Genomic DNA, 279,182 nt, shown 5'->3' with positions numbered 1-279,182 from the left:
ACAATGCGATTTTTTTTTCAGACATCTGAGTCATTCATTGCCCCCTGGGAGAGCAAGAGAGAGAAAAACATTTATTTCGACCCTCGTCCGTGGTGCCGTCTCAAGTCGGACCGTCTGAGCCCATATATCGTTCAACACGTGGGCGATATGGGCAACGAGCAGGGGCCACTATATTGTGCGGAGTGCAACATTAAGAGCAGCGGCCATTTTATGTGCCTCTGCCACAGAGGCAACCTTATTGATTGGCGTGAAGTACGAACACCTAACAACTTAGTCATTTTGTTGTTGCCCTTTTAAAACATTGATTCGCACGCTACCCCAATGCTGGCAAGTTTGAACTTTACTTTTTCCTTGAATAAGATATTTCGTGCCCACATTAAGTTAATCGTCCGTGGTACTGGTCGAAATCTGTGGCACTGTGGCAGGTGTGCGTTTACTGGCGTGATGTGAGCAATTGCTTCGACGTGTCCACCATACGATGTAATGTGACAGGCGTGTTGGGGACAGTTTGGAATATCAAGAATGCTCTTAATGAAGAAGATACGCTGCATTGATTCTCGACGAACAGGTGTTTTTATTTCGATGTCACCTCATTTGCATCCATGGAATCATTCGCCCCGATGCCGTATCTTGAGCGACGTCGCCGACTTATTCCTCTATTCCCGTTATCTGTCGATGCACCCTCCAGAGCTCCCACTCCAGCCCACACCATCATCATCATCATCAGCCTGACTACGCCCACTGCAGGCCAAAGGCCTCTCCCATGTATCCCCAATTAACCCCGTCCTTTGCCTGTTGCGACCACCTAATTCCCGCAAACTTCTTAATCTCATCCGCCCACCTAACTTCCTGCACACCCACATGCGGTAGGCAGGATGCTGCGTACTGATTCCAACCACGCAGAAAAAACGGAGCACAGAATTTTGTGGACAGAAAATGGATGCGGCTGCTTTTTATTGCGTTTTGACTGTCGTTCAAGGCTTTCATGAAAGTATAAATAAGGGGCCTGGCTTTCCTGCATGTTTATGGGGCTAATTAATTTAGAAGTATTCCTTAGGTCAATAGCGCCACAAGTTGAGAAGTATTCCTCGGGTCAATAGCATCGCAAATTAATTCAGAAGTATTCCTAGGTCAGTAGCACCACAAATTATTTTAGAAATATTCCTCAGGTCAACAGCGCCACTAATTAATTTATATCAGCAGCGCCACGAAGGCCACGAGCTAATTTTCGCTCAGCCTCCAAGGCAGAGACAAACTGCGCGCTTAATATGTGGCCTCGACCTAAAGTAATTAACTCCGCTCGATCGTGTGGCTTTGGTACACAAGAGAGTCACCTCGCTTTCGATTCCTCAGTCATGAGCACACGCGCGCGGACAGCACTGCATAAGATGTTGCCCTTCAAGATGCAAGAGGAAGGAAAGTTTTCCTCCCTTATGCCAACAGCGGAGGTTGCCTGCGGAAGACGGTGCACGCATACCAATATTCCCCTCTTTCCACATCCTAGCGCTGCGGTGTGTACACGCCGGCTCTGAATGGCGCTGCGTCGCCCATTTCTAAACTGGGTCGCTGCCACACGTGCTCCTCCGGCGTCGTCCGGAGCGACCTCATCATGCTCGACAAAGTGTCCCGAGCAGGCGGTCCATCCGCTTCTCGGGTGAATGGGACGGCTGTCCGCTTGCCGAGTGTCCCGCACGTCACCGGCCACGCACGCGACCGTCCGCACGAAACAGCTGTGAAAGCCGCTCGCTCAGTGCCTCCTCGTGGGGGCGTTTAATCTTGCCGTCGTCCCCTTTGGGCGGGGGCGAACATCGCACCGCCGCACGGGCGGGGATGTAAGTTCCTCACGGACAGGACGTACGCCGGATTGCACCTGCCTTTTAGATGCGACGTGGTATTTGCAGAGCTAGCGAGGTGTCCTTCCGTGTGCGCTGCTAATGACTATTAGGAGGAGGAAATAATACTGCATGTAATTAAATTACCGTTGGTTTGGTGCTTGTGATCAAAGTTATTTCAAGTCAGTCTTGCCAGAGAAGGGTCATAAGACCGCCTTAAATAGACATTGAGGACAAGCTGAAGTCGGCCTGTATTGATAGATTACCGGTTTCTAATCTTAAAGAAATAATACTCTCGAAAGATGAAGCCTTTGTAAAGAACAAAAGCCGAAAAAACTAAATACAGGTGGCGCCATCACCGGCCGATTTCGCTATTCAAATGCGGTGCGTCAAAACATTTTTAACGTGGATCGCAGAGGCTAGATCACTTCGCCATTCACTTCAAAACGGGGATCATGGAGCCCTTTCGTGTATACACGCCACGAGTTTGAACCAAGTGGCGGAGAAATTTTCAAATCCAATTTTCTCAGCAATAAGTGCGTATTTTCTGCGGCACAAACATCATCATAGCCAGAAAAAAAAGAATCGTTTTTACTAAGAACAAAAATTGGATGGAGTTGCCTTCAGCGCACCTTTAAGGCCTTAAAAATGACTTAAGGTACAAGCGACCTTCGCGACGGGAGCGCCTCCGCACCTCTGTGATGTTAGCGCGAGAAAGAGGTCAATGGGGTTGAAAGAGGCAATTCATTCTAAAACGCGAAGCAGTAGGAAAGGTGAGAGAAAACGTCTCTTTGAAGGAATACGCGCTGTAATTTTGATGAACCAATGCAATAAAGCATGACCGCACTAAGTGATAAACAGGAACTAATGTACAACAAGAACCGAACGTGGTTGGAAAAGCATAAATGGCTTCTTCAGAACTGCTATATATTGTCACGATAGTTGGTCAAATGTTTAGGGGAATTCCCGAAGGGGGAGTAGATTTGTAATAAGGGAGTAATTACTCATTGGCATCCACCCGAGCGCAGCCATACGGCTACAAAGGAAAGCTATACAGCTTTCTCAGAAACTTCGTAAAGAAAAATTCGTCCTGGTCCGGGGTTCGAACCCAGGACCACCGCTACACCGGAGCAGTCGCTCTACCAAATGAGCTAACCAGGACGGCAAGCTTATGGTAGGACGAGAGCGAATTAATCAATAACTCGAAGTGGGAACTGTGTTGGTCAAATGTTTAGGGGAATCTCCCAAGGTGGAGTAGATTTGTAATAAGGGAGTAATTACTCATTGGCATCCACCCGAGCGCAGCCATACGGCTACAAAGGAAAGCTATACAGCTTTCTCAGAAACTTCGTAGTTAAAGAAAAATTCGTCCTGGTCCGGGGTTCGAACCCAGGACCACCGCTACACCGGAGCAGTCGCTCTACCAAATGAGCTAACCAGGACGGCAAGCTTATGGTAGGACGAGAGCGAATTAATCAATAACTCGAAGTGGGAACTGTGTTGGTCAAATGTTTAGGGGAATCCCCCAAGGCGGAGTAGATTTGTAATAAGGGAGTAATTACTCATTGGCATCCACCCGAGAGCAGCCATACGGCTACAAAGGAAAGCTATACAGCTTTCTCAGAAACTTCGTAGTTAAAGAAAAATTCGTCCTGGTCCGGGGTCCGGGGTCCTGGTCCGGACCAGGACGAATTTTTCGTTAACTACGAAGTTTCTGAGAAAGCTGTATAGCTTTCCTTTGTAGCCGTATGGCTGCGCTCGGGTGGATGCCAATGAGTGATTACTCCCTTATTACAAATCTACTCCACCTTGGGGGATTCCCCTAAACATTTGACCAACACAGTTCCCACTTCGAGTTATTGATTAATTCGCTTTCGTCCTACCATAAGCTTGCCGTCCTGGTTAGCTCATTTGGTAGAGCGACTGCTCCGGTGTAGCGGTGGTCCTGGGTTCGAACCCCGGACCAGGACGAATTTTTCTTTAACTACGAAGTTTCTGAGAAAGCTGTATAGCTTTCCTTTGTAGCCGTATGGCTGCGCTCGGGTGGATGCCAATCAGTAATTACTCCCTTATTACAAATCTACTCCACCTTGGGGGATTCCCCTAAACATTTGACCAACACAGTTCCCACTTCGAGTTATTGATTAATTCGCTCTCGTCCTACCATAAGCTTGCCGTCCTGGTTAGCTCATTTGGTAGAGCGACTGCTCCGGTGTAGCGGTGGTCCTGGGTTCGAACCCCGGACCAGGACGAATTTTTCTTTAACTACGAAGTTTCTGAGAAAGCTTTCCTTTGCAGCCGTATGGCTGCGCTCGGGTGGATGCCAATGAGTAATTACTCCCTTATTATTTTCACGATAGACGACGAAATGTTTGCACGACGAAGGTGGTTGCTTCGTTTCCACCCAGTTTTCACAAAATTCCTGTTTGTATGAATCTGTGTTCCAACCACTGAACATGTACAATAAGGAACTGATCTCACTGAATGTATCGTCCTTTTAAGGACAGCTGTATACACCTCCCGTTATCCGTGTAAGCTCCATATTATGCATAATGTCACGAGAAGAGATACTGCAGCGTCATGACTGAAATATGACATTATCACTACAGCGAGTCTATGTTACAAGGGAACAGCAGTAGTGTTTTCGATAGAGCTCGCATGCATGTCAAGTAATGCGCTGCTGCTATGCCCAAACGTTGCAGCACATGGAAAAACTCGCGTAGATCAAAAGTTCAGCGATATACACGTGCACACAATGCATATGTGTAAGGTGACAAATTTGTGATGCATGTGCAGCATTTAAAATTTGCATTCCTCCTAATATTTCTTGCAAGCTTTTCCGATTAAGTCTATCGGCTAAAAATTTAGAATTCCGAGCCAATCTGCTAGAGCTCGTGTCTAAGAGCACTCCAGCGGCGTTACTTGTGTTTGTGAGACTGAAACTTTACACAGCCGTTATCTAGTGTGTTCGATTATCCTATTTGCACAATGCATTGCTTGATCTTGCTTGAGTATGATATGAGGGCCCCAGTGTGGTTTTCCCGTTAAAATGCCTAGCTTATGGGATGGGAGGCGGCTTCTTAAATCCTCCTCTGGAGAGGAATGTACAAGCTACTGACATTACGAACCGGGCAAGCCCACGACTAAGCGATTATTCTCCGTCTCTAAAAACGGAGCTCTTGCGCGCCTAAATAAATATGTGAAGACCTACTATTCACAACATAAAACATACAACCCAACTTCACCCTCCAACCATAAGCAGTAAGCAAAGTCAATGTGGCACGAAAGGTCGATGAAACGCGCTGAAGCGCGCTCCTTACAGTGTACCGAGGGAACCACACTTAGCGGGAACACATGAGCACGCTGTTCTGCGGCTCTTGCAGCGCCGTCTGCTGACGCATTGTCACACTGTCTGGGCCCTGTCGCACTGTATGGTCACGGTGTCAATGCAAGTCGCCTGCATATTGCGCTGCTCAAGTGTTCCAGCTACGTGTGGTTCACCCGGTACATATACCAACGGACAGCTCCCACGCTCCTTACAATCATTCTCTGTTGACTCACATTCATCACCGAAAATTACGCATAATGTAAATAATACGGACAGTCCGTTATGAGCCTCCTCTGCAGCCCAGGAATTCGTTGCAACAGACTGCGCAGAATCGTCATCTAGCCTATGTACGACCAAGGAACTGAGAGTGTAGGTTGTCAGTGGGCCACCGCCAAATCCCGATGATCCTTGGTCCGTTCCGCTATAAAATTTTGTTCTCGTACCCTCTGCACCTGAAGGTATTACAGAAAGGAATGGTTGTTGCTCAAAAAATTATTTACAAGCTTTATATAAAGAAATGGCGCCGGTGCTTGCAGCGATCGAAGCAGGGAAGTGTCTCTACTGACGTGTTGTTGTCAACAGGAAGTTTGAGGTGCTCATGACTCATTGTTATGTGACCTTCCCATGTGATGACGTCGTTCCATGCGGACGACAACTATGATATCTCAGGGCTGTATAATTCATTTGCAAGCCCAGAGCTGTCCAGTCCACTAGTTTTCTCGTCATCTTTTCGCACTTCCGCCGCCATGGGATACCACCTGCTACAGTCGGATACAACCAGGCCTGCAGTGAAGTTCCGCCCGCGTACATGAGCCCCACACACTCTTCCTCCGCGACAAAACAAAGCAAACAAGGCCCTCCCTTTAAAGTATTCTTGGGGCCTAAAGGAAAAGCTAATCACAAGAAAAAACTATTAGCGCCAAAATTTGCTGCTTCTGCCCTGTTTGACAGACAGAAAAAAATCAAATTATGCTTTTCATTTGCTACTCTGATTAGTTAGCGCAGTAATACTAGGGACCATAGTTGTATACATTACATTGCAGGCTATGGAATGTTGTTGTCAACTGCTGTTTTGATAAGCTGTATCCTTCTATAACCGAATTCAGCACACAATCCGTCGAGTAAGGGCAGCCGGGGGCCTCCGCTCCAACTGATCGTGCACTACAGCGGTGCGCTTCCACATCCGCTGCACAGCCCAGCCGAGGCCACGAGCGACGCTCTGCGGAGTGGGCGATGGAACGGGCGAGTTGCTGGCCGGCGTGGGCGGACGGGATCCGGCGAGGTGCCCCACCGCGAGCCCGCTGACGACGCGACGGCAACCGCGCCCCGCGGAAGATGCGGAACGCTTGACCCCGCACCACCCTCGCGCGACAACTGTTGCTCGCTGGCTGCCTGGCGCTTCCCTATCGACGGTGCTGCCCTGGCCATGGGGGAGGGTGTAAGTAGCGGAAGGGCCGTCTGCGGCGTCTTCAAGTTGCCGCGATGAAATCTTCGCGCAGACGAGACGCAAGAACAAGAAAAATTTTACTCGCCCTTTCTTGCCCTGGACTGCACTTTGTTTTTTTTTTCCTCCTACTTTGATACTCACCTCTGGAAAAATGTTCGCCTTTTTATGTCTCAACTTCACTTTCAGTACTGACGTTCGATCGAGTTACTTTTTCATACCACCCGCACATGTCGGCACTGAGGAGTACGTTTAAATACAAATCTTCCCAGATACCATCCAAACATTACATTAATATTACATTTTTTGTTTCGGTCAAATGTTATTTCAGTGTTCTTGATGTCATTTCTATCTAACGTCTTTGTAATGTTACAAAGAAGTGTTAGAATAATCTTCATCCAACATTAATGAAACATTTAAACATAAATATAACATAAATGTTATATTTAGCATTCTTGAAACTGATTCAGCAACCCTGCACGAGCATGCAGGCCCGCCAGTTAGTAAGCGTCGCAACATCGCAACGCTTTGCGAGAACCAACAACGAGGGCGACACTTGAGCTCCACAGTACAGTGCAGCATGCAACTCATGCACTCACCTCCGAACAGATAGCGTGGAGTCAAGCTTATATAACCGTCACTGAGGGGCGTCCCATGGGTGGTAGTAGTGAATGGGTGATAAACAAAGCTTCGTGAGAAAGTAACGGGTCTCTGCATGCAATCTATGGCAGGCGCAATGTAAAAGGTTTAGTCGCTAAGTATTTATTGCTGGTTGAAAAACACGTTTACTGCAAGAGCAGTCGGAAAACTTCTGAAACCCTGTTGTTGAAGTATATTTGGATTGTTGATTTATAGTTATGATTCCAACATTATAACAACATTCGCAAGGCTGTATTGATAAAAATGTTTATTTCGAAAGTTAAACCAATGTTCATTATACAAAATATAACATTATTTATTAATTTATAAAAGACAAGAACATTACAAAGTGAGCATTATAATGGTTCCTTAGAATTCTTAACTAACTGCGAAGGCTCTTAATTGGGCTAATTGTGTGTCGCTATCACACATATTAACTAGCGCTTATACACAGGCACGGACAGAGAGAGGTGGGACAGGTCTAGCGTGCGTCCTGTTCCACCTCCGGCGTCCTGTCCCGGCGTCCCTCATAGCCTGAGTCGCTTTGAGACGTTGAGCCCCATAAAACCAAACCAAACTTAAAGATTTGACCAGCACTGTTCCCACTTCGAGTTATCGATCAATGCGCTCGCCCTACCATAAGCATGCCGTCCGGGTTAGCTGAAGTGTTAGAGTGACTGCTCCGGTAAAGTGATGGTCCTGGGTTCGAAACCCAGAATAGGCGAATTTTTCTGTAACTGCGAAGTTTCCGAGAAAGCTGTATAGCTTTCCTTTGTAGCCGTATGTCTGCGCTTGGGTGGGTGCCAGTGAGTAAGGTGTGTTGCTGGGCGAGTTGGTTGGGGTACATCTTGAGAAAAACAGCGCTTGCAGACAAAGGACCAGAACAAGACGGAGTTGTGTGTCCGTCTTGTTCTGGTCCTTTGTCTGCAAGCGCTGTTTTTCTCAAGATGTCCCGGTGAGTAATTACTCCCTCATTCCTCGTACAAATCTACACCACCTTGGGGGATTTCCCTAAACATATTATCAGATACATTGTTATCTTTCCGGGTTAAGCAAGCGTGGCTAGCGTACGGACAGGTTTGCTTCTAAGGATTTGAGTAAGCAACGGATAAGTGTGTGAGGTGAATTTTTCATGAAGAGTATTTGCGCCGGTAATACCTACAGTGAAGGGGCCCTTTTGATATCTGAGCCATTCTAGAGAACGTTGCGTGGCACAGACTCGATTTGTCTCCTGCCACACTCTGTGTGCTATATATTTCATACACATGCCTCAGGATGTCTTCCAGCCTTCTGCATGAGCTCCTTTAGCCCGGTGCCTAGGTACCTCCAGCGAAATAGCTGGGCCTGGATGGCAGGCCTTTTCAGCTGCACTGTTGAAAAAAAAAAAAACACGATCAGAACTGTGAACATTGTTAGGTGCAAATGAAGGAGCACTAGGGCTCGCAGAAATTTCCGAAAAATAACATTATGGCTGAAGAAAGCCTCGGCAAAGAACCAAGGTGTGTAGCCTGTCTACTTTCATGTTCAATAAAAATTAAAAGTGCATGCATATCCAATAGCTGCACCAAGGGGTTGGCAAGTGAAATCGGTGAAAAAAAACTCGCTGTGGCTTAACTCAGCTGAGCCAGGATATACAGAGCGAAAGCTCTGTTAAGCATAGTCAGACACGGTTTAGATTTGGTTCATCTTTATTTTTTCAGGACTTCAGCAAGAGCAAATTGTTTCAGTGAGAGCAAATCACGTGATGCATCACGTATTACAAGTGCAAGAGCGAGCGTACAGAGCGGCGGTCGGCGCAGCGGTGGACGTGACTGCCAAGCGCAAGGGCGAATCACGTGACACATCACTTGCTAAAACTGGCGAGGAGTAGCAGCCGAGCAGCTGCCAGCAAAGCGGCGGACGTGACTGCCAAGCGCGCAGCTATGTCGCCGATGAGAAAGAAGATCGAGGCACCTGCCGCGCGCGATTTCGCACATGCGTCGCGCCTCCCGTTAGGGGTCAAATTTAAGAGCCGGATGACCTTCAGGCTCAGCATGGGAGGAGTACTGCTTTTCACTCTAAAATTATTTCTTTAATTTGTTCACCAAAAATACGTGAAGTTTCAGGAATGTAAAACAACAGACTACAACAGGAACATATACCTGCAGTGGCACCTCACAAGGCTTATAGTAGTAGCTCGCACATTGGCGTTACGGGTAGGCATCCGAATGCATCGTTAAAATGGCGCAGTTTGCGCAAGGCTTCCGTCTCACAGCTGCCCTCGACGTCCTGGCGCCGATTCCGGCAGTCCTGCATGAATGGAAGGTAGGGAGTTGTTATAAGCATGCTCTTCAAAGTCAGCCGATGGTGGACAGTCTGCACAGCCGAACTGATTAATCTTTTCGTTCTAAAGCTCCTATGTGGTTTGCAGGGCGTTCAATTGGTATCGACCTCCAATACTCTTAGTTCTTGGACGTTTTATCATGTCTTCTTGATGAAACTTGGCCTACGAAGTCGGTGCCGAATCTGGTAACTCTTATTCAACAAGCAAACGTCAAAGCCAGCTCAGCCATCACGAGCAACAAGCAGACTGAGAAACTCGTGAGTATCTGACCTTGCAATCATAGAAATGTACTGGGACGAAGAGTATGTTTGAACGGTTTTACGAAGCTATCATTTTGAACAGCCGTAGCGCATATTTCAAGTATTTGCTTTCTTTATTTCTTTAGAGAAGTTAAAATCGTTATACCCTCAACTTCTATGTTCTGGCTTCTTGACCTGAAATACACACCTCAGAAGGCTGCGGGCAATGGGATTAGCTGGCTGCTTTGATTCTAACACTGTAGTCACTAAACACTCGCAGGGGGATCCCGGCGTGCTGGTTTATGACGAATAACTGCAGGCTCGTGTGATGCGAAGAACAGCTCGAATTATTCGTAATGGGCCACAGAGAATTTGTACCGCGGGGCGTTTAGTCGACGCCGTGGCGTCTCACCTTGAGGCACGCCATGGTAAAGAACTGCATGGGCGCTGTCAGGTGCATGTGCATGGGCAGCCATGGGGTGGCGCTGGCGTTCATTTCCAGTTTGGGGGCTACGACGTGTCGGGCGCAATGGTGCGCCAGCAGGTTCTCGTACACGTTCACTGCTTTCGAGCCGGTCGGCGCAAGGCACTCAGGCTTGGGTGGCACGCTGCGACGCATTAGCCTGCGCCCCATATTGCCCGCATCGGCTCTGTCTAGCTGTATTCCTTGCCAATAAATGCATCGTATTCCTTGAGATCACCGCAGCTGCTTCAGTTCACCTCAAGTTCAATGCACTGTACTTGGAAATGCCTTGACACTGGCCTTCAGGTAACATCAATCTTAAGGTCCCCTTGGGATAAGTTATACGGTAACGTTGCATGCTTTCGAATCGCGCTGTCGAACAATAATTCGTGCTTAGCAATGATAAACCGCCAGTCATTTATGCCAATTCAATCCCGCTATTGACAGACTTCCGAATCCCAATATGGAGCAGTGGGAGGTCATTCTGCACAGCGAGGACCCCGACCAGCCAGCAACGAGGACTGGTTCGCAGGGCCCAGCTGCGGCGCAGGCCAATGGGATGCCGGAGTAGGCAGACCACCCAAGCCTCTGGTAGTTGCCATTGTTCAAATAAAGTTTTCAATCAATCAATCAATCAATCAATCAATCAATCAATCAATCAATCAATCAATCAATCAATCAATCAATCAATCAATCAATCAATCAATCAATCAATCAATCAATCAATCAATCAATCAATCAATCAATCAATCAATCAATCAATCAATCTCGCTAGGCAGCGCGCTCAGCGTCCTTCGCTGCTTGAGGGGCGCGTTCAGTCGCCTAGCCGCGTTCTCAACTTCCTACGTACGTAATACCGCGTTTGCGACATAGGCGAGCCTTTTTATATATTGACTCATCTGGATTTGCTACACGGCCACAACGAAAACCCGCGTAGAATTTGTAAGCCCGGAACTAACGGATTAAAAATGGCGAAGACTACACATTAAAACAGTTGAGCGAATGATTACCTCTTGGGACACATACCTTGAAAGGCTGCAAAGGCGTTGGAAACGAAGCTGATATTCTTGCGTCGTGCCGGTTCGAATTCCGCTGCGAGCTGAATTCTTTTCCTGCTTGATACCATTTACATTGAATATTTCGGAATTCTTCGGTAATGTTCGGCATCGGGTTCAGCGTCATACTCGGATCCTGTTTGCCGTATATAGCTTCCGCGCAATGCTCGCCTGAACTGGCCGAGAATGGGACCTAGAAGCTTTCATGCTGAGGCTGCTCGCTTACATCAAACGCGGCATGATGGACAACAAGCCAACAAGCGTAATAATTTCCCTGAACGTGCCTGGCTGTATCTGTACATGTGGACTGTGCCATAATGAAGTCCGCTTGCTTTCATTTCTTCTTTTTATGATTTTTACTCAAACAAAATAATTTCTTCTCAGAAGTCATACCTGTGTGGAAGTATTCCCCATCTAACGAGCCCCGCGAGCCGTTTTGTCACTGTGTTGTCTATTTAGCTACAACTGACACTTTTTGATTTGCAGTGTAGCTGCTGTATGCATGAAATGACGTTATAAAACTTCCAGATCACATCACCCACTGCCATTGGTCACGTGACCCGTTAATTTTTAGCGGATTATTTGACGCACTGAATAACAGGCCCTATGATCTGATACTTTTTCGCACACATAAATAGTTTAAATTCGACGAGCTTCAATTATTGCCGCGCTTGTAAAGACCCGCTGAATGCTCTCACCTCTGGACTAGCCGTCGAGCAATCATGTGACCGAGGCTGCCCTCCGTCACCGCAGGTACGGCGTTGTCTCGGTAGAAAGCATGAACAGCCCCGGCTGGTACGATCACTTGTCCGTCTCTGGACACCATGATGTCAACGTCGGATGGGTCGAAGTGTACGTCGGAAGGCCTCAGCTGCCGCTCCCTTTCCTTCATCGCTTTCCGCCAGACCCACAGAAAGCGAGGGTTAACGGTGACGTCCTCTGTAGTAGAAGCGGAAACAAGGAATGTGCAAACTCGACGCGCTAAAGGGACATCAAGTACGATTACAAAAAGAGATATCGCATGATTACAGCTTTATGATGGCAACTCTCTGAAAACAGAGACAAAAAATCGGAAAACAGGCATCTCAGCCAGCGGCTGCGGTCACGGTTGTCACGGTGAAAGTGCGTTGACATCCCGTGGATCTTTGAGGCTTGGGCACATCGCTATCTGCTTCTGTTCAGTGATCATGAAGTCCAAAATTTTCTTGACATCATCATGAAGAACGTCATGAGTTTGACTCCTGTGACGAGAATATAGTAGGTGATGTTCTTAAAAAACCATTAAAAATCAGCACACGAATTGTTATCGAAGATTACGGGGCAAAAAATGTCAGGCCGAGCCAAAAGGACGACAGAAAAGAACGAGATCGTATCATCTGAAAAACGTCAAGGTTAGGTCATGTAACCTCTTGACCAAGACGCCGTGTGTTCTACAAGGACTTGTTATTGTCCAAAGCGGTCAGTAAGAGCATGCAATGCGAGTCATTTTCCGCGCACATTAGTGTTCACAAATCAGCGATTACCACCTTCGGGAGATCACTGATTAAGCACCGTTGTGGTCATCTTCAACGCGGTTTCTTCGCAAGTTACGGGAGCCCCTAGACTGGTACATTGTTCAGCATGATTGTATATGTAGTGGCATACCACGTCTGACGCTAGTGTCTGTCCAATAACATTTCTCGTTTAATGTCCCGAGCGCGCTGGAAGCTGTCCTCAAGTGGCAAGGGGATGGCCACAAAATGGCGCAGCTTGCTCGGAGGTAAGTTGTCTCCAGCTCAACAGCCAGAGGTGGTTAGCTCAATTTTGAGGTAACGTTGTTTCCGCGTTGAGTTGAAACGTGAGGCTGTAGCTGTTAACGATTCATTTCCGGTTTCATTCCTTTGCCACTTTATAATTGGGTCCTGCCGCCTTTTACGTCAGTGTTGATAATTAGTAAGCAATGCCGGCGCTGATCATGGGCGGCGCTGACCAATAGCTGAATGGCAGGCGCAATGCAACTGGAAGAGAATCCTCAAAGAATATGACCCCCCGAACAGCTCTCAGCGGACTTCAGTGTTAAGCAACACAATGCGCGTCCGTGGCGTCGCGTGTTAGTACCCAAGTAAAAAGCGTAGTGGCTGTTCAGTTTGTCCAGGCTGTCTAGATTGGGTGGAAAGCCGACCACCACTTCGGCGCCCGCCAAGGAATCCCTTGGTGGCCGGACCCACCGCGAGGCGTTCGCTGCCAAGCAGCTTATGACAGCACGGGTCAGCTGCTCCACGCCATTTTGGGTCTCCTTACTGCGCACCAAAAGTGGAAGAGAAAATAATGCAAACAACTCATTGTCGAGCACTGCACGCAGGTTAACGCTATAAACAATTACGCAATAAATATAAAGGAAAGAAATTCTGCTGACACTGCAAACTTCTGTATGGCCACGCATTTTACTTTCGCTGACATTGTTTTTTGGATTATAGCTGTTATAAAAGTTGATGGGTGGATGTTATGGTAACGCATGAGAGAATTGAGGTGAAGCTGTTTTCGGCTACAGGCGGCGTTAGCCTCGCTCTTGTATACATAGCGCTACACAGACGAAGATAACACAGAATACATAGGAGAGGCGTTAACCTGCCACGATCAACCCTGTGATCACCTGTGTCAACCTCATCGCATCAACCACTAGTGAATCCAGAGTACTTTCGTTAGCGCCTGGCCTGTCTACTCTCTGTCGCCTTCGTCTGTCTAACGCTAAGTATACAAGAACTTCGAACCAACTAGCCCAAACCAAGCTTCTGTTAGCCTTGCGTTACATGTGCCGGCAATCGCTCCACCTTAGCTACACATTACAAATAATAGAGACATTTAGGATAGGGTGGCCCTATCGGTTAGGAACATAGGGAAATAGTGGGGCGCCATTGCGCAGGCGCAAGACAATAAAGTCCTTCCGGTTATTGCCCTGCGCATGAGCACTCCCCTCCCCTATTCCCCTATGCCCTAAACCGATAGGGTTGCCCTGTTCTAAAAGTCCCTAATCGAAGAGAAGAGTTTGGAGCACGCCGTTTGACCTAGCCAAGCACATAAGCACCCATGAAGCACCTCGCTGCCTTCCAGTATGCTCACTGCAATGACAGCGTACAACATGAGTGCAGGCAGCTACCGGCTGCTGCCATTCATGTGCAGCTGGTATTCATGGGCATTCACGTACGAAGTAGACTGCCCAACTCCGGGGCTCGGTGATATACGCTAGCAACGGAGGTTCGACAGCCAGTTAGTGTTGTTAGCAGTGATGCATTAGTACCAGTTACCAACTAGTACTATGACGCACAACTGCTTTCGCACTCACAGCACGTATGTGGTCTTAAGTGTCCTCCATATTTTTTTTTTTTTTACATGGAAAAGTTGCTACCAAGCTCGTCCGCGATGGCTTTTGGTACACAGTCCCCAGCCACAGCTGGCATGACGTCAGAGCCAAGCGCGGTTAAGTCAGAGTCAATTCGGAGCAGCGAACTTTGGAGGTAAGCTGCAATAAAGACCGACAACAATTTGGAACATCGTGGACGAGACTACACGTTCGTGACAATTGCAGGCCGCTGTAGCAGCGTCTCGCGTAGCCAGCAAAGTGATAAGGCCGCGTGACGGTGGCGATGCGCAAATTACATATAAAACAAACAAAATGGTGTTTCGCGGCAATATCATGCAGCTTGTGATGTCGCCCCACTGGACCGAAAGGTTGGTTGGTTGGTTTGATGGGGTTTAACGTCCCAAAGCAACTCAGGCTATGAGGGACGCCGTAGTGAAGGGCTCCGGACATTTCGACCACCTGGGGTTCTTTAACGTGCACTGACATAGCGCAGTATACGGGCCTCTAGAATTTCGCCTTCATCGAAATTCGGCCGCCGCGGCCGGGATCGAACCCGCGTCTTTCGGGTCAGTAGCCAAGCGCCGTAACCACTGAGCCACGTACCGCGGCGGGGCGGACCGAAAGGTCAAACTAACTAGCAGAAATTATGAGTTAAACTATATGCATCCGCTTCTACCTACTGTAACGCTGGCGTTAATTAAGAAAAAAATGTGGTAGGGTTTTAACTCGGCTAAACCGAGTAGAATTGCGAAAGCATGCGTTCAGCCTGGTTGGGTCACGGTTTTACTTTGCTGGGTCGTCGGCACGTCTGGCGAATTTATTAGATTCAAGCTAAGCTCTGATCGAGGTTAAGCTTATCTAATGTGTTCGCGCCGCAGATGGAAGTTGATGAAGACGACGATGTGCAATGCACGGTGCGCGAGCGTATTGCAACGTAAAACGGGACGTGATCGCCTGCGGCGATAGCATAGTGCAATAAAGAAAAAAAGCAGTGATAGCATAGTGTCCTCGTCCTGTGGCCAGCGAAGCTGATCTCTTCGCGCCGCCGCAGATTGGAAACCTAGTCGTGGCAACATTTATTTTATTTCTGCATGGGCTGTTGCTATGGCATGCTTTTCCAAGGTCACCTTCAAGGACAAGCTTCGCACGAACTCGGTGAGGCCGTTAGACCTCGTGAAGTAGTGCGTTCACGCTAAAATGAGCCTACAACTGCTAAAAAAACTCTATCCTACTACTTAACACGAAATTTACACCGATGAGCTGTCGATGCTAAGCTGTTTGTGTTCCTACCTTAAGCCCAACAATAAATAAGCATAGTGACGAGAAACAAAGCCGTGAATGGCAGCAGGGCAGCTTTTCACTGGAAATTTCTTGTTAAGCAGTTGCACAGCGTCCTTTAGGAGTTTCAGATTCTTTTTTTTTTTAGTTTCGTCTGTTTTTGGTACGGCTGCACCGTTCCCTGATTCCTGGCGTAGTAATCGAAAACTGTCACGTGGCAGCGCTGGCCGACCAAAGCGCTATTCAGGCGTACAGTAGAGTGCGCACTTCTCAGAATGTGCCTTGTGCAATGACTCAGAAGGGGTCGGCACAGAGGAGGTCGTAAAACCAGGGGAGCGTTGAAGGGGCCGCTTTCGTAGAGTAAGAAGGCGTGCGGAACTGGTGGTATACGCTTAATTACGCGGCGATAATTTCCGTGACAATTGTGAAGGTGTCATTGTTGTATATCATACACGAATACGCATGTGCCTTATAATATTCTGCAGCGTTTTATTCCGCCCTTTACTGCTTCCTGCGCTTCCTCCATAATTTCAATGTCTGTAGCGTCAAGCGTATACGTTTCGCGATGGGACGTCTTTAGACGCTTCACTACATTTCCTTGCCCTGATGAGGCACCTCTAATAGGGAATTCTCGGCTTACGTCATGATGTGAGCTGCTAATATGGCTGGCGACTGCTTTCTTATAAAGGGCCGGCCGCGTTGCGAAGATGATGTGGACGGAGAAACGTGTTCGCCTATTTGCCGTGTTGTGTCGATAGATACGGACTGCTCTGTTTTACTGCACGCGCGGAGTCGAGAAGAGGCGCTGCTCTTCCCTTCAGAGACGTCGTGAAGCTAGTTAATAGGTCCTTCAGTTACACAGATAGTCAGAATAATAGCGTCGAGACAGCTGTCAGCAGTTTCCGATGTCGCTACAGGTACGCTCACTACTCGTCCTATTTTTTCGAAGCCTTCTTTTCAATGAGGACTGGTTCGCAGGGCTCACGCAGCGGCTCAGGCCAGTGGGCTGCCGGAATGGGCGGACCAACCAAGGCTCCGGTAATTACCGTTCCTTAAATAAAGTTTTCAGTCTGCTTTTCATTGCTATCGGCAGTAAAGGCGGCAATGAAGGTTGGCTCACCTAAGTAGTAGGGCGGTGGCCGCGAAAGGTGCGGCCATAGCCTGCTTGACCCGCATGATGCACCGCTCATAGAAGGCTGCTATCCCAACCATATGGGCCACAGTGCGCCTCACGTAAGGAATGAGCTCCTGTAGCAGATTCCAACTGGTCCACAGGTACAGGTTACGCAGGCCGAGCCTCCGCCAGACGGCGGCCAGGGCCGAAGGCACCCGCTTGTCGAGGTCCACGGCGGCGTCTCGAGGGTAAGGGGTCTCGGTCGCCACGGCATCGGCGAACGCCTGCGCGCCCAGTCCTTCGATCACCACCTCGTCCGCCTTGGTGGCCATAATGGGTGGGCCCTGAACATGGAATGTCGGTGATGTTCCTCCGTCCATAGATAAGCGATGACGTCTCGCAAGAAACACGTAAATAATCCTGACACCAAATGTGCGCCAATGCCGTAATTGACATGGGAAGAACGAGGTGGGTGGTTATAAGGGAAGGAAAGGCATGCTGATTTCTTACTCTGAGCGCAGCCGGCAGATGCCATTCTACCCTTCCAACCTCCTGTGTAACCCACCGGGATAGGTCTGTACAATCTGTGGTCTGTGTCTCTAAGTCTGTAGGTCTGTGGTTGGTTGGTTTATTGGGGTTTAACGTCCCAAAGCGACTGAGGCTTTGAGAGACGCTCTGTAGGTCTGTGGGTAGGGCAACTAAATATTTCCCTTCCTTTTGAGTGGGTGCCGGGACCGCGCTGCGAGCCCGCATGCAGGGCCATTGGCAGCTAGCATAGGTGTGGTGTATTTGCTGCGGTGGGTTCGAACCCACAAACTTTGGTTGAAACGAGCTCCGTACGCGCTTGGAGAGTTCGGGCAGCACGTAGTTGCGTTTTTTTCCCTGATTTACTTCAGAATTACATATCTAAAATAATCCACCAATTGCTTCCCCTGTTATAATAAACAAAACAAGAAAAAGCTAGCAGCATACCTCAGTATTTTACTTGGTCTCAGAGGCCGTTGGCTACTATCGTAAAAATATCCCAATGAGCACTTCATGTTCCCAATCACTTTTTGTTCATGCCACAGCTAAGGTCTGAGTTCTTGTAGCATTGATACCAGAGGCAGCCAAAGAGGTTCCCTACGCAGGTGCCGCTGTCCGCTTCTGGTCACGCTCCATGGGACACGTGCGATACAACAGAATGTGCCAAGTCACCAACCATTGGTTGGATGCGGCCCTGGTAAACAGTCTAAAGGATAAGCTTACACGTAACAAAATTAGTTTCGAAAGTACAAGTCGAGGCAGCCGCTGCTGTAGCTCAGTTGATGCAGCACCATACGCAACATGCGGAGTTCATAAGCTCCGATCCCGCCGGTGGCATGTGGTTGTCCTTATCTAGTGCGTGCGAAGATTTTAAGTAAGATGCGTGGCTTTCTTTTGCAGCCGTGTGACAGCGCTGTGTTCTGATGAGTACTTACTTCTGTGACAGAATCGGCAGATCCTAGGGTGGAAAAAACAGCGCAAACTAAGACAGAAAACACAGAAAAGAGGGGAGACACTACAAGCGCTGACTCGCAACTAAGGTTTATTAGAAAGAACAGAACACAATATATACAAAAACCTCCCACGACTGCGTACGTCATGACAGATTACGTGCAAAGCGTGCAAGATGATCTAAACAGGAGCATCGCGCGTGTGCACCCGGTTATTTAAGTACCTAAATTCCAATCCTGACAAGGCCACTGAAGGATCACTCACGCACCGTTTGCCGTTTTTTCGGATAAAGAACGCTTCCATCAGCTCCCGGGTCACCTTATCTTGGTGGAAAAAAAGCCCGTCAGTTTTCGGGAAAAGGGGTGTGCATTTGCAAACCCGGCAGTGTGCGGGAAGATTGTCTCGCGAGCCACTGCCGAGTAAGTTGCGGTGCTCAAAGAGCCTTACATTTACACAGCGCCCCGTTTGCCCGATGTACTCTTTACCGCAAGACAGTGGCAACCGGTATACAGCACCCTTTCTGCAAGGAATGAAAGGCGCCACATGTTTTGTTGTACAGGCCTTGCGATTCTTGTGGACACCAGCCGCCAGTTTTTTGTCCACTTGTGGGCAAATTGCAGCGAGCTTCTTAGGAGCCGAGAACACCACCCTAACATCGTACCTCTTTGCCACGCTCTTTAACCCATGGGAAAGCCTGTGAGCGTACGGAATGACAGCTGGCCTACGGCGCTCACTGTCAACACGGCCTCTTCCGTTGGCCCCTGTCTTAACCCACCTCAAAACCTTTTCTCCTGCCCTGGAGATGACGTGGTCGGGAAAACCACTACTTTTCAATTGTAACACTTGCTCTGACACACTTTCCGCAACACGGTGGTGGCACGACCTAGATGTGGCGGCCTTAAGGCACGAAACAGCGATACCGTCCTTGATTAGTTTTGAGTGCCCTGACTCATAACCGAGAAGTGGCTTGCGGTGCGCGGGCGATACATCCAGAATAGGTGTCCCGGAGTAGCTCTCAAAGACATGTCAAGAAAGCGTAGCTCGTTGCCAACAGAAACCTCCGTAGTAAAATTTAGACCACGGCCGAACTGTCTGAACACCCTCAGAACGTCAGCCATTTTCGCTGCAGGGTCAGACCCTTCCACGATGACTAAAAAATCATCCACGTATCTGAAAGTCATCAAGAACAATCCCGCCGAGGCCGCAGCTACCTTCCTATCCATGTCGCTCAGAAAAAATGTTGCTAAGAACAGGTGCAACCCTCGACCCAATGCACACGCCTGCCTTCTGTACAAAAGATGAACCGTTCCATCCGATGACCGTCGAAAATGCACACCCCTTTTCCCGAAAACTGACGGGCTTTTTTTGCACCAAGATAAGGTGACCCGGGAGCTGATGGAAGCGTTCTTTATCCGAAAAAAACGGCAAACGGTGCGTGAGTGATCCTTCAGTGGCCTTGTCAGAATTGGAATTTAGGTACTTAAATAACCGGGTGCACATGCGCGATGCTCCTGTTTAGATCATCTTGCACGCTTTGCACGTAATCTGTTATGACGTACGCAGTCGTGGGTGGTTTTTGTATATATTGTGTTCTGTTCTTTCTAATAAACCTTAGTTGCGAGTCAGCGCTTGTAGTGTCTCCCCTCTTTTCTGTGTTTTCTGTCTTAGTTTGCGCTGTTTTTTCCACCATGAATTCACACCAACTAGCCCAAATGTCTGCTTCCCTATATACAGGCCGTTTTCTTAAAAGATGAAAGACGTGGTAGTAGATGTTTCAGCCTGAATGTTTTCCTTTTACGAACGCTATACGAACTTTCAAGGTGTACGCCGTAAAAAGAATCCTGCATACTACTGCACCATGGGTTCGCACATTGTGCACGTGCCGTACCCCGTGGTGTTCTGGTTGCGTCTCTGCTCCTTTGGCTGCTGTTGCTAGAGCCTCGGTGACGCTGTCGTGCAGGGCTACACATTGTTTGAGCATGTCGTCCGACGCGCCAGCGACGGCAGCCAGAGCTTTGAAGTAGCCTGTCTTGTTGTCTTCGCTCAGCCCCTTGTAGAAGTGCGTCCTTTCGGCCACTGCTGTGTCCAAATGAACCATGATACAGCCTGGTGTGCCTGCACAGTCGCATATCAAGTACGCTGTGTATTAGCTTACTCTGGGCAGTTATGTGTTGGCGTTCGTCATGCAGTCTAGAGTTACTGAGATGATGATAATACGCTTAAACCAGGCGTTGGAGGAGTAGGAGGGTAAATAAGCACCTAGATAAAGGACGGAAGCATGATGAGGCACAGATAGGCATTCCGAGAGGGAAAAAAAAAGATATTTGAGCCTTTTTATCGCGAGTAGACGTGGCTGCAACGGGAAACGACAGCGTAGATCTTGCTGTAGTCCACGCTGACACGCAGTTTCCTACTCTGACATCTCCGAAAGCATTTCTTATCTGAGCAAGTAATCGCTTCGTTCGACTTTCTGCAGCCACACGTTAGAATGCAGGAAATTGGCCTTAGCTAGAAGCGTCTCTTTAAGGCATGTGCTATACTTAGTCACACTTGATGCGATGTTAAAGTAGCTCTAAGCTTTGTCCCGTGAAAAGCACGAGCGGTCGGTTGCTGCAAGGCGTCGGGTCAACCATAGAGCCATCTGTCAGCATACATTGCCCAGCACATACCGACCTATGGCTACGCATGTGTGACAAATGAAACTGACCGCTTAAATAGCCTCCCAAGCTGTTACGCACCCCAATCCATTGGCCAAGTTCACTTGGGTGGCTACTGCCCTCGAAAGACTGCTCGGGCCGCCTCGTTGACACATGGCTAACCAAAATTAAACGGCGCAGAGACAGTGCGGAGAAAGAACGACGCGCTGCAGCGCTAACCATCACAGACTATTGCGCATGGGTGGCAGTCGAACCTCGTTATAATAAAACGGTTTAAACTAAATAATAGATATAACGAAGGAATGACAGTTCCCCTTCGAAGCTCTGTCAAAACGGACTATAACGAGGCTACAACTATAACGAAGCAATCGCCGGCCCCTTAAACTTAAAAGACACAGCGAAAGATCGGTCGTCATGACAAACGCTTTCGCTCTTTTCTTGCGTCTGTTCCGCATATATTTTATCGCTCATGCGCAACAGGTTCTGGTTGTTAGCGCCGCAGTCTGCTCTTCATTCTTCATCTTCTCTTCAAGCTATTCGTTTTTCTGCAGTGGTGACCTCTTGACAGGGACGGCAGGTTGGGACACTCACTGGGAAGGATGCGTATCAGTCCACTTAGCATGTACGTGAAGGCCAGGTGCACGTGCTTGACCAACAGCCCCTCAGCTCTCGTGTCTACGCCCGATGGGGGACCTTTCACGTCTAGATTTTCGGCTTTCATTAAGTTCCTCAGGTCTTCGATGAACTGATCTTCTTTTTGCTCCACCACGTAGCGCTCGTAGCAAAGTTGGGCCATAATCATTGCGTTCTTTCGGGCACCTTCCAGCTTCTGTTCGTCGATCAGCTGCAGTGCTTTCCTGAGAACGCCCTGCACCGGGTATAACGTCAGACAATAAGTATTGATCTGTTCTATAATATCAAAACGTTCAGAACCGAAACATTCGTTATATTCTATCCACCGCATAAGTTAGAGAGATCTATAAAGCGGTGTAGATTTTAGTCAAGGGAGTAGTTACTCATTAGCGTCTACATGAGCGCCGCTGTAGGGCTACAAAGGAAAGTTTGTTAAGCTTCCTTAGAACCTTCGCAGTCGAAAAACTCGCCCTAGGGCTCGAAATCGGCACCGCCTTTCCGGGCTGGTCGCTCTCTACCTAAAGGGTAAGTTACACGGAACATTCAAGTCTGCATGACTGTCACAACTATCGCCCACCAACCGGCTGCCTGGTGCAAGCCGTCGAGGCACAGGGGCCGCTTTACGCTCCCCTGTGGCCTAAAAGCGAACGTTGTGCAACATTTATTTTTTTGAGGTCGGTCAGCCCGTGCGTGGTGCACGTGTGTCGGTGCGTCAGTACTCCAAAGGAACTCAAGGGGTTGCGGGTTTAAAACAAATATTTAATCGCATGCAGGGAAACACAAAAACATGTAAAAACAAACAGAGGAGTAGCCGAAAAACTATACAAAACGCGACAAGCAAGAGAGAACAATACTGAGAACACACAAATCCAACTACAGAGAACAAGAAGGCGTACAGGGCATGAAAAGAAGTAATATACAAAAAGTTAAATAGGAAAAAGAACAGAAAGTCCGACGGACAATTCACATACGGGGGCTGCGGCGATGACTCTGGTTCGGGTGGTTGTGGATGCGACGATGGCTCGACGGCGGCGGGCCTTGTGCGATGGAACGCGTGCCTCGGCGCGGTAACTCGGCCCTCCACGCCCGCAAACACACCACCCAACCTCTTCAACTGCCTATTTCCTCCCGACTGTGCCAACCACCCTCTGCAACCTGGACGGGCCGGCCGCTAGCATACCTCTTCCCTTTCCCTTATCATTGTGGCGCTTTTGTCAACGCGGTGACGACGGGGCAGAGGGGACGCATGAACCCGCTCAGCTCCCTCAGAGCGCCGCGCGGGAGAGCAGGAGGGAACGCAAAAGGTCAGTCTTCCGTGACAGGCGTCGTCGAGTCGGCTATGCCTGCATTCTCCACCTTAAAAAAAACAGCGCGCCTGTACCACCGCTCTAGAACATACCACTCCTGGAATTCCAGTGTCGGCTTCGTTCCCCGATGGCTGAGCCCCGAGAGAATTCCTGACCAGAAACATTCCACTGGTCTGTGACAATGACACGTAACGCGAAACTCTAAACGCAAAATTTTCCACACAATGCCTTGTACTTTTCGTCCAGGCGGGACAGCTGCCGTGGCTCAATTTGTAGAACACCTCACGCAACATCTGAGTTTGGATTCCATTGCTGAGAAGTGTCCACCCGCGGCCCATGACCTAGCCTATGAAGTGAAGTGGCAGAGCCGCCGAACCGGCGCGGTGGGTCTGTTCCCATTCTCTACCTGGCTCACGCGAACACTGTATAGCGCAAAGTAGTACCAACCCTCCAAAGGGAGGTTTTCATGTCCTCCAGAACGCTGTCGGCGCCCTGGTAGCGTCCGCAAGCGTACTCCCGGAAGTTGTAGCACGGCGCCACAAGCGTGTTCAGGTTGCGGCGCAGGTATTCGGCAGCAACGACGCACGACGTTGTGTAACAGACATTGCGTGCCGCCTGCAGGCCGTCAGGTGGCTCACTTGGCTCTGGCTGATCGGGTTGCGGCGGGCTGGGATATGGCCGAACCACGTGTGGCCCTTCTGCTGGCCTCGTTGTGTTGTTCTGCGTGGTGGTATAGAGGTGCAGTGCTTACCCTACGATACCTCGATGTGTAGCTTTGCCTTCTAGGGGGATGACATCTACGTCAATTTGTTTCACGAGCTGAATTTCACGGCTTAACAATAGTATTTCGAAAGGGTGCATCTTCAGTTTTGTGGGCAGCGAGATCGTTCAGTTCAGCTACAGAGAACAGAAATCGTATTTAGGATGGAATTTCAGAAGCTCTGTGTCTATATCAGAGGTGTAAACAATTCTTGTGTGAAAAAAAAAAAAGCCGTCTCCTGACCGAACAGAGTTTGTCAGTTCCCTAAATGGAGGCGCTGACATGAAAGGAGCCCGACAAAACCGTTGAAGTAAACCAGTCGGATGTAACAAACACATTTTACTGGAGCGCCACATTTGAAGTTTGTTCAGGTGTTTCAATAAAAATTAAGGGAAAGGTAGCAAACTATTGGACACCATGACTGCGATTGTGATGCAAGAAAGCGGTATGGATTCAGTTGGCTGCGTGGAGAAATATAATTTTGTTGTGCGCTAACATATGATTGGAGTAGACCTTTGGTATTGTAGTCGGAAAATTAAATACTTTAAGCGTTTTCAACTCGTAGCACAGTGTGTCGCTCGTGAGAACGCTAATCTCCGCAACCATGCAAACTTTTGCGCAGTTCTCTCGAGTTTTTCAGGAGCGCCGGAAATTAAACCGATAAGGTCGCTTGTAATTTTAACTTCCCTTATGTCTAGCAATATTTTCTCGCCGGCTAGTCGGTGCTTCATTGTGTCTTCAAAAAGTGTGTCTAGGGTATACGAGTGCCTTCTGATTTACTTGTATTTCTCGCGGAGTTTTTAAACATTCAAACTGCTCTCGAATGTGTTCATAAAAAAATGGAATGAATTTTTAAAAGGCAGAGGGCGAAAATTCACGTGCTATCGCTGCACATCCTCGCAGAAACACCTGTGTATAGGAAGCAGAATTGAAGCACAAATTGCGCAGGTAACTGAGGGCTTTGCGAGGCTTTTTTAAAGGATATTTTCTACAAACGTATGACTGTACAAATAGTGGAAACAATGCTGCACTGTTGTAGGATCTGCATCAGTGTCCACCGGCCGGACTGCGCTACTGTTTGTAAAACGTCACTCGTTGCGACAGCTCAACGAACATGGTTATCTAGCGTTGCTTATACGGCTGCCTTTAACTGTCTCTCAGATCAAGACGGCATCGTGCTTACATATATCTGTGAGGTTCTAGCGGCGTATCTGCGAAATTGGTGATATTATGCGGGGAGCTGTACATTTGACTCGCACGAGGTTACCAGGAAACCAGTCTATATGGCAGGACGGAATCCCAGAATATGGCATAGCGTAAGAGCTATTGCCTGCAATGTTGTCGGCTTCATCTTAGCCGCTTCGATCCCGGGCTAAACATTTGTCGAAGTAGCCTTGCTTAAACAAAATACCAGTAACAAAAAAAAAAACTAACGAAGTTATCTCAGTTGACATCTACAGAAGCTTTTAAGGGCAATCGGGGGAATGCATTTGTGCACGGGTTGAACCAGGCGTTTCGCACGCATATCTGCAATTTTATTTTTTGCATTTTTCAAATGTTTGGCTGACCTGCGCCCACGAATGCAGCTATACAGAAACACTTTCGAGTCCGCCGATATATGTGAGACAGATACTGCCATTTCCTTTCCTCGAAAACCAATTTACCAATTTACCAACTTAGAAACTCTTCGTGCCGGCTTGCTAGAGAAAAGTGCTATAGCACTCTCTCTAGTTTTCGTATTGCTTTATCTGTCGCAATGACAGAACGCGTTCTCTGGTTAGTTTATTGGTTGGTTGGCTTAATGGGGTTTAGCGTCCCGAAGCAACTCAGGCTATGAGGGACGCCGTAGTTAAGGGCTCCGGAAATTTCGACCACCTGGGGTTCTTTACCGTGCACTGACATCGCACAGCACACGGGCCTCTAGAATTTCGCCTCCATCGAAATTCGGCCGCCGCGGCCGGGCTCGAACCCGCGTCTTTCGGGTCAGTAGCCGAGCGCCGTAACCACTGCGCCACCGTGGCGGGGCCGTTCTCTGATCAGTTATTTTTGAGGAAAGGAAATGCGGCAGTAACTGTCTCAATACTTGGTGGACACCTAAACCGCGCCGTAAGGGAAGGGGGAACGACGGGAGTGAGGGAAGGGAGAGAGAAAGAGATGTCGTAATGAGCACAACTGATCTGACAAGAATGCAGCAAGAAGGGAACAAACTATAAATGTATGGTTTCTGCCTTTTTCCTGACCTACTCATTCAGTCGAAAAAACACCTTTCGGACACATTGATTATGTGGTATTACTTCTGGAGCTGTTCTGAAGATGCCTGCTTCAGCGTATACTCACCTGGGCAGCCACCATCGCGGTGACCAGCGTGACATACACGAAGCCCACCAAGGCTCCCGAGGCGACGCCGGCTAGCCAGATGGCGGTCATGGCTGCCGCGTTGCCCCTGTGCATTTCGGATGACTCCTGCCATACGGTGGGCACTGTTGTGACCGTCCACTGCGACGACCTTCGCCGCCTCGCGTTGTCACCCCACTGCAAAGTGGCAAACCGCACTGCCTACTCAGACACCGGTGCTGACTTCCCCCTTAGTGACTTCAGCGCGGTATTACGGTGGCACACGTATTTTGGGGCATGTACAGGGTGTCTAAAATTATTCAATACAGATTTTTCTTTTAAAAACCCCGATAGGTACTTCGGTGCGGTGTCTGTAGTTTCCTTTTACGCGAAGGGGGACATTACTTGTGAGATAAAAAGCAATGAAAACACGAATCAATGAACTGGGATTTACTGACTGCCTTCTTATTTTCAGTTTTAGGGCGCTAGGTCAAATGGCAAAATTGAAGCCCGTATTTTCTGAAACTGGAAATTTCAGAATCGGCATCATGCTTCGAGATAACGAACTTGAAAATAAAAAACTTTTGAGATCTCTTCGACTTGGCTTTCCTATGTTGCATATTCATAAAACGGCCGTTCCTTGAATCAAATGCAAGCGCAATTTGTTCCTTTTAGGCCTTAGATGGTGATGACGTGATTCCCGTGACGATATCACGTTCAGCGAAGCCATTTTAAAAACATGTAATGCGGGAAAGACAACTTAACGAGCTTCCAAACGCGTATATTCCACGTTCCACATCTGGAAGCACAACGCTGACTGAGAAATTTTATAAACTAGGTTAGCCTTTTAGGTCGAAGGCTTTCCATTTCTGAATATAACCTTGCGTCAAAAACAAAAATTAAAAATTTATGTTTATTTTAGTTAATTACTCGTGGTTTCGTTGCAATCTATTAAGTAAATAATGTCCGCCATGCCATATAATCAACCTACATAGGCCGCACAGGCATATCTTTCATGACTTTCCAAAGAAAAAAATGTGTATTGAGTAATTTGAAACACCCTGTAAATGCTAGCATAGCATCCGCAGCGTGCCGGCCCCCATTTCCTGTCGGTGAGTGTGCCACTAGGTTGTTCGCCTGAAAGCAAAATGCGCCACTAGACACCTGCCTATACCGCTGCTGCTGTGCAAGAGCTGCGATGGCGAGGCGTTCAGTGCAAAAACTAAGACTTCCAGTGAGCGAAGCCCGAATCGTTCAGCTTCAGTATGAAAATTGCTCATAGGTTGCATACAAAGCATAGTTGCAGTGCACTGAGATCGAACGAAAGTCTTAGTTCGTTAAAACAAGCACAGCGCAGTAACAGGCTAACAAAAAACAAAAGGACATGAAAACAGAAAGCACTCTCTTATATTGAGTTAAGCGACGAAAAGACAGGGACAAAAAATTCAGACGGACACCTAATTACATTATGTATTGGCAATACGATACAATAGAGGCTGTTGGTGCCTTTACATCGAGTTTTGCGTCATTCTTTTGTGGTTGTGTGTTGCGGACCCCTGCACGTCTGCCTGCCCACAACCGGGCATCCCTTCGAGTCCTCTAGCTGGTGTGCTTAGATGTCGCCCCGAAGGTGTCTAGAGGTGGCGACACAGACGCAATGCAGAGACATCGAAACTTGTAATTCTCGCTTGCGGTCTGCTGAGGTCACTTCCAGGTTTGGGAAATATGTGACCGACGGTACATCCCCCCCCTCCCCCCCCCCCCCCCCCCTCTAATGAGTCTTCTTATGCTATCGCGCTAAAAAAGCGTCATTTGTGTTTTGAAGGTTCCCAAGCGCTTTCGTAATTTTAGTTTCGGCTCCCATTAGTGGTTCCCGTGTACATGCGCTATATATTATTAAAACACCGGCGCGGCTGACAAGAGAGAGCACAGGCTGATCACGCAGATGCCACATCCTAGGCTGTTCACACATGTCATACGCCTTGGAAAAAAATTCGCAAAAATCGCCCGACGACCCCCTCATAAGCTTCCGTTACTTTTTGTATTGTGTTGTTTGAGCGTCGTTCGAGGATTCCCATTGCATTGATTCAGTTCCTTGTTGCTCAAATTAGAAATGAAAGGGCATTAATACGAAGCGCGCTGTTGTCCTCGTGCGCCTTCTGTCATGCTGTGCAACTCTTGGTGCATCCTCAGTAATCACATGGGCTTAATGATTAGGCAAGGCAACACAAATGACTACTGAAAGAGAAAACGGAATACCTCTGTCGTTGTGACCGGCGACTTGATCATGTCTTCTTCGTCTTCTCTTCTGTTTCTCGAATGTTCCTTCCTCTTCCCTGCTTACCTATCTGCACACGATATACCTCGGGGCCACAGCTGGTGGTTCACCAAGGTGGCTTGTGTAGTGTTAACTGCAGCAACATAACTTCCTTAATTTGTTATTTATTTGAATAGTTAAAAGGCCGAGAAGTGGGCATTACATGAATGACTGAATACATGGCAGTGTTCTCGAAACAACAAAGTTCCCACGAAATGAGATATAACAAGATAAATAAATAAAACAAGATAAGGCAAATAACAAATGCTTCCCTGCTACAATTGCCTCCAAAAGGTAATCGGAGTAAAATGCGAAACAAAAAAGAGAAGAAACAGTACTAATAATGAAGCTGATTATCTCGAATGACACCAAAGCAAAATAAAATGACCACGCACTGCATAAGAATGCTGAGCAGAATAAAATCAAATATATCCGCAGAAGTAATATATATATATATATATATATATATATATATATATATATATATATATATATATATATATATATATATATATATATATATATATATATATATATATATATTCGTACTAGTATGTCTAGACTAAAGCTGAAAATTCAGATTCAGATAGCAACAAAGAATAAAAATGCAAATCATATAGAAAGCTAATTACAACCAGGAATTATTGACATGTATGCTAGCTTATCGGCTGACATGAGGAACAATGTCGAGCAGTTAACACGTATTAGTAATTAGTGCACTGCACGGGCTCGGGCCGGCCCGAAAGCCCGGGCCCGGCACGGCCCGCGGGCCGGGCCGAGACATGATCTGTTTAGCCGGGCCTGGGCCGGTCCCGGGCCTGAAGTTGCGGGCCCGGGCCGGGCTTAAAGCTGCGGACCCGAGTAGGGCTTGGGTCCATACAGAAACGGCTGGTGTCCGACTATTCATTCACTATTGCAAAGCGAAGTACACAACTGCGGCACTGGAGCAGCGACACGGATGAGCTATGGGTTATAGTACACGCTGAGATAAAAACTATGGTTTTTTCATTGATTATTTATTTCCTTATTTCCACGCCGGGGTGGCTTAGTGGTCAAGGCGCTTTTACTGAGCCGGGGAACCAGAGTCTGCTCCTAGCCTCGGCGGCCGCATTTCTATTTAGCCGGCAAGCATGACAGCCATGTACTATCAGCGTCAAATGAAATGCGAACAAAACACCTGAAACGCGAGCACAAAAAATCAAGCATATCAGAGGCTGGAGGTGAAATACAGGCGTGGGCTATTAACATTTCAGAAGAGCGGTCTTTTAGGCTTCGATGGGAAAATCAACTGCTCATGTATTTTGCCTCCCTAGTATAATATCTGCGATTTGTGCTGTTCGCGTTTCAGTTGGCTTGTTCGCGTTTCAATTGACGCTGACAGTACTTTGTAGTATCATTGCACGTTCAAGAAACCTATGTGGTCCAAATGATCCGGAGCCCTCTGCTTCGGTGTCTCTCACAGCCTGACTTCCCTTGGGCCCTTAGGCCCCAAAAACATAGCTTTTATTTTATACCTATATTTTTCTCATGTGAGAAAATTCACAAACTAAAGCGCGTTTGGTTTTCTTTTTGATCAGCTGACCGGAACTTCTCGTAAATGAAATAGCCACAAAAGCTCGCGAGAGTTTGTAAATCTCATCTCATAACCACATCTATCCCTCCTTGCTTCTTCAGCCTGGTTGTCATGACAAGTGTTTTACGCTGTAAATTATCACGTGGTTCGTGCGTTATCTTCTGCTCCACCAGTAAGAGTAAGATTCAACCGGTCTTAATTGGCCATTGATCGTTCGTCATCCCAAAACATACCCATACCCTATTAGAAATGCATTCGCGAAGAACATATTAGTTTAGGACGCTTATAGTCTACAAAACACACACCGTGAAATACTCAAGCCTTTTAGCTTCTCGTTTCTCCTGAAAGGCAACGAGTTCGGCTATGAGTTCAACCTGTAAGATCGCTTTCACTAAACAAATGTCATCCCACTGCGTGCTAGGCAGCTTTAATGTTTATACTTCCTGGCGGCAAAATATAAGATTATAATCATGGGGGAATGCAAATCAGTCTATTACGCGCGTATGCACACCTTTTTATTTGGCTCTCGGAACTTCAGAATTTATCTTTGCGCACCTACACGATTTCACTGTCCAAAAGACGGGCCTGGCGAGCACTACTCTTAATCACTTCCTTCTGGGTTAAAAAGAACCAACTTTCTGCAAGCCAAACTGTGGTTTCAGAACATTTGTCGGCCAGTTTCTTATCGGTCTAGTAGCAGTCTACTTGCTCAGAGTGAGCAGTGTAACTCAAGCTTTACTGTGAAACGGGCCGGGCCGGACCCGGGCTGGGCTTCACTCCGGGATTCACGGGCCGTGCCGGACTCGCTAGAGAAACAATTTAGCGGGCCTGGGCAGGGCCCGGGCTTGAAGCCGCGGGCCTGGGCCGGGCTCGGGCTCCAGGTATCGGGCCCGGGCAGGGCTTGGGCCTCAGATTGAGGCCCGTGCAGTGCTCTATTACTAACAATATACAAAACTGTACGATAATGGTCAACAGACACAGGTTAACAGACCGCTGCCATCAGTTTTTCTTTGAGCAGTTGTAAGGTTGTGATATGAGCTGTAACTTGGTAGAGGTTACTGCTCACAACTTCTGCCACAATCCATGGACGTTCGACACAACCAGCGTAAATTTTACGACCCGCTACAAGTTCTACGTCCATCGTGTGAGATTGGTCTTGACAGCGAAAACAGCAAATGATACAAACGCATGCCATATACAAGTTTGAGCTGGTGTAGGCACGACAAAGATCATAGCTTCTCCTAGAAGACAGTTACTGCAAGTCAGAACTCCAAAGCGGCGCGGAGTTGCAGCCAAAAGTAACCTTGAACATTTTCGTTTGCGCCTGCAGGCGGCACCTGGACATACGTCTTGGTTCCGGACAGGTACCTGAGGAGGGGACACATCTCGGACTCCTCAATGTGTTCTGTGAGGATAAACACCATCTGGTTTTCGCGGTCGGACTCGAACAGACGGTGTTTCGCCAACGACAGCTCGAACATGCACCAGCGGCTCGCGCAGAACTGGCGGCTCAGCACGAACAAGGACTTGCGACTTTGCGCGATACCGCGAAGGATGTTCTCAACGATCGGTAGGCCCGGAATGAAGTCCCGTTCCCCAACGCACAGTCGGAACTGGAGGGCCGTCGATTCCAGCGTGGGTATGATGTACTCGCGAACCCAGACCGCGTCCGAGTGGTGGTACGACACGAAGACATCCCAGAGGTAGCGGTCGACGGTCTTGATCCGGCGGTACCCCTTCACCTTGACTCGAAGGAAAAGCAAGAAGTAGCGGATGTACCACCTGTTGGTATACACCGAGTACCCGCCGAACGTCCCAGCGAGGAAGACTAGAAGTGTGGGTACGCCTACCAAGGCGTAGTAGTCCGGTGGCTTGCACTCCTCGACGTCAGGAGCAGCGTCCATGACGTGCAAGTTCGCCAGCGGCCCCTCGTTGCCGGCGCAGAAGGCGCACGTCTTTCCTTCAGCGCGGGCAAAGAGGCGCTCTACGTTCTTGATGTGGCAATCGGTGCAGTCCCAAGGGTTGTGGCAGATACTGGCCTTCGACACGTTGGCCACGTCGGTGTACATCACGTCGCCCAGGACGCGAATCTTGTTGCTGTCCAGATTCAGGATTTCTAGGTGAGCTATGCGGGAAAAGACGGGCGTCGACCAGTTGGAGATGAGGTTGGCTTCGAGATCGAGCGTACTCACAGTGAGTTCGATGAAAATCTCTGGAAACAAGGCGTCAATCATGTTTTCACTCAAATATAAAGCGTTCAGCGTCGTAAGAGGAGCAAATACAGGTGTGGCGTCGTAAAAGTTGAGCTTATTTTTTGATAGTTTGAGGACTTTCAAGTTATAAAGTTTCTTGAACGCTTCCCTTGGTATTGCTGTTAGTGCATTGTTGGCCATCTGTAGCTCTTCGAGTTGCGATAGGCACGCAAAAGGGGAGCCGTACATCGCTCTCAGTGAGCACTTCTCCAGGTTGAGGTATCGCAGGTTAGGAAAATTGCAGAAATCCTCGTCGTGGAGAAGATGCACCGCCGTTCCTTCCAAAGACAAACGTTCGACGTTACTGGCTGTCAGGGGCACCGGTGAAACCGAAAACGATTCGTTAGCACCGAGAACGGTGCGTTTAATACTTAAACGTTCAAGAGCACGCATTTCAAAAATGCTTTCGGGAATGTATTTGAGTTTGGAGTTTAGGAGCGTCAAGATTTTGACGCCGTTTTGCATTTTTTTCGTGGAGTCGCGAATAAGTGCCGTCAAAGTCGTTTCGTCGGAATCGCTCAGTTGCAGTTCACCTTTCATGAGTGCTTCTCGTTTTACCATCTTTCTGGCTGAGTAGCCGCAGAATAAAAATCGCGAGGTCTTCACGGGGCTTATCAGGTTTCTCAATTTGCCCGGAATGGCTTCAGTCATGTTTAAAGAGAAGCCATGGTCAGCATGGCTTATGTTCGATGCATTGCGCCATCGAATTTCAAGTAGGATGCTGCACCAGTTGTATGGTTCTCTGCAATTTTTATTGTTTTCTTTCTCCTCGGTTGTGGCATTTACTTCATTGAATGGTGCAAGAAACAATTTCATAAAGCAATTTGAGTCTTGCACACTGGTTGCGCAGTCCGTAACCTCAGTACCGACGGGTTCACCGTGCCGAAGAATTTGGGCAATGCTAGTAGTATCAAAAGTCGAGCTCGTGGACGTTTTGTTGAGTAAGTTCTCGAAGCGACACTGGGAACTGAAATTACGCAACGACAGACAGACACTTGGGCGATGCACGGAACCCGCGTCCACGGGGCTCTTAGGCCAGAATGTTGCCGCTGCTGCCATGGCACTTTTTGAGGCATTGCGCACAGACCGAGGCTCGGTGGTCAGGACGCAACCAACGTGTTCTTTTCCGTAGCTCCTCTGGTCTACGTTGTAGCTTTTCTGGAATGAAGCTAGGTCTTCTTCGCTTTGGGTGACCTCGCACACTCCTTCAATATATGCTGTAATCAGGGACAGCCGTAGAATTCCAAGAAATGCTTCTTTCTTCATGTTCTGCGGCAAAAAAAAAAAGGAGGTGGCATCACTGGAGCGCGTGTGGACACCCTTCTGATAGGTGAACTTGCAAGCGCATGGTACGAGGCAAGCAAGAGCGATAGGTTGGCCAAGCTTTTTGTAGCCCTCCTGAGCAAGATAAGCACTTTATCTGTGTTGTGAAAGCCTCGAAAGTAGTTTGTGAGTGATTCATGCAGCACTTGTTTTCGATGGAATTGACAGCAGAGCGGCAACCTGACATTTCAAAACGTGCGCAAGCTTACGGTGAGCTTTTGTGTAAGTGGCTGTTCTACTAAGGAGGAAAAGTGCACGGGCCTGTCGGCTCCGTGTCGCTGCCTTTTGAGGATACAAGAGTTCTGAAATAATCAGGACGTGAGAGAAAGAAATAGAACAGACGCCCACCGCAGTAACCTGCGCCAAAGCGAGGACAACGGCTGTGACAAAAGCCAGATACCACTATGTCCTATGAATACCGTTCACTTCTCAGGTTGGTTTATTGGTTTATTGGGCTTTAATGTCCCAAAGCAACTCAGGCTATGAGGGACGTCGTAGTGAAGGGCTCCGGAAGTTTCGACCACCTGGGGTTCTTTAACGTGCACTGACATCGCACAGCACACGGGCCTCTAGAATTTCGCCTTCATCGAAATTCAGCCGCCGCGGCCGGGATCGACCTCGCGTCTTTCGGGTCAGCAGCCGAGCGCCGTAACCACTGAGCCGCCGCGGCGGGGCAAGTTCACTTCTCAGTCGTTCCTGTGATATATGTGCGTTATAGATTAAATGTAGGCCAAAATGTGTGCGTGTTGTCTCTTACTGGTACATGATAACATTGCATCGTTGTATTTTTAATGCTTGAGCATTAGATGGGCCATTTCCGTAATTCTAGATGTGGAGGGAGGGGGAGAAGCGAGAAAAGTGGAGGGAAGCAGGTGAAAAAGGACCAGGCAAGTGGGGAGGATGAAGGATAAAGACACGTGATGCGTGATCACGACAAGCATGTCTGTGACATGACGCCACGAAGCCGTAAGTGGTGACCGGAAATGACGTCACCGAACCGGAATAAAAAGTGCGTGGCGACCTATGCTGCAGTCAACGGCGATAGAGGAGGAGGAGGAGAAAGAACATTTATTTCCGCCGAATATGGCGCGGCAGCCACCTCCGGGTCCGCACGCAGGCGTCCGGGGAGGCAGTCTGTCGCACCCCGGCCGGAGGACATCCGATCCCGTCTAGGAGAAGAGGTTTTCAGCCTCGGCCGCCAGGCGGACGGCGAAGCGCTGAGTTTTTTCGTCGGAGCTTCTCAGCGGGGTCTCCCATTCATCGCTAGTTTTAATCGCGTTGCGCCCTGGGGCACGAACGCATCTCCAAATTATGTGATCTAATGTTGCCACGTGGCCACAAAATTTACGCCGGGACCGAAATTTGTTAACGGCGATAGAGAATAAAGAATAGATGCCCATGAATGACTACGTCAGGCCAGCGTTATACAAGGCAAGAGAACTATCACACAGCACAACATGCGCTTAAGTAGTGAGCGCCAGACATGCACGACAATTCTACTCTTCCCTATCGCATGCTTTCGTACTGAGTGCACAAAAATTCGAGCAGTCAGCTAGAATTCCTAGCCATTGTATCAACAAAATTTCAAAGGAAAACTTCACTAGGACCACCAAGTAGCTGCGGTTAAGCTGCTGAACCAAATTTGTACCAAAATAAACAATGCACACTTCGAGTGAAGTCAACGGCAACCTCCTTGCTCTTCAACTTGTTATGTCTCTAGCTGATGACCCATTGCTCTCCGAACCATTCTTTCTTTAGCACTGCATCTTATTTGATTTGTACTTCTGGTCTCATATAATATCAAACGCACGAAACGCTGCTTCTTTGCAGGTGCCTTTATAGAAAGACGCTGGCAAGCTTTACAGTCGATAGGTAGGCTTGAAAACTACAAAGATATGACAGTGGTCGCAACAAAAGGGGTCTGTCAGCCTTAGTAATCAAAATTTATTTGCCTCGGGTCTAGCGGCTCGACTTAGTTTTGTCGCCATCAGATACAGGCTTGCGGTCGTAACGAGACACCGCCAAACGTCTTGAAACGTCCAAGATAACGTTCTGAAATGGCACCGCGCCTGCGCAGTAGCAACCGCGACAGCTACCATAAAAACGCCAAAGTCGACGTGACACAACAGTTCATCAGTAACGTTGCTAGCATAGAGCGTAGAGCGTAGAAAGCATAGAGCGAATGCTTTCGGAAAGGTGGCCGCAAACGCGCTGCGCGCCAATATGCTCAAGTCATTTCTCACGCCATAAAGCATCGCTGTAACCCTGCCAGAATCAGCCCACAGTTGTCAACCACTCGTGAGTGGCAGCAACCAAATGCAACAATGATATGCAGCTCCCACAATCTGCTCTAACATAAGTGTAACCACCCTTAATTGATTCTTTGTGGTTCATGAACCTGAACAATATGACTCAGCGAATTGCGCTAATTGCGAGGTAGAAGCCGTACATCAGCAAAAAAAAAAAACTGCACTAATCGATGTTCAGTGAAGGGGGGGGGGGGGGGGATATGGCAGAATTTTCCTCGTTGATGCATCACTACGGCACGAAATGGTTCGGCAAGATTACTGTATCGTTGGTAGTCCCTACAGAACCGATGATTACTGCTGCCAGAAAAGCCCTCAGAACAAAATAAAGTTTTTCCCTCCTCCGGCAGAACAATTAAATGCGCTTTTGCGCGTAAGCTTTGCGAGAAAAGTGTTACCTTGAGATGGTATTCTGCATTAAAGCTGCAGACAACAACGACGGAGCAATCTGTGGCAACTCTGCCGCGATGACCAGATCTATTTGATACGGCGAGCTCAGCTGACGGCAGCATCCAACGGAGCCCTGGAATAGGGGCAACCGACCGTTGCGGATGGACTCATCTGACCACATAAAAGCACTTGTGCTAGAGCTAAATAAAGTTATCCTATGCTGTCCTATCCTATCTCGCACTATGCGAGGAGATTTTTTTTAATATGAAAGTTATTGACTGTGAGGCTGCCCCGGAAGTGAAACTCAAAGAAAAGAGATCTAAATAGTTCGAGATATTATACAACGATGTATACGTTGATGTATGCGCATTCACACATAGTGTGAATGACAACAAGTTTAATTACGAAAACTATTGGCTGTGAGGCCGTTATTGAAGTGGAAATCCAGAAAGAAAGATGATATAAACATTTGAAGATATTATGCAATGATGTAAACGTTGACACATAATATAAATGACACCAAGTTTATTATGAGCACACCATGAATGTGTCAACTGTTCATTACATCCCAAAAACTTCTCCGTATTTGTATCAGTTGATTTGGTGTGCTCGTCTTCTGAGGCACCTTAAAAGGAGGTTTTGGAACCGATTTATTTTAACTGCACCAGGATTTTTACTGTTGAGAAAGTGCTATTTTGCGCACTTACTCGTTTCGAGGGACAAGGGGGGGGGGGGGGGGGGCGACAATTTCAAGCACGCCCTAGGAAAATCAATGCGCACTTGAACTTCATATTCAATGGAATATCCCGCATTTGCACCACTCACCTTTTCTCGCAGTACGATTTTATGCGATAATTTCCCGTGAACTCGTTGCCGCTGTGTGTACCACGGCTCGTCGTTTCACTTGCAGTTCAGACAAAAGCCTTGAACCCACCGTCCAGGTGCCAGCGATGTTCCTTCGCCCCAATTTCTTTGCGGCGAAGAGAGCTAGAACAAACTCCTCAGAAAAAGCAAGGCCTTATTGACCACCCCGTGAAAATTCCACCGGAGATTTCGCCGGAGAGCTCATCCACAAGTAATGCGCCCTATCTTGCCAGGCGCTAGCGTTTTAAGAACGCTGCTTTGACATTTTCAGCTCGGGCTCATCGCAAGTATCCTTTAGGTACGAAAGCGCACACGGGACTCCCTCAAGCAAGATCGCATTATCGCGATAGCATATCCTTGTCAGGCGGCCTTTCGGCTCACTGGAGAGAGAGATAACACAGTTCGCGCTTACATCCCCTGTGCTCTTCGGGGCTCGCTGTACGGGGAAGAAACGGCGTAGACGTCTTAGCGGATCGCAATCGAACGTTATCGCTTCCACTGCTGCTCAGAAATAGAAATTGAGCGGCAATTACCGAAATTGTAGTGCGGAAAATCAGATCTAGCTGACACTCCATGATGATTGCTCACTGAATGATGCAGCTCGTGAACTGCTCTTCCCTCGTTCCCGTGGTCGCACATCGGTTGCATGGATGCAAAATGGCTATGAACAAACCATGCCTTTCCTGGGTGCCTTCCCGCGGTTTGCTGGGGAAGTTAGCGCAAGGCTCAAGACACGGCCTACGTGCACAAGGCGGATGCATATGATCGCGACCTTGTCTTCTTGTAGTCGCCACTTTGCCCGAAGGGGGTGAGGGGGAGAAGGATTGTTTATAGTCAGGTACATCTTTAGTTTCTAGTGATGCTCCACCTGTATTAGCACCGCCGCACAGAATTCTGCAAGTCTTGGCAGAAAAGGAGTCCATTGTTAAAGGAACACAGGCGACAAATTCGAGTTGGCCCGTATCGTGTACCGCGTTCTCTTCAGAAAGAAACGAATCTCACCGTAAAAAGGGCTTTCATAAGCTATTAAAAAATAAACAAAAACGAAATACAGGTGACGCCATCAATGACTGATTTCGCAAATAAACTGCGTGCATTTTCATGTTTTTTTTTTTTTTGCGCGGATCCCGGACGCTAGTGTACATGATCATTGCCTTCAAACGGTTATCACGGAGTCCTTTTCGACGTAGGCGTCACGAGTTTGAAAGGAGTGGCGGGAAAATCAGTTTTATACTGATAATAATCATTTGAATACGTCGCCGTCAGCGTCCCTTTAAAGATTTTCTTGTAACCTAAACAAGGAGCTAATCATAGGACGAAATTATGAGCTCTAAAATTGTTATGCCTCTCGCTTGTTTGATGTAGCCGAATATTAAAAAGCTGATTTCGCTTACTCTTGCGATTGGTCAGCGGAGTTATGTAGGACGCCGCGGACCATGCTCCACGGTTATCAACTGCTGTTCTTTTAAAAGTTGCATCCTACTACAGGAGCTTTTTACATGTTGTTGTCGTTGTTATCCTCATACAATGGCTCTGGCTTCGAATGAAGTTTTTCTTCCTGTCCCTATTCTACACTGATCACTTCGTCGGCAAAAACACACCATCGTTTTGTGCCGAAATATCGGCAGCCACTTCTGTCATGGGCTGCTTTATTTTTTACACCACTGAAATGATCCAGACAACGCAATACGCATCACAGCTAATCCTGAACAATTGCTGTTTCAATACGCGTAAAAAAAAAAAAAAAACAAGTCCGCGTTCCGAAGAGAGGTACTTCCGCTTTATATGTAGCTTATTGAATATCGCTAACTAGAGCGGTCTTGCCCCCCAAAAGTTATATCCTCTTTAAATCTATATAAATGACATCACATCCCAACACTACCTTGCCGAAAAAGGAAAAAAAGAAAACCGAACGGGAGACAAGACCGTATGAAGTAGTTCTCTCAGTGGCCAATTCCCCCTTGTGGGTATGTGCCATTTTCATGTGGAGAAGAAGAAGAAGAAGAAGTTCCAGTCGAGGCTTACCGCCGCACATGGTGTCTTGTAGACTGCGTCGCCTAGATGTCGTTCGCATTCTCGCTATCCGGCCGAAAGGTATTTATACCCATAAGTCAGCTCCTTCCTTGTGTAGTCTCAGTGGCAAGGTTTTGAAATACACGAGCCCCACAAAAATGCTTCGAGGTACCGTCTTTGGACAAAGTAACCAGTCCGCCCTTGCGGATTGCACTGCTAACAAGAGTAACTATCGCCGAGAAGAGGATAACGACGGGTCACGGTGACGCAGGTTACACTCGCTTTTGTTATCTTTGCCAGGAATACGGGACAGCGCCCTTCCAATGCCGCTACACATAGCGGCATATCACGTTTTGCTCTGTAGCCCCTTGGTCGATCTCTTTCTTGCTTTCGTCATGGATGATCTCACAGCACGCTATTTTTGATTGGTCAAAAAAGCCATGCGACAGCAGCCAAGGGAACTAGAATCGCCTGCCCAGAATTCCTAGTAATGGTCTCGCAGTGAGCATCTCAGCAACTATTCTGCTCTGAGCTACAGCTTCGAAGCTGTTTTTCAGCTTCTTTTCAGGGGCCCGGCACTATGGCCCGATTTTATCGCATCGATAGCTATGTTCGAGTCCTCTCCAGGATTAACAACGTCGCCGCCGTCACCGGCTTACAAAGCAGGAAAGGAATGAACGTATTACACGGATTAGTCCTTTGCGCGCTCACTGCGTTGCCACAGCCATTAATACCTTACAAAGCAATCATTACGGGACTAATTGAAAAGCGACCGTAGGCACACGTGTACTCACCAGTGTTACGACCCATCTTGAGACCCGAGATGAAACGGAGGGAGATTCAACGTAGCGGCAATTTTGACGGGTCGTTTGACTTCAACTTGACCCCTCGATGACCTCACAGAAAAGGGCGACTTTCTGGGAAGTGGCCGACGAGGCTCTTCCCACACTCGGCTCGGCGAAAACGACCTCCCTTCGAGAAGCAACCGACGACAGGAGAAGAAAGGGTGTCCCTCGTCTTGAGAAAAAAACCCGGAACGAATCAGAGGAAGCCTGGGCAGCTGCGGCTGTGACGTCAACACGACACAATGCTATAGGAATGCGGACTGCGGACTTAGGAATGCGGACTCGCCAGTTCCCACGTGCGGGCTCTAAGCAGATGTCTTAGTTGGCAGTGGTGTGTGGTGGCGATCTTTTGTGCCACGATGAGTTACCGCCTAGTGAGGAGGCTCAACAGGTCTTCGACAATGGTACTGGTGCCGATCTTTTGTGTCGCGATGGAATGTCGCCTGGTGCAGGGGCGGAGTCTTGGGCTATATAACCTGCGACCAAAGTGGGCACGAACGCTCTGGACCTTCGGTAATAGGTTCATCCAGTGTGGCTCTGGACCTTCGGTAATAGGTTCATCCAGTGGCTCTGAGCCTTGAGTATCAGGCTCATCCAGACGCTCGACGCTATGAACTCTTAACGTTTGATTCCTTGTTCTTCCTTTGTAAATTTATGTAAATAAGTGTCTCAGTTTCTTGTCATTAAATCTGCTTGTTTTTGTAATCTCTAACCAACCATTCTGAAGTTCAGACCATTCCCTCATCCTGTACGAGCCCCTTGGTGCAACAACAACTGGCCACGCTACCTAAAGCCGCAACACCAGGTACTAACCGTTGGTCGTGAGGGCTATAACGGGCACCGTGTTCCCGCCTTATGTCCCGTTCTTTCTGCCCAACGAGTTTCATGCTGTTCAAATTGGCCCAGCTGTGCACATTTCTGAACAGATGCAGTCTGTCCTATTTTACTCTTTCTTAACTTAATGTCTCGTGGCAAACTACGCATATGGTTATGAGGGCCAGGTAGCCCACTGAACATGGATCTGCGCTATGAGCGCGTGGTCGGAGGATCAAATCCTGGCCTCGGCGAGTCGTATTAACGCTATAGCGTCGATGATCTCACGTCGCAGACAAACCTACGTTGCTGTCGGTGTCGGCGCTTGACCGTGAGCGAAAAATCCCCAGAGAAACAATCTAGGCGGCAGGTCGACCACTGAGGTCACGTGACCTTATGGCGTCATCAAAACCTGCCCACCAGATTGCGAGGAAACTGCCCACCGTAGCAGGTGGCAGTTAGATTAATGATTGGTCGCGAGAGAGGTCACTCGGGAAGAGCAAGCTGGGTCGCACAAGCCCCACTGGTGGCAGCACCTGCCATCCGTAGGGGCAGCGCCTAGAAGTAGAATGAGAACTCCTAGGCATATACTGAATGCAACGAAAACTGAATGCAACGAAAACATCTTTTATGTGCATGACACGCAAAAGAGACCCTTTAACCTTCACTTACAGTATCAATGGTACAGCATTAACTCAAGTAACCGATGTCAAATAGGAGTTCACCTTAAACATGACCTAAACTGGACAACGCACATTGACAATGTTTGCAATAAGGCCACGCGGAAGCTCTGGTTATTGCGAAGAAAACTTCATGATGCCACTGTAGAGGTAAAACTACCTGCTTACAAGATGGCTGTGCTTCCAGTGCTGACTTACGCTAGTCATGTTTGGGAGCCGTATACTAAACAAAACATATTGAAATGTGAATGAGTACAAAACAAAGCTCTAAGATTTATTTTTAACTCGTACTCTAGAACCCAATCAGTGTCTGAACTTAGAAACAGGGCCGGGCTTACAACTGTGAAGCAGAAAATGCAGCTTAACAGACGGATATTCTTTTTTCATATGCTGACAGGTAGCTGTAAGGTCAATCTAGACCGATACATCAAACCACTGAATGCTTCTGGCAGCAGAACAAAACACTCCAAACATATCACACCTCCGGATTTTAGAACAGATTCCTTCAAATACTCTTTTCTGGTTCGCACTATTGACGAATGGAACAAATTACCAAAAGAAGTGATTCAATGTTCGGATTTAAAGGCTTTTGAAAACGCCCTCATGAAGTATTTGTGACTGGTTTGACTGGTATGTTTTTGACCCATATATACATGTCATTTTGTCTTTCCTATAAATTTGTATTGTTGTATTGTTTTGTATTTCTCCTAAGGCGGTGATCTGCTGATGTACTGCATCTAGTTCTTGTTTATTTCAAAGATCTCAACTCCTGTCTTGGCAGCAGCTGACAGTATGAATAAATAAATAAATAAATAAATAAATAAATAAATACGGGTGTAAAGTACACAGAATGACCTATTCTGAATATATGCGCGTCAATCCCATTAAAGATATCGCTTATAGGTATCCCCTCCATCTTTTTTTCTAGTTGCAATGTTTCATCTCGATGGTGCCTGGCAAATTCACTCTGTTGATGTCCTTGCGCTGCTTCTGCCTTCGTTTGCTGGGCATTCACTGGAGTTATCTGTCCACTGTGTTAGCGCAGTCATCTCTCGCAAAGCTTGATGCAGACAGTCGGAAGCGCGCAACCACAGCGATTGAACGCTTTCTACTCCCAAAGTTAATTAAGGTGGGCAATAATAGTGCTGCATTATTGTCCACCTTAATTTAGGACCTTAGGTGTTGAATAAATGATCAAACAAACAAGTGTTATTGCGCGCACTAACAGGTGTAAGGATTGATGCGACCTCCTACGCAGGGAGCGCACTGTGCACACCTTTAACATCCCCTGAGCTACGATTTCAATGTTTGCAGGGGGCTTCAAAAAGGGGCTCTATTACCGCCACTCCGAAAGGTGTGAAGCAAGTGAAGTCATGGCCGGAAATTCACAAGGTAAAGATACCATCCCTCCAGCGCACTTCATTTCCATGATTATCCCTCTCGGTGTCTGAGTGGTATGACGTTCAGCTGGCGAGCCTGAGGTCGGGGTTCGATCCTGGCCACAGTGACTGCATTTGGACGGAAGCAAAAGGTCAAAGCTGCCTTGAACGTCATAGTGCATAAGATGACGGGAATTCTCCGCTACAGCGTGCTTCGTATACTAACAGTGCTTCCTTGACGCCAAAAAAAAACAACAACAAAAAAATCAAACGCTTTTGACGAGAGACGACGCAGTCCTGCGGTAAGCAGCACCGCACGAACCAGTTCCGAGCATTAGCCAAATCATCATGCCTGAAGTTCCGGATTTTCAGAGTACGGGCCATGTTCTTTGCTGTTAGGCCTAAATAGTATTATAGCACCCATTTTATTACGTTAACAGACAGTGCGGTGTGTACCTAATTCTACTGTAACTTTATACAGACAAGTGTAAAATCCAAACTTTTTCAGCTCCGAAGGGATAAAGACTGGGGTTCTAACAACACCTATCCCCCTCTTCTAGAGATTTGGAGCTATGGCTGTATAAACCGCTTTGCACTGCCCAGCTCTGAACCTATAGTGGCCTGGAAATTTTTGAATAAGACTGAACATGCATCACTTCTACTCGCCCTTGACACTGAAGCCGAGAGTTTGGCGGCAACCGTCGGGTCGGGGATAGGCATGAAGAGAAGAAAACGAACACCGATCATAAATGGAGTAATTATAACTGCCATGCTGATCAGAACTTTGTCCCCAAGCATGTGATCCAAAACGTAATCAACGATCTAATAACTTTATTTGTGGCCTCCGCTTCTCACCAGAGGGCGCTTGAGGGCTTACCTGCTGAGGGACAGCGCTTGGGGGAAGCTGAGTTGCGTGTGCAGTGAACGCCTTGTGCGGTATTTCTCTGGCCTGCATACTGTGCTTTGACTGTGTGACTGTGACCTTGACTGCGCTGTGACTTTGGTTTGTGTTGTCATTTCCGTCGTGACCTGCACTCTGGGCTTTGACTGTCTGCCTGTAACCTTTGGTTTCCTCTTGTTTTTATTTTTGCTTTTGTTTTTGTCTTTTACTGCTCTGGTTTTCCCTTTAAATTTTTTTTCTTTCGAACATTTAGCTCCTTTTCATTTATCTTGAATTCGCGGTAAAGAGAAGCTTAAACGGTTTTTGAGAATTCGAGGTTATTCAAGAATTCCAAATTATCAAGTTTCTAGAAAAAGCAGGCAAAGAATTTTTGCACTAGCAGTGACATAATCGCCGATTAAAACCGCGGTGATATTTAGGCTTCTCCTCACTACGTAGGAGGAGTGCGAGGAAACTCGGCAGTGACGTCATTGTTGCCGAAATTTCAGATGTCCGCTGCTTACGCCTGCATGCTGCTGTGCGTCGTCAGATGGCGCCAAACAGTGCATTGTGAGCTTCACCTTCGATGGCGTCGGTTTTCTTCCATGGAATGACCGTTTCTTCGCTGGAAACGTAGTGCCGTCATACGTGACGTCTTTATCGGGGCCTCTGCCCGTCGCTGTGCACTGCAGATAAGCCTGAACGCGGACGACGACTTTATTCGGCGATTACACCACCATTTAAAATGCTAGAGCAAAACGATTTCGCAGGCTTTACCTACACATTTTGCACATTCGGCAACCTTAAACTCATCGAATTCTAAAACCGCTCCAGTTGCCGTTTAAGCCCGACAAAGCGTTGCTGGTCCGGGCTCCTTCTCTCTTTCTTTTATGTTGTTTCTTCATTTTCCGAGAGGACTAATAAAAGGGTAAAAAGGGTGTTTCTCTGTGGGCGCAGAAGAGCTCCCCCGCCACCACGTTCTCCGAGAAGGCGCCTCCTTCGCCGCGCGCCTCACCGCGGCAGGAGTCCAAGCTCTCCGGCCGTCCCCACCGCTCCCGGCCGGCTCACGGCCACCACTACCACCCGCACCACCCCGTGGAGCGGGTCTCCGAGACCCACTGGGTCATCGTGGTGGCGCTCATCGCCTCCACCAGCATCGTGATCGCCTTCTTCGTGTTCGTCGCGCTCGCGTTCGCCACGCGGCCGCCCGAGTCCGGACAGCGACAGGAGCGCTGCGAAACGCCGGCCTGCCGAGGCTTCGCACAGCTGCTGGCCGCCAGCGTGGACACGGCCAAGGAGCCGTGCGACAACTTCTACCGGTAGGTGCTCCCTTTTAAAGGCCGACCCACATGGAGCGAACAAACGCTGCGAATTTCATGTGGCGCGGCGGAACGCCGACGCGCTGCCGCCGTGCTGCACCACATACGGCGAAAAACAGGCGACCGCCGCCAGACCGCAGCCGTCTCGATTTCAGTGTTGCTGACCACGGGATGGCCTTAATCATAGTAAACTGCAACAATAAACGATTTTTAAGCGTACTATAAAGCCATTGTTTATTAGAGGGCGGCAAAGGAAACAAATTATTATTTATATTTGTCTCAATTTTATCAATTTTGTCTTCATTTATCAGACCGTAGGCTAGAGTAGGCGCTCACACTTGTTCAAAAATCCGAAGCGGATCCGCTCACCGCAAGAACTAGTACAGAGGGCAAAACGCTTGTCTAGAACACGTTATGGGCGTGTTTCGGGCTTAACGCCCGATATCTAGCGATAGTATTTGGTTAAAAGTTGTTTTGATGTAAGCATGTGCATTTAAACTCGTACGATTTCACCGTCATTTTGTTCGTTCCTGGTTGCGGCGGCTTTGGGAGCTGCGGAGCATAAAATTCGGTCGTTCTAGACAAGCGTTTTACCCTCTGTACCTGTCCTCATCTGTCGACGCGCGGGCGAGGCGGAACCGCCGCGCCGCTGCTGTTTCTCGCTTTTCTACACCACGTCGCCGCTTGCGGCGTACATAGATACAGTGAGAAAAGAGCATAAATTTACTCTGTCTACGTACCGTAAGCGTATGCATGCTTACGTACGCTAAACGGAGGCGCATTCCCACTTTTAGTTCAACGTATGCTAGCAGAGACGCAAAAACAAACTCAGCCTATAGTGGCGCCATCTGGTTCTCAAGACAGGAACTATTACTGTAAACAAACCGACTCTCCTCCTAGAAGTGGGAGAACTGTCACTCTAAATAAAAAACAAACCAAATTTATCACTTATACGTTTTCTTATAGGCAAGGTGAGACGAAGCGAAGTACCGGTGCTCCATTTACGGCCAGTGAACGCTCTGAAAAAGGCTGCAACAATGAGAATTTAGTCCTAAGCGAGGGGTCCGGCTTCGAAGGGCGTCGCCATGTTTGTCGCCGCGCGCTGGCGGAAGCTAGATGAGGGAAGAGAGCGCCTTCATTGGTCCGCGCTGACAGCTCGCATTCGCCGCTTCCGGTGAGCGGCTGACCGCCGGGCGAACATATCTAGCACTGCTTGGTCGGCGGCGAACGGCCGCTAGTCATTACTAGTCACAGGTCATGACTAGCTAGTCATTAACCAGTCATGACTAGTTAGTCATTATACAGTCATGACTAGTTAGTCATTACTATTTAGTCTTTAACCAACCATGACTAGTTAGTCATTAACCAATCATGACTAGATAGTCATTAACCAGCCGTGACTGGTTAGTCACTAACCATCAACTAATTAGTCACGACTAGCTAGTCAATAACTAATCATGAACTAATTAGTCATGACTAGTTAGTCATTAACCAATCATGACATGTTAACCTTTAACCAGTGACTAATTATTAATGACTAGCCAGTTAGTCACCCCATAGCCGCCTCGTGTGGGCCTACGGCCGTCGTCTCATTGGTGGAGGCTTTAAATCGTGAAAGTGCACCCGAATTGTTTTTCTGCGGGAATATGGGGGACTTTCTTGCTGCTTTCTCGCGGGTATTGGTGTCGTAGTACGCCGTAGTCAAGAAATTTCTCAGTGTGCCTGCTTTCTTATGAGATTGTCATAGGCCCGGACCGTGTATCGGCAGTGTAGTGCGCCTATGGCGATGGTGTCATGTGTCGCGATAGGGGACTGGTTGCTTCGAAAATGCTACTGCTGTCACTTCCTCACCACATGTGAGTTGGGCGTAGGAAGTTGGGGTTTTATTCCGCATAAGCGACAAAGGCTTTCACGCACCAGTCGCAGGTCTAGAAAGGTCTGCTTGTTATGCTAAATGCTTTCAAGGTTGCAATTTCAAGGTTGCAACCTAAAGTCAGGTGAAGGATCTGCGACTACATTTTCTCCTAAGAGCAAAGATGATGTGAAGAGAGATGGGTTGACCGGCGTGCGAGAAGAGTCTGCGAGTTCTTCTCGCGTTCAAATCCTGTGCCCTGAAGACTTTTGAACAAAAGTGTTCATGTGCAGTTTTCGTGCAGCTCCAGCTAAGGCTGCTGGTTTTCTTAGAAAGGATCATCATTTTTATGGCATCTACGACAAAATTTTAATAAAAGAGAGTTAAACAGGGGGAAGTCGGGATGTTAAGTTCGTTAACGCATTAAGTTCGACGAGTTGGTATCGGCTTCCTAAATTCATATTTTCTAGTGAAGTTGCAGACGCAGACATGCCACAAAACAAGCGAGTGTTCTGCCTTGTGTTGTGTAGTGTCTGCGTCTGCAAGTAAGTTAGAAAAGATGAATTAGATCATCAAAAGTGTTCGAGTCACATGGGGTGTTTGCTCGAGTTCACACGATAATTCTTTTTCTGTGTTATGTTTATCTTGGTCAAGTTCATGTTTTTGTTGCACTCGACACCAAATAGTTACTTGCGAATTGTAGGGGCGCAAAAGGAATTATATGAGACTGCTTAGAATTCTCCCTGTTTAAAGCCATATAATACCCATTCAGCGTGTTTAAAGAATGACCAGTGCAAGCGCAGAGACTTAATATTTCAATACTTATGGCAGCTGTCGTTATCGCTCTCATTTCTTTTTGTTTTCTTTATTTATTTGATGAAAAGCATCACTGATTAGATGCCTTTGGCTTCGGAATCAGCGGTATTTCGTTTCAAGAGAATCTGGTGGTGTAACTAGCAAGATAAGCACACAAGATCCGGGACTGGGAATCTTTTGCCCAAACAGGTTCGTGTGCGGCAAGCGCAAGAGCAGCCACTCAGTGTACGAGGAGCAGTTGTCGTACTTCTTCGAAGATCTGGCCACTGTGCTGAGGGACACCCGGGCCCTCAGCGACGAGCAGACTGTGTCGGGCAAGGCAGCCAGTCTCTACGCCAGCTGCGAGTCAGTGCTGATGGGCGGAAACGAGGACCTGGACGGCTTCAGGGAAGTACTCAGAGGAGCCCAGCTCGTGTGGCCTATGCTGGACATAGCTCCAGACTTGCTGGCAACAACGTTCCGCATCAAGAAGTACTTCGACATCTCTTCGCTTCTCAAAATCACTAGACTGACTTGGGCCTCCCGCACTTACTCGGAAACCCGGCAATTTCTTCTTGAGCCAGGGGACATTTTCGGCCTCACTCGCCGGCGCAGCGTGGCCCACGCCAACTCAAAGTTCTACAGCCTAGTGGTGAGCGCTGTGACCGGACCGAACGTTAGCGCGGAGCCTCTGTTGTCTTACAACGACATCGCCAGCATCGAAGAAGACCTCACCGACGCCGTCACTCCTTTATTCTCGAAGAAACCGATCGAAAGCCCTTGGACAGACATCGGAAATCTGTCGCTGATGATGCCGTACTTTGGTGAGCAGCGCTGGCGAGATTTCTTCGCTAACCACTTCGGCGCAAGCGACGGCGCCGTCTCCGTAAACGTAACGAACGTCGACTACGTGTCCACTTTCGACAACCTCACCCAGAAATGGAACGAGAGCACTATGGTGTGGTGTACAAGCTGGATGGCTGTCGCCGAGATGGCGCCCTACATGAGCAAAAACATCGCTCTCCACAGGTTCATTGACGAGGCGACGGTCGACTCCGCCCCCAGGCACTGCCTCGAGCTGAGCGAGAGGATCCTGGGCGCCGCCGTCTTCAGCAGCTTCGTGAACAAGACGTTCGTGGTCGAAGTGGTCGAGGACATACGGCGGGCGACCGTGGCTCTCCTGGCTCCGTTCCAGGACAAGAACGTGAAGAGTGCGTGGCTGGTGTCTCCAAGCATCTACGAAGTGGTCAACGCCAGCGAGTTCTTCTGGATGCTCCAGCAGGTGGACGCGTACCAACGGGAGCTGGATGCGAGTCTCCTTGACAGGAACAGCACCGATTCAATCGCCCGTAACTGGGTTAACGCTGTCCGCTTGCGCGATCGAATTGTGGACGGCGGCGCGTTTTTTGTCCGCACGGCGTATCTGGAAGACGTGTACGAGGAGTCTTCGTACTCGTTCTTCAGCTCGCGGAGCAGCTCGATACGGCTGCCGCTCTACGCCTCGATGTTGCCGATCTACGAGTACGGGCTCACGGAAGGCATCAAGTTGGGGACACTGGGCGTACTGTTTGCCCAGGCGGTGTTCATGGCTCTCCTGGCGAGGATCGGCCCTGACAACACCAGCGCCTCCAACGACCGCCTGCGCTGCTTCTCGGGCCCTTCGGGTAACGGCACGTACAGCCGGGAATACGACCGCGCTGTGCCTCTGGAGATGCTGGAGGAGTTCCTCGAGAAGGCGCTGCCTAGCACCAGCGGCAGCCAGCTCGAACTGCCGCCGAGATTTGAGGAGACGCAGACTTTCTTCCTGTCGATGTGCTACCTGCTCTGCAATCCCGACGTAGGCGGCGCAAAGTTCGAGCGCGCCTGCAACGAGGCTGTGAGGCACTCGCGCCTCTTCTCCAAGGCATTCAACTGTTCGTTGGGGACAAACATGAACCCACCTGACAAGTGTGAATTTTTTTAACCGCATTATTCCCAGCAGACAAAACCTTTTTCGTTTCGTGAAGGCCAATGGACATTTATTTTGTGATGGTTTGAAATGAATAATGTAGTAACTATGCCTTAAAATTTTCAAGCTTGTTTGGACCTTGGACTAGGCGCACAGTGATTTCGGCTAGCATATATTGGCTAAGGAGATATATACGTCTTAGAGTGATTTATTTGCATTCTACACTGTTTTATGCATTTGTATGCCCAAACCTGTAATTTACAGTGTCTTAATTGTATATCCTGCATTGATGGCAGCTGTTGAATAATGAATGCCACATCTGATACTTGGACCGCATATCTGACTTTTCTGGAAAAGCGATGAGGCAGGTTTTCCTTTTAGTCTTTACATGCTGCTGCGTGTTTTCCTTTTGCTTTAACTGTATGCTTGCGTCAATTGGCACAATAATGCTAAAAAAAATTTCTGTTTTAGAACTTTTTCAAAGTTGAAATTACCTTCAATGAACATTACATGTTGCATGTTGTTGCAAAGAACTGCTATTTATGTTTGTGCGGCTATCTTCTTTACTACTAACAACGCTGCCAAGCGCCTACTGACTGTGGTTTATGAATTAGGTACACCCTGGTCTGTGAGTCTACTATGTCAACGTAGATGTACTTGCACTTTTGTACTATGTGTGTGAAACTTAGCAGCAAAAGTCGGATCATGCTTCTTTGATTCCATATATGCGCTACTGACGTACTGTGGACAAATATGCCATGTGTACCGTTTAATTCGCTATTCTTGCACGCTGTTGTTCTGAATAGGAAATGGAGGTAACAAAAATGAAAACGGTCTTGCATAGTACCCAAGAGGCTAGGTTTCTTGGACCACGTGTGTTTCAGGAGAAAATTGCAATGCCCAAAGGAAAGAGGGAAAGATCATCCGCAAAGAAGCAAGGTTGCAGCTGCATTTGTTGGCGGTACATTTCCGGCTTCCCCGGAAATTCCAGCCAGCACAAAACGATACTTGCAGTGCAAGATCACTAAAGGTGCGCGAAGAAAAATTTACATATCGGTGATCGAATTTCTAGAAATTAAATTTAACCTCTTGATATATTATCTAGTCCTTTGAGGGTCGAATTCTTTTTGAAAAAAAAAAAAACTTTCTCAGATGGTAAAATAACGTTTTTGCGGATTTTGAATGTACAGAATAAACAAAATCAGAGTCTGAAGAGTCATCGCTGTTGGTGTCAAGAGAAGCGGCAGTGCGTTTGGCCGTATCACCGCTTTGCCGTGCATCTGAAGAACTCTAAACAAACCAAGTAAACAAGAACAGCGGGAACACCTCGTGAGCGTCGGTGATAAACAACCTAAGAGCAGCGCCAATAAAGATAGAAATGAACTTCCGCGTCCCCTGCGATAAAAATAGAAATCAAGTTTCGCGCTCCTCCTTTGCGATCACGCGGCGAAACCGAAACCACGAAAGGACGTTGCCGCAGACCAGTTAGAAATCAGTTCTGTTTATCTCCGCAAGAACGCAGCACAATCGAATTTCAAACGCTTCTCCCAGGTCCTAGGAGGTAGCAGCACCTCCCAGTGAGCATTCATTGTCATGATGGCGCGAAATTTCAAACGGAGGGTTGAGACCGTTCCCGTAAGGCAAGGACCTTGCGGCACGGAATAACGCCACCGTACATATACGGCAGAAACCCTCAAAGGGCTAGAGGCCATAGCTGGCAATGTGGTGCATGTAACATACCCCCTGCCTTGAGGGGAAGGTGGGGTGAGCTGGTGGAGGGAAGGCGATTTGTATTACCAGAATCGGCCGCATTTCTGGAGAGTGAAGGAGGCTTGGGACACATTAAATGAGTTTGGTCCATCACAACTCTGACAGTGGTAATGGTTACGGCCAACAGCTATCTCCGGTTTGGTTCCCGGCTGCCAGTATAGTGACTTGGGTTATTTAAATTAGCTAATTGGAGTGCGCAACTGCAGGGTTCCATCTGCAGTTCGCGATGAAACGCGAATCATCCCCTTCGCAGCAGCTGTCGCTAATGCTGCAAGTGTGAGAGCAATGCGTGTATGACGGCTGTGGCTGCTCTCAATTTCTTCCTTTTGTTCTCGGCAGTTTGTTTTTAGAAGGTTTTTGATGTCTAGAAAATTATGTGCACTGATTTTTGTCGACTGTGACATGTATGTTCACATTGTATAGGTGGCTCCCGAGAAAGGTTGCAGCGGGGTGTCATTCATAGCGGGGACATTTGCGTGCGTGGTCTTGCGGCTGGCGCCGCAACAGGACGCCTCGCATGGATAGTGTGACGATAGAGAATGTGACAGAGCGCCACCTGTGCGATGCGCCCGCAGATGGCGCCACGTAAGTCGCAGAACCGCGCACTCATGTGTTCCCGCTATGTGTTAATTACCCTGTATATGTAGGTTATGTGTGGGTTAATACAAACCTGTCCACAGTTTTCTGCCGTCATTCTGATTTCTCTCCAGGTGGGCGTCACTCATGTTACATGCGGATGAATGGAAATGTGTCCACATCACACATGTACCATACATCAGTTATCGCATGCCAATCATACTTGACCAAGTGGCATCGGAAGTGGTTCATACCACGTACGCACATGAGCTGACACCTAACTAATAATGTATAAATGAAGTGCCACTTTGCCCACGATATAGCATGCCGTTTTTATTAACGCTATACCTCTACTATAATGGTATACATGCAGCAAATGTTGTCCAGCAGAGCAGACGACTAAACGCTACTTGTTTCTTAACAGTTGCTATAGTGAATTCACCTGGAAAGCTTCGCGCCTGTGCACCTAAGCTTCGTGTAAACATGGAGGATAAAGAATCGACGCTACCCAATTTTCTAAGTACAGTTCCCTTATTTCGATCTTTTCTGGCGATGTAGTCCTAATAATAAGTGGTGCAGCAGTATACATTGCAAACCTGACTTGAGTTCGACAGCATCAGTTAACCGATCAAGCCGAGATTTATCCTACCGAGATGTCAGAAGTAAAGCCTACATTTAGGGAACATCCACTCATTTCTCGACATAACGGAATAAGTCAACAATGCAGTACAGCTGAACGGAGTCCGAAATCACTAAATTACTGTCGTGAGTTCTTTATTGCGTATTATTTTAATGGAGCTAATGGTGTACACGACCACGAATAAAACCATACTATTTCGTTAAGTTCTGTCAGTTCTTACGTTATAAGCTAACGGATTATGGCCAGAACCACCTTCAGACTGAACATGAGAGAAGCCAACAGCCACAGAAACCAAGGAGCACAGGGGATTTTTTTTTAATTCATTTATTTTTTTATTTTTTTTGTGCTGTTGATCAAGTAAGAATATTACTGAATATGTTGTCGCTTAAAGCTGATTGATTAGAAAAGCAGAAGAAAAAACAACCACATGCCGCCGGTGGGATCCGAACCCACGACCTCCGAATTACGCGTCCGGTGCTCTACCTCTGAGCTACGGCGACGGCTGTCAAACCTTCTGCTTTCGGGGGTATTTATGTTTTACAAATAACCTAACCTTGAGAGTGTTCATCAGCGCCACCCACGTTCGTAAGCGGCGGACGTGGAACGTCCTGAGTTACCGCTGGTGTGACGTAGAACGCCATCGAACGGCGAGGGTGGAAGCTGTGTGAGAACCCTCTTATGCTTCCTATGGCGTCAAGGCTGCCAGAACCGAGACCCTCGCTAAGCAATTAAGCAAACAAGGCAAAGGGAATGAGGGGCTCGTTATAAATATGAGAGAAGCCAACAGCCACAGAAACCAAGGAGCACAGGGGATTTTTTTTTATTCATTTATTTTTTTTATTTTTTTTGGTGCTGTTGATCAAGTAAGAATATTACTGAATATGTTGTCGCTTAAAGCTAATTGATTAGAAAAGCAGAAGAAAAAACAACCACATGCCGCCGGTGGGATCCGAACCCACGACCTGAACGGTAGTTAAATTATCGACAAATCGGACTGATGGCTGGCAGACAACAGAACAAGGCTGCATCGATCGACAATTCGACGCGGGAGTGATTTTAACCCAAATGCTAAGTGCGGAATAATTTCCAATCTGTGAATGGTCTACGAGGGGGTACCCAAAAGAAACCGGACTAAATTTTTTGGTCGGCAAAGCTTCTGTGGTATCGCGTTTTGCCACTAGGAGCGCATAGAACGAACATTCCAGAGTCAGTAAGCCGAGTGCCGTCGTTGAAGGAGGTCAGACTAGTTTAGGAAGAGTTTTAGAGTGACGACTGTTTTGTGTGAACGTCGTTTTTGCAATGGCTGATTTTCGTGAACAGCGTGCGCCGGTAAAATTCTGATTTTGCTTGGAAAAAATGGAAACTCTTGAAATATTAAGAAAGACGTATAAGGACGATGCTATGGGGACAACTCAAGTGTTCCTGAATCGAATCCTGAATCAAAGCAACAATCATGCCAATGGAAAACTTCAAATTCACCTCGCCTCAAGAAAGCTCGTCAGGTGAAACCAAACCTCAAAATAATGCTGACTTGTTTTTTCGACGTGAGAGGTGTCGTCCATTGAGAATTCGTTCCGCAGAGTAAGACAGTTAGCCAGGCTTTCTACTTGGATGTTTTGAAAAGATTGGGCAACAGTGTGCGGTGGAAGCGGCCAGATTTGTGGCGGTCGAGTGACTGGTTTTTCCATCATGGCAATGCCCCTGCTCACACAGCCCTGTCTCTACGACAATTTTGGGCCAAAAATGGCATGACCCCTATTCCTCAACCCTCATACTCTCTTGACCTTGCCCCGTGCTACTTTCTTTGTTTCCTAGAATGAAAAAATAGGTGAATGGAAAGCGTTTCGCTGATGTTGCTGAGGTGAAGAAAAAAACGACGGAGGCACTGTCAAGCATCACAAAAGGTGAATTTAAACAATGTTTACAAAAATGGAATGAAAGATTCGACAAGCGTATCATTGCAAGTGGGGAATACTTTGAAGGAGATTGAAGGTCTGTGCTTAAAATGAGAACAAATAAGTTCAAACAAAAATAAGTCCGGCTTCTTTTGGGTACCCCCTCGTACATTGGGATTACTTTAATCCCAATGTAAAGCAATACACTTCGAGATCGCACCTTATGGGGATTCCTCCAAACTGGGGAAGTAACTGACATTCCTACAGAATAATTCATCTACAGCCAAAGAGTTCCAATTACCAAAGATACCACTGTTCATCTCCGGGGACTTCCCTAAATCCTGAAGACATTCCGAAAATTTTCTCGAACGAACGAAAGTTCGAAATATTCATACTAGGCTTTCCTGGAACCGCAACTTCACTCGCAGTCATGCGCGAATTGACGCTAATTCACGGGGCGCCCGTTGATGGTCACGGCGCCTCGAGCACCTCCGCCCACTGCCGACAGGCGCTGGCCCGAGGCGACCACCGACACTTGCAGTGCGCTGATGGCACCGTTACCCCAGCGGCCCGAGCGCTGCGCCATTGCGCGAGACGCCGCCGGCAGCAGCCTGCCGACCATTACTTCGGCCAGGGCAGCGATGCAGGCGAACCCCTGGCCGATGAGCATCAGGTAGAAGATGGCGCCCACGTCGGTGAGCTTCATGTTTGCAGCCGTGACGGCCGATTGGGCTCCGGCCGTGTGGCGCAGCGCTGATTCCATGGTCCGGCGGTTCCAGTCTTGGGGCAGCCCGGCCTCCCACAGCCAACGGAGCCTGCACCGCGCCACAGACCAGGAGAATGGAGGGTAAGCTCTCCTTACGGGTTCCATGACGAGTATTCAAAGCAGCAGGTAGAGAGAAAAGAGTGGGAGAGGAGGGTAGAGGGTGTTCCGGAGGTTGACCGGAGCGCCCCACGGAGGGAGCACCAGTCCTGTGGGTGCACCTCCAGACACCCAGCGATAAAAATGCGTCTCCCACCTACGAGCCCAGCACTTCCTGCACCTCGCCTCTCAGTGCCCCCGTATACGACCTGGTTCTTTAACCCCTAGGCACCTGCTGCGGTGGCCTAGTGCTTACAGTTACAGCGTTACCTGGTCTTAGATCTTTCCTCAGTTTTGCGCCGTTTAGCGTCAACGTTCGCAAGCTCACCGCCAGGCACCCAAGGGTAAGACTGCACACTTGGACACGCATAGGTAAAAATACACCTCCTACTAACGAGCCCCGCACCTCCCTAATACGAAGCGGAATGTGCTAATCGCTAGGCTGCCGTAGCGGTGGACTAGTGGTCAGAGCACCCATTCTAATATATAAACTTTAATATGTTCATTTCTTCGCGGTCACAAGCCAGCTAAAGCTGGATCATTCATGTTACAAACTCGTAATCGTCTTGGGATCTTTTCTTCTTTGGCCACTCCGAGACAGACTTCTTTCTTTAAGGTTCTCCCTACTTCTCCTGTGCACCTTGCCGTCTAGGGACTAGTGGACGTTTCCAGTTTTGGACACTTCTTCTGTTCGACGAAAAACGCGTCTTGTCTTCACGAGAACAGGAAAATTATTTTTATACTTTATCTCCTCTCTAACGGCACTTGGTACGGGAAAAAATGAACACGTAAAAGACTTCTATAGAAGTGTTTCGCTTTGCTCCCGGACAAAGTGACAACACCTGTACTGCTGCCGTCTAATCTCCTGCGAGGAGAGGCATAAGTTAGAGTTTTGTTGTGAAAGCAACACTGCGCTAGTCGCCGAGTCATTTCGCGGAGCTCTGGAAAGGCCAAGCTGCGCATGCGCGAGGAGCGGGTGACGTCACACGGCGCACATTTGGCGCGCCGGGGCCGCCGCGCACTCGCCATCTCCTCGCCGACAGTCTCCCTCCTTCTCTCTCTCTCCCCCTCTCTGATGCGCAGTAGTGGTTGCGCATCGCCATCTGTGTGGTTTGTGATGTATATAAAACTGGCAGTGGCTTAGCTCTGCTATGCAGTATATACGTAGCGTGAGATGAGGGCGAGGTGTCCACATCTCGGTGGACACCAGAACCAGAGGGAAGGCGCATTACTGCCCGCTTGGAACAGTGGACACCTCAACCATGCTTTAAGCTAAGTGGCGGTAGTGACAGGTGTTCGCTGCATGTGTTGGCATTGACATGGTTGTGCCAGAGACGCGGCGCTGAAGCCATAGGCCGTCGGCGTTCGTTGTGTTCACTAGCGTTGGCGTTGACCACGTTTTACATTCCGATCATTTTAAGGAAACGAAGTGCGCATAATGATTCCCTGGGTCAGCAGACGCCTGAGTCGTGCTTATAGGTACGTGGGGTGATGATAGAGAGATGTGAGCCGCAGGCATTGACATGGTTGTGCCAGAGACGCGGCGCTGAAGCCATAGGTTATCGGCGTTCATTCTGTTATTGGCGTTACGGTTGTCAACGTTTTACACTCCAATCATTTTAAGGAAAGGAAGGCGAGCGCGCGCGGCGAGGCACGCCAGCTGTGCGTAGTGACGTCACTTGCTCCTCGCGCATGCGCAATATGGTCGTGCAAGAGCACGCGAAACGACGAGATTGTGGGCAATGTAGCTCGCGCAACAATATATGGCTACGCGCACATGTTGCTTTCGCAATCCTTCAGGTTTAACCAGAGCTAAAGCACAGCCAATTTTCTTTCCCCCCTCCCCCCTTTATGTTTGAATGGCATTGTTTCTAAACCTGCTAAAGGCGGACGCGCTCTGACCTCTGGTGGATCTGCTTGATGATGTTCTTGTCGAGGGTGCGTCGCACGAACATGGTGAACTCGTTGTTGATGAAGAAGTCGGTGCCCATGTAGAACTCGCCATCGACCCCTTTAGGGTAGACGCGCGCGATTGTCCAGTACAACAGGATGTCGTCGCAGAAGAAGATGGCCTTCTCATCCAGCAGCATATCGAACGTGGGCTTGCTCAGGATCTGGTTAGCGGTGGTCACCGTCCGGTGGCGCTGCACCTGCCTCCAGAGGCGCTGGTAGTCGGGTCTGTTCGATGTCTGCAGTAACAACAGACTATAGGTTGGATCGATAGAAAAAAGATCTCGTCAGAGCTATTAATGTATTGCGGATGATGAAAATCGAATTATAAATGAAACAAAGGAATATAGTACAAAAAATTAATAAATTGTAATAAAGACGACAAGGGGAAAAAGATTCATGGGTTGAAAGAAGCCTGCACCGGCAAATTTCTTCAGCTGGTCACTCTAGTTGACTTTGTATTGAATTTTTAGGGATTTTCCTTTGCTTGCTGTGCGTTCCTCGTTGTGAGAAATATTAAATACGGAAACCATGCTGAACCGAATTTTATGACGAAAATGTTTTGGAAATACAAGGTTGAAATGAGACCCCTCCCTTCCCTCGAGCATAGTGATCCATCAATTCACAGCTGCGTCGATTCTTTAAACCTCAATTACGACTTCTTTTAAGGTTTCACCATATACCTAACCATCCCCTTTTATCAATAATTGTTTTATTTTTCCCCCCTTTCAAAGTTACTGATGCTTCTAAGGCTCTTGTTGTCAGTAATGTTTTAAGTACAAAATTATTCCCTGTTGGCTAAACGTTTTTGCACATAGGACAATAGGTGGATAAAGCGCAGAGAAAAGGTTCCTACAAAGTCCTGCATCACGGTAGGACTGCCAGGATTTAGTGCAGAAAATGAACGACTGACTCCTTCAGCAAGCGTTCAGGTCTTTTTACAGGTCTTTTTATATTTTCGTGATTCTGTGAATCGTGATCTTAGAAACTGCACAAATGCTGTCTCTGCAGAAATTGCACAGATGTTCTCGCCATGCCCTTCCCCTTCCACGGCAATCCTTTTCCTCCTTCTGCTTTCCCGTGGTCACTCTACAGTTACGCCAACTACTGCAACAACTACTACTACTACGCCAAACTCCCTAAACAGGTCTTTAATATCTGCCTCTGTAATGAGCGTTAATAATCCCTTCACTTATTTTTGGTTACAAAAGACGCAAAAACTTTAAGTGCACGAAATCTCCACGTAGTCTTGTTTTAGCCTAAAAGAGCACGCTTGTAGCCATGTGTCTAACGAACGTCGGCCTTTGCTGTTTGTGAGCCGTTAAAGGCAGAACAAGGGGACAAAAAAAAAAAGTAGCGCTACCTTGAAGAGGCGTTCGTAGGTGCTCCCGCTGATGACGAAGGGCATGATATCGGGGCGTGCTATGACGTCCTTGATGGTGTTTATGCGGCCCGTCTGGTCCTTGACCATCATGCTGGCCTTCATGATGCCAGTGAATCCCGTCATGACCACCATTACCACGATCCACCAGAAAGCGGTTAGCCAGCGGCCGTACGACGTCTCCGGGGGCTCGGGTGTCGCTGCGAGGCAGTGCGCGGTTAGCTGAGCACATGAAACATTGCGAAGTTTTGAGGTCTATGAGTTGGTTAGGAGGACTAAATTAATCAAACACGGTGGACGTAGTAAGCTAGCTGGCTCACTACTATTTAAACATCGTCCCGTACTTAGAGCAATAAGTAACAAAGATTGACAAACCTTGTAATAAAGTTTTATTGGTTCAATTAGAGGTACGAAAATCTGGAAGGAACTTTTTTTTGCGCAATTTTCTTAGGCAAATCCGTGTTTTTTTTTGTTTTTTTTTAAAGAAAGCAAGCTTCATCTGTTCTGTCCGTGCTGCTGAAGAACGGGGCAAGCATTCTGCGGTATACCTGTCAATTTCTTCTGCTGATAACTAGGACTTCAAGCACATCGCTCATCAAAAAGATTTTAAAGGGAGTTTCACGTAATGTCAAGCGCATTTCTCTTTAACTCGAACTGTAGTTGCAATAGCAGTAGTATTCGCTAATAATAATTAGTTCTTTTTTAACTTGGAAATTAGGCAACAGTTATGGGATCTAAAACAACAATCGCACCAATAATAAGCGCTGCGGCGATGCTTACATTCAAACAGCATATTTCCGATGAGATCCATGAGATAGTCGCCGAACATGCTCAGGCGACTTCTGCCACCGTAGGAAGGAAGCGACAACATGATAGCGAGGAACACCATCGTTGTGAGCAGAGTCACCCAGACCTGTTTCGCGCAAAACAAACACACAAACAGACCAGCACAGTTTCATTAAACCTTGTCGCCCATTTTATTCGTAGAACAGTAGTAGTGTTTGCCCACAATCCGAATGATCTTACCACCAATGAATAAAATATCTCAAAGTGTTTAGATACCAGCGGACGGTAGCAACACTTGCGGATAAGTATTTATGGGCAATACGACGAGTATCTTGAATGGTATTTAGAGGCACGCGTTAGTTACGAGAGGTTAAAAAATTGATTGTTCTTTTTGCATGAAAGATCGCCACTCAACTGCGGAAAAAAAAAGAAGCTTTAGGCCCCAGGTCGACGAGCAAAGACAATGCATTTAATTCGATTATTTATTTATCTAATTATTCGCGATAGTGAGTGATCACCCCGCAGTATTATACCTTACCAGACAATAAAACATGAAAAAAAGGGAGGCTGGCGTCGCAGCAAATCGAACCTTTTGTTCTGTGGCCTTTTGCTACATCTTTATGTTCAGAACACTATTTATTTATTTATTTATTTATTTATTTATTTATTTAGGACATACTGCAGGCCCAGTGAAGGGCCCTTGCAGGAGGGGCACAATAAACACAATACAAAAAAAGCACAAAACAAAAAGTACAAGGCAAGTAAAAAAAATCAATGAACGGCCTGTTCATATTTATTTATATTTATTTATTAATACTACTTTTCTGGTTTCTAATATATCGAGAACGGCATGAACAAAAACAACTTTCCGACTTCTTCTCTGATGTCGTACTTAACCCGGTGGCATACGGACGAGAGCCTCAGCAGAAACCAAAGGCCAAGCAGGGATCTTAAGAAATAGGAAGAGTGGAGAGATCTTGCCTTTGAGCAGGGCACAAAGGTCGCACATTTATCAAGCCACAGCCTCCGAGATCTTAATTGTCTCGGAGGCCACGATTTATCGCGGGCAGACGGCTGCGATGGCGCACCTGCGTGTCCAGCGCAGTGACGTAGGCGAACACGTCGGTCTTGTAGAGGCGCTTGGTGCCGCCGCAAGGGGTGAGTCGGATGAAGTAGTACTGCGGCAGCGGCTGGGCCACCATGAAGCGGCTGATGGTCGGCAGGATGGGCCCGATGGCCAGGTCGCATTCCTGCCCGCGTAAAAGAGCAGCCGAGGACAGCTTTTAACGACTGTGTGTACGCAGCTGTTACGTCAGTGACCCATCCGTAGATGCCACACTCTATATATCCGGCTATCCATAATCGAGACACGCGTACAAAGAAGATTAAACTCACATTGCGGATGATCATCCCTAGCGATCCTCCCCAGGTGCCGTTTGGGAAGGTGCCCGCGTAGATGTTGTCCTTCGGTAGAACGACGACATGCCTGCATGGACGTGGAGTTGTAGTCTGCCCCTTTTTCACAAGATGTGGTGCCATCTGGGGAGTGTGCGAATGTTCGTCTGCTATCCAGGAAACTGGTTGAAAACAAATGCACGTGGGCGACCCAGGCGCAATCCGGTTCAACGCGGATTCGACCATACCTGCGAAATGGTATGTGTGTACGACAACTAATGCCATCTGTCTCTTTCGCCTATCTTTCGGCATGAACTACGCATGTGCAGTAGAACCTGGCGGTTTGTTTGCAACCAGTGAAGCTCGAGGAAAAAATGGCGCGTGCGAAGACCGGCCGTGCGAAAAAGGCGGGTTGAAGTCGCGGCCAGGTCATACAGACAGGTCCTACGCTGTAACCAGCAATTCCCTACCTTGGACACAAGAAATCCATATTTGGGCACTTTTTTCCGGCAGCAGTTTGGGAAATCTCTGCAATTTATTCTGTTTTATATTATGGCATTTTTTCAGTGTTCCTTCCTGTTTGTCTGCATTAGAGAAGACCAAAATGCAGTAATTTGCCAAGCTCCACTTGTGCGTGTTTGTGCTTTTTTTTTCGCATTCCACTAGATATTTCAAGCAGAGGCGACCTGCGAGAGGTTGGCCGCCATCGCCATCTTAGGCTACTTGTTAGAAGAAAAAGTTGTAAAGAATCCAGTTTCAAGCATTATTCGAACAGAATGCACTTCTCAGTAAAAGGGGGGAAAAAAGCATTTGCCAGCATACACTACTATCCCGTACGCGACTTTTACGTCTTAGGCTAGTGTCAGCTCAACATGTCTGCTGCATTTACCCTTAAATTGAGTGATTCGTCGCATTAGTCGACACCTTAACTTCGGAAACAAGAAAAAAGCGTGCCGACGGCTACCACGCCTTTGTGATGCGACATTTTGCGACAGCAGTATGCGGTGGTGAATTTACCTCTGTTAATTTATTTCCGTCTTTTCTTCGGCGGCTCGCACTGAGGGATCGTTACGCAATTTCCGTTGCGCGGGGCACTGGCGGCACATTTGGCTGCAGAGTCGAAAGCCCTCGAAGAGCCGCCGTTCTCCATGGCACTCAACAAGAGTAGAATCGATGTAAGACATACTATTAGCCACTTTTATAGTGTTTTATTCGTTCTCAAATATTCCATGACGTCAGTCATGGCGCGACCAATCGGACCGCCCCACGGCGAACGCCTCAAGCACTAGCTGGCGCCGCTGCACACATAAGATATACTGTAAGTTTGCGAAGCGGCTCTCGGCGCAGCGCTTCTCACCTTTTCGCCTCTCCTTCCTCTTTGCACTTCTTCTTCGTGCTACGCTACCAACGACAACTGGGAAACATGTTTTTAACTGCTGTCGCAGTAAAAAATCCAGTTCAGTGTCGTAGTTCAGGCTGGAATTCTTCCAAGGAGGCCCATCAGCAGACGGCATCGACACTACGTCGTGCTTAGTCCGGTTAAGCCGTCCGGATGAGAGTGAGGACATTCTCATGACAGTGAGATTTCGTTTTGTGCGCCCGCTTCTTGCTATAGAATGTCGTCTATGAGATCATGAAAAAAATACGGATACAGAAATCACCCTGTCACAATTCATCGTGTCTTCGTCATGCTTGAGAAGAGAATGTGACTACAAATTCCACGGATTTAGCGAAAAATACAGTGTTGTCTGTTATTTTTTAGCCTTGCGATAAATACTTTACGAAATCCCTCCTTGTTATAACAAAATATGGTTACTTCCTTTGAGGAATATCTGCTTATTTTTCTCCTGTTACGTTTCGATTTTGGCGCAACGCAGGTGAAGATCGTGTGTTTCTTTTTAACGTGTCCGCGCATACTCACTTAATGTTCATGGACCGCATGATTAGGTCGTAGACGTATCCACCGAGACCTGTGGCGACTATCGTTCCGTCGGGGTCCCGGCGGTACCCGATGAGGGGCCGCATCTGGTGAGGAGTGATCACACAAGAGAGGGTTTGAAACGACGATAACGAATGGGGGCAAAATCAACAGGCTTGTGTATCATGTACGCGTAATGCACTTGTTAGTGCGGTCCGTGTGTCGATGTTGGGCTACCGGCTTGCATCTTCAGGCCATCGCATTTCTCATGACTAGAAACTCCTGAAAGGATTTTGCGTTCAAGTCTCTTCCACGTTGCGCCACATGACTTCGAAGATTCAGATCGGCGCTCGCGAATGCGTTCCTTTATCCGTAACAGAACATACCTGTTTCTAGCCGCCAATTGAAACTGGAAGACGAATGCAGGGCAGCTGTATGAAAACAAGACATATGCTGCACAGCTTTATTAAACCATTTTCGGAGCTTGGCGACACCAAAGGATGTGTTCAATACTTTGCACAGACCAAGCTAAAGAATTACTGCCATGAAGCATGAATTTTCAAACCGTCTTCAATCCGATGGTTTCTGTTATTTCGTCATCAAAGACTGAAGTTGTACCAGGAACTGCGGTATGGAAACGGCATAGAAAAGTCGCGTGCTTTTATGCCGGATTCTCCATTTCTTTTTGTTTCGCGGTAAGTTTAATAAATTTATTTCGCAGTTTGCGTTCTTTGTAGCACCTTCCAAATGAGTTTCAATGATTTCTGCTGAGATACACAAAGCATGAATCCTAGACACTGACTAGCCCATCAACCAGCTCTGCTTGAATAATACGGACCTTTGTTCTGAGAACATCACCACCGCACATAAAGCAACGCTAAATGCGATTAGCTGCATTTACCTCTGTTAGACAGGATCGCAGCACTCCGCTGAAGGTCTCGTTCATGGCTGTGCTCTGCGCAGGTCTAGCGGTTCTCGTTGCTGGCCTCGATACCAGCCGAATCACTCCGAAGTGATTCTGAGGCGGCTGTCGATGTTTGAAAAGAAGAAAGAACGGAAAAGCTGGACGAGCGCGGGATTGAAAGGTTGGCCTAATGAATGCTTCAAAAGCAGCTATCGTCAGAGGCGATCTTTGGCCTTTCGTATCACCTATCTCACCTTTCGGCCTCCCCGCTCTAGAGACACGCGTATACGGGCATTTAGTGTCGAGAATTTCAGTGTAATCAACTTCTATCAAACGGCGAATCTTTTAACCCGAAATTAAATGCAAACACATCCCCAATATCATGTCTCAGATCCTCTCACTATTATTGCTTATATATTTCAATATTCTGGTCCTTGTTTTGATATTTGATACACCAACTGAGAACAACAAATCAAGTTCGATTTGCTGTTGCGACGCTGGCTGCTAGAAAATTAGTATGCTGGAGTTTGCTAAGCACAAGCCGCTTGTTTCGTTTGCCGACGCATCCTTGCCATGATATTAATGACGCTTAGTAATAAGACACCATTCGCCGAACATTATATAGGCATTAGGGGTGTGCGAATGGTTCCTTTCCGAAACCGAATCGAAATCGAATACGTTTTTTGGAAACGGCCGAATCGAATCCGAACCGAATAAGAAAAGGACTGAACTGAATAGGAATCGAATATTTGCGTGATTATTCGCTAGTTGTATGAATATTCGTACAAAACGAATATTCACGCGAAACAGGAAACCTCTAGCAGCGACGTTAAAGCCATAGAATTACGGCTTTAGCTGTCGAAAGACGCAACACTTACGCCCACTCCGGAACACGCTTAACTAAGTCTGAATATTAACTTTATGGCATTCGTGTAATACGCATAGGAAAATTACCTTTGCTACTGGTGACGACAGTGTACAATTAAGCGCAAAATTTTAGATGATGAGGAGGATCACAGTTTGTGTCGTGGCCTACGAGTTCGGGTATTCGGGCAGTGTTTGTTAAACCTGGCTGAACCTTGCCGCTCAGAGCTATAGTGAAGACCGTATACACGAGCGTTATGAATGCCACCGCATGAATGGACCATGTCGCGGGGCTGACACCTCCTTTCTGCACAGACATATCGCGGCGGCATGCTGTGGCCTGGAAGAGCGACCTGTTTTTGAAACCTCTTGCCCATTGTTCGAAAGCTATTCGGAATCCTGAGAACCAATTCGATTCGTTTGGTTCATTGTGAACAGTCGCTATTTGGTTCGTTCGCCAAATCAAATACAAGAATGTACGATTCGGTATTCGAAAATTTCGAATATTTGTAATGAGTAATTGCTCCCTGATTGCTCCTAGCACTGCATGCACTTTACGTCAAACCTTCCACACACTTTTACCTGCTCGGCCTTAGTTGCGTAACGCATGGCCGCTCACTGCCACCGCCAATGCACTGAGGACTGTATCTTATAAATTTTCGTATGCATTCAGGAGCATGAAGAGTTTGCGGCTACACCATGTGGCAAGCTTCCCTCCGATACCGTGCAAATTTCCGTTGCGCCTAATCGCCACGATTGGTTGTTCCAGGAAGCGCGAAATCTTCAATGCACAAGAAACTCGGACCACAATTGCGGAGCTGTTTTCCCAAAACTAGAGCTGTTCGGGAGCCATTCTAGCTTACTGGAGGTTCCCCTTTGGGGTGGCTATGGAATTGTCGCTATTAGAGGAAGGAAGGAATCGACGCGGAACGACTGGAGTGGAACGGTTTGGAAGTCCGCGTGAAAAAAACTTGCATAAGTTGCTTCTGTGCTCTTCATGGGTCTCATTGCAAGGTTTCCCTTGGTTTAAATCGGATGTATATTTTACACACAAGAAAAAGGCGTTTATGCAATATGACACGAGTTTTAGCGCCAGCTGTATGTGTGAGGGGGTGTATGTGACGCCCCATGACCTCGGTATGTGACCACAAACGGTCACGTACAAAACAGCTGTACCCGAATGGGTTGTGTCGGAACTGTTTGCGGAATACACTGGTTCCTTCTGTCTTGTTATCGACACGACTAGTCGTGCGACCTTGCTGTGTGATGTCATTTCATGCGGACAACGACTACGAGATCTCGAGGGGTCTGGCTATAGCAGATGGCTTTAATTCTTGGCAGATTTTCTTGCCATAATAAGGCTACAGTTCTTGCTAATATCAGCACTCAAGCGGTTAGCACAGTGGAGCGTGCTGGCACCTTGCATTAGTTTGGTTTGGTTTCTTGGGGTTTAACGTCCCAAAGCGACTCAGGCTTGCATTAGCGTCAGGTACCTTGCATTAGCGTCTGCGAGTTCGTTTTAAGACGCCAGGTGAGATGCTTGGAGACTGATGCGGACCACATCGTCTTCACCGGTTGTACGCCCATGTGGTGCGAGTCCGCAAGCATGTATGCACACATAGAAAACACGAGACTAAATGTATTCACAAAAGTTTATTTTAACGCCGTGGAGGACTGGCGTAGTTGCTTCCTTTTTAATAACAAAGTAACGAGTGCAACAACCTTTTGCGCCTCTTAAAAGATAAGGCTCTTATTTCGTTTTATTGCAGATTTTCGCTTCGCTTTAAGCGATCCTGCGAACCTATCGTAGCACGACTAAGATTGTGATCTCTTGGCTGCTTGAACTAAGTAACACAGTCATATGAAGAGGTTTGAGAACGTAAATATGACTGTATTTACGCTATCAGCGGTAAAGCGTCAAAAAATGTTCACCTCGCTTGAGTGACTAGAAAACACAATATGCAAGTGTAAATAAGTTTTATGAATAAATATGCAACGTCAACTCTGAAATGAAAGTGAAATAAATTGTGGAAAAATGTCAACGGGACACCACTGCTGCCTCAAACAATAGTATCGTTTCTTGGCTTCACACGTCAGCAGTGTTTTTTTAAAAAAGAAAAACCTCTAAGCTCACCACACTCGAGTGACTAGGATCTGTAGAACGCATGAGAATGAATGCTGAAGTGGATTTGTAGAAATTAACACAACGCCAACATGTATGCGTCCACAACCTCCATGCTTCCCTGTATTTCATTGCACTGGCCTTCGAGGCATAAAATGTGAGATGAATTTGAAATAAATTACACTCTACTGGAAGCGCCGAACGGTTATGACATCCATGTTGTCTTCTGCCCGCAGAATTCCTCAAAGCCGTCATATTTCCACGTCGTGTACTTGGCGTACACTGCCCACGAAGAGCACCACATCGGCCTCCAGAGGTGTTGTCCCCTGGGTTCGCACCAGGAACAAGAAGGGGTGGTCGGCCGTGAACTCAACGGCGTCACGGCGAGTCAAGACCGAGGCCGAGCCAGCCGCTGCCTCGGTGCCTTCTTCGGTCACCTCGATGGCGGCGCTGTGCAGGGCCACAGAGACGCCCAATGCAGTGCCTCGGCCACAGCCAGTCGGACTAGCGCTGGAACTGCTGCCGCTCCTGGGAGAAGTCGCCGCCATAGCCGAGAGGTCGGCGCGCGGACTGAACAGGTCCGTGACGCCCATGGAAGACAGGGTGTGGCGGAGGTCCGTGGTCGTCGACAACTTGAACCGGGGCAGCCTCAGGCGGACCTGAAGGGAATTGATCGAAGCTGTGCGGTCGAACTTCTATTCATGGCTACCATGTTTAACAGTCTCGGGAGCATGGTAAGACAAAGACAACGTCGCGAACTAAAGCGTCTGTCCCGCGGATGCTACCTTAAGTTTTTGTAAGGGTCCACAAAATGGGAGATTTTCGTTAATTTATGCGTGTTCTAAATGTAGAACTGATAACTGGCTTGAGCCCTCCAAAGAAACAGCAACGGCAATGAGCTGTCGTTCGTACATGTACCATACGGGGCTTCAAAAAAACGTCATCACATGCCGCACCGTGGGACGCATACCTTAGTGGTGCTGTTCGCACTGGAGATTAGTGAGGCCAGTTCCGAGGGGGTGACCCGCTGTTCGAAGTCAGCAAGCCCGTCCACTTTGTCCGGCAGAACCACAACCATGGACGCCTTTAGGCCCCTGCGAGCACCATCCGACCGAATCATCGCACTGCCGCTTCAAATTTATTACGGGCAACGCAGAGCGCAGGATCAACAATCCTATTCGTCTGCATCATACAGTATGAAATAAATGCAGTTTTCCTGCGATTACTATCACGTCAAAGATCTGGCACTGTTCAGTTGTATACTGGAACGGAATGCTGAGCAGTGCACATTGGCATTGTTCCCTTAAAAACGGAAGAGGCGACTGTGTCCTACCGTCGCGAGTGATAAACGGTGGCAATAGGGTTATTTACGTGCACTCTCCTTCGTTTAGACGTATACCTTTCTGAAGTCCGTTCCATTTCGTTTTAGTGTGAACCATCGAAACGGCCACTGCCGGAGCGGAAATACAGGCAAATAGTGCCAGCGCCAACACAAATATTCAGTATAATTTCCTTAGTTTCATTTCATGATGAGCTTTTTCGTGAGCCTTCATTATAACCTTGGAAAAGACGCATAGAAACGACACTCGTTTGATGAGTTTGATCACAACAACAGGAGGCAGTTCACTTGGGATTCTCGGGCCGTCAGAGTAAATATCATCTGAACCAGTTAAGGTTGCACAGAAAAGAAAGAAAAAGATTAACTGCTGAGGCATCGGCAAGAGATTAGAACATAGAATGGAGGTGAAACTTAAGCTCTGTCTTAAGAGTATGACGCAATAGCTTAATGCGTTTTTTCCCATATATGCAGAAGGTCATTCTATTCTTTACATTCATAGATCCATGGCAGTCCTCATACCCCTCCTGGCGCTATGGTGCAGCGGTTAAGCGACATATGCACCACTGCCCTGCGACGGCAGGTGCTCCCACCAGTGGGCCTTGTGCGGTCAAGGTTGCTATTCTCGAGCGACCAATAATTAATTTAGCTGCCATCTGCCAAGGTGGGCAGTTTGTTCACGATACGGGGGACAGGTTGTGATGATGCCGCAAGGTCACGTGACCTAGGTGGCCCACGTGGAGAACCATGCCCGTGACTTTTCGCTGAGGGCGCCGAGGCCGAAACAGGATTTTCTGGTAAACGGGGTCTTTGACGCTCTCGCGTTAAAAAATTGACAAGGACACCAAATTACGTTATGAGTTGGCAATGCGATAAGTATTAGAAGGTGCAGATGCTTTTACATTGAGTTTTGTGTCGTTCTTTCATGGTTGTGTTTGCGGACCCCTGCACGTCTGTCTGAACACAACCAGACATCTCTTCGTGTCCTCTAGCCGTTGGTTAGATATTTCCCCCAAAATGGCTAGCGGTGCTCATGGGTGCAGTGAAGATACATCGAAACGTAGTTGAGACTTCCGGTCTTGGTAGTTACGTGAAGGCAGGACGCCGTATCTTCTTCCCTATGTGGCTTTTAATGCTATTGCATTAAAAATGCTCAGGAGAAAAGCCTCAAAAGGCACCTCACGTACTTACCTGTACGGAATGGTGACAAGACTGACCCCAAGACCCTCGTGGCGTCCGATGGCGAAGCGGCCGTTCTTGTACATCATCTTCACCTTGCGACTCTTCGTGGGTGTCTCGTAGAAGGGCTCCTCAGCGGTCAGCTCGGGCTCGAACTGGTCCGCCCAGAGACCCCGGAAGTAGACGGCGTTCACGAGCGCCGCACACGTGGACGCCTCCACCGAACCCCGCGGCAAGAGCTCCGCGATTTTGGACGCCGTCTCGCGGGACACCCACTCGTTGATGGCGCGCCGCGCGGACTCCGGGTCTGCGCCGAAGTCCACGCTGGCCGCCGAGGCGCCGTACGAGGCGTTCACCAGTGACGCGTACTCGGGGGACGGCTGCAGGCCGAGGCCCGTGTACAGTCTGTTGGCCAGGCGCAAGGTGACGTCGCCACCGCCGGAAGACGCCTGCCGGTTGTCGTCGAGGACTCGGTTCAGACTCCTCATGAGCGACGCGAAAGCGGCGTGGATGGCGTCGTCCGACGTCCCACGACCGTCGCTCAATCTGCTTCCGGAAGGCATCTGAAGATATGGCACGTCGATATCGTAGTCAAAGTCATCCGAGGCTGAGAAGGAACGGTAAGTACGCCCGTTTCCAAGAGGGACCATAATAATTCCAACGCCTTACAATGCGTTTCAAGGCGCCTACAAAAGAACCACGGCGGTTTATAGTCTGTTTATTGGTATTGAACACCATATTTGCTTCATACTGTGAAGTCCTGGTTCAGAGAGGTTTGTATACACCTTCAGCGGCTAGGACAGGGACAGGCTTAAACGCATTTACACTGATCAGTGAGCTGAAGCGTGGAAGCGCAGCATGAAAGATCGCGGTCCTTCGCTTTCCGTTCGAAACGACTAAACGCGTCATCGTCACCCTCAGGCGTCGATAGCCACCGCGTATTTATGAATTCGCCTGCTCCAGCTGCATCGCGTTCGTGCGGAACTGCCACGTCAGATAAAGTTAAAAACCGGTTCAGCGATCGACTGCGACATATACAACTGACTCACGCCATCGACGAACAGGGCTCGGATCTGCTTGGCCGTGTTGTTCCGGGCTCCGGCCAGCGTCATGCCTAGGGCCGCCGCAATGGTCAGGGGCGAACACAGCAGGCTGCTGGCGTTGGTGTTGCTGTCCGCGCTTAACAGCTGCTTGTACAGGTTCACGGAGAAGGTGAACAGCAGCTGCCCGAACGCCGGTTCCATTGTGGAGCTGTGACGACAGGTCAAGAGGTGCGGTTCTTTACAGGCGGACGGCTCAAACGTTTGTATCTTTTTTTCTGCATACAGCGAAAGGCACAGGGGGGGCCTGGGTTAAATTAAACGAACGCATTACCCGACATGGACGCGGTGGGCTTGTGAACAGACGCAAAGATTCCTTGCGCTTCCAAGTGAGGGAACAGAGGGGACACAGAGGTATTTGGCTTCGTCATCAGCCATCGTTTCGGCGTGTGACTGTTCTCTTTGTCTGAACTCTTCGTTCTTTCAGCCCTCTGCTATCCGCACGAGGCAGCGACAGTGGCCTGTTTCTTCACTGACCCCACAGTTTACATTTTTAAAGAATGCTAAAAAAAATAATAATCAGTGATGAGAAAATTATGAGCTCGGCTGCTGAGCCGGAGTATCCGGTTCAAACCCGGCCGCGGCGGTCGCGTTTCGATGGAGACGAAATGCAATAAGGCCCCTATGTGCCCGGTGCGTCCGGTGTCAGTGGACTTAAAACGTCACCAAGTGGTCTAAATTATTCCGCAGGCCTCTTTCTTCTTTCACTCTCTACTTTATCCTTTCCCTTGGGGCGCGGTTCAGGCGTCCACCGATATATGCGAGACAGATACTGCTCCATTTCCTTTTCTCAAAAACCAACTTTTTTTTTTCCATCGAAGCGCGGCCGCCGCGGGCGGGGTATCATCCCTCGTTATGATGTTCAGCAGCCGAACACTCTAACAACTGAACCACCGCGGTGGGTGAAATTCGCGTCAAAAATGGGATGAATTTTGCACGCCGCGGTGGCTCAGAGGCTGTCACACGAGGAAGACACTGCGATGCGGGAGGAGGGAAAAAAGATCTTGCTCTTACCTTGGCTGTGCCTTTCGTACTGAACCCCTGGGCCGCAATGGAGATGTGACGCCAAAATCTTCTTCTGCTTCTATTCTTGTTGCCGAGGGCAGCGTGCGCCAGCAGTCCAGATATTCCCTACTCCGCTTTGGGTCGCGTCTCTTGACCTTAATAAATTATGCTGTAACCTGATGTCAAAGAAACAACAGGTTTCGCAGAGAAAATAGGCAAGGAAAAGTAATGCGCACCGATACACAGTAGCGACCATAGTATTATATGCTCTGTGGCTGCCAAGAGTCATTGCTTTTGTTGTTGTTGTTAGCCTTTGAAAAAAACATTGCTTTTGCGACGTGGTCATGCCCACAGTACGTGGTGTAGGTTGGCCCTCTGTTGGCGTATAGTGGACAATTAGGGGCGTAAATGCAGGGTATGCACTGGCGTAGGAAACCGGACTTGAGAAGGAATGGGTCTGTAGTTTTGGCCAGGTGACCACCTCTGCCTCAGTGAGGGATTTGTGTCCCGACGGGTATAATGTATGCGTCCGACGGAAGTTTGGCATGATTTCTTGATAGGAAACCATACGGTCCCTCGCCGACCTCATGAGGTGTTGTCTCATCGCCTGGCTGAGCTGACATCTCCTCGAGCGAAATTTTGGATTGGAAGGGAGGAGTGTGCTGGTGTTCAAATTAGGTCCTAAAAAAAAAGCTAGTCGCTGTTACTGCCTTTACGAGTAGTTACTCCTTTTCACACATATTACTACCTCAGTAGTAACTGCACGTAGTTAGTGCTAAGTAGCAGCATTTGATACTTCTTGAATGTAGTGCCGGATCTACCTTTAGTAACATTTATCACAGCACTCCGAAAAAAAATTGGCAATGGTTTAGCTCTGGTTAAACCTGGAGGATTGCGAAAGCAACGAGGAGGAGAGAGAGGCGATGGAGAGCTCGCGGCAGCCGCGGCGGCCCCGGCACGCTAGCTATGCGCACGCGCAACTGGCAAGCGCGGCGGCGGCACCTCTGAGTCACCCGCGCAGCGACGGCGGCGGCGCGCCAGCTGTGCGCCGTGTGACGTCGCTGCTCCTCGCCCATGCGCAGTATGGCCTTTCCTCAGCTCCGCGAAATGACTCAGCGACTCGCGTAGTATTGCTTTCGCAACAAAAAAAAAATAAAATAAAAAATAAACGGTGTTTTAAGGGGGCGTGAGGTCAGAATTTTTGGAGACGAAATGGTTTGCCACAAACTGCTCGGACACCAGCTAGACCCCAGCAAAGGGGTGCACTAGTTCGCCTGGAGAAGCAACTGCTAAAAAGAAGTGAATCTGAAGCGTCAATTCATCGATAACTTCGGGTATAGTATAACTATTAGCATGCGCACGTATTGCAAGAAAGGAAACAGAAAAGAACAAACATGGATATTCCAAGATTCGAACTCACGACTTTTGTTCTGGGAGCAGAGCGCGAATATAACTCATAGCTAAGGGTTGGGCTTTTCGGTTTTTTATTTTTTTGAGCAATTCGGCGGATTTCTTTCGGTGTTTCGTTCCGAATGCAGCTTCCTCTTTTTTTCGGCTAATATTGTTTCCTACGGATGGGTTAGTAAAATTATTTGGAGATTACCTCGGCTTTTTTGTCAACGTGAGCATTAGATTTATTGGTAATTAACGCATTAATGATCGATAATTACTCGTAAAGCAATTATAGCAGTGCTTAATTTTACAGGTAAATACTATTGCCAATAATAAATGTAAAGAAATTTAAATGACGGAACAGTTGAAAAAAAAACGCGAATGGAAGTTGATTTTTATAAGGTGGGTTGCAATGTAACCACTGGCTTTGGGTTGTTGAAAAAAATTGGCAGTGGCTTAGCTCTGCTATGCCTGGATATACGTAGCGTAATGCGACGGTTATGCTCGGACAACCTCGGGATCGGAAGAATTCAAATTTTCCAGTCTTCTGAGCCGTTTGGCAGCGGCTCGACTCTCCTTAGCTTCCATGTCAAGCGCGACCGTTTTTTCTCCTCGCGCATGCGCAGTAGCGCGCGGCGGAACTGTCGTAAGCGTCGTAAGCGCACGCTGGCGGCGGCGAGGAGACGGCGCACCTGCGCCTCTCGTGACGTCACGCGGCTATTGCGCATGCGCATAACTGGCGGCGCACACTCACGCGAAACTCGGCTCTGACCCGCGTAGTGTAGCTTTACGCTACAATATTTTTTGACCAAATTGAGTATGAACACCATTTTTGGAGTTCCTGTTTCAGGATTCCCTTGGTCGAAGCTGCTACGGCGGCCCTATTTACGAGCCATGTCTGGCCCTCCTGACCCGCATTGTGAACGCCAGACAAGAGTGCCACTTCGAATAGCTGCTCCCATCGCCCATCCTTACTTCGAAGACGAGTCTCTCCCGTTCTGCTCTGCTGCTTGCATCCATGAAGACTTCGCGACCGCGCTTCATAAATCCCCCGCCGACAAAATCTTTGAGATCACTGCGGCGACCCGCATTGGAGCAATGCGAAAGCAAAACGTCCACATAGTATATCGACGTCCGTGGCTGTTCTGACGTCCGTGTACTATATCGGACGTCCATCAACCAAATTTTTCCCACGGAAATATTTTATCACACACCATCTGTCACAATCACACTTTCACACAGTTATCCTAAGAGAACGACGTAATCGTGCGGACAAAATTGCGGACACTTTTTGCTGACACGACAGAGCCATATATAATGCTCTCTCATTAATAATAAAATACAATACACCTACGCATTTCTGCGCCAGGCGATCAACTTCCCTTAGCTCCTTATCAAGAGGTGCCCTGATACTAACATTTTATTCTGCGTAACCAGAAATGTATGAGGACTACGCAAGAAGCAGATACACGAATGAAAATGTACCCGAGCTCACAATAAGCATGCATGTGCATGTTGCTGCCCGTTAAAATTTATAACAGTCTTATCCATCAGATGCGCGAATGGAATGCTGACCCATACGTAAGACTTTGGACTTGGACGGCATACGCTTCGTAAAATATGCGGTTGCGAAGCTTGCATGGCCGTATGTGAAGTTTAACTTCCCGAAACGATACATGGGATATGAAGGACACCGCATAGTGGACGGCTCTGGATTAATTATACCACCTGTGTTTCCTCAACGTGCACTGACATCGTACAGCAGACGGGCGTTTTTGCATTTCGCCTCCATCGAAATGGAGCCGCCGTAGCCGGAATTCGAACCCTTGACAGTAGGGATCAGCAGCCGAACGCCAAAGCCACGGCAGCCAACCCACCACTCCACGTTTGAGCATCACTACGGAGCCGAACTGCCGGACACCGTCTATGGGACGCGTCGCTGCAGCTATCTTTACTGAACAGCACGTGTTCGTCTAGCCGTTCGGTCCACAAAAGCCCGCTATAATCCTCTGCCAGCTGCGAATTCCACGTCTTGAGTTTAGCTCCTTGTACGGAGGCGTTGGAGGCGTCACTACAGGGTCGATGGCACCCGGTTCTAGCGGTAGGCCGGCGACCCCCCCTCCCACTCCCCTTGTAAACCACATTTTCAGGTTCCCGCTCTGTACCATACGTATAATTCAGTACGTCGTCTTGCGAAAGGCTTCTGAGTGCATATATTATGTCCGTAGATTTGCGTATATATTTGTTGAACTTTTGTTAGAAGAAGCAGTAAATCAAACTCGGGACATTTTTTTTTCATAAAAGGAACAGAAATAAAGAAATAAACGCAACCAGCGTTTTCGTCATGTGGATGAATGCCGGGACTGACGCTGTGAAATTTACCAAGAAAAATCAATTGACGAGAAAAGCAAAAATTTGCCGGAGCATATAAAAATACTGTATTGATATACGTGTGTAGGAATGTCCTGCTAGGAAATGAAGGGGCGAGCGCGTCGTCATAGTAACCTGCAAAATTGCACGAAGGCTCGAGTGACTTCGCGGTGATCCTCTCTCTTCAACCCCCCCCCCCCCCCCCCCCTCACCGCCCTCCTCTTGCGACTGCGCGGGACAAAATCCTCCTGCCCTCCCCCTCTCCCCACCCTTGCACATCCCAAGTGACGCCTCTGTTTGTGGTGAGTAATGTGAGAAAAGACGTGACACTTAGGATATAGTTGGCGTGCGAAGAGGTGCAGTGCACTGTGTCTTTCTCTCTCGCGCTGAATCTCTTCGCTGTAAGTGGCATTTTTCGCCAACTCAAAATTTCGCGATTGCGGCTAAAGTCGCAGTTCACGTATATTTCACGGGGACTAAATTTCGAGAACCAGGAGTGGCAGGCCCCGTTAGTATTTCCCTTTTTTAAGCGACAGTTTCAGGTTGTGGCGTATGTTGCGTGCGTAAAAAGGACATGGGAGCAAGCACAATGTGCAGTGTACATAAAGGTGAACTTGAGAGCAAGCGAGATAAAGCCCCTACACAAGACATGGCTCACTGAAGTGTGCTGTGAACTCGGAAGTGCGCAAAGACGCTGCGCAGAACAGATACGCTGCGGCAGGTATTGCGAAAAGAATATCTTTGAGTAGGCGTGAATTCCGGCGTGAAATAATTTGTAGCAAATACACATTGAAAACAGGACCGGCGTTCTCTTCCCGTACACTCCCCACCCGGATTATAAATCGACATTTCGTCCAGGTTCAGCAACATTTTATTGCGAATTGCGCGCTATTCGCAAAAAAATAAAAAAAAGCGAAAATTAGGTTCACGCGAAAGTTATGCCCTTTGTAATGCAGCGTGTCGCTCGCGATAACAAAACGGGAAACGAAAAAGCAGTAGCGCATATTGCTTTTTTCGCCATTGGACAGAAATGGACGCTCGAATGACTGCGAATGTTTTCAAACGTTCTTAGTCGAATGAGGGGCGCCGTCATATGCCGCAACGACGTTGTAAACTGAGAAGCATTCGGAAATCGAGGTATATGCAAATACGCCCATGCACTGGAAGAGGCTTTTACGAGGAATTTTTATCAGACGTACGAATTTAACGCCCGTTTGTTTACCGCGAACGTGCGCCTTCCTGAAAACTGTCAGCTGCATCTGGCACTGGCTCTTATAAAGCTAAACTGTTCTCGCGAGCCGTTTTGAGCGCAACGATATAAAATATGCATGTTAAACAGCCTGCTGCTCGTGCCGTTTTTGGCGCACGCAGTACGTAGCAGCTTGTGCCTTGCGTCGTTTGTTAGGTTTTGTGCCCACCTCGTATCGCGCATTACCCCGAACTAGGAGACTGGGAGTACGAGCATGCTTTAAAGCACGAAAAACTAGGAACACAGAGACAAGTTGAGATGGGGCGACTACTCCATGGCTCTCAACGGAAGCGCTCACATCGTCTTTTCTTCGACTTGTGTAGCTGCCTTTGCATATCGCTGTAATACTGTATAATTGACCGAGGGCCATTTGCGCCCTCTCTTGGCTTACGTTATTTTTTTTTTCTACCTCTAAATACATCACTGTTGCTTCATAAGCATTTGTGAATACTCGGTACTCACGACAGTCCACAACTAATGGTGCACAGGCTAGAAACATGCTTTCAGAAGGATGATACGGTACCTTTTGTTTGCCGCGCCACTTAGTTGCACTCGCCATTCAATATTCGCGCCCAAAAGCCAAGTAGCCATTGCGAGCCACGACTTTCGCTGAAGCACATTATTTCTAATTCGCCCTATAATGAGTTACTAGACCATAATAATGCCCCTTTTTTAAGTGTTTAGAAAGTAAAATTTATTATACTAAATAAGTTGCGTCTTTTTAGTAAAAAAAAAAATTGTTTAAGCGTTTTGGTGTTGTGATGTTGGCGGGGAATTTGTGACAACGCTTGAGACGTTGGCAACAAAGAGTGTTGTCGGTCTTGGACAGTTTTCTGATGCCAGGTGAGTGTTCTTCGCGATTTGAAACTTTCGGTGAACGGTAATGTCTCGCACGAGGTTACAGCTCGTGCTCAAAGGCTTCGTCAAGGGCTTGATTCCGAATCCAAACCGACAACTTTCTCTTGCACGTCGATCTTAAAAGATTTACCTGTTGTGCCCCGACTGTGCGGTCCGAGATCTTCCAACATGGCTGCGAAGCATGCGTGAACGCTCTGGATTTTCGCTTTGTAGAGCGCAAAAATTGCTGCAATAGCCTCAGAGCCTCATCAGATAAAGTTATGGTCAAGGGATAAGGCAGGACCAGTCATGCAGATGTTTCAGCACTCTCTATAAAAGTTCCATACAGCGTTGTCTCGTGTGCCGGGAGACAGCACATCGGCGTTTGTAACCCGGCGTTAGAAACTGTACTTTCAGAGACTTGTTAGCTGAGCTGCTGTGCGTGACTTAACATTTAAATTCACGCCACCTTGTATTGTATGCTAACCTCTTCACGTGTTTGTGTTTATTGCGTGGATCGTACTAAGAACTTGCTCCCGCTCGCCAGAGCGCGCGCGATTATTTCAAAACTGAAGACGTCACGTCGCGCCTTCGTTGCCTGTAGCCAGTGCTGGCTTGTGCAGCACACTCGGTTTTGCTTATGAGTTGCCTTTGTGTGGTTCAAAATTGTCACGCATTGTTCGCGCCAAGCAATCGAATCAATCACTCCGGATAGTTTAATTCTGATATCCTTCACTGATTCTTTTTTGAAATCTGCGACATCAGTCGTGCGGTCTTGTGAGCGGGCGTAGCCTACTTCGGGCATGAGAAAATTACTACGCGCTCCAAGCGCTTGATAAGGTTACTTATAAGGAATCATGTGGTTTTAGTACACTCACATCTTGCTTGAAATCTTGCTTAGATGTGCAGAGATTAGGTGTTCAACGGAGTTTTCGCGGCGCGGCTCTTGCAACGTTTTAAACACTGTGTGCTGTTAGACATAGATCATGTTCAGAAAATTTGTTGAGCGTGGTGAGTTTAGTGTGCTTCATTAGATTCTTGTGCCTGTAAAATACCTCTGATGTATGCCATAGTGAAAAATTCTAGTGGCAGAATTAATACTGTACTTGCTCATTGACAACTAATAGAGAGTTAGTCAAATAAGAAATGCAGAAAATATAGAATCAGATAGGCCATTAGATTACCTGACGATGAGAGGCAGTACTTGCAGTACTTGCTGTTTTAACAATGTACCGACTAGCCCAAACAAATACCTTAGTGCAGTACTTGCAGGCTTATCACAGTGATGTAGATCTTCATTTGAAGCTCTAGCACACTGATGTCCTTTAGGAGCACTGTGATGTCACAAAGACATGCAGAGCATACATCCTCTAATATATAAATAGGCAAGACAGCCTCTGCTCGGCTTTTATAGCCCCTCAGAAAGCTCAGAAAGGTATTTAAATAATAAATATTATGACTAGATATTTGTTATGTGTTGTGTAATATTGAGCAGGTGTCCTTGTGACATTCTGTTAATTGAGCTGAAGTAAGACTTTAATAGCTGTTACTTTCACTTACTGTCATCCCAGCTTCTGGAACAGTTTAGCATAAGAGTAGGAGTGAATTAAAGCAACAAAGAAGGGATTATATTGCAGTTTTTGTGGGCCTCACGTGATGTCATACCTACTTGGGATGCCAGTGCCAGCCATCGTAAAGCTTCTGAAATGGAAACTGGAACTACAGGAGAAAATAAATTCATTTAATAAGTTATTTATGTATCGCTGGTGATTTTCATGTGATGATCTATGTTCACTGATGTGCATCATTCCAAACAAAAGCACTACAAAAATTTGGTGTATCCACTGCTTTAACTTAACACCAGTGTCTCAGGGCTGCTTGAGATAGCCATTCTTGACGGGGGTCTGCAAAATGTCGCTCTACAGTGGAAGGGCAGCAAAGAGCAGGAATGAAAACAGGCACACTGATTTATGCCCTGAAGCCATTTATGCCCTGTGGCCGTTGCTGCCGCCACGGTGGCTCAATGGGTATGGTGCTCGGCTGCTGACCCGAAAGACGCCGGTTCGATTCGGGCCGCGGTGGTCAAATTTCGATGGAGGCGAAATTCTATAGGCCCGTGTACAGTGTGATGTCAGTGCACGTTAAAGAACCCCAGGTGGTCGAAATTTCTGGAGCCCTTCACCACGGCGTCCCTCATAGCCTAAGTCGCTTTGGGACGTTAAACCCCCATAAACCTGTGGCCATTGCTGTCGCATAAACTATTATGGTTCACAATATTCATTGTGTGACAGAGTGGCATACATTAGCCATTCTACAGTGGCTCTAGAGCCATTGTTGTAGGAAATGTGAAAACTCGCACGATAATACTTGCTGCGGAACAACCTCCAGTTAACCAGTATTTACTTTTCTGGCGCCACGAATAGTAATGACGCTGCATTCTGTTTCTTTCACAGATGAAAGATGACCATTGAAAAAAAACGGTACAATCCCCGCTGCTTCTTCGATGTGCAGGTTGGGGATGAACCTGGTAAGTGATTTTAATGAATTTGAGCTGGGGTTCAGAAAGTTGGTTTTTGTATTATGTTTGTGCTTAAGAGGAAAAGGGCTGTGGTTCAGAGTAGCTGTAAAACGGTCTTTACTGATCATAGTTAAGCATGTTGTTTTTCTCTTCTTGGAAGGCACCTAGACTTGTAATTAAGTAGTGCTTTCTTTTGGCATGTGTTTGAACACCTGATTTCTCCAGTAAAGTGACATGGGATTTAATTTGTAGTGCCTGTGCTGTACTATACATGTCTTCTATTAAATAATTTGATCCCTTTGTCAACTGTATATATTTCTTTTTTTTTGGTCATGTGTTAGTACAAATAGAGACTTGCAGACAGGTTGTACAAGATGAAAGGCAAGAGTTCCTTGTGTGACATAAAAATCATGGGGCCCAGAGGAGCTCTAAAATATTTGGTAGTGTTACTTCAGTCTGTCTCACTGGCTGGGGTGCTCTCTTTTGCAGCTGGAAGAATCGTTTTTGAGCTGTTTGCCGACATCTGTCCTATTACATGCGAGAACTTCCGGGCCCTCTGCACAGGTCTGTATGTGTTTACACAACCCTGTAAAAGATACTATAGTGACTTTCATTTGTGGTGGGTGTTTTTTTTTTTAGACTAAGATGTGCAGGACACAATTTTATAGTTCAGGCCTAGTCCGTAACTTAATTTCTAGGGGAATACAAATGTAGAAAAAGTGCCTGAAAACTTGTTGTCGATCATGTGTATGATATACTAATGACATAATATCAACATGATGTAATATTGTTGATTATATCACGTTGGCTTTGCCACTATGACCAATGATGCTACTTTGTCTCATGATAGTCTAGCCTCGTGTTGATGTAGCTGGCGACCACTGTTGTTAGCTGGTTCCTGTGTGATCAAGTTGAACCACTCTCTGTGCCTTCTGTCACAGTATGCACAACCTAGAACTTGCTGATCTTTGCTTTTAGGTTTGCTTTGTGGATGATGTCAGAAATTTCATTGAGTATGCAGCAGATTGAGCGGAATTTGCATAATTCAGAGTTGCTTAATTCAAATTGTTGGATACTTTGAACTGGCAGTCGGGTCCCAACGATATTGTTTGCATTTGAATAGGCAAAAACGCTCATTGATCTGAACGAAACGTCTGGGCATAGGCTGCTGCTTGGAAAGATTTCACGACACAAAGCTGTTCCGATTAATTTTTCATCACTATGGCGCTACAGCAGCGTCATGCGTCCCACAAAGTACCAACCGTGTGGCCAGTGTGCCCATCGATATGCTGTTGCAGGTAGCTGCATCTCGAAGGAGTGGACATGATTGGGCGAGGTGTGCATGCAGAACTGAGCCTGCCACGGCTGGAAATGTGCTCTGCTTGCCATACGGTGGGCCCATAAATGGAAGTGTGGTGGCTATGATGAAAAATTTTAAAGGACAAATAGACAGTGTCCCTAGGAAAACTGCTGCACTGCCGGTGTTCCTTGATAAGGTGCCCCGACCTTATGGTGGGCCTGAAATGGGAAGACGAGGATTGTGAGAAAGATTAAAGGGACACTGAGGAGAAATTGAAGTTGGTTTGTATCGACAGAATACCAGCTCCTGATTACAAAAACGCCACTCATACTGAAAACAAAACTCTTGTAACATAGAAAAGAGCAAGAATTAAAATACAGGTATCGCCGCCACAGGCCAAACTCGCAAGTACAAGCGTGATGACGTCTTAGGACAAAACAGTGTTGCTAGAATCAATGGTTCTAGCAACACCAGGACACGAGAAAGCACGAATCACTGAGGCGCAGCCAATGCATGCGCAAATCTCCTTGACGTCGCCAGATGGCGCCATGTACCCGGCAGCTACGCGCGCGCCTGCAGTATCGGGACTAATCAGCGCCCGCTCATCGGCGGTAGGCGGGCTCCCGGTATTCCGCTAACGGTAACAAGGTACACGGTATGCTAAAGGTGTCTATTTGCGAGAACTTCGTTGACGACTTCGAGAGCGGGATCCATCGTAACGCTGGCAAAACGCCGGTGCAAACGTAAACGAAGCGACGGTAGCAATGGCCGCAATAGCCGATAGATGCCTTCAACGTGCGGCCGGAGGTAGCTTTCTTTTCGGCTGCTGCTAGGCTGCACAGCTGGCCGCTAGAAATGGAGTCTGCGTTACGTCATGTTTCATGTCACTTAGTCCTGTGTCGTCATAGGAGAATCCCAGGTTTGAATCTGAGCGGCGGGAGAAACTTTTTCAACTTCCAATCCAAATTTCTTACAAATAAGTGCATCTTTCGCTGCCGGCCAAGTGGCAACAAAGCTATGAAATGCCGAACTATCGGATTTTGCTTTTAAAAAAATATTAATGGAGCTCTCCTCAGTGTCCCTTTAACGAGTAAAAGAGCATGCATGCACGCAGCAAGGGCTCTACGAGAATTTGCAGTTTTAATTATAGGTTGGTGGTTTGGCACCAGTAACTGACCTCAAAACCAGCAGTACTATTTCACATTTCACACTTTGTGGCTCAGTCCATGGGAGTGACAAAATGCCAGTTGTTGGTACCGTGACAAAGTCTGGACTACGAACCATTTTGTACTGGCTTAGCCATGCACCTTCACCGCATTTTGCTCTTTTCTGGGGAATTTTGAGACAAAGGCCTCATTCATGAAATATTGGCTCTGTAAAGCTTCAGAAACCCACGATAATGTTTGTGTTTGTGCAGTGTTTGTGCATGTGATTAGTGTTTGCCATTTTGCAGGAAGTGTTCATCACGCTATTTAAGTTGGCCCCTTTAGTTAGAGCTCTGCTTTATTTGGACAAACATTTTATCCTGTTGGAGTTGAATCAAGTGGGCTCCATGGCAGACTTTTTCTCATTGAAATGCGTCCAAACGTGAATGAAAAAAAATTAAAGGGACACTGAGGAGAGCTCTATTAATATTTTTTTTATAGCAAAATCCGATAGTCCGGCATTTCATGGCTTTGTTGCCACTTGGCCGGCAGCAAAAGATGCATTTATTTCTAAAAAATTTGGATTCGAAGTTGAAAAAGTTTTTCCCGCCACTCTGATTCAAACTTGGGATTCTCCTATGACGACACAGGACTAAGTGACGTAAAACATGACGTGCACATGACGTAACGCAGACTCCGTGATTTCTGGCGGCACTGTGATTTCTGGCGGCCAGCAGTGCGGTCCAGCAGCAGCCGGAAAGAAAGCTACCGCCGGTCGCACGTTGAAGGCATCTATCGGCTATTGCGGCCGTCGCTTCGTTTACGTTTGCACCGGCGTTTTGCCAGCGTTCCAATGGATTCCGTTCACGAAGTCGTCAACGAAGTTCTCGCAAATAGACACCTTTAGCATACCGTGTACCTTGTTACCGTTAGCGGAATACCGGGAGCCCCCATACTGCTGTGAGCAGGCGCTGATTGGTCCCGGCGCTGCAGGAGCGCGCATAGCTGTCGGGTACGTGGCGCCATCTGGCAACATCAAGGAGATTTGCACATGCATTTGCTGCGCCTCAGTGATTCGTAGCTTCTCGTGACCTAGTGTTGCTAGAACTATTGCTTCTAGCAACACTGTTTTGTCCTATGACGCCATGAAGCTTGTACTTGCGAGTTTGGCCTGTGGCGGCGATACCTGTATTTTGGTTCTTGCTCTTTTCTATGTTACAGGAGCTTTGTTGTCAGTATGAATGGCGTTTTTGTAATCAGGAGCTGGTATTCTGTCGATGAAAGTCAACTTCAATTTCTCCTCAGTGTCCCTTTAATATGGTTTAGGGATGAATGTTAACTTCTGGAAACAAATAGCGAATGTCTGATATCATAATTAGTTCCCCTCTAATTGATCTGCAAAGGTTCTTTGTAGCATTCTTGCGACCAAGATTTTTTTTTCCTTGTGAGATATATTCTTTGCTAGCTGGACAAAGTCGAGTACCCTTACAGTAATACTAGGCTGCGATGTAATTATATTGCATGGGAAAGTGGTGAACCATCAGTTTTGCTGCAGTAATATAACCAGCTCGGCCAAGGCTTCTGCGTCCACTGTGGGGTTCTTGCTGTGGTCGTCGAGCACTTTTTTTTCTTGCCATTTGCAGGAGAATGTGGCATAGGCAAGACCACGGACAAGCCACTTCACTACAAGGGCGTCAAGTTCCACCGGGTCATCCGCAGCTTCATGATCCAGGGGGGAGACTTCTCTGTTGGTAAGTAACACTTTTGGGGCTTGAAATAAATAGTGGCAACATTCTGCAGGTTTCAGGAAGCAGGCTTGACAAAACAGCTGTAACTTTGAACCGAAACTTGGGAAAATCTTTTCCTCTGATGCTCTCAGAATTTGAGCTGAAGGAATTCTTTTGAGTAGTGAAATTGGTTCAGGGAAAATGAAATACTGAGCAGAGATCTGATACATTGGGCAACAGTGGACCCGGTGTTTCAGGTATAGTGTCATTCTAAAACAGATGTTGTTGCCTGTCATTACACACAGGGCTTCCAAAACTTGTCTACCTGCCATGATGGCTTAGTGGCTTTTGCGTTTGGCTGCTGATGCCAAGGCTGCCGGTTTAAATCTTTGCGACAGTGGCTGCATTTCATCTCGATTTAAGAGAAAAATAGAAGCATGTTGTTCGTATCAGTGCACATTAAAGATTTCCAGGTGGTTTAAATTCATCCGGAGCCCGAGAGCGCACGTTGTTGGGCAAGTCGGTTGTACATTGTTAAGCAAGGGACGGTGAAACACAAGCATGGACGTGCAGAGCTGTGCAACACGACATGAGCAAGCGTGACACCTGGTCCAGAAGGGGTGATGGCAAACGTGATTACCTATGAAAGAAGCCAACAGCCACAGAAACCAAGGGGCACAGGGGATTTTTAATTTGTTTAATTATTTTGTGGTGTGATCAATTTTAGAATATTACTGACTATGTTATCGCTTAAAGTTAATTGATTAGAAAAGCAGAAGAAAAAACAACCACATGCCGCCGGTGGGATCCGAACCCACGACCTCCGAATTACGCGTCCGGTGCTCTACCTCTGAGCTGCGGCGACGGCTGTCAAATCTTCTGCTTTCGGGGGTATTTGTGTTTACAAGTAACCTAACCTTGAGAGTGTTCATCAGCGCCACCCACGTTCATAAGCGGCGGACGTAGAACGTCCTGAGTTACCGCAGGTGTGACGTAGAAAGTCATCGAATGGAGAGGGTGGAAGCTGCGTGAGAACCCTCTTATGCTTCCTATGGCGTCAAGGCTGCCAGAACCGAGGCCCTCGCTAAGCAATTAAGCAAACAAGGGAAGGGGATGAGGGGCTCGTTATAAATATGAAAGAAGCCAACAGCCTCAGAAACCAAGGGACACAGGGTATTTTTAATTTATTTATATTATTTTGTGGTGTGATCAATTTTAGAATATTACTGAATATGTTATTGCTTAAAGTTAATTGATTAGAAAAGCAGAAGAAAAAACAACCACATGCCGCCGGTGGGATCCGAACCCACGACCTCCGAATTAGCGTCTGGTGCTCTACCTCTGAGCTGCGGCGCCGGCTGTCAAATCTTCTGCTTTCGGGGGTATTTATGTTTACAAGTAACCTAACCTTGAGAGTGTTCATCAGCGCCACCCACGTTCATAAGCGGCGGACGTAGAACGTCCTGAGTTACCGCAGGTGTGACGTAGAAAGTCATCGAATGGAGAGGGTGGAAGCTGCGTGAGAATCCTCTTATGCTTCCTATGGCGTCAAGGCTGCCAGAACCGAGGCCCTCGCTAAGCAATTAAGCAAACAAGGGAAGGGGATGAGGGGCTCGTTATAAATATGAAAGAAGCCAACAGCCTCAGAAACCAAGGGACACAGGGTATTTTTAATTTATTTATATTATTTTGTGGTGTGATCAATTTTAGAATATTACTGAATATGTTATTGCTTAAAGTTAATTGATTAGAAAAGCAGAAGAAAAAACAACCACATGCCGCCGGTGGGATCCGAACCCACGACCTCCGAATTACGCGTCCGGTGCTCTACCTCTGAGCTACGGCGACGACTGTCAAATCTTCTGCTTTCGGGGGTATTTATGTTTAAGTAACCTAACCTTGAGAGTGTTCATCAGCGCCACCCACGTTCATAAGCGGCGGACGTAGAACGTCCTGAGTTACCGCAGTCGAATACAACAAGTCTGCAGTGGAGCTCTGCCCACATTCAGGACCAACACACAGAATTCCTCCACTACAAAAAGTAGTGTGTTGTTAAAACTTTTCTTGTAACTCAGTGAAGAAGTTACTCACAAGGAAAAAAAAATATAAGGTCTAGAAATATGATACCTGGCCTATTTAATAAAGTCGAACATTAAAAAGCTTATTTCATTTACTGTTTATGTTTGCTAGCGGAGTAATATACAGGCGCCACGGGCCTTGGTCTATTGTTAACAACTGCTGTTTTTTTTAAGTTTTACCCTACTATAATGCAATGGCAGACGACACGAGCCGTAGTTTTGTTGCACAGAATGCCGGTTGGGAGTCTCCTGTTCCTCTCCACGAGACTGTGAACGTTTTGCTTTTTGTGGGTTTTCTTCTGCATGTGGAATTGAGCTGGGGCACGAGAATTCAAGAAGACAGAAGCTTTTCGCCTATCCCCCAAAAAAAAACGCTGCTCGGTCGTGGTGCCGTGATACAAATGTTCAGAAAATGTTATTTTGACCATTTCACAGCATCACTGCAGTTGATAAAGCAATTTTCTTTAGTACTTCTCAGTTGATATCAGTGGAGAGTCTTGAGGAAAATGTAGAAGACAAGTCATGCGAGAAAACCGAATTTTCAGCAATTTTTTGCCATTTGAAACCCACTTTTCCCCTAATCAAGCCACTGTTTGGTCCTCGTCTTGTCAAGGTGTATCGTGGAAGCTCATGCTTGTATCAGTTATGCCTACCATTTAACATGTTATAAGCAGTTGGAAAATTCAGTTGTGAGGAGTGTTATTTCAGATTGTAACTGTTTTTGCGTACTGCCTCAGAGGTGAAGCACTTTGTGGCGTAGACAACAACATGCCGAAGCACTCTCTGAACTTTTGTGAAAAAGCTTTCTTCAAGGCAATGATTTACCTGTCTCTGGTGACTTTTCTAGAATGATGGCTTGTAGCTGTTATGTCAGTTGCTCGTTAGCTCATATGATCATATGATCACCAGCTCAGCTCTCAAGGGCACATTTTCAGTGCCTTGGCATCAACTACCATTGAATGCAAAATTTATTGTAATGCATTTATTTGTTAGCACAGTGTAGAAAGTGAGCTCCTAGACCAGATAACTGGTCTCCTATTTGACAAGAAAAGCAGGAAAAAAGCGTAAGAACCCAGGATTTTTCATGTGCGTTGACATCTTTTTTTTTGTTTTGTCATGCTACACCTTCCACACAACTAAGGGAGAGAAAGCATGGCTTATGCTGTGTTGAGTGCTGTTGCTGATTGCCTTTGCTGACTCATCGCTGGTGCTATCCTTTCTGTTGATGTTGCCAGGTAACGGAAGCGGCGGGGAATCCATCTATGGCGGAACCTTCAAAGGTCAGTTGATTATGTGTAATTAACAAAGCGGCGTTTGCTGTAAGAGTTGCTTGCTCGGTTGGGATGTTTCTCGAGAAAAAAACAGCGCAGGAACAAGGACACAAGAAAAGAAGACGACGGGACAGCGCCTGTCCCATCGTCTTCTTTTCTTGTGTCCCTGTTCCTGCGCTGTTTTTTTCTCAAGATGTACCAACTTGCTCAACTCGCCGTTTTACTGAAGGGATGTTTCTCACTTTGCAGTTAATGTACATGATTGTCCTTTTCTAAAACTTGTCATCAGTCTGCTCTCAAAACTTGACAAAGAAGCTTAGCTGATTTAAGTTTGTTCCAATGAAACTTGTCCAGATGGTAGCTACAAAGTGGGTCTGTGCATAACTACGTGAACAAGTTGGTGCATGTGTGGATTTTAGGTTTTGATATCAGTGCTGCCACAAAATACACTTAGAAGCCAGAACTTTGATGTGTAGCGATGCATGTTTTTACATTAATTACGTGTTTTTTGCCCATAATCAGTTAATTGCACACGAATTACCGTAAGCAAGGAAATGCGCCAGGGGTTTTGACTTTGTGTGCTCCTTTCGGCAGAGAGCTAGCTTGACTGTGGCGTTTTATGTTGATGTGACGTCTCTTTGGCTCTCGCCATGCAGATGAGGGCTTTGATCTGAAGCATGACCGCCCCTACCTGCTGTCCATGGCCAACCGGGGCAAGGACACCAATGGCTCTCAGTTCTTCATGTGAGTGCTGGGGCAGTTCCCTGCTCGGCTTATTCTTGCCTTGGTGCCACTCTCATGTGCATGGAGCTTTTCTTGCCTTTTTGGAACAGCAGGCCATGGTTGAGGACGAAAATCCCTAGGACACATGTTGGCCAATAGCTGGAAACCACACATGGACTCTGCATGCAGTTAAACTTGGGTGGGTTGTGGGGTCCCACATAGTTTGCTGGCTGTTGAGGTATAACAGCAAAACAAGTTGTACTGATGTTATTACGTATGTGATAAGATTTTTTTGTGTGTGTAGGGGGCCTGGGGGGTGAGGGAAGGGAAGGGAAAGGGAGAGGGTAGTATTCAAAAACGTTTTGTTCAAATTTTTAGTGCGAAAGCCCTATTTCAGTAACCTAGTTGTCTCTTTCTTTCCTTTCATTGTTCATGAGTTATGAACTGACAAGCAGGCACATGTCTAAATTAATCGCCAAAGAAATTTATGTTTGGGTGTTTGTGAAACGCACAATAGTAAACAATTTTATGGATGTTAATGCCCTCGAGAGCCTCTTTTCTCTTACAACGTGCTCATATAAGTCTTAGCTCAGATCATTCTCAAAATATGTATTTGTCGAGTGCAATCCAAATTTGAGAAGTCACTTCATGCTTATAAAGTAAAATCTAGTTTATTTGACCCCTGTCAGTTCTGAAAAGAGGATCATTTGGACACTTCACCTGAAAAAGGACCACGAATGGGCTTTACTGCACATAGCTGATATAGAGCTTCGTCACCTCAGCAATCCATCGAAGGGGCTGTAGGCCAAGGGCCCTTTCGCCAGGCATTTCTCCCCTGAAAAGCTGAGCACTAGGCAGGTGGGAAGCTTGTACCAGTTAGAAAACTGGTGTGTACCTGATGTCACTGGTGGTCTAACACCAGACTTCTCACATGTGAGGTGGACACTCAGACCACTGGCCCACTGCTAAGATATTTTGGACACCCTGTCTGGTCCTGCCAAATGCGGGTATAGTAATTCTGTGGCGGGAAATTCTTGCTAATTTGGAGGAATTTCGCTGCATTTCATTTAATTTGGACAGGTAGCAGAGCACGCACATGCATAGGACAGTGGAGGTAGGCTGATGATCATGGCAAATAAGCAACTTGGAAGTCTCGCCTCAATAGCACAAGTGACGCTTGTGCCCAACTCAAATATAAAGCACATACGCACCGCTGTTATCATTAGTCGAGGAGGTATGATGGGTGACTTTTTTGTTTTGTTCTGTGCTTTGCCGTATGCTTGTTTATTCGCATTGTGGGTGCATTGTGGCGCTTGCTGTCAATATTCTTTGTGTTATCATGGAGTCTGTAATTGGTTTACACTACGTCGTGTGCGTGTATGCAGCGTGTGCGTTTCTTTTCTTTCTTTCTTTCTTTTTTTTTGCAGGGTCTGCATGTACGTGTGCACATGTGAGTGTGTGTGAGAGGAGAGAGAGAGAGGGGGGGGGGGGGGTAGGCTGTTGCCAACCTAAATGTCTTAGAGGACATGTGGGTTTGTTCATCTTGCAGCGTGCAGGCACTGCACCATTTGTCAGAACCGCAATAAATAGTTACTGCTGTGCAAATTTCATGCAGGAAGCAGTCAACGATTACTTATGTTTTCAAGCAGTAAAGGTATGTTGATGTTAGACACAAATGATATGTCCTCCGATAATTCAGCACGCGGTTAATTCGAACATTTTCTCGTTCCATGAAATCTGAATTAACAGAATCTTCGTGTATTGGAAACAGTGACGTGAGCGCAGTTTGGAACTTATGATCATTCCTGGTGCTGTGCAGCTAGTGGCTGCATCGCTTTACTGCATCACTTTGCTGCAGCAGCTCACTAAACTGAAGCGCCAGAATGAAAATGCCAGTTGCCGTGGACACCCATGGCCTAGGTCCAATCAGCTGCTCTCTTTCTCTGTGCTTAGCATGCCTTTTTTTTCTTTGTTTTCAGAACCACGCAGCCAACTCCTCATCTTGATGGGTAAGCCTTTATATGTGCTTCATGCTTTATTTAAAGATCAGTTGGAAATGGCCACCTCATTTAGTTAGGCCTCCTCTTTCTTATCTTCATGCCCCTGCAGAGAGGCGACGATCATGAATCTTGTTTATTGCCAGGATTTGAAAGCAGTGCAGGTGATGTTGAGAGGCGTCCTTTAGTTTGGGCATTTAAAAAGAAATAGAAATAGTGTTGCCCTAATGATGGGATTAGGGAATGAACACAAGTAGGGGTGTGCGAATATCAAATTTTTTGAATACAAATCGAATATGAATACTTAGTTCCGAATATCTAATCGAATATCGAATAATCAAGGAAAGACGCATTTAACCACTGCAAAATATTTATTTGAGCATCCAAGAACATCACAGCTCAACTATCAATAAGTAAATGAACACAAAAGGTGTGTGTGGCTGTACAGAAAGTATCGAAGTCTAGAACATTATTCTTAGTAGAGTGGAATTTTCACAGAAAATGGCTAGTACACAGCACTGATTGAATCTAGCATGCCATAAGCACAAAAGCGCATTGCTGGGATGAACATTAAAGGTTCTTGTGAAGGAAAACCAGCTGCTCCACATGGTCAGGCAGCAGTCGTTCCCTTCTAGCTGAAACGACGTCTTCAGCCACAGATAATTCCCTCTCACATGGCACTGAAGTGGAAGGTATTGCGAGGTACTTCGTGCACAGCTTTGACTATACCAGCTTCGCAGGTATAGCCACAAAGAAGCTCACAAACACAGGCAGCTACGGTATGGCCCAACATTACGCAGGGCTCTGGACGCCACCATGTTGTTATGTCTGTGTCGATTGGACTTGCTCACCGAAATGTACGCCGGTGCTCGCAATAAACTATTTGGCTAAATACGAATATTCGCATGAGATCGAATAATCGAAACAACACAAATACTTAAATTTCGAATCAAATACGAATAGCAAAAATCTAATATTCGAATTATATTAGAAAATTTCGAATATTCGCACACCCCTAAACACAAGTTAACAGTATTCGAGCTGAAATCGAGAAGAAGAAATGGGCATGGGCGGGTCACATAATGTGTAGAACATGTCACCAATGGTTCCAAAGTGTAACAGAGTGGGTCTCAGGAGAAGGAAAACATTGCAGAGGGAGGCAGGGAATCAGGTGGGAAGATGAGATTAGGAAGTTTGTTGGTGTAAGAGGTCTGCAGCCGGTGCAGGGCAGGCTTGATTGGAGATCAGTGCAACAGACCTTTGTCCTGCAGTGGATGCAGCAGGGCTGATGGTGGTGGTGATGTTTGTTTGCTGTACTTGAATATACTTGCCAGCTGTCCACCTGAAATAAACTGAGCCATGCCTTTTTTTAATGGCAGTGCCAATTTAAAAGGAAGTAGTACCTAGTTGCAGTGTGAGGAACATGGCTTTGTCATTGCCTTGGGGGAGAAACAGTGGCCAGGTGGGGACAAAATTGCCTCGTGGGTGGCTTTAGCTTTCATCGTGCAAGTTGTCAGTGCCTGAGCAGATAAATACCATACTTTCTTGCATGTCATTTGCGTAGCAGAATTTTTTCATGTATTCCAGGTGTGAACAGTAAGGTAATGCCATTAATAATGGCAATAAAGAAATTGGCCTTCGGAAAAAAAAAAAAGTTTATTGACAAATAGCGTATCTATGTATATATATGGTGAACTAAAATGAATTGAGTTGATGGCTGCCCGACGCTCTGCTCATACCTAGCACGGTTGGATTTATATTGCCTGCTTCATTGTATTGCCTCATGTACAGTCAACAGTAAAGGTTTGCAGTACGTGTGTGCCCGGGCATAAATTTTGCTGTAGCACTCCCTTGCAACCCAAAGGTTTGGTACCGATACCAGTAGGAGGTGCATGCGTGTTCCATATTACTTGAGGGCGTCTCAGCCTATCTGCTAGCTGGACTTAGCCAAAATAACTTTTACAGCAAACCGTGATGGCCTTCAGTGATCTGTTCCCAAGAGCATGAGAGCCTCTCATGTTCCTGTGGCCACTTGGTCTGCTTTCTGACTCGGTGCAGCGGTCACGCTTGGTTAGGCTGTTTGTAATTTGGTTGAGTGCCAGTGCTGATGGTGATGTTGAAGCAAAATCGTGACCAGGTCTTGTGCACTTCATGCGCCTGTGGTTGCTTTGTCTTTGCGACTTAGAGTTGAGGTTGCGTAGTTCGTGCAGCTCCTTTACCATGGCAAATGTGCAACCACTGGATCAGCTGCAGCAAGCACGTGAGAGGAGAAGTGTCAACAGTGGTAAAATCCAGCCACGCGTGAATCGAAGTGCAAAGCCCAATGGTTAATAAAGGAGTAATTACTCATTGGCATCCACCCAAGCGCAGCCATACGGCTACAGAGGAAAGCTATACAGCTTTCTCAGAAACTTTGTAGTTAAAGAAAAATTCGTCCTGGTCCGGGGTTCGAACCCAGGACCACCGCTTCACCGGAGCAGTCGCTCTACCAATTGAGCTAACCAGGACGGCAAGCTTATGGTAGGGCGAGAGCGAATTGATCAATAACTCGAAGTGGGAACTGTGTTGGTCAAATGTTTAGGGGAATCCCCCAAGGTGGAGTAGATTTGTAATAAAGGAGCAATTACTCATTGGCATCCACCCGAGCGCAGCCATACGGCTACAGAGGAAAGCTATACAGCTTTCTCAGAAACTTCATAGTTAAAGAGAAAAAAAATAAATTACTCCTTTATTACAAATCTACTCCACCTTGGGGGATTCCCCTAAACATTTGACCAAGCCCAATGGTTGCGTAGTATTATTGCATGCTTTGGAGAGGGAAGCATCTGAACTAACTGGCCCCTTAGCTGTACCCAAACCGGAGCCATGAGTCGCTGCCTGTTAAATGTATGGCAACAGATGAACAGCGCACTCACTACTAAATTGGAACTGCAGCGGGAATGCTGCTGGGGGCAGCTTCACTGAATCGTTCACGTTAAGCAGTAGCTTAGCCTTTGTAGTTTTTTTTTTTTTGTGCACACCCTTATCCCGTGAACTTTTCCTCCCAGCTCAAACTTGGTAGCTGTCAGCCCCGACCTGCTTGTGACGTGGCAAGCTTGTGTTGTCTGTGCAGGGTGCACGTGGTGTTTGGGCAGGTGATCAAGGGTGAAGAGGTGGTGCGGGCAGTGGAGAACCAGCCGGTGGACAGCAACAGCTGCCCGCTGCAGCCCGTGATCATTGCCAACTGTGGCGAGCTGGTACTCAAGCGCAAGCACAAAGGTGCGTGGTCTGTCGGCTGCATTCATTCACTGTTTCTCTTTATTGTTTGTCTGCCTTGCGGTATTCCTAGACAGGTGGGGCAGCATTTGTCAGTCTTGGTGAGACAGTTTCTTCCCCTCTCCGTTTTGTTATCATGCTTGGTTCTGCAAGATATACATTATTTCTGGGTTTCCAGGGCACCCAGTATAGCGCACGTGTCCACCCCTTTGATGAGATGACAGATGAGATGAGTGCTGCGAACTGTGACTACTGTTCAAGTTAGTGCAGGGGACGATGTCCAAGAACAGTACGAATTCGAAACCACACAAGCGCAGTGTGATGACTCACGGATAACTTCAGCCCCGGAATTCAAGAGGCTCCCTTTAGGCTTGAATTTCGTTTTGTTTGACCAAGTTTTCGATCTTCCTTGCAGTTTGAATTAACAAAGTTCCAGTGTACGCATTATACCATGGCTGGGGTATTGGTGGCAAGTGCGACAAGGTCCGAAAAATCGAGCAGTCGGTTGCTGTGTGTCCGAAATTTTGGACATTTCTTTACATTGGCTTTATGGGCCACGTTGCGGTGCCGCGAAAAAGTCCGAATAATCGAGCGTGTCTGAAAAATAAGGGGTCCAAATTTTCAGTCGTCGACACTACAGGACGCATACCCCCTCCTGCCCTGCCCCATGTTATGTAGTTCCCCGTGGGATGGCTTGCATGCGCGCAGCCCAAACAATAGACGTGCAACGGCACAGTTGCAAAGCTAGCAGACAAAGGCAAATGGAGATAACAGGTGGTAAGCCAGCGCCCTCGTATGTGGTCCAGCTGACCAGTGGCAAACCGAACAGCAGACTGTTCGGTAGTGTCCTATTCTGATGCACGCCAGCAGTTACCATTAGTTTGCTCTCGCAACTGTTCTTGCATGCACCCGCATGCACAAAGGTGGTCTGGCTAAGCAGGGAGCATAAAATATGCAAGCAAAAGTTTTGTTTTAAAAAGACCTGGGTGACAAATTAGGGGTGCACAAATTACGCAAATAAATACGGTAACTTAAACTTTACAACCAGGTCGCCTTCACATACGGCTCATCCCTTCAGTTTTAGACTATCGTTTTTGTAAAAAGAAAAGTAGGCTTATACGTAGCAATTACGGTATTACCGTATTTACTCGCATAATAGGCGCACTCGCATAATAGGCGCACCCCTAGTTTGGGCGCGAAAAATCAGATTTTTTTTATTTCCGCGCATAAAAGGCTCACCCCGAACTTGGCACTGTGATTAATACTGTATTTACACGATTGCAAGCCGACACCTCGCCACCCCCCGCTCCCCAATCTTTATTTTAACAAAGTTTTTGCTGAACTGACTACTAGTCCTCACTAGTGCTGCTGCGAACCCACAGCACGTACAACGACATCGCGTAGAACAGCCGCACACAGTTTTCAGGGATGCTCACTTTAAACGTCTGTTTGGAAAGCTTCATCTCCAGCCGGAAACGTTCCCGACTTAGGCCTGCGAAAACCTCGGCGCTTGGAGTCGCGTACGAAAATTTAGGGACGCCGCAGTCGCAACTGCCGCACTTCTCGGCCACGCACTTCTCGGCCACGTCGTATTTTCCGACCTGCCGCACGCTAGCCGTGTTCGAGAGCAAACTCCCAGCCGTGTAGCTGTTAAGGTGCTTGGCCGAGCTAAAACAGCAACGCTCCACGGCAAAGCCATAAACCACGATGAACTATTGCGCTACCGCAGATCCCGGCACTTGACAGCAACAAAAAAAAAAAAGGGGGCTGGAGATGCTGATGGCGATATGGATAGCGAAAGCTCGCGGCGGAGGAAAACGTTGATGATGATGATAAGCTCTACCACGGGCGCCCTCCGTGGGTGGCATCTGGAAGCTCCTGTGCGCGTGTGTGGCCTCCACGATCAAGCGCATCAAGCGCCCGTTGCGCGCAGCCGGAGCCGATCGCAGAGGCCTTGGCGCGTGCATTCCGAAGGCTATTCCCGCGTGGGTCGTGGAAAGTTTTGGTGCGGCCCTTACACGGATCTTTTTTTTTTTATATATTTTCTTCGGGAAAACGGGGTGCGGCCCGTACATGAGTGCGTTTACGCGGTGTGTTCAATTTTGAGAGTCGAAAAATTTCCGGAAATTTTACCCCGCGTAATAGGCGCACCCCGAACTTTGAGCCGGATTTTGTGGAAAAAAAGTGCGCCTATTATGGGAGTAAATACGGTAGTGCTGGACCCGGTGTTATTGTGACTTGAAGCTCACCTTTGACCAACACGCTTTGATAAGCAGCTGACGTTTATCGGAAGTCGTCAGAGCTAGATGTGCAGCTTAGTGCCATGTGTACTAGCTGTTGCAAGTGTTTTTTTTCTTATCATTTTACTGTCATCATCCTGTGGGGAACACTTGACGCCTGCATGGACAGGCAAGGTCCGTATTTGACCTGCTGCAATGTACAGGGGGTTGTGCTGGTGGGGTTGGGGAGCAGGCTGCAAAAGCCATGAAAGGCCCACTGAAACCTTGCCACTGTTGCCATGACAACCGCAGACAAGAAACACAAGCGGACGGCATCGAGCAGTGCGGCTGAGGAGGAGGGCTCGTCCGAGCGCAAGCACCGCAAGCACCACAAGCACCGTTCCAAGAAGTCGCACAAGGAGAAGTCGCGCAAGCGAGATGCAAGGTGAGCTGCTTGCGCTACTGCATGCAGAAACCACATCGGTGCTGGCCACAATACGCTCCTCCTGTTAGAGCGGCTCTGAAACGCCCTCCGAGGAGAGAGAGTACATAGACTCACTCAATCACCCCATTCTCTTGTCATGAAACATCAGAGCCAACAAATAATAACTTCCACACTGTGCAGAGAACCCACAATCGTGTTCTTATGAGAGAAGCCAACAGCCACAGAAACCAAGGGGCACAGGGGATTTTTTTAGATTATTTATTTATTTTGTGGTGTTGATCAATTTATAATATTACTGAATATGTTATCGCTTAAAGCTAATTTATTAGAAAAGCAGAAGAAAAAACAACCACATGCCGCCGGTGGGATCCGAACCCACGACCTCCGAATTACGCGTCCGGTGCTCTACCGCTGAGCTCAGCGGTAGAGCACCGGACGCGTCACATCAGCGGTAACTCAGGACGTGCTACGTCCGCCGCTTAAGAACGTGGGTGGCGCTGGTGAACACTCCCAAGTTCAGGTTACTTGTAAACATAAATACCCCCGAAAGCAGAAGATTTGACAGCCGTCGCCGTAGCTCAGCGGTAGAGCACCAGACGCGTAATTCGGAGGTCGTGGGTTCAGATCCCACCGGCGGCATGTGGTTGTTTTTTCTTCTGCTTTTCTAATAAATTAGCTTTAAGCGATAACATATTCAGTAATATTATAAATTGATCAACACCACAAAATAAATAAATAATCTAAAAAATCCCCTGTGCCCCTTGGTTTCTGTGGCTGTTGGCTTCTCTCATATTTATAACGAGCCCTTCATTCCCCTTTCCTTGTCTGCTTAATCGTGTTCTTAGATTGGCGAGTCTTTTATGGCAACTTTGCATGCTCGCACCCTATTCTGTCACACGCTCCTGCCTAATTCGGTTCTGAGGTGGTTATTGGCTAGGTTCTTTCACGCGTCAAGCAGCTACCAATGATGCGGCCAGTCAGCAGCGTCGTTCCAGTCTGTCAGGAAGCTCCCCCACTGGTCCCGAAATGTCCACCTCTCAAAATTTTTTTGGAAGAACCCTGCCAGGATTTCAGATAAACTGCTTTTGAATTATCAAACTTTATTGTAATAACACAAAGTGCCTTGAGGTGGCTAGGTGATGCCTCCATGTCGGGAATTGAGCATAACATGCCTCCCTTGGATATTGTTCTGCTATGTATGCTATATTGCCTCTCATGGCCTGCAGTGCTGACAAGCAGGCGTCGGGAGACCAGGCGGAAGAGGACTCCTTCATCAAGCCTGAGGAGATACCCGAGGTGCCTGCCAACAACTTCCTGATGCGGCGTGTGCCTGATGAGCCGGTGCCCAACTTTGCGTGAGTTGGAAGCAAGGCTGCCCTTTTTGAGAGAGAGTTGGTGGGCACGAGGAAGGGATGCCAGCAATGCAACCTTGTGCAGACTGCAGGGCAGTCAGTGAGAATAGTGCCTACCTTTGACAGTGGTGAAACTGCTTTCAATAGACAGTTTTAGCTGAGCATTTTTACGGCCAGCAGAGAGGAGCAGACGAGCGCAGATGCCACTGCGCATGCGTACGTTGTTTTTAGGGAGCGTAGCTTACGGCCGCTGGGAAGCCCTCTCCAGCGGAGCGATATAGGCAGCGCGCGAGTGTGCGTAAGAGCGCGCCGGCGTGTATGGGTATTCAAGATGGCAGCCTCTTTTGTGCATCTAAAACGCAACATTTACACAATAAATAACTATAAACACAAAATCTACCTTTACTAAATAGTTTCACCGCATTATTAGCTGGCTTAATTGATATTCTTTTCACTCTAACTCGAATTGTGACCTATACATGGAGCAGCAGAGCAATTCAACTCTTCTCCGCTCTAGAAGACGGGCGATCCGCCCGGCTAAAACTCTTTTGTCGCGCCCGTCTCCGCTGGTATATCCGCTCCGCCCCGCTGGCCGTAAAAACGCTCAGCTAAAACTGCCTAATGAATAGCACCACCATGGTGGTTCAGTGGTTATGGTGCTTGGCTGCCAAACCAGAAGGGTCACTTCAATCCCGGCCATGGTGTTTGCATTTTGATGGAGGCGAAATGCTAGAGGCCCGCGTAGTGTGTGATGTCAGTGCACGTTAAAGAGCCCCAGGTGGTTGAAATTTTCCATAGCCCGCTATGGCGTCCCTCGTAGCCTGAGTCACTTTGGTACGTTAAACCATATAAAAACAAAGTGAAGAATTTTACCTAACTTTTGCCACATGTTTGCCCCTGTCTGCGTTTACACCTAAAAAAAAAAAAGATACATAGTCCAAGGTTGGGTGTTCTCAATCTTCTTAGTCTCGGGGAATCCCAGTGGCTTTCAGAAGGTGCCGAGAGGAACCCCGTGTCTGCTGGCTTCCATTCCTTCTTGCCCAGCATGTAGGCAAAAAAGAGCATGCAGATAGATAGTACTTGGAAGGTCAAGAAATGCCCAAATTCAGTTAGCAATGACTGGCTGTGGAGTAATGAAACAGTCGGCAGTGAACAATCGCAGTGTGATTAGTCCCAAAATAAAGAGGGTAAAAGGTGCTCAGGGAACCCCAGAAAGCGCTTTGGAGTGTAGAAATTCTGGCCTAGATGCATGTCCTGTGGAGGGATGCGCCATATGTATCTAGTCAAGGTGTGTGATGCGATATATGAAGGTTTTAAAGGGATGCCTTTTTGGCTTGTATCGATAAACAACTGGGATCAACGAAATCCAGGGTTTGGTTTGGTTTATGGGGGTTTAACGTCCCAAAGCGACTAAGGCTATAAGAGACGCCGTAGTGGAGGGCTCCGGAAATTTCGACCACCTGGGGTTCTTTAACGAAATCCAGGGTTTGATGGAAACCCGTCTGGTTGGGAATGTTTATGGCAGGTAGGTATCGAGCACCGATCAGTCTTGTTAAAATAACAAAGTTGTGAACAAGGCCCCTGTAGCGGGGCCTAAATGTCTTTTATTTTAACGAGATTGGTCAGCGTTTGATACTTTCCCACCTTAACCGGGTTTTACTAGTATTTTCACAATTGATGGGTGACATGATTGATGCTCCCCGCTGTGTGCCTCATTTGCAGGCAGCAGGGCAGGAGGATGGGCAGCTTCTACAGCCGACGCCCTCAGCTGTCTCGCTCGGGTCGCAAAATCAAGGGCCGTGGCTTCATGGCAAGTCCTCACCTGCCCTTTCTGCTAGCACTGTTTTTTACCTGGCGCGAACTTCAGAAGGGAGCGAGGGTGGCTCACTTTGCTCGTGAACTGTTGAGGGGCTGTTTTAATTCTTGGTGTTGGACCGGCTTTGGTGTTCGGTTGCTGATCCCAAGGTTGTGGGTTCATTGCCGACTATGGTGGCTATATTTCGATGGAGGCGAAGTACAAAAACACCTGTGTGCTGTGCATTGTCAGCGCATGGCAGAGAAACTCAGGGTGTTCTACTTTAATCTAAATCCCTTCATTTTTGCTCTAAATTCTTTTCCTCCACAGATATGAGAACAGCTTTCTTCTAGCAGAGACCACTGTAGCAGTTGGAGCTAAAGCTTTAATGGTCATTTAGGCATCTAGTCAGCAAGGTTTAGAGCAAAAGGCATTCAAGTGCTGTTTGCTTCCACCAAGTATCTGTCCTTATTTTGCAGGCACATGTACTAATTGCACTCGATATGAGTTGCAAGGCACCAGATATGGTAGCAGCGCAGTTCTTGAAGCAGTCTCCAGTGGTGCTGGAAATTTATGCATTTTAGCCATTGATGCAAAGTACGATGTGCACAGAATGTTTGTCCAAGTTGTTTGCTCTGTGTGAAGGTCTGTTGATTTATTATAAACAGGAAACCTCTGTTCGATCACTCTGGACGCTTTGCAAGTCATATTGAGCGCAATAGTACACCCTGCAAGTGGTAAGCTCTCCACTTTTGTTCCAATTAATGGGTGGTGGTGAAACTTGATCGAAATGCGCAGCGTTACCGGACACCATCGCCCGAGGGAAGCCGATCGGGGAGCGAGACACCGCCACACTGGAGGCAGGCACAGTCACGGATGCGACCTTTCCGCGAGTACCTCGAGCTCAACCGGGAAGAGGAGGAGGAGGCGGAGGAAGGTGGTGGCCAGCAGGAGCAGTGAGTGCCGCATTGTTTCGGGCTTGGCTGCTGCTGTGTGGGTGAAGGACGCTGCTACAGCTTTCGCAGTGTGAAAAGAAAACAAGATGAATGCATGCCTGGCAGGACGAGGGCTCTGCTGCCACTTCTTCGCGTCTTGTGTGTCGTGAGTGCTGGTTGCGGCATGCTCGCCAATTATTTTTTTTTTCATTTAGAAAATGCGGCAGTGGCCCGTGCAATCAGCCACGGCAGGAGGGAGATCAAAACGAACTCGTTCGCAATAGCAGTGCACCAGAAAAGAAGTATAGTGCACATTTTTTATGCGAAGCATACTAAAATAGCCCAACCCAGCTCCTCGAGCGCGGCGGTGTCGTTACCATTGACCTTTCGTGACCTCCATGTCATACCACGTGATGCGTGACGTCACAGCAGATGAAAAACGGGGGCCCAACTCGCGCCGTCGCGCGAGGCGTCGTGACCAAGGATGACCACATGGTGCGTGACGTCACAGCAGATGAGAAACGGGGGCCCAGCTCGCGCCGTCGCGCGAGGTGTCGCGACCAAGGAGGACCACGTGATGCGTGACGTAACGACATAGGAGAAACGGGGCCCCAGCTCGCGCCGTCGCGCGAGGCGTCGCGACCAATGTGTTTCCTGCTTCTGCCGCTAGGTGCGCTGTAGTGAACACGTGATGCTGGAGCGGCGGTATACAAGGGGGTGCGCCTGCCTCTGCTAGGCGTACACGGGATAGAGATGCCTCCTGGAGACAGGGCTGCTCGTTGGAATGAGAAGCAAAAGTTGCGGCGTGCTACAGAGACTGATGAAGAGCGTGAAGAACGTCTAGCCAAGCGGCGTGCTCGATATGCAACTCGGCGACAATATGCTTCGCATCTGACTAGGCTTAACCTAAGCTAAGCCTCAGCCATTTTTTGTTTGTGTTTTGGCTGTGCACATTTTTTTGTACACATTGTTTTGTTTTTGGATTTTTGTTTCGTTGTCACTATATCTGCTGCTTTTCTAGTTTCTGTTACTTATGGAAATTTTGTACCATTGCCAAGTGCCACTTTGTTTGTTTTTTTTTTTTGGGGGGGGGCCCTTGTTTGCAGTCTCTGTACTGGCCAAACGAATAAATGAAAAAATGTTAACAGAACCAACACAACTATGGAGATAAAATGCAACTTTAAAGGTGCAAAAATACAAACCATGAAAAAACAATACAAATATTTAAGAATGTAACTCTGAAAATACTAGAGGTGAGCATTCATTTTTACATGGTCTGTTCTGAATATAGTACGACTCATTTTTTAAAATAAAATTTATTCAAGAGAATAGTACAAACGATTATAATTTTTCAAAATAGCACCCTTCCGCACCTACACGCTGCTGCCAATGAGTTTTCCAGTTTTCGTATGTCTCCAGGAACGCCTGGACCGGAATGGTGTTTAGCTCCCTCGTCACGGCCTGTTGAACCGCCTCTACCGATCCGTGAGGTTTCCCCCTGAGGGTTGATTTTATTCTCGAGAATAGAAAAAAGTCTGGCTGGGCCAAGTCGGGGCTGCAGGGGGCCTGAGGCAGCGTTGCCGCCTTGTGCTGGGCAAAAAATCAGGGTCCTCATTCCCATGATGAAGAAGATCCTGGCAGATCACTTTCCGGTTGGCCTTTTGCTCCGCTGACAACACTCCCGGCATCAACTTCGCACACACTTTCCTCATGGCTAAGTTTTCTATCATGATCTCAAAAGCTTAGGTTTGAGGAATGCTCAAGACATCAGCAGTCATTCTGATACTCATCCTACAATCACTGTTCAGTAAATGTTTCACTCGCGACACATTTTCGTTGGTCTTGCTGGTCGATGGGCGTCCGGAGTGGTCGTCGTCTTCCACTCTTTCCTGACCTTCTCGGAACAGCTTGTGGCACTCAAAAAACACCTGATCTACCCATGGCAGCGTCACCGTAGGCCTCCTTAATAATGTCATGAGTCTCTTTGCCCGTTTTACCAAGATTTACACAAAATTTGATCGCATATCGCTGATCTAGTAAACGCTCAATGATTCTGCGTGACGAGACATTTCGACAGGGGTTCACAGTACAAGCGACCTCCTCTCTTCAAAGACCGAGAGTTGACTGCCGATTTTACCCAGCATTCCCAATATCCCCCTTCAACGATCCTGCACGCGCAGACCACCTCTCGTCCTCGCGTTGGCCCAGGAAAAAACCAGTCCTACTACTTTCAGAACAGACCCTGTATTTCAAAAGAATCGCAGCTGTTTAGTCACTAGGGTAGCAACTTTGGTAGGTTTATCAACGTTAGGCCAGTGTTTTACATAGTCTTCTACAATTTCTGGACATGCTTCACTACACTTCATATAGGACCCTGTGTGAGGATATTTGCAGATTTATATCACAGGTGTGGTGCTTTGGTTGCCAAGAGTTCAGTTCGAAACTTTTGATGAGGCAGTGGTCTCTAAAGTACGGGTGTGCGAATGTTTGAAATTCTGCATTGTTTGTGAATCGCACTGACTATTTGAAGTATTCAAATATAGTCGAACCCAATTATATTGAACTTGGTTAGATTGAATTATCCTTTATGTTGAATAATTTTCGAGCACCAGAAAGCTAGAGCATGAATGTACAGGAAAATGTATGGCTGCATTGTACAAAAATTAACCGTCACATCCGATAGATCGAACTTCAGGCAGCACAGGGTGACTCAAGGAGTAAGCTTTGTCTCAGCACATCTCCGGAGGTTAGCTTTCTTGTATGGACCTGCAGGCTGCCATGGCGCTGCATAGCGCTCACAGACCAACGATAACATGGATTTTCGATGACAAAGGTGGCGGGCGTGTAGTCAGCCAACCAGAATGTGCATTATTAGCGCGTCGCGCCATTTGTGTCTGCGTTATCATGCAGTTTGCAGGTATGGTGCATCGTGCTGTCATTGGCAATTTTGCATGGTTTTTGTTGTCCCAGTACAGACGCGATGGCAGCCATGAAACAGCGGAATCTTTCCTTTTCCATGAAACTGGAAATTATCAAGCGAGTTGAGTGAAGTGCGAAGAAATCCGAAGCCGCTGCAGTGTTCAAGAAGCACGCTGAGCACCATTTTGAAAAAGAAAAAAAAGGCTGACATTCGGGCTAAAGCGCAGAAAAGACCAGGCACACCCGGCGCCAGACGCATACGCACAGCTGCGCATGAAGATGTTGAGGCAGCTGCGTACAAATGCTTCTTTGATATTTGGTCATGAAACATCTTGGTGCTCTTTGTGATGGGGCAGCTGTAGGCAGCTTTGTCTCCTCAGACAACGTTGAGACCGTGGGTGAGCTTGTGGAGGAAGACATCATTGCTGACGTCACGAATAACAAGGACACCACTAATGCACACTGTGACAAGGACTTGACAGAACCTGTGCTTATGGGCTTCGATCACAGATGCGCATGTTCCAGCTCAAGTTACCAGCATATGTTGTGCATCATGCCCTCCAATAAATTTTTCCTCACTCCTCTAATTTTAATTTATGTGTTACAGGTGCTCTCTCTGTGGCAGATGCTGCGATTGTATTGGAGCCCTAAAACACTGCAGAAATTATTGGAGGCTACGTAACGAGGGATGTTGTATATGCCTGTGATGACTACAAAGTGAAAGGCTGGCATCTGGAACCAACGTACAGCCTTCGTGAAAAATATACAGCCCAAGGGGTTTGCTTCCAAGCCGTGTACCTGGGCGTTGTAGCATAGCTGACTGTCCTAAGCTTGGGAGGGTTGAGGACTTCAGTTCCTCCCGCTTTCGTGAGATTAGGGTCCCTGAGTATGCAAGAGGAGCCGCGCTGCAGGGCTCAGAGGCAGACCCACTGGGCTGTATACTTATGACAAAGGCTGTAAATTTCGGCTGTCAGAGATCAGGATGTTCTGCTAAAGTACTTGGTCTCTCTGTGTTATTGGGTGGCACTCTTTAATATGTCTGGGACCTCTTGGGCACTTTTAAAGAGAATTCAGAACTTCAAGGGAAGGGGAGTGCTTCTTTGTCATGTTGGAAATAACCCCAGTTTTGTCTTTTTATAGTTCTGCTGCTTGGCTGGCAAAATAAACAAACACAAACAAGCACCAAGGGGCCTCAAGCATTGGAGGAATTTGTGGTGCTGATCGATCAGTTGAGATCCTTGGGGGCTCAGCGTTCATGTTTTCATGAACTAAATCACTTTCAATGAAAAATGCACTTTTTTGATACTTTCTATTGTTTTTATGGCACTTCCTTTTCTTCCACGACCTTTTAAAGTGTGCCCACAGGGCTCTGAAGTGTGTTGCTTTATTGTTTAGAGTTGAAAAGAGTAAAGTATCAGCTGCGGCTTCTTCAGTCATTTCTGGATGTTTCTGGTTTTTTTTTTTTGCTATTAGTGTCCCCCCCCCCCCCCCCCCGTGTTGTTTTGCCAATGAGTAGTCGTCCTTGTGCAGGTTACCTGAGGAAGGGGAGGTAGCCAACCACACAGAGCCGGTTGCAAAGGAAAAAGAAAGCAGACCACGACGCAGGTAAATGCGTTTTAGTTCTTTGTTTCATTTCCTGAATACTGGAACCCTGAAAGATACACAATAGGAGCATTTTCTGTTTAAGTAAGAGCCCTGTTGAGAACAGGAGGTCTCATAGTTTTGATGCCGAGGTAGCATTAAGCAGTGGCATGCTAAGGGTGGATGTGTTATTAATTAGCTGGTTACATTGTCGGAAGCCTGCAGCTCATGTTACGTCAAGGCTGCACTTCAAATCTGAGAGGCGTTTTGTGCCTCATATCTCACACTTTCGTGCAAGCTAGGAACTGTCAAGCTACCTAATGATTGCCACATCCATTACGCTGTAAGCAGTTGGAATGCAGTCTGCAGTACCGCTTCAAAGGCATCGTGAAGTGCTTTCTAATGGAGGAATTTCATGTGTCCATCCAAAAAATTTGAGACGTTACAATTTGCTCTGTGTATGCCATATGCTTGATCAAGTGTTTGGCATCATCTGTTTTTGCTGTACACTGAAGTCACAAAATGTATGTTCTTAAAAATGTCCAAAGGTAAAAACTTGCGCAAACAGTAGAAGAAGAAGGAGACGGTACAACAGGACAGAGCGCAAACTTCCAACTGGTTTATTTAGGAAACTGTACCTACATATATAGACAGGTGAAATCATATCAGAGTGATCAAGCGTAAACACGTGTGCACACAACCAGCGAAGATCCACTACCAAGCAGGGCAAAGCTAATAAAATCTCTTCATGTTATCACTGAGGCCAAAAGATGCTATAAGAAGGCTGAATGAAGTATGCAGGGTAATACCAGCTACGCAGACAGATACACACACATACACATGCACGACTGCGCGCGCGCAAACAACACATGCACATACACACACACACACACAAATAGACAAACACACGTAACCTTGTAACAACAGGGTTACGTGTGTTTAACCTCAGTGCTACCTCAGTGATAACATGAAGAGATTTTATTAGCTTTGCCCTGCTTGGTAGTGGATCTTCGCTGGTTGTGTGCACACGTGTTTACGCTTGATCACTCTGATATGATTTCACCTGTCTATATATGTAGGTACAGTTTCCTAAATAAACCAGTTGGAAGTTTGCGCTCTGTCCTGTTGTACCGTCTCCTTCTTCTTCTACTGTTTGCGCAAGTTTTTACCTTTGGAAATTATGAACCAACTCGCCCAGAAGAAAGTACTTATTGATCTTAAAAATGTGCTGCGCTATTTCAGTGCACGTTGAAGATCCCCGGTGGTCGAAATTATCCAGAGCCCTCCACTTTGGCATCACCTTCTCTCTTTCTTCTTTCATTCCCTCCTTTATTCCTTCCCTTATTACGCATTTGTAGTGTCCGCCGGGATGCGACACAGTTACGGAGCCATTTCCTTGCCTCAGAAACCACCAATGTGGGCATTGAAGATGATGCTGCCCCCGTGGCTTTATGTGGTGGTGCCAAAGAACGCCGTCATTGAAAGTAATGCAATAAGCATGAGCAAAGGAAGTGAAATATACTTCAATGTAGAGCAGAATCGGAGGAGAGGTTGTGCCAAATGTGGTGACAGCCACCATATGTTCAATGGGTGCCCTGCATTGTCTTTGGCCATTGATAAATTATGGGGGGTTGTGCGCATATTTTCAAATATTAATTGAATACGAATATGGCAGAAAAAAAAGCAGGTTTGAGTATTGAATCGGATAATTTTTCAATGTACGAGAAGAATTGCAAAAAGGGTGATTTTTTTTTTCTTTTTTTATTAATCGTGTGGTACTTGCAAGCGAAATTGTGCAAGCTGTTATGAGCTACAACACACCATGAAAATCGGTGGTCATCTTGTTTCACAGTGGTTTTGATCAACTGTGGAATGTGGAAAGCCCACTTTCTGAATTTCGTATAAGGTCCAGCAGCATATATGAGCAGCAGAATGTGACCGGTTCCCACTTTCTGGATTTCGTATAAGGTCCAGCAGCATATATGAGCAGCAGAATGTGACCGGTTCCCACTTTCTGAATTTTGTATAAGGTCCAGCAGCATATATGAGCAGCAGAATGTGACCGGTTCCCACTTTCTGGATTTCGTATAAGGTCCAGCAGCATATATAAGCAGCGGAATGTGACCGGTTCCCACTTTCTGAATTTCGTATAAGGTCCAGCAGCATATATGAGCAGCAGAATGTGACCGGTTCCCACTTTCTGAATTTCGTATAAGGTCCAGCAGCATATATGAGCAGCAGAATGTGACCGGTTCCCACTTTCTGGATTTCGTATAAGGTCCAGCAGCATATATGAGCAGCAGAATGTGACCGGTTCCCACTTTCTGAATTTCGTATAAGGTCCAGCAGCATATATGAGCAGCAGAATGTGACCGGTTCCCACTTTCTGAATTTCGTATAAGGTCCAGCAGCATATATGAGCAGCAGAATGTGACCGGTTCCCACTTTCTGAATTTCGTATAAGGTCCAGCAGCATATATGAGCAGCAGAATGTGACCGGTTCCCACTTTCTGAATTTCGTATAAGGTCCAGCAGCATATATGAGCAGCAGAATGTGACCGGTTCCCACTTTCTGAATTTCGTATAAGGTCCAGCAGCATATATGAGCAGCAGAATGTGACCGGTTCCCACTTTCTGAATTTCGTATAAGGTCCAGCAGCATATATGAGCAGCAGAATGTGACCGGTTCCCACTTTCTGGATTTCGTATAAGGTCCAGCAGCATATATAAGCAGCGGAATGTGACCGGTTCCCACTTTCTGGATTTCGTATAAGGTCCAGCAGCATATATAAGCAGCAGAATGTGACCGGTTCCCACTTTCTGGATTTCGTATAAGGTCCAGCAGCATATATAAGCAGCGGAATGTGACTGTTCATACTATAAACGACGGAGAAATGCCATGAGGACATTTCTGGAGTTTTCCTGACACTTTTAGCGCTATATTCAGATAATTTGCCAAAGCATTGTGGTTTCGTCACGGTCGGATTTATTGACAGTCTTAGATATTCAGTCGATGCCAATTATTCGGAAACGTTTGAATATCAGTTACCCAAACCAAGTATGAACTGAATAACAAATAATTTTATTCCTATTCGAAATTTCAAATACAGTCGACGATCGATTTTTCGGACTCTCTAGGGTCCGCGAAAACGACCGAAAAATCGGGTATTCCGGAAAATCAAATTTCACTGAAAAAATCACGAACTTACTACCAGTATGCCGGAGAAAGCGGCCAATTGTATTGCACACATTCTAAAGCTCGTCATCACTATATTTCGCCGCGCGACATACCGTATAAACGCGTATAAGGGCCGCACTTTTTTTTTTCCAGATTCGAGGGCCAATTTTCGGGGTTGCGGCCCATACACGCGATGTGCGAAAAAGATTTTTTTAAAGTAAAAACACACCAACCAGGAATGAGCGACATTTATTCTACGTTCAATTGTCACTCGCGGAGTATTTCGACTCTTGAGCTGGTGCTGTGCTCTGGTGCACGCTCATCTCAAAAGAAGCCGCGCAGCATGTCCGCTGTCAACACGTAGCCGTTGTTCCGAAATTTTATCACATAGAGGAGCAGCTCTTCTTCCAGTTCGGGAAACTCGCACAGCTTGCCTCGGAAAGCGCGCCTTTTGCAGCTTGTGTTTCTCTTTTGGTTGCACCATCATCGGACGCACTTCTCGGCCACGTCGAATTTCCTGCCCGCCGCACTCTTGCCGCGTTCGAGAGCTGACTCCCAGCCGTGTAGCTTAAGGTGCTTGACCATTGCGCTAAAACTGCGAAGCTCGGCGGCAGCATGCGAAAGCCACAATCACAACTATTACGGCGAACGCGCTAGCATGCCACAAAAGGCTGTGATGGTCACGGCCTTGAGCGCCATCCATAGACAGCACTTGGAAGCTCCTGTGCGCGCGCGCGGCCTCTGCAAACAGCGCGCTTCGATCGCGGAGGCCACGGCGTGCGCATAGCCTCCGCGTTCAAGCGCTCCACGATCGTATTCGCGTTCCGTATTCGGGATGAAAGACTCGGCACAGATTAGTTCCGTGAACTCAGACTACGGTTCAAGTTCGTGCGGCGGAAGACATTCAAGAACAGTACGAATTCAAAAACAAGCGAGCGCAATGTGCCGACTCGCGCAGAATTTCAGCGTCGCAAGTTAAGAGGCTCCCTTTCAGCTTGAATTTCGTTTTGTTTGATCAAGTTTTCGATCTCTCCTGGAGTTTGAATTAATGAGGTTCCACTGTGCACATTTATGGCGGCTTGGGTACTGGCGGCGAGTGTGAACGAGGTCCGAAAAATCGAGTGGTCAGTTGCGGTGCATCCGAAATTTCAAGCGCTCTTACACATTGGCTGTACGGGCCATGTCGCGGGGCCGCAAAAAAGTCCGAATAATCAAGCATGTCCGAAAAATCAGGCGTCCGAATTTTCGGTTGTCGACTATATTTGCAAATCTCAACTGGAAATATAAGTGAAGCTAAGAAAAGGTTGTGGCCACTGATAATCTAGGGCTTTACAAATAATCAGTTTTGAATAGAAATTGTTTAATTTGTTATTCAGTTCATATTTCATTTGTGAAATTGATATTCAGAAGTTTCATTTTTTTCATAATGGAGTGCTTGCTTATCTGACAACTGTTCCGCTGCAGTGCATTAAAGCTCTTGTGCTGCATTGATTCACCGGATTCTCCTGCAACCCCCCCTTCATTTCTTTTCTTTTTGTACAGCCCAGAAGACAGTTTGGATAAACGGCGAGAGAGGCGCGACCGCAATGCAGACCGCGGCCATGACCGAAATCACGACCGAGGCCGCGACCAGTACAGAGACCGCCGAGAGCGGCGTGACCGCGACTTGAATCAGCGGTCACCGCATCGAACCAGCCAAGACGAGAACCATCCACTTCCCGACGCCGGCGAACACCCGCGGCGGCGGCAGCGCAAGTTCGAAGAGGAGGCACACCCCAAACGGGCCTTCAAGGAGGAGCGCTCGCCACGGCGGCGGTCACGGTCACCAAGGGACCGGTCATCGCGGCGGCGGCCAGGGGAAGAAAAGAGTGCTGGCAAGCCAGCCTCCAGGCGTCAAGACGCCCCGACAGCAGCTGACAAGGAGCGGAACAGAGAGAACAGGGCAAAGTCTCCTCGTGACCAGGTGAGACCTCATTTTCTTGCGTGCTTTTGTTTTATTGCTATGGCTGTAGGAGGTACCTTTGTGAGTCTTGTGGTCTTCCGTTGTTGGTGTAGTGGGCCACATGTCAATATCCCATATTTATTCTATTATTCCTGAAGGGTCCCTTGCAGGACATTCTGGATAGCAAAAAGGTCCTTCCATTTTAAGTGGATCAGTACCGTATCTACTGGAATCTAAGCCGGTACTTTCTTTTAAAAAATCGTTTACGAAAGTCAGGGGTCGGCTTAGATTTGAGGATGCAGTTTGCCCGCAACCGCTAGACATGCAACACCACCTTGCCACCTCGTGGCCACAGACACAGACTTGCAGCAGCCTGCAGGTTTGCAGGCTCCATTTTGCTTGGTCGGACGTTGTGAACAAAGGTCTCGTTCTGTGCTTGCTTGTGTTCGTCGCCGAGTGACCTTGAGAAGCGCCCATGTTCGCAGCGCAATGGCGCCCACCAAGCAATGCCATCACACCACGGCTTTTAAGTGGAAGGTAGTTTTGGAGGCGGAAAGAACTTGAAACCTACAAGCCCAGTGCGACTTCGGCGTGGATGAGAAGAACGAGCGCCAGTGGCGGAAGCAGCAGAGCGGTCTTTTCAGCTGCTCTGCAAAGTGAATGGCCCTCACTGGACCCAGTACAGTGAAAGCTCGTTAATTCGACCCCCGTTAATTCGGCAAATCGGATAATTCGACGCGCGCGCGAGGTCCCTACAATTATACATAGGAGTCTATGGGGCGAAACTCTCGTTAATTCGAACAAATTCTGCCGTGCGTCGGTTAATTCGACTTCACTCCGCAGCCCGCCAAGCCGGTGTGCCGAGAGCAAAAAGAAAAAAACACTGCCATGAGCGGCGCTACTGTACAGCTGATAGGCCATCCCTATGGTCATATCATCCATCCATCCCTCCATCCATCCGAGGAAGCGAGTTAGCTCTTTTTTTTTTTTTGTGCTTTGTTCTGTCGCAGCAGTCGCTATCACGGTTATTTACGGCGCCTTTTTTGGTAAATGCGCGCTTTGTCAGCGTGTTTACTGCGCTACTTGTTGTTGCTGTTTTGTTGCGACTGAGAGAAGGGTGAAAGGAAATCGCAAGGGATTGCCTACTGGCTCAGCCACCACCGCTGCCATGTGCAGATAGAGGAGAGTTAAAAGATCAGAGAAAAAGATAGAGAAAAGATAAGACACCCGTCCACAGTCCCCGTGCAGATAAGAGGAGAGTTAAAAGATCAGAGGAAAGTTAAGACAGCGTGTCCCAGCAACAACGCCGTCCCCGCAGACGCTGGTTGAAAAAACAGATAAGCGGGGAGCGGCGGCGCTCCCTTCACCTCCTCCCCGCGCTGCTTTCCGGTGGGTAGCGCGCAGGGCCTGCGCGCCGCCTCGCCTTTGTGTCCTGTCAGCTGACCGAGGATGAAATAATTGAAGTGACAGGCGCTGACAACGACGACGATTTACGATTGTGAGCAGTTGCACCAAATGCCAAAGTGCACGGTGAAAGAAGCCGCAGAAGCCTTGTCCATGCGGGAGGACTTCTGTGAACAAATCCCTGACGGCGCGTGTGCCGCGGAGCACCTGGCAGCTGTTAGAGCTATCGTAGTCGCTCAAATTCGCTCGAAAAAGCGGACGGTGATTACAGATTTCCTTGCCAACTAAAGGTATACGTCTTGTTGCGGCAAACATTGTTTTTTGTTGTTCATTCGATAATTCGACATTCGGATAATTCGACAATTTTTCGCGGTCCCGTCAGTGTCGAATTAACGAGCTTTTACTGTAGCGGGCAGCACCATGAGGTGGAGAAGGATGTCGCTGACTTTGTCAGGAAGCAAAGGGAAAGTGCAATGCCCGTGACAACGGAGATAATACAGGTGAAGGTGAAGGATGCCGCAAGCATTAGAGGCATCGCACAGACCCAATTCAAGGCCAGCAGGAGCTGGGTCACTCGTTTCATGAAGCATTTTGGTTTCAGCCTGCGACGGTGGACTTCTGTGCGCCAAAACCTACCCCCTGACTTTGAGGATAACCTGGTGGCATTCCAGCGCTTCGTCATCAAGAAGCGGCTGGAGAAGGAGTACAGGCTGGGCCAAATCGGCAACGCCGATCAGACCCCGGTGTACTTCAACATGCCTGTGGCATACATAGTCAATGAGAAGGTCGCAAAACAGTCGTGTAAGAATTGCTGAGTACAAGAATACAAGAAGCAACATACAGTAGCCGACCGATATTTTGGACTCTAATAATTTGGATTAGTGCGATATTTCGGACTTCGCTGAGGAATCGTTGCGCACCTCATAGAAACGTATACATTTTCACGACCAATATTTCGGACTTTGCGGAGTCTAAAAGTTCTAAATTTTCGGACTGAAATAGACGCCAGCAATATTGTGGTGATCGTTTTTCAAACCAGCCACCGTGAAAGGCGCCATCTTGGATTTAAACGGAATTGGCTCGGTGGGCGCAATCGGACTGGCTTGGAATAGGCTTGGTTATTTGTTCTCTATCGTTGCCATTTGAGGTAATGAGATGCTCTCCATTGCCATCGAGATCGCTTACAAAGGGCGTGCGATCGCATTGAAAATGGTACAGCGGGACAGCTGCAGCGTCCGCCGTGGCTCGGGCGACGCACCCCGCGGTGCGAGGCAGCGCACGCGGTAGACGGGGGGTGCTGCATTCGGAGGCGCGCTAACCCATGGGTTACCTTTTGGTCTTCGCGTCTTCGCGAACGTCATTGCCCCATGCAAACTGGCTGTTCTTGCTTTGCACAACGAATGCATTCATTCGCGGCATGACCGCGGCCGCGTCGCACTATCTGGTATAAAGATGTGATAGGGTGTGGACCTGAAGAAAGCATGGCTATGACTCAGATAGAGTCTAATATTATCGCTAGTAGGCAGAAAACATGGGTAGTGACGATTTTCATGATTTTGAGAGCCGGTTTTTTGCAGAAAAGTTTATTTTTGAAGTTCACGGATTTTTCGGACTGTTCGATCATTCGGACCATTTTTCGGGCCCCGCCGAGTCCGAAAAATCGGTCGCCGACTGTATTACCATGTTGCATGGCCGATGGGCGAAAACTGCCGCCCTACATCATTTTAAAGCGGAAGACGCTTCCAGGCGGAGAAGTTTTCCCTAAAAACGTCTTCATGCGCGTTCTTGAGAATGGATGGATGAGTGGTGCCCTTATCGGAGATTGGATGAAGACCATTTGGCAACGCTGTGCCGTGCCTGTTGTTCAAGGAGTCGCTCCTGGCTCTTGACTCCTACCGCGGCCACTTGACAGATGCTGTGAAGTCAGTGCTTTTGGAATGCGGTACGGACATTGTGGTAATACCTGGAGGTATAACGAGCCAGCTGCAATCGTTCGACGTTGCTATCAACAAGCCGCTTAAAGGCAGGCTATGGAAGCATTACAACGACAGGCTGTTGCTGCAAGACCATCAGCTCACACTGACCGGTTGCATCAAGTGTGCTAGCCAAGTGGCGAAGTGTGTAGCCGTGGCATGGGACGAAATTCCAGCCAAACTCCGTGTGAAGAAGCCAGCTACAAAGAGGACAGTGATGTCGTTGAAGACGACGATGAATGAGCATTGGACATGCTACGACGAGCGTCGCAAGCGTAATAAGATGCATGTTCTAGTCCCAGTCGACGCCTTTTTTTCATTAAACTTACTTTATTTTCTGACCTTCTGAATTTTGGGGGTCGGCCTGGAATCGAGGCTGGCCTAGATTCGAGTAAATACGGTAGTAGTGACCATCTGAAAAATATTTTTAATGCAATTAATTTTTATACCAAACGATTGAGAGTCGGCAGAGCATACTAGCATGACGATAATGCATTTTTCTGATGGGCCACTGAAAGGTAGAAAAAATGAGCGTGCAAAGGAAGAATATATCAAGGAAAAGCAAGGAAAAAACAAAACAGATGTGTTAGAAAAGCAACATCTTTTCTTTTTAACTACTCACAATCTTTAAGTAGGAAAGTTAAAAGGTGATGACATAACTGGTGATGCTGAAAATCAGCCCTAGCTAGCAGGCGATGGTGATTACATGCAAAGAGATGCGACCTGTGCGGACTCCCCTGCACTTCCCCTGCCCCCCTTTCCCCCTGATGCGTTTGGCTGCATTTATTTATTTATTTATTGTTCTTTAAAGGTCCCTTTCGGGACATTACATGAGGGGTGGGGATAACACGGCATAAATATTATACATTAATACAGCATGGATGTAAAATGACTACACACACAAAAAAAATACTTTTTTTCGGTAACAGTCACTTTGTTGTAGGGAAAGTTAGTCTGGGGTGGAAGGCACGGGCTGTATGCACGGGGTGGTGACGTTATCGCAATCCTGCGGCTTCCCTTTCCTCCCAGTCATGCTTGGCTGCACTGACGCTTTCTTATGATTACAGCAATGAAAAACGCACTTTGCATGGGAACCTTCCCGTTAACAATGAGCACAATAAAAAATAACTTTAGTTTGTAGTCAGCACTTGTGTTGTCCTTTCTTTCTGTTCCTGAAGTCGCGTTGCTTCTAACGTGCCAGCTTTACAAAACAAACCAGCCCAACTTTAGAGCTTATTACATTTCACTTCTCTGTCATTTGTTTTGTTTTGTTCTAAAGGATGGAAAAAGAAAGGAAAATTAAGAGCCTCATGATGGACCTTTGATTCCAGAAAGACAAGCAACAGCAGAGGTCACACCTCTCGCGCTCCACGCATGACTCTAGTGCTCCGAGACGACAAGTGAGAAGCTTCTGAATTTTTGCGTGTGTGCCGGGGTTTGCATTGACTAATTAATGCATGCACTTCTTGGGGACAGTGCAGGGAACGAGAGCATGCAGCCGGGGAAGCTGTTCCCTGGCGTGGCGTAGTAGTAGTGCCAGTGGGCTCCTGTGACCGGGTGGCAAGCATCTTCATGGGCTCATTTAGCCTTTTGTGGCTCTTGTTTCTCTTATTAATGTTCTTAAGAACACATGCATGGTTTAACGCGCACTCGCTGATCTGTTGCCCGCAGGTAGCTATCATTTCCAAGTTTGTGCACAGAGAGGTGTGAATGCGCTATGTTTCATAGTCCTAATTCACGTTGGCTCTAGTGGTACCGGGAGTCACGGTGTCTTTGTGGGCAGCCGCACTGGTGATGCTGCCATGCATGTAGGCATTTTATATCTTGATTGCAGTCAGGTGACCCCTGAGTATTTGTTAGAATGCCATAGTTTGTCCTGCAGTTGAAGGGAGGGGGTAGAGAAGGGGTGATTCTTCGAAGGTCAAGTTTAAGTTTGGTGAGGAAGTAAAGCCTAATTCTAGGGACCAGTGTTTCAACACGGGGTCTTGGGCTTGGGACTTTCTGGGCCTCTTCTCTTTCTGTGCTCTGTTTAATAGTGCGTCCCGTTTGCTTCTGTGCACACCTGCGCCTCAAACCACCTGCTGCGCACCCGTCTCTGGTACAGCTGCGGTACACTCTCTGTCTCTTGCTGTCGTGACACTTTGTTGAGTGGACTGACGAAGTGTAGGAGAGCAGGAAATAACGCAGCGAGACTTTAAGTGCGTGTGCTCTGTGCTCCTCCAACAGGGCTCGTCCTCTGGCAAGGCGGCGTCCAAAGCAGTGGCAGAGACGAATCATCGGGCCAGCAAGTCTGATGGCAGCACGGCTGCATCCTCTACCACGACAGGCCGGCAGCAAACAGCACCGCGTGCCTCTGCTGAGAAGGGTGCCACGTCGTCGTCGTCATCGGCTCAGGCGGGATCAGCTACGTCGTCGCGTCCGCATCGCAAGTTTGAAGAGCACCCGCCTCCTGCGCGGGGCGCTGTGGAAGCTGCGGTCGAAGAGGCAGCCTCAGCGGTTCTTCGCTCGAGGCTCCCCCTGGCGCAGCTGCTCGATCCAACGGAGCCACTTCCGCCGGGTGTGGAGCCGGACGAGGTGGGCAAGGCACAGCGAGTACTGCGAATCAAAGGGGATGACTGTGTAGTTTTCCACTTGGCTCGCTCGCTGCGCACCATCTGGCGCTTTGGCGAACGGTCAAGAACGACGGATCAGTGCGAAAAGATAGCAAAAAGGCGGCGATTTTTCATGCACCATTTTCAATATCTGGAGCTAATAGTACTTCATAATTTACATGCTTGCCATGCTTGCCATTCAGTGGACTCCCATTAATTCAACGTCACTTGATCCGAACTTCTGGTCCATCTTTACTGATGCTCTGAACCCGTCAACATCGAGCGTATTAAAAAGGCTCCATATGATTCTGTTATAACAAATTTTTGTCCCTTTCAAGTACGAATTGTCAAAAGTCAGCTGCATTTACACTGTAATATAAGTTTAAAACAACTGCGCGAAATAAGTTTTAATAATTATTGAGCTCTGAGCCACATCATAAGGTAACTGCATAATCATCAGTAAGCTTAAAACTGCTGTAAAACAATTGCTAGTTGCCCTGAGTAAAGCAGTTTCAACACTGCATTTTTGATGCATTGTAGGATGTAGATGAGTGTGTAAAACAATTTTTTGCATAGAAATTTTTTTACTTGTTCCTATTTTAGTAGTAAAGATTTATTTTTCTCTCAGTGTAGTAAATTTTTACTTTGTATGGTTCTGACCTGCTGTGCTTCTGGGAAACATGAACCAAAATGGTTAGTTTCATCCAGAAGGGTCAATCTTGGTAAAGAAATATTTGTAACTAATTACCACTATATTTTGTCATGAGGACAACTTCTTTTGTGAACAAGATATCAGTGTAGGTGCTGCTGGCAAGTCCTATTCTTTTTCCTTTTGTGTGACAGTGAAATTGTTGGAGAAGCTTTGTGTTCAGAAGTAGATGGCTTGAACAAGCTTTTGGTTCACCACCTATAAGCTTTCCATCAGCTCCCATGCTCACTTCACAGTACAGTCAAGCCCACTTATAACAGTATTCAAGTGCCATGGAAATACCATTGTTATAACCAATAATTGTTATAACAGGGTTGTGCTGAACAAAAAATAAAAGATGACAAACTTTAGAGAATTTATTGACAGGAAGGACCTGGAGGGATTTGATTGTTCTAATGCCTGTAAAAGCTTGTTAATTCGAACTTCAGGAAACCGGAACAATGTTCACTGATGACCAAAGCACCGCCATCACTGCGCCACCAGGAGCTTCGCGCACCTCCACGTCACAGGAATCATTCTTATGGGAAATTCAAGAAGCATGCAGAACTAAGGCTGTGGTGACAGCTGACAAGAGAAAAAAACCGGCGCTGGCTGCATGCACGCGCACTGCTCAGACTGATTTGGGGTGTGCGTAGCCAATGCAGCAATGCAGCAGCTCTCCTGACGTGATGACGCCTGCCTCTTTTGCTATTGTGGCATTGCTGCGCCAGCTTAGTCCATTGGTCGGCCCCACACGTGCACGCTTTTGTGTTGTAAGCATGGTTTTGATGATGTGGTTGTAGCATTTCCTTGTTTTTTTTTCTATAATGGTTGACGTGGTTGACACTCAATTACCAGATTTAATCGTTATAACCAATAATGTGCCTTAACAGCATTGCCCTAAGCAGTTTATTTTACCATAGAACACATGGCAAAGCTGATGGTGCCATGACTGACCATTGTTATATCCGATATATTGTTATAACCAGTATTGTTATAAGTGGACTTCACAGTATTTGCTCACTCTGCTAGGAATCAACCTAGTCACAAGTTGATTGCACTCTTGTCATAGTTCTGTGATATGTAAACGCGTGTACCAAATACGCTGCCAGTCAGAACTCAAGAATGCAGCTCAGTGTAATGACTTCTAAGTTCTACTGGGTCATTACCGGTTAGTGAAAAATTTCATCACTTGCTGCTTACCTGCTTCTGTGTGGCCTTTGTTCCAGATATCTTCGGGCCTCAACACTGCCAGTTCTGTGCCCCTGACACAAGTCAAGTGGAGCAGGTTGGTTCTGTGTCTTTGGCTGTCTGCTTGGTCTGGGGGCCTTTAGTCTCAGCCCTTTGTTTGGAATTGTCCTAAGATGTAGTAATAGGAAGGACAGTTAAGGGCAATATCAGTTTGTAGGAAATATCTTGCGGCAGTACATCGCATTGAGCAGCAGTGTTATTTAAATGACAACGGCAATAATCTAGTCTGAAAGCTGCACACAGTGGCCTGGAGTATGTTCCGATCATGACTCTATTTTGTTGATTTGGGCTGGTGATAAACTGAGGGCACTAAGCTTCAACGCTAAGTGAGAGCTGTTGCTAATGCATTGCATTTGGCATCTCCATGGTTAGAGCATCTGACTCCGGTCTTGGCTCCCCCCCCCCCTTCCCTTTTGTAGCATGGGTTCATCAAGTGCGTCTGGTGCAACACCAACACCATCCTCTTCCAGCAGGTGGCAGAATGCACCTTCCTCGTCAAAGCCTGCGGAATCAAAGCAGCAAAACCACGCGTCACAGTCATTGTTGCAGTCGTCATCAGCATCTAGACCGTCTGCTGCAACTAAGGAGCCCAATCAAAAAGCAGACCAAGCGGACAAAGGACCACCTGCGGCGAAGCCATCTTCGGGGGCCTCGTCATCCTCCAGGTCTGATCGCGCGAACCAGGCCAAAGAAGACGCCGCTGGTAGGGCTGAGCGAACTGTGAGCAAGCAGCCCTCAACCACCACTGCCACTGCGGCGTCGAGCAGTTCTCGGCCCACTAAGACACCGAGGGAGACGTCACGGCGAGGCAAGAGTGATTCTCCTTCATCATCACGTTCACGCTCGCGCAGTCACAAGAGGGCTCGAAACCGGTCATCGTCACAACGGCGTCGCCGACGGTCATCCTCATCATCATCGTCGTCGTCATCGTCTGATGGGGACAGACGGCGAACCAAGGGTGGCCGAGGTCGACGCCGCAGCAAGGGTGCCTCATCATCGGATGAGTCACGTGGAGGGGGCAGCTCACGCAGGGACCACCGAAGACGGCGCAGGCGGTCGTCCTCTTCTAGTTCGAGGTCATCGAGCTCCAGCTCAAGCTCTAGCAGTGGCAGCCGCAGTGGTGGCCGCCGCGGTGGTCGGCGAAAGAAGTCAGGCCGCTCAGGCAAGCGCCACAGGTCAAGCTCCAGCGGGTCGAGCAGTAGCGATTGAAAAGTGGAATCCTGACAACGATCGAGGAGGTTGAGGAAGGAACAGCATTGGTGCTGCGGAATTGGTGTGTTCCTGAGGCAGTGAATTAACTTCCCCATGTTCCAGCTTTGCTTGGGGTTGCTGCCACAATTCGCTCCAAGTGCAGACACGAGGCAGCCATAAATAACAGGTCGGTTGTTCTTCATTTCAAGCAAGTGCTGTTTGTCTAGAGTGGGCAGGAGCTGATAAAAGGTGAAGTTGTAGCTTGCGAGCTTGAAAACGGTTCAGCCCTTGACTCTTGGACAATGGCTTAGCTTAGAGGGCGACTTGAGAGAGTGTACAAAGAAGATTGCCATTGTTTTCTTGTGCTCTCATTTTTCTCTGATCTTCATTCATTGCACTTGACTGTGTTCTTTTCCTTATTCGCAGAGGTGACTTTTCATTCGAATGTTGTTTTTGGTGTGGTTGTTTTTATGTTTAGAGATTGTATTAATGATGCATTATTTCCTGGAGCATGCCCCAACCTCCTTCACTTTAAGCATAAAATGCAAGTAACAGTTAATGTGCTGTGAATGCCATGGTTTCTGTGAAAGGCATGGGTCCCTTAAGAAACCCTTGCACTGTCGTTTCTAGTAGGGACAGTGTAGATTGAATCCATGTGCAGTGGGTGCCCAGTCAAGGTATTAGTAGTGTACTAAGCAAGATTGTTTTATGTAGTGATGGTTTGCATGCACAGAATATGCCCAATACCTGAATGGCCTCTAGGTTAAAGTTCTGTATCTCTGGTACCTTTCCGTTGTTAATTGGGGAGGCTCCGAAGATGAACCAAGCAAACACTGTTGCTAATCTTGGCATTGATAAAATAGTCCTTAAACTGGAGTCACTATGCAGTATGTATAAAAGGAAGCCACTGTATACAAAAAAAGTTTTGTTGGGAATTTTGGTTTGCATCTGGATTATGGTGATAGGGAGTTTGCAAGGGGAATATTGCTGAAGCTTATTATGGAAAAAAGTGTCAGCTAAGGGTACATGACATTCATGTTGCAGCTCGGCTTTGTCATGTTGAATACTGAAAGCTCACATTTGTCTTGCTGAATACTGAAGGCTTCATGTTTTGTGATCCCTTCTTGGCAAGAGGTGTGTTCATCAGTTATATTTCGACCATGAAACTTTACCTGTTTATGGTAGTCAGATGATGGGTAGCCTGTAGTGATGATGAAAAAAAAATATCATAAAGAATGCTGAAAAAAAGTCTGTCTCGTCAGTTATTCCATTTGTTGCCTGGATGCTTTTTAAAGATGTGTAAAAACCCAAGATTAACTTTCTGGTACTGCCTTCCCTGTGCATCAGTGATACATCTGTTATGGGGGCTGCCAAAAACGCAGGATGCGGGTTGTGCCCTCGGTGTTAGTAGTAGGACCATTCGTGGCACATACCTTGCGGTCTAAAGCCATGATCTTAAGCTTTAGCTAGCAGTCGGGCTGCTGTTCTGAAACAACAGTTGTGCTTGTTTTACGGAATGCTTTTTGCACAGTTTAAAAATTCTTTGGAAAGCCTAAAGGTCACCTTATTGTTCTTTTTCATTTGACACATTTTTCTGGGCAACAGGCTTAGTACATGCGCCGTTGAATGAAGGTGTGAGCCTCTCATGGGAACATGAATTACGTGTCCAAAGGAAATCTTGCCTGTAAGTGGTCTGTTATAAAGATCTTGCATGTTTGTAAAAGCATAAAGCAGTCATAGAGTAAGCTTCCATGCCTGCTTCCCTGTCTTGATGCTTCCTACAGCACACAAACCATGTCACATCATTTCTTACTCTTTTGTGAGGTATTTGTGCTGTGCGATTGCTTGGTTAAAAGGCTAGCATCATGAAGATGGATTGAAAGAGAGCCGCAGTGCTTTGCATGTCTGTGTTTGTGTGAAACCTTAAGTGCACTGACTGGCTGCACCTTTATGGTACACCTGAAAGCTTGGAGTGCATGCCTAATACGGTGCAAGCAAGGTTCTTTTTGTAGCAAGAGAGAATAATAGGCTCTTTCTGACCCAGCACACTGCGTGGCTTTTACATCACATGTGAGAGACTGCAGAGCTGCAGTTTAGCGGCGGTTTCCTTAAAGAGGATGAGGAGGATTAACTCTGCAACCCCCTTCAACCTTCATTTCTTTTTTTTTCTACCAGACTGTATATTTGTCGCATTTGCTCTCTATGCCTTTTTTGTTTCTTTCCTGTTCCCAGAGCTCTTTTATCATACTAGTTGCGCTGCTCATTATGGCTGCTTGCTGTAACAAAATATGGCAGACTTATTTGTGTAAAAATGTTGGTAGGCTGGCTGGTGACTTTTCCAAAGTTATTGGATGTAGATGTTGGTTGGGATCAAAACTATGTAGACCTACCTGTTATTGTGGAGGGGCATGTACAGCTATTAGCTCCAGAAAATTCAGCTGGTTCTGACATGGAGTAACGCAACATAGTATGATGGAAGGAGTGTGCATTGTTTGTGTGATTTTCATACCTTCATGCACTGTACACAATGGATTGACATCTGTGCATTCATGTGATTGTGAATTCACAACGTCCGTGGAATTAAAGAGATCATCATTCTTCTTTTTGCCCGTTTCACTTACTGCAGACCCATTGCTTTGCTGTCCACATGCATCAAGGTCACTGGCTCGAATCCCGGCCGCGGTGGCCGCCTTTGGTAGAGGTGAAATGCAAAAATGGCCTTGTGCTATGCTGTGTCAATGCACAATAAAGAACCCCAGGTGATTGTAATTTATCCGGAGCCCCACACGGGGGGGGGGGGGATTTTCGCTGTCTTCCTCCTTTCAGCCCACCTTCCCCCATTACTCAAAGCATGGTTCAGGTGTCCACCTTGAGTGAGATACCTTCTTTTCCACGCAACCACCACATCTCCCCCACCACTACATGAATCGGAGTCGCCTCCCCCACCACTACATGAATCGGAGTCGCCTGATCAATGTGGCCTGCATGAGCTGCATTTGAAAAGATACTGACGGTGTATCCACGACAGGTGTGTGTAAATTCTGCGATTTCCACACATTCATACATGCATTTTAATTCTAAGGTTCGTCAATTTTTATCCTCCGAAATGGAAGTATGTGCCGTCTTCTAGTTTTGGTTTTTGAATTTTGTGGCCACTCGGTAAGTTTGGATTAGCCAGATGGCAGTGCTGTCGGTTTTGGAGAAGTCGTATTGCCCTGATTCGCACTGGAAGGGCTTTGGGTAATGAAACCGGCAACAATTTTGCTCTAAGAATGGCGTGTGCTTATCAGTTATCTCTGCTTGAAATTCATCACCAGTGGGGTGACACATGTGATGATAACATCTTGGGCATCAAAAATGTCTGCTTGTAAGTGTAAGCAAACAAGGGAAGGGGAATGAGGGGCTCGTTTATAAATATGAGAGAAGCCAACAGCCACAGAAACCAAGGAGCACGGGATTTTTTAATTTATTAATTTTTTTTTTGTGGTGTTGATCAAGTAAGAATATTACTGAATATGTTGTCGCTTAAAGCATTAGAAAAGCCGAAGAAAAAACAACCACATGCCGCCGGTGGGATCCGAACCCACGACCTCCGAATTACGCGTCCGGTGCTCTACCTCTGAGCTACGGCGACGGCTGTCAAACCTGGTATTTATGTTTACAAATAACCTAACCTTGAGAGTGTTCATCAGCACCACCCACGTTCGTAAGCAGCGGACGTGGAACGTCCTGAGTTACCGCTGGTGTGACGTAGAACGCCATCGAACGGCGAGGGGCCGTTCAACGGTAACTTAATTAGCCTAATTAACCTTTCTAGTCAGGCCAGATAAATAAATAAAACCGAGTAAGAAATTGGTCGAGTTCGGAAATCGAACCCCGGTCTCCAGAGTGCAAGACGAGCATGCTAACCACTACGCCATGCCAGCTTTTTTTCTTTATTGCATTTTCACAACGGTACAAAGAAGTAAAACTTGTCAGCAACACTTGCACTGACACGGCAGGTTAAAATTTTTTCAGTTCAACCAAGTCATCCAACACATTTAACCAAGTTGGCTGATCAGGCAGTGCCTGATACACTTCCCTCAGACGTATGACACCTTCAATGAAATGCTCGCGTGGAGATCTCACAACTACTTCTGCATTGTTGAATTGTGTCCTTGTTTTCCATAAACTATGGAGGCCAAGGAGCATAATAGTGTCATAAGGGATGTCCTGTTTTCCTACCGGTAAGAACCTGATGCCTTGCGGGTGTAGCGGTAAATCTTTAAGGTTCTTTGAAGCACATCCCAGAAAAAAAACCGCATCCCAACAATCTAAAAACACGTGATCTATTGTGTCAGGTTTTTTACATAGAAAACAATCTGTTGACCAAGGGACAAAGAGTCCTTTATCATGCACCTATGTTTTGACCGACAGAGTTCCGGTATGAAGGTTAAAGAAGAAAGTTTTCAAAGATAGGTAAACTGGCATTCTTTTAACCCTTTTGAGCACATCTGCTCCTGGGCCTCCACAGTTTGACAATCGGTAAATGGGTACAGGGAGCATTGAATCAATTAAATCTTTATACAGATTTCTTTCTAGTGACATTGGAGAGGTACTGCATTGAAAATCGCACTTGTAACATTCTGTACACAAGCACAACTTCACGCAGATAACCTCTCACTGTACCACGCATGTTTTCAACAGAGCATACTACAACTCCTGGTAGCAATCGACATAAACGAACTTGCATAACTGTGCGAAGAAAGATATCGTTCTGGTCGCGAAGAAACATAAAGCGGGACACGATTTGTCATACAAATAAATAAACAAGACCGAGACCTCCTCTCTTCACGGGCAAGAATAAGTTTGTTCGACTAGTTCTTTCCCATGTCGACGCCCAAATAAATACAGCAAAAACCCGATGGATCCTTTGAATATTGATCCGCGAGGCGCTCAACACATTCATGACATACCATATCTTGGAGAACACTACACCATGCCAGCTCGATGGTTTGGAACGAACAAAGGCGCGTCTAGTGAATACGGTGTCTTCGTTCACTCCCATCTTCCTCCCTTCCCTTACGGCGAGGTTCAGGTGTCCACCGAGGTATGTGAGACAGGTACATTTCCTTTCCTCAAAATCCAATTTACCGACGAGCAAGGCGAACGGGCGATGGCGTTCTATGGACTCCCTGACCGCGTTGCAAGACGCTGTCGCGTTTCACTCTTAGAGGCGAAGCTTAACATCTCAACAACACATCAGTGACACAAGCAGCAACACTGCGCTTGAGGCTTTCGCCTCAAAGCACTTTAGGTGAACAAAGTGTCCCCCTGAATTTTTCTCGCTTTGTAACGCGCGCAAAAGGTTTTCATGAAATTTTTTTTCCTTGGCTGGATTGTTTGGGAAACGATCTCCAATTCTGCTAATACAACATATCCTCTAAAATAAAAATTATAAAAGTTAATTAACATATTCAGTTAATCAGCGAACTAAATAAAATAGTTTGCCTCTTACCTGGCGTCCGCCGTAGCCCTCAGTATAGCCCCAGGGTTAAAATAAATCTAAAGGAATTTACCTTTCTTTAAAAATTTTGGACCTTCTAAAAAAAAACACCCGGTATATGTGGTCATGAATTTGCACAGCCATCTTTCGAGAACATAAAGTTTTTTTATTTGAGAATACTGTCTTTGACGGATAGTCCCCTCGATACAAAGACTGTTTGAAAGAAAGCATTTGACGTCGGGGTAGAGATTATCAGACAAATTTGAATTGGATTTAATTGACATTCTAATGGTGAGGGGGGCAGGAAGGGGAATGCAGAAATTGCAGTTTCCCACTATACGTTGTTTCTGTGTGGGGAAAAAAAAACAAACGAAAGGGTCCGAAAGCAGAACCACACATGGGCAGCTGACAGGAAGTAATCAAAACCGGAAATTGAAACGCAAAAGCTCACTGTCATGTCAGGCGAGCAAGGAATTTCATTTAATGCTGAACAGAAAAGTCAAATACAGGAAGAGAATGGTGTCACGGTCAGGTCAGTGCCGCGTTTCTGTGACCCTCAAACGTCTACTTTACTTGGCAAAGATTGAAAATAAAAGGTCGATCGCTCTGCATTTTTGTCAGTAAACCAGCTGTCGTATAGCCTCCAGAGCAAAAAAAGTTTGAACTCTGTTCTTTCTGTACTGTTGTTTTTCATGGAATTGCCCTGTCGTGTGAGAAGATAGACATTTAAGTGCGCTTGAACGTTTACCTGCCCGTGAGAACGAAATGCGAAGTCTGGATCATTGATCTCGAGCCCTATAGCTTGGCAGTCGGGGTTCTGACTTTAGGTTCGGTTTATGGGGTTTAACGTCCCAAAGCGACTAAGGCTATGAGAGATGCCGTAGTGGAGGGCTCCGGAAATTTCGACCACCTGGGGTTCTTTAACGTGCACTGACATCGCACAGTACACGGGCCTCTAGAATTTCTCCTCCAAAGAAATTCAACCGCCGCGGTCGAATTTAGGTTCTAGGCATAGTGCACACCACCTAGCGTTTCCGCTCACCGCCATCCGCAAATGTGCATGGGCAAATGGCCCCATCGGGCTAGGTGCAGGCCAGCTATGGGTCATGGAAGAAGGAAAACTCGGGACAGGCCCTTGCTATCCGAGCTGCACGCCAGAAAGTGTGCCGGGAGTCACGCGTTTTCACAAGGACTGCTGGGAGTCTTTGGCCTACGGCGCAGCCAGTAGTAACGCTGGGCGCAGCGGCGTCGTCTGCTGCAGTGCCTACTGGGAGATTGACTTAGGGAAGAGCTGGCTTCAAAAAATGTGACGTAAAGCCTCTCCTGAGTTCTTTCCTTCCTCCAAGGTGGACCTGACGCCTCGTAGCCATTTGCACATGCACACTGATATGGCTGGCACTGGCGTAAACGGTATGTGCTGTGGTAGAACGTAGCCGTTCACTCGAAACCATAAATGGCAGAGGCAAATATATAAGAAAAAAATATTTGGCTGCTTCTTAGCTTTTTGTTGCTTGCCCTCGGATTATTGGTATTTTTATGTGAAAGATGTGAAATAAAACTGATTTACAGACTGGTTGATTGATTGATTGATTGATTGATTGACTGATTAATTGACTGATGTATTTATTTATTGAAATGAAAATGCTTGCTCATGAAATTTTGTTCTTTGCAGTTGGACTATCTTGAACTGCCAGTAGCTGACTATGTGAAAAATATACAGCTGCGACACCTCTCCCCCTCTCCACTCCCCCCCCAACCCGACACGGCGCATGCGAACAGCTGTTGCAGCTCGGTTTCGCCGGCGCTCCGCGCTGCCGTCAGCAGCAACTGCTCCGCACCACGTGACCAACCGGCTCAAGGCCACGGAGCTGAAGGGGTGCCACGTTGAGGGCTCGAAGAGCTGGCGTGATGTAGCTCTTGCTACAAAACTTGAGGGAACACTGAAGTTCCGCTTTAAGAGCATGACGCGATTGTGTTAATGGGTCCCTTCAGCGGCTTGGGGGTCCTCTCTGCGTATCACTTCGCAGTCATTGATACTATTCTTTCTTTCAACATCACAGAACACTTAACCTACCCTTAAGAGTACAATATATATGCGATATCATCAGAGATCCTTCCGCGCAGGTACTCCCTCTCTGTCGCCTACGTTCGGCTTACAAGCTCACAAATGCGTAATAGTTCATTCCATACTTTACATTCGTTGATCGCGGCGAGTCCTCATACCAGTCTAGCTCCTGGCGCAGTGGTGCAGCAGTTAAGCTATGTGCCACTACCGCGGCAGGTGGTTGTTTCAAACGGACACAGATGGGGCTTGTGATACCCAGGTCGCTATTCTCGAGGAACCACCCGCGCCCACAGTTTGTGATGACGTCACAAGGTCACGTGACGTAGGTGGTAGGTTGGCCACCTGTTTTTCGCTCAACACCGACGACGACCCCGCTGACGACGCCGGACTTAATGCAGAACGGGAGCCTTGACGCTTTCGCGTTAAAAACGGTACAGTGAGCAACTTCACTAGACGCTTGTCCCTGTCGCCTGGCGCTGTTTCTATTCTGTACAAGGCACACGGCTCCGCAATCAAACCTCGCTATTCTCGGGTTTTCCGATGCATGTCTTCACTCACATCATGCCGGTTTAGTAGCGCCGTAGAGATACGCAAATGCCAGACGAAAACTCGCTTGTCTGGGTACGCGAGCGAGACTGCTGGTCAATAGGAAACCGTTTTCCTGGAACGTCGTCTTGAAACTAACCGAGTACTGGTCGTAAATATAGCTAAGCCTCATTGTGATGCTCATGGTCTCTCTCTGCGTCACTTCGAGGATTGCGCGGCGAGAACCTGCTGGGAAGAAAAAAAAAGTAATAGCAGCGGGCAGACTACCGATTTCTTTCCTGGGCAGAATTTAACATCGTCGGACGCCGTATGCATTATAATGCCCAGCTTTGTTTCCCATTGTATCTAAATTTCCCGCCAATCCTGCAGCCTAAGGTGGATAAAGGAGGAGTAAAATTTGCTAATTGGTTTGTTCATGTGGCAGGTTCACGAATGACAGTTTACCAATATCCCTCAAGAGAAAAAGTATACAACAGCTTTATCGTACCGGTACTCACCTATAGGGCAGAAACGTGGAGGCTTACGAAAAGGGTTCGGCTTAAGTTGAGGACAGCGCAGCGAGCTATGGAAAGGAAAATGATAGGTGTAACTTTAAGAGACCGCAAGCGGGCAGAATGGGTGAGGGAACAAACGCTGTTTAAAGGGACTATGAAACAAATTAATTGAGATTACGTAAAGATAGACAATCCATCACTCGTCACCCCAGCGAAAGAATTTTCGAGCTAGCATGAATAACAACGAAGTTATAGACGATTAAAAATCACGCTCCTCCTCTCCCCCCTCAACTCATACACGCGGATCACCAAGAAAAAATAAAGAAAACAGCTCCAGGACTGACTCCGCCCATGAATACGTCATTCGCTGACGTTCGTTTTACGACTTCCGGTTGTCGCACTCCCGAGGAGCAGCGTGCGTCGGCAGCGTCTCTCCGGTCTCGGCGCTTTCTTTGCTCCCGAACTCCCGGCAGAAAGAGGCGGCAGAGGTAAATTGAAAACATGCGTGAAGGCAATGCCCTGGCCCGCGCTTGCCCGAGGGGGTCGCGCGGCGCCTCGAGCAGACGATTTTCACCGCTACCGGAAGTGTGCCCGTGACGTCGTAGCTGCCGCGGCTCGAGCGAATGACAGCGTGTGGTGGCCTACCGACGTCATGGGACTAGTGACGTCTGTTTTCCCGGTTTTGGTTTCAAAATCGCTCCCTACGAAGACACCAAACGGCCCGCGAATTTAAAAAAAACGCGATTTTTAAAAAGCCATAATAAATTGACGGCTCAGATCCGAAGACTCATACTTGGTGTCAGTGCTTCTGAGCATAACTTCTAACATTTACAAGCGGCTTTTAATTCTTTTCATGGTCCCTTTAATGACATCCTAGTCGAAATCAAGACGAAGGAATGGGCTTGGGCAGGTCATGTAACGCGAAGGCAAGAAAACTGCTGGTCCTTAAAGGTAACGGATGGATTCCAACAGAAGGCAAGCGTAGCAGGGGGCGGCAGAAAGTTAGGTGGGCGGATTAGATTAAGAAATCTGTGGGGATAGCGTGGCCGCAGCTGGCGAAGGACCGGGCTGATTGGAGATATATAGCCCAGGCCTTTGCCCTGCAGTGGGCGAGGTCAAGCTGCTGATGATGATAAAAGTTTACTAAGAGGAAAGGTGGAGACGCTGGCCGACGGAAACGTGACCCTGGCCCGCTATTCCACACGGAGGAAAGGGAGAGATATAGAGATATACATTGCAAAGGGAAGGTGGTAATGTCATAATTATAGTGTACCAGAATACTAATTCACTATAGTCATAATGCAATGAGATGTCCATGCACATGCTGGCTGGAACTCGTCACTCTCGCGGATTATATTGCATAGAACAGGCGGCCGATTTCTTGCGCACAGACTCGCATCATGGCACATTTTTCAGAGGCAGGCTTCCACGCAAACACAACCTATCACAATCATGCATAGCCATGCAGCTTGCCTAATGGTACAGTCTACGTACAGCTCCACGTACGCACCCACAGGTCCCGCACACACGCGTGTGCACAGGCGTTGTCCGCAGTGTAACTAACCCTCGCATTGTACCCACTCGTGAGTCAGAGACGGATATTCGGGCCTGTTTCACATAATTAAATGTCGAAAACCTGCACCAAGTGAGATGCAGTCCTGTTGCTGGCTGACGTAGCACTGCAATAGACGATATGCGAAATTGCTTGGCGGTCTGGCAACACCGCGCCCACAACTTCCGGTTTCCATCTTGATTCGGACGAGCTCGTCGAGATGGTGCATCGTTTGCTATGCGCGCTTTCTTCTTGCGAGTGGAATTTCAACAGGCAAGCTTCAGCTGCTGCGTTGTTTTTACAGCTGATCTTTCACCAAATGTAGGTGCTTTCAATAAGCGCCAGCTTACTCCTACCGCGTCCTTAGCTTCGCTTGAAGTCTGGCGCTGATGATCGCAATAATCGGCACTCGAAAGTGGGTTGGAAAGTCGAACCGTGACCGTGTGCTGTTCTCGTTTTAATGCTCGCATTAAAGCACCAGTTCAAGCATCACGCATTATCATGGCTATTTTATTCCCAGGTGGACGCGAATTCATCTGGTAGGGTAGCGAGCGGTTATTTTGCAGTGAGTGCGCACGTGTGTTGACAAACTTTGTGACAGTGCGAACTTTTGTTCGCGCCGACGCCAGGAGCTTCGTGCATTGCAGTATAATCACACAAGACCCTCGACCAGCTGCGTAATTCGATTCCTTTACTGTAATGTGCAATGCGCATCCGCGGTTTTCAAGGTCACCGTTTCAGAGCCCGGCGTCGGTTGATTTTCGCCACAATTCGTTGAAACCGCGTCCTGCTTAAGACGCAGTCAGTCGACATTAACAAGAGGAAAGTAGGCATGCACATATAATTCAAAATATTGTAAGCAAAGACGCAGCTTTTTTTTTTTTTTTTCAGATAAGCACTGAGCCACCGCGGCGGCTTGATTAGAGAAAGATGCTACAGCTGTATACGTAGGTATATGCACGGAGTCGATACGCTGGTCAAGCTGTGTGTGCAGGGGCGAAATTAGCATGTTGGGTTGCTTCCGAAACTTAATTAGCTTACTCCCAAACTTGGACAAATGGCTTTGTTGCGAAGCAAGCTGTTGGAGCTTGCCACAACGATAATAAAATCTGATGGCCTGAAGCGTTTTCAGAACGCGTTTTCAGAGCACGTACTAGAAAGTACGTGCTTAGAAATGCTTCATAATAAAGTAGCTATATTATTCGCTTCTTCTTTTTAGATTTTCGTCGCCGCAGATATTGAAGGTATAGGAATCCTCAAGAAATAAAGCATTCGCACCTCAGTTTTTATACGTAGGGGGTATTGCTTCACAAAGACTCCTTAACACGCATAACATATGCGTATGGTCCAGAGAGTTTGCTCGCCCTTCTAAAACTAATCGAACACGGGAAAAACTTTACTGAACTCGTAGCAAACTAAGCAGTAATCGGCATATGGTTCTTCGAGTGAACTTATTTCGCCACGGCATGAGCGATTGGCCCGCTCAAAAAAATTACCTTCTCTATTACGTTGTTCAAGTATGCGTCTATATATATTCACGCCTGACCGGAGAGTTGATAAATGCACGAAATCGGCTTCTAATTTTGATCAGAGACAACAAAGGCTGTGGTCCTTATCTTAATTTAAGCGCAAATCACCTCGAGAGATTTGTCAAAAATCAGCGCAGAAAGCGAAAGCTGCGCACTGATCCGCGTGCTGACACATGATACCTCGCATGGCCTTTTGTGTTACTAAAACGTTGGGACAGAGTAAAGAAATAGAAAAGCGAAAAGCTGGAACGCACCTAGTTCTGGCACGCATCGTAGTGTCTTTTCACAATGGAGAGGGTAGCGCAACACTGCATCGGCATTGTACTTTTTAAACGAAGCGCAGCCGTTTTAACCCAACGCTGGGCAGCGGTTTCGTTTTCTGTACCGTGCCAACATGGAGGACTTAGTTCTCGGAGCGCCGAGAGATGGCGCTGCGCATTTCGCATATCGTCTATTGCATGGCAGCTTGCATGGAATGCGCCAGCAAGGCTGCAGCGTCAGTTCTCGTGCATGCTGTTTTGATCAAAATCCCAGCAGCATGCGCAAGCCTATAGCTTGCACGTTCATTTGCGCATACAGCGCTTTCATTTCTCTATATGCCGCAATGGCTGGGTTTCCACTGAAACCTTATCGTACGGCCGCTCTGAAATGCGCCTGCTGGCAACAGCACAAAGCCGCCGAATAGCTGTTCTCACGTTCTTGGCTTCATGTATGTACCAATGATCGTTAGTGAAAGTGTTGAGCTGGAAAGCACAGTCTATTGCTTTGCGGTCTGCTGAACAGTATAGCGGATGGCTTTTCGTATTCCGGCCAATTCTGCTGCCGTAGCGGATGTTTTATGCATGAGCCTAAACTGGAAGCATAAGGAGCTTCTGGGCAATGTCAATACTGCTGAAGAGATCTTAGTCACTGATCTATCTACATAAACATCCTCCGAATCACCATACATAGATGGAGACGTATTGTCGCGCCAGTTGTTTCACTCCGACTGGAGCAATTTGCGTCTTCTTTGGTATCCCTGGAATTACCCGGGATAGCACCCCTGCAATTCCACGCGCCATGTAGTTCACCAAGTGGCACTGAGTATTTCGAATACGCTTTGTCTGGACACGCATCACCGATGTCGGTCAGAGGATTATGGCGATGCCTGCTCAGATGTCGCAAGGCGGAGGAGGAAAATCTTTCATTACGTCGACTAAGCGTAATTAACGCACGTAGGGGTGCAGCCTCGCCAGGCGACCTTGAGCCCTTGGTGCTCCGCGGCCTCGATGGCTCCTTTCACGACTAGTTGGATGTTCAGGTCTGATCTGAGCAATGTGGCCTCCCACTGTTCGTGACTCGAGAGCGGCAGGTCCGGAGAAGGAGGGCTGCTCTGAGGGCATGCATTAAGAATGGGATCAAGTGTGACGCGGGCGCTACACAGGCGAAATTCGGTTATTTATCTATTTATTGTAATACTCACAGCGCCACAAGTGGCATTACAGTAAGGGGGGGGGGGGGGGGGGATAACACATCATGCAAACTAAAAAAAGGTAACGAACTGCTACACATACAATGCAACCACGAAAGTAGCGTCATTACAGCCAAACATCAGCATTCACAGAGATGAAAAGAATAAATAACACGACGTAATTAACGCTACCTCTTCAGAGAACCTATTGCAATCTCTTATAGACCTTGGGAAAAAAAGCCGACTTGTACTTTTCTGATTTACAGTTAATTTCCCTCACTTTTAATGGATGGTCACGGCGTAGCGAAACATAGTTTGGTGCATGCATATACAGGTCGCGGTTTATGCCAGTTTTACAATAGTAAATACTACGAAAAAATTAACCTCAAACAATATCTGCTGTTTTGTAGCGTCTGCCATCCCAGCGAGTTTTTTGCCGTGAAACGCTAAAGTTCCTGGTATAATTATTAGACATATCGAATACCCAAATTTTGTACCCTTTCTGGTTTATTTGTATCTATTTTATGCCAAGGGTCCCATACTGCGCAAGCATATTCGAGAACCTAGCTAACGTTAGTCTTGCAAAGCGACTCTTTTGCTTCTAAAGGGAATTGTTTGGTGTGACGCCTTAAAAAACCAAGAACGCGACACGCCTTTCTTGTTACGTAGTCCACATGTCGTCTCCAACTTAAGACTAGAAGTTATGTATACGCCGAGATATTTGCACTCTGATACTGAAGAAAGTTGTGTTGCAAATACTCCGGGGTAAATCAGGGCACACACGGCAGCGTTAAGAAAAGTGTAGGTTGGTAACTGCCGCCAAGCGAGTTCCTGGTTGTTAGTAAGGGAGATGTGGTCAGGGGGTAGCGAAGTTGATCGTTGCGGTAGTGCACAGTTATGTCATGGCACTTCACCTTACGATCGATCCCTCGCCGACGGCAGGGAACGCACCCACTGGGAGCCCTTCTGGAAATAAATCCGAGCTGTGTAGGCGCTGGCCTCGCAAAATGTGCCCCATGTCGAAAATTTGCAGCCCAAACCTATGCACACGCCCGAGCTTGAGCACTTTCAAATGTTCGTAGGGCAGGCAGTCTCACCCCTGAGAGGACTGGCACACTGTAAGGTTTAAACACGAGTTGTCTCCTTAGCCAGCGGAAATTCCGTATTCTACTTCTTTTCAAAGGTTAAGGTGTTTCGCTTAAGATTTTCCACAATTTTTAGAAATAGGTTTTTGAGCTAGAAGAGCGCTTTTTTCGGCATGGCCTTGTCAGCGGTGTAGTACATCAGAATACAGCTAAGGCGTGCTAACTAGCAGGTTAGTTAACTAATATTGAATAGTTAACTTTTGAACTATTATAGTTACGCTCTTTAATTATTGAAAGGCGTGTAGCCTACCGTGAGTAATGTCAATGCCAGTTTTTAGAACTTCGAATACGCGGTTACCTTCGGCGCTGCGGCCCAACAAATTTTGGCTACTTCAACGAGTTACATGCACTGGAGAGGTTGCTATGCCTGCAAGCTTCTCGAAAGGGCATGTATTTTGGCGCGATGTAGCCATAATTTGTGGAGCCACAGCGCTGAGGGTAACCGCTTTTCTAAATTCTAAAAACTGATATGGATATTGCTTACTGTGGGCTACACGCCTCTCAATAATTAAAAGCCTAACAGTAATATTTAAAAAGTTAACCATTCACTATTAGTTAATCAGCCTGCTAGTTAGCTCGTCTTAGCGGTATTCTGATGTACTACACCGCTGAGAATGCTATGCAGAAAAAAGCGCTTTTCGAACTCAAAAAGTCTATTTTTAAAAATTGTGGCAAGTCTTAGGTGATACGTGAAACGCCCTGTATAAATGCTTTCTTGTAACCTGTTCCGCGTAGTGCGGCCATTGCTTAATAGGAAGGCGTACAAAACAACTTCGAGGAGGATTCAAAGTCGTCAGCAAGCGACATCACATGAAGGTGTTGTTCACACAACTGCCATTTACAAGGCTAAAATGGAATTCTTTTTGAGTACTAGAACAGTAGAAAACGCTGCTAACCTAACCGGTCGCGCAGCTGTCATGAATTCAAGTTTTGAAAAATATAAATCCTGACATCCTTTGTAACAAAACAGACCAGCACAGCATCCCGCAGAGATCCGGCATAAAATTGTTCACAGAAAGTTTCGCCTTGTAACATTTGGCCTTGCGGTAGTAACAGTTCGCCATTTTTTTTTATTGTGAGGTTTTAACGTCACATAAGGGACGTCATAGCGGAGGGCTGCGGATCTACTAAAGCAGCTGGAGTTCTTTATAAAGTGCGCTGATATCGCATAGCACTGAGGCGTTTTTGTATTTCGCCTCCATAAATGTACGGCTGCCGCGGCCGGGATCAAAGACACGACCTTCAATCAGCAGCCGAATGTCAAAGCCACCGAGCCACTTCGGCGGATACTTCATTATTTCCCTCACAGCCGTCATTACAAGAGACCTATTCGCTGAAATTGGCCTCGCGCAGATTGACTTTGCTACGGAGGATGCATAGTGGTTGTCGTTCTCCACGAAGCATTTCAAGCGTGACACTGGCATAAGGGATTCCCTTCTTATCAGGAAGGCTGTCGGGCATAAAATAGAACAAAAGCACTCTTTCCGGCGTTTCGTATCGAACGATATTAACGTAATAGCCTCATTAATACACATTTTCCCCGCTTCTTTCTGCCATGCGTATATGCAAATGAGCCATGAGCTGATCATGAAACACATCTGTAATGAATTCAAGCGGCCGGAAAGGGGCGGCATGCAAAGAGACAGCCGCGCTACTGGTGGCGGGTTGGTTAAGTACACCCGGGAATGGAGGAGGGCGCGCCGCCGTTCTCCGTACGTTTCAACGCAGTGTCATAATGAATTCCTTTTTTTTTCTAGTGCGAAAGCACTACTTCGCTAACAAAGCTGAAAAACAAGAGGTATGTGTGAAGCCTCAACCTTTGACCTTTGGCGTAGCGCCAGCGGTGGAGTGCCCACTCCCCGTGCGCGGCTGCGGATAGCGGCTGACGATAAGACCTTGCATGCGGTTGCCCTTGAGCCGGTGTTTCCTCAAGTGCTTTCGCGCGTCCTACTCGGTTTAACTGCGTTAAAACCCATCATTTTTTTTTCCATTGCGTTCGCGTCGTCATATAAACAACATTCGGCGCCGGTGCACTGTAATGAAAACTTCAGGGCATATCCAGAGAGAATTGTTTTTCAGAATATTCAAACACTCGCAAAACACACCGCAGAATTGATTTTACTAGTTGCCATTTCAGCCGGCAACCCGACCGGGCGCGCACAGCTTGATCGCGTTTCGATCTGGCATGCCGTTTGTTACTCCTACCTTTATATTCATATCATAGAAAGAAGTATTTGAGGCAATCGTCGGGTCATCGTGAATTGTCAGATGTCCGCTGCCACTCGCGTTTAAAACGAAATACGTTGCTGATTGCATATTATTGTCAACAGTTCGCTTGTACAGCATATTGCTGCGTATCTTTTTTTTTTGTGGTGCATTTAAAGTCAGCAGTTGTCCTATTGGTATCAAGTGTAAATAATAGATGGGCTAGATTGACCTGAGGTACAGGACGCCATTAATGAAACACTGCGCTTAAGCGTACTAAACGTATAATGGTGTGTTAAGCATGTTGAGGTTGGTTCCACTCCATTTTTTATGGTCGTCTATAGAAGCACTTATGCTCTACCAAGCATAGAAGCATCGGAGAAGCCAGCGCAACTATCGGCCACAAAGCTTTCGTTGTATTTTCGTGTCAGTCGATAAGGCTTCCTTAAAAAAAAAATGAAGTATATGGTGGATTTATAATGTCGGGAGTGCCGTCTGCCATGGGTGTCGGATCGACAAAGGCATGGTCCGGATTGTATTTAATGATCCTGTTAGTTCGGGCCAGGAGAAGGAAGAGAATCTAAAACTTGACTTTTCTTTCAATTCGAAGCCAGTAGATTGAAGGCAGTGCTTTGTAGGGCAGTACTGAATTGAATTGATGATTGAATGATTAACGTAGCGAAGCCGGCTCTGTAATAACTCCAAATGTGTAGAGGAGGCATTAACGTTTTAACGAAGGCTGCGTGTCAGTCAGAAAATTGACTCTACAAATGCGCTGACACTATTTTGGGGCCATAAAGTGCTTTGGGTAAGCACGCATTTTCGCTAAAGTAGTTCTGTTATAACTTTGAAGGGTTGTTTCTGTACGAATAACAGACGTTCTCTTAGGCTTCAGAAAAGTTAACTGATGGGCTAGTAGGCTTAACATAATGTCTCGTAGGCTTACCGCTGCGCCTGTTAATTTCTAAGCGCACCAAAACTGTTTGCATAGCTGGCATGAACATAGAGTCAGTACTGCTGAGCTTGCTTGCTACTTCGCCCTGTAACTTTCCTCTTATACATATGCTTCCACCTGTTTGTAACATCACGTCCTGTCTTTCCTGAGGTCCCCGCCGCTTTGCAGCTCTTGGACTTGCAACGAAGAGCAGTGGTACAAGTTAACCGAATCGTTCAATTGCCGTCGTTAATGTAGTCATCCTCGTATTATAAGTCTTGCTTTAACTTTTTCCCAGTCGACCTTTTGCGATCTCGGCTACAAAGCTAAAGGAATTGACCGAAATATTAAGCAAAATGAATATCCCCTTCCTCGGTTTTTCAATTTCGACCAATTTTGTGAAATAGGAATCAGCGAAGGTTGTAAAAAATAAAGCACTTCTGTGTGCATTATTTCTGTGTCCCGTTACTTATGAGAAAATCATATTTAAAGTCTCTGAGCGAAAACGCCAGGGCGGACTCGAGCCTTGATTGTTTGCTAGCGAGATATGACGGAAATACCGCGGCTGCGCAATTAAAAACAGTTCCAAAGGCCAGAAGGACTGTTCCTCGCGGCGGCTCAGATGTGGACGGCGAGGCCAATTTTCGCGCTGTCGCTCAGCGGTCGCTTGAAACGACAATAACGTCATGGAAGTAACCCGGATACCTTCACACGCACAAAAAAAAAAAAAAATAGGGCACCAATCGTAGCCTCCACGTCGCCTACTGATACATGAGATTTGGCCTTGTCACTTTGACCTTAAACAACAAGTGACCATGTCCCAGAATACTATTTCAAGGATTGACTTTTTTTTTTGCCTTGGCCAGTCGCTTTTTCCTTATTGCCGTTTACTACTTTTTTTGTGCCCCTAATTGCGGGGTAACTGTGAGCGCAGTTCCTCTAGGAGTTAACCTACCACTACTTAGCGCAACGATATGTCATATGCTGCAGTGTACATGACACATCGTACTATATGTACAGCGTGTACTCCACTGTACGACGTTAAATCGTTAAATCGAACGTCAAACATTTAATAGAACTGACTTGATTCGAACTTCTCGTTTATCCGAATTGGCGTTTTGGTCCTTTCAACATCAAGTCTAATAAAAAGGCTCCCCTCACCGTATTTAGTCAGATTTTAGAGGATGTTTTTTATGGTACTGGAAAGAAACAGCGCTAAAACACGGGACTACACAAAGGAACAACACAGACACTTACAACTGGGTATATTTCGTGCGAGAAAGCATTAAATACAGAAAGCAAGCACAAGAAAAAGAAAAATAACACACTACTGAAATAATTTTAACAAAGCTGCTTCTTTCATTGAAGCATTCTTTCAGTTTATGGAAACAGCAGATTCAGAACTCGCAGGTCGGAGTAGATTTGAGGATGCGGCTTCGCCAACGCCACTATTGCACCACCTCTTTCAGCGCGGCACTAGCGCAACAAATCCTCTGGAGACGCCTCCAGACCCGCTCTCTCTCATCCCCTCAGCTGCTATCTCACTACTGTGGCACCTCCTGTGCGGCGACCCTCACGCCACACTCTCCCACATCCTTTTCGGCTGCCCTGCTGATCCTCCCCCGCAGGGACATCCCGCGTTATCAAGTTTGGAGGACTGGGAGGCCGTGCTCTCGTCTCTGGACCCGCCATCGGAGCTTGCTGCGGTGCTTCGGAGTGCCGACGTCATGAACAAACACCACATGAACGTTCCGACGTAGAGTGGGACCGTGCGGTGGTCCAGGGACCCAAGTGGGTTCTAAACACACTTGCCATAATAAAGTTTTTCTCTCTCTCTCCAGCTTTGTACTGCGAACCGAAGGCTACTATAATAACCGGCGTGATTACACTGCTACTTTCAAGCTTGAGGTCCTCTTAGCAGCACACAATTCATTGAAACTTTATGTGTAGCTGTAGCACGCCGCGGGCTAAGCAAATGTGCAGCCGTTGTCAAAAGCACAGAGGCCGAGGGGTTCGGTTCCAAACCAAGCTGTATGACTCGCTAAGGATCACCAGCGTTCTACATCTCTTGAAGGTGGGAGGAACTGTCAGCCCTACCCCTCACAAAGTATAGATTTTGTGCAGATACTACAAGACACACACTGCACGGCTTAGAACAAAAACCCTCGAGCTTTCTTCTTTCGGCAAACGCTGTACATTGTTGCAAACAAAGAGATACCCTGTTCAACTGTGCTGCTACAAGAATGGAATGGCATTTTCAGGACCGCGAAGGAGCCGTCATCATGCTGTAGAAGCCGATGTAGCAGAGTTTGGATGACGCTTAGCACATCCTGTTGTGGGATGATGCAAATGCATGTGAAATGCACGCTGATGGCGGCAAATGAGCATTGAGTGTACTGAGCATTTGCATGCCCCATTACGCACCATATCAGGTTTGGTTAGAATTCTTTCTGTCGGTCTCCGGGATAGGATTGCAATACCGCTCGGTTTATACCGGGTGTCCCAGCTAAATGTAACCAAACTTTTAAAAAAGACGAAGTGTCCTATTCCAGTGAAACCGACTGAGGGTTGTTCATAGTCGCGTGGCCTAGCCTTGAGTATTTTTTCGCTTTTCAAAGTTAATTAGTCAGTTAAGTTTAATTAGCTGTTTTTTAATTATTGACTTCAGGAAGAAAGTGTCAATGGAAAAGTTTTAGATCGCCTCGAAAAACCGCTAGTAGTGCTGTTTCCGTCAAGTTACGATTTACGTAGCTTCATTTATTGGCCGTAAAAGAAAATTATCACGTGACCAGCTGCTCGCTCACTTCTCTGCCCCAATGTGCACCCAAAGTCTCATCGAGGAGAAGACTTCAGAAAAAACGGATTTTATTCTTTAAGGCGCGTCTTGAGACGTTGAAGCGGCACAGTTGTCATGTGGAAGCTTTTTCTTATTGTGCGGGTTATGGTTAGAGGCCGGTAAAAAAATACTTTACGTAAATATTAATTTGCTGCAAATGTCTCAGTAAGCTGTTTCTCAAAGCGATCTACAACTTTTGCATTGATACTTTGTTCCTCAAGTCAATAATTAAAAAGTTAGTTAATTAATCTTAACTAATTAGTACACCTTGAAGAACGAAAAAATACTGCAGACTAGGTCACGCGACTCTAAACAGCCCTTATTTGGTTTCAGACGGCTAGGACATCCCGTGTTTTTTAGAAGCTTGGTTACATTTGGGTATATATTCGAGTCAATAGGGTGCAAAGGAAACAGGAGCAAGTATGCATAGGAAATAGATTGGCAAACTCAATGTTGGCAAACTTCCATATGGAAACGCTAGTTTAGGCTAGTTTAGAGTATTCATATGATTTGCGATGATGTCCCATTGATAGCTCGCAGGGTGACTAAAACTTACGTGGTGAGTTCAAATGTCACGGTGCTACCAAACCTAGAGGCACGAAAGAGATCGATGGGGTCGTTCTTTTTCTCAGCGCATCGATGCTTTTTTTGATATAGCAAGCAAGGAAAACTTTCATAGCCTTAGTCGCTTTGAGACGTTAAACCCCAATAAACCATAAAACTTTCATATCAGGAAAGGAGTCATTTCCCTAAATTTTGAGCATCGTTTACAGTACTTCGTGAGCTGTTTTCTGCTTGCTGTTTTACGCATGTCTTTGCGATACTTTTTTCAGAACAACGCTATCTTCATAACATGATTTTTTCGTAAAAGGAACTTAAATTTCGAGCTATATACAGACTCCTACACAGGTCGCTATCATTGCGCTTGTTTCGGACGGTAAAGGTCAGAGAGAGGTCTGCAAATTAAAGGTCGAAATGGCCTTACATTCTGGCTGTTTGCCAGCAAGCTTTTGCTGGATCTGTACAACGAACAACAATTCAAGTTTTCAAAACGACAGCCCGCGAGCCACGCATTGTTTTGAGGAAGGCCGACAAAACCAATTTGTTCGCGATCGCTATATGTGTCCTCTTGACACGACAGAGTGTCAGGTCGCTGTAACAAACGGGACCGTACGCCAAAATGACATTGGTGATGGTGTTGAACAGGGTATTTACAGATAGTTTTAATTGCGATTCTGCCGTGAGGGCTTTCAAATTGCCCGAGAAAGTATATATATGTTACTTTCGGGTAGTTGAACGCTATTAAAGTTCACTTAAAAAGCAAGACAGGTTTCACAAAGACAAAAGAAAATTGTTGCCTATGCACAGCTCCGTGAGCAAATATATAGTTCGGCCGTACAGCCAGATGAGGTATCTAAAAATTAGCCTTTGTTAATTTAAGGCGGCGTTTTGAGAACTAAACATCCTAATCATATGCAAAATGCACAGGTTATATCGCATGAACACCATATAAGCACACAAATACTAAACGCTGAACCAATTAACCAGGTTACGTATGCGCCAGATGTATAGATCTAGGCTGGAACACTGGTTATCGGATTCTGCCGGTTGCGCGTACTGTATAGGCCGCACGTACAATCATGCTCTGCCTGTACGATAACACCTTCACGTTTTGTGCCAATGGAAGACAACTGCAGGAGTTTTTTCCGAGCTGGGAAACTACTGGCATGCCTTTTACGAGGCTAGGATTCCGCAAAGACTTCCTCTTCCATCCTTGTCGTCGTCGTACAGCTTTGCATCCTGGTCGTGTCGTCGCAGTCAGCTTGCTGCTTACACACGGCGCCGAGCACACAACGAAAGGCGTTGGGTGGATAATATTAAACGTAGGCTGTCGCCTCATCAAATATGGAGTAAACTCTTTTGTTCACAGGGTAGACTGCAGCTCCTGCTCTTTCGGGGTTAGCGCATGAGACCAGTCGTCGACCGCAGTAATGTTTACAGCACTGGGTAATGGTTCGGGCCGCATCCTCTCGACCAATCAGCTCGCCAGTTCAAGTGGGAGGGTCACCAGCACGCGCGCGCTCGTTCCTATTGGGCAACCGTTTGTGCGACTTCGACGGGCCGGTATGCGTGGCCTTTACGTCCGTTTCACAGTGTGAGCAGGCCGGAAGCGGCCTGCGCTTCCAGTCATTGCAGCGTCGAGCTTCTGGGCAAAGCAAGGCGAGAAACTGTATCTACGAGCTGCGTGACTGCGTAATGCAGAGCACTACGGAGTAGGGTGTTTTAATCTGGTACGCGCCAGGCTTTAAGTCAGGCTATGCGAGTCAGGCTGCATTAAAACATAGAAAACGGAAAAATCTCGTCGTTTGGGTGATCACACGGGGTACGGAAGATGAAAAAAACTCGCCGCTGAGTCCATTGCAAAATATTGGTTCGTAAGTAGACAGCGTTCATTAGAAGCATAATTTTTGTTGCAGTTCATTCAGGAATTAATGGTCATTTTGATGGAACAAAATATAAAAATTGATTTTTTTTTTCAAATATATTGAGTTGAACGCTCCTTCTTTAGTTGTTTTTCGTGTTTAAGTATGCGCATGCGTTCTATGCAGAAGGCTTGCACTCGTTGTTAGCAAAATTCAGCAAAAGGAACTCTCGTCACATATAGAGCATGCTCCAAAGCAGGAACTTAAGTACGCCATTTTTCTCTCCACGCTCTGAACATAAAGGAGTAAAAAAGGGAGTCAGCTGTCCTGTAGCGAGCCCACTTTCATAACAGGGAGTGGGCTCGGGGACAGCCCACTCCGTTTCTACTCCCACCTAGGCGTACTCGTGTTTGAGTGCATAACCGTGTTGTCCGAGACGCACGTTCCCACTCGCGTGCCGAGCACCCTTCATAAACTGCGGAAGACGAGACTTCCTTGAGCGTGGTGTCGGAGTACTGTGATAAACGACTTCATGCGTCTATCCGAGCGGAGATTTCTGCATTAGGAAAAATGCGGAACAGCTAAGGGCCACTCAAGCAAATCGAAAACCGAGACCCTCTCACGCCACTCTGTTGCTCTCGGGCGCACCGATGTGGCGAATGTGGGGAGTGGGTCTGCGCGCTGCCTGCTATCCACGACGCTAAGCCGGTGCCAAAATACGTGGTGTCGCCCTGACCACTGCATTGCAAGCTCTTACGTCTTAGACTGCCAAGGTCTCTCGGGTTGTCTCTGATCACAGAGGAAAACGTGCCGTGAGTCTTAATTGATAGTGGGTATAGCTGAACATCATACGTGCACTTGATAATGGCACTCGCAATGGCACTCGCAGTTAATGGCACTCGCAGCATAATGGCACTCGCGACAACTCTCGTGAGTCACGAAGATGAAAGACGCACGCACGCACACACGCACGCACGCGTTTTCGCACGTGGATGCTTGCACACACACATGCACATTTTTTTTCTCCACCGAGATGAACACACACTTTTGATAGCTCACAGCGCGCACCGTGAAGGTAAAATAAAGACGTAACATAACGTTTCGGTCTACTTGGGGATGTTTAGGTGTCCGCTGCCATGCCATCCGATTATAAGAAACGGACCATCGACAGCAGCGCAGCCTTGAGACAATGGGCTGCGGACTAAATTACTGTATCATAATTAAACTAACTGCAAAGGGGCCGCTTATAGGGGCGCTGATGACGTCGACATGCGATGCATGGGCTTAAAGAATCCGAAAAGATGGCTATCGTGTCAGTGATCTGGGCAAAGCGTTACAAACGGCCATGCAGAGGTCGTGAGTTTGGTTGCAAGCTGCGGTTCGCTGCCACTTTCTTGCTTTTGTTATCAGTTAAACCAGTCTGAGTTCTTTCTTAACGTATCTGGCATTTTTAGACTAAACACACCACATCCTTTTCACTCGCGGTAAATCCCAGTATATCTCTCTAATTCCTTCAAGCGGTATTCCCCCCTCCGGTCAAGGACCCTCGAGCACACGTCAGTGCTTACGCATTTGCAAAGGTTAAAACTTGGCTACAGCGATATGCAGCGCGTGCAGCAGCCACCAGACCCGAAATTTTATCTGGTTCACATTTTTTCTGCAATTATTTTGCTGGCGCTCTTTGCTCGTGGCAGGTGTTTTGCTTTAACTGTCCATTTTTTTTATGCAGTGGGTCCGCGTATGTGATTTGCACACCTGTTCGTCGCGTGTGTGTCTACTATCGTCGCTGTTTCTTTCGCGCACTACGTTTGCTGCACCGCGTATGTGTTAACCCTTTGGAGGACAGCTGCACACGTGTATAACCTGTTTCAAGTGCCGGCAAAGGGAGAAAAGTGCGCGTATGTGCCATATTTTTGCGTGCTGAAACTGTAGAGCTATCAAGCAAACCATTAAGTGTGCGTTTATCTTTCGCTAATAGACGCCCTTTGCTTTCTGTGTGCTTTTACAAGGTAATGTGTACAATTCCACACGGCTCATTTTGGCATGAAAAAAAAATCGTAAAATTTTGGCGCCTTTGAACCTTTCCCATTAGTAGTTATTTAAATCAAAATGACTGCGGTACGAATACGCACTACATTTGAGGTGTCGTTACGAAATAAGTGGAACTACTGTTTACCACTTTTCTACAAAAAAAACAATTTTTGAAGCGGCTTGAAAACGGTGTCACTGAATTTCTAGAGTTATTATAAGTGAAATTTTGCCATTTGGCTGCATATGAAAAAATAAAATTTTGTGCCTCTCCAAGCGTTAGCCAAAGCCAAACGACGAAAACATGACGACTGTCATTTTTGGGCGGGTCGCATAGGATAAGCAGGAGTATTTTCAGTTTGTCATAACTCGATCACTGTCTTGATATAATTAACTGTCGAACGGATAAACACGCGTGAATAGTAGTAGTAGTAGTTAAATAGCTACAGAACGTGAAAGCAAACTAGAATCCCCGCTGTGTGACTAGATAATCTATAGATTTAAATTACGAGTATAACTTTTCCCTCCGTGAGAATAAAATGTGCGATAGAAAACTTGTATGTGCGTAGCGACGTGCAAAAAGCTATCACGGCAAGAGCGGGAAGTTCAAAACGAGGCGCAAAATTGAATGCTTTGTTCACATTTTAAAGAAAGCCACCATTGAAACTTTCTTTTTTCTTACGGGGATGTTCTATTTTTAGGTGATACGCCCCAGTCAGCGTGTCTTACTTTATAGTTCGACAAGCGCGTACAGATGAGGGCGAAGAAACGCGAATACACCTGAGCACTGTCTCACAACTACTAGCGTGTATGAATCAACAAATATAAATCATGAAAGAACCATGAAGAAATCTGGGCACAAAACAGATGCGTCACACACGTTAGAACAAAATCAATATATACATGCCACCCCAATTGATCAGCTGCTTGACCGCTATTGCAAGATACGCAACCTCTTGTCAATGGCACTGAAGGATCACATCTATTACTCGTCGCTGAAAAGTTGCTTATTCGATGTCAGCAACAAAATTTTTCAGCAGTCTGCATATCAACTTCTTAACGTCATTGTCCAAAATGCCACTGGCATGAACCGTCCTTCAGCTTGATATTGTAACAAAAGAATGGTGCCAGCACCTACAAAAGACATGTACACAAGAGAGGAGACGTTAGACACGGACGTGCGCTGGACTTTCAACTGTGCTTTATTTAAAATGTGAAGAAGAAGATAGGCATTAGCCCAGCCGCATTGCCATCGCTCCGAGCGAGACCCTGCTTAGCCTGACCGACGGCGGACCACCACTTCTTCACCGCTATTTCCGTCGTACTCAGCGTCACCAAATAAACCGCTGTTACATTTGGTGGAGGTTCGGTTTGCCGCCCTTTGCGCCCTGGAATTACGCAGCCGCAAGCTGCCGACCCCCAGTATGCTCGCAGACGCCAGCCATCAAGCCGTACAGGTTGGCCCTGCAGTCCTACGTTCCGGTTCCCTCCGCCAGTGGGATCCCGCCTTCTTCAGCGGGGCTGACGACCACGATGCAGAAAACTTACATCCTACGAGTCGATGAGCACGTATAACAAGTGGGACGACGCTACGAAATTCAACGTCTTTTTTTTTTTTTTACCGGGGTTGCGAACCTATGGTTTCGCAACCACGAAGGAGACTTCTCCACGTGGGCCACCTTCAAGAAGAACCTCTCCGAAGTGTTCGGTCGTCCTGCTGTCCAAAAGCTGCGTGTCGAACAATGCTTGCGCGAACGTTCTCAGCATTCGGGCAGCATTGGGTACCTGACCAGGTATGCTGAGACCGCTGCGCTCCCGGCCGCTATACAGCTCGTGATGTGGCGTCGTTCGTTCTGCAGCATTTCATTCTTCGCTGCCACGCTGCTCCTTGTGAGCTTTTCAGTTACAGAGGACGCGCACTTTTGTCTGACGTCGTTGAAGCTCTGCTCACAGAGTGGAATATAAACAACACCAGACTTGCACTCGACGAAGGGTTTCACGCATACGGCTGGCCTGTGGAGAAGTATGCATATGCCAGACAGGCAGGTACGTTAATAAACGCTTGCGTGACATACAAACTCCCTAGGAGGGGGAGACCCAGGAGAGCATTTGGCACTTAATTGCAGCGGCTACAAAAAGTGCAAAAAAAAAAAAACTGTGCCGTTGTTCGAGCGTGTAATCATTTTTTTTTCGCAGTCAGAAAAATAACTATGTAAGTGGCGCGTTGCTGTTTTTAACGAACAAGGAACTTTCCTACCTAGAGGTTGGATAATGGTGATCGAAGCTGTCATCAATGCGCGTGTCACGGGGGCAGTAGAAGATGCGCATGCTTTGGATGTTTTGTGAAACAATTGTATGTGTCAACACAGCACCGTTGAAATTCCAGCGCCCGTCCGTGTCTAACGTCTCTTTTCTTGGGTACGGGTCTTTCGTATCCGCTTGTAACCCCCTCCCCCCTTTTTCTTTTTTGCAATTTCAAGATGCACCAACTGGCCCAAGAGCTAGCTCTGCTGCGTCTTCCAGCTTTATAAGCGTGCCTTATGCATTCGCACAGTGCGTCAATTAAAGCTAGGAAGAGAATAAAAATGGCTCGATAGCAGCCCTCGTCTTTTCGCTATTTTAGGAGTGCAGGCTGAAAGCAATTAAACCCTCGCTTTATGAATAGGTCTGGGGACTACGGCGTCTTAGGCCGATGACCTGAGATAAAAAGTAATTTATTTAGTTTTACTTCGATCTTGAGGAAAATCCGAAAATTCCGGGTGCATAAAAATGGCCTCTTCCTTAAAAGACAAGAGCCGGCGCTACGCGACAGGAATAGAAATAAACGCGCAGTGCACCCCTTGCAGGGTTGTTTACGATGCAGCAGTGGATGCCGATGCAGCCCGACACAGGAGAGGCGAGTTTTATTCGCACCGTTCCTTTCTCACGTTTGTATCTGCTTTGCGTGACGTAAGCAACGAGAAGGTCGAAGGGGACGGAGAGCCAGCCCGGCGAGCGGTGTCGTTCGTTATAAGAGGCATGACTGGGGAAACCCACTGAACCTGCGGGCTCTACGAAGTGTTCACGGATAGCAAATGAGTGAGCTCGCCTCGAACGGCAGCCGCAATGATTTCCAGATGCTTGCTGGCGATTTCCGTGGCAGCGTAGCTTATCTAAAGTCCACTTTGACAACAGCAGGGACCCTGTTTTCCCTTTTCTTCGGTTGATATCCCTTCATCATGGCCGCATTTGTCATTCCGAGAGCGTACAGTTCTCTTGAAGCATGTTGAACTGGTGTATCGACTGTTTATTTTTATATATTTGTTGCTTCTAAGTGCTCTTTGTTAGCGTCAAACACTAAGATTACCGTACGCCCTGTGCGCGGATGCCACGCTATATGTACTTATTCTATTTGCACATCTGTGGATATACGCGCGATCTTCACGCTTGTTGTAGGGCACCACAATAGCATCAAAAGTGCATTTTATGCTATCATTGCACCCATACTGTGAAGCGCGCCGCAGCGGAAAGGTCCGATTTTATTTAAACCATTTGTGAACGTGCAGTGGGATTTAAGCGCATGTGGTTTTGCCTGACGCACTTCGGAGAAATGCGGCTAGTATTTGGAGGCTGCAGGTCTGCAGATAGATATCTTGCTTCCAAGCTGTCAGGTTGAGAGGTTTGAGGTGTGAATCTGTAGGCTTCGAATTAAAAGTTGCAGATAAATAACATATTTCTACTGGCTGCTTTTTCAAGAAACCTTGACCGTTTGTGAGTGTGCTGCAGAATTACGTTGCCATCTCATGTAATCCACAGGTTAAGTTAAAACCCCACTGACGCTCATATTCAAATGTTCTGAAGCTTCAAAAATAGTTTTGTCAGGGCTTTGCTATGTTACATTCAGTGAAACTTGTTGTGCTATTCTCGCTCATACGAAGGAACGGGACTTATCTTGTCTGCGCCTTTTATTTTTTGGCAACCTCCTCCTGTAGGGGAATAATTCCCGGCAATACTAGATTTTTTTTTTCGTGCTGTTACGAGTGTTCTTAAGTTTTACGTCTTCAGAATTCTTGTGTACGTTCTGAGTTCCACTATTCATCATCATCAGCAACAGCAGCCTAACTACGTCCGCTGCAGGACGAAGGCCTCTCCCATATATCTCCAATTAAACTTGTCATGTGCGAGCTGCGGTATTCTTATCTCTGCAAACTTCATAATCTCATCCGCCCATCTGAATGTCCGGCGCCCATTGCTACGTTTGACTCCCTTTGTGTCCACTCCATTACCCTAACAGACCATGAGTTCTCTCCTTGGCATGACTCTTACGGCAAACCAAATAACTGTTTTCTAAATTAGCGATGGGGTTTTTATAAAAGGAAAATTTGGTTATGCGACCATGACTCCGGCTTGGTTTCTTGAAAACAAAATTTCCTAGTGGAGGAGAGCTAACATTGGTCCAGTGATGGATTTTGGAACTGCAACCGAACGAGACTGGCCGCTGTACAGGGCGAACTAAGTAGAATGGAGAATAGTTGAGTGCGCAAGAGTAGCTGTATAAACGAATGAATAAACTGACAAGTTGGGGCCAAACACGTTCGTCGGTGAATTTTTTTTTTGGTGTGGTTGAAGAAAGAGAGAGAGAGAGAGAGAGAGAAAAGGACGGAAAGGCAGGGAGGTTAACCAGGCGATGCCCAGTTGGCTACCCTACACTTGGGGAGGGGAACAAAGGGGAAAAAAGGAAAAAGAGCGGCAAAGAAATGAGTCTGTCAAGTGTCCATCGACCACTATGTCACAGGGACAGAGGGCGCGCACAGAAAACTTAGATGAAGCTAAAATAAGATGTGGTGTCTCAACACGTCATTTTTTGCGCTCTTCTTGAAGAAAACATCCACAGCTTTCCTCCCGTTCCTTCTTGTGTGCAAAGTGTCTGACTTACTGTGAACCAAAGTTTGAGAATAAGTAGGCTCCTTCATTTTGTGAGAGTGACACTCAATTCTGGATACCACTCGTAATTGCAATCACACTGTACACAGAGAAATTTTTTAACGTTTCTGAAGAATAAAATTTTGTACTTAATATTGGTTACTCACCTTTTGTAGTTTTGAGATGCGAGCATATAAATGAAAGTTACATTTCGATGACGAAGTTAAACAACGTTTCTTCTCTGAAGAAACATTTTGGCGTCGCTTCTCCTCAGAAACGACGTCAACATCATAGCGCCCATCTACTTTCTTCAGCCAATATGAAGCTCTATGAACGTGTTCGGGATTACAGCCCAAATTAATCAGGAGCCTTCTATTGCGGCGTCCTTCATAGCCCGCGTGCTGTTTTGGTTCGTTAAAACCTAGTCTACAATTAATAGAGTACTTAATTAAGTAACTTCAAAGCGACACTCGAGCATGGAATATACAATCAGAAGGTTCTGGTGCATAAGGGAAACGAAACGTTGCTTTCGGCCAACACCGCGCTCTGCGTTCATTTGTGCCATTGATCTGCATATTAACGAGCAACTTTTGCGAACAGCTTTCGCCGCAATCTACGCTAATGTGAGGGACTGAATTGACGCAAGCTCTTTTGGAATCGGATGCCGACATCGAGATGTGCACGTGTGAGCTCACAAATGTATATTGCACCACAAAATGCGTCAAAAGCGATGGAAGGTTACGCTGACAGTTGCTTTCAAGTACGTTACGCAGTAGACGAGTTTTATCGTGTAATAGGTTTTCTGCAGACGGTTTCAAAACACATGTCAAGCATTTTTGGTATGGTGAATTTCAAAAACTCCACATTCGCAATACCTTTGCAGTGGTGCAACGGTTAAGCGAGGTGCCACTGCCTTGCTAGGTGTCTGTTTTTATCACTACCTCCAGTAGGGTTTGTGTGACCCAGGCTGCTCTCCCGGAGCAACTTCTGACGACTAATCATAAATTTAACTCCCACCTGCCACGGTGGACAGTTTTCTGACGATCCGGCGGCCAGGTTGGCACCTGCCAATGTTGGTAGTATTTGATGACGTCACAAGGTGGCAAGACCAATATGGCAGGAGGGCCACTTGCTTTTTCGCTCACAAAGCCGGTAACGCCGAAGCCTAATGTTCAGCACGACGGGAGCCTCGAACGCTATCTCGCTAATATGCGGAGGTACTTCACTAGTCTGAGTACAATACTATAGCGTCATTGGATGCAAAATACACGAAATCTGTTCGAATGATTAGCAGCCATAGGGTGCCAGTATCAGGCGCAGGGCAGAGGCGTCAGCAGATCACTGAAATATCTTTCTCTTCTTGTGGGCTTTACGAGTCTGCTGGTCACGATGTTGACGAATAGACGCAGGAAAAACACTGCTGGGAATCGGCTACTACGCGTCTAACACGCGATTATGCAAGCAGCGAGGCAGCACAAACTTGCCCGGCAGCAAGTCTTGCTGTACTACCCTACAATATTTTGCGCACCACCAATTCGCGCAGCATCGAGCCCCAGTGAAGGCAGCGTGACTAATGAGCCTCTGTCAATGCGCCAAGCGCCACCTTGAGCTCAACCACCGGCTGTGACGCCCGACACGTCCGGACAAGTTTGCGACGCGAAGTTCCCGGTTGTTTTGGCGAGTCGGCTGAGAGACGCTCATATCACGGCGCCGTTCTTCTTCCTGTGTAAAGTCCCTCTTCTCCCCCTTTCCCATCCCCCCTTTTTTTTGCCGCCCCGACTTTTTTTTTAAAATCGTTTTTCGTGTCTCGGTTCAATAACTGAAGCCCATGGGCTGTTATTTCCTCAATCAGCGAGGTCATATTATCTCTTATGCCCAGCGACACCGAGATTGATAGCGCCACGCGCAAGCTTTTGATCGTAAGGCTAGAGCGGAAACTACGTTATAATAGTTTAGATCTGTCGGAGTCGGCTCCAGCCTTAAAACTGGTCCTCGTTAGCAGACAAAGGACTGAGACGGGGTTGGTGGATTTGTTCCTTTTTGATGGGCTTCATGGTGTGCTATCGAGATAGATAGATACATAGATGCAGAGAGGGGGGAAATGCAGGGATGTTAACCAGAAAGGTTTCCGGTTGGAGATATTTCTTGGAGATAAAATCGAGAAAAATCTGAAAAACTATTTGTGTAAATCGAACCCCTTTTGCAATGAAAACGACATGATTGGCTCAAAAACGTCAGGAATTCATTCACGCCGCACATTCTCACGCTCACGATATGTCAGTTTCATTTTTCTATAAAACATATTTGTGCTCATTTGTTTATTTTTCTTATAATTCGACGTTGTTTCCGCAACGATCACTCAGCTACAGTGTCCTTGAGTAAAGCAATCCATCGCTTCAATGAACAAAGACGTGGCAGCACCACGCTCTAAACACGAATACCTTTATATGAGAGTAAAAAGGGTGTAAACTGTCCTCTAGCGCACTTCTTTTTACTAAAGGGAGTGCGTTAGAGGACAGCTTATACCCTTTTTACTGCTTTCGTGCTTAGAGTGTCGTGTAGTCCAGGCGGGGCATCTATTAATTTGGGACGTCCATATTTATTATACTTGTTTTGGAAAAGTAATTATTCTTTCAAGACACGAAATCGCCCCGCCGTTCAGCTCAGCAGGAATTCCAAATGAAGCCGGTATCACTGACTTCCGTGAAAATAGCGCTAGGCATCTTGAAACAACAACAACAACAACAACAACAACAACAACAACAACAACAACAACAACAACAACAACAACAACAACAACAACAACAACAACAACAACAACAACAACAACAACAACAACAACAACAATAACAACAACAACAACAACAACAACAACAACAACAACAACAACAACAACAACAACAACAGCAACAGCAACAACAACAACAACAACAACAACAAAAGTTTAGAAATTCGCACGCATAATCGTGGGTGCTGAACCGCTAAGGATTTTAAAAGTAATGTTCAGTGAGGCTAGAGTGAGGCTAATGATTTCGGGGCTGAGCAATAGACGCTCAGTTGAGTGCAGAATGCAGCTATGCCGACGTCTTCGACAGCGCACGTTAATATAATCTTTGAAAAATTTCAAAAATACGTGTGAACGAAAAAAAAGTAGCCGTGAACTTTGTTTCCAGAAGCAGATTACTTCTCGCGATAAAGTGGTTTTTCTGGTACGTTGATTCCTAGCGGTTTTTCTCATGCTTCCTCATGGACCAGTGTTTAGGCTGGGCTCAGCCACCGTGACCTGCGCCCCTGCATTCCACACCTATTTACACACCAGGGTTTTATGGGCAGCCTGCTCCTGATGTTCTTGTGTGCATTCGGACAATTTTCGGTGCGTTTTCTTTTATGCCATTGCTAGTGTAGGAACTTAAGCGTACTTGCAAGGCCTCGTAAACGCTTGTCTCCCAAATTGAAAGTTGCGTATAGGTTGGAATAGGTCAGCAAATAGGATTATGGCACATTTGGTTTGAAGTCCGAAAGCGACTCGGGGCACACGCCGTAGTGAAGGGCTCGGGATAATCTCGACCACCTGGGGTTATTAACGTGCTCTGACGTTACACAGTAGCCGAACAATGCGGCCGCCGCGGGCGGCATCGAACCTGCGACTTTCGTGTACTGTGCGATGTCAGTGCACGTTAAAGAACCCCAGGCGCTCTAAATTATTAAGAGGCTCCCGCTACAGCGCCCTCATAGACTGAATTGCTTTGGGCGGCTATACCTATAAAACCAAGCCAAATATTCTGTAATGCTACTTGCTGGCCCATTCAATACCATATAGATTTTTCAATGGTGTCCAAACAGTATCTGCAAGTAAAATGCGTAAATTAAAATAAGTCAGGTTAGCGACGAAAGTAAAAAAAAAAAAAAACCCTGCCTTTTTCTCTCAGACGAGAGACAAGAGAGCTCTGTCCGCAAGAATTTTTTCTGTTGCTGGGAGAGCCTCCGTTTAATTACTTTTCCAGGTGCTGTGAATGCCTTTGCTGTCCAAAAGGAAAAAAAAAACAAATTAGAACTCTTAAGAAAGTGCGTTCTACTAACACTACCCAGTACCACTGTAACGCGCTCAAAACGTTTGCGGGGCCTTCGCCGCCGTGGTCGACCTTTCCGAGAGCTTTCGAGAGTGACATACGAATCTTTTTCAAATTCCCAAGCTCTCGTTTCAGTGCGTGATTCACGTAGCCTTGCGACCGGACAACCTACGTCAGCCTGATGGCCGTAGCCGCCATCGAGCCCTGTCGAAAGTGCTGTGCAGAGCACTGTAGCTCGTAGGTATTCTCCTCTGACAGCTGGACACCCTGTCGGCATCGAATGCGATCTGCACTGCGTTTCCTCTCTCCATCCCCCTCCCCATTTCTGCCTGTGTCGCGCTCGCTGTCGCCGCTCTGGGGAGGAGGGGTAGGAAGCTGTTCTCTTATTTCTCTAGAGTCCAGGACGCGGAGGGGAGCAGTCGTGTGACTGACGTGTCGTTCGCGACGACGCGCTGCGCGGAGCTCGCGCTGAGCGGTATAGTGCATCTGTGTGGTTATATCCAACGATGATCTGTTTTGCACATCGTGTGCTGCGTGTATAACCTGCCTGGAAGATATGGCCTGGACTACTCCGAGTTCACCTGTTCGGCTCGGATACCAGTAGACAGGTCAGCATTGCAGGACATGGCCAAGGGAATACCGACATCGGCTTGTTAGCTTTGGGGTCATTAGTGTAGTGCTTTCACTTATCTGATCAGACGAACGAAGAAAGAGTCGCTTAACACAAGAGTGGAATTCGTTAGCGCTAAGACAAAGCCTCTGCGTGCGGCCGTGTACGTCGACAAGTCTGAAGAGTATTTTCTCAACGAAAGTGAAGTCCCAACTGAACGGAGTTTTCACTCGACAGCGGAGACTACATCCGCGGATCGAGCTTTGAGAGACCGATTCGCAAACCGGTCGTACCTCACCTGTCGTCGGCTGCGGAGGGAAGATTGCTATAAGTCGACAACAACACGTGCGCCAGAAAGAAAGCGTTTGCGGCCATTAGAGTCGCTCACACGTGCCGCGCTGACGACCTTGTGCACGCGCTCTTACTCGCTCTTCGGCAGCCCTCCGACTGCTGTTTGGCCGTTCCTGGGCGGTCGGCATATAAGTGGAAAGGAAAGAAACCTGTTGAGGTGGGACCGCGAATTTTTCTCGCGTTGCACCCACGCTCCGTCTTTCTCTCCTTTCACCGCTAAGCGTCTGCGGCCATCCAGGATCAACAGAAGAGAACAACGGGCGCGCATCGTAATCTTTCTTTCTTTCTTTCTTCTCTCCCTCTGTCTTTCTCTAAGCCTCGTTACGAGGCGCCCTCTGGCTTGGAAGAAAGGAGCAAAACAAACAACCAGGGCAGCTCCACGTTTTGCCCCCGAGCTAGACGGGTTGTGCCCTTTGAGAGGAGAGCACCTGTCGGTCGGCTCAGCTCCTTTCCCGTTAACAGAGGCCGCAGCAGCGACGGCCGCGTTTGTCGCTGTCCGCTACAACTCTCGCGCTCGGCGCCCTCGTGACGACCGGCAGAAGGAGAGAAGGGAATCCCTGGAGCAGGCCAGCGGCGCGGGCTGCTCGTGGACAACTTTCCCTCGCAGACCAGGCTGCCGCCTCTTTAGACGTTCGCTCTCTCCTCTCCGGGAAAGTCCTCGCTGAGCAGGACCATCTTCGAGTTCCTGCTGGCAGGCCGGACGGACGGGTGGCCACTACTGATGCCTGAAGAAGACATCCCCCGTGCATAGAGTCCTCAAGGAGTGCAAGACTTCGTCATGCGGTAAATAAGAGAGGAGAGCTCTATATCTCGCCTGTGCACTCTCTCTCTCTCTTTTCCTGCCTGCAACTCTTCGCCGCCGCTCTCCTAGAAGACCCGGCGAAACCACGCGCAGCCCAAGCAGCCCCCGAAACCGCAATTCTTGCTCGTTGTTCCCCGCGGCCCCCCGTTCGTGCCAGCTCTGCTGTGCGCGTCGAGAAGCCTCAAGAATAGTGACCTCAAGAAGCAGTTTTGTGGGGATTTCGGTGGTTTGAAAAGGCGTTTCGCGTCCGTGCGGGGTCGTGAATGTGATTGTGGCTGGGCGGACAGCTCCCGCCTTTCTCTGCCTTGTCGATTTCGCGGGACGGCTGCAAGTTGCCGCCTGCTAAGAGGAAGATGGATTCGGGGCCCGTGCTTCTCAACGTGTCCAAGTTGGAAAACGACTTGGTGCCGAGGTGTTATGAGAACTTGGCGCTGGATGTGCCCAACGGAATCGTCACTGACGCGACGCGTGAGTACTGTTCAGTTTTTTCGACGCACTCAATGAGTCTACGCATGTTTCACTGCCCTATTTTCTAGAGGCTAAACTGCAGCGGCGTCGAGGGATACTGCATGGTATTGTAGACTATTCTGCTTCGCAGAGAAGGTTATTTTACCTCACCGTGACAAATAGTCGTGTTACAAAGGCCGACTAAAAAGCAACGAAGAGAGCGCAAGCTTTCGTTACCTTCTCAACTAGCCTGTTACCACCGCTGCACTAACTGTACTTCGTAGACTTATAGAATAGCGCCAGTTTCATCGATCTAGCGTTATTGCACGCATAACACTTTACAGAATCGTTTCAAGCCAGAATACTGTTCATCATGCGCCATTATTCGTGCGAGCGACGGTAGTCGTCGTAGGGCTTCACTTCATTAGGGCCACCGACACATATTTTGGCTGGAGGACATTTTTGCGACCACTGATCTCCATGGTAGCGACCCGTTGACATGAATACCACTAGGCGGAACCTAGGTTTGGTATGCCTGGTTCAAAATTTGGCCCAGTAATGCTTTTTGCCAGACGGTTGATTCGACGGTCGTGAGCAGTGGCCGAAGATATGGTTTAGTGAAAACCATTTTCTTCCCACCACAAGCACGGCGCCGGTACGTCAGTGCATTAATCAAGGTCACCATCAGGACATAGTTCCGAGTAAAATTCACGATATATTCTCAACGCAGGATAAGGGAATAGAGATAGACGCATCGACCATACGTCGACCAACCATCGCTTCGTTATCGATTGTAAGCGTACTGCGCTTTAAACATGTGCTTCTCTTAAATATATCTATGAATTGATAGCATTTCAGGTCAACCTTCGCGGCACACCACCTCTGGGAAGCCAGCTGTATGATCGCAAAAAGAATTTCAGTATGACCGACGGGCTTGATAATATACGATTTCATTTCTTTTTGCTTGGAATTCTTGCACCTCTATACCCCAAGATCACGGAGTTTTCTCGCGTTGCTTGCAACGAAACAGTTGTTTGTCACACGCAGCTGACGGTAATTTCATTAAGGCTGCAACTGAAAGGTGAGGTCGCATTATCGGGACGACAGGTGAACGATTCATTTGTGGTGGGAAAGAATTTTTCGATGCGAAACACTCCGGCTGCACCGGAGACGAGAAATGGCAGGCGGAAAAAATCAACTTGGCGTGGCTGAGGCACCTGTCAATTATTTTTCGTTTTTTTTTCCCACATTTTTATGAACTTTTATTTACGATTCAGAGCGCTGCGTGGTCACATATTTTTCCGTTAGAAAGCCCAAAGGTCTGAAATTCAGGTAGGGCCTATAATGAAGAAAAGAGCAAAATACCATACCGCTGGACGCATGAATCAGAGTAAGGTGCAAAACACCGCTAAAAAACAAACAAGTGGAAAAAGGGAGACGAATATACAGTGTGAATAGTGAAATGAAAAACGTTCTGAAGCAAAACGATAAAATAAAATAAAATGAAGCCGTTTTTTTTGCTGTAATTATTTCGCGCTTTTGACTATAAGGAACTGTGTGACGAATGAAACTGCGTAATATTTAGATTAGTAATATTTTTTAAAATAAATCTCAGATAATAGATATTTTACCCGTAAACGTCTATTTTCATTGCTGATGTGCAATTGACACGGCTTTTGTGGCTCAAACATATTGTTCCCGGAAAGAGTGAGCGGTCAAGGACATTTGCGGGGGAATTGGCTTTTAATGTACTAGAGTTGTGGTTTGGTTTTGTTGATCTTGTTGCATGGCTAGAAGGGACAGCGCAAAAAGGCGGGGACAGACACCGAAGCATATGTTTCTAGTAGAGGGGATTAAACAGTTTGTAGCGTGGTATGGAAAGAACGGCGCAAAATTAACGGCTTTCTGTAAGCTGCATTTCGAGTAGGGTGTACGTGAATCACTCACTTTCCTCTCTCCGTTCACTTTTCATCGTGATGTAATCCTAACTCAGTTTTGAATCTATTTTAATGAATGTACAGTCGTCTAACTAGTCTAAAAACATGCACTTGGAGAAAACTCAAGAAAGTGTGCCAGTAGAAACACTGTTTTTCTTGTGCAAAATGTGCTGTTATGAGAACGTACGAAAGAAAAAAATAGCGTGCAATAACATTTTTCATTGCTAGTGGAACCACAATCCCGTTTGTCGTTCAGTTTTATTAAAATTCACACTTTTGATGTGTAGGCAAGTCCACATGTAATTGAGACGAATGTGGGCGACTTTATTCCTTTACCGAAAGCACGATTGCCTTTAAATGTTTTCAAATTTGGCACAAAGGTCTACGCAATAGCTGTTCCTCGCTAAATGGCAAAAAAAAGGCACTAAAACGTTTCATGGTGATGCTTTGATTTTAATGGCGCAACGGGAAGCTTGGTTAGACAACCGTATTGCTAACCTGCTTGGTCGGCTCGGGGTGGGTTTACAAGTAGATATTCCCAATCACTTCACCAAGGAGAAGCCGGGCACCAGGTCAGGAGAAAGCTTGTACTGAGTGGACAGCCGATGGATACCCGGCGGCATTAGGGACCGATCCGACACAAGCTCAGCTCACATAACGAGTAAGCCTATCTCTGGATGACTTCTTCACAGACCGAAAATTCGACGAAGAATCTTTCGGAGTTAGTATGTTTCCCACTAACTGAAAAGTTGCTCGCTTTGCTGCAATCGTCATGAGTGCTCAACTCACTTTCCACATACTCATAACTAGACGCTGCTGCCAACGGAGGCACGGACACTTCGCGAATTACAAATTAACGAGCTGAGCCAAGTCGATAGGTGTGTAGATGGAACAATAATTGATGGCCGATTTGCGTAGTTAGGCCAAATGCGAGTTAAGTGCGCTAGTACTTCGATTTTTATTTCGGTTCTGGAGTTCGGATCCATTATTCACGAACGGAAATTGTTCGAATAGCGATAATCGGCGAATGCTCATATATGCGAAATTTTATATACTGGGTGTCCCAGCTAAATGTAACCAAACTTTAAAAAAAAGGCAAAGTGTCCTAGTCCAGTAAAACCAACTCAGGGCTGTTCATAGTCGCGTGGCCTAGCCATGAGTGTTTCTTTCGCTCTTCAAAGTTAATTAATCAGTTAAGTTTAATTAGCTATCTTTTTAATTATTAACTTCAGGAAGAAAGTGTCAATGCAATAGTTTTAGATCACCTCGAGAAACTGCTAGTAGTGCTGTTTCCGTCAAGTTACAATTCACGTAGCTTCATTTATTGGCCTTAAAAGAAAGTTGTCACGTGACCAGCTGCTCGCTCACTTCCCTGCTCGAATGTGCACCCAAAGTCTCATCGAGGAGAGGACTTCAGAAAAAATGGATTTTATTCTTTAAGGCCCGTCTTGGGACGTTGAAGTGGCACAGTTGTCATGTGGAAGCTTTTTCTTATTGTACGTGTTATGGTTAAAGGCCGGTAAAAAAACTACTTTACATAAATATTACTTTGCTGCAAATGTCTTAGTAAGCTGTTTCTCAAAGCGATCTACAACTTTTCCATTGACACTTTGCTCCTCAAGTCAATAATTAAAAAGTTAGTTAAGCTTAACTAATTAGTCAACCTTGAAGAAGGAAAAAAATACTGCAGACTAGGTCACGCGACTCTAAACAACCCTCATTTGGTTTCATACGGCTAGGACATCCCGTGTTTTTTAAAAGCTTGGTTATATATATATATATATATGATCCCACCGGCGGCATGTGGTTGTTTTTTCTTCTGCTTTTCTGATCAATTCGCTTTAAGCGATAACATATTCAGTAATATTCTAAATTGATCAACACGACAAAATAAATAAATGAGTTTTAAAAAAAAATCCCCTGTGCCCCTTGGTTTCAGTGGTTGTTGGCTTCTGTCATATATATATATATATATATATATATATATATATATATATATATATATATATATATATATATATATATATATATATATATATATATATATATATATATATATATATATATATATATTTACATTCCTTCCAATTCTTCCCCTCAAGCAGGGGTGGGTGCACTATTGCTGGGTGCGAAGAAAAAGCACAACTTTAAAAGTTTTCTTTTACCTATTTCACTTTTTTTTCGAGGTTTCTTCCTTGCTCTTTTCATTTTCTCTTTTCTTTCTTTTTTTTCTGTTGTCTGCTCTCTCTGTTGGAGGGTCATATTTTATGTTTTTTGCTCTCGCGGCCAGGAGAAGGAACAAGTTTTCGCATTTTTCTACGAAAGTTGTTGCACGGCCACGCACCTGTCGAGCACCTCCCAGCTGGACACGCCTGTCAATAAGCAAGCCTGTGGTGCTTAACAAAGCAGAGGCCGCATCTGGACGTTGTATTTTCTTACTGAGTACCTGTTCCTCGCACTCTCTCCTTTTTTTTGTGTGTGTGTGTGTGTGGGTCGCACTGCCTTTAATAATTTTTTATGCGTATTTTTCTGCTATGTGCTTTGTGTTTCCCACTTACCTGTTCTGTGCCCACCCCTATAAAAAGGGGATGCATTAACAATGTAAAATCACTCCTGAAGAAGATCGGTCTTCCGATCGAAACGTCGAGTTGAATAAATATGTTTCCTTTATCGAAGCGTATACTTCGCTATATATATATATATATATATATATATATATATATATATATATATATATATATATATATATATATATATATATATATATATATATATACCAATCACCCGACGCCAACGAAGCTCTGGAGGCGGCCTACTGACGCTCGCGCTGAGAACTGCTCTTTGTGTAAAACCCTGCCTCTCGCCCCGCTGTTCTCCTTAATACGTGGGGCCGAGTCTTCGTTGCCGACGCTGCTCACGTCCCCATAAACCCCTCTTCAATATATATATATATATATATTGAAGTCGAGATTAGTCAAGCCGAGATTGACCACCAGAAATGGAAAAACCGGATTTAATTCGATTCATGACGTTTCAGCTGGAGGATCAGCCGCGAAAAAGGATGGTCCTCCAGCCGAAACGTCGTGAACGAAAACCTGCTATGTTTTTCAGTTTCTGGTGACTTTTTCTCATATTTATAGATCAAATGCCAAGAAATGACATTTGATACGTGTATGTGCAGGTTTCCCACAACACGGGGGGCAGCTTGCTACAAAGCAGGCCTCAGATAAACACACACAGACAGAGACAGACAAACAAACACACAACGGCTAAATGCGGGCAACGCTCACTATTAGTGCTAATTAAGGCAGTTTTACATCCCCACTTGATCCAAAGAGACCCAGAGAAATGCAAGTTCGGTTTGTGAGTACACCGTGCGTTTGCCGTATCAACGGCGCCGCTTGCGTCTATACGGCCTATTTTTATTACTTGTTCAACGGAAGCAATGGAATGACGTGCGTATTGCGAGAGAGTGCATGAGAAGGGGAAGAGGAGGCGGGAGGAGGTTGGGGTAGATGTATCGTGTCCAGCTGTCTGCAAAGCGAATTTAGCGAGTCACAGCTGCCACGAGCATTCCGACGTGCCGAGTCTACGTACGCGGCAGGCGGAGGAGGCTCATTTACTGTGCTCTGCCCAACAACGTGCCTGCATTAAGTGGAAGCAACCGCTGACACCGTCTGATGCAAGGGCTGAGTGCTCAAAGCATATAGAACGCAAGGAAGGCTCGTGACCTTGGTAAATGATGATAGGCTGCCGTACGATGCTCAAGCTCGTGCCAATCACGGATTACTTTGTTGCGCGAACAGGTTTGAGAATTCGGCTTGCGATTGACTGATACCAAGAGCAGATTCTACTCAAATGCTAGCAAACTGGGGGACAAATATTAGGCAGTACGCGTTGCAGCGTTGAATACGCCGCGGAATGTCACCACTATCAACCGAAGTCCACTGCAGTACAAAGGCCTCACCCAGTAATTTACAACTGGCCCTATCCTGTGCCAGCGGGGGCTAGCCTATCGTCGCAGATTTCCTCATCTCATTACATATCAACCCATCTTCAATCTCTGTTGTTTCCAGCGCGCCGTTTTTCTTCCGTTGGAATTCGGTATTTCATCCTAACCGACCGGTCCATCGATTATCTTTACTTCAAATTTCTTACCCCGCACAAGTTCGTTTCTTCGTGTTGATTTCGGCTAGGATCTCACCAGCTCAAATTTATTGCGTAGAGAACTTAACTCTTATTTTTTCTTTTCCGTAACAGACAAACAGGAAAACAACTCCTCTCAGAAGGTTTTACTGAAACTGGACTGTCGCGACCGGTTTCTGGTAAATCCGTAGTGAAATATAATGCCCCCGTGCGGCGCACGCTGTTTTTTCTCGTAGATCGCTTTACCCTGGATCTGCTTGGCGTGTAAAAACACGATTGACCTTTCAAATGACACCTTAAGACCGGCACAAACGGTTGCAGTAAAAAGAACCTTATTCACAGGGTTTTTCAGCTCCTACATTGGTAACATTATTTCTTCATCTTTTGAGCTATTTCTTCAGTGTCAGAGACGTATTCTTCTTTAACATAGTGATCGCATTCCGCCAGAATGGATTGGGCCGTTGGCACGATGAAAATGAGTGTTGTGTTGTAATCAGAATCGATTCTTGATCCGGTAATATTCTCAAGGGTGAAAAGTCGGGCTATAGTGGACGCCGACTATGCTTAAAAATTTTCTGCTTAAAACACTTTTTGACCTATAGAGTCGCAGTGAGTAAAGTCCCGTTAGACCAAAGCCGGAATAGTGATGCTCTTGACTGCACATGCCAAAGGCCTCTCTCATTCATCGTATCATGGATAGCTTTTGCACGAACATTTTCTCTCCATCGAGGAAAACCGAAATGACATCCTTCTGATTTGAACTTTCACTGGAATATCCGAACTCGTCCTTTGTAATGTACTGCGCGTCGACGATATGCTTTCAAGGCTCTTCTATCCGGAGTTCCGACTGGTACCATACCCCATGCTTTTTCAGTTTCTGAAACTTATCGATGAGGTATATCGGCGCTTGCTGTAAACAGCTTCTGAATCTCACTTTTTGACACAAGCCCATCAATTCTGGACAAACGCTTTTAGTCTGCACGGCGGCCACCACTGGCCGAGTGGCGCTGCACACTTAAAATTCAACGCGGGAATCTCGAATCTTCGTTACATCCCATTGACTTTCTTAGCTTAGTTTATGGGCGCTGACCGTCCCAAAGCGACTCAGGCTATGAGGCACGTCGTAGATAAAGGTTCAGGAAATTTCGATTACATGGGGCTCTTTAACGTGCACTGACATTGTACAGTACACGGGCCTCTAGAATTTCGCCTCCATCGAAATTTAGCCGCCGCGGCCGGGATCGAACCCTCGTCTTTCAGGTCAGCAGCCGAGCGCCCACCGCGGCGGCACTGACTTTCTGTGACCGTCGGAGATGTCTTGTGTGAGAGCAGGAATCATTTTACAGGTCAGATTTTGAAGCGAGGCGGAAGTGTCGGCCATGATAATCCCCATACTCTCCAATTTTCAGCGCTATTCGCGTTGCGATAGTGATAGGGAGCGTTTGCCGAAGTCGGCTTTCCAAAATTTGTTGTTTTGCTAAGGCTGCCGACAGCAAAGGAAAGTAAGCTTTCTATGAAGCCTTGTGGGCGGCGCTCAGCTGGCCATATATATGCATTGATAGGGATCCCAGTCCGCTTTAGCCATCCATCAGTATCGGAACCAAACGGAGCGGCGTCAGCAACAGGGAGTTTCTCGTTGCAATCGGAGCATGTCACATCCGGTTTTTATATATCGCTGTGTGCTGGGTGAGCGTCCACGTGCGGTTTAAAATGGTGCCGGAAATTACAGGGGGTGCTTATTTACGCCAGGGGCATCGCACCACAAGGTCGGCTTTTCTTGTCGTCTATACAAGGCAAAAACGCCTAGCAGCCTGGCTGTCCTTGAAGGCACGTTGCCCTGCGCTTTGCGCGACGGAAATATGAACGCCCGCGACGCTTGCTAATTTTATTTGATGCATATCCGCACAGTCACACAGCTGCATTTTTCTACCCCGAAACACGCTCAGCATGTTGTCCGCATACTGTCAGGGTTCTGCGTTAGGATTAGCTAGCAGTGCAGTGACACGGCGGTAAATTTTAGAGCAAAAGCGACAACGCTGCGAGCAGCCCAGCTCGTTGGCTTCTGGTAGCGGACTAATGCGAGCTCTACTCGCGGTTCCATTACAGCGGTTTTATTCTCGGACTGGATAGTGCTGAGGTTATCTGTTACAACCGGCGTCGTCGCTTCGGCAGACGCTGTTGTTGCGACGCGCGTCTGTTCTTCCAATCTTTCCTCTCACATCTTTCAACTCTCCTCTGTCTGCACGTGGCAGCGAGTGTGGCTCAGCACGAGCCAGTGGGCAGGCCCGTGCACTTTTCTTTTCCATCCGTCCCTCAGTCGCAACAACTACTACTCTTGGACTGGCTGGAAAATGTTGACGAGTTGTATAAACTTTCTACTCTTGCGGTCACCATCCAGCCGGGTGTCAAGACTGGAACGTTTCTGTAAGGATAACGTATGCACCTTGAACCAAAAACAAAAATTCCTCTTCAAATCTATTATATGCGTAATCGTATGATTTCCTAGTATGATTTCCTCGAAGATGTTCCTTTTACTTATGATGACGGTCAACGGCACGGCAATTTCAGTGGTCTGTTCCGCAACCGTACGTTTACTTGGGCGACATATATGAAGCAACAGGCGGTTCAGTTAACTTTCAGTGAAGTCGGAGGTTCCAACACGCTAGTCGTATTATTTGAAATTTGAGAGAAGCGGGACCGCTTTTTGGCTTTTGGGGGAGGGATTCGTCAATTTAGCCGTAGTTTTCTGGGAAACAGAGATAAAGGCGAGAAAGAAATAAAATAGCACTTAAATGTTATCGACGCCAGTCGTAGGTGACCCAATATTATTCGTAAAACAGGCGTAAATATGAATGTTCTCCCGCCGTCAAATACCACGCCTCATTGAACTCCGAAGCCAGCAACACACAAAGACAAGAAATGTATAGGGGAAGGACGCAAAAGCTTGGCGGGCATAATTTGTGTTTTAATGCGATTGTGTTAGAAATCTCACGGGGCGAAAATGCTTTGTAGGTCATAAGACTCGTCCATTGGCTGGAGGGAAGTGACATCACCAGAATGGAAGTCACGTTTACTTCTGGTGAAGGTATCAACAGTTGTTAATGCTATCCCATTGTCAACACATTACAGAATTAGGTATCCGTGTGGATTTTTTAAATGCGAGGGGATTAGGTGGGCTATAACGACAAAAACTTTTGCGTCTTGCCTCGGTGTCAGTGTCTGTATGAAACTCCACCTGCCAATTGGGGCAGGTAGTAAATGGCAGGTGGTGTTCCGAGGGCGTTTCTGCCATCCACCTGCTGCAGAATGATAGAACAAAACGAACAGAATGTAGAGAAAAACGCTATTATAACGTAATCTAAAAGGGGGTCATTGCCAGGTTAGTACGTCATAAATTTGGTGCGTAAAAAGCGATAGGCTGTCAAGAAGCGCACCATAATGGCTGCCACCTTAAAAAAAAATAGGGAGAGCGTGCATGAGCGCGCGACATATTATGCATATCCAGCATATTAAGTAATGTGTTACAAGGTTTCCATTGCCGTCTTGCTGCACGAATGCGAATTCCCACGGCGGTGCGGGAGCACTTGACTGGGTTGCAGCAAGCACGACTGCATTTCTCCGAAATTTTCTTGCCATGGACGCTGGGGTGCTCTCTATTCCACACTCCGAAACCCATGCTCTTGTTCTACTGCAACAGGCTGCGTCAGCTCTGCTTGCGTCGATAGGTCTGCTCGAGCCGCTATGTCATGAAAGCAAAAAAAAAAAAAAGAAGCAAAAAGTATAAGGTCGACGTTCCTGCTCCAATCGGCATCACAGACACAGCGATTCTTCCTTTTCCCCGCAGACTGTATGTAAAGTCTAATTTGGGCTTTCGTTTTTTTGTATTTTTCTATTTAAGAGTGCTCGGAATTAACCGCATTCAGTGCGGGCAACTGCAAGTGAGACCCGTTGTATACGTTCAGTTTTCATCTCATGTGAGTTACTCTCAGTCTAATGTTGTGCAACTTAACTCCAGAGCGATTGATAGCTGTAGAAGTATGCACCACTTGTCACGTCTACTTGTACTTTATAGAGGTCATTGGCTTTGGGAGTGGGCCACGTAGTGGAATCGTTATCCCCTAGAGCTTCTAAACGCTAGGAGATCGAAAGCCCAGAAACAAACCTAGTATTTAAGGCTTCTTTAAACACTGAGATGTATAGTAGGCATAATTCATGCGGGGAAAAGATATTAAAAAAATAATACGACATAGTTCTAAATAGTACTACTAGCCAGTACTACACTGGTGGCCACTGGTTGCGCATGTGACTTTCATAATGTTCGAATCTGGACAGCGACGAAAATGGAATGTCGAAAATGTCGAATTACACCAGGTATAAGGAATCAATGAACAAAAGAAGCCAGCAGTGCAGAAAGGAGCCTAGGGGTCCTGGAAATCCTGCCATGCATAACGCAAAGCCTTCGTCAAGTTGCGAGCGTTTCTGACTGCAGCTACCTGTTATTTTTAGCTTACTCTCGCCCCGTAAATCTGTGCAGCTTTTTCTTTACACTATTTTCCAGCTTTGTGTTTTTTTTTTGCAGTGCCGTGCTGTCACCGTGGCGTTTTGCAGCTGCACTGTTTTTTCCTTTGCTCTTAATGTTGCCAGAACACAGGTGCCTGTTTGGCCGACGAACAACTACGTCACGGCAATGCGCCCGGTCAGCCCCTGCAGATTCTAACGCACTAGCATATAGGCCTGAAACCTCCTAGACAAAGAAACATCATCGCCAAGAACAGCGCTTAAAATTCATTTGAGATCGCCATCGGCATCATTTTCATCATCATAATTACCCGCTTGTTAAAGTCTATCACAGGGCGTAGATATCTCCTATCAGCCTTCAGTTAGTCCCTTCCTGTGCCAGAAACGCCCCCCTTACATTTGAAAATTTCGCCTTCTTACTTTTACACCCCACTCCCTCGTCGCTGCCATCTGTGTCCTCTTTCACTTGGCGTCCACTTCATTACCCTGAGAGACCACCGGTCATCTTTTCGTTCTGCTAGCAGCAACAAAACACTTCTCTGCCAGCCCAGTACATGTATGCAGCACTACCCAATTTTCATGTGTTTGCCGTACCCGCTGCAACACGAACGCCTGGGAGGTTTACCTTTTTAGAGTAGTCCGAAAGAAGATCGCATTTTTGCATCTCCAGCAGTTCACACGACCGTTTGATGTTGGTCCTGTTTATTAGCCCATACATGCCCAAAATCAGAAAAATAGATGACACGAAACCTTTTGGCAGAAAAGGGGTATGCTGGGCTTAAAGTACGTCTATTAAACTTGCTGGCAAAAGAGTGGAACATTATTTCCCAAGCCCGGCATGTGTGTAGGAGAATGGGCATATGCGAGCCCGTCATGTATGTTGGAGAATGGGCATATGTGAGCTGTAAAGTGTAAGTACGGCATAATTTGGAATAGATCAAGTTAACACCAGGGTCGAACTTCTCGCAGCAAATGGTAGTTTTGTTAAAGTATACTGTCTATACTGATTCCTCGACGCTTATAAGCTGGTAAGAAAAAAATTATTGTAATATTTTGTCCACAAAAACACGTTTCCCCCTACTTTTTACTTCTCTTAACGGGTTCTCGCACAAAGAGACAAAAAATTCAGTTTCAAGGAGAACACGCTGTCCGTTCGTCGAGATGAGAAAGACCAGCGATTTTTGGGCTAGCACAAAACGAGGCAAAAGCCTGCTCAATTCTCCTCATGCGGGACTGGGCATATGCAGGTGGGCATATATGGTGCATACAGGGGAGTATAAAGGTGAAAAATGAGTATATATGGGGGAATATACGGTGCATGTAGGTGAGCATGTAGGTGACAAAGGGGCATATATAAGTTAATCATAGTCATCGTGTCCATGTCGGCGCTATGCGGACTGGCATAAAACGAGGCAAGAGCCTGCTCATTTCTGCGCATGCGGGACTGGGAATATATAGGTGAGCATATACAGCGCATATAGGTGAGTATATAGGTGACAAGTGGGCATGTATAGGGGGAATGTACAATGCATGTAGGTGAGTATATAGGTGACGACGGGGCATATATAAGTGAATCGTAGTCATCGTGTCCATGCCATCGAATTTCGTTAGCTTCGAAGGGGTGCACCAGCGTGCCCGTTTGCGTGAACAATCAGTGCAGCTGACCTGCGCGAAGCCCGCTGTGCACACGTGGAAACGCTATCGCACGACAGATCATAACAGCTGCGGGTTAAGAAAAACAAAAAAAACGCGCCGCTCTTTTCCTAGTCAGGGCCGCGTTCGTACCACAAATCATATGTAACTGCGTCGACTTTTTGTTCATAGATTTTGTTAGTGCTTTTCGCGGCGCACTTGGGTGCTCCGGTCAACGCGCGATAGTACAGTAGTACTGATCTGAAGGTTTATTACACAGAGTGCTATAGGTGAAGCCCCCAGTCCGCAAACGAATACCTTGGCATGGTCTCCATTGTGATGTTTATTTATTTATATATTTATACACGTTACTCCTAAAGGCCCCCGCTGGGAGAGTATTACATAGGGGAGACGGTACACATTTTTTTATTAATACTTTACATTTTAAGAAGAACAAGTGAAATGATAAAAAAACAATAATTAGAACACATCATAACACAAAGAGAAGAAAAAAAATCAGCACATTCCCATCAGAGTGAATGAGTTCTTGGAATTTTTTTATGTCTGTTTCTCTAGCAATGTGCGATGGCAAACTATTTCACTCAATGATAGTACGAGGAATGAATGAGTTGGCCGAAGACGATGAATGGTACTGTACGCGTTTGAAAGAATGGTCATGTAGCGGAAAGGTGACATTAGGCGACTGAAACAAGTCATCAAGAAGGGATGAATGGAGATAAAGTTTATGGAAAAGCGTTAAACGAGCAAGTTTACGACGATGTGATAAATATTCTAGTTCAGCATGTTTCTTTAATGCTGATACGCACGTGAAAAGTGAGTGGTCTGAAAATATGAAACGAACAGCCCGGCTTTGCAAGGATTCAATGTTAGTGATAACGTAAGCTTGATCAGGGTCTCATTGAAGAGGGGAGCACCCATTGTGAGGCGCTAGCTTCGTTCTGGGCTCGTTATAGGTTATTAGACCTGTTGCGATTGCGCGTAGTTCTTTCGCGAAGTAGCACCGAAAAAGCAGGCAGCCGAGGAGAGCTTTTTGTAACTATTACGAGCCGCGACTCTTCTTGGCTGCTCATTTGAGCTCTGTAAATTCTGGCGAGGAGTGTTAATTTTACTCGTAACTTTCACTATGCATGTGTCGCGCAAGAAACCTCCGCAAAGATAGCATTCAGTGGAGTCACCGTGCAGCGTGAAAAGTGGATCTTAAGACACGAAGTATGCGAGTGAGAGTATTAAAGCTTCTCACATATCTATAGCAATTTACCACCCACTGGAAAACTTTCGTGGATGAAATGTGATGTCACACACACGAGCACAAAAATGGGAAACGTTTTTTTTTTTCATAAAGTATACTTTATTTTGCATTATATCATCCCCAAAGGGAGCTTGTGTACCGTGTGTGGCTCACGAAGCTTCGCAGAGGCTTTCAATGAACTTCCGTGGTGGCGACTACAGTGCAGACATATTGAGCAAGTTTAACTGGAAGTAATGGCCTCCAGCGTGCCTGGCACCGTAGCGGCTGTGGCTATGGCGTTGCACGTACCGTATTTGCCAAAAGTAACCAGGCTGAATGTTTTGCTTCACAGTCGTATGGTGGGGCGTTTACACTGCCCCGAAGCTCTAAATCTCTGTAAGGTAAGGCGAACCTTCTTCCCTACTTTTCAAGACCTTTTGGTTTTTAGGGAAGCCGTAAAGGCTCCAAATTTTGAGGGAGAACCAAAGCATAGAGTCTGGTTATATTCGCCAAAGACCATTATCCGTATACGTGACAAGCCAGATGAAACGACGAAAAGGTAATGGTGTTGTACGCACCAATTCTAGCTGACAGAACAACTGGAAGGTTCGAGTTGGTACAAGGCATCACGCATGGTTGGTGCTGCGAAGCCTGGGGCCAGTAAATATAGGGAAGAGCTAAGCAGTCTAAAGCCTTCTTCCTTCAAAAGGTGGTTCACCCCATGTAAAAACAATGCAATATTCTACTTCCATTGTTTCCTCCTAGATCACGGACCATCGTAAAGGCCTACTCTCCCCTACCACCCCACTCCCTTTGTCCCTCAAACCAAGTTGAAAAGGTCTTGATTGTGCTGTCGACCACGGAAAGAGCGCGCGCAACCCTTTCCACTTCGGTTGAATTCTCATGTGTGGCCACCGTGCATCTGCAAGGAATATGAGACAGTCCCCACTTCATGAAAAGATGTCTGCAATGAAAGTTTTCTCATCTTTCTTTCTTTCTTTCTTTCTTTCTTTCTTTCTTTCTTTCTTTCTTTCTTTCTTTCTTTCTTTCTTTCTTTCTTTCTTTCTTTCTTTCTTTCTTTCTTTCTTTCTTTCTTTCTTTCTTTCTTTCTTTCTTTCTTTCTTTCTTTCTTTCTTTCTTTCTTTCTTCCTTTCTTTCTTTCTTTCTTTCTTTCTTTCTTTCTTTCTTTCTTTCTTTCTTTCTTTCTTTCTTTCTTTCTTTCTTTCTTTCTTTCTCACAGAAAAATGGAGCAGGAGCTGAAGGCTCATAGCCTGACAGAGGCTCCTGCCCCAGGTAGCACAATTCGGCATTTCAGTGCACACTTATTAAAAATCAAAGATAAACAGGGAACAGCTCTCAAGCTGGAGGGGAGGAAGGAAATATGGCACCTATATATGAATTCCAAAAAAAATATGAAAATAAATTTTGAGACTAAAATATATTTTTACATAGAACATCAAAGAGCATTTGTTCAGCTACAAGAAATAAAAATTATTGACCATCAGACAGCTCTCCTTCAAAGCTAACGCATGTATCATACGGACGCTTCATGTAGAAAACGAAAAAAAAAAAATAAGCGCATTCCTACACCACCGTCTCACGAAGGGCGTTGCATAAAACCCCTGGCACCAGCTCTGCATATTATTCACTGATACATCTCTTTTGTCCCAATTTCCGTACAACGGTGAATTTTAGGTGTTGCATTATTGATAATTACCCAAACGACTTATTTGTACAAATATTTCAGTGAAGCCCTGTCTTTTTTAAGAAGCCATATTTAAGCCCCATTTGACCCAAGCCAGGGCAGGAGAACCAAATGTCCACCTAACTCGGGAATAGATTCCTTATCATTTTAAGTTAACCCTGACGTACGAGGCGCCTCGCAATGCAAGGTGCAGGATTCAGTTTCTACCTCCAGTGGTTTTATAACCTGCAGAAACATGTCAGTACATGAACGCTTTTCCTGTTTGCCTCTATCAAAATGCGCTCACCGGTGCCAGGAATCGAATCCGAGTCACGTATGATACTCAGCATGTGAACTTCTGAGCCAACGGCCACCACGCAGTTTCCGATAAAATTCTTTCCCATGCCAGCTCCACAACAACTATACCGCAAAATTAAAGCAATGGGTGTGCGTCTTGTCTGTGTGCTGTCGACGGTTTCTAGCGATTATAGACTGAGCCCGCAAGTCAGACTTCGTCCTCGGCATGTCTTGGACCTTTGCCCAATGTGAGCTCCTCTGGGTATTAAACTGTTTTGATTTCGTTCGCTAGCCTACGTAAGGCGATCACGACCATGAACGAGTTGAACAGACAGAACATAACTCTTTCGTTCGATCCCCTAATGCGATGAAGGTCAACACCTTGGTCGCTGCTCATGCTCGCAAAAACATTGTCTACTTGAAATTTCGCCAATGTTTGCAGTTGCCAAGCGTTAAGCGAATTTTCTTTTTTTTTTTGTAGTAGTAGTTTTAAGTGCGACTGGTAAACTGATGTTCCTGTGCGCTGAATGATTGAAATGTCTTGAAACTCATGAATTAGCAAAAGATTAGAACAGAAGCCTAGATAATCACGGGTTGTTTAAAGGTAGCTACAGGGGGATAATGGCAGCCCCTTCAGACTTCTCGTTTAAGCCGTAAAAAGGATTGTAGTGAGGTGAGTTCGGTGATGAAATTCCTGAGCCTTAACATTTTTAAAGTAAAACTCTTGTTTGGGCGAGTTGGTTCATCTTTGAACCGTTAGTTCAACTGTATATGTCGTCTGTGTTTCTTTGCCGTGCCCAGTCTTCTTCGTGCAAGCACGTACCCGTTCAATATTTTTGAGTAGTGACGAAGTCTGTTGTAAATTTTTTTTTTTCGGCAGGGGACCTAATTTCGCAACGGACAACTTTAGGACCACATATATTTTTCTTTAGGTAGAAATAAAATCCATTGTCACGTGCGCTTCCAGAAGTGCAATTTGCAGAAGTTAGCAAGGAAAAGAAAAGCTTCGAGGCTTTTCTAACTGGCATTGTAATATAAAAGAAAGGCATCTTAGAGTGCTGAAAATTAAGAAGCGCTCACTGTCCGCAAAAGTGCGAGTAAATTATTCAACTGCTGCCAAATTTTATTATCAGCGGATTCCGCCGCTTTTCAGAAGTAAATGCCCTGCAGAATCGCGGCGTTAGTGCACGGGAATTTGAGATGCAATGCAATAACTATTTTCATTTCAAGGGATGTAAACAGCGGTTAGTTTAAGCGCACACGAGAAGAAGTATTCTCGCCGCCTATGTGGCTAGGAACGCCCTCACACTATTATCAAAGAGCCTTGTTTTGTGCGTGCGTGTCATCCGTAGGCTGCGAAAACCGATGATGAACCCACCGAAAACTCTCATGCTCGAGCGTATATCTGCACTACGTCACTTCTCGACCGCCTCACTTTACAGTTATAGCATGCGGCTCATCGCCCGCGAAGTATAATCTATCGCTAGGACCGTATCTGCGAACACGACTTAAACGAACTGTTGTCGTCCGTTGAAGCGAGCTATGAGGTACAAAGTGTGCGTGCTGAGAATACAGGCTGTCGCTGGACGGTATAGGTAAGGTTCGTTGGACTATAAAAAAAAAGAGAGAGAGGAAGAAAACAACAAGAACGAATGAAAGCAAAGTTGAAACTATTCTGAACACAGAAGTGACGGTGATAAGTACACACCATGCCCTGTCCTTCGATTTAGTGAGCGCAGCGGGAGTGCACTGTGAGTGCACTAAAACTATTTGAGCATCAGATGTACGAGGGAGTTTCTTGTAACGACATAGTACGATATATTTAACTCTAAAAAAAAAAACACTTAGTTCACGCATGGCTCTACAAAGAGCCTCTGCAAACGATGAATCACCTGGCGATGGCGATGGCAAAATGTGATTATTAATCTTGGGCATATTACACAGTGCCCACAGCAATCCTCAGTAATATACAATAGATATGTCAAGCTAGTTCTCCAGTGCAATGCTTTCATGTAGCATCTTTTAGTGACGTAAACGTGGACAGACGAACTGCGCAACTGAAGGAAAAAACCACGATGTCAGTGTGCATTTTTCTCTTGCAACACCACGTGTCTTAAGGATTTACGCTGCCGTATTTTGTGACGCAACAATACAAGGCAAGGTGATGGACAACAGACGTAAGCCGGAAGAACTTCTCGCCATGTGTCAGCTCGTAGATAAAATATGACGACAAAATTACTAGCGTGCCTGCACCTTGTGGTCTAACCCGCACCGCTAAGTCCGCACCTCCTTCCAACTTCCTTCCCTCTTTTCTCCTCCTTGCATTCCTTCCATGAACCAGCCTTTATTTTTTCTTGGTGTTGTTGGATACGGTATGTCATTCACTGTGCGCAGCCGAGGGGGGGGGGGGGGGGGTGATCGGAGACAGTTAAGCGGGAACTTTCCTCCGCCCGTGAGTTGACCTCGAAGAAGGAGAAATGGCGCCCCGCTCCTCTTAAATTAAGCAGCTGCTCCGCGATACATGAAACTAGCGCTCGACCGCGCTGCGCCGTAATCGCCCGCACAGGTTTACTGCCGCACGTGCGCCAACATGTCGTCTGTTTTGAGGTTGGTTTATAAATGTGCAGCGATGAGCGCTTCGAGCAGAGAAGCTTCTTTCCTTTCCTGGTGACAGAACTGCCAAGATTCTGTAATGATCGAACCTTGCTGCGCTTCGCAGTGTGTCTGCAGGTAGTTATGTACATGTAGTCGGTAGTTTGCATAACGACTATAGTTGCCTTTGCGGCAATCCTGACGCGAGTGCCCATCACGCACACGCAGCTCTCTCTCACTCTCTCTCACACACACACAAACGCACACACAACCAACCCTGTCTTGGATAAGTAACAGGAAAGCGCTAACACTCAACACGCAGTCTCTGAGAATTGTAAAAAAAGGAAAGCCTAATCCCAGAAAATTCTATATTGGACATCTGCGATTCCAAATGTACTTGCTTTTCAGCATCGACTGAAACTTGCAGGTATGACATTGTCCCATTCAGCACCTCAGCCCGAAGATTGTGTAGACTGAGACTGGTCTGTTTGAAGCACGCGACGGAATTTAGGACTAGCTGCGCCAGCGCTGAGCGGTTAGATGACCTGTGAATTGGATGATTATCGTTGTTTTTCAATCACACTGCGGTGATGAAATCCTACTCTGTGCTAGCGTATTAGTGCCGATACGCATGGCGCCTGTTCGCGCTCGCTTCGCCCTTGTCTATGTTGACACTGAGAGTATTTGACGTAGATTCGCGGTTGCTTTCAACGTCATCCACTCCTTGCTGCAGCCAAAAAAAAAAAGAAACAGTAAATAGATACAAAACAAGTCGGTAGTACACAATTATACCTTATGACATCTGAATTTCCTGGTTTCATTTTTGCGTTTTTCAGCAAACCTGGATAGAGTGTAAGCGTAAGGGAGGACACAACAACACTCTTAGATTGCGACTTCTCAAACAGTCATAATATACATTATTTTGTGAAAGAATTTGGTGAAATGTCGCACTCAGAACTGTTACATAATTTAATGTTATGTTCAAATATTCAAAGGTCACTAAGTGATTCTCTTCGTACATTTGTTGATGCGAACAGTTTAATGTTTTCTGAAAATATTAGAAGCTCACAAAATGTGCCTCCTCGTAATGTTCTTGCTGTGAACAATATGTATACATTAGTTGTAGTTTAAAGGCGCCAAAAACCACACACACAAGACAAGAGAACGGAAATTACAATGAATTACTAGTCTAACCAGAAGTTCTCTTAAATGTATACATTAGAGGCTGCCTGTCTAGCATTCTGTTCGTCACCTCTGAGGGACCTCATGACGGCGTCTTAGGTCCGGTTTTATTTTGACTTGTATTATTAACATACAAAACAACATTTCTGTCCAATTGAGACTATTTGCTGGCGATTGCGTGATCTAAAGAAAATTAATTGAAATGAAGATTAGGGTGAATTCTAAATTTTAAAAAATAACGAAATGATGTGATGATTTGTAAATAGAGATAAACTTGCAGAATTCGATGTTCATGTCGTTAACTACAAAGAGCAATACTCTTGATTACAATTATCAAATTGTAACGGGCAGCTAAGAAGGCTGGGACTTTAGCTGAAAAATAAAAGTTATCTCTCTCTCTGTCGATTTAAAGCGAGCGCGCTGGCACATCGCTAGGCTTCGAAGCGCTGAAAAACACATGCATCATTCTGCGAATTTCAGTGTTCTATCGACGTAGCATGCGTACCTTTTGCCATCAAGCTGGGATCAAACGCGAGAACTGCCTACGAACGGAACAGCAGGGGCGGCATTGCATAAGCTGTCCATTTCCCGTTGTCCATTTCGCATCCATTCGGTCCTATATCAGTGGCCACTCAAATACACCCGCGGATGTCAAACGTCTGTGGCAAGCGACCCCCCATTTGGGCGGTTGGTGACCCGATTTCACCATTGGCTGAATATCACAGCCAATGGCAGCCTGTTATTGGGTCCGGTCTCCTCTGGTGCGATGTGCCTCACCATTGGCAGCATACTGTATCCAATTTCAGCCAATGGTAAGGTCTGGTCGCCAACCACCCAATGGCCTGGGCGCTTGCCGCATACGCTTTAAATCCGCGGCTATACCCGAGTAACAACTGAGAGAGGACGGAAGGGACGCGTAATGGACAGCGGAAAATGGGCAGCTTGTAGAACACGACCCAAGTTCTTGTCTTTGTACGTAGAACCGTTGAGATACATTAGCTCAATTCTTATTAGAATGTTTACTGAACAACTCGTTTCATATTCATGTCTTGCTGCACACTTCAGAAAAAGGAAGGCTTAGGCATGCTCGCGGTTTATTCGGGCAAGGCGCAACACGCTCTTCTGCTCTTTCCTCAGGAGGCGAGTTTGGAAAGGAAAGAGCTCGTATGGTGCAACATTTTTTTTTTATTCGATGCTCTTTTATCATTACGCCGCGCTAACTGGCCATAGAAAAAAGCATGGCGGCTCTTCTGCCCACAGTGAAATATGAAAAGCATTTAGTTTGAATCCAATCATTAGGTTAATCCAGGGGAAATCACTTTCAAGCGCAGTATAAAAAGGTAATAATAAAATAACAGGACGGTTACGAGTTTGCAACGCGATTGATCCAGCTTTAGCTGCCATGTGGTCCTGAAGAAATGTAGACACATTAAATATGGCGATACATTAGAATGGAAACACTAACTACTGCGCAGCGGTGGCTTATTTGCAGGGCGTCCACGTCGTATTCGGGTGGTGCCCGGAGGTGCACCTCTAGATCCGGAGGGTGTCCGAATGGCTCTGCGGACAGCGCCCCCGTCGCCACATTTTTGGGACGAGCTAAGAATAGTTAACGCTGTAAAAGAGGAACGTTGAATTCCTGCTTTGGAACATTCGGCAATGTAAATCTCTTCGTTCGCTGTCAATAGTTATTTTGTATGTTCGGTGTCACTCAAAGTACCGCATCTCTCGTTTGGAAAACTTCATGCGATGAAGACGGGATATCCTCTCAATTACGGGTCATGCGGTGCACTTCTAGTGATCTTTATGAGTTCGTTGAAAAACTGCGGAAGCATGCGTCCGCTGAGGAGGCGGCGTTTTAGCTGCGCTTATCGCACGTCCGCACTTTCCTGCGGAAGGAAGACAAGCCGCGTGACAACAGCACGAACATGTGCCAAGGTGTGCTGCGCCATATTTGCGTCACTGAGAGCACGCACCCTTATACTTCCGGTCGTAAGGTCGTTGCGCTTCGGAGAAAAGAGGACAAGAGAGCACGCGGTTTCTCATTTCCTTTCTATGTGCTCTCCGCGGCGCCTTTGATCAACACCGAGGGTCTGTCGGAAGACGTATGGAAGGTAATGCTATCATCAGGTTTTGTAACAGCCTTTCCGAGACCTTTAGGCGATGACTCTGTTCATTTCCCATGTGACGCACGTATACGTACACGATGAAGGCTTGTGTGGACTGCCTCACGTAAGAAAGGAAGAGATAATGAGCTTTAGTACAAGGCAGCACCAGCCGTTGTTTAGATATGTCTTAGTCGTCAAGGTCAGCTGGTCCGCTAGCCAGTCAGAGGGGAGCTAAGCCAGCCGTTAGGGGATTCCAAACCAAAAATTGTTGTTTGTTCATTTGAAGCACTTCCCTTTCTCCTGTTCCGCTGCCGATTTAGCAACCACTGTTTTCCTCACTCGTGCAAGACAGCAGGGTACTAAAAAAGGTAGGATAACAGTGAATTAAGTGGGGTCGAACTCACTGATTGTAGTCAGAATTGTAGTCACTGATTGTAGTCAGAATATTCTGCACGCATTCCTGCGTGCCCTTCGCATATTTAGCGAATATCTCTGATGTAGGCGGGATGTAACTCTTAGGAAGAAAAAGCGCGTCACTTCACGCTTGCCGGTAAGAAATCAAATTTACCTGAAACTTCATCTCAGTCTCATGAGAACGCGTATGAATGCAAATTTGACGGCCACTTCCAAAGTTTTCGCAGATCGTGACCAGTAATAAATGGTAAGTGCTTGAGAACTCCAATAAGGAAGTCGCTTCTCGGCGGTAAAGGGAAATGGAAACGCCGGATAAAGAAGAGATTTCAGCCTAGAGGTCTATAGCTCTCGTGACGGCTCCCTGCAGCTTATCTTTGTGCTTGGTAAGCAAAAGTATCGGTTAAGCAGATAACGGCGCCCAAAATGCTGCCCACATGGGCCTCCTGATGAACAGGTAATTCAGAAACACGAAGTACGATCGAGCATCAAATGTGGTATTTGAGAACAAGGGTCGCCTTGTGAACGTCAAAAAATGCTTGGGAAGAGTTTGGTAATAAAATAAAATCACCATAACCTCGCTGCATTTCCTTGCTGGACGTAATGTTGAATATCGGTCGCTACATTTTTTTTACTACCTGTATTTTCTCAATGCCTTGCTTTGTTCCCAGCCGCAGAGTATGAAAGGTGCTCAGCTAGTCAAAAAATATTTTCTTTTTCTGCAAGAACGTTTAAGCAAGAGAATTGGCTATTTTTACCAACAAAAGAGCGCGAATTTTTTCAGACTAATCCGAGATGGCCGAGCGCCAGATCCCGGATATTCGAAGTTTAAAGATTATTTAAGGTCGTTACATGACACGGGAAAAAGAGGCAGAGGGTTCATTGCCTTCTCTTAAATGAACTGTCTTTCGGCACACTTGAACAAAGCTTAAAACGCGCAATACCGCCGCCTGTACGCACTACCGTCGCAGCCGGTCGATGTTCAGCAGATACATCCGTTAGCCCGTTAAAGCCATGCTAAAGCAGCTGAGCACTGAGGCCTGGTTCGCAGATGGAAGGCGGCAGACATGGAAAAAAAAAAAAAACTCAGGAGAGAGCGCGACGCCAAGCGGCCAGCCTTCGCAAGCCAAGTGCTCGTGAACCTATTCCCTCCCTTATTTTTCGCTCTCCCAGTCAGTCCCTTATGTTTTGGTGTCGGTATGTTTTAGTGCGCGCGTCTGCGCGGCCCGTGGCGCGGGAGTCAACAGCAAGGAGGTTGATCTACAGTCAGTTTGATGCCCTAGTCCGCGCATGCGCGGCTAGATATCGCCGCACACTACCACGTGGCGTGATCACACAGGGGCCGACTATCTCCTTTTCACTATATTTTTACTTTTTATGGCGGTGGCCGGACGCTTCCTCCTCAGTTTTTTTTTTCCTCCAAGGCGACAGAACACAGTGCCGCTTGGGAAACGTATAAAGTGATGAATAATTTACTTTGAATCATTTGTCGACGCACTTAGAAATTCGTGCCCGCGGCCTCAACGTAAGCGTGTTTTGCAAACGTAACTATCTGCAGCGGTGTTGTGACTCTCTGCTATGGGGAACTCGCGTTGTTGCTGGCACGCCCGTGCTCGTTATGAGCGCAGCGACGCGTGCGCCGCCTGTTATCCTTTTTGCGAAGCACCGTCCAGGCCGCTTTTTTCTTGCTTGCTGATATCTCCGAGGTCGCCGCTGCTGTTTCTCGGTTGCGCAAATTCTGGCACGTACGGTATCAAGGCGATAGTTTGAAGGGAGGAAACCTGGCGGCGTCCGTTGTTGTTACATGTGAGCGAAAAATACCGATTGGTCGAAAAGGTGGCAACGTCACACGTGTAGCGGCGGATTTGAAAAGTGTTTAAAACATTTGAAAACTGATGAATCTTGCTTGCATAATGGATGCACTGTTTTTCTCCGAAATTCCTGAAAAATTGGGTTGCGTGTTCATTACGCGGGTTGAAATACGTAGAAGGAAATTAAAGCGGTAGAGCTGGGACAAAAAGTGGGCTGATGGAATAAATTCTTCATTGCAGAGCGACCTTGATAAAATAGTAAATTGGTGTCAGCGTTGGCAAATGAATCTGAATATTAGAAAATGTAATCACGTTCATTTTTCAAATAAAAAGTTCGAACATCCTACACAATACATTGTTGAAAACATAACCATAAAAAGCGTCTCAGAGTGCAAGTACCTTGGTGTTTATTTTATGCAGACTCTTAAATGGAACACACACATACAGCAGACAATATCTAAGGCAAGTAAAATGTTTTACTTTATTCGCAGAAATTTCTAATCAGCATCAAAAGATGTTAAAGAAACACTCTATTTCTTGCACGTCAGGTCTATCCTCGATTATGCCTCCATTATTTGGGACCCATATCAGACATACTTGATTGAAGCAATAGAAAAACTCCAAAATCAGGCTGCACGCTTCGTATCCAATAATTATAACCCCTTCCAAAGTATCACTGAGATAAAATCGCTGCTGGGCTGGGAACCGTTAAACAACAGAAGAAAAAATTTGAGACTTAAATTCTTCCACCGCATCTTCTATAATCAAACAGGAATTGATAGCCGTAACTACCTTTTGGAACCAACTTACGTCTCGACTCGGCACGACCACTCCAAGAAGGTGCGCGAATACAATACTAACACAAACAGTTTTTCTAAATCATTCTTTCCACAAACTGTGAAAGACTGGAACTTGCTGACGGAAGAGTGTGTTTTAGTCTTTGATAATCGCGATTTTTACTGTCGACTGTATTCCTGACAATCTAATCCTTTCCTACTATTGTTCAAGATTTCTGTTACCTTTAATAATGTTCACTTATTGTTTTGTTTTACTTTGATGTTAACTTCGCTTAATGTTCTTGTTGCTTTTTGTGTGAAAATGAATGCGTTGTTTTGAAACTGTCTCCCCTGCGGTAATGCCTTCGAGGCGACGCAGGTATTCTGTAAATAAATAAATAAATTCGGTATGGCTCACCTTACGAATAAATCCAAACGGAATCTTCAACAAAGTTTACGAGGTCGAAAGCACATACAGCAACTTTAAGGAGAAATCTGCGCGTATAACACGCGTAGCGACCCATAATGCTGTCCAAAAAGAGCACGACCAGAATTAACTCTGGCACTGCTCACCATTCAGTGCGAAGGTTAACTGCAGCAAGCTTCATACCCAGCAATTCTGGATAAAAGCATTTTTCAGCTGAAAATCGTTTATGAACCAAATTTGTTTCATGTAGTGCAAGGTTTCACTATAACAATCAATATATGCGGAGATCACCTGGCGGCAGTCTGTTTTTTTTTTGTATTAACGTTTTTGCTATCGTCAAAAGCGTACCCCATTGGTTTTCTATGGCAGTCTTAGCTGTTCAATACGATCGATGGATACACTTAAAAAAAAAAAAAAGATTTTGCTACATATCTGAAGAATGGACCATTACCTTAAATATTTTCATAACAGTGTCTACAATTTTCCAATTTTCATAATTGTTGTTCTAGAATGTTGGACAGGCTAAAATAATTCATATGGCACATCGAAGAAAGGATCTCCTTGTGACCAGGCTTATTCTATATTGGTTCCCAGATTCTTCGCGAAACATTCTTATTGGCGGTTAGTCCCGTTAAGATATAGAAGCCTTGACATTCGACAGACGGCGTAGTTGTTTCGGCGTTCAAAAAAATGGGCGCCTGCTTGGATTCACTACCATCATCAGCAGACTGCAGTCCAAGATAATGGGTGTTTTTATTACGAGAGAGAAAAATGAGTTTTTCCTCCTTGGCAGCCAAAGTAGGGGACGCGTTCCTCATGCGAGCATCTTCATTACGCGAGTAAATTTCTCTAAAGAGTTGTTCTGGTCGAACCGCTCGCAGTGCGCACACCTTAGCTTGAGTGTATTTGTGTTGCCCATTGAAAATCAGACTCGGGTTATTTTAGGAACGCAGAAACGCAGGAACAGCGCTGATCCTGCGTTTGCGTGGGAAGCATACTCTGAAGGCGCAGGCTTTAAGCCGTGGGGTTGTGATAATCAGACGTGCGTGTTATTCTGTCAGTGGCGAGTTTAGAAACTTGCTGCTGCCGTCTTGTGCGCGCTAATTGTACAAGGTCTTCACCGTGCATTAGGTTGGCACATCAGGCTTCTTTGGCTCGTTCAGGATGGCGGCACTGTTGTCAGCTCATAGTTCCCCGTGCTCTGGCCTTCGTTGCTCGCAGAACGATAACAATTCACAACACCTACACATGACACTGCCAATGCTACCTGACCCTACTATATCATGTAGAAAGTCAAAGCTTTGAACCACAGTGTTAAATTATATAACATTTGCTTGCAGTAGCTTTGTCGATGGGGCTAATTTTATGCTTTCGAAATTAGTCATCTCGTTTGGTTTAATTATGCTTCTGTTTATTGGTGTCTTCGCGCTCATAGATAATTGGCAGCCCCTGGGAACTCATTCAGAACAGTGAGGTCTTCAGCGAGCATTAGTTTAATAACAGGGAATCTAATGGTCTTCAGATGTGGCATACTGACCAAATTTCCAGCCGAGTACAGGTGTTTCTAACTCACAAATAGGTTACAAACACAAACCAATCGTTTGATAGCTTTATTTTCACGGGGACGAAACAGCGCAGAAAAGACACAGGCAAAAAGAAAAGAACCCAATGAGAGCTGAGCTATAAACGTCGCAGCAAAATACTATATTATGATTATAATCACTGAAGGCAACAGATGGAAGCTTGGAGTGCTGCGTTCTTAAACTAGATATTCTAAATGCCGTATTTTTAATGCGTTTTCTATGGCGCTATATTTTGTCTCACTGCTTGAGCGGCACTGAAGGAAAAAAAAAAAGAAAATGCTACCTGCTTTGCGAACTGTTATATAGAGGGGTGCAATGGATGCCAGAACGAATTCCTTTAGTGGTTTCATTTCGTGAGTGCTGAAGACTCATGAAGAGGTTGTCATCTCCGCGCTTTTTTTTCACTGCTACAGAAGCGCCTGTACGACACCAAGTTCAGGCATTCCCACAGTTTTTACATGAATCGATCACTTGCGTAACAGTTTTGAACTGGCTGTTACACCAAAAAGTGAAGTTTGAACACTGGAGTTTTAATTTAAACGAAAGAATTTCAGTCGATCGCATGGCATTCGGAAATGAGCAGCCGCCGAACTGCAAGCCATGGGTGAAGGACGTGACAATGAGCGGGAATCGAACTTCGGCGTCGCTTTGGCACGTTGAGTCTTGGCAGAAGACAGAGCGGGCAGAAGCTGCTACGGAAATCAAGAAACGAGCAACTGCGATTAACTGCATTCCGCGGCCGGGCTCGTAGCGTTTGTTTGCCAAAGCGCCGAACGCGGAAGCGAAATGGGCCGTCCCTTACTACCATGACATTGAAGATGGTCCCGCTCTCATGCAGTACCTGTCCACCCCGAACGCGGCAACTGTAGAAATATCCATCGTCGGCGTTCGCAGAAATGAATTCGCGGCTGTGATCTTGAGCCACCCTGGCAGTGAGAAGGTGACGACGTGAATGCCAACCGTTCCAAAGTCAGGGCAAGATGCCAACGCTAGGTCATCAATACCGTTTCTAGAAACTACTGCGAGAGGGCCTTCAGTGGCGTTCGCGCTGTCAGCTGTCATAGCGTATGCGGGCATCGTAGGACGCTTTTTCGTAAGCGCGGCACTTCTTCCGAACGGTGTGCTTCTTGTATTGAGAGGCAGGAGTCCACTTCTCAAGGCCAAGTGCATAGAGACGCGAGGGGGTGTCCGCAGCGTGTACGAGACCTCTTCCTTCCTGCTTTAGAAATAAAGGGCCGTTGTCAAGGCCAAGGCCGCGGCGCACGTAAGCGGCGCCGATGGAGGCCTGTCGGAACCCCTCTCTGTGCTAAACCCAATGCCGGGACATCCCTACGCGTCACGTAGAGCGTGTCACGCGCCAGAAATGCCAACAGCGCCAGGGCCTTCCGGAGGTATTAGTTTTAGGCGACAACGATGCATAGATAAGCGACAGAAGATAAGAAGACTGGCTGCGCCACAAGGAAGTCGGGTGTCATATAAGAGAATATGTAGTGGGCAGAGGCCGAATTGCGAAAGCGGATGGCTTCGATGTACGTGCGCTGGTCACGTACAGCAGCGGGCAGATGAGAGTCGAGCATTTAGTTCTGCGCACGCGGTGGCTGTACATGTACACTACCCGGCAAACGTACACAGCCCAAGGGGTTTGCTCGCGAGGTCTGGAGCGTGCTTCTTTATGCATCCTCAGCGACCGTAATCTCTCAAAAGAGGAATAGCTTCGCGTGCTCAATCTTCCCAAGCTTTGAACTGCTAGATATGCTAGGGTGCCGCACTAAACAGCTTAGAAACAAACTCCCTTGGGCTGTATACTTCTGACGGGTACTGTACCATCAAATTCTGACGCAGCGAGTCAGTACTGGCAGTGTGTGAGTGGAAAGAATGCTTGTTTATTTTCATCGGACAGCTTTCCAATGTGCTCTGCACGAATCGTGAGAAAATAAAAAAACGATGTCCGTCTTACGTGCATGAATGTCGGACGGCCCCTGTTTGTATGTCCACGCCGCATATGTTTCTGGCTTCGATTGATTCTTGAGCATGCGTGCCTCTTGTTGTGTCAGACGCTTTGAGAACGCGGCGATCGCTTATGCGGCGTTTACTTAACCTCCGCGCTAGGAAATTAATTTTCACACGATCTTGCTCCCCACACTTGAATAATGGCATCTGTTTCCAGTATGAGGTGTGCGTGAAGCGATATTCAGAATGATTTTTTTAGATTCCTCGCAAAAAGGGCAACGTGCGGTTCTTCACTAATTCAAAGCTGCTTTATTTTTATATTAAATTGATTTTTAAATAAATCATCACCACTGGAAGCACTATTCGAACGGGCACGATCGTTTCTCCATTCACCAATCATCGGCGCGCTCAGAGTCATATAAACCAAACCTCTCACATAGTTGCGTGGCTGCCATTAATTTGGAGGCACTTGCAAAAGCTGGTTGTTTAACGATGGCGCTTAGTAAATGCACGCTGTGCTTACGAAAGGAAATTATTTTTGTGCTCACTTGACGCTTATGCTGCAGCGTGAGTGGATATAAATGATCCCCAAGTGCTCGAAATCAATCTGGAGCTCTCCACTTTGACACCCTTTCGCCCTTCCCCTTTAACTCTAGTTTTTATCCCTTTCCTCAAGACGTAGTTGCCACATAGAGTGCGACAATTACAGCGCCTTTCCTCACTGAACTTAGCACTTTCGTTTGTTGCCTTGGTGTAGAGAAAATTGGATATAGATTTGTTTGTTTTTACAGTACACCATAAAGCCGACTGGAATTATTAAGGGAACGGTTACGGTGCAAAACAAAGGAAACAACGCAAAGGCATTAGGCGGCGGTACAGACATGGCAAGAAAGAATCGAGGGAGAAAAAACATTCTCGAATATACTTAGCCCATGTCTGTCTCTGGTTATGGCCTCTGCTAAACTGTAAATGTCGGTTAGCTACATTATGCGTCAGGAGAATTTGCTTATAGGTCCTAGCATTATCAACCAACCGGTAAATCCCAAGTATTAATCCACTTTCAATGATTACTCGCGTTTTTTTTTTTTGTCTCGAGAAGTTCTCACGTAGACGCATGATTTCGTGAAGGAGTAAATTTGCTTCTTCAGTGCGAACTAGAGTGTTCCCTTTTACATTTCGCGCATCTGTATGTGAGGTGCTTTCCTGCTTTTTTTCTGCGCCATGTACTGACTGTTGCCTCAAACTATGCGCAGCGGTGGTGGATTTCAAGACTTGCAAAACCGAAGTGAACGGGAATGGCCGCCACAACGGGTTCAGGAACTTCGAGAGCATCGATGTTGCCTGGAGGAACCTCACCTACAAGGTCAAGAAAGGAAAAGGTGTGCACCTCACGCGCTGCCCACATAGTGACATGTTGGTTCTTTTTTGTCTGGGAAACACGCGATATCAGTGCTACGTGCTCATTCTCTATGTGCCCTAGCACCTGACGTCTTTTCTCATACCATCTGGTTTCTTTCTTTTTTCATTTGCGATATCACAGTTCACTAAATAAGTTATGTTTATTTGTACTCGCCAGAGATTCTCTTCATGGGGCTCCATAGTGATCAGTATGATTTCATCAGGAACCGTGACGACCTGCTTCTCTTAATCCGCAAAGTCGAGAGCCACGTGAAAGTGCATGCAATCTGAAAATTTAGCGTACGAAATGCGAACGATAAATTACTGCTAGTATGAGACAGCTTTACAGGAACAACAGTTCTGTACACTTCACCGATTTCGTATAGTGCAAACAGCCGAGCGAAGGCAAGCGTGGCAGGGGGCGGCAGAAAGTTAGGTGGGGGGATGAGATTAAGAAGTTTGCCGGTATACGGTGACGCAGCTTGCACTGGACTAGGTTAATTGGAGAGATATAGGAGAGGTCTTTGCCCTGCAGTGGGCATAGTCAGGCTGATGATAATGATGATGACACCTAAGTTTAAAATCTAAAACTTACAGACAGACGAGCGCAAAAAAAAAATGACGGGTGATCACACGGTGTGACGCGGAAAATCTGCGCTAGCAACAGCGGTTATACATTTCGCTTTTATATTGATAACCTTCCCGTTACGTCTTTGAATTTGATTTCTCTGTCGTTTTTTTCGTACCACAGCTGCGTAGGAGTCTGGTATGTGGAGGCTTCTATAGGGTTGAGATGGGTGGTTGGTTGGTTGGTTGGTGGTTGGGTGGCTGGAGGCTTCAGACAGACATACCACAGCGTTTTCGCCGAATGAGGACTGTACTTCTGACGCAGTAAAAAGACTATGGCTGAATTCTTCTAATTTCTGGCACTAAATGGTAGCTTATTTGCTAATAAGTGTATTGTAGCGTATTTATAAGCTGCAGTGAGAGTCGAGCTCTGACGGGTACCTTCGGGACTGTTAAGAGTGCATTTGCGACCGAGGAGAGAATATTTGTGTGAATAGCGCCGACCTATATTTCCTTCCAGAGAAACCGAGAAGCTCTGCACGTGGAGCTTGAGAGAAAAAAAAAAGAGCCTGATTTAAGCATTTATTACTCAGTCAGTCTCTGGATTGAATCTACAGGATGAACAGTGTGCTAGTAAACTCGCAGAACGCAGCAAAAAAAGAGAGATACATGTTTATTGATTGTATTCATACTTTTTTAAAAGCTTGCAGTACAAACAGCAGCCGGCTTTTTACGAAGTTGTTTTGGAACAGTTCTTTCATTCTTACTTGCCCAGCACGCATACAAACCTGAAAGTACAAAGAACTGAGAACCAACAGCCATATAAGCCCAAGTGCATTGATAACTAGTTTATGAAATTTTCCTTTGACGTCAAATGGGTTTTCACGCTGCGTATAATTGCACGCTACCCAAAAGGTTATAACTATGACTGATTTTCATCTTAAGGAATGAAGGGTGTTAAAAACTTCAGTTTACACTTTTCTCGTTGTTTACCTCTTTGTGCTCTAGCCTCCAGAAACTTGGTGGACAATATGAGCGGGGAAGCTCGGTCCGGTACGTTGACGGCCATCATGGGTCCATCAGGCGCCGGCAAGACGACGCTGCTGAACCTGCTCACGGGTTTCTAGTGAGTTCTGCATGTGACGTCATTATTCAGTAGCGTCCCCAGTGCTGTGTGCGCAGATAAAGCTCTCATGCATGCATAAAATGGACCGCGAAACTATGCCATGAAGCAGTACAACTAAGCTTTGTTCTTAGCAAAGCCATTTCAGTGGGCCAAAAATATTTCAAGCGATCATTTGGATAAAAGTGAACTTTTGTACGTCGGAATTGGGATAAGAATAAAAAAAAATGCCTGCTAAAATCTTTAGCTAAGCGGTACTCGCTAGCAGACACCGTGAGTAAAGTACTATCCTCTAGAAACCCTTCCGCAGCAAACTTCCGCTCACTGAAATCTTGCTAAACGACGTGCACCAGCATTTCATTGTGGGTTATTGAGTAGATTACTGCGCGCTTTATCGCTATTACCATCATCGATACTTTTCTCACTACCGCGGAATCCGGTACCTAGTCGTCCGATCAGCAATTGTAGCATACTTCGACCATACCGCTCTTTTTTTTTCTAGACGATGATGTCCAGGCTGCGTATCAGGCAGCTCAACCCCTGTTTCCTTCTTTGACGTCTAACTGGCTCATTCAACCTGCGTTTAACCCCCCACAGTCTTGCCTTTGAGGTGGTGGCTTCATTGCAAGACTACGCTCGATTCGACGAGATGAGAAAGCCAGCCAATGAGCGTCGCTGTCTCCACTCAAAGGCGGTGCCCAATTCGAGTATTTCTCCAACTAATAGCTGACATCGTGCACGTATTCTCCATCGTGCGACCACTGCACCACGAGAATTTTTCGGCATCATGGTTCAGGGTTCAAATCAGCCACTTCTTTCAGCATTTGGATGCGTCTGGTCGCAATATTACCGAATGAAGGTTTATTTTCAGTTTCTGTGTATGCACAGAAGATAAAATAGTACCATTGAGAAAGTGCAGCAATACGGTGAATTCCTTTCCGTCGTTTCATGGCATACAGCGTCATAATGTAATGTGCAGCCAGACAATGCGCTATAGTGCTGATGCAGCTGCATTCACGCGTTCAAGCGCGCTGCGGTCTTGAACACTCGTTGATGCATCAGGCTGGGCAGAAAAATGAGAGCCAAACGCATTGATAGATTGTGAAAAAGAAACAAAGTGATCGCGTGCAATTAATAAAGCAGGGTATCTAATGCATTTGTTGATCGCTTTGCTACGGCTGGTGGCTTCAACCGTTTCTTCTCAACTACCTGTTACGTGGCTGACATTCCTCCAACCTACGTCCCAGTTCGCCCGAGGAAGATGCCCGCGTCGCATATGCCCTCTGTTGGTGTAGCGCGATGCGAAAGCGGATTCCTTTGTTTGACGACACGTCACGGTCGTATTGTCCGTTTGATGGATTCGCGACCCCGTGGCAACCGTCATGCGGTATGGGGAGCGCGCCGCGGACTGCGCATTCTGCTGACGTGCATTCTTTAGAGAGCGAGTGTGCCGTGCCGTCGCTGCGGAGCGAATGCCCATTTGTCCTCCTCGTCGCTCCGTATGCTCGCAGTAACCCGCTTCCTGCTTGTCGAGAGCACGTCACACTCGCCGCACGCGGAGAAGGGTTAAGCCTGTCGAGGAGAGTACGCGCTGACCGCGTGACCTATAGGGACACGACATCACCGCCGGCCAGCAGACAACCAAAGTGAAGGACTTACTACACACCACATCAAAGCTCGCAACGTAGTGAACCGAATTCCTTCTTTCGTCAGTACTGACTTAGAGAGTTTTAGCGAAGCGGAGGCTTTGTTATGTAGACTCTTGGGCACCAGCCGGGTGTTTGCTGCGCATGGACAATGCCTTGTGCTCTTCTCCACCTGACTACTGCCCATGCTGAACGAGCACCTGGCTGATCGTGTATACATCTACGTTAGTATACGTTCCGTTACACTAAAACTCTCTAAATTCTTCGCTCATTATATTGCCTGGCTGAATAAAAATCTAAGTGATTTTGCTGCCTCGTGTTCTTTTTCAGCGAAGAACAGTTTCATCGTGGCTTGCTTGTTCACTGCACCTTGGCTCTCTTCAACGTTGTCTTTTGTTTCGTGCTTAGTCGCTGTATTGTGGTGTCTCTCTTTTGTATGGCGCCTTCCTTTATTTTTCTACGTCGTACGAGCGACGTGACCTCGCTGCCGGCTCGCGTCCGGCGTGTACGAGTACGGTGCCGCATGCAGCCAGACACCCACGCCAGTGTGCGCACGTACGAAGTCATTAGAAGAAAAGGCGAACTGATCTCAGACGACATTCAACTTTCCACAGCACGCACAACCGCTCTTGTTCGCTGAGAGGCTAGAAGCAATGCTATTTAACGACAACAACGGCAACAGCAATAAATAATAATTATAATGATAAGTTTTACTATTTACGTCAAAGCTGCATGTCACGTCTCCAGAGGCGAAAGAAGTTAGAATTACTAGCGCAGCTGATAGCTGTTCGCCTGCAACAAAGTTATTTCGTCACATCTACCTATATTACCGTTCCATACTTATATCATATTTTATCAAGAACAAATGCGTAATATGTTCGCGTAAAATGGCAACCGCGTGGTAGTTGTACGCCCTACTTGTCAAGTAGAAGCGTATAAACACAACGACGCATTGTATGAACTGTATAGAGCGCATTATCAAGGGAAATTCACAGAGATTGTTCGTAACGTGTCCGTACGTAACAGCGATCCTGGACTGCTTGCTGCCTTAGCAATTAATTCGTTGTCGATCTCGAATGACCAGAACATGGGGCCAATCACGACATCCCGTTGCCTCAGCTCTAGTTTTGTCGATGACGTATTGACCAAAGTTACCGGCACCGACCACTGAGGAACCGATGTCTGAGTCTCGCCCCCGAGTTGTACACCCTTTTCGACGGCCACAATCATTCATCGCCGTCGTCATCACCATCTTAACCATTGTCATCATCATCAGCTAGACTACGTACACTGCAGGACAAATACCACTATCATTGACCTTCGATCAGCCCTGTCCTACACCAGTCCCGGTTTTCGCATACCGCCAAACTTCGTAATCACATTTCTGCAGCTGACTCTACCGGCTTCTGCTTCGGCTACGATTTCCCTTGGCCTTGAGTCCACTCCCTTACCCCATCATACTATCGGTAATCAGTTCTCGGCATTCCATTCCGCGCAGTCGGCGACAGGTTGCAAGTCGTGCGAAGAAGCAAGTAGCAGCGGCGTAACATTAACACGCGGCACTGTGTACGGAACTGTTTGCGTAGAGTAGCTGTTGACAAATGAATACGTCGGTACAGCTTGAAGGAACAGCAGCAGTGGGTTCAAACTCTCTAGATTTTCGCTGCAGTCGAATTCTTCTTAAGGTTAATCGCAAAATGCAGCTGTACATTAGTTTGTCCTCGAGAAAATATTGCCATAGAGCACAACTGTCTCTGCGTAAGCATTAAATGAAGCGCGCGATGTGTGTGAATTCAAACAATATATAACAGGCGTCCCACCTAACTTGACCAAGGCTGCAGATGATCTGAGCTTCCGGTGGCTCAAACCTCATGTAACTGTGTCTTTACGGTCTTGTGGTCAGTCATCATACATGTTTAATTTTCTTTGGTATTAAAAAATTGTCAAGCTATATTTACACATCTTGAGATGTGTTTAGTACAGTCTAGGTAATGAGTTAAGTGCGATCCAAGATATGCACCATGCGAACTGCGGCCATTGTTAGCACTTACAACTGGCATGAGAACCCAATTCTTACTTTAAGCTACCTGAAGAGTCACTCAGTGAAATCAAGTCTGGATACTCTGCCCATGTGTGAACGTTTCATGACAAAATCTGCGTTTCAATGTAATTCGTCTCCTTTAGGCCAACAAAGCCATCGCGGTGGCTCAGTGGTTATGGCGCTTGACTGTTGAAACGAAAGACGCGGGTTCGATCTCGGCCGCAGCGGTCGAATTTCTATGGAGGCGAAATTCTAGAGGCCCGTGTACTGTGCGATGTCAGTTGAAGAACCCCAGGTGGTCGAAATTTCTGGAGCCCTTCAATACGTCGTCCCTCATAGCCTGAGTCGATTTGGGACGTTAAACCCCCATAAACCATCCTTTAGGCAAACGGGCTGTGCTCCTTGCTCACTTTTGACGCAAATGACCCTATGTTAGCATGCAGAGGACGACGCCAAAACAAGGGTCTATAACCTTCTTTGCAGCGACAAGGGCTACAAGGGCGAGGTGCAGATCAACGGCTTCGTGCGGGACCAGGCGCTGTTCAACAAGCAGAGCTGCTACGTCATGCAGGAAGATCGGCTGCTGCCTGCCCTCACCGTCCACGAGGCCATCTCCATGAGCGTCGAGCTGCGCATGCCAAACATCGATGCACAGGACAGAGTGAAGAAGGTGAGCCGGGGAGCGGGCATGATAGTTGGTGCGCTCGGTCGGGTTCGAATGGAATTAAGCTCCTTTGTACGCGCCCTGCCACTCGGAATATCAATGATTAAGAAGAACTGTAACATCAGAACTAGTTCTACAAAGTGCTCGTAGAGACGCAGTCACAGTGCGCACGTCAAAGTGCTTAAGTACGTTTTAGAGTATATTAGCAGTCTCTCCTTCCATCACGAGTCATGTTTCTTAAAGCTTTTCCTCCGGAACAACGTTCTGGACGCTGAACGAAATTTACAAATGGTCAGATAAAACATGGTCAGATAAAACGATGGTAAGATAAAACAAAGCCAGAAAAATTTTTATCTAGTATGCGCAAGAAATTACACCTTAGACAGGCAAACCGCTGTTGTGTATCTATTATGAGAGTTGCAATTGGTAGTATAGTGGGCTCGTCATGTGAAAAAATAGAGAACATGGTACTATTCATAGTTATATTGTAACGTACCTGTTGACGAAGGGGGGCTTTAATAACAAGTGCGAAGACAGACAAGGCCACGCAAGCTGGGGCAGCAAGGGCGACAGATTCCACACGGCGCGAGCCCTTCTTCGTCGTCGTCAGCAGCTATGCGCCACCTGGCAATGCTAGGTGGCATTATTCCCCCCCTTATGAAAAAAAAGAGCGCTGTCGACGAAACAAAAAATAAACAAGAAACGAGCAAAGTTCCGCAAGTGAACCGTTCCAAGACATCAACACGTCTGCGTCACCGAATATAGTACGGCTTAAGCCGTACAACGTGCACAATGTCAAAGCTGGGCTGTCGGCGTCGGGGTTGCGCAACACCGTCCGGAACCACTTCATAGTTTACGTCACTCACACGCCGGATCACTCTGTAAGGGCCAAAATAGCGGCAGAGCAGTTTCTCGCACAAGCCTTGGCGACGGACAGGAGTCCATACCCAGACTTGGTCACCGGGTTTGTAGTCAACCTGTCGGTGGCGAAGGTTGTAACGGCGCGCGTCGGTGCTCTGCTGTTGCCCGATGTGCACACCGGCCAGCTGACGGGCTTCTTCAGCACGTTGGACAAATTGTTGGGCGTCTGGGTCGAGTTGGTCATCCTCTGGGCACGGGAGCATGGCATCAAGCATGCTCTGAACTTCACGTCCGTACACAAGGCGGAACGGTGTAAAGCGCGTAGTTTCCTGCAGGGCGGTGTTATAGGCGAAGGTGACATACGGCAGGACCTCATCCCAAGTTTTGTGCTGGACATCTACGTACATGGACAACATGTCCGAGAGGGTCCTGTTCAATCTTTCGGTCAAGCCATTGCTCTGCGGATGGTAGGCTGTGGTCTTGCGGTGCGTTGTGCAGCTCAGCCGAAAGATGTGGTCGATTAGCTGCGCTGTAAACGCCGTCCCCCTGTCGGTAATGACGTGCGATGGGGCGCCGTGTCGCAAGACGATGTTGTGCATGAAAAACTCCGCGACTTCGGAAGCTGTGCCACGAGGGATCGCCTTGGTCTCGGCGTAGCGAGTCAAATAGTCGGTAGCAACTATGATCCACTTATTGCCGGCGTGCGACAAAGGGAAAGGGCAAGCGAGAGGTACGGGGATCGATACCCCGCACCTCCACCAAACTGTAACGTACTTGTTGACGAAGGGGGGCTTTAATAACAAGTGCGAAGACAGACAAGGCCACGCAAGCTGGGGCAGCAAGGGCGACAGATTCCACACGGCGCGAGCCCTTCTTCGTCGTCGTCAGCAGCTATGCGCCACCTGGCAATGCTAGGTGGCAATATCATACTTTCAGTTTTATATTATTAGAAATGAAGAAATGCTGACAGATATGACTTGCAAAATTTATTGCGCCAGCAAGTATAGTTACGCAAAAATTACACGCGGCGGAACATTCTATGTCGAGAGATCTGTAATGCTTCAGAAGTATAAAGCTTATTGACTACTAGTACGCGGCCTGCATAAAGGCCGCGTAATCATGGTCGCATGATATAGATTAATATGAGGTGTCGTTGAAGAGCAGTGCACTATATCTTTTATGTACTTGTAAACGGGCCATTCCATGCCAAATTCACCGGAGTTTGCGCTCGAACCTCTCCGATTTGCTTCAAAAAATTTATGGCTCTTTATTGAACTGTCAAATGAAATTTCCCTTGATATCTCTCGAGGGGAAAAAAATCTCCGTTTTGTGGCAACGCTGAATTTTCCATGTTAGTGCAAACCTATGACTACGCGAAAAATTGGCAAAAAAAAATTTTTCGTTTTTGTGCTCTAAATTTTTGATAAACAATGTATATGGGTTGTGTTTTTTCATAAAACATCAAGAAATTGCCGGTGAAAAGTTTTTCATGTTTTTTCTGTTCTCTTTCTTTAGCTGAAGGCACATAATTTTTGAGCTGGCGAAGGATGGTTAATTGGAGAGACATCAGAGAGCCCTTTGCTCTGCAGTAGGCGTAGTCAGGGTGATGATGATGATTATAACATTTTTAATCTGCTTGCCACTACTACTGATGTGCGCGAGGGTGCTCACTGCAAAATGTGAGATATAATTCGGCTGATGCACAGCTGATGCAACAGTGCATATCGAACTCTGGAGTTTTGCCTTACGTCCTCGTCTTCGGCATTAGTTTGACAAGAAGTAAAGCGGAGTAAAAAAATATTGCATTGTTGCGTTTTTTTTTGTGGCACAAAGGAATGAGTACAGTGCTAGGTTAACACAAACGTAGAAGGAAAGCGACATAGCAAGAACTTATATTAAGGACACCAAACATAGTCAGCGAAAGAATATCGCATATGAGGTCAGTACCATGTTCCTAGAAAGATTAGCAGCCATTGCCTCGATCTTTTTTTGATAACACTGCGAAGAATGCGGCTTCAAAGGTTTTGCGCGCAGGTGAAGCATGCCGATTGCTTTCGGTGTTTATTCTTAAAAGCTAAACACTACAATGCGGTAACCGCTGGGAAACGAATTGTTTTTACATAAAGGCATGGCCTGCATGATATTTTCCTCACAGTTAGTTAATTGCTATCTGTTCTTTTATAATATGTGCGGTGATTATATGTCTGAGGGCCACGTATGGTTTGTTTCTTTGTACCTGAAAGTAATACAGAGGGGCTGCATCTGTCGGCGCGTACAGAGAATGTATGTGAGTATACCTTTCAATTTTTTTCAAAGAGGGTTCCCTGCACTGTGGTGTTTTCGGTGGTGCGTCGCACGGTGGAGGCTCACTGCACATCGGTGGCAAAGGTTATGTTGCAAGCGCGAGATTACAACTTGCAAGCAACGATTGAGCATGTGAGGAAACACCTGCCTGCGGGGAAGCCCTGGTCAAGCTGAAACTGGCTGTGCAGTTGTGGAAATTGTTTCGCCCATTCTTGCGAACAGTAGACCTTTTCGCATGTCTTTCTGTTTATGTTGTCTCCTTAAGACGGCCGGATATCGCTTGTACTGAGTAATAACAGAGTTGTTTGATGAATGCCCCGAGTAAAAAGTAATATTTCGTCTTGCCTGTGATAATGATTATTCTGTCGGTATGCCTCAGTTGCTGTTACAGAAACCAGTAGGCCACTGCGGTTAGCAAATAAGCACCAAACCTGCGCGTCACTTGCATTACAGGTTAACTATGCGCTTATAAATGGAGGAAGTAATATTCGAGTAGTGAAGGGCATAACAGATCTGATGACCAAAACACGAGGCAATGCATGTTAGAAGTGGCCCTAAGATCTGCTTACCGACCGGCGGTAAAGGTTGAAGCGGGAACTGGGCATAGCGCAACGAAGCATAGCATGAATGATATAACGGGACACTATGCGTACACTAAGTTGGCAAAGCATGGCTAGCGAGTGAACAGCACAGCGGATTATGGTTAGAGGAACTGTACGTGAGAAGGTGCACCTCAACAAACTTATACTGCATCTGTAGACGAAGATTACTAACGCTGGTAAGGCGATGGATGCTACTTTGGGACTATTGACTGTACGGCCTGTGTCGCTATCAAACTGGAATATGCTGCTCGCTTGCTCCTTAACCCTTCCTATAAAGCGTGTGCAGTACTGACGTTAAGTTCATCACTGCCTCACATGACCGGCGTCTGCGTAAATCCTTCTTGTCTTAGTGTGTGTCTGAGGTCTGGACCCTTCCTCTATCTTTATATCTGAAAATATCGAATTTGAGGTAAAGTGTTGTGCATTGGAGTTATACCAAACTTTTAACTGGTTAGGTCACAAATATTTAAACATTTATTTCCATTTTTGCTACAGACGAGAAAATGTCCTCAGGTTGTTCTGTGTATTCTATGTACTCGACGCCAAGTCTTTCTCTATAATGAGCAAATTTTCTTCTGAAATCTCCGCCAGCAGTCGCTCGGAGGTCGCATGGGTAGTATCGTACAGCGTAGTCAAAATTCCCCTTGTTGCTGTTGCATCTGCTTCATTCGCGTATCTTTTTTCTTTCACGACACCCGGCCTTGTGGGCCGATTTGTTTTTAACAGGTGGAGCGATCGATTGAAGAGTGGGGCTTGGAGGTCTGCCGGAACACTCGCACCGAGAACCTGTCGGGCGGCCAGCGGAAGCGACTGGCCATCGCCCAGGAGCTCGTCAACAACCCGCCTGTGCTGTTTCTCGACGAGCCGACCAGGTACAGCGCGCCCACGCCTTGTGCAGCGAAATACATTGGGCCTCTGCGGCCTCCCGCAGAGGGCTGGGGGGGGGGGGGGTGACCAGGTCTAGTAGAGATGCGTGCTCCGCCAAGAGTACTCCGGTTCTCGCGTCTTGAGATCTCAAGTAGGTGACGGAGACGGACCTGAATTCAAACTGTCGATGCAAGAAGTCTTAGTGGCATGATGGAAGATGCAGTGCGCAAACGGGACTATTGCCTGAGGCCGGTTTTGTTTGACTGGACACACTTCCTTGTTCGTTATTCAGGTCCTTTCTTTATTGTCCTTTTCTCTTATCGCAGGACCGCTAAGACGAGTTTTTAATTTTTTTTTCTACGAGAAAAAAGTGAGAGTGGAAGACAAAAAGGAAACAGGGCAAAGAGGAAGAGGAGGGATAGGTTTCTCAGGAGCCTGTGACGATGTTAGGACAGAGATTACCGTAATGCGAACCCATATCATCAAAATGCTCACGCAGCGCACATTAGTACGAGTCCACGAGTACAAACAATACCACTCCAGGATGTAGGGCAAGCGTTCCGCCCTTCCCATTCTCCTTTCTTCTTTCTATGTTGTTATCTTTTTGTTCTTGTTGTTTGACAGGAGGCATAGACGCGCCGCGCTTTTGTCGCTTCCGTATGATCTCAGCGTGCAGCGCGCAGATCAGCGTTTGCACCAGGACGCTTGGCTCACGGCGTTTCCTGCTTGTTGGCAGACCCGTGCAAACAACCGCGAGAAAGTTGTCTGGGGCAAAACAAGGCTAGGAGGAAAGGGTGATCAGGCCGGTGTTCTCTGCCACGGAGCACGCGAAGGCGTGCAGAGTTACGTAACACGATTTCACTGTTTCAGCCGCGAGGCTGGAGTGTTTAAGCCCGGGAGGCGGAAGCAGATGCAGTTTAAGAGGAAGAAACAAAAGGAAAATGCAAAGAAAAGAAACTAGAGAAAAAGCTCTGTCATACCCAGCAATTCGGTTCAAAAACATTTTTGAACGGAAGCCAGCTTGCGAACGGAATTTTTTTTATATATTGTTAATTTCACTGCAACAATCAATATATCCGCAGATCTCTCGTCGGCAGGCTTGCATTTTTTTCCTGTTAACGTTTTTGCTGTCGTCTAAAGTGTCACCCATTGGTTTTCTACGGCCGTCTGAACTGCTCGATGTGAGTGGTGGAAACGTTTTAAAAGAAAAATTTCCTCCATTGAAAATTTCTGTCCATGAATGTTGGACATGGATTCAAATTTCACTGCGAGACATTGTACAAAGGCTGCAGCCAGGAGTCTGATTCGTCAATGACTAAAACGTTCCTTCAATACTATCACGATTGATTCAAAGCAAAATCGCGATACCTTTTATGATTTTCAAAGCACGAACTTTATTTTAAAAATGCTTTTTTATTCCTGCCGTATTGCTACACATATCGATATTGTTCCCACATGGGACGAGAAAAAATCAATCAATCAATCAATCAATCAATCAATCAATCAATCAATCAATCAATCAATCAATCAATCAATCAATCAATCAATCAATCAATCAATCAATCAATCAATCAATCAATCAATCAATCAATCAATCAATCAATCAATCAATCAACCAATCGGTAAATCAATCAATCAATCAATCAATCAATCAATCAATCAATCAATCAATCAATCAATCAATCAATCAATCAATCAATCAATCAATCAATCAGACAGGTAAACAACAAATACAATGCAAAGAAACAAATGAACAAACTGAATGACTGACTGACGAGCTACCTAAATAATGAACTAACCAACTAACTAACTAAGTAACTAACAAACTAAACACCTGAGGCTGAGGCAGATCGGGAACACATGACAAGGAAGCAGAAGGCTGCAAACTTGACAGCGAAAAATGGAAAGTCGCGCATGCAAGGCCTGCGCGAACTGTTCGACTACTGAAAGCTGCAGACTCGAGTGGCCGCCGATATAGGTAGATGCGCTGTGGGATTTCCTCATCATTTTTTTTTGCTGCATATAGACAAGATTTGCTTGTTTTTTTTCCTTTTAATTCTTTCCTGCTTCGTTTTTCTATCTTTATCCGCCTTCACGTGTGTAAGGTAGAGGCGACTTGGCATCGTGCCTGACTCTCTCACGAGCACTTAGAATATGTAGATATGTGATAATTAACTTAAGTGAGGTTAGATCAGTATAGGAGAGGAAAACTAAATTGTCGGGATTACTTCCTCCTCGATAAAACTAGGCATGTCCTAATAGTGAGTCCGATATAATTTAAAGTAAGTTTTCAGCACCCATCAGCACCCGTTTCTCGGGGCCTTTGTGCACGCCAGTCTATGACGCAGTGGAGGTGTGTTTACAATAAAGCTAATTAATTCTCCCCTTGGTGCTAATAAATCACGTGCTGCTTCATTAGCGCATGCACGTTCGATGGCAAATAATGTCGCCGCAGCTATCCTTCCGTGACGGCGGGTGAAGTTGCCATTGTTCAACTGTACATTGTACAGTTGTTCCATTGTATAAAATATAAATTGCGTAGCTTTGTCGTCGCTACTGTAAGATCTGTGATGCGCTGTTTAAAGAACAAGCTGGAGTTTCGCTGTCGAGATAGTTTAGCAGTCAAGCATTCACTGAAATGTGAAGACTCCCATGAAGATATTTATCATTACTGATGCAGTCGATTCCCCTGTTCGAATGATATAAGCACTGATATTACAAGGAATAGATACAGCAGAATGATACAGTGGGAAGAATAGGGGTCTTGCGCTATGTAAACTTTATAACAAATATTAAAAAAAAAGTTAGTAGGAAGATAATGCTTCCTTGAGTCAGCCAGAAAAGTAAATATTTAGCAATACTAAGCCCAAGGAAAGTACGGTCGTTTAGTGTTAAACGGTCTGTCGTTTGTGATCTGTATGAGGGAGAATGGTTACCTGATGTGTAACAAGCACAGGTTGTAGCGCTGCAAGTCAACATCATTGTATTGTCGAAATGTACGGGGGCTGGTAGAGTGAAGTGAACAGCGGCATTCTAAAGGTGGGCGTCAAACACCTTGTATTCAAATGAATGGACGCCACTTATGCAGTCGCCTACACTGGAAATTTCAGAGTAGTAGTATCGTATCGGCAGTCTTCAACGATTCAAAATGGCCACTTGGCATTTCTGGAACTTTCTCCTTCCTCTCCTAAGCCTTTTATCGCTGGAAGCGACGTGCATGCGCCAGCACGGCGAGATTCTCGCGATGCTCTGTCCAGGGACTGCGTTTAATGCTTTTTTTTTTGTTTGCCTGCGCGCGTAAGCCGGTTACTGCCTTCTGAGGCGTGCGACTCACATGCGTTTGCTCGACCTACTTTCTGTGTCATCCGGGTTACGTTGGTACTTGTAGTTCGTGACGATCATAGAATCGGGCTAATAGCTGGCCTCAGCGCGACCTCACGTGACTGATGTGGAGATGACGTCATAGAAGCAGAATCCAGGTCGAGAATTTGAAACAGACTAGGGAAGGGAGGGCACATAGCATAAATGCGTCCCGCAATGTTGGGTCAGCATAGCTCGATTTGTGGTTATTTTTGTGGGTGTGCATTACATGGGTCGGTCTAGCACTTGCATTAGTTCAGAGAGCAGTGATGATGTTTCAGTAATCTTTTAATTACACCTCATGGAACAGGATCATTAAAAGTTTAATCGAATAAATTGAAAGAAATATAAGGAAATTTTCAGTGAAGAGCTGTAAGTATTTTGCGATCCATTGAGTATTTTGCGATCCATATTTGTGTGAGATGTCCGTTAGCGGCGCCACCATCTAAAATGCAACCTTTATAAATTTGTGTTTCTTTTTGAGAACAAAAGAGGCACGGTAGGTTATCTGCCATTTATGCGAAGTGCATGATTTAAATTTTTTTGATGGGGGTTTAACGTCCCAAAGCGACTCAGGCTATGAGGGACGCCGTAGTGAAGGGCTCCGGAAATTTCGACCACCTGGGGTTCTTTAACGTGCACTGACATCGCACAGCACACGGGCCTCTAGAATTTCTCCTCCAAAGAAATTCTAGCCGCCGCGGCCGGGATCGAACCCGCATCTTTTGGGCCAGCAGCCGAGCACCATAGCCACTGAGCCACCGCGGCGGCAATCGTGTGTCCTAATTGAATGAAACAGAGTCCGGTATTACGAGGGCCATTTTGTACGTGACTCAGCGGAGGGGCTTAATGATACAGAGCGGGTACGTTCTAGGTGATTGCGTTTCAAACATGGAATGCCCACATGTTTGTGAACCAGACGTTCCAGGCGAGCTTTCGCAGAACCCCTCGGTTCTGGTGGAATCCCGGCCAAAAAAAATCTGAAACCATCGAAATTCCACCGTCTCGGCCGGGATCTAACCTACGTCTTTCAGGTCAGCAGCCGAGCGCGATAACTACTGAGCCACCAAGGCGGCTCTTTTTTAAAAATGTTGTGTGCTTCACACGCACACGTGCAGATAGTCCCGCTACTGGGGCATGCCCTAGCATACTCTGGAATATCCCTGTGCACTGCCAAAAGTGACAGTAATACTTCAATCTAGCGGGCTGGGTGAAATGTCATTCAGAGGCTCGAATTCCTTGAATTGTCCTGAACTTTGCCTAGCGATCGATTGGTAATCAATAGTGGTGTTTGAACAACGCTTCTTGTGTTTTCAGTGCATTTCGTGGTTTACATCTTTTTCGGTGTAATGTTCTGGACATACCTACCCATTTGTATTCCATCCGCCCGTTTCGATCATAAGTATACATTAGCACTCAGCTCTATAGAGAACCGAAGACAAATGAACAGACTGAAACTGCGGCATTGTTTTAGGCGAATCAAGTTATCGGGCTCTAGGGCTCCTTAACCGGTGTAAGCACACAAGTTACACCGTGTTTACGCTGGTTAATTACGTTTTTTACCCATAGTAACATGACAACTTTGCTTATGCAGTGGCCTGGACAACGTGTCAAGCCTGATGTGCGTGCAGATCCTGAAGCGGATGGCCTCCAATGGACACACGGTCATCTGCTCCATACACGCGCCCAGCGCAAAGATATTCTCCTACTTTGACATGGTTAGATGGACATGGCTGCCTTGAGCGGAATTTTCGTAACTATTTGCAAGACGCAATATTTCTAACAATTTCAATTAAATTCCAAGGATTTTCATTTTTTACTACAACGCCAGCTAACATGCAACGAATTTCATCACCGGGGCAAGCGTCAGCATATCTCCTGGCATATCCTTGTCAAATGCTACATGTAGCAATAAAACGAACGGATTCTATTAAATAAAAGTGCTCTCAGTGACCTCGTGTTTTTTTTTCGCAGTTAACTGGTTAACCTGAATCATCCAAAACAAATCTGAAGTAGATCAGAGACAAACACGAGGTAACAAAATTCTAGAGTAAATTAAGAGAAGCAAGTGGACCTTCGTTTTATTTAATTTGTTTTTCGGTTTAAAGCCATGCCGTTTGTTCAGCGAGCTAAAACCAGCTTAAAGCAATGAAACACCACACCATACTTTCTGTGAACATTGTGACCTAAATTTAATAATTTGCCATGTTTCTGCATATGCATGTTATAATAATGTGTAAATAATTGTACAGCAGCCTCAATTTATAGCAAGTATACAAAAGGCCAATCGCAATCTGTGAAGTTTACACATTGTCTGTAGTTTTCCACGTCAACTTTGCAAAGTGTTTTAACAACTCAAAGGGCTTGAGCTACTATGCCCCCCCCCCCCCCCCAATTTCCACACAAACGCACTTCTTCAAATTATCATTTGGATTCATAACGCATAGCGCTTTAGAATAACACATATGACAAAACAGAACACATATAGACCAGACCAACGCTGATTCTGTATACGAATTCTCTCCTGGCCCCGCATACAGCTTGCTGGTGCTTCGATTAGAGGGACATTATGCACTTGCTTGCACTAGCATGCTGAAAGGATTGAATTCAAACAGAGGGAAAATCAACTACTCAGTCGAGTTTTTGATGTTGTCAATGGTAGCGCCTATTTTGTCAGAATGGTCGCGTTTATTCTCGAGGCAGAAGCGGATTTACGTTGGGCAAGCCCTGAAAAAATTTTGTCGTTTATTGAATCATTTCGCCCTGTTCTGTGCAGCTGTACATGGTCTCCAGCGGCCGTTGCATCTATAATGGTCCGGTGGACGACCTTTTGGGCTTCCTCACGAGACACGGCCTGCAATGCCCGCAATTCCACAACCCCGCTGATTACAGTGAGTTACAGAAGCAAACGAAAAATTATCGAGAGTGTTCATCGAAATACTGACTCACTGTGGCGAGTTTCGTTCGCGTTTGAACTGAAGGGAGAAGAGTGTCCTTCCAAGATAACTCCACATGCTTTAAAAGCGAATGTGCCGGACTCTGCGCGCAGCTACACTTTCGCCGGCAGGAATGCGCCAGCTGAGCTGCGAAACAAACTTCAACTAACTGGTGGTTTTGCGGCCTGATAGAGGGACCAAACGAAGCTTTACTACTGAATAGCGCTTGGTCAAAAACCCTCAAACCCATTCAACTTTATGTGAAGTAACCGTACTTCAGCGAAGGCTGCTTTCATTGAAAACGTGGAAGTAACCTCCAAATAATTCGGGCACGTTAAAATAGGCTGGCATGCAATGAATGTTCGATGCTAGAAGGCAGACGTAAACCAAAATAGAAGCCATCGCAGTTGCTCAGTGGTTGTGGTGTTCAGCTGCTGGCCCGAAAGACGCGGATTCGATCCCTGCCGCGGCGGTCGCATTTCGACGGATGCGAAATGCTAGAGACTCCTATACTGCGATGTCAGTGCACGTTAAAGAACCCTAGGTGGTTGTAACTATCAGGAGCTCTCCACTACGGCGTCCCTCAGTGCCTGAGTCGCATTGGGACGTTTCACACAGCACACAGTTTTCCAGCGGCCGCAAGAGCTTCCGGGCAGTGCTTGGGGGCGGCCAGTCGTTGTGGTGTGTACTCTCTTCTTGTCCGTCGTCTTGTGTGACTGGTTTTTTCTCAGTTTACAATGTACCAACTGGCCCGCATTTCAACCCTTTTGGGGGCTGCTGCAGCATTTATCTCTTTTCGCTTTCACTTCTTTTCATCCTGATAGGGGCAAAACACTCACAGCTGGAACGCAAGGTCCACCATGTGACGCAGAACAGCTCGGAGCGCGCTGCCTATAATAGAGTCTAAAAATTTACACTTGCGAAACCGGATATGTAACATGTAACGGGACAAGAAAAGTTTTCAGAGAAGCCAAGAACTGCTTTGTCGTTGCACTCTCTGGCACCTGTGTGCTACCCTTGAGTTAGGTTTGTTTCGTTTTCGTTGCAGTTTCTGAGGTGGCATCAGGCGACTACGGCGACTACTGCAACTTGTTGAGTCGGGAGTTCGAGCTGCCTCCTCCAGACGGCACCGTTGCCGAAAAAGGGACACGGACAAAATATGGCGGTATGATCATGTCAAGCGAGGTGCGTTGCACAGTCTCTGATCGCCTTCTCAGACTTTGAAAAATAAGGGGAATCACGCTGTGCACCGTCTGGACCAGTCATTTTATAGGCAGGGATAACGGTGCTGTTTGAGATCACCGCCTCATCTTGTGTACTTTGACATAAACTGGCGAAGAAATGCATATGACAGAATAGCGTAATTGCAGTCGAAAAGCTTATTGTGACTCGCTCCAGTGGATCAGTAGGTTTGGATTCCGGCTGCTGATCCCAAGGTCGGGAGATCGAACCTGACGCGGCGACTGTATCTTCATGGAGACGAAATGTAAAAACGCCCGTGTGCTGTGCGATATCAGCGCACATTATACAACACCGAGGGGTCTGAATTAATTCGGAGCGTTCCACTACGGCGCCCATCATAGCCCATGGGTCCCTACGGGGCGTTAGAACTCACAAGCCAAAAGTTTCTCGTCCCGTCAGATCTAAGAGCCTTGCCTCACATGAATTATGAATTTAAATATATTGAAACGGAAGAATCGGTATTGACCTGTCCTAACTACGTTGTAACGGCATAATCTAGATTCTATGAACTGTATTACGTTGTGCTGCTTTACATTTCCAGTCTTAAAAATATAAGTTCAAAATGTTCGGTATCCCTATAAATACACCTGACCACTTAAATAGTTTGTAACAAAGGGAAGAATTTAAAAAATCAGGCAGTCGTCTACTGGCCTTTCTCGTTAGTTCCGTCGCCTGACTGACTGCCCTGCCTCGGCGCTACTCCCAGAAATGAGTCCCGGACAAGGACGAATTTGCTGTCAGTTTCTACTGAAGTGAGCTTAATGTTTGGCTTTGTAGCCGTCGACTGCGCTCACGCGGACTCTAAATGTAGCTATTTTTGTGAAATCTACGCCAGATTTAACGGTTTTTATATCGAAACTATGTCTACTACGTTATTTGTATTTGCGAATTAATTATTTACTTGGGCAGGAAGAACTAGGAACACGCTTTCCCGAGAAAGGCACATGTTTTATAAGTGTGAGAGATTGCACTGAAGCGTTTTCGATAGCTGCAGGAAATGCCGCACTGTGAGCGATGGGCACAATCACAAATAATTTGCATTTGTTAATTGATTGCTCTCCACGAAGACACCCCCCCCCCCCCCCTCCCCCCCAAAAAAAAGGTGTTTAAAGATTGACCACCCTGTTAGATTCTTTACTTTGATGTTAATGAGTAAGTTTATAAATAAGAGGATGACCTAAGGCCACTGCATGGGGAAGGGTGAATGAAGCCGGGATTTGGTGCGATTTCGTTATTGAGCATCTTTCGAGATCCACGCATTGATTATCTCACGCTGACAAATGGAACTTGCACTGCAAGGCGAAGCTAGCGTGGTTCGTGAGTGTTTCGAACAGGTCCTTCTGGGGAAGCACCCAGTCCTAGTACTAGAGTTCGAGTGTACATGTTGCGTGTTTGTGTTAATTTCTCTCTGGGCTAAGCATGAACAATGCCACACGGGATGCACGAGGCTCGGAGCTGCTTGTGGTTGGCGGATCCGGTATTTGTTGATCTTTTGGGAGCTCTTCTTGCGGACATTGTTTTACGATTCCCATCAAAGTTACATTATCGATGAGAGCTTTTCTAGCCCGACCCTCGTTCAAAACACTTCCGTGGTTTTGCCGAGCTTGAGAGGGGTTGGGGCCTCGGTCTCCGAAGTTCTCTCTTGCATGACATCATTACGTTCCACTTTGCGTAGTTGTCGTTGTTACCTCGCAATAGTGCTTGCTTTAGAGTATGTGCGACTGCTTTTAAAGGTCAGAAATTAAAACGATGGTTGTGTTTCCTTGTTCATCCTCCAGCAAAAAGCAGAAGCGAACAAGAGATACTCCTTCAAAGTCAACCAGTTCCATCAGTTCCAAATCCTCCTCAAAAGGTGCTGGCTATCCGTCTTTCGTAACAAGGTAAAGTCTTTTTTATTAGCCATTTTATTAATCTTTCTTTCTTTGTTTATGCTCGTTACAACTTTCTGTTTTTTTTTTCTGTGGCGGTACAATAAAGTTTGTTATAGCCATTCACACGGCTTGCTCTACGGAACTGCTTGATTCAATCCGCTCACCCCTCATGCAGTTAATGCACAAGGTCATGGATAGTTCACGTGATGAAGGATCAAAGAACACTCACTAAAGCATGAGCACGAGGCTTATACTACAGCATCACTTTCGTCCTCGTGTGTCTTGTGTACGAAGCATTATTCGCTTAATGTTAAGCAGAGCACAGTGCGCCTAGTCTGTAAAGAATGACAGATTATTGCAAGTTCAATTCAATTACAGTGGTATTAGCCGTTATCATGTTGTTGGCAATTAGTCGAGTGCGAAAACGCAGAGGCTTCATTCCGTGCATGGTGAGCTTCCTCCCCGCTTGACACAAATTTAGGGACGTTAAGGGAAGGTTTTCATGTGTGCGCATTAACGCGATTCAGTGGAGAGTGTTTATTTTTCCTGTTCTCGTGATTATTTAATTGTAGTGGTCCGTTACATTGCACAAGCAAGTGCGTACAAGCCGCGTGCAGAGTTGTTCTTCAGCACCTCATTATTAGTGCGAAATCACTATTCAGATGGGCGAATTTCGAGCAAGATCTTGCGATGTTTGTGGGTTTGTGCCGAGTGAAATAAATGAATAAACGTAAATCAAATAAATATCCACAACTGGGATTCGAACCCGCGGTGGCGCGAACAGATCGCTTCGCTCTCAACTGCGCGAGAGCCTAATAGACTATTGCCGCAGCCGAACACGTCTCGGGTTAAACTGCAGCACACTCTTGCGCTGTGCATTGAATATCGTCTTCTTCATCCACTAATACTACTATCAAACTAATATTCGTTCTTTGAGCTATGCGGCGATAGCGACAGAGAGATGTGCGCTGCATGCGTTGGCGCAGACAACGTTGTGGCAGAAACAGGGAACTAATATGCGTTGGCGTTGACAGCACTGCTGCAGAAACGTGGCACTGAAGCATAGCCGCCGGCGCACATTGGGTAAATTGGCAGCGAGGACGAGAAAGTTCAAGACGTGCTTAACTTGCACCCTGGGTCAGTGGACGCCTCAATCGCACCTTCAGGCACGTGGTGGAGGCGTCCACCTGTAAACAAAAAATGTGTTTTCGCACAGTATTTCTTGCTTAGCTATGCTAAACCACAAGCCATTTTTTTTTTCTACGAGATGTGCTGTCTGTATTGCGAGAGTTACAAATGCCACGTTATAGGCAATAGAACGGAGGGAGTTAACCCAGTGCATGCTGCCAACAAGGCACCGGTCAGGGGCCACTCGTTCGCGAAGGTTCTTGAAGGATAATTACTGAAACCACGCATCATTACGTGCAATAAAAGATGGACGATGGATCCGAGCTGCGTGAGTCAGGAGAGTAGCTTTCTCATTCTTTCACTAACTGCGGCTGGTCGCTGCGGAAACTTTACAAGGTCAGGCTACTAGTTGGGAGCATTGAAGGTTAACATAGCGACTGAACTTTGAATTGTGGATATATAAGTGAACTATTTTAATGTACAAACACGTGCAGCACTAATAGGCACCTCCTTCGGCCCTCCCATCTTCAGTCGACATATTGCTCGTGGAGAAAACGACACTTGCTTAAATGCGTCATGTGCACTAAGCGAAATAGGCTATTCTGGCAAGCGTTCGCATACCACGAAACTGCAGAAGGTGTTGGAGGAGCTTATGTGCAGTAAACAAGGGTGATTAAGCCGAGCGTAAATGCTATGGCGGCATTTTTCGTGACAGAAGTGTTTTTGCCGGCGACCCGTTCCAGCAGGGGCGTAATTATCTTTTCCGACATGTGTTTACGCCGCAGGCAACTTGTTTCATTACAGCGGCTATTATTTGCTGTAGATGCAATATATATATATATATATATATATATATATATATATATATATATATATATATATAAGAGAGAGAGGAGAGGGAGGGAGGCGGATGGAATTTGTTTTGCAACGGGGATGCTGTTGGGCCTGGCTGCAGGAACGCGCGATATTTGTTTTAGAAGCCAACGCTACGTGGTATAATTGCGTCGAAAGAGAACACCGTTTTGACCATTATATTTGTATGGACGACCCCGTTTTTGCGCTATACGGTTGCACGAAGTCGAGGAGCGTCTATTAAAGAAATGAAAAAGCACTCACACTCACAAGTAGCTTACAACTACAATGTAAATATGTTGCAATATGCAAATATGTTGTTTAGAGAGATATGTTGTGCGTCATGCACGGATTCTTCCTGGCTTTGCAATGGTTGCAGGTGGCCACGCCTCTCCGTATCGTGGCATACGTGGGCTTCGCTCTGATGTTGGTGATACTGTATTACGACATCGGCAACAAGGCGAGCACAGTGATGAACAACGCCACCATGTTCTTTTCCATGTGCTGCATCTGCGTCTTCCAGACGATCCTACCCGCCGTCATTGTCTGTGAGTCATGACATGACTACGAGTCATGAGATACCGCTTGTTCTTGAGCGCTTTAGCATACTATTAATCTTCTTGACGCGCCTAAATGAACCCTGTACGCTTGTTTGAGCATCTTGTAAGCACAATAAACAGATGCGTTACGGCGTCTTTAACGCCCCGGGTAATTTATACTGTCCTTAACTGCCAGGATTGAAGCGCAGTGTGGATTACTCTTTTGTTTGCAACAGTAGGTTCTCTGGTGCTTCATGATCCGCAAAGTACGGCAATATCACAGTCACGGGCATGTGCGGGCACCTAGAAGGTGACGTCACTGAACGGGTGCCTGTAAGCGACTGCCATTGGTCGATTGTCTGATTGCCTTGAACACAACAATGTCGCAGCTGTGGATGCGAAGTCCAGAAAAAGACGCCTAATTAGAAAATAATTGATCATAGCGTTCAGTTTACAAGGCCAAGTTTGAGGCTAAAGAACAGCGCAAACGGGGACGAAGCAGAGAGAGGGACATGACGCTGTCGTCCCCGTTTGCGCTGTTCTTTAGCCTCAGATCATGCACCAAGCAGCCCAAATTTCCACCCTTTTGAGGCCAAGTTTGTTGAAATAAGAAGTAGCAATTCTCTGGATTTGTTTCATTAAAAAGCAATTAATTTTCGCGCCTACACAATTTCTACGCTTTTACTCCGACTTATGAAGAAATCTTTCGAAGCGGTATCACAAGTAATGCGGCCAATGCCGAATCCGAAGGCTTGCTGGTGATTGACAAAAAGGCAGTCCAGGGCATCCTTAGGCGCACGAATACTAAAAGACGCATGTTACTGCTATGAAACCGTTGCTATTGCAAGTGGAAAATTATTCTTCTGTTGTGGTTGAAACTCGATAGCAGTAGAAACTCAGACCTCTACCTCCTGTTTCAGTTAGAGTGAGTGGTCCAAGTTCCTGCAGCAATGGGTGTTAGAAATTCCGTAACTGATAAGCTGTGTTATATTTAATTTATCTCTTACATAAGAGGTCAGCTACGAACATTCTACTGACGCCGGCTTTACTTGCGAGTAGATAGGCTCTTCAGCCTGCAGTTGTCAATACAAAGTAAGGAAACATGCAAAGATGATATCCCATGGCCAATGCTGCAGCTAATACTTGGTACCCAAATTCAAATTTCTTTGGATGGTGTTAGAATGCCACTGAGGATTCCCGGACATTTTTAAAACTATATCTGGGCCTTGCCTCGTCATTTAATATCAGCTCCGAGAGGTGTCAATGTTCGAACATTTCAAGGCTCTCTCTCCTAAAGGGGTATTTGGTTGTGTTCTTAGTGCCTGGTATGTCACATTTATTTCACACCCAAACGCTACCGATGCCAGATTGTGACGCGATAGCTACACAAGGCACCCATTGGTAGCTTTCGTTGCGAAAGTAATGGAAGTCGTTTTTGAAATTTCATGTTTCTGGGAAAGATAAAAATTAAACATTAAACAATTCCTTTTGACTGTGTCTCGTCTTTCTTCGTTTTTCTCATCGACGCAGTCCCCGTAAACATCTCAGTTCTAATGAGAGAACAAAGAAATTGCTGGTACAGCTTGAAAGTTTACTACCTGGCGAACTACGTCACGGAGATCCCCTTTCTGGTGAGTTATTTCCTTTCGGACTCGCTTAGAGTGTGTGAAATGTGATTACCAGCGCACTCCACCGTGATATGTTCTCGCCAGATACACAACAAAACGGAGTTATAATTCACTTAATTTCCTAAATAATTGCTTACAAGGCTGCTGTGACTTCTGCCCGACTCCGATATTCAGGATGATTATTAAACAGAAATTGCCATATTGTGTGCCGCCGACACTAGCCCTGATGCCGTGCCATTTGCACAGCACGGAATATTGTTTCTTTAGCTCGTTACTCCTCGCTCATGCTTTGCTATTAAACATTGTGGTTGCGACTACGAATGAATGCAACGCAGATAAGTGTATTGCTTTTTATCAGAGGTACGTTTGCACCTTTCGTGTTGTAATGAAAGAGCTGAAACGTACAACCTTCTGTTACGGAAAACATCATATTTTGAGAATTTTTTTGTGTGCATAGGCGTACATATTCTGCTTCTTCTATTTCATTCGCCTCGGTGGCGTTATACTGCTGGTTTGATCAGGAAGCACGCTACTAACCTTGCGAGAAGATGCGAGAATAACGGAAAGGCGTTCTGTTCAGCTGGATTAAAAATACGATATTTTAAAGGGAATATTATTGTTTACTTAGCACTGCGCAAACGGGCAGCTTAGAGCTGATTAAACTTAACGTGTGCTCTGAAAATCCATCCTGCTCTTTCTTGAGTTCGCACGAATTACACCGTGATTCGTGCCCATCAATTACGAAGACATACTAGATTTCGGTATCAGCGACTATTGTCAAAAGGGTAGAGACTTTGACGTGACACCACACACGTTGTTCATCGAGCTGCATGTCCGTGTGCAGAGTGTGTTCGCTCGCATGATAGGTACAATCTGTGAACAGCCCTCATGACTAAAACGGTGTTGTGTCATGACAATCTCTGCATGCAGGTCATACCAAACGGCCTGCTCATCGCCATCGTGTATTACCCAACGGGTCAGCCAATGGAGCTGTGGCGGGTAGCGGGCCTCCTGCTGTTCTGCGTACAAATCTGCTCCGTGTCACAGGCCATGGGGCTCATCGTCTCGGCAGTATCCAAGCTTCAGGTGAGATCGCAAGCCGCTGCTTAGTCGTGGAAACGGTGAAATTTCAAGGAGACGTCGTTTAACGCGTCAACGTCTTTATTTTGGCCGCAGAAAGCGGAAATAATTGCGTCGTGTACTGCGCAGAAATATGTGTTACAAACTGCCGCAGTTTGCTCGCCCGTCAACTCTCCAAAGCAGAACAAAAAGAAATGCAATAAGTTTTCATCACTCCTTGGAATGAGATAGCTGGAACGATGCAAATACTGTAGCATGGAGACATTCACGTGCTTAGGTACTTAGGTGCTTAGAGTAGTAGAAAAAAAGAAGGTATTTATAAAACTTTCTTTCAATTTCTTTTCGAATGCCCTTTTTAACGATATAGAAGTGAAAAAGAAGGCATGCTTTGAAAATAAATTATATCTTGTTCACATTGCGATATTTTCTCTTATTTCTGAGCTATGGAAATCTGTTGATCAGCGGCTAGTCTAAGCCAACTTGTGGCAATAGCGTCGACCACCAGAGCCAAGGAAAAAGGAATGCTTCCTGCCGTGGAGGAAGTTCTCAGCAGCAACAAGTTATTCCAACTCTAATACCAATAGTATATGTGTCCAGCTTTTGTCCGCCCTCTTCTTGTGTGTGTGTGTGAATTATCTGTGTCCTTTCTCGACATGAGTTACACTACAATTCAATGCACAATTACGTGTAACAAGCACAGTATTTCCTAATCTCTAACTAGTTTTCATCTTTGCATATAATATCCCAAACTAATTTTCATATTAAGCATGAAATGCTTTTAGCTCCCGTTGTCGGCAGTGGGGTGACGTCACGCCGAGACCGAGAGCCAACATCCGGGCACTGAATTCTACTCATCCGGGCACTGAAACGAGAACATCCGGGCACCGTACGAGATTTAACGAGACTCTCTAAGCCCTCCTACAGGACCGGCATACAAGCGCCGGTAGCTTCGCGCCGAACGAGTGGTGGCGTTCCTCCCTTCCTTTACAGTGCGGTTCGGGTGTCCACCGAGATGACAGAGAATTACTGCGCCATTTCCTTTCCTCAAAAAGCCTTGGGTTCAAAGGGCAAGGCATGCGCTGAACGGGAGGCGGCGTTCCTCCCTTCCTGTACAGTGCGGTTCGGGTGTCCACCGAGATGACAGAGAATTACTGCGTAATAAATTACTTTCCTCAAAATGCGTCGCCTTCAAAGGGCAATGCATCACGCCGAACGGGTGGTGGTGTTCCGTGGACTGCTTGGCAGCGCTACAACACGCTGTCACGTTCTACTCCTAAAGGCGAAGCTTAAGCGTCATCAATAAGCAGTTAATTAGTATTTAGTCATTAATCATTAATTAGTCGCTAATTAGTAACTTGTCATTACTTCGTCAATTACGTGTGACGTAATCCAGTGGTGGGGACGTCACCAGTGTCACATGGGCAAAGTGGTGCGGAAAGCCTTTCGCCTCTACGCATTTATTTTCTAGAACAAGAAACCGAGAGTGCGTCAACAGTGATATTTTCGTTTTTTGTTTTTTTTTTCTCACAGGGATGGGGGCGCTTTTATGTCAGCAGATTGGTGCCATTGTCTTCATGCCGTCGCTTGCCAATTTCTTTTGGTCTGGTGCGGTTGTGGGGTTAGGCAGTTTCGAACGCGCTGCATATACATTCGTCAGGCCTGCGTCTCATCGTGTCCGCCTACGCTTCTGCATCGTCCTGCATTTAAATGCCGCCACCGTCACAGCTGCTTAAGCCGAGCAGTGTAGTACCATCTACAACCAACGTGTTATGGCCGTAAACATTTCATGCTTACTCTACTCTCAGTTACGGGAGAGGCAGAGATTTTTTTAATAAAGAAAGAACCAAATAATTTGTCTTCTTGTGCACACTGGTTGTTCCCTTTATTATTGGAGGAACCTGTACATCTACCACTGTGTTTGAGGCATTTCTCGAAGCATCGCAACAGCCATCAGGAATGCTGAGTATAAAACAAAATGTATTAATTATAAATGACTGTACGAGAGTCATGAAATCAGTCATGAAAGACCAGCGTCATATCCTCTTGCTTTTCTGTTGCAACCATGCTCCCTTGCAACTAATTCGCCCAACTTCCTGTTCTTCATTTAAATTATGACTGACAATGTGCATAGCTACATCACCGCCAAGGCTTGTCGTTTGCATTTTGTACACGCGATCTTGCCTTATAAACCATCCGCCTTTTTAATACTTTGTGCCTCAACTCTTTGTACGCGGCACCACCATGAGACAATATACAGTGCTACGTGCTGTGGCGCACTGCATACATTCATGAAGGCACGGTACCAACGTTGCTGGTGTATATCTAACAATGCTCGATATCCACATATGACACTGCCGACCGCAAAGTGACACGCAATAAAGCCGGAGCTTTTGCTCCTACATCTTCCTTTTGCTTTCTCAAGCAATGTCATTATCCTCATAATAACAGAGTCGAGACCACCGTAAGGTAAAGGCCCCCGCCAGTGTTCCGAAAATACTGTTGTTCAATCTGAGCGCGTTGAGCAACCCATAACTTCAAATTTTCGGTCGTATAATTTAATGACTGGATGTCGCGTAGCTGTCTGTATGATTGATTGACGATGCCAAGGTCCCATAATCTTCAATGGATGGATGGAAAACTTTATTGAGCAAGTGAGTTTGGACCGTACAAGGTCTCAGGGCCACCGCACACCCCTCACATTACGCGCATGTGTCCAGGCCACGTAGGGCCATGGCACTGGCACCCCGGTTCACACAGCGAAGTTGCGCGTCCGGGTCCTGCGACGCAAGGAGGGCCTCCCATTCCTCCCATGTACCGATGGCGGGCTGTCCCTGCGGGGGAGGATCGGCAGGGCAGCCGAAGAGGATGTGGTCTAGGGTGGCGTGCGGTTCTCCGCAGAGAGTGCACTCGGGGGAAACATGGCGGAAGTGGGATAGAAGCTGAGGGGTAGGAAGAGTTCGGGTCTGGAGTCGCCTCCAGAGGATTTGTTAGGAGTGGGATAGGCGGGGGTGGGGAGGGGGAGACCACTCATAATCTTGTGTCCTGGTCTTGCATGTGTCTTTTTGTATGCGCTTTATCCTTTCCTTACTCTCATCCTTTCTAAATTCCTCTCTTTCCTTTTATTCTCCAACATGCGGGGTAGCAAACCGGACCTCAGCCTGGTTATCTTTCCTGCTTTCCCATGCTCATGCTCTTCTAACCAAGCCTACCCACCTCTTTGCCATGCCGTGCACTGTGGTTGGCTTATTGACATTCGCACTCGCTCTGCCGTCTCAACACGCTGTATTCGCCTATTCGCGAAACACCTGTTCATTCCAAGCCCATACCTTTTCCTGTTAACTGATATTTCTTTCGCGTCCTTGTCTCGCAGACGGCAGTATTCCTGGCCCTTCCGATTGTGTCACCGGCCTTCTTCTTCTGCGGTTTCTTCGTGCCAGCTCACCTGCTCACCAAGTACGCGCGCTGGCTGACAGACATCTCCTACATCTACTACGGCTACAATGGATTCTTGCTCTCGGTCTACGGCTACGGCCGCGAGCCCCTCGAGTGCGACCAGTTCATCTGCCTCTACGAGGACCCCGCGCAGTTCCTAGAGTTCGTCGGTGCCTCGGACAAGAAGTTCCACGTGCTCGTGTTGGCCCTGCTCGCCTACGAGGCCATATGCAGGCTGATCGCTTACATCCTGCTCAGGATACGGCTGGCCAGGAAAGAGTGAAGAAGCTGGAACCAGTGGTCTGCGTTGTGCGCGCATCTGTGTCCACGCAGCTGGTTGCGAACATCTGGGCATTCGCTTTGTTCCTTCCTTTTTTACGGCTCGACCAGCTTGGAAATCGGCGTGTGAAAAGTTGAACATATGCCGATGAGTAGCGGAGCACCAAAGAAAAGCCAGGCCATCCGATTTGTTTAACAGGCCGTTGTTAGGAGATAGTTAGGACTAATGTTCTTCCTTGTTTTAAGGTAAGGTAAAAGCATATACCAAGCAACGGCAGGTGCATTTCCTCGTGGCCATGGTGAAGTATACTGCTTTGCGGGTTTGAGCCCAACACCATATATAAGAACGTGAAGGTCTACTTCTTCCGATGGTGGCACAACGGCCTTCTGAAAACCATTGTTTAGCAGTTAAAGTTTGGTCCTTTGATTTTGTTACTTAGTTTTGCGGACGACGTCACTTTGTGCGCCAACGAGCACCGCTAAAAATTTTAGCATCGTCATTACTCTGGACTAATGGTATAGGCAGTTCATTACTTCCAGAAGGGTGCCCACTAGTCCTTGCTGGTAGATACTAGTGCAAATCGTAAATAAAATATAAGCCGATGAAGTAATGTATCTATGAGAGCACATTTCGGCTCTCAGAGCATGCAGTATTCGCATTTTTGCAACGTTTAGGGTTGGGCGTGTCCGTAGAAGCGTTCTTGTTTTTTTTTTGTGTTCATTTAATATGTAAAAATATGACAGTTACAGTGTAGTTACAATATAGTAGAGTTTTCTTTTTCTGGCTTCCACTTCGGTACCAGATAATTTTACACTATAGTTGCTTACCAATGTTCACCAATGGATGGCACTGCAGAGCGTGTAACTGAAAAGGAATCATTGTATGCTTAGACGACGAGGTTAGGTAGCACACCAGGTCAACTTTCAGAAGATGGTACTGGCGTGTCTATTCGGTGACGTACCGTTTTGGTTCGTGTTTAAGATGCTAGAATGTACTAGGCACGTCAAAAGTTCCCAGAGCACATACTCTGCTTTTTACCTGGGTAGTGGGGTATTATACGCCCCCTAACCTCAAAGAGAAGCATCGTTCTCACCACTGACAACCTTGGTAGCTTCGTAGGCATCTTAAGTGCCAAATATGCAGCTTAAAAGCAATCCCTGTGGCATAGGAACTTTTGACGCGACCTGTACTTTTGGCGCCGGCTTCTGGGAGAATTGAAAACTAAAGGAAAATAATAGAAAAATGATAAACTTCGAGATGTTTCGGGTAAGGCGAAAAGCCAGAACACGCAGCGCATAAAGGCAACCAGCTGTCAGGCATGACCACTTAGAAAGGTACTCACTTCCAAAGACGCTTCCTGGTTTCTTGATACCAACGGCGTATACCTTGTTGTGGACAGGCCATACGTGACTGAGCTGGGGGAAAGAACTGCAGACGTGTTACGAAACATGGTGCCATGACTATGACCAATCATAGATGACAGAGTGATCGAATCATGCCACACGGCGAACTACAGCTGCGCACGACCGACCAGCTTTTCACATGAGAGACCTTCCAAACGACGCATCAAGTCTTCGTGTGGCGAACATTGCGACACGGCGGAGTTTTCGCTTCGCCGTTAGCGCACAGACTCTGCGACCCGCCTTCCACGCTCAGTGACTTGTGCTATCCACTTGTTTTCAAGGAGGGCCAACAGGTTGCCTACCTTTTGCACTAACTCGCAATAAACGTCACGTGTGTTGTTTAACTTGCTTGTTGTTCATGGTGATTAACCAACAGTGCCACTTTCGTTTTGTCACATATATTTACTCAACACTAGACAATACTGATAGCGCCATACGTATGCTTCATTTATGCTCTTATGCCGTCCTTGTGTCTCCCTTTCCATCGCCTCTCTGCTATCAGGTTTTCAAGTTCGAGCCGAGTGATTTTGGTGATAACTACCCGCTCTCAACTTGCACGCCCGATAACATCGTCTTCCAGTTGGGCGCGTCGAGTTTCGTGACCTCGAGAACTTGTCCCGCAAAGCGGAGAAAACAGCGGGGTGCAATGCAGCGAGGCATGGGAGCCTCCAGCACCGTGTTTAGGTTTGTTCATTTTGCAGTGGTATCTTTAACAGGGACTTTCTCCGCAGTGCAGAGCGTCGGCGTTGCGTAATGTTGTAGCGGAAAACTCTCCGATGACAATGCTCCCCACGGGGTCACGTGACCGAGGCGGACCTGGTGGGTGGAGGGCGCGCGGGCTGCAGATATTGCCGACAATTTTTTTGTCCCAAGTGGAGATCAAGAGGTCTGGGAGCTTATTTTTTGCTCGTATCAGTTTTCCGCACTTTCACTGGACCTTCACTTTCTCTCTGGCTGAAATCCTGTGAGTTTCGTCATTGCTTATAAAGCTGCCGAGGAGAACTATTTCTGCGGTGTCATGTATATAGATTAGAGCCTCCTATATCTGGCTTCCCCACAAGAATAGTTGACCCTGCAAACCACACAGAACGTGCTAGTAAATCCGAGTAAAAAGCCACGAAGAAACGTGTTTCCTGTCGATATGAACCTACAGCTTTGGCGAGGCTTCAAGCACTTAAATAACCTAGTGCACATCCCGAAGTTTGACTAATATTCCTTTTCTCATGGCTGCAGGTATGAAACCCAGCTTGCAGCTCGCTCCGTCTTCGCGGTGGAGTGGATATGACGACTATGAGCACATCTTAGTTTTGTGGCAATGTTAGAACTGCAGACCTCCGTTGGAAACTTCCTTCGCCTGCCTTCAAAATTTAGTTAAGCAGAATGTAAAATGTAAAACGCACTTTTTACATTGTTAGCAGGAATTCAGGAGAGCGTTTTAGTTCACTTTTGCCACTACATGGCGCATGACAGAAAACTAACGACTGTATTTTCCTGAAAAAAAAAAAAAAAATATGGCGGTAGCGAATGCTGCGCGTGAGGACCTTTTTACTTGTGTGGTTTAGGGTTTGGCCACTCGGTTACGGCGCGACGCATATCAGCGAGCGGACGCACTGGCTTAAAGCCGATGTACAAATTTTGGACATTTTCCTGTTCCTTTGGACAAGCATGACATTGAAAATGGAGAGCCCAGTCTCTGTTCTGTTTCAAGCCACTGAAAAAGCGAATTGGCGCTGTATATTGTAGCAAAATTGAGTTTTTGTCGCCAAAAAGGGCTTTAGATACAGAGTGAAAGAAACGAAAGAACAGAACGACAGGGTGGGTTACAAGGGATGAGACTAATGGGAATATCAGCTTTGCCGTGTCCGTAGGCAGTAACTATGAGGGTACACAGGGCGCACAGTAAAAGCTTATAGCCTGGAATTCAACCTTGAATAATTTAAGTTTCACTAGCACCTTCGCAGCTTTTCTCTGAGGTTAACGTTTAGTCCAAGGCCCCAGAATCTTGCTTCGCTGAGGGTACGAGGATCCAAGCGGCGGAGCATTGTTGCCAGGAGAACACGCTCAAAACTCAAACCAATGGCAGTCGCACAGTAGGTGCCCAGTCGTCTCATCGCACCCGCAGTTTTCATACGCTAGAAAGTCCACCAAGGCGATTAGGCGAAATTAGGCATTTGCTAGCGCCACTTCCAGTCACAGGCGTCATGACAGCGTGGCATCGCAGCGGAAGAAGCCAGACAGTACATTCAGTTGAAGTAAGGGTTTGAAGTGGTGCAAATGGCATGCAGAGTTCCGAAGGTGAACCATGAGGCTAAAGTCATGTTTCGGGCAAGAACTTGCAGATGTCTTGCTGCGGCGGCTCTTTCCAGTAGTATCAGGACAATGCTGGCACTAACATGGCCCGATAAGCTAAGTTGTTTTCGACAATGCCATTGCGGCTTGGGAGCCACTGGAAGATGATGCCGTGACCTCGTTCCAGTGCAAAGAGGTCGGGTTGGCCAGCTCAGACCCGGCCGTTCTGGTACGGGCCGGGGAGTGGGCCGCCCAGGTCGCCGTCAGTCGAGGACTGATCAGTCCTCGACTGACACGCGCTTTTGACGAATTAAAGTTTTTATTTCAGAATACTGTCAATCCCATCTTGGGATTTTTACAGGAGAGGGCAAAACATACAAATACAGGTTCAGTGCTAATTTTTTTTTAAGAGTAGAAAATAAAGGCAAAACATGCAATACAAATGGCAATAATAAAACAATCATGTCATCAAACTGATGATGTCACTTGATTACAATAAATACACTGAGAAGAGTACTGCAATACAAGAATACGAGCAAGGTTATGATGTGAGGAATGAGAGTACAGAACTCTCAGCGAGGGTAATAAATTTGTTTATGGTGCGTTGGGCTGTGACTGACGGATGCAATTGATTCCAATCTCGAACAACTTGTGGAAAAAAAGAATATTGGAAAGTATTACTGCGACAGAAATATTCTTCAAGGGTGAGTGCATGCTTGTGACGTGTTCCTCGTGTAGTGTTTATACGAACAAAGCCTGTGGGAGACATCTTTAATGCATTATTAAAAAGTAGATACAAAAACTTTAAACGGTGTAATTTGGCACGGCTGGTCAGCGTGTGAAGCCCTGCCGTGCGTAAAAGATCTGTGACTGAATGCATGCGGCCGTAGCAGTTGAAGATAAAGCGCACGGCTTTCCTTTGCACCATCTCGAGCGTGTTAACGTTCTTTTTAGTGGGGGGGAACCAGGCTATGTCCACTACACTCCACTCGGACCGATGACATATGCACCGCTGAGTAAGACGGAGGAGCGAACTTTAATGCGCCTGCAGACAGGTACTCTACTCTGTACTGCAATTATAAAACATTACAATCCCAACACGGATGGGCAATGCCCGCACTGTGGCGAGACCTGTGATATCTTCCACGTGGTGTGGGCGTGTACTCAAAATCCTCCCCTCCCCCCTTCCCCTACCCCTTCCAGAGAGGCTTGGGAGACTGCCCTTCTCAACTGCTCCTCGCTTGAGTCCCAAAGGACTCTGGTGAAACGGGCGAGAGACGGGGCCTCGTCATGCGGTGTCCCGGTATAGGGACGCCGACCATGTAGCGGGCCACTTTGTGGCTCTCAAACTCTATTTCACCACCACCACCTTCAGTTACGTGCTTTAAGGCGCGTTTGAGGTGTCCACCGAGATGTCGAGATCTGAACTCTACTGCTTTCTTCCCTTTCCTCAAAACACATTCATTCGCATTCTTACACCGGGCAGTGAGCGCGCCCTCCGACCCGAATTTCACGAGGGACGGGTTAATCTCATTTCATGACATCACCCATCACTTTAGGCTGGAGAGGCGCGCATATCCCCCTCCCCACAAGTCGTTAACAAAAGCGCAGGAAGTCACCTGGCGCCGTCTTCAAACACGCTCCCTTCTCAATCCGGCTCTGCTTGCCCTCATGTACCCTGGCCAGTACGATCCAAACTGCCATAAATGTGGTGAAAGGGCCACCTACGACCACATTCTGTGGAATTGCGCAGATGATCCGCCTCCGGCGGAGTTGATACAGCTCCCTTCTCCCGAGCGGTGGGAGGCCGTGCTGGTCAGCTCGGACCCGAAGATCCAAGTGCGGACAATCGAGCGGGCCAACGAGGTCGCCGCTAGCCATGGGCTAGCGGCCATCTAGTACGTGCCTCCGCAACCTGCTCTCGACGCAATAAATGTTTTACAATCCAATCCAATCCAATCCACGTCAGCACACTTAAGTGCCCGCCGAATTTTTAAGGGGAAAGCCTTTCGCGCTTCATTGTTGCGACAGAAGGTTGTCAGCCGATATCTGGAGAATAACCACCTCATGCCTTCGTGCATGTTTGATTTCCGCCCAGGCTTATCCACCCAGGACGCCAGGACGTCTTTCTACAACTCAAACACCACATCCTTGACTCCCCCGCGGGCGACACCAAGGCTATCCTCGGTGTCGACCTGACAAAAGCTTTCGTCAACGTTACCCACGCAGCCGTCCTAGAAGGCCTTCACGCCCTAGGCGTAGGTCCGCGAATGTACAATTATGTCCACGTCTTCCTCTCCGAACGCACAGCCACACTCACCTTGGGCGATCACCAGCTTTCCGGTGTCTCACTAAGAGCACGGGGAACGCCTCAGGGTGCTGTGCTGTCTCCTATCCTCTTCAACATAGCCCTTCTCCAACTCCCTCACCAACTCGCCCAAGTTCCCGACATGCATTTCAGCTTCTATGCTGACGACATCACTGTCTGGGCTAATCGAGGCAGTGATGGCGACATAGAACACAACCTGCAGTTGGCCCTCAACATCATCAACTCGTACGTTCGCGCGCGCGGCCTAGCCTGCTCCCATTCCAAATCGGAACTCTTCCTTTACCGCCCCAGGCTGTACGACCCCGCCAACCCTCCCATATCACTTAAACTAGGGAATCATCCCATTCCCTTCGTCTCAAATATTCGTATCCTGGGCCTCGTACTTCACTCCCACGGCGCACACGGCGACACCACCCAAGCTCTCCAGGCCCAAACGCAGCAAGTCACCCGTCTAATCCGACGCGTGGCGAACCGGCAGGTCTGCGAGAGCGGAACACTCTACGCCTCACCCAAGCCCAAATCACGAGCCGCAAGGCGTACTCATTCCCCTACCTCCACCTAAAGCATAAGGAGCGGGACCACATCAACGCGCTCCTCAGGAGCTGCACGAAGGTCGCCCTCCGCCTACCCCCCAGCACCTCTACTGCCCGGCTCCTCAACCTCAGTACCCACAACACATTTGAGGAGCTGGCAGAAGCCACTATAACAGCACAGCTGACTCGCCTGTCGGGTACCGCGACAGGCCGCACTCTGCTCTGTCAGCTAGGCATCGCCCCGATCATCCATCCTACCGAGGAGGCCCCCCTACCTCCAGACCTACGCTCCCATATCATCATCCATCCCATACCTAAGAACATGCACCCGAAGCACGAGCGAGAACTCAGGGCAGCCCGCGCCAAAGTCCTGCATAAGCTTTACGGCGAGAGTTCCGAGGTAGCCTATGTGGACGTGGCAGCGTATTCGTCGGGCTCCTGCATGGTCCTCGCCGTCGCTAACAATCAGGCCCGATTACTCGCATCAGGCTCCATCACCACAGACTCATCAGAAATTGCAGAGGAAGCAGCCATTGCGCTCGCTCTCATCTCGACCTCTGCCACCAAAATTCTCTCCGACTCAAAATCCGCCCTGTCCAATTTCGCTAAAGGCATGATATTCCGCACCGCGGCTCGGCTTCTACGCTTCTGGCACCCCACCCGCCCTGTAACCCTTATCTGGACCCCCGCACACGCAGGCCTCCCGGGTAACGAGGAGGTCCACTCCCTCGCCCGAGGTCTCACTTTCCGGGCTGGAGTGGACCCCCTCCGCCATCCCAGGAGCGTCTGCTTACCTTCAGAGATACCCTTACCCACTACCGAGATACCCGGCGCGTTTACGCACCACCGGCTCCCTCTCTAACCCTAACCCAGGCCTCCCACTGGTGCCGACTCCAGACCCGTACTGCTCCTTACCCTATTCTTCTTCATTCCCGCTACCCCGATAGTTCCTTTCCTCCTGTAAGCTCTGCGGGAAACCGGGAGACTTTATTCATATCCTTCTCACATGCCCTACCTTCCCACACCCTTCATCCCCAACAACGGCGGAGTCATACTGGGAGACTCTCCTGGCCAGCTCCGCTGCTGCTGACCAGCGCCGGATAATTACCGACGCCTTGAAGCGGATAGCCCTCCAAGGACTGTCCTTTGCGCTTTAAGGGCAACCCCCTAAGGGTTGCCTCGCGCCACGTAAGGGGAGGCAGGGTTTGCCCCCTCTGCATTGTTTGGCAATAAATGTTTCAACCACCACCACCAGCAGAAGCTTGTCAGCAGAGGTGTCCCGCTTTTGACGGGTGTCCACCGACATATGCGAAACAGTCACTGCGTAATTTCCTTTCCTCAAATACAATTTTCATTTTCATCATTACGGTCCCTCCTTCTCTTCCTTCTTTCAATCCCACTTCCTCCCTTCCTGTACGGCGCCATTACTTAGTAATTAGTCATTAATTATGTGTGACGTCATCCAGTGGTGATGTCACCAGTGCTAAAGTGATGCGAAAAACGCTTTCGCCTCTAGGCACTTTGAACAGTCAAAGTACCCCCTGATTTTTTTTTTTTGATAATGCATTTTGTTTTGTTTATAAAATCTTGGCCTTTGTTTTTCCTGTATATTTGATATTTGCACTTATATCTTTTTATGCATTCCCAACACGCGAAAATACGTTCTAAGGATTGTCGTGCAAATAAATAAATAAGTAGTTTCTGATTGAAAAACAAGCTGCACCAAGGATGGAACATTGAACTGTGTTCTGCCTTCCCATTCGTATGAAGATAGAAATCAGGCAAGAGTGTTTGCATATATTTATCTAGGAGTCGAGGACATGCGTTTATTTTTATCCGGATTCTAAAGGTGGACTGCAGTGCGTGCTGAAAAATGCACCGTATGTGACTACAATCAGCCCATCTAAGCAAGCTCGGACTGTACCATTATTTAGTGGCTCTTGAGGAAAACTGTTGCCTGGTCGGTGATAAATAACTTGGCATAGCAAATAAAATCAGACTCATTGCAAGGCTGGAGGTCTCGCCACAAAACAAGAAGCACACCCAGGCAGGATGAAAAAAAAAGAAAACAGCGATCTGGAGCCGTTGAAGAACGATGCAGCACATGGAGCCAGGGAATCTGGTTTTCGTACGAAACGGTTTTGTCTGATAATAAATATTTGTACGCTATTTTCCAGCATCAAGGAAAAAAGAAACTATCAGGATTTTTCGCCGTACCGGCGAATGAACTTACAGTCTTTCTCAAAAGTATACAGCTAAAAGAGTTGTCTTCTTCTGAGTCCTACAGCGCGGACCCTCTTGCATACTCTTGCATACCGTAATCTCACTAAGGGTGGAGGTACTGAAGTCCTCAACCCTCCCAATCTTAGGACTGTCAGATGTGCTAAAGAGCCCCGCTACACGGCTTGGAAACAAACCCCTTGGGATGTATATTTTAGACAAAGACTGTACGTACTGGCGACAGTCTTACGTGTCTTAGCATCGTGTTCATGGAAATGTGTTTACTGCGCGTGTCAGCCACAGCGTCTTCTGTAAAACTGATGTGATATTTCATTGCGTTTTGGAATGTGTGTGCCATTAGGTGCATTATTCAACAACGCATAGCTTTCCCTGGTGGCCCCTGAAATGCCATGTGAAGTGAATACAGCGGGTGCCACCATGTATGTTTTTTTTGATGATCGTATCTACACACGACGGGTTTGTCGCCGTTCCGCAAGTATAGAGCAAATGCAGTCCGAAGACTGTGGCCACCATTTCGATGATCCATGCCTCTCATAGTATGTTACCGGTGATGATCATCGTCGTCGTCATTGTCATCAGCTTGACTATGCCCACTGCAGGAGAAAGGCCTCTGCAGTCTGTCCATTAACCCCACCCTGCGTGAGCTGTGACCACATTATCCCAGAAAACTTGTTAATCCAAGTCGCCCAACTAACTTTCCGCTGCCCCCTGCTACGCTTAGCTTCGGTTATCATGCCTTCGCATTGCATGCCCTGCCCAAGCCCATTTATTCGCCATGATTTCGACTAGGATGTCGTTAACCCGCGTTCATTCCCTAACCCACTCTGCCTTCTTCCTGGCTCTTAAAGTTAAACCTATCATTTTTCTTCCATAGCCGGGTGCGTTGTCCTCAATTTGAGTTGAACCCTTTTTGTTAACCTCCACGTTTTCGTTCCAAAGGTCAGTACCGGTAAGATACAGCTGCTTTATACTATTCTCTTGAGGGATAATGGTAAACTGCCATTCATGATCTGAGAGAGCCTTCCAAATGCGCTCCATCCCATTCTTATTCTTCGAGTTATTTGCCCCGCCGCGGTGGCTCAGTGGTTACGGCGCTCGGCTGCTGACCCGATAGACGCGGGTTCGATCCCGGCCGCGGCGGCCAAATTTCGATGAAGGCGAAATTCTAGAGGTTCATGTGCTGTGCGATGTCAGTGCACATTAAAGAACCCCAAATGGTCGAAATTTCCGGAGCCCTTCACTACGGCGTCCCCGAGTTGCTTTGGGACGTTAAACCCCAATAAACCAATCTTCGAGTTATCTCTCTCTCGTGATTCGGATGTTCGGTCATCACCTGCCCTAAGTACACGCATACTCTTACTGATACCAGTGCCTCGCTACCAAATGTAAACTGCTGTTCCTTTCCGAGACTGTTGGACATTATTTTGGTTTTCTGCATGTTAGTTTTAGACCAACCGTTGGAAGAGGTAAAAAAAAACGAAGCCCCTTCAGTCTTTATCTCCCAAATTCCCCTCCCTGCGCAGAGTAGCATGCCAGCGATTTTTAAACGCCGGCTAAATTCTCTGCTCTTCATTAAAGAGCCTCTCTCTCTCTCTCTCTCTAGGCCAACCGTTCTGCTCTGCCTGTCCAAGTCAGTGATCATGGCTTGCAGTTCATCCCCTGAGCGACCTTGCAAGGCAATACCATAATTGAATTGCATATTGCTAAAGTATTCTCCGTTAACTCTGATCAACAAGTATTCCCTATCCAGGCCTTCGAATACCTCCTGTAAACAGGCGGTGAATAGCATAGGCAAGATCGTGCCTTCCTGCCTGATGCCTTTCCTTATCGAAATTTTATTGCTGACTTCATGAAGGACAATGGTGGCTATGCAGCCATTATAGATATATTCCAGTATTTTTGCATAAGGCGCCTCTACATCCTGATTCCGTGATGCCTGCCTGACTGCGGAGGTTTCGACTGAGCCAAATGCGTTTTCATAATTTATGAAGGCTATAAGAGGGGTCGGTTGTATTACGGGTATTTCTCTATCACCTGACTGACAGTTTGGATATGGTTTATTATCGAGTAGCCTTTAAGAAATCCTGCCAAAAGACAATGCGAAGAATTGTTTGACCTCGGTCTGTTAAGCGTCAGGTGATACGTACACCACAGCAACCACCACCGTCATTGCTCATTGCTGACAGCGGCTTCGATGCTTGCACTGGCTCCTAATATTTCGACGGTCGTCTCTTCGCTCCAGCTTAATGTTCTCTCACTTCAGAGTCATGCCTCTGTGGCATAGACTCTGTTTCTAGTTTTCGATACTTAGAGTCTTCCCGCATGCGTCCTTTCGCCTTCCGCTTCTGGTTCTCCGCGTGCAAAATCTTCACGCCCCTGACGACGGACGGCAAAATTCGTTCCTCGTACTGCAGCCCATTGACTGTACGCCTCGCACGGAGCTCCCTCCAGGTCTAGGCGCTTTTTCGAGTTCCTCCTCCGGTGAAGGAACACGCTTCGCCTGAGGCATCCTCTGTGCTGTTTTTAGCTGGTCTTTGCTGTTATTTTATTGTTATCGAGGCTGGGCGGGCCTTGCCCCTGTCCTTCCCGTATTCACAGGACAACGACCGACGTTTGCACCCGAACTGAAGCCCCCATAAACGGCTATCGGCAGTGCAGAAAAAATAAGGTGATGCCAAAGAAAATTTGCCAGCAGTGACAAGCTTGAAGAAGATATACCCTTTCGAATGTATTTGCTTACCGTCTCAGGAGGGTGAGTGAACCCCAGAAATATGCAGAAGGCGATGATCAGAGAAGGAAAACGAATTCACCTCCGGAGTAACAACATGAAAGGGTGGTGGGCAAATATGAGAAGGAACTGGGCAATTCCTAACCCCCTCGTCCTGTCGGACGTGGTTAGCATGCTTGTGCTGATAAGCTGCGGCCGCTGAGTTCTAATTGCGAACTGATGAATCTTTAAGTTGAATCACTGATATATTGCCCAACCGCATCAACAGTGCATGCGCAGGTCGAATGAGCGCATTCCGGCTGAGTCTTAGCCTGACGAAGTCGTGGACAGGAGAACAGGAAGAATCATATGAGATGGAGGACTCCACTATGGACGGTGCAATATAACGAAGGTGAATTCTCTTCGCAGAGCTTTAGATTACTTGGAGCAGATTTCTGAACCTGCGTTCCGCCTGATGTTACACAAGGCTCTTGGCCAATGCCTCACGTATTGATAACCGACCATTTTATTATTCGATGCCCAACGAACAGCTGTGATTAACTCGTTGTAAATCTAATAAACATAAGACTCAAATTAATTCACACAGGGAGCGATTATTTGATCAAGAGAGTATAGCAGTGAGTGTCCATGAACCAGAAAAGGTGCTGTAGCACAATACCCATTGGAATAGTAGAAAATGCAGTTGTACTTTCTCATAAAATGCCCGTTGCAATCGTAGAAAACACAGTTACACTTTCTCATAGAGCCCTATGCCCTAGAAAGTGAAAAACCGAGGATAGTAACCTTATCAAAGCCGTTTTAAGGTCTTATAGTACACGACGGTTACACAAGCTGTAAATTGTACATACGACTGGCGACTATCAGCCATTTCTGTTATGCTTGTTTCTGGCCACACTATCTCGGCTTCGAAAAACAGCGGTGAAGAAAAGCTGAGCGCGATGAGCCCCTTCACTTTCTCCCCGCTGCTCGAGATCGTGACTCGTATACGTGAGCGGGCAAGAGAGAGTGAAATATCGTGCAAGGGCGAGGGGGCACGGTGAAATAGCCCGGCCTTCGGCGACAACGAAGGCGACGGGGTATTGCTCCCTCGGAAGAACGGGTTGTTGAGTGCCATGAGAGCAGCATGCCTGCAAAGCTTTCCCTTTCCCTTGAGGTCCACGGACGTCCACTCTCTCGGCCTTCTCCTTCTCTCCCAATGAGCCGGGCCGAGACAACCTGCGGAAGGGGGAAGGGCATTCGTTGGCGCAGCAGCGTGGGTTTGTTACCTGTCGTGAACGGAAGGGGGTGGCTCTCGGCTCTCGGACTACTGGTCGCAGAGCTTCAACGAAGCGGATCGTTCGCGCATGCGCGTTAGATCGTCTCCAGCCTGAAGGACCGACAAGGGAAGAGGCGTCTCATGCAGCGAGGAAGTTCTCCTGGAAACGGGTGCGGAGGCCTGCAAGCGTTCTGCGCCATGCATTGTCTATAGAGCGGACTTGCATTCATCAGCATTATTTCTGATTCTAGTCAAGCAAAAAGAAAAAAAAAACGGCGAAGGATCAGTATAAACAGGCACAAATTCCACCCACTTTTATTTGTTTTCGGGAGAATAGAAGATGGATACCGATGTAGTTCTCATCAAAGCGCACAAGCTAGAAAACGGCTTCAAGATGAACGGCTGTGACAACCTTGCGCTGGATGCGCCACTGAAAGGCATCGATGAAGGTAAGCGTGAGTATAATTCTTCTTTCGTACTGAAGTCGACTCTAGTAGCCGCTTGCTATTTCAATGGATGTTGTGAAGAAAAAAAAAACAGATAAAAGGAATTGTGGCCCTGCACCGCGGAGGTTAGGATGCACGTTTAATGAGCTTAGCATTTATTTGAGTGTACTTTCGTCTTCCATTGAGGAGGTAGTCTTTGGAAAGATGAATGTATATTAGGGAGAAAGTATTATTCCGATGGGTAGACTCTGAGCAAGAGCTTGCGATGTTTGTGGGTTTGTGTGAGGTGAAATTAATAAATAAGCATAAATCAAATAACATCCGCAGCTAACATTTGAACCCGCGGCGGCGCGAACAGTTCACCTTCGATGGGCCACTGCGCGAGAGCACTAAGCTATCGCCGCAGCCGAACAGGCCTCGTGTTGAACTACAACACACTCGGGCGCTGTGCACTGCACATCATCGTATTCATCAACTAATACTACTATCATACTAACATTCGCGCTTTGAGCTATGTGGCGGTAGTGACAAAGAGATGTGCGCTGCATGCGTTGGCCTGTACAACGTTTTGGCAGATACATGGCACTAGAGAAATACGCGCTGCCGTTGAAAACAGTGCTGCAGAAACGCGGCACTGAAGCGATGGTTGCCAGCGTGCATTGGGTAAAGTGGCACTGACGATCGAAAAAATGGTTGGCGGTTTTACGGCAGGGCATTTACTTTTCAATACCGAAAAGTCTGCAATGAATTACTTCGGATATTTTGACAAACTAGGAAATTCTGTGCGGAAGTTTGGCATTTAATAACGGCATTAATAAACGCTATCCCACTACAAAGCAAAAGGTCTTGCACCGCTCCAAGTAAAGAAATTTCTACCTGGCAGCAGCTGTGACTATTGCTAAGGCAGGTGTGCTCCAAGTGTGTCGAAATTCTGCATTCACACTCCATGAGTTATTTCCTGAATGTTGGCTGAAAATAATGGTTCTGCGTGTCAGTATTTTTCGAATGAAATTTTTTTTTGGATTACACACGATAGAATTTCGCCGGGGTGGATTTTGCAAAAGATTCGTTCAAGGTTTAATTCACTGTACTAAGAAAAGGATACTTCTCAGTAGTGTAGTTATGCCCGGCGCCTTCTGTGCTGGAGTACTTTATTTTCTGCTTATCATTTGACAATCACCGAGCGGAACATCTCAGCACTTCATATATATATGTTTTATTGCTGGTTTGTAGGGTTTGATGCCCAAAAGTGACTCGGGGGGGGGGGGGGGGGGGCGCCGTAGGGGAGCGCTGCGGTAATTTCGACCGCCTGGGGTTTTTTACCTTGCACTGCCTTGGCCTTGGCATAGTACGCGGACCTCTAGCATTTCGCCTCCATCGAAATTCGACCGCCGCGGCCGCGATCGCACCCGCGTTTTTCGGGTCAGCAGCCGAACATCATAGCCACTGAGCCACCACGGCGGCACTTCATATATGTATTCATGAGACTGTGTCGCCGCGTCAGGTGTTGAAACATGTCCCATAAACATTGTGAATATCTTCCGACAAGCCTGGTCGTATGATTAGGTACTTGACTATACTACTCAGTTCCAAAAGATACAGAAATGAGCCGCGTTTATTTACGCACGCCCTGGCGACTGTGAAATACTTCTTACTAATCGATTAAATCCTACAAACGATTGCCAAGACGCCCTAATGATCTGGAGGTGAGCGAGTTTGTTACCATTTCAGGAGCTTTTAGATATGTGTGTCAGGGTGAATGACGGCAGAACGTACTTGGCTCGATTCCCCCCCATCATTCTTTTCTTTCCTTGGGAGCGTTCAGGCAACGAGACGTGTAATTTATGCACAAATAGTGCAACACAAACTGTACAGGCCACGTTGGAAGGCCGGTTTCAGCGATTATTTTTGGCAACGTGCAAAATGTCTTGAAATGGGGGTAGTGCTGTTGCCTCAATTTTCTTTACTTCTCTCCCCAATGCTGACAGAATTCTTCTACCAAGAGCCGAACACGATACTTGATGGCAGTCGGAAATGAACAAACCAAAATTCACCTAGTCTACCGTGAACGCAGTGGACCTTCGGGTGCTACGAGGAATAGTGCATTTTAAAGGGCATGCAATGAAGAGCATTTTTGATTGCAATTAACTGCTCTATTATTAAATTTAAATATTCCCTGTTCGTGCTTTCACTTTTATAACCAAGATCCATGTCAGCAAACGCTATGATTTTGCGCTTTTCCGCGTGATGGCGGGAAGTGGACAACGGTTCAAAAAAATATAGTGGTAGGGCTTCAACGTACTTAAACCGATTAGACATGAGAAAGCATCTGTCCATTCTTCGCGCACGCAACCGCGTTTCTCGCTCTTCATCCTAACACCCTCTCTCCACTCGGCGGCAACTGGCGCGACGCCCTCCTCCCATTTTCTACAGCTGGCCCGACGCTCCTCCAAACACAGCCGAGCTTCCTCCATTGGCTGCAGCTTGCGCGACGCTCCTCCGAAGTAACCCGAGCTCACCCGAGTTACTCCGAGGCTTCACACAAGATGCTTGGTTGAACTTGACCTTTTGAAGTAGTGCTTTCGCACTGTATATATATATATATATATATATATATATATATATATATATATATATATATATATATATATATATAAATTTACACACACACACACGCTTCGTTAAAGGAAACAAATATTTGACTCGACGATTCGATCGGAAGACCGATCTTTTTCAAGCGTGTGTGTATATATATATATATATATATATATATATATATATATATATATATATATATATATGCTATAAAAGCTGCTTGTTTCGAATACTGTAATACACTCGAAAAAGGCTGGTCCTCCAGCCGAAACGTCGTGAATTAAATCCTGTTATGTTTTTCAATTTCTGGTGACTATCTTATATTGATCAATCAGCTGCCAAGAAATCATTTTCGATATATATATATATCTGTGGAAGCGTCAGAGGGCGGAACCAAAGCGCACACTTCCAACAGAAACCTCTTGCCTTTGGTGTAATGCTTCTGGACGCCGCGGAAGGTCCTTCGCAAAATCCACGGCAGTCTACGTATACTTTCTATCATCAAGACCATCGACACCATCAAGATTTTTGTTTTTATGGCTTATCTTGCCGAAGTCCCGCGTTTGCAGAGGTTGTTTTCGCGCTCAGTATAGACGGTGAATATTTTTCGCCTTATGTCCTTGTCCGAGTGGAAGCTCGCTGAAATCAAGGCAAACCAATCGTTCGATCAAGTATTGTTGGCGCAGCGCTAGCCTATCGCCAGGACCCTTCGGCCAAGAGAACGACCCCTCGCAACGAACTGCCTCGGCAACCTTTGTTGATTCCAGATAGTCGCCGACCTGCAAGGTCGTCTCGCTACGTGTGCAGAGCGCTTATTGCAACGATGCACAATTCCAGGTGCCTTAATAACGGCCTAACTCACGTGTCTAACTAAAACTACTTAAGCAATAAGAAATTTTTTAATCACTGCTAATTGATATTTTTATGGATGCTGGAAGCGATAAGTCAAGTTACGGGAAAACGTTGCGAACAAAAAAGGGCACCGTGGAAAAATTAAATGCCGGCTCCTGCGAAAACTGACCTGGCCCTACCTGCTGCACCCACAGGATGCCGCTACCAATTTTCCTCCCGTAGTCATTTCTGCAATCCACGGATTTTTGCGACCTGTGCAATTAAGATCAAGCGTGGAATAATAATAGCATTGAAAATGTGTGAAGTAATAAAAGTGCGGCAGTAGGCAGGATACACTTTGTTTAATTTTAGAAGATATTGATGTCCCAGGGCTGGTTTAAACATTCCATAAATCTTTGTATGTATCCGTGAAAATTGAAAATTGCCAAGGTTGTTCCCTAATTCAAGATCGGGTTCCCTAGAGCTTACCAGTCACAACATTGCAGACTCAGTATTTAAATGATCTTTGAGGGCTACTCGCCATGAAGTTTTTATAAACTTAATAAATGTGTGACATCCTTCGGGGTCGTTACGTGAACTGTAAAGAATAAGTTGCTGTTAAAGTTGCATGCACGCTTCTTTGCCTGAGAGATGCTGTCGAAGCAGTCGGCACTCGCAAATTATTAACCAGCGACCTTTGGTTTCTGCGGCACCTATCTTAACCTTTCTAGCTATACTTCGAGCGCCAAAAAGCAGCTGTATTGATCATTACTACTTCACTGCATCAACTGCGCCGCGGTGTCCCGCAAGGAACTTTTTGGGAGCCACTGCTTTATATACAGTATTTACTCGCATTATGAACAAGTTTTTTCCAAGAATTGTTTGAGAATTGGGAGGGGTTGCGTTCATTACACGGGGTAACATACCGGGGAAGAAAATTTAAGCGGCAAAAAACTGGACATTTCCTTTAATCGTGTCAAGGCTGCTGCTGTTACAATTTAAGCGGCAAAAGCTGGACATTTCCTTTAATCGTGTCAAGGCTGCTGCTGTTACATTTTTTTAATGGACGATAAACTAGCCTCTGGCTGAGGTCCAGGGGTCTTCACCACATTTTGTTAATTATCGTTGGGTGAATAACAGGAAGAGGTCTACAAGTTTTATAAAATTGGCAGTGGTTTAGCTCTGGTTAAACCTGGAGGACGGCGAAAGCAACGAGGAGAGAGAGAGAGGCGGTGGAGAGCGCGCGGCCGCGGTGGCGGCCCCGGCACGATGGCTGTGCGCCGCTACTGCGCATGCGCAACTGGGTCACCCGCGCAGCGACTCTGAGTCACCCGCGCAGCGACGGCGTCGGCGCGCCAGCTGTGCGCCGTGTGATGTCACTGCTCCTCGCGCATGTGCAGTATGGCCTTTCCTCAGCTACGCGAAATGGCTCGGCGACTCGCGTAGTGTTGCTTTCGCAACAATAGTCCTAGAACGGATTCTGTCTATGTAGAGCATCGGCTAGTTCGGTATTTTGTCATTTATATTCTTCTCAGCACGAGATCGTTTCCTATAGAACATGAGTACCTATATAATGCCAGCCATGGTTTCATACCTTACGTGGCCGACCTCTGAAAAGGGCCGAGAAAAAATTCTTGAACATGGCAGAGAAAGCCGACTAGTCGTTACATCAAGCACAAGGGCTTTGTTCAAAAATTATCTCTTTCATTTTCTGAGCCTCCTTCAAACATTCGCCCTTGATTCGTCTTTTTATGCATCTGTGACATCATGAAGGGCACTTTGAAGCTTTGAGCTGGTTTCATTCGGCTGTATACTCGAACGGCAGGTGCCAATAAGGACCAAGTTGCAGAGAAAAGAGACTAAACCAAAGGCGGGGGGTCGCGCACCTAAACCGACAGTGATCGCCTTACACGCAGCGCATTCGCTGGGCGAAGAATCGGGAACACTGCACAATGCAAATACAGACTCATAGCTTGCTGCTTCAGCGTAGTAGTAGTGGAAGGAGCGCACGAAAAAAGCATCGCAGGCGCACAGGGAATTTTTTCCCTAACGTTGCTGACAAAGATCGGTCTTGAAGAATTGGGGTGTCGGTGTTTTTACGAGGCTCCCTTCATAGTCATGTGAATTGTTCCCAAATAGCTGTGCGGTCCCGCTTAAAATAATAATTTGTAAAGCATAAGTTTGCGCTCCTCATTTATCTGCGAGACATGTATCTTTCGCGAAGACGAAATGAGATGTAACGATACACCTACACACACCGAAAAACAGGCGATGAAGTCTGAGAAATACAAACAACAAAATTCATTGTACACATTCACCCACTGTCTGCGTGGAGACTCCGAGCTCGGTATCGGGGTGTTCAGAGAAATATTTCTGATTTAGGCCGCCACTAAGAGCGATAATACTGTGACATTATGAAAGTGACAGTAGCGCGAAAACCGGACAAAGGACGTAGATGAGACAAAGACAGGAGTTGAATTCTCAACAGCATCATCAGCACCTGTCCCTGTCTCATCTGCGCCATTTGTCGTGTTTTTCTTTTTTTTCAAAAAGTACTGAGAGCACAATTCGCCGCAATGATACTGTTATAAGCTGTCGAACATTATGCGATATATTAAAACTATCGTTTCGCTTGAACTATTATTCAAAAGCCATGCTTGGTACCATCACGGCGTAGTAAACGTGTAATGGCCGCTCTATACCCTAATATTGCCACCGCAGTCAACAGGTCCTGGGGCTGCATCATTAGCGTGTTCTTGAGGAAATTGGAAGGTGTTTAGCTACTTGTTCAGAGGCATCAATACCCTAAACATCCTGGCACGGCGGGGCGCTATTACGAAGTGCAAATAAGGGCCCAACATACACATAAGTGCAGTGAGATAAATATTCACGAAATGTATACGTGTTGCCACAAAGCGACTGTATATGATGTCATGGCAATGACTTACATAAGACAATTAAGTTCATTCACTTCCTATTGTGCCCTTCATGGGGCACCGAAGCTCAAAACAGCATGAATATCGTTTTTGTAATACGGCGTGCGACGATGTCCAATTCCAAAGCGTACCTTGTTACTAGAAAAGGGGCGCAAAATTAAAGATGTGGCAACAACCTGAGAAACTCGTTTCATGTTTCAAGATGTCCGCACAGCGCATAATTACAACCATTGTTTTGTGTGTACACGCCATTACTGCTTATGACGTGACTTTCAGTCGAACAGGGGTGGCGGAAATGCTTTTAAGCGAACAAGAAGACGACGGGCAGTGAAAGAAGGGAGTACAAGCACAATGTTGACCTAAGGACCGTATTTCTTGCCCTGTCACGTAACACCAAGGTTACAAACCACAGAACAGATAAATAAGTGACACACACATAATAAAGTCGTTGCGAAATGTATCCAATTCTAAAACAAATCTTAGCAGAGTATCAGAAAATAAACAGAAACGCAATGAAAGCAAGAACTACCACAAAAGACACGTTTTAGAACCCAGCTCTTAAGCGTCCGTTTTTGCGTCGAGCTGCGTCGGCGCGGTCGGCGTAACCGAGCCAAACAATAAATAAATGGATAAATAAATAAACATTGCAGTGATTGGCATTCTAACCCGCGGCGCAGACGACAGATCAGCTTCGCTGGCCACTGCGCGAGAGCACTAGGATATTGGCGCTTTTTTTTTATTCAGTGCGGCTCGTATAAAACTGCAGCATATTCTCGCGCTGCTCATTGTACATCGCCGTCTTCATCAAACTAATACTACACTCGAACTAATATCGTCGCCAGACGTGCCGACGACCCAGCAAAGCAAAACAATGAGCCTAAAACACGAACAGAGCTGCGTTCAACTTTCGCATTACCGAGAATTGTAATCGTCCTTAGATATTTTTTGGAACGTTTTATTGTTATTTATTTATTTATCACACGCTGCACTCCGAGTGATGACCCAGAAAGGAGTGGAATACACAAAAAAGCCTGGCTTACGCACGCTAACAAATGTGCACTTGACACTGAACTGAACCAGAAGAACGAAGCAAGCACAGCAGGAGAACAAGCAAAACAAAACTACAGAGCCGATGAACGATCTCTAATTTCAGGAAAGTCATGAATTGCTTGAAGTACATTTTCAGTTAGAAAAGCATAAGGCGATAGATTGTTCTAGTTGCAGGTTTAACATTTAGTGTAAGTGCAAAAAGAGGGGTAGAAAGTTTCATGACGAGAATCATTTATTGACACCCACGAATGTGATGCAAATGGGTTCGCAGTGCTTATGCAACCCAGTGTGGTTTTCAGTGTTCTCATAAGCTATCGGGGAGAAACACCGAGAGAAGCTTCAAATAACAACTGGAGCCGACACCGTCGCTAGGAGGGTAAAATGAAGAGGTGAAAGTTATGCACGTGTCTTTATATATCAGATTCACGGAGGAAATTTATGCTAAACATTTCGAAGCCTCAAAGGCACTGGCTTCAAGAACTCACGCGAAGGTGATCTCGCTTTCGCCCTTTTTTGCTCTATCTCTACAGACGTCATTCGCTTGCCTTGAAGCGCGGCCTTCGTAGAAGTAATAAACGGCGTCGGAAAGAGCAAAACGGAAGGATACAGAACGTTGGCGATAACTTCGGCGTGGCAATATCGGTCGTCACTAATAATAGCACTGCCAATGACGTAAAAATAGAGGATGGCGTTAGGCAGGAACTAAAGGAGCAGTGTTTCGACTCAGTGCAGTGTGCTGTCTTCGCACTTTAGAGTACCTATTGTTCGATAACACTTGCTCCTCCTTTCTAGCTACATCTTACTTCGTCCTCTGTTTTCTGGGAAAAGGAAAGGGCATGGAATTGCAGAGCAATGAACGCTGATCCCAGCGCTTCCTGCACCGAGGACACGAGTGTCACATCCTATCCGGAGTTGCGCGTCGCTGTTTCTTCGGGGTTGCGTGTCGTAGACGCCTGAAGTGAAATTTTTTGTCGCCCTACCCTTTCTGTGTCCTTCGTTTACACAACATGTTTCTTCTTGCATGGGCCTTAACTTGCAGAGATGAGAGATGAGCTAGAATTGGGATACCTGGTGGCTGGAAACTCGAATCAGAATCCGTTGTCAATAACGGCGTAATGAGAGAGAGTGCGGAAATGGTGCAAGCTGCGCAGCCATTAACATTTAAGATACGTTACGAGTAGGGAGGTTTATTAAAATACTACCTATAACAAAAGGTACCGTTAGCCAAACTAGTTACTGGAAATTCTCCGTGGAACAAATTCAAATGGCTACTAACTGCATTACACCAAGCAATAAAAAAAAGTTCAGCAGAAAGTAATGTTATTTGTACACGTGTGAAAAACCCCCGAAGATAAGTCGAAAAATAAAATGACTGCGCAAAATGGCCGATACAAATTGAGCAGAAAACTAATTAAACTAAACAGTTCTGTACACATAACGGAACTACCAAGTGAAGGAAGATCGGCGAATATGAGGAAAAAGATCTAGCAGCTAAACGTGTAATAAAGATGAGATAAAAATGGCTAAAAGATGCAGGTTAAGATTTTTTCGTCGCTATAAATTCCTTTCATCATCGAAATCCTTTTATCATAAAAATAAAATCCTTTCATTTGCATGCTTAGGGTGCCCAGAAATTAGGTTTGGTTGCAATCTTCGTGTTCCGAAATTTTTTGTGGGCACCTGTACGCGTCCTTGGTTGGCAAGGTTGGCGTCAAGATTTCTGAAAGGATGAAGTTGGATTTCGCACGACAGCTCCCTCCGAAATCCATTTTTTAATGGATGAAAGAATTAGTTGCAGTGATAATGTGTATGAGTGCTTCATGGCTTTTGAAAGGACGCTTCCTTAGAACACTGGGCAGTAATTAGGCGGGGATTTTTCGTTGCCATCTTTAAAGATTCGGGCGACCTTTCCGCTTGGACAAGAGCGAAGATAGAGTATGACAAGAGAGATAGCTGCATATTTAGGACTTATGGAGGTGCTCAATTTAGCAGAAGTAATCGTCTACTGATAAGCTTATATTAGAATTGGGTACAAAACACTATTTGATTTGATTAAACAATGATAAGCAGTCAAACCTGAATGCAAAACGTTAGGGAAAATAAAGGCTACGCCTTAAATGGGGAAAACTTTTTTCCACGTTATTTACGATAATAACACTCGATGAACATTATCGTGACAGCGTACAGCAATGCAAAAGCAAAGTCACTCAGAATCAAATCTCGCAGCTATTAAAATTTTCACTAACACTGTATACGAAGAAAGGACAAGACTTTGAGCCTTTGTAAGCTCCTTCAACAAGCTTTCAACTCCTTCAGCAACGAAACGGAGCAGAAGATTGTGGGTAGGCATCACTACACCCTTCACCGTGTGCATATACTGACATTCGGACCTTGGGTATATGACTTGCACTGAAACATCGCGCTGCTTAAGGCTGTGTTTGTGCGCGGTCTTTTATCTAAAATTTTGTAATAATGTCTTTCACTGCCTTTCCCGACGCTTTGCAGTGGCAGTGGAGCTACCAGGCTACACCGTAAGCGCTTGCAACGGCCGCCAGAATGGATACAGGAAATTCGAGGGGATCAACCTCAGCTGGAGAAACCTCACTTACAAGGTCAAGAATGGCAGAGGTATCACTGCTGGCCGCTTCGGTGATTTCTTCGGTCATATCAAGTGCAGTCAGCGGCAGGCATGAAGAGCAGTGACAGCTAGAGTACTGTGTATGCTTCTGGAACTGCATCTCCGTGGAATACAATGCGTACGCTTATCAGTCGAGAAGATAGCAGGTGCTTAAATATGGCATAAAAAAAGCGCCCTGCATTAACATTCGCCGTGGCTATGTCCCTACGAACATTGGCGAAAAAGTTGTCTTGCATTCCGTTGCAGAACGGCCGTCATGCACCGAATGAAGGCACTGTTCATGGCTGTCAAGTCCTTTAAAGAGCGCCATTTGCCGTAAAGGAGCCCTGCAACTTGAGAAGAAAAGTCTATTCAAATGTTCATACATGAAGATAGGTTACATTGTAATCAAGGATTTTTAAATTCAAGTGCGGCGCGCCATTGCGCATTTTTAATATTATTTTGCACGGCGCACACAAGCAGAGATGCAACAACAGAACGGCTGTGCATGAACAATTGTCACATGTCATCACATCTGGGCTACTCGAGTTTTCAATAACGTTCATCAAGTACGGCTACGGGCCTCCTCTTGTTTCCCTTTTGGGCGAACGTACAGGCAGCGTGTCCGTAATGAAATCGGCTAGGTCGTATGAATTGTACCTCTGCTCATTGGGTTATAGTAAACACCAAAATCCTGTGCTTTAAATTAATCTTTACGGTACTGCTATCAGTATAAATAAGTTTGAATTCAGTGCTTTATTTATGGTTTGAAAGCCAATTACTTTGAGTTCCTGGTTCCTCGTACAAGTGTAGGTTCAACTGTAGCCAAAATGGACAGAAGTTGACTGCAAAGAACGAGAAATACTGTTGGCTCTGCCATGGGGAATTGGCTACTTGAGCAGTCGGATGCTAAAAATACGTAGAAAAACTGAGAAACTTTTTGCGCAAAGCCACATACTATAAAATTCAGTCCATGGCTTTGCACGCAGCGACGGCACTGTGGGTTTGAGGGTACAAAACTTATATCTCAGTTTGACTTATTTTACAAACCTTGCAGATGTTAGGTATGCAAAAAGTGGAACTTTTATCTCAACGTGCTTTTTCGCAATATGTCTGTGTGTTGTAAAATAGCGCCGTAAAAGCACAATAAGACGAGTGAGTTATGAAACAAAGTTAGTTTACATTGCCTTCGCGATTCACGTCTATATATGGCAAGCGCTATTGGCTAAAAGGACTACGTAGAAAGACGCTTCCACGTGCTTTGCGCATTGAAATTCTGCGCGGTCTTGTTCTTTTCGTTCCTTTTCGCAGACAGCAAGAACATTGTGCACAACATGAGCGGCGTTGCTCGTTCTGCGACTCTGACGGCTGTTATGGGCCCTTCGGGAGCCGGGAAGACAACGCTACTCAACCTTCTTGCTGGCTTCTAGTGAGTCAGGAAGTTCTTTCTTGTCTTATAAATTTATGCGGATGTTGCGTTGTTCAGTAAAACGTACCCTACTGTCACAACAGGCGTGCTTAGAAAGATGAGCATAGAAGGCGCAGGAAGGGAGGATACATTGCATATGAGGCTACCTGGTGGTGCTTGCTGGTTCTGCTTGACAAGCAGGATAGGAGCTTCCTGGTTACAGAATGTCTTTCTGATGGTAATGAAGAAATGCAAGCACAATTGTAATGTAATGCATGTTTTATTGGAAGTTTGGCCATGAACCATGCACTCACCGAGAGCTTCATTCACTAATGAAAGTTCTGCTTTCTTTCGCGCCCTTTGTTTCCCCTCCCACGTGTAGAGTAGCATACTGGGCGTTACCTGGTTAACATCCTTGACTCTCCGTTCTTCTATTTCTCTCTCCATCTGTTTCTCAGAAAGGGGGGAAGAACGTTTAATGTGGGTACTGTGTGTGCGATCCGGCGGAGTGGCTTCAGTGGTTCTTTTAGTGTTTTTTTACTCTTGTCACTCAAACTATATGATTGTATCAATGTTTGGCACCGCTGAATTGCGGTCTCTTTCCTTCCACAGCGACAAGGGCTACAAGGGCGAGGTGCAGATCAACGGCTTCGTGCGCGACCAGAAGCTGTTCAACAAGCAGAGCTGCTACGTCATGCAGGAAGACCAGCTGCTACCAGTGCTCACAGTACACGAAGCCATATCAATGAGCGTAGAACTGCGCATGCCCAACATAGATGCGCAAGACAAATTGAAAAAGGTAAGCCTGGGTGTGCTGCTTATATCTGGTCATCCTACAGTTATGTGAACAAACATTCAGTGGCGGCTACGAACCAGAACGAGACTGAGTTAGAAGGTCGCTTTTAGCTAATTCCAGCATTATTAACATGAAGCAGAGATGCTGGCACAAAGCAGGCGCATGAGCATGCTCTATGGTCGCTGGTACATGACATTTGATGTGCTTTTTGCATGCAGGGAATTAAGACATTGCGATATAATTCGCATTTCGTGCTTTTGTGTGCGAAATGCTTCTGGGCCTCTCAACGCGCAGCACGGCCCGCCGACAAGGATTTGGTTTATGGGGTAAAAGTTCCCAATGTGACTCAGGCTTTGAGGAACTCTGTAGTGGAGGGTCGCGGATAATTTCGATCATTTCGGGTTGTTTACCGTGCGATGACATCGCAGAGTACTAGGCATCAGGCACCATCAATGTTCTTGTTTATGAAGTTTTTGACTTCAGGAGGCTGGCCCCTATAAGTTTATTGGAAGAAAGAAAACAAATGTTCAAATCTATCAAAGTGAAGTGTACGCTGTGTCAGTTGCAAATGGACACTCTGCAGACGGCTATACAGAGACGTCGGAAGGCGCACACATCAGGAATCTTCTGTGCTACGTATAACATCACGTGACACTTCGCATGATCACTACAACTGGTGTTTAGAGGAGTCTGAGGAGAGTCGGCGGCGGCGCTGGTGGTCGGAAGGGGGGTTGAGTCAGGGAAAGTCTCATCGCCAGTTACAGATATAAAGAAGGTTGGAGTGGAAGTACGGAGAGCCGGCGACTCAAGCGTGCACTTAGGATGTATTCTGATACTGTAGACACTGTCGACTGCGTATACCCAAGGAGTACAGAGGTGTGTCGCAAGAAACACCTCTGAAAAGACCTCGAAAAGAATTATCGTGTAAAACTATGCTTGGCGAGGCTAAGTGATTAATCTCGAATCAGACAAATGTGCAGCAAGCAGAAGAGAATACCGACGTTCATCGTGTGCATGAAGATATCTACTATCAATCCTCTGAAGTCGAAATGTAACAAAAAGTGCAAAGATCCCGAATTGTCTGCCGCCAAATGCGTTGCAAGTTCTTTATATATAGGACGCTAACGGCAAATACTTCGATAAAGTACGTCTAAGCAACAATTACCACGAGAAGATTTATGTACAGGTATGACGAAGAATCCTCAATTTTGCACGCGTTACCTCCAGAAAACGAGACATATGTTGCCTTTTCTCATCACAGCGCATGTCGGTGTTGCTTGAATACTGCGGTCTTCAATAATAAAACAAGCCACAATGGACAAATACCTATTAACAAGCCGCCGCGGTGGCTCAGTGGTTATGGTGCTCGGCTGCTGACCCAAAAGACGCGGGTTCGATCCCGGCCGCGGCGGCTATAATTTCTTTGGAGGAGAAATTCTAGAGGCCCGTGTACTGTGCGATGTCAGTGCACGTTAAAGAATCCCAGGTGGTCGAAATTTCCAGAGCCCCCCACTAGGGCGTCTCTCATAGCCTTAGTCGCTTTGGGACGTTAAAACCCCATAAACCAACCAAACCAAACCCTATTAACAAGATTCGTCGTAAAGTTTTTAGCTGGTTCGTAGTGAAATTGTGTAGTTATGGTCGTAAACTATTTATACATATTTAAATACAAGCATTTCCACGCGCCTGCTTTTGTAGGTAGAGCAGTCAATCGAAGAATGGGGCTTACAAGTCTGCCGGAACACTCGCACCGAGAACCTGTCGGGCGGCCAGCGGAAGCGACTGGCCATCGCCCAGGAGCTCGTCAACAACCCGCCTGTGCTGTTCCTGGATGAGCCCACCAGGTACGTGGTCAAAAAACCAGCAACTTAAGTTCTTAGCAAAAATTTAATGCAGATCCAAGTATAGACTCCTTCACTGTTGACAGCTTGGCTATTCTTACCTGCATTTTGGACAGCGCCACGCATGTTCAGACACAGGTCAGTGACAATATATCAGTGACAAATTTGAAAAAGTGTGTTTAAATGCAACAAACAGCACTGGCCACATCAGGATTATTACACAATTTTAGGATTATCAATTTTAATCGGTAGTACGCTATGTTCCTTAAAGTTGGCCGTACGGAACGGGCTTACGTACGCAGGAACGTTGCGGGTCGCGAGTGCGCATGCGCAGAACGTTCAGTACCGCTGGGCCGCTTGCGTATGTACGCACGCATCGTGTCGTTGCGTGCGTGCGCTACAGGCACGTTACGGGTTGCATTAACAAGATGGCGGCGCCCTGCTCGCCCGCTTCGGAATAAATGCATGTCACCGCTGGATTCTTAGACGCGATAGCTCGCTCAAATGGTAGCGGTTCGCTTTTATTTCGCACACTCTCGCCCACGCGTAGAGGTATCAGTGATAACTAGCCCTGGTTTTTCAGATCATTTGTCGATTTTCGAGCTCTTAGGCCTAACTAAATGCCCTTCGTTTACGTCGCAAGAACGACACCTGGTGAAGCAGTTGTCTAGCTTTTAGTCACTTCCTACGTTTTCTTCTATTTGCATAGTTTTTCTTCTTCGAACGAAAAAAGGCTCGCAATGCACCCACCCTAGTTATCAGTAATTACGAATGAAAATTTCTTCAACACAGTGTTGATGTACTTTTGGCGTCTTGTCACTAGATGGCGCTACCGTTTACGCGTGGCCCTAAGGGACGCTACGGCACGGCCAACTAAAAGTGTCGTGCTTACGCTATTTACAGCGTGCGCAAGCTTACTGCGTACGCCCAACTAAAAGTGTCTAATGAGTCGCATTTTTTTTGTACCCGCTCTATGCTAATGCGGGAGTCACTTCGGTAACCATGATGTTCATATTTCGCTTATCTGAAAACAATTATTGCTAATACTAAACAGGTGCGGAACTTAAAGCGACCCTGAAGCAAGGTTTATTTGCGCCCCTTTCCCGAAAGCGTAACTATATGTCCCATTATCTTTTGCGCAGTGGTCTGGACAACGTGACCAGCTTGATGTGCGTGCAGATCCTGAAAAAGATGGCGTCCATGGGACATACGGTCATCTGCTCCATACACGCGCCGAGCGCCAAAATATTCTCCTACTTCGACATGGTGAGATGCGGAATGCGTGTTTTCGTACCTTCGATTCCAGATTAACTTTGCCAGTGGTGAGGCATTTATCATATATAGGAAAGCACCGATGATCCCTATATTGTCTGCATATTCAACTTTTTTGACGGCCTTTTCTTTTGAAGCTAAAGTGCAACACATGTTTGTGAGCTTATGATCGAGAATAACTCAGAGATGTTTATCAGCATGAGATTTGTTATTCAGGGATGACTACGTAGAATTATCGCCAATCATAGCGAGAAGCAGCGAGGTGCCGAAAAAAACCGGTGTATACACATTACCGTCTTTAGTAGCTAGCGGCGGTTTCTTGTAACACTTTCTCCAGTAAGACTGCAAATTTTTTCGATGACAGCTTTACGTAAATTGGAGTTAGCAGTGTAGAGACTATACTGGGGCAAAGCTTTGAGGGGTCTGATTACGGGGTTTTCTTCAAAGGCTGACAATGTTATGCCGCTTGGCAGGGAAATAGAACTGGGGTGAGACTGATTTGTGCAGAAATGCGGAACCTCATCGCTGAACTTGTCCTGTTGTGTGCAGCTGTACATGGTGGCTGATGGACGTTGTATTTACAACGGCAGAGTGGAGGACCTCCTGGGATTCTTGGCCCGGCATAACCTCCATTGTCCACAGTTCCATAATCCCGCCGATTACAGTAAGTTGCACACACTAGGAACAAAGAAGAGGATAGTTACCGTATCCTTTGACTGATCACTGGAGTCTCTCTGATTGGCATGTACATCCGCTAATGAAGGTGTAGCTCGTGTTGGAAATTGTCACTCCGACTTATTTGTTTTTACTGAACCACGATTACACTTTCAAGCTTCAGTACGGAAACTAAGAAAAATAAGAAGTATTTTTGATTTATTGCTCCAAAGCTGCTTTTTTTCTTTAGTTCGCAACTTTGTCAGTTATACTTGTGTGCCGTTTAAACCAAATAAGCAGGATGTAGCACTCAGGACTATTGTATTGACTATTTTTCAAGTTTTCCGTGTGCATTTGGAAAGATAATTGTGTGCACTTAGGTTGGTGAAGCCCTCTTGTGTCTAGTGGGTCCTACTTCAGCGCCTTGGGCATCAATCTCGTAATTAGGAAATAAAAGTCCGAAGAACAAGATAATAGATTTTATCAGATATTATTTATGCATACTAATGAACAGTGCTGCCAACATAAGACAGTTTTGATAAAGATATCACACAGCTTGGGTGAAAGCAATGGCTGGGGACTGCGCAGTTCAGTTCAGATCACACTGCGTCCCGAGGAAACATAAATTGTAACGTAGCTACTGCTTCTCTGTTTTTTTTTTGCTTTCTTTGAGAAAACGAAAATGGCTGCTAAAAATGTGTTTGGCCTCCTCATAACTGGTTCGTCTGAGTAACATGTGACGTCTTTCTTGTTGCAGTTTGTGAAGTGGCTTCCGGTGACTACGGCGACTGCTGTGATAGGCTCAGCCATGAATTCGAGGTACCCGAGCCGCAAAGCAACGGCTTCATCCAAGGGGCAGGGACGAAATATGGAGGGATGATTATGAGCAACGAGGTACGTCATCCGGTGCATACTTATAACTATCATGTAATGTTCTTTCCTGTAAAGCAGGGCTCTATGGATGCTTGACATTAGTTGGGGCCTACAGCGGTCTGCAATCGGTAGACGATTAGCTTACTTCTGAAGAGCTACGGTCGTGGTTTTGCACTACTGGTCGTAGCAAAATTGCTCACTTCCTACCATTAATCTCTCTCCTAAAACCGCATGAGGGGATTCGGGACCACATGGCCTATATCCCTATGCTTGCGTAGAAAAATACTTATAGACAATCATATTCTTATGAGTGCCGAGGTCACAAAAATAATCAACTGCGATGTCACGAGTGCCTGGAACAATGCCGTAAACTCTCTAGTTGGTTAATTTTAATTCTAAGAAAAATACCAGCGCTAGAGCATGCAACCATATGCATGCCTTGTTCTTTCTTCTTTTGTGGTCGCATGCTTTAGCGCTGGTATTTTTCTTAGATTCTCTTTCTTTTCTTGTTTTCATTTTAACTTTATATTTCAATGAAAAAAAAATCAGCAGATACAGACATAAGGAAGGGAATTCGGTCATAGTTTGGTGCCCGGCACAGAAGGAGCATCCCTGCGTAGCCACACACCACTCTCACGGGACTGTGGAGCGTAATAGCCACTGTCTTCCCATGTTAACCGACATAACAACCCATATTAAGGCGAAAGCCTTTAATGCATCATCGTTGTCAACAGAAGGTTGTCAGCAGAGGTTTCACGCTTTTCGGTTGGTCGGAATGGTTATGACGTCAGAGTGCACAGATTCGAGGTAATGAGGTCACCCAAGGGTGCCTGACGCCCCCTTTTGGAGCGCACAACTAATAAAATATTTGCCGTCCGCTTCGACAGGGGGCGTAAGGCGTCCGTGGGTGACCACATTACGTACCTCATTACTGCGAACAGAGGCATGGTACAACCGAACTCATCGAAGCAGAGAGAGTCGTACTAAAGAAGCAGTCGAAGTCGGCAGTCAAAGTGTGTAGTTTTAATGTGCAGTTAAAGGGTGCAGTCAAATAAAGCACTAGTACAGCACAAACAGTCTCGCAGTCAATGCCAAACAGTGTGCCAGGAAAGGCTTTCGCCTTGCAGCACTTTAGACAGCCAAAGTGCCCCCTGACTTTTACTTATCCAGGCCCTCTAGCCGCATTGTGAGAGCTGATGTACAACTTGCGAGCACATTAACATCTTGCTTGGAACAATTTATTGATGCGAGTTTCTAACGTGACCCATCCCTGTTCGTAACGCAAGTGCGGTCAGTCCAGTGGAAAGTGTGGAAAGAAACGAATACTTATCGCTGTTGCTAAATACATCCCATGCTCTGTCACGATGCCGACAAGAAATGTATTGTCGGACTTGACTGGTCGCGCAAGAGAGAAATTCAAAACAACAGGGAGCAGTAGTGTTTCTTTTATCAGTAAGCAAAATAATAAAAATGGCCGTGGGTACCGAAAGTGCCTCACTGAATGGTGGGCTGCTGGACTATTCCGCAGCTGAGAAGAGATGGCAGGACAGAATCAAGGGGGGATGATGCAGTAGATCATATAAAATATATGCGTTCTCTTCCTAAGTATTCGTTGAGATGTCTTCTACTACAAATATGAAATCGCTGAAAACGTCAACAGTGGTTTCTTGGCTTGAGGTTATCAGTGTTTGTCACACTGCTGAAATGGGTATACATTCCCAGCGCTAGCTGACAGGCTCCTTTGGATAGTGGAAGAAAAATACTGCACCTGCTTAGAAACTCCCGCCAACCTGTGGCACACGTCAAATATTTCCTGATACACTGCATTAAGCAAAGCTGAAGGTTGGGAAGTTGGATAAGGTTCATAATGAAAAAATAGCGCAAAAGGAACACGAGGGACGGAATGGAAACGATGCAGACAAGCGCTAGTAGTAGCGCTTGTCTGCGTCGTTTTCATTCCGGCCCTCGTCTTTCTTTTGCGCTATTTTTTAATCATACACTGCATCCTGTGTACCTTCGTCTTTCCCAGGCCGCTGTCTTTGGCATACATTCCTCTACAATGGTCATCAAAATCTCTCAGTAAGCGTGAGCAGCTCTCCGTCATCTCTGGGCTAGACTTCAGTCGAGTTGAACAATATTTATTTGACTTCCATGTGTGTCTTGCCTTGCATGCACATAAGTGGTTGTTTTGTCTGCGTCTCGAAAAAGGTTACGTATTCTGAAATGTTCCTGTACTGCGTGCGAACATACTGTGCGCGGATAACTTGCTTCCTTCCTATTTTGTGCGCGTGAGAAAGGACAGGACTAGAGATATTACGTGTCGTGCTCATGTCGTTTAGAGGTCTACCGTAGCGGTGCCCTAGTAGTTCGGGCTTCCGCCTGGGAGGCAGAAGCGTGGGTTTCGATCCTCGGTACCGCCTGGTACCCAGCCGTAATACATTGGGTACAAGGTTTCCCCTGGCCTGGTGCTCGGCTTATTTGGGGAGAAATGCTTGGAAATGGATCTTCGATGCCACCTTGTGTAACGAAGACACCTTGTGCCATAGTGCCATGGCCACCATGAACATCATCATGTAGGGGCTGTTTCTTTAAAAAGATGTTATATGCTCTCATATTGGCACATTTTAGTAGGCTGGCTGCCGGAGTTGGCAATTTTCCACACTCCAGAAAGCATCTCAGTCCGTCATGTTGCTCATTTACACACACGTGGGCCTGTGATAGACTTCTTGAGATTCACTAAAGATACCCAGAAGTCCCAAAGAACAAAGAATTTTTTTTACAATTACGATACGCTAAAACAATCCACTATAGACTTGTCCTTGCGTTTCAGGTGTGCAAGAGGGAGTAATGAAAGAAACATTTTATAAATATTTTTTCACTTCATGCTTCAAGCAGCTACAGCACAGAGCTTCCATTACAAACATTTCCTCTTGGGTACATAAAGGTCTTCAATTGCGCAATTCAGTCCACGTTCATTGCGGAGATTGTGGTGCAGCCAATGAAAATTAAGGCCTCCACAGAGGACCCCATGGAAGTATGCGAATTACGGTTTGCTGGCCGTCACTCGAGAACCATAGTTATCTGGGTAATGACGGGGCACAGGAGGCAAATGCCACAAAGTAGTTGCTGCGTCTTCTGTCGTGCTCACTTGTCTTTACATGCACACTTTTGTTGCAGATTGTCGCAGGTTCCGTGACATAACCTTCTTCTCTTTTATCTTGACAGATGAAAGCCGACGCCAACCGGAGGTATACTTTCGAAGTGAACCAGTTTCATCAGTTCCAAGTGCTCCTGAAGAGGTGCTGGCTGACAGTTTTGCGCAACCACGTATGATCCTTTCAACACACTTAAGTAATACATTATTTTGCGCACGTCAGTGAGCAGTAATTGGGACAATTATCTATCTGGTGACGTGTTTAGGCTAATTGATACGGAGAAAAATACAAGCTGTAGCTTTCTATGACGGCTCTAACAAAGTGGTTCCCATGGGCCGATCCGTAATCGGATATTGTTGTGATGAGTTCGAAGTTGCAGTATGGGAAGGTGTACCGCCTCTCAAAGTTCGTAAATGTTTGGAGCCTACTATTAAATATTCCGACTGGCAATGATCCGGCATTGCATGAAGTTCCATTCATAGAGCTGTACATTTCAAAATCGAGATTAGCAAGAAAGCCTAAAGTTATCTTACCTAATGTGCTCAAGAGCACGAAATTGGCTCCAACAAATGTTTGGGGTAGTTACTGCTTGAACAAAGCTTTTAAAAAATGTTGGTGTTGTGGACTGTCACATCACGGTGACGCAATGGCGCAGGTTGAACTGTGTCAGCACCAAACACATATGTCGGATGTTTCTGCAGGTGGCAACGTCTCTTCGGCTGCTGGCGTACGTTGCCTTCGGCATACTGATGCTGATGCTCTTCTATGACGTTGGCAGGAAGGCGAGCATGGTGACTCACAACATAACAATGTTCTTTTCACTGTGCTGCGTCTGCATCTTCCAGACCATCTTGCCGTCCGTCCTCATTTGTGAGTAACGATAATTTAAGAATACAGAATTAAGCAGGGATGAGTTGCAACAATGGGCGAGAAACAAGGAAGCTAACAAAAAGGGTTCAACTTAAATTGAGGGCAACGCAGAGAGCAGTGGAAAGGAAAATGATAGATGTAAGGTTAGAAACAGGCAGAAAGCAGTGTGGGTCAGGAAACAAACGGGTTAATGACATCCTAGTAGAAATCAAGAAGAAATGGGCTTGTGCAGGGCGTGCAATTCAAAGGCAAGATAACCGATGGTAGTTAAAGAAAAGTCTACAACAGCTGTATCTTACTGGTACTCACCTTTGGGGCAGAAATGTGGAGGCTAACAAAGAGGGTTCAGCTTAAGTTAAGGACAACGCAGCGAACTATGTAAAGAAAAATAATAGGTTTAAGAGTAAGAGAAAGGATTCCGCGGGAAGGCAAGGATTACAGGCAGTCGCAGAAAGATAGTTGGGCGGATGAGATTTATAAGTTTGCACGGTTAAGGTGGCTGAGGGTTGTACAGGACACGGTTAATTGGAGCGGTATGGGAAAGGCATTTGTTATGTAGTAGGCGTAGCCAGGCTGACCCTGATGATTATGATGATAAAGATGAATCGCAACTTTTGTCAGATGTTTTCCATTCAAAACCTGGTGACTTTAGAGGCTAGCTACAAGCTTGCCTTTAAGCGCTAACTATGGTACAGTTAGCAGTTTTTCTACCGACAGAACATGCAGCAGGTATATCGTTAAGCGGAACAAAGCAACGCGCCAACGCGCGTTACTTTATTTTTCGAGAAGATGACCGGTTAGCAGTTATTGCAAAGTGGACTTCTGAAGAGAGCGGTCAGGAAGCACGCAGGGATGAGTTTTGATGCTTTTCCCAGCATTTGAGTGAGCAAGAAGATAACCAGCTCTTCCTTTTTGCTACGTCATGATGATTGAAACGTACCACCATAGGTAGCTTGGGACGGCCCCTAACATGTTGTGAATATAGTTGAGAGACCAGAATACGTATTCGAATCTTGCACAGACAGAACTTAAGAGCGACCCGGAGTTCAATATGAAAAAAAGCTCGTAAAAATCTCATAGACTGCAATCTGTAAGTTCATTTTACGTAAAATGCTTCTAATACACTACAAACGTAAAACTTTGGACACGTTGCTAAAAAATGCGATTACCCAATAATGAGCAGCATTTGAGGACAAATCGCTAGTGTACTGATAAAAGGCTCTGAATTGTTGGGCAAACTAGGCACTGCACACGCGAGCGCTTTGCATCCTTTTGTACGTTAAAGATACATTAAATTGCTTTGTCCCTCTAATTTGAAAAGCGTTGCGCAGCTCTGTAGGCTCTATTACGGCCAGAAGTTCTGATTATGACTAAAATATGACGCGAGACATTCAAGCAGCAATAAGTAGAAAAATATAAACATATACAGTGAGTTCTAAACAACTACACTTAGCTGTCATCCCCTCTTGGGTTTCGTACCCAATGTCTAGGCTAGAACGTCTTTCCGTTCATGTGAAGAACAACGTGCTTGATTGGTCCTTCGAATTGAAATATATGACACTACGCAGTCCTAAAGGCACTGAGTATATGCCAGCAGCGTTGAATGCCTTAGCCTCATCTGCAGTTTTCGGTTTGCATCAGATATGCGGCAGCTCAAGGAACTCGTTTGCACACGCTCACACTATAAGGGATATCAGCGATTGGATACATACACATTGTGGAGTGGAGTCAATAAATAGTGAAGCCAAAGAGAAAGGAGAAGAAACAGTTAAATTTTGTCAATGGCTTCAATCAATCAATCAATCAATCAATCAATCAATCAATCAATCAATCAATCAATCAATCAATCAATCAATCAATCAATCAATCAATCAATCAATCAATCAATCAATCAATCAATCAATCAATCAATCAATCAATCAATCAAATAGTTTTTATTTGTTCATACAAGGAAACTTTGTACAAACTGTTTGGACCGATAGCCTACATGGCTACTATCCGGTCCAATACAAAACAGCATATTTGGGCAACCTCGTAGGAAATATGTTAATAATTCTTAAACGCAAAACAGTCAACAAAAATAAAGAAATTGTCTGGTTTTATATCAAATAAAAAACAAAGCATTTCGACAAACGCATGAGGAAAATGCAAACTGATATTTCCGCAAAATACACACAAAGCATTCAACAAAATACAAGCATTCAATTAAAGTAGTTGAATCACATCATTACTTGATTGTGCAAAAAAAAAACAACTTCGAAGAAAGTTTAAAATTTCTGGCAAGCTTTAATTCTATTGGCAATGTATTCCAGACCTTTGTCCCAACAGATTCGAATAATCTTTGACTTTATGTACTCTTATGGATTGGTAGGTTAATGTTACTGTTAGCCGCATGTGTTGTGTTGCGTACTTGAAAAGTGAACAAGCTCAACTGAAGTGGAGAGTTAGTTGTTATGATACTATTTACTAGAACGGAGATTTTATAGTCACGCAGAGCTGAAAATTTTAGTATGCGAAGTTCTCCAAACAGGATGTTGCTCGGATGGTTTAATGCAGAAAAAGTTGTTATCCTTAGTGCTCGCTTTTAAACGTTGTAGTGGGATGAGATAAGTCGAATACGTATGCCGCCATGATTCACTGGAATATCTCAAGTGACAATGAATAAATGAAAAATACAAACTGCGTAATACATTTGGAGGGAAGTACTGTCTAGCCTTGATAAGAGCGTAGCAGCCAAACGCAGCTTTGCTGCAAACAGTTGTAACTTGATCTTTCCAGTTTAAGTTGTCGAAAATAAGCCCAAGATATTTAAATGTAGCCACAGATTCAATTACGTTGTTGTTTAAAGAAACTGAAATTTGATTAACATCTACAGTTTTTCTTCTGGAATGAAAGACAACATATTTAGTTTTCACTGCATCTAAGGTTAACTGATTGTTAGAGAACCAGTTAGAAACTGCCTGTAAGTCTTCCTTTATATTATGTTGCATTGCAGAAACTGAATTACCTGCGAATATCAGGGCGGTGTCGTCAGCACACATTAGAATCTGGGAAAACGAAACTGCACATGGAAGGTCATTTATGTAAATGGAAAACAGTATAAGATCCAAGACAGATCCTTGGGATACTCCGCAGTTTATACTGTTATAAGTAGAGCCAAAGTTATTAATTACCACCTTTTGTTGTCGGCACGATAAGTAACTTGTAAAGTTGAAACACGCCCCCAAACAATTTGCAAGAAACCACCCCACTTCTGAAGCCCTTACGGGTCATTGTCGGATGGAAGGCTTGGAACTTTTGTCATTATTTAAAACAGTGCCGGTTCTCACGCATGGTAATAAATAAACATATTAAAAATTAGGACCAAACCTAGTAATTAGAGAGAATTAAATCATCCAAAATGCTGACACATTTCGAATGCAAGGCGAAATGACGTCAAATATGTGGACGTATGAGATAAATGTCCATTACAGAAAAGCAGATCGCTTCTGAAACCTCTCATGTGTCTTCCAGGGCCGAAAGATTCTGAGGAGAAATTTAGGAGGCTGAAATTCGTGTAATTAAAAACGGAACAAAGTAACATTTGACTAAAAATTCTATGTAAATTGAAAACGACATGGACCGTTTTAAAGAGAAGAGGAAAAGAATAACACAGTTGCTAGTGTTGACCATGACCGACAGGTGGAGCCACTATGCCTGCGTGCGAATAAAAAGCGTAGTTCAAACGTGGCTCACATCCTGCCAATAATGATGATGCCCCTGCAGAAAGAGCACATCCTTCGTAAAAGCTTCCTGCACCTAATCGAACTCCACGGTTGGGCGAATCACGAACGCTGGTCAGTCATGGAGAGCAAAGGGATGATAATTTCGATATAATTATGTCCAGCGCGAAATGTAACGGCCATTAACAAAAACGCATTTGGGCAGTGGAAAATTATATGAGCAAAGGCCCCCATTTCGTACTTTACTTTGAAGGTAGAAATACCGTGTGGCCCGAGGTTGCATTGGAAAATAACTAATGCCGACCAGGTCAGTGAAATTCAAAGACCGTATTTAGACTACAGGCACGAGAGCCTTGTTCATATTGAAGCGATCTTCAAAACACGTTTACACTTCAAGAAGCAGGCTAGCCTCAAATTTTGCAGTGTTATCTTTACAAATACCTTACCTTGTGCCGAGTACGGGGGAGACTTTGTACTGCATACAGTAGGGATAAAATTTCGTTACATTAAATATTACTCGCGTCCGTATTTTTCTTCTTCCGAGGCTTACACGTGGCTGCTCGTAGTTGTGAACCCTGCTAGCGGTCTGAACATTATTTTATATTTGTTTGCTTTTCCGAATAATATATAGCGCTATTGTTGATAGAAGATTTATTTCGTGGTTTTACTTACTTGCGACGTACTCTTTCGCTTTTGCAGTTCCTCTTGACATCTTGGTTTTGGCCAGGGAGCAACGAAACTGCTGGTACAGTCTCAAAGTTTACTACCTGGCAAACTACATCGCCGAGCTTCCTTTCCTGGTGAGTTAGCGTCGAAGCGAAAATGACCTTTGGCACCTGAACTATAGCCGCCGCGGTGGCTTAGTGGTTATGTCACTCGGCTGCTGACCCGAATGACGCGGGTTCGATTCCGGCCGCGGCGGTCGAATTTCGAATTTCGATGGAGGCGGAATTCTAGAGGCCCATGCACAGTGCGATGTCAGTGCACGTGAAAGAAACCCAGGTCGTCGAAATTTCCGGACCCCTTCACTACGGCGTCCCTCATAGCCTAAAGCCTGTTTCACATGACAGCGAAAATGCTAGCGAATCCTGTCGCCGCGGCGGAAAAACCTGTTTTTGAGTCGTCGCTGCGACGAGCGGCGAGGTTTCAACAAGTTGGAAATTTTCGCTGCGACGCGTCGCTCAATCGCTCAGTCGCTTGCATGTGAACCGGCCTTAAGTCATTTTGGGACGTTAAACTCCCGTCAACCATAAACCTATAGGGCAGCGCTGAACAAGGTGAGACAGGGAATGGGCGGAGGTACTAAGGAAAAGAGAGAAAGAGCTTCTCCTGGTGGGTTAGCCCGGGAACTCCGTCTGAGAGATACGTTTTGCAACAAACGACTATTGTAGATGTGGGCGGGTCTATGTAATGTGTGCTGGGGACCTTGGTGCTGCAACGTGAAACGTTTGCAAACTCGTTCTTGTGGAGTATGTGCTCTTCAGCGATCGTACCCAGTGTTGAGTTTGACGCCGAATAACGGTGCTATCTCTCTGAAGGAGTGACGGCACATGAGACTCCTTTCACTGCATAACGGAAATGAAACTCTCGCGCAGGTGTTACCGCTCGGCATTCTCATCGCCATCGTCTACTATCCAACGGGGCAGCCTATGGAGCTCTGGCGTGCAGCCTGCTTCATGCTGTTCTGCGTGCAGATCTGCTCCGTATCGCAGTCCATAGCACTCATGGTTTCTGCTGTCGCCAAGCTCCAGGTAAATCAGCCGGCCCGCTGAATAAAAAGCGCCCATTGAAGCACTTGCGCTTTGAAGCCAGATGGAAAGAAAGGAGTTGAGGCAGTATAACTTACGGCGAGCGAAGTCGGCTTTTAGTGTGAAAGCATTCATACGCTGACCGCCGCCAAGAGTATTGTAATCTTTGGATCGTGTGCCGTTGCCTAGCAACAGCGGCGCTGCGTTAAGTGAAGAAGAAATCAAATTAATATTCACGGCTGGGAGTCGAACCCGGGGCGAACAGAGCAGCTTCGCAGGCCGCTGCACAAAAGCACTACGCTATCGCCACAGCCGAACACGCCTCGTGTTTAACTGCAACCCGCTCACGCGCTGTGCTTAACACATCGTCTTCTGCGCACTGCAATATTGCCCGTGCTTTCGCACTTTAATCAGTTTAAGGAAGTTAAATCCCTGACACTTTTTTTGACGGCATAGTAATGAACGTCGCCGACATGGTACCCTGTTTGTCTTGTGTCGGCAGTTCTCAAAAAATGTGCCTTAAAAGAAGATCTAAATGCGACTTTCTCTTAAAATTTGTATTCATTTCAGTATTTTATTGATTTATGGTTACTCATTGTTTTATGATCTGTTTTTGTTATCTAGCTGTCTTAGTGACGCGAAACAGCACGTGAGCGGCGCGTAACAACGCTTGCGACTACCGTGCGTGTGGCGGCAACGAAACCTAGCGGTGTATTTGCGGTCATAATTGTCCGCGAGATTTTTCTCTCAATGAACGGAGGCCGTCGTCGTAGTTTTTCGTAACGTAAAACCCCCGTGTGTCGCAGTAACGAGTCTTGTTGTTTGAAAGTTATAGTTTATCCACGATAAATTAACTTTCGAACAGCTAGACATAGGCTGGAGTTAGGCTTGCGGCGAAAACTTGGCTTCTTCAAATCCCCTAATTGGTATTCGAAGGTGTTTAGCGTCTATCTTATAAGCATAAACGTTTATTCCCAGAGTGTGGCAGTTTTTACGATTTCGTAGATTTCTTCTTTTTTTTTTCTCAAAGGCTTTCCGCATTGCGTGCAGAGCAACACCAGTTATCGAAAACTTGCTGTGCATGAAATGCACCTAAGTGCTGGCGATAAATGGCTGAATAACTCAGCTATCTTTTTTTTTCTCCCGACGCACAGACGGCCTTGTTCGTCGCCCTGCCAGTGGTGGCGCCTGCCTTCTTCTTCTGCGGCTTCTTCGTGCCGGCGCACTTGCTGAGCCCGTACGTACGGTGGCTGACGGACGTGTCGTACATGTACTACGCATACAACGGGCTCCTGCTCTCGGTGTACGGCTACGGCCGCGCTCCGCTCGCTTGCGACGAGTTCATCTGCCTCTACGAGGACCCCGCACATTTCCTAGATGTCACCGGTGCCGCTGACAAGAAGATCCAAGTGATGATCGTCGTTCTTCTCGGTTACGAACTGGTGTGCAGGCTGACTGCTTTCGTGCTGCTCAAGATCAGGCTCTCCAGGAAGGAGTGAAACCCTGATGGCTTGCCTATAGGCTAGCCGGTGGTACTGTTCTGTGTGCGCGAGTGGACAGTGTTTGTGTGTGTGTGCTCGCGCGAGTGTGCGTACACGATGTATTACCAAATACGCTACGCAATCTGCTGCTTTTGAAGTGTGATTGCGTTTATGGGGCTCACTGCCGGTCTCAAAACTCAGCGAAACTGAGACGCGTGGACTGATTTGATTGATCAGGGAGACACCAGATGGGGTGCGCTTCGCTGTGCGCTTTTTACAGTGAGACTGTTTTTAGGACATTTTGGCACCAGAGAACGCGTCACTGCATCCACTTTAGACTGCTTAACACGAGATGACACTGAAAGTTATTTACCTTGCGCTTCAATGGCCGTTGGCGACGTTATTCTTTATTAACAACTTGATGCCATGTCATGAGAAAGCGTCAGAAAAGGCTGCACATGTACTTTTCTACTTTGGTATGCTAGGTAAATATGCTACTACAATCGTTAATTTTTTTACGAACCGGATTTCAGAGCATGCATCAACCCAGCATTTAGTAGGGTGCCAGGGTACTGTTGCTGAAGTACCAGCCGTTCTTGCCACTCTGGCGGACGCGGTTGCTGCGTACGTGCGTCTTTTTAACTGAAGGCCCGTTAACCATTTCTAGTACTTTTTAGCGCTGAAGTACGCGTAGCCCCATTCGGTTTAGTATGCTTAACTCGACATAGCGCTGCAAATATGCTTAACCCCAGATGGCGCTGCCACAATATTCGTTCCATAAACCGTACACTGCGTACGCTTAAAGCAAGATGGCGCTGTAGGGCAGCATTTAATGCAAAAAAGGCTCTTCTCTACATCCCTCCCTGCAACTCGAGCGTGACGAATGGAGCAGTTCTGAAAGTGTTCCGAATGGAGAACTGTACAAGTGGACAGTTTTGGAAATAATTGTTCGAGAGTAATTTGCCGAAGCCCGGGAGTTTTACAGTGTTTCTCCCTAAGCGTAATGTCCTAAATGATCAAGCTTACAGGGCACTATACGCGATTTTCTGTTGAGGTGTTCTTTGTGGGGTGCCGCGAATCTTGCGTTTGTACTGGGCAGTCTGCACTGTTAATTTGAAAAACAAATCACGTATACGCCAGGGTACACGATCTCATTTCTCGTCATTTACCGGACTAATCTTATTCCTGGTCATTATTTCTCTAAGCTAGGAGAAGTCGGCTGGTTACGAATCGGACCTCATGTATTCTTCATGCGGTGTGTACCTGCTAACATGGGATAGAAATGTCAATTGAAAAAATAGACAGGTGGAAGTCGTTTTGATTAACGACAGATGTCCTTGACTAAGATCGCAGATTTGGAATGTGACCTGCGGTCAGCCCTATTGAGCGTGGCTGATCGGTAATCCACGGCAGCGAGCAACACAACAAAGCGCAACTTTCTGACGCATACATAGAAAAGACGGCCGTGATCAAACTCGCGCCTTTCGGGTCAGCCGCCGACCACCATAACCACTGCGCCACCGTGGCGGCTTAGTGTACGTCTGAATTAAATCATCGTGTTGTATGGCTCTTAATAGCAGCCAGGATGACGTTCTAAAGAAATGACACATTGGTTTGGTTTATTGGGGTTTAACGTCCCAAAGCAACTCAGGCTATTAGGCACGCCGTAGTGAAGGCCGGAAATAAAGTGTTAGAAAATCTGCACCTCTAATGCAGTAGCCTAACCTGAAATCCAGGCAGTGCGGGTGCATATCGGGAACTTTGTGAGGTCGGCAGTCGGAACCACCTCTTGAAGCTGAGTGGCTCGCCTGTGGTAATGCCGTGAAATCACTGCGGACCCACACACGTAACCGAACGGGTTGTAACGGAATAGTTCGTGAAACGCCCTCACCGTTTCTACCTCTCGCTTGCCTCCGATGTCACTTCGGCTTCTTGTCTCAAATTCGGCGGCACGCAAAGCAAGGTCTTCACGGCGTACCACCTTGTTAAAACTTTTGCGGCACCAGGGTCTCTCAGAGCCGGCTTTGCCATCGCATCTGAGGGATGGAGGGCAACGCAGCAAGCTGGTCAGCCGGCCAGCACGGGCTGGAGCGAGCCACGCATGAAACGCTGCAAAAGAAGAGGACATGCTCAAAAAGAGTGATGCTATTGTTCCGCGTGTATGCTTTCAGGGGGTACCCTCCTATGCATCACTCGCTTTGTTTCTTCATGCAGAACATAGCTTTCGTTTGAGCGATCCCCGCCACTTGCTCCCGTTTCCCTGGGTACGCCTTGCTGCCTGTCCTCCTGTCCTCCACTCCTGTCCTCCTTACATGAGAACCCTCTTTGAAAGGCTTACTTTTCTGCCTTCCTCCAATCCACCCACCATCACTCCTCCCCTCTCATCCTTCACCACCCGTCTGCGGACGACGCCCCCCTACTACTACATGGCATGATGTCGGGAGTTGAGACACCAACAGCTCTCGCTGTAAAGATCTCCGCTTTGAAGACTACGCTCCCTTTCTACAACCATACGTTGATATGTTCTCCTTCTTCTGCTTAATACTTTGTAAGTTTTTACATCGAGATTACCGTGTGTATAGGTGCATGCACATAAAAAAACAACGGAGGTTTGCTGCAAAGGTTTTCGCGTCTCATTTTGTATAAACTGCATATCTGCGGTGTTAGTAATTATTTCTTTTCGTTGTGTGAGAGATGTTTGTGTTTGTTTAGTGAAATTGTACATACGATATCATCTTAATCACTGGGAATAATGGATGACTCATGACCGAGGAAAAAAGGTAAAGCGTCTTTCTTTTTAGTTTTTTGCGATTATTGCTAAAGCGCTGAGAAAGAGAACAAAAATGTCAGAACGTTTGATGTCTTGAAGTCCTGTTGTACACGAATAAAGCATGTATCAACCTTAGCATCACGCCTCTGAAATCCAAACTAACGGCAGCAAGAAGTCTTCAACTCATGCGACTTGAGTTCCGTGTCATCATACTGACTAGTTTCCTTCTACGCGGTTCTAATGCGAATTGTGAAGCGACAGCGAACCTTGCACTATGACGGACGAATTGTTTTAAAATTCAAGCGCTAATGAAAGCATCTCGCGGCTTAAGAAAGGAGAAAGGTGGCATTGTGCAGAGCGCCGCCAATGATGCCACAGTTGTTTAAGTTATACATTCTTACCGCGAACGTTTTGAAACAAGTCTACGTTGCCATTCATTGTTTCCCTTGCAAAAGACTCAGTACCGACAGCGGCCCGAAAGCATGTGTTTCAAACTGCCCAGCTTATCGGCGTTTCCGATAGGACTGCATTTGCTCTCGTTCGCTTAGCGCTATATCGTAGTCTCCAGTGAGACTGGAAAGAAAGTATGTTTAACATGATGCCATACTCTCTGTTAGAGAGGTTGATACGGGTCTGGCAGCCTTAAGCATTTGCGCTACGCTTTCTTTGAAAGGAAATAAGAACAGGCGGAGTTTTATTGAAATGTTATTTCATTGAAAGACCTGGAGGAATACGGTTGCAATGTGAACTGAAAGAGGGAAACTTACAATCGAATGACGCTTAAAAACTGTGAAGTGGTACTGCGGGTTGTATGGCTGGCGATGTCGAAAAAATTCTTACTGCTATTCTTGAATACCGAATGTTTTGTGCTTATGAGCGCCTCACACCGATAAATAATTTAAATTACATCTGTGTTGAAAGGTACCATGAAATTTCGGTCAGGTACCCTAGATAATACTCAACACATGTTTCTTCCATGCTTAAAGGTGACCAGACCTGGATTGACTATTTTAAATCGAGGGATAAGAGCCAGTCGGCTATTCCAGTTATTCGCACATGGAAGGTCCCCAAGGAAAGTGAAAGGTATCACGGTACCTTGTAGTATCAGCCAGAAAACCGAGGCAGGCTTTTTTCTGGCTAAAGCGGTAAAGTCGCGCGGGATTTGAGTGAGCCCGCGAGCGGGCCTTACGACTGGGAATAAGTGGTATATGAATGCGCTTGCCTGGACGCGGGATTTTGTAAGGCAAGTGTGGCAGACTATTCCAGTTGTTTACTTCGGGACTGACTTGTGCTTCCAGCAGAGGTTGGCGACCTGTGGGGTCGTTTCTCAATATTTATTTATTTGTTATACCCCTTGTGGGGACGCCTTCGTCCCCTGCGTTCACTTTCCCGCATTGCACCCCCTACTGTAGTTAGCTCCTCCGCAAAGCACTCCCTTTAGTTTGGTTACTCTAGCTAACAGGGGAGGGCGCTCGCGTCGCAGCGACAGCAGCGCCACGGATGGCGTGTTTTGCCGCTCGCGCGCGGGGGAAGGCTAGGTCTCTTCTGCTCGGCACCGGGAAGCGACCGGACGTTTCGCTCGCAGCTCCGCTCTTTGCCGCGGGCGTCCTCGTGTGGAAACTTGTTCCCCTCAGCTCGTCCCGTCTGGCCTCGGAGATATTCCCTCTGCCCTACCGTGGGCGAACATTCGCTCGTAGCCGTACTGGTGAGTCGGACATCTTCGATTCCTCAGTGTACTTTGTTGCTAGCTGGCGTTATTGTTGTTATAGCAATAAATGCCTTGTTTGTGTCAGCCAGTGTGTCGTTCCTTTGTTCCCGCAGAGCAAGGCCCGCCGTGGTCGGCGTGCGCTCGGTAGCGTACGCGACCACGGGGTGGGGTCCGCGCGGTTTTGAACTGAGTCAGCCGCGCTTAAGCGGGGAGAACGGATTTATCTCCCCCATTTCAACCCCACACCCTGTCACACTACCAAATTTAATGTCATTCGAATCGAATGACATTAGCACCTAATGTCATTAATCGACTGCTACACGGGAACATGTAATGTCATTAGGTTCGAATGACATTCGCCATCGAATGAGTTAGGGGAACTCATTCGCATTCGATCTCGAACCGAATGCGTACTCTGGACACCAGATACGCAGCAGAAACAAGCGACGCGAAAAAATAATGTGCACACTGCCAAACCTAGAAAGTGCATTTATTTAGTTCAGCTGAAAAAAAGTTAATGTTGGTGTGAATCTGTTCACACTAGAGGCTGTCCTGGATAGCTATTACTCTCGGTCTCAGCAGCCTACAGCAGCGGCCGAGCGCTAAGCAGCGTCTTTCCCGCGACCGTCGGTCATTTTGGGATGCGCGATTCTTGCTGGTTGGCGTGCCATGTTCGTTAAGCTCGAAAGTACTTAAAGACGTTACTGAGCAGTTCACCTTTCGGAAGTCATTTCCAAGCTCCGCGCGTGTCCGCACGCCGCCATGTCAGCCATTTTGTTTGTTTACATTTATCGGATTTGTGATTGACTTTGTACTTGGCTTGGCTTTTGATGGCTAAAGTAGTGCAGAATGGCCGCAAATAATATTTTAAGCGTATAATACGGCGCACAAATGTTCTCACCCGCTTTTGAAACACTGCACAACAATTTCAAACATCTTTTATGCGTGCTGATGACGTTCAGTTGGACTATTTTTTTTCATTGATCGTCGACGCCATCATTCTCGAATGACATTATTTTTTCCCGTGTAGCACCGAAAGAGACCAAATGACATTCGATGCATCGAATACCATTAGGTTCGAATGACATTAAATTTGCTAGTGTGACAGGGGTATTAGTTACCTGCATCGCCCCCCAGGGCATTACAGGGTCCAACCGCAGGGTCCACCCCACAGAAATGTGGTGACCGACCGTTTGGAAGAGAAATTTGCCATTGTTACTGCGCGGAAGTCTCTCCCTACGGTTGAGTAATAAAACAAAGGGTTCTCAGAGAATTTTGGAAAAGCTGGTGTTAACTACGCAAAAATGCGCAAAAATAGTTGTATTTTGCAGGTCATTCTCCGGGATGTGGCATACCCGTTAAACTTGGGGCCTTGTGAACAGTCCCTTTGTTCGAACAACAAATGAACCTTAATTCTACGGAATTCGTCGACCCTGATATTCTATATTACGACCACGAAGGAAGAACAAATAACCGCTCTCCTTTTGCAGTGCAGCCAGCGAATGGGGAACACAGCAGTCCGTCATAACATTTCGATTGCCGTGCAGTCTGAGCTATTGCACCGTGCTTAATGCACACTCAGAAGTGCCAGAATATTGTTGCCACGAGAGAAACAACCATGCACTGCCTGTTTCCAGTTCAGTCGCATTATTGCAGCCGCCACACGAACCGCATACAAACCGCGCCACACGCATAGCGCGCAATACGCGACCGGCGAGTGGTACCCAACATACCGCTGCGAGGGGGAAACGGCGGCGCGGAGTGATACAAAGCGGAGGCGAGCGAACATCAAGGCACCCTGGGCAGTGCGCTGCGAAACCAGCAGCTCATGCTAAGATGGGAGCTCTTGCTGCGCGCTAGTGATGCTAAATCGGGCCCAGTAAACAAACCGAGGTGTCCAAACGGTTTTTTTTTTGCGAGCGAATGGTGTGGCTCGCATCCAAATAGAGGAGGCGTTGACCGTCGCAGTGACTAGCGAGTAGACCCGGAGTTTTAGTTTATCTTTGAGAACGCATGCGCTGACCTCGTTAACGCCAGACAGTGCCCATTGCATAACTATTGCTGGGAAGGAAAATAGTGTTGAAGCGACTCGTTTTTAACAACTCGGAGTTTATTCACGGTAAATTCTTTGCGCAGCGTCCTCGAACTTTTGCGTGAAAGAATGTTCGCTGTGTGGGTTTTTCCATTGGGGATTCAGACACGTGCGGTAGGTGGTTACGATTACGGCGAGTTTCTTTTATTTTCGCTTCAGCAAGCTGATGCGGGTGGTTTGAGCAATTACGTATTCCTCTCACAGTGCAACGAAGAAGCGAGGAGTCAGCAAATATATTTGCCTTCTCGTGCTGTTAATGAACACCTTGTCAGTGCAAGCGTAATAGACGGTCCGGCGGAGAGCTTTTCAACATTTCAGATGGTTTTGCTGTAAGGCGTCGGCAAGAATATGAATCGGGACTGTAAGGGCCAGGAAGGAGGAGGAGGAGGAGGAGGAAAAAAAATTATTTGGTCCAGCACTAAAGCCCAGAATTAAGTAATTGCAAACTAGGTTAACTCCGGAACAATATGTGGGTGGACATTCCAACCCGTTTGCGAACATCAGATTCGTATATTTGGGAGCAAAAATAAAAGTCTGTGGTTAATTTTTCACCAGGAGCAAGTGAGGTGTTTCTGACACTGCAACACCGCCGGTAGCACCGTCGCCTTGGCGTTCATTACCAGAAGTTTGGGACAGCGCTCAGCCAGTGCCACTAAACCTCTACTACAAACAGAAAGGAGTAAAACGGTAGTAAGCTGCACTCTAGCGCACGCCCTTTTAGAAAAGGACACCTTACTTCTTTTTTACTCCCATATAGGCGCATTCGTGCAGCGGCATTAAAGTGTAGCGGCATATGGCGCCTGAAGGGGGGGTCACTGGATCAGTCTTTCCTACGTCACGTATGACGTCAACACATTATTTTGGAATGTTCAAAGCCATGCGCCACGTTGTGGCAACCAAGGGAACTAGAAGCGCTTTTCTCGAATTCCTTGTAATGAATGTTTATAACATGCCACCGCTGCCGTTTCACCGAGATGAAAGCCAGCGAGCATTCGCACTCACTACAGCCTTTATAGCAAGCCACCAAACGTTCCAACTTTGCAGCGGAACTATGGCCTTTCTTAAGATTTGTGGCTTTAATCAGATGCATCAGTTTAGGGCAAAACTCTGAATAAATTGGCTTTTGCAACAGTGGCTATTTGCACTAATCATCCGGCACGAGTTGGATTTTTGGAAAACATGGCATACATAAAACGCTGGCGTAGCAGCTTGCTTAGCGCCGCAACAACTGAAACTTTTGTCGCTAATTTCTAAGCGAGTTTCGCTTTGAGGTTCGCCTTCGATTTCACGGAAAGTTTCTGCACATGCTAGGATTCGAAGGACACCACCGACTATAACGTCTTCGAGCATTGCGCACTTTGAAATAAGTTGAGAGCTGTGGAAATTTGAGAAAACTGAAACTTTCATGAAAAGGTATTAATGATTCGCACCAGAACAAAGGTGAGTCACTGGTCGAAGCGAGCAGGTAAAGGAGTAGCGATTTGTGCGCGATGGAGAAGTGCAGTGTCGGCGTGGCACAATGTCATGAAAGAGATACGAAAAGCGCTGTGGTTCTGGTTTCTCTTTCTCAGATCGAGCATTATAGTTTCTCACTTTGTAAACCTATGGAAGCTCCCGCTATGTGCCACTGCTAGATTGCTGTCGTATACATGTGGTCGTGAACGTCGCGCAGTTTGCATATGACGTCAGCTGTCGTGTTAGTGATCAGGAAACCGCCGATGAGAGATCATTACGGCAGCTACGTCATACATCGCTTGGGCGTTCCTGCGGAGCATTATTTAGACGCGTGCGTGCCTGGCACACTTTGGGCGGGCCGCATTTCAACTGATAGCCCTCACACGTGACCGGGTAAACATCAGAGCTCGAAAAAAGGCTTACAAGTTGACATCGGCTGAACCGCACGGCACAACGGTGGCTGTTGCGAGGTGCCCGAGTAGCTTTAACTTTCATCGCCAAACTGCCGTAGCTCACAACAACATTCAGGGCAGAAAGAGAGGCTTGTTGCTGCTTCGTGAATATTTAAAAACACTACCGGTGCTATAAGCCGCCGCGGTGGCTCAGTGGCTATGGTGCTCGGCTGCTGGCCCGAAAGACGCGGTTTCGATCCCGGCCGCGGCGGTTGAATTTCTTTGGAGGAGAAATTCTAGGCCCGTGTACTGTGCGATGTCAGTGCACGTTAAAGAACCCCAGATGGTCGAAATTACCGGAGCCCTCCACTACGGCGTCTCTCATAGCCTTAGTCGCTTTGGGACGTTAAACCCCATAAACCAACCAACCAACTACCGGTGCTATGTCGGGCAGTCGGGACGCTGCCTAAATGTCCGGCTACGAGAGCCCCATACAGCGGTTCATTCAGCGGGGAGCGGTTTTTTGTCCAAACATTGCAAGCGTTGCGGGTGCGTGCCAGAATCTGATGCCACCTATGTGCTTGGCAGGAGTGAGAGGAAACTGCGTCGTGAGGTATGCGAGGCCTACTAGATTAGCAAGGAAGGCGATAACTACGTCAGAATGCTTTCGCTTGCCTTGTCAAAAAAGCAAAGACATTTTTCCACGTGTGGAATGGTAATTTTTGGTGCTTGCTTTGCTGTAATCCCAGCGCGCATGTGCCACGGAACCATATTAAGTACCTTTTGTCGAAGTGAAATTTCGGTTGATGTTTAGCGCTCGTCCTGCCTTTTCCTATATCTTTGCTTATAGTCCTATCCGCTAGTCTCTTAAATTAAAGTGACAATACCAACCCGCATAGCACTCCTCTACTTATGATGCCGCTTCCAGAACTGAAACAAACCCGACTGTCTTTGACTGCTGTCAATGGAGGCGTCCATGTGAAGTCTGTTTAATACGCTTTGCTAGAAAACAGCCTCGCGAGGTTCGCTCAACAGCATTGAAGCTCTCTAGAAGAGACAGTTTGCTATGCCTTTTACGAATGGCATGACGCTCTTCAAAAATGAGCTGCCGGGCAGGTGTAAATATTTAGTCTTTTAAAAAGCACCTTGCTTAAAACCCAAACGAAACTAAGCCACGCCTAAACAGATGAGCACAGCGAATTTTGTTCATCAAAGCGTTCACCATCCTCACCTAGCGGGCACTTCTTTTGATTGCACACTAAGAAACACGCAGTCTTACAATTTGGTTTGAGGAGGAAAAAAAAATGAACCATTTAGTTCTGCGAACTCCGTGCGTTTTCTTTCTCTTCAAAGAGGTAGTGGGTTCGACTCCCGTTGTCGGCGGTTACCCCCCCGTTTCCCCCAATGGGCACAAGCCATGGCCAGGCCTGGTGGTTGGCTTTTCAGACTGCGTGGCTTGGGAAAGAAGTAGCCTCTGTGGCTGTGCCTGCGATTGTGCTTTGTACTCCGAAATAAACACCAAATCGGACAAATTATTGCTGAAGAGTGCAAGTCAGAAGGTTGCTTTTTGATATTGCGAATGGCAGAGGGTGATCAAAGCTGGAAAAACTGTATTTATGAGAAGTGCACATAAAAAGTAACTTTTCAGTCCATTACAGTATTAATAACACTTTCCTTACTGAAGCTATTACCTGTAAGTATTTAGGACAGTAGCTCTCGAAAGATATCAGTTGGAGTGCGCTTATTATTTACGTGACTGCAAACGCTAACCGTAAACCTCTTAAAAACTTTTTTTTTCCTCAAGTGAGCACCTTTTTAGCCCTTCCCGTATTTGTTCCCAAATACGTTGTGTTGCTGATTTTAGATTACGCTCTAATCATATGGGACCGTTTTACAAAAGTGAACATTGCGAAACGTGAACCGGTACAAAGAAGAGTCGCGCCTTTTATTTGTACACATTCACGGAAAGTTCTGCTACAGAACTTTCGAAGTGGGGCTAATCTTTCTTCTCTGGCGCAAAAAAAAAAAAAAAATCGTTGCTCGCGATTAAACTTCTTATATAAACGAATTAAGGAGCATTACAAGATTGACATAACTGAAATCATACCTCTCTCCCCAGGATGCGCTACTCGGCAAAGGAATATTCTCACTACAACTCCCTTTTGCTGGCGTAACAACTCTTTCAAGTATTAGCTCTTCCTGCGCTCAACAGTGGACTGGGGTCAGCTAAAAATAACGCCGTCTCTGCGCCAACATTAACTCTTTTCTTATCACATTTACAGCGAAATTATTATTTACAGCGAAATGTTTAACTTTTTGGTGCAGCCTCAGCGAGATTTTTTTTTGTTAAGCCTAACCTATACGCTTTTTATTTATTCAAATGCCATTAACCTGCGCATTTTCTATAGATGCCATTGCATGTATTACGCTTGTACCACCCTGCTAATATCAACAAAATCAGTATCGCTGTGTTTATAAAATAAAAAATAAAAATAAATGAATAATCACACCATGGGCTTGAAATGCCACTTTAGGGAGAAATCCGTGGAAAGAGCGAGGGAGAACTCCCTTTTTCCCTTCATATCACGAATGAAAAACCCAGCCTGGCTTCTGAGCCGGAGGTATGCTTGTACCCATTGAGAAACCGCTGGATACATGGCGACACGTGAGGACGAATCCGGCACCTCGCCAATGCCACTCCTTGCATTGCCACTTTGCCGCTCCCTGCATTGCCACGCTAGAAGGTTCATGAGAATGGGCCGACGCCATTGGCCGGAAAGGGGTCCTTTAACGGGGAGAAGCCGCTTCGTTCTTGAGTTGTATCCGTCTATAGAAGCTCTTCTTCAGAATTCCCGCCAATGGCATGCGAGGCGGATGCTCAACCCACTAGGCCAACACTGCGCTATAAAGAATGAAACTTATAATCAGCTGGAAAGAACGAGAGAGAGAGACAGAGAACCACAGAAGGACGGAAAGGCAGGGAGGTTAACCAGGCTATGCCCCGGAGGCTACCCTACACGTGGGGAGGGAAACAAAAGGGAAAAAAGGGAAAATAGCAGCAACGAAGCATGTGAAAAATTAATGATAGAAAGAAACCGCTGCCGAAAGGGGGTCCACGTGCAAGCAGATAGACGCTCGAAAAACGATAAACCCCATCTGTCGTGATGGTTTGGTTTATTAAGTTCAACGTCCCAAAGCAACTCAGGCTATGAGGGACGCTGTAGTGAAGGGCTGCGGAAATTTCGACCACCTGGGGTTCTTTAACGTGCACTGACACCGCACAGTACACGGGCCTCTAGAATTTCGCCTTTATCGAAATTCGGCCGCCGAGGCCGGGATCGAACCCGCGTCTTTCGGGTCAGCAGCCGAGCACCGTAACCACTGAGCCACCGCGGCGGGGCCCATCTGTCGTGAGTAATCGCAGCTAGTGTCGCGCCAGTACATGAAAGTAGCTGTTAAAATAGAGAAAAAAATATAAATCTCGCAAAGCTACATACATGGACTAAGCGGCTTCCGTGTGCGCCGAGAGCCGCGTCTAACGCTCTTTTGCCCCTTCTATCGCTGTGCTGTTCAGGCTCGTTCTTTGCTACAACTTTACCATTTCCACCTCCCCGTTTGTTTTTTCTGGTTGTTGTTCAGCCGCGGCCCGTTTGAGACTTGTCGTGCTGCCTATTACACGGTCCCCTGCCCTCATTCTCAAGTTTGTTTAGAGGGCGGAGATTATACCTCCTCGCTTGTTCTGTGTCCTTATATTGACGAAACGGATTCATTGTAAGCCTGCCCTGACGAAGGGAATACCATTCCCGAAACTGTTGGCAAAATAAACGTTAAAAGAACAGTCGCGTTTGTCGTAATACTGTACCTAAACTAGTAAACTGGGCCATTGGAACCCCTACTGAATACAATATATATATATATATATATATATATATATATATATATATACAAGCAAACCAGGGAAGGGGAATGAGGGGCTCGTTATAAATATGAGAGAAGCCAACAGCCACAGAAACCAGGGGACACAGGGGATTTTTTAACTTATTTATTTTGTGCTGTTGTTAGATTTAGAATATTACTGAATATGTTATCGCTTAAAGCTAATTGATTAGAAAAACAGAAGAAAAAACAACCACTGCCGCCGGTGGGATCCGAATCCACGACCTCCGAATTACGCGTCCGGTGCTCTACCGCTGAGCTACGGCGCCAGCTGTCAAATCTTCTGTTTTCAGGGGTATGTTATGTTTACAAATAACATCAGCGCCACCCACGTTCTTAAGCGGCGGACGTAGCACGTCCTGAGTTGCCGCTGATGTGACGTAGAACGTCATCGAACGGCGAGGGTAGAAGCTGTGTGAGAACCCTCTTATGCTCCCTGTGTCCCCTGGTTTCTGTGGCTGTTGGCTTCTCTCATATTTATAACGAGCCCCTCAATCTCCTTCCATGGTTTGCTGGGCCTCGGTTCTGGCAGCCTTGACGCCGTAGGAAGCATAAGAGGGTACTCACACAGCTTCCACCCTCGCCGTTCGATGACGTTCTACGTTACATCAGCGGCAACTCAGGACGTGCTACGTCCGCCGCTTAAGAACGTGGCTGGCGCTGATGAACACTCTCAAGGTTAGGTTATTTGTAAACATAAAATACCCCTGAAAGCAGAAGATTTGACAGCCGTCGCCGTAGCTCAGCGGTAGAGCACCGGACGCGTAATTCGGAGGTCGTGGGTTCTGATCCCACCGGCGGTAGTGGTTGTTTTTTCTTCTGCTTTTCTAATCAATTAGCTTTAAGCGATAACATATTCAGTAATATTCTAAATCTAACAACAGCACAAAATGAATAAGTTAAAAAATCCTCTTGTCCCCGGGCTTGTCCACGAAAGCAGAAGATTTGACAGCCGTCGCCGTAGCTCAGAGGTAGAGCACCGGACGCGTAATTCGGAGGTCGTGGGTTCGGATCCCACCGGCGGCAGTGGTTGTTTTTTCTTCTGCTTTTCTAATCAATTTGCTTTAAGCGATCACATATTCAGTAATATTCTAAATTGATCAACACCACAAAATAAATTTAAAAAAATTAAAAATCCCCTGTGCCCCTTGGTTTCTGTGGCTGTTGGCTTCTTTCATATTTATAACGAGCCCCTCATACCCCTTCCCTTGTTTGCTTAATTGCTTAGCGAGGGCCTCGGTTCTGGCAGCCTTGACGCCATAGGAAGCATAAGAGGGTTCTCACGCAGCTTCCACCCTCTCTGTTCGATGACGTTCTACGTCACACCTGCGGAAACTCAGGACGTTCTACGTCCGCCGCTTAAGAACGTGGGTGGCGCTGATGAACACTCTCAAGGTTAGGTTACTTGTAAACATAAATACCCACGAAAGCAGATTTGACAGCCGTCGCCGTAGCTCAGAGGTAGAGCACCGGACGCGTAATTCGGAGGTCGTGGGTTCGGATCCCACCGGCGGCAGTGGTTGTTTTTTCTTCTGCTTTTCTAATCAATTTGCTTTAAGCGATCACATATTCAGTAATATTCTAAATTGATCAACACCACAAAATAAATTAAAAAAATTAAAAATCCCCTGTGCCCCTTGGTTTCTGTGGCTGTTGGCTTCTTTCATATATATATATATATATATATATATATATATATATATATATACATACGCACGCATTCATGGCTGCTGTTTACTAATGTGGGTAAAACAAAAAAAAAATTGTGGCCTTAATTACTGTAGCTTTAAGAGAAATAAAGCAGCGTGCTTGGTGTCCCCGACGACTTTGTGTGGAACGCAGAAACATGACACGTATGCCGCCTCTAGTCAAAGAATATAATGATCTTCACCAAAGTGAGTCCGTGGCCTTATTAGCTTCGTTTTCTGTATGTGGCAGACGGTGAACCAAGGAGCTCACAAAGTAGATGTTGCACTTTCCCAGGTATAAGTTGCATCTTTATATGATTCGCACGTACCATTTCGACGCTTTCCTAGGAAAACTTTGTGGATATAGGTCGCACAATCACGTATAATAGGCTCGGTGAAAAGCACTGGGAACCGAGTATACCCTTACGACAGTCCCACTATTGAGTAAAAGCGTGAACCGATAAAATTTCTTTGAAGTATGAAAAAGAAATGCTTTATTAAATACTAAGAAAAAACGTGTACAGCACAGTTTACTCATAAGAAATGTACGCTCAAAAGTGCCAGCGACAACACTGTGCGAAGAGTACAAGGTGGCGTGGGCTAAAAACCGAAATATACAGTATGCGTCTGCCCACTCTCGTGTTGTAGCACGCGCGTAGTCATCAAGCGTGTAATTGCGCCTACGTCATATGTATAATACCTGACCACACAAATAAAACAGACACTTCCCACGTTCAAGGCAAACAACAACCACCTTCTGGGAAGCGGAAAAGCGGTGTTTCGTCTAAGTAGTTTGTACTGTGGACTGAGAACACAAGGATCAGAAACATTAAGAAAGCTATGCGCGGCTACTGCCACAAGGCGCGTTTATTATGTTTTTTTTTTATAGTTACGATTGTGCTATTTCTAGGCTCTTTTTTTTTTGCGACTGTATTCTTGGTTTTTACCCCATTCCATGTATTGCGTCTACCGCAACATTTCTCACGTCTCTTAACTAGTCGCAAAGAGCCAAAGGATACTCATACAACTCTCAGGACCATCCTGAAGCGGAAAATTAAGATGTGCCGCATCAACCATGTCGGGAGAGTGTCAACTTGTGCGTTAAGGGAGTCGCTCTTCTGTTTGTTATTGCGTGCGTTCCTGTCTTGTCATGCTTCCTTATTCTGTACGGGTCTCAAAGGATATTCCTTGTTCAAGGTTATCTTCCCGTTCATTATGATACAACCCTAACTTATTTTATTTTATTTTTTATTCATTTATTTTCTGTCCAATTATTTGTTACCCAATCTCAATTTTAAGTGAGATACCTGTACGTATGCACACGAATTAAAGAAAGGACACAGGCCTTGAGAAGCCATTTTTTTTCGACAACATTCTATATGGGCTCCTGACGTCTTTAAGGATGATGAATTAAGTTTATTTCTATTCAATTCAATTTATTTATTGAGCACCATTTTATGGTGCTGGGAGTGAACCACGGTGTGAGATGGAGTGAACTGACTAAACTGAATATATCCCCTAGTTCGAATAACAGCAAAGGCAGCACCGAATGTCGTACATAATCAGAGCGAGTTGAAATCGCACCATTCTGCTCTGTTTCAGGCACACAGGTTTCGCGGCTTGGTTTGAATTTAAATTAGGTTTTCGCTACCTTTGCACACAGAGGAAAGTGCGATAGTTCCTTCCGTTAAATTCACAGAGGAAAGTGCAATACGAACTGTGCATCCTTATATATATAATACGTGTTGCGATTCCCCAACTGCGTCAAACTGTAAACAACAACTTTTCTTCCGTTTCAACCGTCCGAAAAGGTAGCATGAAGGTGGGGCTTATGCACTTGGCGCCTGCTAACGACGTGTTCGTCGTAATCCACGTTCATGTAGCTTCTCTTGATTGCTTAAAAGGACGTCATCAACGACCCATGTTGATGACTTGCAGTCTTAGGCGTGTGTCTCTTCACGCTTTTCCGCCTTGAAAAAAGATGATGCGAATTTAATTACAGGGAATCATGCATCACTACCGTCGACAGATTATTAGTGCTTTAACATTAGTGGGGTCACTCCAAGCAGAAATGACACCGTCGTCAGGCAACCGCCGTCAGCCGAGTTTTCAAAAGCGTCGTGCAGGCTTGGCTGGACTCCATGCTGGGAACACTACTGTATACGATACTCGCCTCTTCTCGACTCTTGCCCACTGCTTGCACAAGCGATGCTGCTGGCGCTGCGACACGGGAAAAGCTCTGACGCGCTTTTGAGTCGTCGTGACACTCGTGGCAGCGGGCGAAATCGCTCCACGAACCCCTTCTTCTCGCCTCTTATCTGCCGTAAATTGTACCCACATAGTAACGAATCCAGATCCCCGTACAACACCACCCCGGCGTGCCAGCTCAGCAGCAGCTTCCCTAATCCCCAGCTCCACCCCCGCATAATGGGAAGCTATGCTGTCCACCTTGAACCTGGATGACCAGAGCAAGCCGGAAGACGGGGCTAGACAAACAGCAGTCGCTGCATGAGCCGTGGTCTGAAGGCCCCTTCTGGACGGGGCATACTTGCTACTCGAACAAATAAACGTTTTACATTATGGCCTCTTCGGACCCTTTTGTCTTTTTCATGTACTTTCCCAAATTATTTTTCTTTGTAGTGCATGTCTTGTACATCCTACGTTTGTTTTTTTGGCTCCGTTTCTTGTTTCTGAGCGCTGTTTGTATGCCGGGAACCCGTCGCTTCTCAAGGCCAAACCTAGACCAAATTTTTTGCAAGCAGAAATTCTTCGTGTAGTTGGATACAGCCCGGAGGCACTTGCCATGCACCTGCGATGCCACGCTGAGGGATTACCCGCGACGTCATGACAAACAGTCAACGCCATTGGCTGGAAGGTCTCTATTGAGGGGTATTTGCCGCTTCTTTCATAAATTGTGCCTAACTAAAGAAACATCCCCATTTGCCTTGCGGCGATAGCCGAGCTGTTTAAAACTTCGCATAAACCTCACAGACGATTCCAGTTGCGCACCGAGGGGCGTCGGTTCGGAGCTTAGTGACACCTAAAATTCTTTCGATGGTATTGTATTTTCGTGAGTTTTCAAACGGTGTATTTGCAAGTAGCGGCGGCAAAAATTTGGTGACTCGGTCTAGGAGAAATTAGAGGTGCTAAATGCGTTACTTATCAACAACCAAACTACGCCCACTGCAGGGCAAAGGCCTCTCCCATGTCTCTCCAATTAACCCTGTCCTTCGCCAGCTGCGGCCACCGTGCCCCCACAGACTTCTTAATCTCATCCGCCCACCTAATTTTCTGCCGCCCCCTGCTACGCTTGCCTTGCCTTGGAATCCGCTCCGTTACCCTTAAGGACCAGCGGTTACCTTGCCATCGCATTGCATGCCATGCCTAAGCCAATTTCTTCCTCTTGATTTCGACTAGGATGTCATTAACTCGTGTTTTATCCGTGACCCCCTCTGCTTTCTTCCTGTCTCTTAATGAGCATAGTGGTGTTCTGGGCCAGTTGGTAAAGCATGTTTAAGGGAGGCGTAGCGCGAAAAAAGAGCTCGGAAATTCGCTTCATATTTTTCAGTTGTAAGTTAGCGCTGGTCCTGTGTCTCTCTCGTCCCTGTCTTTTTTCGCGCTACGCCTCCCTTAAACCTGTCTCTTAATGTTACACCTATCATTTTTTTTCCAAAGCTCTCTGCGCTGTCCGTAACTTAAGCTGTACCCTTTTCGTAAGCGTATACCAGTTTCTGCTCCATAGGTGAGTACCGGTAAGATACAGAGCTTCTGCATTAAGGTTACTGAGCTTCCTTCTTGAAAGTGGATGGATATCGAAACATGTAATTCACGCTTGTCGCCACTCGTCTGTTGCTGATGAATGCACAAATAATTCTTGATCAGCTAAGTTGTTTCGTGCAGGCTACGAAAGCTTTTAACAGAAGGAAGCTGCGCGCCGCACATTCAACAAACCACCCAGAAGATTTGGAAGGTTTAATAAAAGCAAAATTATATATATCCAGAAAATTGACGACTGTGTTGTATTGGGACTGACAGAAATTTTCTTCAGTGGCAGCGCAGGTAGAAAGAAAGGACGAGATAGGACACAGGGAAACTTCTCTGCTGATCAGTATCTAAAAGGCTGTTATGTTCTTCTTTTTGAGGATGACGTAATAAAATGGCAGCGTTCCAAGTAATCTTGGCTCTATCCACATGCGCAACAATGGCTATCCAGATAGGAATACGACGACGATTGGGCGTTTTTGTGCTGCCTTTTCAAATACGTAAAAGTAGCGTTGTCAGGACGACGGGCACAAAGAAGAGTAGAGGGATGACAATGCGGTGAAAGAAGTGTGAAAGGTTTTTTAGAGGGTCCGGATATTTCTCTGAAAGGGGTGAAAATAAAAAGGAATGAAAATAGAGAAAAGAGAGTGTCACACGGTCAGAATACCAGGAAAAGGAAAAACACAAAACCATTTTAAAAAAATGTTAGCTGGCGAGTACACAGGTCTCGGAACTTTGAAGAGATGTCAGCACAAAAATTCTGCGGGTACGGCTTCGCGTTTCTAACGCAAGCGGGACCGCATGTCAATAGGGAGCTCTACGAATTACCTCAGTTGAGTTTCCCCTTCACGTGGCGACGTGAGGAAACACTTGTGGATGATGAAATCGTGTTTTTTGATGGATTGGCGGTTCGGACTCGCAAACATTCCCATTACTCGACGCAGGAAAGGAAGGTTAACTATGTATTTACTCATGAATAAACAAGAAGAAACGAGCAAGGAGAAAACTATTTACAGCAAAACTGAACCTTTAATTAGACGAAATCAGCCCCGGTTTAACTAAGAGCGCTTAGATTTAAGCCCTCTGTCTTCGTCCTTGGCGGGGACAGCAATCAATAATAAATCCGGCGACACGTCTCGCCAAACGACAGTTAGGGAAGGAAAAATAAAGTTTTCGTCAGCTAATCATAGACAGGATATCTGCTAACCAAATACTTGGGAAAGGAGAGGTTCTGAGCACACATACAAACAGCACTGAATTCACTGCATTCCGAACCTCTGCCTTCCTTTAAGTTTTCTTTTCCGCACACGTGCATACAGGACGCAGGTATGCCTCGGGAACCATCACTCAAGGTTCTTTATAAAAAAAAAAAGAAGAAGAAAGCTGTCATTGAGGAATCAAGCGCTCACTGGCAACTCCAGCTTAACCAGTCGCCTCTTCTGGGTACCCAAAGCTCAAACGACCCACTGGCGCAGCATCGTGTAGCTATCAGCCACCGTACACCTGCGTCCTCGCAATGAGCTATGTATATGAGCAGAGCGAATGGCTCACACGTAGGGAAACGAAAAGGCTAAAAAAAAAAAACATCCACTGGCCACAAAATGACGACTGCAGGCATTCAAACACTCAACACTGCGCAAAGCTGCGCGCTGGAAAGACATCTGTGATAGGAAGGCAAGACGGGGGCGGAACGAGCGCTCTGGCGGCGGTATCGCCAACGCAGCCACCGAGCCTCCGTCGTGCGTCCGTGGTTCCACGAATTTTGTAATCCTTCGACCGGGGACAGGTGCACGTGTCAAAGTAGCTACCACGCGCCGTACACCTGTGCCGGAGACTGAATGGTGCATCAGAAAGTTCAGCGAACTTCACAACCTTGTTTGCATTATTTTGGCGTAGATTGTTATCAGTGAGGCAGCCAAATGATGGGCGTAAAAAGTGCGGGGCAGATCCTACAGATAGCAAACTAAAAATAAATAAAATGAACTGCCGTCAACAACCTGTTTACCGCATTCACTTCAGCACCGAAATCTTGTTTTTGTTTTGTTTTTCAGAAGGCACAGCAGGACAAGCATAAGCAAGCACACGAGAAACAATTTGCGGATACGTGCACTTAACAGGAGGGACTCGTGGATAAATGAGTAGACCGGTTAGAACGGCGTCCCAGAAATGATGAAAAAAAAAACAAAACAGAGAAAACTCTCCAAAGCGAGGGGCATATAAAAATATGCAGGCCTGCATATAAAAATATGCAGGCGGCTGAAGATCGGTCTGATAAGGGCTGCAAATAATCTACATGTTTACTTGCAAGTGTACCTGTAGACTTGATCACGTGAATCCTAATCGAGGTCATGATGCACGAAATTTTTTTCCCTGTAGAATAATAAAACAAAAGGCCCCGAACATACCTAGCAATTGTAAACAAAAGCATACTTGAGCGGGGCACAGTTTATGAGCGCATTTTTTTTGTATATTGTAAGATTTCACTATAACAATCAATATACCCTCAGATCCACCGTTGGAACGCGTGAATGTTTTTGCTATTAACGTTGTTGCTAGCGTCAAAAGCGCTCCACGTTGGTTTTTTAAGGCAGTTTTAACTGTTCAATGTTGGAAACCCTATAAAAGAAAGATTTTGCTACAGTGTTAGCAAAAAAACACCCAAAAGGGAGTAAATGGCTTGTCCTCTAACGCACACCCAAAAGGATGTTTTTTTTTACTCCATATGTATGCTGTTTTTATTTACTCCCTTATATAAGGGAGTTGTTAAAGAGTGAAAAGGGAGTAAATTTTTTACTCCCTTATAGAAATGGAGCCCGAAAATGGCATGATGTTTATAATTATTTATCCTCATTCAGGCTCATTCTTACAGGGACAGCGATGGAAACGGGCAGTAGCTCTGCGGGCCGCCGGCAACCCAACTTGGGAAACTGCGCTGCCCTAATGTAACTCCGCGTCCCGCATTCTATTCGCCGTCTGCAAGCCCAGCGGCGGCGTAGGCGGCAGGAGTCGTCTGCTTGTCGTGTCCCTGTGCTGTACGAGCTCGTTTGGTTGGCCGTGTTTGTAGATAAAGGGGTGTAACAGAAGGAGTCACTGGGTAGTTTTCACGGTCATGCACCACGTTATATTTGACTAAAAACCAGAGCACAAAAGTTGAAAACACCCCTGATGGTAGTTTGGAATGGCAGTGTTTGCTTCCATATTCACTTCATTAAGGCTTGGCTTTTCAATATGACTGAGGAAAAATGTAGCCTCATGAGCTCAATCAAGAACTCAGGGTTGACTCTATGTTCTATCCCAGTTCCATGTTCATGAAACACATAATCTGCTGTAATACATTGCGAGGACCACACTGAACAAAGCCTGTGAGAATTAGGCCTAAGCGGGGGCTGTAACGGGGTGACGTCACAACCAAAGGAAAGTTAGGTATGGTTAGAGCACTGGAGGCTTCACAGGAGCAATTCAATTATGTACCGTACTGTAGCGGAAAACGGCGACAAGCCGATATCTTGTACCGCGGCAGGCGCCCGTGAAGGAGCAGAAGTGAACAGAGATCCAGCGACGATGGTAACCAAGCGGTCGTCACTCACCGCCATTATCCGACAACTGACCAGTAGCAGACGAGACGCTAGGCTAGGCGGCGGGGCGGATTGCACAAAATGGTGTTTTTTTACTCCATTCCGGCACTGGTGGAGTATTTGGCACGGTTAACTCCCTTTCTACACTGGAGTAAATGCTGGTAAATCCTCATTTTTACTCCATTATTCCTTCATGGGAGTAAAATGGAGGACAGTCCACCTTTTTAATCCCCACTCATGGAGTAAATGTTTTCACAAATGGAGTAAAAAGGGTGGCCGCCACCATTTTTACTCCCTTTTGGGTATATTTTTGTTTACAGTGTACATAACGGTAGAGGGGACCATTACCTTCAATATTTTTATACCAGTACCTTACCGTTTTCCAATAATCAAAATTTTTTTGAAAAAATGTCGGGCGTGTGCAGAACATAAGCAACTGAGACACATACAGTCAAAGTATGACGTCCTTTTATTTTATCTTAGACAACACTGCTCAAGGCTGTTGAGCGCATGAGGGCTGAACTGTTTCAAAATCCCCTTCGCTTTCGTTAGTCTTGTGTGGGACCACATTCGCGCATGCCTGGGGCAGGATATGATTCGCAAATAGTTGAGGTACCGCTACGGCGGGTAATCTTAACCTAAATTAACAATAACGCCGAGCTAGTTCTGTCGCGTGCGAAGGACTCCTTGTCTGCAACAGTTCTGCTGCCAGATCACCATGAAACGCCCGCCTTGCACAGATGTGCAGCAAGACTGAAACAAATAACTCCCAAAATATGCCTTAGAATTCATCGTATCACATTTATTTTAACATATAGTTTATGCCAGTAGAGGTACTCAATTTCGGTGCATTTCTCATTCGTACATGTACAGATGGCAGGAGTATAGAGAGAAAAAGCCACAGACATTAGTCTTGAGAGGCTCTGTGCCCCTTACAAAAATTGCTTTAAATGATAAAAAAGTACAGAAACTCATCAATGCTGAAACAAGAAGCCCTATTACAAACTTGTCTATTTAGAACGTTATGGGACAAGTTGTGGTTGTTGTTGTTGTTGTCCTTTGTTGGAGTGGCACATATCCACAGCGGGGTATCGGCCAGGGTGCACGGAGAGCTCAACGCGGCCAGGACGACAAGCTTCTTCTACTTCCACGCTCTTCTTCTCCTCCACTTCGTCGTCGACACAAACCACGTGACACTTCCCCCTTCGTAGACTTAGCCCTCCACGGCGAGCTAAGCAGAGTCCCGACAGTCCAATCTTTCGAGCCGAGCGACATGGGCCACCTGTGTCTCTCGTGAGAGTCGGCCACTGCCAGCAAGGTGCGAGACGACGTAGTTCAAATCACTGATGCCCTAAATCACAGCAAAGTGGCCAGTGTAGTTGGACAGGGGCTTCTGACACAAATTACTCTTGCGGAGCGGCGTCCACAGCCACACCAAATCGCCAGGGTCCTAAGAGATGGGCTGGTGGTGGATGTCGTAGCGCTGCTTAGAGCGCGTTCCTGTGAGTCCAAAATACGGCGCCTGACAAGTATAAGTGCATATTCAGCTTGGCAGCGAGTGGCGGTGATGGTAAGCTGGTCGTGGAGATAAAAATTGCAGGGGACACTTAAGTTCCGCCTTAAGGGTATGACGTGATAGCAGTAATCAGTTAATGCCCATATATGCGGAATTCGTCACTATCAACTTTAGATTCATATGTCCGTGGGAGTCCTCACACCACTCTTTGCACAATGGAGCAGCGGTTAAGAGATGCGCCGCTGCCCTGCGAATTCAAGTGCTGCTACCAGTGGGTCTTGTACGACACAAGTTGCTCTTCCTGAGCAACCTCGCGCGATGAACCATCAATTTAACCGCCACCTGCCAGGGTGGCTAGTTTTCTCACAATCCGGTGTGTAGTTTATGGCAACCTCACGTGGCCTACGTTGTCCACCTAGATTATTTCTCCGGGGGTGGCTGCTTGAGCCACCCTACGTTACCGCATTTATCGCTGACAACGGCGACGCCGTCAACGCTGACACCGGATTTTCTGATGAACGGGGCCTTTAATGCAATCGCATTAAAAAGGAAGGATGATGTTCGAGAAAGCTGCGGGGAACGAGAGCGTACAGAAGGTAAAATGGGCTGTAGCTACTTGCCTCATGTTGCGCAGTGTTGTGCGAATACGCAATGAAAGGGAGGACGCCATCTCAGAGCCTGTGGCCAGAATTGAGGTAGTACATTGCAAGCATAGTGGGGAGCGTGCGGTTTGTTCGAAAATTGCACTCGCAGAGACAAAGAACTTCTTGACAACATCCGCAGTAAACTTGCGCCCACTTTCACTGATGAACTTAAGGAGGGCCTTGTCGGAGAACCAGAAAGCTCAGGAGAAAAAGACACACTTCGGAAACAGTCGCGGTCTGTATGGCGGCTTTTTCACAGTATCATGTTAAGTGGTTGGCACACACATTAACCCAGTTGTCATTCGCGGACCATAGAAAAGGGCCTAAAAGATCAGTGCCCATATGCTCAAATGGTCGGAGGTTTGGCAGGACACAAATGACCTGGCGAACATGGCATAGGCAGCTTAAAATGTTGGTACTGTACGCAGCTAACTACGTATCGTTGAATTAGTTTGACGCATTTTCGGCCAGTAAAACTCTTCTTGCGTGCGAGGAAAGGTGCGGGCAACGCCCAACGGGTCAGACACGGCGTAGTCGTGCATCATTTGAAGGTCAGGGGTGCATCAGTGAAAAACAAAACTAGAGTGATAGAAATGACATTCATAGCACAGAATAATAGAACTGAAATATTTGTTGTTTTCATTTGAAGTGCAAAATATATTACGACCAATAGAATACAAAGAAAAGCAGGTTAAAACTTTCCATAGCATAGATGTATCAGGCTTCACAAAAATTAAAAATAAAGCAATAAACAATGTGTGTGTCAGTGGCCAAGGCTTGCGTGGAGTGAAAACAACACTTGTGTTGTGGCAACGTATAAGGCAGTAGTCACGTATAAGCTACCAGGCCATACCCGTACCTTTAATAACTTCCTAGTAAACATTTCAGGCGCAGGCTGACAGAGTACCTACTGAAAAATCCGGTATGAATTTTAAACCGGAACCGCATACCGGGTTATTGTACAGGATTTGCGATACCGGATTACTGGAATATCCTGTATAAACAGGACAGTCCTGTATAATACAGGACTCTCCTGTTTTGTACAGGATACTCCGGTATCGCAAATCCTGTACAATAACCCGGTATGCGGTTCCGGTTTAAAATTCATACCGGAATACAGGACAGTCCTGTATTAAACAGGCTAGGCCCGTATTATACAGGAGGGCCCTGTATCACAGGACAAAGGCAGAATA

General features: G+C 46.6%; 8 protein-coding genes across 12 annotated transcripts; 4 read left to right on the top strand and 4 right to left on the bottom strand.

Moving 5' to 3' along the window:
• Window positions 1-9,398: 9,398 nt before the first annotated feature.
• Window positions 9,399-10,479, bottom strand: LOC149340713 (uncharacterized). The gene is made up of 2 exons (XM_089551338.1): window positions 10,218-10,479; window positions 9,399-9,532 (listed from the first exon to the last, which is right to left on the bottom strand). Exons 1-2 carry the CDS (start codon window positions 10,437-10,439, stop codon window positions 9,407-9,409), a joined length of 348 nt encoding a protein of 115 aa, XP_089407464.1. The 5' UTR covers window positions 10,440-10,479; the 3' UTR covers window positions 9,399-9,406.
• Window positions 10,480-30,905: 20,426 nt separating this feature from the next.
• Window positions 30,906-37,574, bottom strand: LOC149340712 (uncharacterized). Its single transcript, XM_089551336.1, has 2 exons — window positions 37,209-37,574; window positions 30,906-33,633 (listed from the first exon to the last, which is right to left on the bottom strand). The coding sequence occupies exon 2, from the start codon at window positions 33,628-33,630 to the stop codon at window positions 31,375-31,377; it is 2,256 nt and encodes a 751-aa protein (XP_089407462.1). The 5' UTR covers window positions 33,631-33,633; window positions 37,209-37,574; the 3' UTR covers window positions 30,906-31,374.
• Window positions 37,575-41,133: 3,559 nt separating this feature from the next.
• Window positions 41,134-52,223, top strand: LOC149340711 (neprilysin-1-like). The gene is made up of 4 exons (XM_089551172.1): window positions 41,134-41,169; window positions 42,913-42,990; window positions 44,815-45,176; window positions 48,034-52,223. Exons 1-4 carry the CDS (start codon window positions 41,134-41,136, stop codon window positions 49,784-49,786), a joined length of 2,229 nt encoding a protein of 742 aa, XP_089407298.1. The 3' UTR covers window positions 49,787-52,223.
• Window positions 52,224-54,916: 2,693 nt separating this feature from the next.
• On the bottom strand, window positions 54,917-59,734 carry LOC149340710 (ionotropic receptor 93a-like). Its single transcript, XM_089551335.1, has 4 exons — window positions 59,626-59,734; window positions 58,828-59,045; window positions 57,417-57,703; window positions 54,917-55,467 (listed from the first exon to the last, which is right to left on the bottom strand). The coding sequence occupies exons 1-4, from the start codon at window positions 59,732-59,734 to the stop codon at window positions 55,098-55,100; spliced, it is 984 nt and encodes a 327-aa protein (XP_089407461.1). The 3' UTR covers window positions 54,917-55,097.
• A 7,351-nt stretch (window positions 59,735-67,085) lies between these two features.
• On the bottom strand, window positions 67,086-70,555 carry LOC149340709 (iris-like). Its single transcript, XM_089551170.1, has 4 exons — window positions 70,399-70,555; window positions 69,362-69,912; window positions 67,805-67,928; window positions 67,086-67,493 (listed from the first exon to the last, which is right to left on the bottom strand). Exons 1-4 carry the CDS (start codon window positions 70,459-70,461, stop codon window positions 67,086-67,088), a joined length of 1,146 nt encoding a protein of 381 aa, XP_089407296.1. The 5' UTR covers window positions 70,462-70,555.
• A 6,705-nt stretch (window positions 70,556-77,260) lies between these two features.
• On the top strand, window positions 77,261-121,380 carry Moca-cyp (nuclear cyclophilin protein Moca-cyp). 5 transcript variants are annotated; one of them, XM_089549539.1, is made up of 18 exons: window positions 77,261-77,308; window positions 79,756-79,829; window positions 80,310-80,384; window positions 83,909-84,016; window positions 87,306-87,350; window positions 87,998-88,085; window positions 90,044-90,073; window positions 93,174-93,319; window positions 95,848-95,980; window positions 97,207-97,335; window positions 99,055-99,142; window positions 99,926-100,083; window positions 104,512-104,586; window positions 109,283-109,703; window positions 114,391-114,459; window positions 115,286-115,633; window positions 117,568-117,626; window positions 118,063-121,380. In XM_089549539.1, exons 2-18 carry the CDS (start codon window positions 79,763-79,765, stop codon window positions 118,796-118,798), a joined length of 2,775 nt encoding a protein of 924 aa, XP_089405665.1. In that variant the 5' UTR covers window positions 77,261-77,308; window positions 79,756-79,762; the 3' UTR covers window positions 118,799-121,380. The 5 variants fall into 5 exon arrangements, with proteins under 5 accessions (XP_089405665.1, XP_089405664.1, XP_089405663.1 ...); XM_089549538.1 differs by having other exon boundaries at window positions 118,060-121,380; XM_089549537.1 differs by having other exon boundaries at window positions 118,009-121,380.
• Window positions 121,381-153,830: 32,450 nt separating this feature from the next.
• On the top strand, window positions 153,831-215,125 carry LOC149340707 (ATP-binding cassette sub-family G member 1-like). The gene is made up of 13 exons (XM_089549536.1): window positions 153,831-154,675; window positions 184,211-184,336; window positions 185,931-186,048; window positions 190,216-190,402; window positions 194,890-195,035; window positions 199,985-200,108; window positions 201,167-201,281; window positions 202,375-202,511; window positions 204,347-204,448; window positions 206,799-206,967; window positions 208,489-208,589; window positions 209,517-209,672; window positions 213,037-215,125. Exons 1-13 carry the CDS (start codon window positions 154,561-154,563, stop codon window positions 213,379-213,381), a joined length of 1,941 nt encoding a protein of 646 aa, XP_089405662.1. The 5' UTR covers window positions 153,831-154,560; the 3' UTR covers window positions 213,382-215,125.
• An 11,242-nt stretch (window positions 215,126-226,367) lies between these two features.
• Window positions 226,368-257,290, top strand: LOC149340706 (ATP-binding cassette sub-family G member 4-like). The gene is made up of 13 exons (XM_089551334.1): window positions 226,368-226,605; window positions 236,520-236,642; window positions 237,943-238,060; window positions 238,652-238,838; window positions 240,534-240,679; window positions 241,819-241,942; window positions 242,498-242,612; window positions 243,360-243,496; window positions 246,701-246,802; window positions 247,332-247,500; window positions 251,922-252,022; window positions 252,818-252,973; window positions 254,125-257,290. The coding sequence occupies exons 1-13, from the start codon at window positions 226,497-226,499 to the stop codon at window positions 254,467-254,469; spliced, it is 1,932 nt and encodes a 643-aa protein (XP_089407460.1). The 5' UTR covers window positions 226,368-226,496; the 3' UTR covers window positions 254,470-257,290.
• Window positions 257,291-279,182: the final 21,892 nt, after the last annotated feature.

This window comes from Amblyomma mixtum, chromosome 6 (genome assembly GCF_055824585.1).
Source record: "Amblyomma mixtum isolate Tamu chromosome 6, ASM5582458v1, whole genome shotgun sequence".
Taxonomy (NCBI): Eukaryota; Metazoa; Arthropoda; class Arachnida; order Ixodida; family Ixodidae; genus Amblyomma; species Amblyomma mixtum.
The sequence above is the reverse complement of the archived record's forward strand: the minus strand, read 5'-3'. Positions and strand labels throughout refer to the sequence as shown.

What these genes read in the sequence shown, in the direction of transcription:
- LOC149340713 (XM_089551338.1), bottom strand. Translation starts at nt 10,439, where the DNA reads ATGGGGCGCAGGCTAATGCGTCGCAGCGTGCCACCCAAGCCTGAGTGC. An exon ending in TTACCATGGCGTGCCTCAAG is followed by an intron (nt 9,533 to 10,217) that starts GTGAGACGCCAC and finishes CCATTCATGCAG; the next exon opens with GACTGCCGGAATCGGCGCCA.
- LOC149340712 (XM_089551336.1), bottom strand. Translation starts at nt 33,630, where the DNA reads ATGAAGAAAGAAGCATTTCTTGGAATTCTACGGCTGTCCCTGATTACA.
- LOC149340711 (XM_089551172.1), top strand. Translation starts at nt 41,134, where the DNA reads ATGAGCGCGTGGTCGGAGGATCAAATCCTGGCCTCG. An exon ending in AGGATCAAATCCTGGCCTCG is followed by an intron (nt 41,170 to 42,912) that starts GCGAGTCGTATT and finishes CAATGTTTGCAG; the next exon opens with GGGGCTTCAAAAAGGGGCTC. An exon ending in CATGGCCGGAAATTCACAAG is followed by an intron (nt 42,991 to 44,814) that starts GTAAAGATACCA and finishes CTGTGGGCGCAG; the next exon opens with AAGAGCTCCCCCGCCACCAC.
- LOC149340710 (XM_089551335.1), bottom strand. Translation starts at nt 59,734, where the DNA reads ATGGTGTTCCTCGCTATCATGTTGTCGCTTCCTTCCTACGGTGGCAGA. An exon ending in CCTACGAACGCCTCTTCAAG is followed by an intron (nt 57,704 to 58,827) that starts GTAGCGCTACTT and finishes TTGTTACTGCAG; the next exon opens with ACATCGAACAGACCCGACTA. An exon ending in ATCAAGCAGATCCACCAGAG is followed by an intron (nt 55,468 to 57,416) that starts GTCAGAGCGCGT and finishes GGCGCGGTGCAG; the next exon opens with GCTCCGTTGGCTGTGGGAGG.
- LOC149340709 (XM_089551170.1), bottom strand. Translation starts at nt 70,461, where the DNA reads ATGACGCTGGCCGGAGCCCGGAACAACACGGCCAAGCAGATCCGAGCC. An exon ending in GAGCCCTGTTCGTCGATGGC is followed by an intron (nt 69,913 to 70,398) that starts GTGAGTCAGTTG and finishes CCATATCTTCAG; the next exon opens with ATGCCTTCCGGAAGCAGATT. An exon ending in CTTGTCACCATTCCGTACAG is followed by an intron (nt 67,929 to 69,361) that starts GTAAGTACGTGA and finishes TGGTGCTCGCAG; the next exon opens with GGGCCTAAAGGCGTCCATGG.
- Moca-cyp (XM_089549537.1), top strand. Translation starts at nt 79,763, where the DNA reads ATGACCATTGAAAAAAAACGGTACAATCCCCGCTGCTTCTTCGATGTG. An exon ending in CTTCCGGGCCCTCTGCACAG is followed by an intron (nt 80,385 to 83,908) that starts GTCTGTATGTGT and finishes TGCCATTTGCAG; the next exon opens with GAGAATGTGGCATAGGCAAG. An exon ending in GGTGGTGGCCAGCAGGAGCA is followed by an intron (nt 100,084 to 104,511) that starts GTGAGTGCCGCA and finishes GTCCTTGTGCAG; the next exon opens with GTTACCTGAGGAAGGGGAGG.
- LOC149340707 (XM_089549536.1), top strand. Translation starts at nt 154,561, where the DNA reads ATGGATTCGGGGCCCGTGCTTCTCAACGTGTCCAAGTTGGAAAACGAC. An exon ending in CACAGGACAGAGTGAAGAAG is followed by an intron (nt 190,403 to 194,889) that starts GTGAGCCGGGGA and finishes TGTTTTTAACAG; the next exon opens with GTGGAGCGATCGATTGAAGA. An exon ending in CCACAACCCCGCTGATTACA is followed by an intron (nt 201,282 to 202,374) that starts GTGAGTTACAGA and finishes TTTTCGTTGCAG; the next exon opens with TTTCTGAGGTGGCATCAGGC.
- LOC149340706 (XM_089551334.1), top strand. Translation starts at nt 226,497, where the DNA reads ATGGATACCGATGTAGTTCTCATCAAAGCGCACAAGCTAGAAAACGGC. An exon ending in CGCAAGACAAATTGAAAAAG is followed by an intron (nt 238,839 to 240,533) that starts GTAAGCCTGGGT and finishes CTGCTTTTGTAG; the next exon opens with GTAGAGCAGTCAATCGAAGA. An exon ending in TATTCTCCTACTTCGACATG is followed by an intron (nt 241,943 to 242,497) that starts GTGAGATGCGGA and finishes TGTTGTGTGCAG; the next exon opens with CTGTACATGGTGGCTGATGG.